Source organism: Microcebus murinus, chromosome 6, assembly GCF_040939455.1.
Source record: "Microcebus murinus isolate Inina chromosome 6, M.murinus_Inina_mat1.0, whole genome shotgun sequence".
NCBI lineage: Eukaryota > Metazoa > Chordata > Mammalia > Primates > Cheirogaleidae > Microcebus > Microcebus murinus.
In genome coordinates, this window is record NC_134109.1 from 27,932,986 (window position 1) to 28,181,013 (window position 248,028).

The 248,028-nt window shown below is 44.1% G+C and overlaps 8 protein-coding genes, 1 non-coding gene and 3 pseudogenes across 13 annotated transcripts; 3 read left to right on the forward strand and 9 right to left on the reverse strand.

Moving 5' to 3' along the window:
* The first annotated feature begins 19,876 nt into the window (after positions 1-19,876).
* On the forward strand, positions 19,877-81,662 carry MIDEAS (mitotic deacetylase associated SANT domain protein). Of its 2 annotated transcripts, none has more exons than XM_012741576.3 (13): positions 19,877-20,006; positions 63,256-64,987; positions 65,484-65,783; positions 70,876-71,221; positions 73,364-73,430; positions 73,895-74,037; positions 74,162-74,265; positions 74,605-74,680; positions 75,379-75,467; positions 78,003-78,152; positions 79,315-79,527; positions 80,852-81,048; positions 81,335-81,662. In XM_012741576.3, exons 2-13 carry the CDS (start codon positions 63,503-63,505, stop codon positions 81,507-81,509), a joined length of 3,345 nt encoding a protein of 1,114 aa, XP_012597030.2. In that variant the 5' UTR covers positions 19,877-20,006; positions 63,256-63,502; the 3' UTR covers positions 81,510-81,662. The 2 variants fall into 2 exon arrangements, with proteins under 2 accessions (XP_012597030.2, XP_012597040.2); XM_012741586.3 differs by lacking the exon at positions 19,877-20,006 and adding an exon at positions 42,463-44,509.
* Positions 81,663-85,525: 3,863 nt separating this feature from the next.
* PNMA1 (PNMA family member 1) lies at positions 85,526-88,623 on the forward strand. The gene has a single exon (XM_012741535.3). The coding sequence runs from the start codon at positions 86,741-86,743 to the stop codon at positions 87,800-87,802; it is 1,062 nt and encodes a 353-aa protein (XP_012596989.1). The 5' UTR covers positions 85,526-86,740; the 3' UTR covers positions 87,803-88,623.
* Positions 88,624-94,422: 5,799 nt separating this feature from the next.
* On the reverse strand, positions 94,423-125,368 carry DNAL1 (dynein axonemal light chain 1). The gene is made up of 8 exons (XM_012741554.2): positions 125,251-125,368; positions 119,676-119,714; positions 117,839-117,948; positions 114,574-114,629; positions 107,002-107,057; positions 100,385-100,511; positions 98,669-98,809; positions 94,423-95,445 (listed from the first exon to the last, which is right to left on the reverse strand). The coding sequence occupies exons 1-8, from the start codon at positions 125,251-125,253 to the stop codon at positions 95,405-95,407; spliced, it is 573 nt and encodes a 190-aa protein (XP_012597008.1). The 5' UTR covers positions 125,254-125,368; the 3' UTR covers positions 94,423-95,404.
* Positions 125,369-132,250: 6,882 nt separating this feature from the next.
* On the reverse strand, positions 132,251-137,728 carry ACOT6 (acyl-CoA thioesterase 6). 2 transcript variants are annotated; one of them, XM_012741471.3, is made up of 3 exons: positions 136,923-137,728; positions 134,715-134,917; positions 132,251-132,905 (listed from the first exon to the last, which is right to left on the reverse strand). In XM_012741471.3, the coding sequence occupies exons 1-3, from the start codon at positions 137,506-137,508 to the stop codon at positions 132,300-132,302; spliced, it is 1,395 nt and encodes a 464-aa protein (XP_012596925.2). In that variant the 5' UTR covers positions 137,509-137,728; the 3' UTR covers positions 132,251-132,299. The 2 variants fall into 2 exon arrangements, with proteins under 2 accessions (XP_012596925.2, XP_075859992.1); XM_076003877.1 differs by having other exon boundaries at positions 137,059-137,583.
* Positions 137,729-142,890: 5,162 nt separating this feature from the next.
* Positions 142,891-144,082, reverse strand: LOC142871371 (brain mitochondrial carrier protein 1 pseudogene; annotated as a pseudogene).
* A 9,747-nt stretch (positions 144,083-153,829) lies between these two features.
* On the reverse strand, positions 153,830-158,960 carry ACOT4 (acyl-CoA thioesterase 4). Its single transcript, XM_012741489.2, has 3 exons — positions 157,007-158,960; positions 155,537-155,739; positions 153,830-154,678 (listed from the first exon to the last, which is right to left on the reverse strand). Exons 1-3 carry the CDS (start codon positions 157,461-157,463, stop codon positions 154,073-154,075), a joined length of 1,266 nt encoding a protein of 421 aa, XP_012596943.2. The 5' UTR covers positions 157,464-158,960; the 3' UTR covers positions 153,830-154,072.
* Positions 158,961-162,801: 3,841 nt separating this feature from the next.
* LOC105858377 (acyl-coenzyme A thioesterase 1-like) lies at positions 162,802-173,228 on the reverse strand. Of its 2 annotated transcripts, none has more exons than XM_012741480.2 (3): positions 172,466-173,228; positions 169,114-169,316; positions 162,802-163,901 (listed from the first exon to the last, which is right to left on the reverse strand). In XM_012741480.2, the coding sequence occupies exons 1-3, from the start codon at positions 172,920-172,922 to the stop codon at positions 163,296-163,298; spliced, it is 1,266 nt and encodes a 421-aa protein (XP_012596934.2). In that variant the 5' UTR covers positions 172,923-173,228; the 3' UTR covers positions 162,802-163,295. The 2 variants fall into 2 exon arrangements, with proteins under 2 accessions (XP_012596934.2, XP_075859993.1); XM_076003878.1 differs by lacking the exon at positions 162,802-163,901 and adding an exon at positions 164,519-166,003.
* A 13,599-nt stretch (positions 173,229-186,827) lies between these two features.
* Positions 186,828-200,380, reverse strand: LOC105858357 (acyl-coenzyme A thioesterase 1). Its single transcript, XM_012741460.3, has 3 exons — positions 199,525-200,380; positions 197,475-197,677; positions 186,828-193,881 (listed from the first exon to the last, which is right to left on the reverse strand). The coding sequence occupies exons 1-3, from the start codon at positions 200,108-200,110 to the stop codon at positions 193,264-193,266; spliced, it is 1,407 nt and encodes a 468-aa protein (XP_012596914.3). The 5' UTR covers positions 200,111-200,380; the 3' UTR covers positions 186,828-193,263.
* Positions 200,381-211,846: 11,466 nt separating this feature from the next.
* Positions 211,847-215,416, reverse strand: LOC105858350 (peroxisomal succinyl-coenzyme A thioesterase-like). Of its 2 annotated transcripts, none has more exons than XM_012741441.3 (3): positions 214,653-215,401; positions 213,536-213,738; positions 211,847-212,689 (listed from the first exon to the last, which is right to left on the reverse strand). In XM_012741441.3, the coding sequence occupies exons 1-3, from the start codon at positions 215,107-215,109 to the stop codon at positions 212,084-212,086; spliced, it is 1,266 nt and encodes a 421-aa protein (XP_012596895.3). In that variant the 5' UTR covers positions 215,110-215,401; the 3' UTR covers positions 211,847-212,083. The 2 variants fall into 2 exon arrangements, with proteins under 2 accessions (XP_012596895.3, XP_075859994.1); XM_076003879.1 differs by lacking the exon at positions 211,847-212,689 and adding an exon at positions 212,887-213,162 and having other exon boundaries at positions 214,653-215,416.
* Positions 215,417-230,598: 15,182 nt separating this feature from the next.
* Positions 230,599-236,445, forward strand: LOC142871447 (small COPII coat GTPase SAR1A pseudogene; annotated as a pseudogene).
* A 518-nt stretch (positions 236,446-236,963) lies between these two features.
* Positions 236,964-240,427, reverse strand: LOC142871528 (acyl-coenzyme A thioesterase 2, mitochondrial pseudogene; annotated as a pseudogene).
* Positions 240,428-244,121: 3,694 nt separating this feature from the next.
* Positions 244,122-244,227, reverse strand: LOC142871650 (U6 spliceosomal RNA). Its single transcript, XR_012919882.1, has one exon. It is a non-coding gene; the product is annotated as a U6 spliceosomal RNA (small nuclear RNA).
* Positions 244,228-248,028: the final 3,801 nt, after the last annotated feature.

Genomic DNA, 248,028 nt, shown 5'->3' on the forward strand with positions numbered 1-248,028 from the left:
GAGCTTTAGACAGAGACTAGATGCCATTTCAAGACAAAGCCCTAAGTTACTCCAATATGTAGTGGCCAGGTGAGGGGGAGGAGCCTGCCAAGAAAACTGAGAAGAGGAGGATAAAGAAGTAGAAGGAAAACCAGGAGGGAGTGTCATGGTTAAAAGCAAGAAGGAGGAAATGGTCAACTGTGTCAAATGCTACGAGGGGTCAAGTTCTATGAGGACAGAGATAGACCCGTTGGATTTTGCAACAGAGAAGCTTCTGCTGACCTGGGCAATAAACATTTCGGCTGAGCAGTAGGGGCAGGTGACTGAACAGGAAGTGAGGAATGGAACCAGGTAGAGCAGACTGCTATGTTAAGAAGCCTTATGATGCAGGGGAGAGAAATGGGCGCAGCAGCTGGAGAGAGATGTGGGGTAAGGAAAGGCCATGTTCACGATGGGAGATGACGTAACACGGAGGTGCCCCTGTGCAGTGGGAAAGCCTACTGACGCAGGACTGAGAAGCCACCCCAGAAGACTGTTGGTGTGATCCATGCAAGAAATAAGAAGGACTTGAACCAGGGCAGAGAAAAAGAGCTGATTGAACTTACGAAGCAGCGTGGCCCAGCAGTCTCCCAACTCCAGACCAAGAGACAAATGCTGGGGTGCATGATTTCTCAGGCTCCAAACCTACCTGCTGAACAGCCTTTCCTCCTCACCCTCGCCCCAGATAAACACATGGACAGAAACACCTGACACTTTCCAAAAGCAGAGAAAGCAGGATGCACATTGGGGTCTTGAACAAACGCCCAACTATCCCCAGGATGGCCTGATCTGGGTTCAAAGCCGAGAAAGCACATAGGGTTTCCTTGTTCTCCCCACTAGATTTAAGCGGAGTTTTAAAGTACTCTTCTCTGGCCACCCAAGGATTAGCCATGTGTTCCAGCAAGTGATTTAAAATCATGACTTGTCTCTCTTGGTTGAACCTCAAACGTTTGAAATGTACACAGTTTGTCAGGCTGGACAGTACAGCTGAGCATCAAGTGGACGTGTCCCAACCATCTGTCACCCCACTTAATTCCAGCCTTCTGCCCTTCCCACTGCTGGGAGCGCTGGGCTTGGCAGGCAGATGCAGGACAAAGACAACTGCAGCCTTGGCTTCAAACAGTTGCTCACACAGTGTCTTGGGTGGTGGTGGGAGGGAAGGGAAGTTACTGAATTGATTTTAAATGTTTTAAAAGGTGTGGAGTTTTTCCTTCATCTCAGAGATCCAGAGAGTTTTAGGGACAGAGACTAAGGACATTATCTTTGATTTCCCTTCCATCAGAGCAGATCAGTGGATGTCAAACTGTGCTCGGCTACTCTGAGGTAATTCAGGAGTGCCAGTGGAAAGATTAGAATCTCATTAAAATATATTTAAATTTTGGCCGGGTGCGGTGGCTCACGCCTGTAATCCTAGCTCTCTGGGAGGCCGAGGCGGGCGGATTGCTCGAGGTCAGGAGTTCGAAACCAGCCTGAGCAAGAGCGAGACCCCGTCTCTACTATAAAAATAGAAGGAAATTAATTGGCCAACTAATATATATACAAAAAATTAGCCGGGCATGGTGGCGAATGCCTGTAGTCCCAGCTACTTGGGAGGCTGAGGCAGGAGGATCGCTTGAGCCAGGAGTTTGAGGTTGCTGTGAGCTAGGCTGATGCCACGGCACTCACTCTAGCCTGGGCAACAAAGCGAGACTCCGTCTCAAAAAAAAAAAAAAAAATATATATATATATATATTTAAATTTTTTTTGTGTGTGTGTGACAGAGAATCTTGCTCTGCCATCCTGGGTAGAGTGCAATGGCATCATTGTAGCTCACTGCAACTTCAAACTCCTGGGCTCAAGCGATCCTCCTGTCTTAGCCTCCTGAGTAGCTGGAACTATAGACACATACCGTGACACCTGGTTAATTTTTCTATTTTTAGTAGAGATGGGGTCTCTCTCTTGCTCAAGCTGGTCTCGAACTCCTGAGCCCAAGATATCCTCGACTTCGGCCTCCCCAGAGTGCTAAGATTACAGATGTGAGCCATGGTCCCAGGCCAAAGTATTTTTAAAACTACTATTAACTGAGGCGGGCAGATCGCTCGAGGGCAGGAGTTCAAAATCAGCCTGAGCAAGAGCGAGAGCCCATCTCTACTAAAAATAGAAAGAAACTAATTGACCAACTAAAAAATATATATACAAAAAATCAGCCGGGCATAGTAGCACATGCCTGTAGTCCCAGCCACTCGGGAGGCTGAAGCAGTAGGATTGCTTGAGCCCAGGAAACTGAGGTTGCTATGAGCTAGGATGCCATGGCACTCACTCGAGCCTGGGCAACAAAGTGAGACTCTGTCTCAAAAAAAAAAAAAAAAAAAGTGTTTAGGGGCCGGGTGCGGTGGCTCACGCCTGTAATCCTAGCACTCTGGGAGGCCGAGGCAGGCGGATTGCTCAAGGTCCAGAGTGCAAAACCAGCCTGAGCAAGAGCAAGACCCTGTCTCTACTATAAATAGAAAGAAATTAATTGGCCAACTAATATATATAGAAAAAATTAGACGGACATGGTGGTGCATGCGTGTAGTCCCAGGTACTTGGGAGGTTGAGGCAGTAGGATTGCTTGAGCCCAGGAGTTTGAGGTTGCTGTGAGCTAGGCTGACACCACGGCACTCACTCTAGCCTGGGCAACAAAGTGAGACTCTGTCTCAAAAAACAAAAAAAAAGTGTTTAGGACCAAGAGCTGCTGTGCACGCCTGCAGTCCCAGCTACTCCAGAGGCTAAGGCAAGAGGATCACCTGAGGACACGAGTTTGAGGCTACAGTGTGCTATGATTGTTCATGTGAATATCCACTGCACTCCAACCTGAGCAACACAGCAAGACCCCATCTCCAAAAATAAAGTGTTCATATTGTTAGTCCATAACAATATGAATGCATAAAATATTTATTTTTAGTATGTCAAGACCTTGGTGGTTTAAGTTGCATCACCAAGTAAACTATATATATATATATATATATATATGTATATATATATATTTTTTTTTTTTTTGAGATAGGGTCTTGCTCTGTCACCTAGGCTAGAGTGCAGTGGCCCAATCACAGCTCACTGCAACCTCAAATTCCTGGGCTCAAGCAATCCTCCTGCCTCAGCCTCCTGAGTAGGTGGGACTACAGGTGTGCACCACCATGCCCAGCTAATTTTTTTTTTACTTTTTGTAGAGATGCAATCTCACTATGTTGCCCAGACTGGCCTCAAACTCCTGGCCTCAGGTGATCCTCCTGCCTCAGCCTCCCAGAGTGCTGGGATTACAGGTGTGAGCCACTGTGCCTGGCCAAGTAAACTAATTTTTTTAGGGCAGCCAATTTTATTAATGGATTTTATTTTTTAGAAAAATTTTAGATTTACAAAGAAATTGAGCAGATAGTACAGAGTTCCCACATCACCCTTGCCTCCTCCAGCTCTCATCCCCATTAACATCTTACATTGATATGGTCCATTTGTCACAATTGGTGGACCAATGTTGATCCATGATTATGGATCCATGATCCATGATTATGAACTAAGGTCCATAGTTTATTCAGATTTCCTTACTTTTTACCTAATGGCCTTTTTCTGTCCCAGGATCCCATTTAGTATATACTACATTACATTTTTTTTTTTTTTTTTTTTTGAGACAGAGTCCCACTTTGTTGCCCAGGCTAGAGTGAGTGCTGTGGCGTCAGCCTGGCTCACAGCAACCTTAATCTCCTGGGCTCAGCGATCCTACTGCCTCAGCCTCCCGAGTAGCTGGGACTACAGGCATGCGCCACCATGCCCGGCTAATTTTTTGCATATATATATATTTTAGTTGGTCGATTAATTTCTTTCTATTTTTGGTAGAGACGGGGTCTCGCTCAGGCTGGTTTCGAACTCCTGACCTTGAGCGATCCGCCCACCTCGGCCTCCCAGAGTGCTAGGATTACAGGCGTGAGCCACCGCGCCCGGCCTTACATTACATTTTGATGTCATATGTCCTTAGGTTCCTTTTGACTGTGACGATTTCTCAGACTTTCTTTGTTTTTGATGATCTTGTGAGTTTTGAGAAGTACTAGTAGAGTATTTTGCAGGATGATCCTCTATTGGGATTAATCTGATGTTTTCTTTTTCTTCTTCTTTTTTTTTTTTTTTTCAGAGACAAGGTCCCACTCTGTCACCCAGGCTGGGGTGCAGTGGCACAATCATAGTTCACTGCAGCCTCTCACTCCTGGGCTGAAGTCATCTTCCCACCTTGGACTCCCAAAGTGCTGGCTCCCAAAGTCATGCATTAATGCATTACAGGCATGAGCCACCGCACCCATCCTATCTGATGTTTGTGCCACGAGTAGACTGGGGTTATGGGATTTGGGAAGGAAGACCACAGAAGTAAAGTGTCATTTTCATGATATATCAAGCGTACAGACTATCAACATGATTTGTGGGTGTTGTTGTTGGCCTTGATCATTTGGCTGAAGCAGTGTTTGTTTTTTGTTCTTTAAAAAAAAATTTCTATAAGTATGAACTCAGAGATATTTATTTTATACTTTGGGTTGTAATCTAATATTACTTCATTTTGTTGCTCAAATTGTTCCAGCTTTGGCCACTGGGAGCTCTTTCAGTTGATTCCTGTGCCCTTTTGACATACCCCCATCAGTGGGATATTTTTTTGTAAACTCAGTTTTGTGCCGACTTTGGCACAAGCCCCTCCTGGCGTCTCTGAGCCTGGGCTGGCACTGAGATGGGTGTGTCGTGAGGATGTGGCAGTGCTGTGCCAGCCTGGGCACGTCTGCTTATAAAGAGCAGAACAATGAAGAGCTGAGAGCTTCCTGCACTTGGGTACACCAGGCTCCATAAACCCCTGTGCCTGGAACAGCAAATACAACTAGCAGAATATGAAATTGTCTTTTTCATTTAGTACTTGTAAGTTTTAGTGGTTTATTGCTTGATTTTTATGTTTATAATGAGAACGAAGAGTTATTGGATAATTTGATAGTTACTCATTTGACTTTGAAACAAAAAATTTCCACTACTTCTCTTTCTAGCTTCTAGATTGGTTTAAGTGAAGACCATTCTAAGCTCAAAAAAGAAAAAGAAAAAAATCCTTCAGCAGGAGTTAAGAGCACAAACCCTGAAGCAAGACTGTGTAGATTTAAGTCCTTGACCTTGGGCAAATTACTAACTCCTCTGTACCTCAGTTTTATCATTTATAAAAGGGAGATGTCAATAATGGACCCATCCCAAAAGGTTTTGCATAATTAATATATGCAAAGCGATTAGAGCCTGGCATATAGGGGGTGCTATGTAATGGTTTTTATCATCATTATTTGTAACCATCCATCTGTATGATCATAATTTTCTCAGAACTGTGTATCCCAGAGCAAAATATAAATGACATAAGACTGTGAATCGGTCAAAACTCTGACTTAAAAATGCAATAGAAACTGGCTCCAGATGACGTAAGCAGAAGAGGGATTTATGGAAAAGATGTTGGGTGGCCCACAGCATCTCTGGGAAGGCCGAAGAGCCTGGCTCAGGGCATGAATGAAGACAAAAGATGCTGGGTGGCAGCCAAGAACATGACCAAATTTGTGGCGCAGAAGTTATCCAGAGACTCCTGCCCTGGTCTCAGAACCCAGGCCAGCTTGTGCCTAAACCTGAACAATGACCCTGCTGCCACCCCTGGAATCCCAGCAAGGCTGCATTGGCCATGACCACTCCCTTCCCTGGGCTCTGATTGGTCTGGGCTCCTGATTCAGAGCTCAGGGCAGTGTACCTGATTGGCTGAGCCCAGATCACATGACTAAGCCTGGCCAATAAAGGAGGCTGGGAAGCAAGTGTCTTGTGTTTTAACTTCTGCAGTGACAGGTGAGCAGTGGGCTCTAACTTTGACTAAGACTCATGAGGTGGAGTCTTCTACTAACCTGGGAAGGGATTCCAAAGCTGAGCAGTCAAAAAGTAACAAACATCATGCATCACCCCTGCTTTCAAATTTTGTTCCATAATATTAGCATCATTGATGGACTTTATAATAAGTAAATGTTTGAGGAACACTGGCCCAGTGCAATAGTGTCCCTTGCATTTTTCAAATCAGAGGCATAGGTAACTATTTCTGTTATTTCTGTAAGTTCTAAGGAAGACAAAAGCTCAACAGGTTGGATTTGGATAGGAGCTTTTCATAGCGGCTGTGACACTGAGCCTTAAAGGATGTTGCATCCCTAACTCTACTGCTCCTGTGATTAATACAATCAATGTAAATTCCTTCAAAAGATATAAAAGTTTTAAAAATCATTTTCTATTTTTTTTTTTTTTTTGAGACAGAGTCTCACTCTGTTGCCTGGGCTATAGTGCTATGGCATCAACCTAGCTCACAGCAACCTCAAACTCCTGGGCTCAAGCGATCCTCCCGCCTCAGCCTCCCAGGTAGCTGGGACTACAGGCATGTGTCACCCTGTGTGGCTAATTTTTAGTTGTTTGGCTAATTTCTTGATATTTTTAGAGACAGGTTCTCACTCTTGCTCAGGCTGGTCTCGAACTCCTGAGCTCAAGCAATCCTCCCACCTCGGCCTTCCAGTGTGTTAGGCGTGAGCCACCACGCCCAGCTCATTTTGTATTTTTTTAATCAACAGATGCCAAAATGATCACTGCTGCCAGGTGGCGTCTTTGAAATTTTTTGCTCTTAAAAAGAGGTGTTCCTATTAGAAGTTTGCACACCCTTAGCATTGTCCCAACACTCCTTTCCTAAATGGAGAAATGGAGGCCAAAGAGGTGAAGTGACTCATGCAAAGCCATGTAGTTGGTTTAGTAGCAGATTCAGGGCCTTGTGCCTCTCAGTCCCTGGTGTTCCTCCATCACAGTGCTGCCAGCAGCCAGGCTATCTAACCCACCAGCCGCTCCCTTCTCGAAGCAGGTCTTGACAGGAGACCAAAAGTTGCTTTGGAATATTGGCTGGTGGCTGCTGCTGCTGCTTTATTCCCCCTTATCTCCTGGGGTGGGAAGTCCTCCACCGAGGACTGTCTCTCTGCCTCCCAGCTCCTCCCCAGAGAAAGGAAGAATAAAAAACAAAACAATAAAAGAATGAGGCCTAAAACAGCCCCACACCGGACTGCTCTTTTAGAAGACTTCCCCCTGTCTATGCTGGGCCTTGGAGGACTTCACCTGCTGTACTCTGACCTCTGTCAGTCTCTGCTCTGCCTCCTCTGAGTGTGGCTCACCTCCTGCCCTCACCTTGGACTTGCTCCCAACTCTGGGAACCAGAGTCCCTGGTCCTGCCTTCCTGCCCTGGCTCCCAGTCTTGGGGTTTGCAGATCCTGACATCTGCTGTGTGCACCCCCCATGGGAACTGCCTGTCTCCCACCTGACCAGATCTGCACCCAGCCATCCCTCAGGAAGCCTCCTGGAAGCAGAGCTCATACCCCTTCCTTCCCTTGCAGCCTCAGCATCTGGAAGGCATGGCTCTGTGAACCCTTGTCGAAGGGATGAATGGCCTGCTCTGTTTGGGTGCTGCCCACGCCTGATCATGACAAATTAGAGCAAAGGGAGGTGGAGGTGCTGACAGGACATTTATAACAAACCATAAGAGAGAGCTTTCCCTTCTATACTACCTGGAGGTACTTTTGTCTTGTATTGAGACCAGTTATTTAGATCTGAGATCAAAATGCCATAAGCAGGATTTGGGCTATGACACGCCCAAGCCAGAATAAGAAAAATTGGTTTTGGGAATCCAGAAAGAACTTCAAGATCAGGCAGTCTGCTGAGCTAAACCAGAGAGCAAGGCATTTATTCATATATCCATCCATTCAGTAAATATGTACTGAGCACCATTATTTGTCTGGTTCTATGTAAGGCACCCAGAGATTCAATGGTGAATGAAACATACTCTTCACCTTCAAGAAACTTAAGCTGAGGAAGACAAAGTAGGGAACTGGTATTTTTTTTTTTTTTTTTTAGACAGGGTCTTACTTTGTCACATCTGTCATGGGTTAGAGTACAGTGACATCATCATAGCTCACTGCAACCTCAAACTCCTGGGTTCAAGCAATCCTCCTGCCTCAGCCTCCTGAGTAGCTAGGACTATAGGTGCACTACCATGCCGGCTGATTTTTCTGTTTTTTGTAGATACAGGGTCTTACTCTTGCTGAGGCTAGTCTTGAACTCCTTGCCTCAAGCAATCCTCCTGCCTCAGCCTCCCAAACTGCTAGGATTACAAGTGGGAGCCACTGTGCCCGGCTGGGAACTGGTATTTACAACAGATTATAGTATGTGTTAATATAATAAGAGCTAACATTTATTGAGTGCCCACTATATGCCAGACTCTGCACTAAGCCATTAACCATGCAATGTTTCATATTGTCCTCATAGGAGCCTTATTAGTAGTTATTATTATGTCCATCTTCCAGATAAGGAAATGGAAGCACAGAGAGATTAAGTGACTTACCCAAGTCACACAGCTGGAGCAAGTAGCATTCTGAGGATTTCAATCTGGGTAGTTTGACTCCAAGTCCTACGCTTCTAGCTACTCTGCTATAGTTTGCCTCAGCATGATAGAGGAAAGCACAGGGTATTATCAGAGCTCATGAAGGTGCACCTGACAAGTAAGTCTTCCTTGAGGATGAGACATGGAAGCAGAGTCCAAAAGGACCAGTCAGAATTAGTTGGGAGCATAGGGGCGGAAGGCACACTCCAGACTGAGGGAACCAACGGCTCATACAAAGACTGAAGGCCAGCGGCCATCGTGCGTTAATTACTATTTTGTGAGCACCGACTGTGTGTCACGGAATACATTCACAGACGCCTTCAGAGATGGTAAATAGTGTAAAATGACTGGCTCAGAGAGGATGAAGACAAGATTAGAGAGAGAAGAGGCGGGAGGGCTCAGGAGGCACCAGTTCACAAAGGTCTTTAAAATCCAGGCTAAGGAGTCAAGATTTTATCCACAGGACAGAGGCGAGATCCTAAAGCATAAGCAGGAGAGTTCCACCATCAGGTTGTACTTCAGGAAGCTGACTTTGAACTGTGCTTGAAGAAGGACAGGAGTCAAACAAGACCAGAGGTCATTACAGTTGTCCAGTCAGGACATGATGCTGGCCTGAAGTGGGGACTGATCTGATCACGTAGCTGCACGGGGGCTCACCATCAACCCAGAAGATGGGTGGGGACCAACACACCCAGCTGAGTCTCAGACGGTCAAGGGTCAGCACTGTCCCAATGCCCGGCAGTTGGCCAAAGTCTCAACACACAAGTAGATGGTAGAAGAAAAGCCCAGCAGAAGTTGGTGGGGACCCAGCAACAGGAAAAAACTTTAACCCCTGAAGGACTGGATGAAAAAAAATTTTTTTTGACTGGACAACCAGGGACAGGGGAGATAATGGGAAACTTGAACCAGGAACTGGGGTCCCTGAGGCTGGCAGCGAGAGAGAGGATGCTCATCTGTGAGATGAGGTTACAGGGCTGCTTTTGTGTCCCCTTTCCCCTCCCTCCAGACACTCCTCCCCCAGCAGGTGGATTCTGTTTAATCAGGTCTGGCTTCAAGGTTGGTGGAGAGTGGGTCTTATGGTGATAGGGCAAGAGCAGGAGCTTTGAAGACAGAGACTGAGTTGAACCTCACCCTTGAGCTACTTTCTAGTTCTGTGACTCCAGGCAAATTACTTAGCCTCTCTGAGCTCCAGCTCATTCCTCTGCAAAATTAGGATAAAGAGTATCTATTCCCCAGGGGTTATGGAATGGGAATAACAATACCTCCTGCTGGGGTTATTGTGAGGATGGGAAGGTATTACTAATATGTGAAAGCTCAGGGGCTGGCACCAGGGTGGAGGCTCAGGCAAGTCATCAACCCTTCCCCTTCATCAGGCCCTGGGCTGAGGGTTTCCTGTGCTAAGTTATCTCCCTCTTAACAAATCAAGGGAGTTATCACTGTTCCATTTTGTAGGCCAGGAAACAGGCTCAGAGAGGTTAAGAAATTTGTCCAAGATCAAATCACACTGTTTTCCCAAACTTTATTATGCATCTTTTGCACAACTGTTTCTATATCAACTGACTGCCTATCCTATTAATTGCTTAATATTTTATTTAAATTTATCCTATTTTTACTTTAATCAATTTACTTTCTCCCCCCCTCCCCAAGACAGGGTCTAGCTATGTTGTCCAAGCTGGAGTGCAGTGGCTATTCACAGGTGCAGTCATTGAACATTATAGCCTTGGACTGCTGGGCTCAAGTGATCCTCCTGCCTCGGCCTCCAGAGTACCTGGTGCTACAGATGTGTGCCACCACATCTGGCTCAAATTTACTTTTTATTTTTTAATTTTTTTAATTTTTTTTTTTTTTTTTTTGAGACAGAGTCTCGCTTGTTGACCAGGCTAGAGTGAGTGCCGTGGCGTCAGCCTAGCTCAGAGCAACCTCAAACTCCTGGGCTCAAGCGATCCTCCTGCCTCAGCCTCCCAAGTAGCTGGGACTACAGGCATGTGCCACCATGCCCGGCTAATTTTCTATATATATTAGTTGGCCAATTAATTTCTTTCTATTTATAATAGAGACGGGGTCTTGCTCTTGCTCAGGCTGGTTTCGAACTCCTGACCTCGAGCAATCCACCCGCCTCAGCCTCCCAGAGTGCTAGGATTACAGGCGTGAGCCACCGCGCCCGGCTAAATTTACTTTTTAAAACACTTTTATTGAGATATAATTCACCTCCCATCCAATTTATCAGTATAAAGTGTACAATTCAATTTTATTTTAATATATTCACAGAGTTGTGCAACCATTACCACAGTCAATTTTATAACATTTTCATAATTAATTTACTTTCAAAGGAAACTTTGTATCCATTCCCATAAATAGAAAACTTGTATTATTTGCCATAAATGGAAGGCAAAACAAAAATAAATAAAGCAAGGATTGCTAGGCAATCTTATCACACAGTTCCTAGCTAGAGAGTTGCCTGTGAAGTATCTGAGCTTGAGACTTCTCTTTCTTTGCCAAAAAGGAAGGCTAGCAGGTATTGAAGAGTTGTTAAAGACAAACTAGCACTAAACTGAGACTCTCTCTTTGTCATAACCAGAAAAATAAAAAGAGAATTAAAGAGAAAATTACTTTTTCACTGTGTAATTTAATGCCACATTCCTGAGCCATCCGAAACCATCTTGTGTCTACATCTCACACCTACCTCCTCCAGGTAAGGTAAGTGACTTGCCAAATGTCATACAGCAGGATGGCAGATGAAGCCTAACTTTCAGGCTTCATAACTCCTTCTTTATTTATTTTCTTTTTTAGGCTACTTAATTTCTAATGCTTTGTCCTTTCCCCTTTCCACTATGTCATAGTCCTCTTTGCAATCACTACTTTAAATGAGGTCAAGTGCCTAATGTTTATGCTAGGCAGCTCCATCACAAATTTATAAAGCACAAATTTTGTAGCTGGAAGCAACCTCAGAAACAGTATAATCCAACTCATTTCATTTTACAGATGAGAAAACCAATGAGTTGTTCCCCTAAGCATGATTACAACCAACCATATAGCTATAAACAGCTCAGAATTACAATGATCCTCCTTTGGCCTCAGGCTTAAACCAAGCTTCCGGATATGGCAACACTGTCACCAGGTCCTGCCCTCACCTCTGTATGAATAGTTTACCCTTGGCCTAAACTGCCAAGGTGCCTTTAAGGATCACAGGGCACAGGGGAATCTGTTTGTGGATTGAGGGCGTGTGTCATATGAGAAGGAAATAAGAGGTTGTCAAAAATTATGAAGGGTCTAAGATTTTTCCCTACACGCAAAGCTAACAAGTGAGCCTGCTGCAGTGTTATGGATGCTGGCAGAAGACACAAGACTTCTGGGTATGTCAGGAACAAGAAGTCTTATCTATCCGTGGCAATAGTAGTGGCAAGAGTATTGATATGTTCTCATGCTGGTTCCCTGAGCCCCAATTCCCAAAGGCAATGCAAAGAGATCCAGGTGACATCTGTACACACAGCGAGACACATCACCAGAGAGCACAACCCTAAGATTAGGGAATCTAATCTTAAACAATGGGCAGTAAGCATACCTGAAATTTTCTCTGGGAAAGAAGATCTCTTTAAAAAGATAGTCTGGAACAAAGGGTAGTTAGAGACTCTGCTCTTGAGAGAGACCATAGAGAATTGTCTCCCAACAAGTGTTAAATATATACAGTATGTAGAAAGTGAGTTCACAGTCCTCTGCCACCCTAGAAGGCAAGGGATGGAGAAGACGTGGAGGTAGAAGCCCAAGTCCACTGGTCTAGTCTGTTCTATATTGATTTTTATTGATTTCAGTTATAGAAAGAGTATTTAGAAGTTCGTTTGTGGATTTTTGGCACATGCCTCACGTTTTGATGTATGTAGCCCTCAATTCGTTGCCTTTGCATAGCTGTTAGAAATCCCTAGAAGCTCCGTGACTCCATGGATGGGAGAAGAATATAACCTTCCAAATGTTATCTGCTTCCTGGAAATGATGCATGCTGGGAGAAGCCATGGTGGCCACACTGCAGCTGGTTGTGGGATGCTCACCCATCTCTTGCATCATGTCCATCAATATCTAAAATTAATGTGGTAAGGTTTGCTAGTCATCATGATACAGTCAACAAGATTCCTGACTTGGTCTAGTCTCTGAAACCAGGACTAGATGAGCGATGACATAAGCTGTTATTTGTCATGTGGGCTCCACTCTGAGGCAGATATTTTGTGTCTATAACCAAGACCCAGAATCCAGGCCTCTGGCTGTCAGGCCTCAAGACTGTTAGTTTTTTTCCTCTGCCTGGAGGAGAACAAATTCTTAGGCTAATGGGAAGGCCAAAGTAGCTCAGTAAAGGAATTCACAGATACTGCTGGAACCATACCAGGACCTGGGATGTGGTCCATGGGGGAATTCTGAGGCATTCCGCAGGTCCGCAGCCTCTTTGCGACCATATCAGATGGGAGTGAGCCCATTGACTGGACTCAGGCAATGAGCTCCTGGTGGGTGAGTCAATGACCACACCCTCTCACTGGGGGCAAAGGGCAGAAATTATGTCAGGAAACCAGGCAGAGCCCAACACAACAGGGCAAAGGCCATTCAAGTGGGATAGCCTTAGATAGCGATTCTAAAAAAGTGCTGCGGGGGCCACAGATGCTCCAGCTGATGTGGTGGGATGCTCTAAATATAAATATAATATAAATATAGATAGGTGTAATGTCACAAGCCTATAATCCCATCTACTTGGGAGGCTGAGGCAGGAGGACTGCTTGAGACCAGAACTTTGAGATCAATGTTGGCATAATAAGACCTCATCTAAAAAAAAATATATATATATATATATATAAATTTAGAGCTGGCTGGCTGGCTGTCCAAAGTGGTTCTTCCACCTCATTGCATCCTGGGGAGTTCTATTTGAAATTGGGAAGTAATTTTGGGGTCCCTGGGGTCTTTTGCCCTGTCCAAGCAATCCACCAACTATAGATCTTATACAGTTTCTTAGAACTACCATGAACAATTTGAGTTCATGAAGATGCCCAAAGAGCTGTAGCCTCTTGTAGACTCTATATATTGCCACAGATGGGTTTCTTGCTGTAATCCCCAGATATTACTACACCCAGAATAGGAAGACTTCCTTCTTCCCAAAAGAAGCTGTGGGCCCTAAAGTAATCTCATGAATGCTTAGCAACCTCAGTGGCCTGTGAACCCAAATGACACCTTCCACATTATGCTAAGACTGATGTCCTAGGATCAACATTTATTACTGGCAGAGGATTGTGAAAAGACTTCCTCCCCACTGTGCTGTGAGCTCTGAACTTTGAGCTGTGCCTGCCAATAAATATTCACCAGTCTCAAACAGGAAACAGCCACCTGTGCAAGGTGAAAAAATGAGACTCCAACATTGCTGGCCACCTGGATCCCAAGAATGCCATGCAGTGTGCCTTGAGCCTTGGGTTTGTGTCTGTGTTTTTCTATTTGGTATAAAAAGAAAGCTTCCTTTATAAACTCTGGGTGGTTGTGCAGCCTTGCTGGGCTCCTGTGCTCAACAAATGCACAGAATTTCCACAACAGCTTTTGACAGCTGACTCTAGTTTACTTTTGCTAACCATTTCTATACTTGGCCTCCACACTGTGGCTTGCTAGACTAACAAGTCTGAGAAGAAACTTCAAGAAATGCTGCATGAATTAGAGATCATCCCTAAGCCAGCGGGCGACTGCATTTAGATTGTGCTTTCAAGATACTGTCTCAGAATTTGGGACCCATGCCATCGAGTTTCCAGTGGCTTGTCACTTTGGAAACCACCTGGTGACCTGGCATCCTGGGACTTTATCTGGCTCACCCAGGCTGGCTTTCTGCTTAAGTTCTGACATGAACACTAGGGCTTCCAATACATGGTGTAAACACTTTCCAGAAAACACCAGATTTAGAAGACATCCTTACATTAGTTTTTTATGACTACTGTCACAAATGACCACAAACTCCATCCTCAAAACCAGTAATGTTGCATTTCTCTGGCCATTCATTCTTCCATAATCACATTTCCCTCTGATCCAATTCCTCTTCTGTCTCCTGCTTCTACTTTTAAGGACCCTGTGATTACCTTGGACTCACCCTGATAATCCAGGATAATGTCTTTATTTTAAGGTCAGCCAATTAGCAACCTTAATTCCATCTAAAACTTCAATGTGAATATGTAACCTAACATATTCACATATTCATTAGGACATGGACATTTTGGTTTTGTTTTGGTTTTTAGAGAAAGGGTCTCACTATGTTGCCCAGGCTGGAGTACAGTGGCACAATCATAACTCACTGCAGCTAGAACTCCTGGATTTTGCTGCCATGGTAGGCAAACATGTGGTCCATTCTTCAGCAAAGTCGCCCCCTCTTCCTCCCCCGCCCTCACCCCTGCCAACTTGCTGCTCATCTTCCCCTCTGCTCTCACTGGCGCAAACCCCTGATCCTCCCCTGAGCTTGCTGTAGGGTCATCATGCCCCATCGGGGCAGTCCCACAGCAGGCTGCTGGCTGTCAACGAGATGCCCATGCCATGCAGGAACTGTGGGGACTCTGGAAAGCTAAGCCTCAGACCTTCTCTCTGCCTACTCAGGTTTGACCACCAGCTTCACATTGACATGGCTGCCCTGGTTTGGTAGAAGACAGCCTTGCATTCAGTTTCTTCCCAGAAGTCCCCAGTGAGGAGCTGGGTAAGAGCCTCCTCTGCGCTCAGAGTAACACTCATTAGGTAATGCCATTCAAGACCCGGAGACCAGGAAAAAGCATGAGGTGCTTCTGACCCTCCTCGCTCTCCTTTCCCCTTCTAACCAGAAAGCGGGGTGGGTCTTTCTCCACCTTGAGCTGGCCTCGCTGCTCTGGGTGGAAAAGGCCTCTGCTCTGTTAAGAGAGGACTCAAGGAGCTGGTCATTCAGGCTTGGACTTTGATTTACTAAGCAGGGAGAATTTGGAAGGATTTTGAAAATCTCTTACATCAATAGATAACTTCTTCAACTATACAATGGGACAACACTCTGATGCCTGGCCCGTCAGAGGCCCTCAGTGTGTGGTAGTTATTTATTTATTACTCTCTAAACCCAGCCTGAACATAGGCAATATGTTTTACATTCTGACCTCATACAAATATACATATATATATATATATATATAGTACACAACTAAAACAAATGCTACACAGAACAATACTTATTACTTAATGCAATGCATCCTGATAATTATATATATGTGTAGGTATTTTTGGTGGGGGGACAGGGTCTCACTCTATCACCTGGGCTAGATTTCAGTGGCATCATCATAGCTCACTGCAACCCCAAACTCCTAGGCTCAAGCGATCCTTCTGCCTCAGCCCCCCAAGCAGCTGGGATTACAAGTGCACACCACCATACCCAGCTAATTTTTCTATATTTTTTGGAGAGACAAGGTCTCACTGTTGCTCAGGCTGGTCTCCAACTCCTGAGCTCAAGCAATCCTCCCACCTCCCAGAATGCTAGGATTATAGGCGTGAGCCACTGTGGCCGGCTGCAAAGCTCAATTCTAATACTCCTCATGCTGCATGTAATTTATGCGTCACTCTCTCCCACTAGGGAGAGACTCTGTCCTTTTCATCTTTGCTCCCTGGTATATCCGCAAGGAGACACTCAGTGAGTGTTAATTGAAGGGGTGAATGAAAATGCCTGTTCATGTGCTCAACACGACAGAAGAGGATGATGCTTTCTTTTATTGTGCACACAACATCTAGTGTGGTGCTGGAGACAGACCTTGTCAGAGAGCAAGCTGGGCTCAGGGAGGGATTCCTAGGGACATTAGCACATACACCTCCTGCAGAGAAGACACTACTGTATGAAGAATGAAGATCAAAGACTTTTTTCCCCTCCCCTTCATTTTTTTCCTGAACTGACCTGTTTGCATCCCCATGCTAGAATGCCTTTATGTCCTCCACAGTAATTTAATTATATAAAACTGGCTGTGCAGGCTCAAAATTTGGGGCATTTGGCATTTTTGCAAAGCCAGACTCTAGGAAACATGCCCATTGCTGAACACATTGGATGTGATTTAAGTAGCAAAGCAAATGACCTAACAAGGAATATATGTGCTGAGCCTAGTTCCTGTTAAATTAATAGATTCATGTTCTGGCACATCTACAACCTCACAAGTCATAGCAACCGGATGACGGCAAGGCAACACGGCAGCTGCGGCCACTGCACGTGAGAGAAATCAGAGCCTAGTGTCTCTGCAGGGAAAACAGAAACAGCCTCTACAATCGCCAGCTTGTGCAGGATTGGCTGAGGGGAGGAGGCCATGAGGGCAATGCCTGCTCTGGTCAGGGTGGGAGGAGTATGACAGCTCTCCTGCTTCCTAAAACTTCGTTTTATATTTTAAAAGTAAATAATTCGCTTCAGCCAGAGAGGAAATGATGCTGAGAGAAAGATACCATCGCGTGGACAGAATGTTCTTCCTAGCCCTCGAAGCAGCGTGGAAGTGATCCTTATCAGAAATAGTCCTCAACTTGCTCTTCAACTGCAGGTCCACAGCCTTACTTTCTAGTTTTTTAACTCCTCACCGAAATTACCTCACCCTCTCAGCTACCAGAGTTAAAGACCTTTCTTGCAAGCTCTTGTTCCAGGACCAAGGTTGTGCTGAGGCCTCAGGGATCTGGGTAGATGCCCTGAGGGGGACGAAGAGGATGCCTGCACAGATGTCAATTCTTGTGACACAAAGACATCTGCATGTGCTGTCAGGTAGGTGACACCCAATGCCAAGGCTGTCTGGGGCGGAGTGGCAGTCCACACCCTCTGACCTAGTTTAAATTCAAAATTGACCCTTGCTCTGCAACAGGAGTGAGCGCCAGGTTCTCTGTTCTTGGGATTTGTGTGTGACACTTAGATCGGGTTCAGGCCCCTGCTTTTTTTCTTCACGTTCCATTCCAAGCGAGGAATCAAAAAGTCCGTTCAGGCTGGCTTCTCTGTTGGCCTCTGTATGAAGTTATCTGTGGCCATATAACAAATTACCTCAAAACACAGCAGCTTAAGACAACAAACATTTACTATCTTATAGTTTCTGTGGGTGAGGAATCCAGGCATCCTCAGCGAGGTGCCTCTGCCCCAAGGGCTCTCCTGAGGTTGTTGGCTGTTGGCCAACTGTTGGCTGAGGTTGAAGGTCTAATCTGGAAGGTTGATTAACATGGGGGTAGGGAGGAATCCTTTTCCAAGTTCACTCCAAGTGGTGGCTGGCAGGCCCCACTCCCTTTCCAGAGGGCCGCCTTGCGACCTGGCAGCTGGCTTTCCCCACCACGTGTGATCCAAGAGGGAACGAAAAACAGAGAGCACCCAAGATGCAAGCCACAGTGTTTTTAAGAACCTCATCTCAGAAGTGACATCACATCACTTCTGCCATATTCTATTTGTTAGAATTGAGTCCATGGGCTCAGCCTACACTTAAGGACAAGGGATTACACAAGGGTGTGACCACCAGGAGGCAGAGATCATGGGCAGGGGCTGTCTTAGAGTCTGTCTACCATATCCCCCACATGGGGCCCCTGGTACCCCGGTAAATGGCACCCCATATAGAGAAAAAGCAATGTATGTGTAAGTGTAGGGCATTCACACATTTACACTGTCTGCTAATTACTCCCTGGCATGCAGAAATACTGAATATTCATGAAATTGTGACTGAGAATTTAGAGTCACAAATGGAATAAAGAAATATTCTGCTCTTGTTTTAGCAAATACGGAGTATCAGATAATTGCCTTTATAAGCCTGGCTGACATGTTCTCTCTACTCATTGGTTGCCTTAGGCAGAATGCACTGAAGGAATTACTTCTATCTATTGCAAAATTGAAATGGGCACCATCCCCACCACAATTGCAATACAATTTTCGGAGAATTATAATTATTGAGTCTAATAATGCACTTATTTCTCAAAGCAATATTATTTTTCTTACGTTGTATTATACATTTTGTATTTACAATGTGCCGTTAGGGAATCAGCAGAAATCAGGACTAGTGCACAACAGCTGCAGCGTGGACGGCTTCCCGTTGCTAGGAGAGCTTCAGTCTTCATACTCCCAGTCTTCGGGTGATTCTGCGGCTTTCCATGAGGTATTAACTCAGACCTGGGGATCATTTCCCAGATGTCATTTTCCATCAGTCCTACTTCCACCTTTCTGGACAAAGCCTTCACTCAAGTCTACGGTTTCCTGTGCTTTAGTAAAAAGATGGAACATTGGAAGGGGGAGGTTTTATGTGGCCAATGTGCTAGTAGGAGCTGTATTTGGGGGAAAAAAGGAAAATTGTTGAGCCCTAACTGATGCTTTTGAACCACACTTTAAAAGGTCCCTGTTTTCCACGACAAGCTACAATGAAGCTAATGTTTCTGTTATGAAAGCCCTCCACTGCAGATTCCAATGTCTGCTTTTTTTTTTTTTTTTAAACCACAGCAAAGGCTAACCTAGTGTTCTCTCCAGCCCTACGGGCTCAGGAATTGCTCCTTGAAGACTGCTGTTTAGCCTCTCGGTTGCTACTTATCAGAAACCAATAGGTGTGTTTTTGTTGTAGTTTTTAATACGGTGAGCAAATTTATTTTGGGCAACGATAAATTTCAGAATTACTATTGCCTGAAGCTCCTCTTCCCTGGACTCCACCCTACCTTCTAAGTCACTTTTGGCCGGTGATGAAACACGGAATGCATCGGGCCGCAAAGAGACCTGTGGGTCTGAGCATAAAGGAAGAGGTGGAAATCGTGGGGGAGAATTAGAACAGAAACCATTTTGCAGCCCCAACTTGGGCGCTGAAATAGCCCCCTGAAATGTGGTACGTGATAAACGTCCCGCCCACTTACACCCAGTGGAAATGACGAAGGAAGGACAATCGTGCAGACCTTTTGGGGGAACGTGGGGACTGGCGACCCTTGTTATAAGGCCCAACTTAGGCATTTATTTAGGAAAGAACAGAACACATGGCTTTCAGACATGACCTTTCCAGCCCCAAAACCAAACTGAAAAACTTTTTCTTTCCCCTCCGCCACCTCTTTGTGACTGGGGGATGTGCTTGTCCTGGAACCCCAGCTCTCCGGGGTCCCTTGAACTAATCCTCCTTCCTGCCCTGAACCCTACCACCACCTTCCAGCCCAGCCCGAGAGCAGGGCTCTTCGGCGCGGCGCCTCCGACTGCACTTCTTCCGCGCGGAAAGGACGCGGCTGCAGCGAGCCCTCCGGGGGTGCGGGCTCGGCGGCCGGGCGCGCAGGGCTGCCGGGCGCGCAGGGCTGCCGCTCCCCCAGCAGCCGAGGGCGCGCGGAGCAGGGAGACGGCGCCCGGGGCCCGGGGCGCGCGGAGCCGGGGGCGCGGGCGGGGCGGGCGGCTGCAGAGCACGGCGCGCCACCGCGCGAGCTGCTGGGTCACAGCCTGGGCTGCGCCGCCCGCTCCGCGAGGAAGTGACGACTGCGCCGTCCCGAGAGCAACAAAGTTTGAGCCTGCGGGCCGCGCTCGCCTGCGCACCGCGCCCCTCCGAGCCACCAGGGATCCAGCTCGCAGGTGAGCCGCGGGCTCGGCGCCCCTCCCGCCACCGGGGCGCCGACGAGGGGCTCGGAAACGTCCCGGGGCTCGGGCGGGGATGTGGCGGGCCGGGTTGGGCTGGGCGCCGCAGTGGCGGGGGCGCTGCAGGGGGGAGCTCGGCGGCGGGGGTCTGCAGTCCCGGGCTGCGCCCCTGTTGTCGCTGATCTGCCGCGGGACTTAAAGCAGCCAGGGCTGCAGCGGGGCCCCCTCCACGCGCCGTTTGCGAGAGGGGGATTGCGGGGAAGGGGCTTCCCAGGGCCTACGGCTGCGGCGCCCCTCCGCCCCGCGCCCCTATCCCTGCAGACTGGGCACAGCCGCCTCCCACTCCCTCCCGGTGTTTCCCTGGGAAACGTCCTCTTCCTCTTCGCAGCCCTCGGCGAGGTCGCAGGAAGGAAGTTAAAGGAACTTTCCCCCTACTTTTATTTGCTCGGCCCTCCAGGGACGAAGAACAGAGCAGCTTGAAAGTTTGGGAAAACAACCCTATGCATTTCCAGAAAACAAAACCCAAATTGCCCCCAGGTCCCCTTTAAACAAAATCGCTCCTGACTCCACCACCCTCTCTCCTCCCCCACCGCGTCCCTAACCTGACAGTAATCGCTAAGGCCTAACACTTTGCAATTTAGCCATAAAAACTGTCAGCACACCCACGTACATATGTGAGTGTTTTCTATATAAAACTCAGAAAGCCGCTTCCAGTGGACTCTGTGGCATCTCGTTCTTTTCTGTTTTCTAAAACTGCTAGGGCTGCAGGAATGTGCTTGGGAACTTTGATGGTGGTTCCCGCCGCCCTCTAGCCTCGTGTCGCAGGGCTTTTTAAAGAACAGCTGAGAAGTTTATGACATCCCTGCAGAGTAACTCGAGGCTGGCGGGCCGGACTGGTGGCGAGACTGCAACTGTAGCGGCAGCGCCTGGGCAGCGGCGGCGGGGACACGCTGGTGTGTGCAGGAATGTGCGTCCGAGCCGTGGAGACTCCGACATGGGATGTCTGGAGGTTGAATGGTGCAGTTCCTAGCAGCAGCTTCCTGCCGGCCTGTAATTACAGCGTGATTGCACAGTCAGGCATTGTCGGCGTGGATGTTTATACGTAGGCTATTGTGCAAGACCTCGCTGGTGGGGAACAAAACGCAGCTTTGCATTGCAAATGCCCAGGATAGATCTGGGCCCCCCGCTGCAGTCTCTCAGGGTTTTTTGCCCTTTAACCTTAGCTAGGTGACTTAATTCCTTACCTCTCTTTTACCTTTGACAACTTGCCAATCGCCTGAGAGGTGGAGTCCACTCAGAAGGGCAGGGGCCTTTGACTCCTACCTTAGGCATCCTGAAAGCTATCCCGGGAGCTGTACCCTTATTTGTGTCTGGAGAAAATGTGGGATGATGTCAGTAGGAAAAGGAGATGGGCGATGGCTATCAACCTCCCTAAACGGAAAGCTGTTTGAATTAGCAAAATTGCACGGGTGACTGGATTGGGGCTGGCTTGCAAAGAGGACTGATCAGGTCATGTGTGACTGAGCTGGTGAGCCAGACTTTAAGCCTTGAAGTGTGAGCTGCAGAAACTTAGTAGGTGTTACGTCCTAATTCTTTTAATGTGTTCTGGGCAGAGGGGAAATGTGCTCAGTGGCCAAAGGAAAAGTGCTGGGACTTTGAGACTGTCTGTGATGATGTCTGGGTGGGGAGGAGGCAGAGGAGTGACTCAGGCACAATTTCTCCAAAGGAGCTCCCAGGCTCACTTCCTAAGCAAGGCCTGTGGCACAGGTCAGGACAGGGGTCCCTACACCTACTGAGATGCTGCTCTGCAGGAAGGGAGCCAGTCTGCAAGGATGGAAAGAAGGCAAACTGCCCCAGAGGTGGCTAACTCTAGTAGAGGGATTTAAAGCACAGTAAAAAAAAACATGTCCTGGATTTGTGCAGGGCCATTCTTCTTATGCCCCCAATCTCCACCCTCTCCCTGTCCTAGGCAGAAGACTCTTGTGGGGCAGCACTCAGCCCTGCCAGGTTGCTGTGTGACCTAGTGGTACCCCCTCACTGCCGTGCATGGGCACCGATGACCCTGGCACACTGGAGCTCCTCCATGCCTGGCCTTCTATCCAGCCAGGTGTCTGAGCTCTACCTAGAGGGAAATGCTGTTTTGCAGCCTTGTGCCAGCTGTATGTTATGGGCACAGTGGCCATTTGTCAAACCAAAACATTAGGGCACAATCCCTGGCAGGTACCTATGTGCTTCCAGAAACTCGAGGACAAACATGTAAAATCAGGACAGTTCTGGAAAGTCTGGGAGGTATGGTCATAAAATTGCCACAGGGGAATGAGGTTTAGAGCAAAAGCACTACTGTGGGAGAAGTCACCACAGGTTGCACAACTCCCTGTTTTAGGAACATTTGGGTTTTTACTGAACTTAACTGTCAAGGTCCTGGTTAGCTTCATCACCTGACGGGGACTGCTTTAGTGAGGGCCTACTGGTGTACACAGCGCTAATCTAGAAGGGCAAGAGAGGGGAACATTCCCTTCCAACCCCAAACAAAAGAAAGCTTTGAGTTTGCAATCCTTTGAGTACAGGTGGAACCTACAGAGACCAAAATTGTCCCAATGCCCTCCAGGACTGTGGCTGGAAGCATGGAGGGGAGGAGCCCCTTGCAAAGGCTGGAGAAAGAAGGAAGCCAGGCTCCCTGGAGTTGTAGAGCCACCTGGAGCAGTCTCAGGCCCCATCTGCAGTTCCACCTGGCTGATTTTGGTACACAACTCAGGCCCTTTCCCTGGCCTGCTAGCTTTGCCTCTGCATTCACAGAGCTTGCCCTGCAGTTGTACACAACCTGCTTTGAGCCAGAAACTTAATCCTAACTTCCTCTCCCATCTTACCTAAATGCTGATTTATGGCTTGAAGTTGCTGCTCAGTTTATAGCCCCTGAGCAGCCCTCCCTACTGCCTTGTCATGCACAATTAGTTACAACATTGAAAAACCTCTGATTCAAAACTTGACAGAGATTTTAAAAACAATTTTATTATTCTAAGAGGAGAATATGTTGGAGGTGATGAAGAAGCTCAGCTACTCTGGCAGAAACCCCCATGGTACTACTGAGAGAGGCAGATGGAGTCTTAGAATGGAGGCCTTTTATGCTATCCAGGCCTGATATTTACATTTCTACTCATCTGCCTCTTCCCGCTGTCTCACTCTCTGAACCACAGCCCAGGGTTTTGACATCACAACTCACCTCCAAAAAAGGAGTCAGAACACCCCCAGCTAAAGAGGGCATTCTAGGCTCTTAAGAAAGCACTGCAGTTTTCCAGATGCTGTGGCTACGGTTCTGTCCTGCAGATTTTTTTCCTTTTTTAAAATGTGCCTCCCTTCATTTCTTGTTCTCACTGAAGCATCTCTTTGTGAGACTCTTAAACCTTCTTTTTTCTCATGTACATGACACAGGGTAAATGCTCTATGACTTTCTGTCTCAAGTGCCACTTGAAACACACACAGGGCTTTGAATAAGCTTCGGATAAAGGGTTGCTCTGTAATCTCACTTAAAATGCCTGTTTGCAAGGGTCACCCTCCTGCTCAGCAGCCTTCAATAGCTCCCCACTGTCTGTATGGTAAGGATCAAACTTCTAGGCTGGCCAGCCAGGGCCTTCCACACAGGGGTCTGGCCTCTGCTGCTTTCCTGTTCTAACCTTTGGCTGTGACCCAGTGACCCACTCTGTGTGTTTGTCCAAACCAAGCATCCCTACCTCCCATGCTGCCCCAGAGGCCTGGAGTGCCTCCTGCTTCCTCTCTTCCACTGGGCTCAGTCCTGCTCCTCTTCTAGCCCTGTTTGTGTTCCCCTCCTCGAGAATTTCCCCTGTCCCACCCTGTGGGCCTTCCTGGGGGACTCCAGTGACATCCACTCAGGCCCTGTGCTGAGGAAAACCTAGAATCCTGGTCTAAGGATTTTCAGCTTCTCCTTTGGGCCATGGTTCCAATCACACCCTTTGTTCAGTTCCTTAAATGTGCCTTTGGGTGGATAAATATTATTATCACTTTTTGGCTAAGCTGGAGGCCCCTATTTTATGTATCTTTGTGTCCCCAGGCAAGTCTAAGTAAATGTTTGATGATGATGATGATGATGGTGATACAAAGGATAGTAGCCATCACATTTTGCCTGCGTGTGTACAAGTGCACACACCTAAGCCAGGCACCAGGGACTATGGTTCCTGGAGTTAATTCTGAACATTTACCCAAGACTGTTAGCCTCTCCCTGGCTTCTCCTGGCTTTGCACCTCATTGTTTAGCCCTGTGTCCATCATTTCTCCCTCGAGTATCAGACAGTATCTGTCTATCTGAGCAGCTTCGGCACTGGCTCCTCCTTATCTTGATTTGGGCTGGGTCAGCCTGCCCCATGGTGCCCTATGCCTCATCGCAGGTTCTGAGAGGAGATGGTTTGGTACCTGGGTCAGCCTGGCCTTCTGGGGGATGTAGGACCAGCTTTTAGGCAAGACTTGTGAGAAGGGCACAGAAATGCTTCTTGCTGGCTGCAGGCTTGTCTTGCCCAGACAGGTATTGAACCCATAAAACTAGGCTAAACTATAAAACTGAGTCTTGGGGAGATCCTGGCTGAACCCTAACATTGGGCTTGACAAGGAAGATTCTGTTGCATGTACCCAGTTCTCATGCTGTGAATCACAACCTTGCCTTATAAGCTAGATTCTTTCTTATTAGTTTCCTTGTTTTTTTTTTTTTTTTTTTGGTTGAGACAGAGTGTCACTCAGTGTCCCTGGGTAGAGTGCAGTAATGTCTTTGTAGCTCACTGCAAGCTCCAACTCCTGGGCTGTGAACGACCCTTCTGTCTCAGCCTCCCAGGTAACTGGGACTATAGGTGCGAGCCACAATGCTCAGCTGAGTTTTGTTGTTTTGTATATTTATTTATTTTTCTTTTCTTTTTTTATTCGGAAGAGACAGGGTCTTACTGTGCTCAGGCTGGTGTTGAACCACTGAGCTCCAGCTATCTTCCCGCCCTGGCCTCCCAGAGAGCTAGGATTATAGGCGTGAGCCACTGCACCTGGCCAATTCTTTCTTTTTTAGTTGAGATATGATTCATGTACCATAAAATGTACCCTATAAGCTAGATTCTTTAAAAGTTTTGTTTTATTTAAAAATAGAATCTGGTAGATTCTCCCCTTGCCCCAGTTTTCTATTTTCTATTGGAAAAGATAATGCCTACACATAGCTCAAAATTCAAAAGATATGATATACAGTGCAAAGTATGTCTCAAAAACAATTTCAACATATACAGAAGAGATTACGATATCTATATATGTAATGGAATTAGAAAAATAAATATCTATTTTAACAATGAGGGAAGACCATCTTAAGAAAGATAAAAAACCCCACAAGTCATAAGAAACTATTGATAAATTTGATTACAGAAAACTTTGAAAAAATGAATTTTTCATCCTCTAATGTTTTTCATTTCTTTAGGCCTCCAGTGTCCCTCTCTTAGGCAACTACAATTTGTCTTTTTTCAGCTACCCTTCCAGATGTCTAAGCAGATTAGAGGAAATATGACTCTATACACAAATGGTGGCACACTATATACACAGGGTTCTGTATCCTGTGTTTTTTACTGAATATATCCTAGAGATTGTTTTTTATCAATACATGTAAACCTGCCTCATTTTTTTCCCAACGACTAAATTGTATTTCGCTATATGAAAATGCCATAATTGATTTAGGTAGTTTCCTACTGAAGAGCATTTGGGTTGTTTCCACTCGTTTGCTACTATACATAATCTTGCAGTTAATATGTTTAATTCACTTCTAATTCTGATAAACATAAAAGGGTGAAACCTGAGATTTACATAGAAAACTATTTCTGAAAAGTTATGTATAAACTGAATTAAATAAGCCAGTATTTTCTAGAATCTGCTGTTTTACGAAATAATCACCTCTTAGAACTGGGTAGACTCTTAGGGACTATTCCCGTGCAGCTCCGGTTTTGCAGTAACTATAGTGACAGCATCTCCAGTGACCTTTTGGTTAAGGATTTAAAGCTAGGAAGGAAAGCTGTGCTAACTCTCATTTTAACTAAGGCTCAGAGAGGACAAGTTACTTCTCTAAGGTCACACAGCTGTTGAATGGAAGAGTCAGGGCACAAACTCCACATTCCATTTCCATTCGCCATCCTGCATTGATAATCTTAGTCATCATAATCACCAGTTCCAGCACGTCTATTGATAAACCAAGCATTCCACCTCTTCAGTTTCCTTAAGGTAGTACTCAAAGATTTAAAAAGAAGAAACTAAAAATAAATAAATAAAATAAATAAAAACAAACCTGGGGTGGAGGGGAGGCCTGTAAGAAGAGAGTGGGATGTGTCTTTAATAGAGTTCTTGCCATGCTTTATCTCGTTGCAGTCTTAATTGATCTTAATTGCTATCAACCTATGGAGCTCCCAGAGCCTTCTAACCAGACTCGGCTGCCAAGATCACTTAGTGTTTTCTAAGTGCTGGAACATAGGTTGGGCAACACCAAGAAAACAGAGGGAAGTCCCAGTTCCCAAGAGACATGCAGAAGAAAGCCCAGGAACACAGACATGTCACCCCTTGAACAGCCAGCTAACGTGGGGCCAGCTGCCCTCACCTGCACGTAAGAACAGCTGCAGTGCTCCCAGCACTGTGTGTGGCACTGTGAAGGGTGCAGAGCAGAGTCCCACGTGCTCCTTCCCCCCAGGAGGCTTGAAGCCCAGCTTCTAAGACGTGTCATACCCAGGGGGAAGAACAGACTTGAGGGAGGATCTGTCACAGGGAGCTGAAATTTGGTGGAGTTGCATTTTCTGGAGGTCAGGTTCTAAAGTCAGTGTGTAAGGTAGAAAATATGAATATAATCAAGATTCACCTTGAAAGTCCTTTAGGAGGGCAGTGGGTAGGCAACAGACATACTGGCTCTTGATACTTAAATTCATCTTAGCCTGTTCCTCCAGTTCTGGAAGAAGTTGCACTTTCTAAGGTTGAGCACCAGATGAAGCAGATACCTGTGTTTAAATACTGCAGCCTCACTCAGCGTACTGAGACATTAAAACTGTGATATCCCAAAGGCAGCAGGCAGCAGGCTTACCCCTGAGTACAGCAGCAGATTCACGTGGTTATATCTCTTTCTTCTGTTCTGTTCTTTTTTTATTTTCCTTCCCTCTCTCCTTTCTTTTGTTTCCTCTTTTCCACTAAGCTTGACCTTTTGAATTTGCATAAGCTAAATGAACCTGCTAAGAGATTCCATTGTCCTATGCATGAGAAGGTCACAGGGGCTGTAAGCTAACCACATGAGGTTAAGCTAGAAAGGTCTTAAGCTAGGTGAGCAGCTGTGCTGGAGAGGAGATCCATGGTCAGGTGAAAGACTGCTTGGGTTGACCAGGCCTTGGTGTGGGGCTGGGAGAAGGCAGTGTCCATGTGTACCAGACACTTTGCTGTAAGGCCCCAGCCCTCTCTGTCCCCTCGCCTTCTCTCTCCTCCCCAGCCTCCCTATTGCAGGCCATTTTGAGAGGTCTGCAAGGAGTCAACCGGTGTGGATCTGTGTCTGCTTCCTCTGTGGATGCCAGACGGCACGTTCTCTGGGACAACTTAGAAGCCAACTCCCTGACCTCCACTTCCACTCCCACTAGAGGTGGTAGAAAGGCTCAGGACTTCTTTCACCATCTCTCCCGGGAGGCTGTGCTGACCTCCCCAGGTGGCATTTAGGATCTGACTTCCTTGGTTATGGAGCAACTGAAAAGTGGCCTTAGCCACAGCAGTAGCCACCTTGCCCATCATGGTTTACAAGGTGCTTTCCCTCACGTTCTTCATTTTTTCACCCTCTCCACTCATGCTATATGCATTCATTGAGCCCCTACTGTGTACTTGGCTCTGTGCTTGGTACTGAGGATACAAAGATAAGGAGGGTCCATCCCCCCTCCCTTCAAGGCGCTTATGCTCTGTGAAGGAGACAGACATACACAAAAGCCAAGAGTAGTTAAGTGCCACCATGTCAATGTGAAAGTGTTCAGGGTCTCCTGGGCTCCGAGGAGGGGACTGGTGACTTCTGCCAGGGCCAGGGGAGAGAGAAATGTCAAGAAAGGTCTAGGACTGCCTCAGTGCCTTGCACGGTACCCGTGCTTGGTGAATGCTGTGGAAATAATGGGAGAGAGACTTCCTGGAGAAGCTGTTAGAGCTGAGGCCTCAGAAACGAGGAGGCGTCCACCAGGTGGCAAAGGGAGTCAGGGCGTTCTAGGCACAGGGAGCAGCTCAGGTTGGGCCTGGAGGCCCCACACTACACTTTCTACTCTGGGAACTGCAAGTGGTGGGGCACGGTGGAGCACTGGTGGGGGGTGCAGGAGGGGGCAGGCAAGGGCCAGGTCAGCTGTGTGTGTCAGCTAGGAGGTTTGGACCTTATCCAGAGGCAGCAGAGAGCTACTGAGGACTAGACAGAGTATGTGTGTGTGTGTGTGTGTGTGTGTGTGTGTATGTGTGTGTGTGTGTGTGTGTGTGTGTGAGAGAGAGAGAGAGAGAGAGAGAGAGAGAGAGAGAGAGAAGGGATCAGAATTTTTTTTTCTGAGACAGAGTCTCACTCTGTTGCCCAGGCTGGAGTGCAGTGGCACTAATGTAGCTCACTGCAACCTTGACCTCTTGGGTTCAAGTGATCCTTCTGCCTCAGGCTCCCAAGTAGCTGGGACTACAGATGTGCACGGCCATACCTGGCTAATTTTTTTTTATTATTGTTTTTTGTGGAGACAGGGTCTTGCTATGTTGCCCAGATTGGTCTCAAATTCCTGGGCTCAAGCGATCCTCTCACCTCGGCCTCCCAAAGTGCTAGGATTGCAGGGGTGACCCACAGCACCCAGCCAGATTTTCTTTGTGGAAGATCATTCAGCTGCAGTGTGGAAACTGACTGGAGATGGGGGAGAGTGGGCAGGAAGGAGACCAGGTCGTTGCAGCTGATGGGACAAGGGGAAGGCGTCTAAGCCAGAGCTGTTGCTTTTGGAGGGAGAAGGGGAGGGCAGAAGCTGGGTTAGGAAGGTGTCGAGGAAGCTGGGTTGACAGGCCTTAAGGATGAACCCGAACATACAGTGCAATGAAGAAGTGGAAGATGTTGCCCAGATTTCTGCCTGAGACAGAAGGAGGAGCAGAATTTAGAGGAAAGATGAGTCTAATTTCGACATGTTGAGTTGGAGGTGCCCGTGGGACAGCTGAAAGAGATGTCCAGTGGACAGTTGGACATACAGGTCTGGCGGGGCCCCCCTCCTCCCCATAACCTCCGTGAGCCCTAAGCAAGTTACCCCAAATAAGCATCATCTAAGTAAAAACAATTGCTTAGTCTGTAGCTGCAGCTTCAAGACAAGTTCCAGACAAACTTGATGACTTCTCATTAGTCCCCTCTGTGTGTTAGACATTCTGGAGCAGATATTTGGGAACCACCAGCATCGAAAGCAGTTGGCTCTCAGGGAGCTAACGACATTATCCAAGGAGAGTGTACAGGAGGAGGTGAGGGGATCACCACTTCAGAGGTGCAGTTAAGGGGAATTTGCAAGTGAGCCTGAGAAGGAACCAATGGTGAGGAAGGAAGAAAACCAGGAAAGGGTGCACTTAGTGTAGCACGTGGCACATGGAGATTTCTCTATAGGCATTTATTAAGTTGAGTTGAAATTGATCAACTGTTGATCAGGGAAAAGTCAAGAAAGAGGGCACTGGGAAGACTTACTGATTTAGGAATTAGGAGGTTATTGGGGCTTTGCCAGATTCTCATTTGCTGTAACCTCCCTGTGAAATAGGTGGTACAGGTGTCATCTGCCCCAGGTCGAAGTGACATGTGCACGTCCTAGACTCCCAATCCACCTTTTCCTGAGCTGTTGAGGAAGTAGGGAAGAGCCCAAGGGAAAAGTGATGCCTTTAATTTCTGTTTTTTTTTTTTTTTTGAGACAGAGTCTCGCTTTGTTGCCCAGGCTAGAGTGAGTGCCGTGGCATCAGCTCACAGCAACCTCAAACTCCTGGGCTCGAGTGATCCTTCTGCCTCAGCCTCCCGAGTAGCTGGGACTACAGGCATGCGGCACCATGCCCGGCTCATTTTTTTTTATATATATATCAGTTAGCCAATTAATTTCTTTCTATTTATAGTAGAGACGGGGTCTCGCTCTTGCTCAGGCTGGTTTTGAACTCCTGACCTTGAGCAATCCGCCCGCCTTGGCCTCCCAGAGAGCTAGGATTACAGGCGTGAGCCACCACGCCCGGCCAATTTCTGGTATTAATGCTTCAAACTGGGGTATCTGACCAGGGCCAGGGCCAGGGCAGGTGGTTGGTTATATTCAGCATTTTTGGCATTTGCCTGTGTTTGTTATTATTGCAGGGGGCTGTGCTCTTCTTGGATGACATGGGTATTTTAATTAGACTCTTTTCACAGAGGAGAAGATGGAGGCTTGAGCACAGTGTTGTCTTGGGGGCCAAAGGAGCCTATGTGCAGGTGGAAGGAGATGATAGGGTAGTCTAGGTCTTAGGTCTGCAACAACAAAAGCTGACTCTGGCTGAATTGAGGAGGAAAGAAATTTATTGGAAGGCTATCTGGTGGCTCACTAAATGTCCAGGAAGGCTGGAGAATGAGGCTCAGAAATCGATCAGGACTTAAGGGAAGTTGGGTGGCCAGAACCAATGCCAAGGTCACAATGCTGCTAGTCTGGCATTGCTGCCACCAGCAGACCTGGGTGCTGCCATCTCCCCCAGAATGAGTTCTGAATTCTCCCTGCTTTGTGCCACTCACTCAAGAGGCAAAGCCCAGGCTGAGCGTGCAGTTGGCTCAGCCGCATCACGTGCACATGTCCTTGCTTTTGGGGTTCCTGAAGAGCAAGGCAGTGGAGGCTGCAGCTTCCCCAGTGGCAGGTGGAACTCCGTCTCCCATCGGGACTCACAGTGCCAAGTGCCTGAAACCAGGGCAGGGGTGCCCATGCCCAGTGGACAAGTGTCCAACCTCCCCCATAGAACCGGGAGCCCATGAACCCTTTCCAGCCCTCAGACTGGGATGATTGGGCAGTGCTGGATGTGGGAAGAGGAGACAGGGCACCCTCCCCCACCCCTTAGGCCACTGAAAACATCCACGTCTTGATCTTAATCTTTTTGGACATCTTTCTGAATCCTTAGCCTTCAGCCAAGCTTTAGGATTGTTATATGCTCAGGAGATCTGAGCATTTCATTCACAGTGGGAATTCTCCTCTGGAATCTGAACTATTCCAGTGGAAAAGGGAGGTCATCCCAGCATCTGGATCCTCCCTACACATTTGGTTCCACTTGGAAAACTTCAGTGCTTCCTGGTGAGGACAGAGGCCAAAGCTTGCCTGTCTCTGACCAGCAGGCAGCCACAGCTTAAATTCTGTTTCGCCCCAGGGGTAGGTGAGACTCACAGGGCCACAGGGTGTTTGGGAGGTACCACCTTGCTTTTCAGACTAGAAGTTAGAGTTCCAGCCTCAGGCTTGGTTTGTGAAACAGTTGAGGTCCCTGGTGCCCTGGCTTCCCAGGTGACCTCTCCAGTTCTGAAGATGTCAACATAGTTGAGATGTTCTCCCAGTCTCCTGCCTAGGAGAGCTAAAGTTGCTAGGGCTTTGTTTGCCTGCAGCTGTCAGTATCACCTGTCATATCCTGCCCAGTTTCCTCATCCAAAAAAATGAGGGGGTGTTGGACAGGGTGAGCTCCAGCTTCCTTCTTGCTCTCACATCTCCTCTTTATAGCTCTTTGAAGCAAGGGCACCTGGCTGAAATCTTGATCATTTAGTTCCAATAACATTAGACAAAGGAATTAGTTTCCTGAAAAAAGAAAAATGCAGTTTTGAACTTACTGTCTCTTTGCTGCTAGTGTTCCAAGACTTTCCCCCCGTACCTCAAAGCAGGAAGCCGTTGCCCTCCCAAAGCTGGGTGTGTCATGGGCTGGGTTTTTGCAGCCCTGGCCTGGAAGCGATTCCTGATCCTGAGGCTTGGTGACCAATGTAGGGTCAGGATGGCCCCTGGAGGGAGGAAGCAGGGGCGTTCCTGGTTCCTGGCCAGAGTTGGCTCTGGCCTAATTTACACTGAACTTGCCCATTTTTGTCCAGATGAAATGAAATTGTGTTAAAAGCAGCAGTAAAGCAGAAAAGAAGTCTTAAAGGACCTGCATTAATTATTTTTCTAAAATACAGCTTCAGTCATGTCACCCCACTTTTAACAACGTTTGAGAGCTGCCTAAGCCCTGCAGTCCCATAGTCCTCCGAATGGCACCAGGGCCCTTATTTGAGCCCCTGCCTACCTTTCTGGCCTTCTCCTGCCATGCCCCTTCCCTAGCATGTTCGGCGGGCCCCTCACTGCTCCTGGGTGCACTGCACACCTCTTGGCCTTTGCTTACTGTTGTCCTTTGCGCCTGGAATGCCCTGCCTGCCCTTTTCCTCCTGGCAGACACTCACAGGGCCAGCCAGAAGGCACCTTGCTTCCATGCTGCTTTCCTGAACCCCCACCTTGGCATTTCTGCACTGGAACTTCCCCAGTGCAGGACGCTGGAGTCAGCTGTAGGTGTGCACCTGGCTCCTGACTGGTCTAGCACTGTGCATGGCACACAGTAGGTGTCCCGTGACAGGAACTGGAAGGGCAGCCCACGGGATATGAGGGAGTGGTGGGCAGGCCCAGGACCTGTCCTGGTCAGGTGGACATGTGTGCTAGGTGAGCTGGCTGTCTGCACCACAGCCCCTGGTCTCCCTTAGCACCTGCTAGTTCAGCTGCCACCTTGGTGACTCTGCTGTTTTTCTGAGCCTGCCAACAAGCCCCTGGTAAGGGTAGGAAGGAGATTTGGGGACACAAAAGCCAGCACTTGGGCCCTACTCACCCTGAGAGGCATCTGTGGTGAGGCACTGGTTTAAAGGCAGCAGAGACTTCGTTTCCTTCCAGCCCTGACCCTTGAAGAAGAATAAATACCAGCTGCCCTGAGAGGTCCCCTTAGTTTTCATGCCCAGCGCTGTCTGCTGGCTTTGCACAGAGAAGGAACTAGGGAAAACAAGTCAGCAGACCAAGAGGAGAGAGTGGGCTCTTTAAAACGAAAGCGCTGTTCAGCGAGGTCATGAGGCAGTCAGGACGGGCTGTGGCTCTTCCTGCTGGAGGGCAAGAGGAACAGGCCCCCCCCCCACACAGTGATTGCAGGCTGCCATGGGAGCCCCAAACAGGGACTTGGAATCTCAGTTTGTCTGTAAAATGAAGGGCTTAGACTCCATGGGGTCCTTGCCTGCTGGAAAATTCTGGGAGCCTGTGAATGAGCCTGGCAGGTAGTATCTCTGTGGTGCCTCACAGTGGGACCTGGTGGTGTTGCTCAGACTTCCTATTGTTGGGTAGTTGTCGCTGGTCTGTGTGCCACTCAGGGAGCATCCTGGACTAGCATCACTCTCGCCATGGCTGATAAGTTGGACTTTCTTTCTTTAAAGACTTTATCTTTCTTAAAGTTGAGCCACTCTTAGGGCTGAGCCCACATGTACATGGGCCTGTTAGATCACTGGCGAGTGCATGACTTATGTTGTTGGCAAACTATATTTCCAGAACCTAAAAACACATGGTATTTCCAAATCTCCTTTAGAGGCCCATCAGTCTTTGTTCCTGGCTCAGGGGAAGCTTGGTGGTAGGTGGAGTGGGTTTGATATCCAGGGAGATGTGAGCTCATTTGGGGAGGGACAGAATGTGGGGTCTGCCTTTGTTTCTGCTTCTGTGGGGCCCACTCTCCCCTTCCTGTCCATCCCAGCCCTCTGCCTTCCTGCCCACACCTCTCTGTCCTCTTTCCTCACCCCTCCACAGTAAATCGACTGTGCTCCCTTCAATATCCATCAATCACAGGGTGTGTACTCCAGATGCCGACCCACTGGGGAGTTGGGAAAAGTGCATGTTACGAGTAGACCATGATTGGTAGAATTGTGAGGTGTTGTCAGAAAAACTACTTTGGGAAATAGACAGTGCAGCTGCTGGGATTCACACAGAGCAATATATTTGAAAAATGCACTAGAACTTGAAGCTATAAGAAAATGTTAATTTCCATATACCTATTGGTATTCCTTTGGGGAATTTAATCTAAGGAAATAATTTTAAAAATGAAAAGAGAAGCTGGACGTGGTTGCTCATGGCTGTAATCCCAGGTACTAGGGACGCTGAGGCATGAGGATCACTTGAGGCTAGGAGTTTGACACCAGCCTGAGCAACACAGCAAGACCCTCATCTCTAAAGAAAAAAAAATAAGTAAATAGAATAAAAAGGGAAAGAGCTATAAGCACAAAGATATTTATAGCAACATTGCTTAAAATAGCAAAAAAACTGTAAACAGCCTCAGTGTTCCACATGGCTATGAAATTCATGACACTGAGATTCAGTGGGATATTGTGCCACGGTTATATTACTATGGAGATGATGTTAATTCATGGGAAAATGTTGATGAATTTTGGTGAAAAATGTAAAACAGAATTGCATGCACACTTGATAAATGCATAAAAACTGATTACATTGGCCATAGTATAAACTGCATAATATAAATACTGAACTTAGGTAAAGAGGTTATGGATGGAGTATTTGTGCGTTTGAATTGCGTTAGTAATATATATAGCAATCTGCACTTTTTTTTTTTTTAAAGACAAGGCCTTAACATCAAAGACTTTGGATCTGGGTGGGAAGGAGGCCAGGGGGAAAGACTCCAAGCCTCCCATCTGTTACCACCAGGAAGACCAAACTGCTCTGTCTTATCAGCCACCGGCACTGCACGCGCAGGGCTGGAGGGTTCAGATTGGCCTGAGTTCGCAGACCAGCTAACCACATAACTGTGTGGTTCACAGCGTGGACTCTGCCTCCTATGCTGGTGCAGCAACCTCCTGGTGGCTCAGGGCCCCAGAGGATTGTTCACACCTGGGTTTCCAGGGAACCAGCCTGGTGGGCAGTGTGGCCCTTGAGGCTTTGAGCCACCCGCTGGGCTGCCTGGTCCTGCAGGCCTCTGCCACAGGTCGAGGGAGCTGAGTCTCTCCTCTGCAGTTCCAACAGTCAGCAGGGAGAGTGTGCTTTGCAAACTGACCTCCTGCAGCCTTTTCTAACCCAGGTGGGGCCCTAGTGAGGTTGAGTCTTGGGTGCTTGCACTGTTGCACGCATTTAGCAAGGTGTTGAATTTAGAGCTGCTCTGTAGTGCTAGCCACATCCATCCCCGTCCACCTCTGGCCTAGCAGGTGGGGCGTCCTGACCCCCATCTTGCTGTGAGCTGTGCTGGGACTCACAACTCAGGTGTGGCCCTGTGGTTGAGCAGCCAACCCTCTTCTGACCACCTTCTCGTATCTCTGGCATTTCAGAACCTCTGGAGGCCTACTGAATGGCCTTCTCACCCTCACTCCCCTTGTGGGGAAGCTTTTCTTCTGAGTGGGGAACCTTTCTTCTTGACATGGGGAAGGTCTGTTTGGAGGGCCCATGATCATCCCTTCACTGTGACCAGCTAGAGGATGTGATCCATTAGAGGATGTGACCAGGGCAGGAAATGGAGACTCCTTGGTGTTGTTTGGTGTCCTGAGGTGGATGGGAGCCGGAGAGCCCTGGGCATGCCTCGAGTGGGCAGGCTAGAGCCCACTAAAACAGAGGTCACGCCACAGAGCATGTGTGGAGGGATGTCCAGGCCCAGCGGGGGCCCTGGCTGTCTCAGGCATGTATCTGCTAAAACCAAATTCCAGAACTGTCAAAGATTTGGAGTTTTTGTTCTGGGATCAGACTAAAATAGGACCTTGTGGCTGGAGGTTTTCCAGGATCAAAGAGAAAAGGAAAGAGTGTGGGCTCAGGGCTCGCCCGGATGCTCACCAGGGTACGTAAGCCAGTTTCACGTCTCCCATGCTGAGCAGTGCTGTGTGTGTACTTGGAGGTGGGGGTGGGGACGCTCCATGTGCTTCTCTAGAATATCGTGTCCATTACTAGATGCCCTGGCCCCATCCCCCAGCGCCCCCACTTCCAGTGACATCGAGCCCCTTTCTGATCATTGCTGGTGGTGTGAACAGCAACTGCCACAGAGCCTAAGTAACAAGCTGTCTTCCTGCGCCCAGGCCCCAGCAGTAACTGCTCTCTCAGTTCCCTAATTTAGAGACCACGTGTGTGCCCCAGGGTTGTCAGCAGCTCAATTTTTTGAAGCTTGAAGCACATTTCCATAGAAACAATGCTATAAATGGTGGTTGGGTTCCTAGGCTAGCCCACAAAGAGCCCTGGTATCACCTCAGAAGTTGCTGAAATAAGGTATTAGTAAAATTGAGAGCACCAATACAGCATATGAGTTAGCACCCAGGACACTGGAGGTTAAATGGTGTGGGTTTATTTGTGTAGCTTTGTTTCTTTGGTAAGAGGTGTCTTTCAAAGCCCTCCAGATAGCTGGAGCTTTGGTCCCCCCCTGCCCCACAGGCATAACCCCTCCTCTCCTGGGGTACATTCCTCCCTCCTCTTCCAGCCAGGGGCCTGAGCCTACTTGCCCTGGAACCCTGGGCTGGGGCATTTTTATGACCAGGGCATCCTGTGCAGTGGCCCTTACGACAACATCATCATCATCATCGTTGTTATTTAAACCATCTCAATCAATTTAACAGAATAAACATTACACTTTAACAATTTACACTGTTTAGAATTCTTGTCTGATGGCTTTTGATGTTCCTGTGGAAGATTAAACATAGTTTATGAGTTTATCTCTACATACTTCTTTGTGCTGGTTTTGTCATTTGATTTCATCAAATGGTTTAATCAGACTGTTTCCATGTACTGATCCCTTTCATATATCATTCTGTGACCACACCTTACCACAATCTGAATGGGTTTCAGTTTTTTGGCTCTATGTACAGATGCTATGAGCATCTCTCTTTTTTTTTTTTTAATTTTTAGTTTTTTTAAGAAATAGAGATGGGGTCTCACTCTTGCTTAGGCTGGTCTCTAACTCCTGAGCTCAAGCTATCCTCCCACCTCAGCCTCCCAGAGTGCTAGGATTATAGGCATGAGCCACCGCGCCTGGCCTATGAACATCTTTTTTTAAAAAAGCTTCTTTGTGGTGGTATTTTAGATTGTTTTCCTGGGATATAGTAAACCCCCCCAACCATAATTACCTAAGAGAGTTGTAAACTCTTGCAACACAATGCCAAGGCACATTCTAGAAAGACAGAAGCAGTTTATAGTAGCGCAGCAATGCACAAGCAGCTGTTTCTCGATAGACCTGCCAAGAGCAGCTTTCTTGTTTTATTTATTTACTTATTTTCACGTTGACTTGGGCTATAATGGGGCCTAATGGTGTTCTAATTTGCATACCTTAAATTGCTGCTGAGACTGTACATTTTTCCTCTGGATGATTTACTGTTTGTGTTTCCTCATGTGTCAACCCCTGCTCATCTCCTGTGACTGCAGAGCCTACATTTATCTCCTTGAACCACTTTCCTGTCTGGAGTCCTGAAGTCCTCTCTTCCTCACTGTCTCCCTCCCTGGGAGGGAGGGGCCCTGCCCTGCCCTCAACCTTGGCTGACTCTTCTCCACACCTGCCTGGCTCACCACCTCTGCCACTCTGGCCTCTGACCGCCTGCGACTGACGCTGGGGGTGGGAGGGAGTGAGGGGGACCAATAGTAGGGGCCCTTGTGATGAGGCCCAAGGGTGGGGGTGGGGGAGATGCCAGGCAGGTTTATAAAGTGACCTCATTGGAGGGAGGCTGCCCAGAGAAATTCTGGAAGAAGCCACTGGCTGTCAGAGCTGGAGAGGGCACTGGAGTTCATCTGGCCTAGGGTCATGCACTCAGAGGTCTGCAGGAAGCAGAGGGAATGCAATGACAGAGGCTGGCATAAGTGTGATGATAAATGACAGTGACCCGTAGCCTGGGACCTGTGGACAATTGGAATGTGAGTCCCATCTCAGTGTCAGTCCCAGGCTGAGATGCTCAGCTCTACCTCCAAGAAGGAGGGCTCATTGTGGCCAGTGTTCCAGTTTTTTTTTTTTTTCATGACAAACCAGAAATCCTGATTTTTCGTTTAAATTTCCTGATTTAAAAAAAATTTGGTAATAAATTCAATTAAAAGGTATGGGCCAAATAAAATACATCTGTGAGGAAGAATGACTTGTGAAACCCCAGTCTGTGTGCCCCCCTCCCCATTTTATTCAACTTCTTTATTGAGGAAACATGGGCCCAGAGAGGTATCCTCATGTAGCAGAGAGAAGGAATCAGAGTCCAGGGGTCAACTTCCATCTGTCTGACCTTTAGAGAGCTGTTGAACCTTCTTGAACCTCAGCTTCCTTATCTATAAAATGGGGATAATGGCTTCATCCTAGGGTGCTGGGTGGATCCAGTGGGCTTACATATGTCAAGCATTTGGCACATGCTCAAATAAATGTGTTCTATAGGTCCTGTGTAGGGTCATCCAGAAAATTAGAGGAAGAACTAGGCTTAGAACTTTGCTGTCATGACGGCCAGTCCAGAGTGTGTTCAATGTCACATTGGACTGCTTTTGTGGCAGTTTCCAGAGGTGTCTGGACACAGAGATCCTTCTGATCCTGGAGAAATTGTAGGTCACTTTAGGAGAGCTTGACTGCCCAACAGCTACTGAGCTCAAAAAATAGTGCCTCACAGCTCTGTGGACTTGCACTGCAGGCCCCAGAATCCAGGAGACGAAGCCTCAGTAGTTAATAATAATAATACCCATACACCATTGAACCTAGGAGGCCATTCATTATAAGGTGCACCATTATTTTATGTACAGCCAAGAAAGAGAAAATGCTGCTAATTAAGCCATACATGCTATCAATTGTAAGATGTATCACAGTATCTGGCGGATGGTGCACCAGCCTTATAAAGCAGATCTGGGAGTGTTCCAACAGTATACACTCCAGAGGCCTTCTTCTGCTTGGAGGAGTCAAGGAAGGCTTCCTGGAAGAGCTCCCAGAAAGCTCAAGTCTGGTGGGAGACCTGGGTGTAGGCTTATGTGGGGATCAAAGTGGAAGGAGGAGGCATGTGTGAAGATAGGAGGGTGAGAAAGCAGATGTCTTGGGGAACTTCAGGTTGTTTGGCTGTGTGGGCTGGGGCTGGGAAGTGGGGCAGAGCCGGATCATGTGGGGAAGTTGCTTAACAGTCTAGCTTACAGCCTCAGCTTTATGCAGTAGACGAGGGGAGCTACTGAAAACAGGTGTGATCACTCTGATGGCAGTGTGGATGGTAAAGTGAGCAAGACTACAAGCAAGGAGGTCAGTTAGGAGATGAGAAAAAATGATAGCCAACACTTATAACAGACGTAATGCGTGCCAGACACTGTTTTACGCTCTTATCATTCCTTTCTGCAGGTGAGTGGTTAAGTAACTTGCTTAAGGTCATCAAGCTGATGTGAGCCAAGATTTGGACTCAGGTCTCAGCCTGTGCTCTTAACCTGTACGCTTGCATGAACGTGAATGTTGGATTTCTAGTCCATGATGTATCAGTGTCTGTTTTCATTTAAAAATAACGCTTTAACGCATGCCCCGTCACACACGTTGCGTCTCCAGGGTTCCGGTTCCTCCCGGCCCACTGCCACAATGTGGGGAAGCCAAGCTCCAGGGAGCAGCCAGTGAGCAAGTCTGTCTGGGGCTGGTTCTGCAGCGGGCATGGACCCGTGCTGCAGGGAGGCCTTTGGGAAGCGGGTAGCTCTTGATCTGTTTAGAAAGGGTGTTTCTGTCCCATGGCCCTGCTGGCCTGCCCTCTCTGGCAGCCACACCTGTTTTGTCCTTCTCCCTATACCCAGCCAGACGTCTCTCCCAGAGTGACAGCAACAACTGGGGACATCTACAGAAGCTCCCTCTCGGGCCTGACAAAGACACTCAGAACCTGGCCCAGGCCTGCAAGGGGAGGAGCTGGAGGGGGGTGCAGGGACATGGACAGCTGTGGGCTGGTGTGGCAGGCGGGGTCCTGCCCCAGAACAGGTGAAGTCAGCGGGGGGGGGGGGGGGGGGGGCGGGCCGGCAGCGGAGGGTCCCCTGGGTTTTCAAGAGTAAAAGAGAAGACCGTGCAGAGACTTCTCAGCACATGGTGGCTTAACTCCATGACTGGGATGGTTTGAGCTCCTTGTTTCCTCAGACGGGACCTGGCAAAAGGAGTGAGGAGAAGACACAGCTGTGAAAGGGTGTCCCTATTCAGGCTGGGTGGGCAGCACTGTGGGAAAATGTGGTGGAAAGGACACAAAAAACAGGGACTGGGAGGAGAAGTATTGTGGGGACACCCCAGATGAGATAATGAGTTGATGTTGGAAAAAGTCTCTCTGGGCAGAGAGAGGGGTCTTTTCAGAGGAAAAAAAAAATCTTGCCTGGCTGATTTGGGAGGAGATAGAGGATAAAACAGTAAAAATAATAACAATTATAAGCCCTTATATGTACATAGCATGACAGAGTTATAAAGCAGGTTTTTTTTTGTCTTTTTGATCCTCTTAAACCCCTAGAGGGTAGTCATTCTTTCATTGTACATACAGTAAACACGATGCATTTGTTGTGGGCCAAAAAAGTGAGGCTCAGAGATTTGTGACAACTTTCCTGAGATCATATAGTGGGTTTGTTTTAGTTAGGCAGGACTCAAACTCCGTCCTGGTTCTCTGTTCTCTCCACATCCTTTTCTTTCTTCTGTTGTAACTGTAAGGAATGAGGTCCTAGGGGTAGTAACTTGACTCTGCAGGGAAATGACAGTAGGGACACAAGAACATAAGGGACCTAAGGAACCTGGCATTGTGGACTTGTGATGCCCTTAATAGTATTTGTACTCACGATTCCCCACACTTTGGAAAGGTTGGTTGTTCACTTAAGCACACGCGTGTGCCAGTCTCATTGACAGAGCAGGACTGGTGAGAAAAAGACAGGAATGCAGGTATGGGGCCTGGGAAAAGGAAGCTCCTCTTTTCAATAGTGATGATGGCAGCAGAACGTTAGTGGAGGCAGGTGGGTGGCGGTGAGAACCTGGCTTCCCTGGAAGGTTTTTTCTCCCATAACAGCTTTATTGAGATATAATTCACATACCATAAAATTCACTCTTGGAAGATTTTAATGGACTAGACTTAGGCAATGACCACACAGGGCAGTGGCGGGCCACTCTGAATACAATCTAAAGAGCTGATGCAGTCCCAGGAAGACTCTTGAATGCCATTCTCTGCCCTCGTCCGGACCCAGAGTTTGGAATCCTATCTGGGGTGCTTTGCTTCCTGGAGTGTTTCTTTCTCATCAGACACTCTCCCTGGGAACTGGAGCTCTGAACTGCTCTTTCCTGCAGTTTGTAAAGAAGGTTGAGGGTGGAGAAAATCCCACTCTATTGGTAAAGTCTCTGGAACACCTCTACCCTGAAAGGTCACCCTTCTTGGTTGCCCCAGAGGCTTGTAGGAGGGGCTGGGGCTTCTAAAACCAAAACTTTCACTTCACATGTCAGTGATTCTGCATCGTCATATCTGCAGCAAAATTGACCTGCAGGGCTTTCCCGGAAGGGCTGCAGCTTTCTTTATACAGCCTCATCTGCTCACTTTTGCGGGGTAGGCTTCTGTTGAGCAGGGGGACTGTTTGATATTGTCATGAGCCCTCCTCCCCTACACACACATGCCCCCTTTCTTCTCTTTGCTCCCTTCTGAGGTGACCTGACTTTGGAAGTGTAGTTGTAGTGAAGGGCTCCTGCAGGGCTACTGACTTCTCAGTTTCAGGTGCATCCTGCCACCTGCCCCTCCTCCCTGTGCTGCTTCCTAGGCCAGCCCCGAAGTCTGGTGTGGGACAGGGAGAAAGTCCTGGCGGGACACGGCTGAGGAGTGCCCTTTGGAGTGGCTCCCACTTGTTCCCTGGAGGCTGGGCTCTGGCTGCATGGTGGCAGGCTCTTCTAGGAATGTGCTCCCCAGCTGCGTTTTCTGGTTGGTTGGAAACATCCCTGGGCTGGTCTGTCCTAGCTCTTAGGGGCTTGTGCTGGGCTGGCCCAAGGCCAGTTGTAGGGGCTGGGCCCTTAGGGAAGTCAGGATGGCCACAGGCCTGCAGAGGAACCTGGCAGCAGTGGGCACTGGAGACCAGGTGGCTTTGCTTTTGCTTCCCTCATTTGGATGAGTTGTCAGTGGAAGGGAAGAAATCAGGCAAATGAAAAAAGCAGAAAGGCTGTACGCTGAGCCCCTGCCAGGAGTCCTGAGAGTCTAGCCTCTCCTTGGGAGGCCTGCATCCCTGAGCACCCCAGTCCCTCAATTGCCCACTGGCTTCTTCAGTGGGAGGAGCAGAGTCGTGACAAATGATTGGCTTGCCCTGTGATCTTGTGCAAGCCACTTAACCTCTCTGAACCTCAGTGTTCTCATCCTTAGAATGAGAGGGATAAAACTCTCACATGCAGGATGGTTAAGTAGGCTGCATGAAGAAACAATATTGTCTAGTGAGTGTTAAATCCATCCGGTAGCCTGGGCTTTTCTTTGCAGAGAGTGATTTCCCTGGTTCCCCTATTCACTTTTTTTTTTTTTTGAGGCAGAGTCTCTGTCACCCTGTCTAGAGTGCAGTGGCATCATCACTGCAACCTCAAACTCTGGGGTTCAAGTGATCCTTCTGCCTCAGCCTCCCAAGTAGCTGGGACTACAGGTGTACCACCATGTCTGGCGAATTTTTAAAAATTTGTTTTAGAGACAGAGTCTTGCTATGTTGCTCAGGCTAGTCTCGAACTCCTGGCCTGAAGTGATCCTCCTGCCTCAGCCTCCCAGAGTGCTAGGATTACAGGCATGAGCCACCATGCCCCAGGCTCCCCTATTCACTTTTTTACAATCACAGAATCGTGGCTCTTAAACTGGGGGTTTCAAGAGGTCATCTGGTCCAGTCCTCTGGCATAATTATCTATATTTTGCAGATAAGACTGTTTTAAGTGCTCATTACTTTGACATGTCTGTCATAACATGGTGCAAATAAGCCCTTTTCCTCTTGGTGATGTGTGACCTCCAGGTGCACACAGGTGCTCTGGCCAGCAGAGAGGTGGAAGAGGATGGGAGAGCCATGCCCCTTATGACCAAGTATGAGTTTTGCAGGGTTTCTAGGCAGAAGGTTTGAGCATTACCCGTCTCATCCCCTCCCCACCCTGGCTCTGCAGGCTCAGTGGGAGAAAGTGAGGGATGCACCTGGTTCTCAGGACTGGCCATAGGGGGAAAGTGACTGCCAGAACACAGTGATAGTCTTCAGTGGTCTTTCTTTCAAAGGAAACTCTCCTTCTGACCCATCTCCTTGAAGAACAACAACAAAATACACCAGAAAACACAGAAGGAAGAACAGGGCTCCCCACCCTGGATCTTCCCTTGACTCTGGAGCCTCATTGAATGTGGGGCCAGCAAGAACCTCCTGAGCTGCAAAAATGTTTCCCATCTTCCTACCAGTCAGGCAAGGAGGCAACAGGGTTTGGACCAGAGAATTGATCAGGGGAAAATGGGGGGATGGAATGAAAAGCTGCCCAACTGTGGCCTGAGTTGCTAGGATTAAACTCAGGAGGCTTTCATCACCTAAGTAATGGAGCTTTAATAGGGGTCCTTTATAGGGGCCTGGGCCAGCTTCTCAATAGCCTTTACACACACTAGGATGCTAGTGAGCCAAAAAGTGAAACTTGGGGAGGCTGTTAATAAAGTATCTTGGAGAGAATTGTGCATGATTTACCGTATCCAAAACCAGAGAGAGTTTTCTTTGTGGAAGAAAGCGACTTGTGCCCTCCCAACATCACACGCACACTTTCCTGGCAGGCTCGATGGGTTTCCAAACATTTCGTCACCGTCTCCTCCTGACCTTGGTGTGAAAGGAACAAGCCGCGTGGCCTGTTGGTTCCAGCAAAGCCATCGGGGGCGCGGGCCTGGGCTGGGGGAGGGTGGCGACCGACTCGAGTGGAGGTGAGGTCTGCTGGAAATCCCCAGCCCCGGCAGCCGCCTGAGGTTTAAAGACGCCTTCCTCGGCCTTATTTGGTCGCAGGAAGTGGGCGGCGCCAGGCCTGCTGGCGGAGAGGCCGACCCGAGACAGTTGTGCTGATGAAGTGGTAGAGCTGGTTTCTGCTCGCCGCGGTGCCGTGCGCGCCGGCCGGCCGCTGGGCGCTCCGCGCTCCCAGCCTCGAGTTGTGCAATCCTTTGTAGCTCGCCAGAGAGTCCTCCTCCTTCGCTGTTGCCTCTCGCCCTCTCTCTCTCTCTTTTTTTTTCAAGCTGTGAGCTCAACCGATGAGTCAGAGCCGTGCAATCCTGACACTGCATCGCAGGACTGGGGGTGACACGGAGGGAGGGAGAGCGCTCGCGAGGCGGACAGCACGGGCGTGGGGCGCGCCGAGGATCCTGCGCCGCGAGCGGGGGGTGACAGCCCGCACGTCCCGCCCGGGCCCTGCCAGCAAACTTCCCAGCCTCGGGAGGCGCGGGCTGGCGGAAGCCCCGCGAGCGCCGCGGGGAGGCGACGGCGCCTGTTTGTTTTTAAAATCGGGGAGTGAGTGCAGGCGGCTGGAGTCCCGGAGGCGACCGAAGGCGGCGGCCCGTGGAGGAAGGGGGACAGCCGAGGCAGGAGCTCGGGCAGCAGCGGGGTAAGTGGGGCTGCCGAGCCCGCGGCTGAGGCCTGCACGCGGCGGGGGCGGCGAGGGGACACGGGGCGGCGCGCAAGCAGTGGCCGCTCGCCTGGCGGGCTGCAGCTCTGCATGCGCGGCCCGGAGCGGGGGTGCAGGGCCGTGGGGGCCGCCGCGCGCGAACTTCTGCGGCCTGGGCGGCCTTGGGAGCGGGTGCGTGTGGACATGCGGTGGCCGCCTGCAAACCCCCCTCCGGGGCTCGCACCCTCCGCCCGCAGCGGCGTGTGCAGCGCAGCCCCGCGGTGTTTGTGCAGCTACGCAGCTCGCGCGCGGCCCCCGCCCACCCGGGCGCGGCCCGGGCAGGAAAACCCTCCCAACCCGCCGGGCCCACGGCGGCAGCGACGGGGGCTTAGGAATCGGCTGCTCCTCCTCCGCCAGAGCGAAACGTGGTGTCCGCAGGGACCCGCTGGCGTGACGGAGCCCAGGCCTGGGAGGCGCGGCGAGGGGCTCGCGAGCTGCGGGAACTTGGCGCAGGAGCCCCTTCCTCTCCCAGCGTGCACGGGGAAAGTGGGCATGCACATTGTGTCCGCGCCAGGAGTTTGGGGGACAGAGGTGCAGGGGCGGCAGGGAACTGGGGCAAGTGCAGTCGAGGCCTAGGTTGGAGCGTCTCGCGCGGGCGGCAGGCGGGCTAGCGTAGAGTCGCCTCGCCCCGCGCACCCCGGCGCTGCTGGCACACCTCAGACCTGTCATCCGCCTCGCCCGCCCCCGCACGCCCGCGCTGCTGTGGCCAGCCTGGCCTCGCCGGTGCAGTCATCCGCGGTACCTGTGCGCAACGCTGGAACTCAGGGTTTGCCTGGGCTCTGCATATGGCCGGCTTGGTGGAGCTGGTCACATCCTCCTCCCAAGTCGCACATGCAGGAGCGTGTGCTCCGGGTTGCACCTCTGAGGGCCCGCACCCAGGCCTCTGGGTAAAGGCTGTGGGAAGCAGGGGAACCTGGTGTGTCCTGAGGCTTTCAAGCTTCCATCCCACAGCAGGTAGACCTGGAGGAGGTACCTGCCACCCAAAGTGTAGGCCACGGTTTTCCCAGCCTAGCCTCCAGTGAGAGCAGCTGGAAAGATGAAAGGGGAAGTTCCGTGCCCCATTTAAAACTTTGTTGGTCACAACTTCGGTGGCTTCTTCCTGTTTCCACCATCCCACGTGGGCCCTGTGTGCTAGCCATGGAACCTCGCTTAGGGGGTAGCAGGAAGGGGGAAGAGCTGGCTGGCCCTGGCTGGCCAGGAGGCCTCTGTGGCACGTGTGTGCGGGGAATCCCTGTTGGCAGCTGTGGTTGGGGGAGCAGAGGTCTGGCTCACCCCAACAGGGGGAGCCTGGCCTGGAGGTCTGGGCTGTCCTTGTCCCCTGTAGCATCAGGATTGAGACTGGAGGCCTGGTGGGGGTGGAAGGAGAACTGAAGCTCTGAGGAGAAGCCAGTCTTCCCCAGGGATCCTTGGCTGAGGGGAGACACCACTTGTCTTGCTGCAGAGCCTCCCAGGGAAAGTGTGGCACATGCCCCTTTAGGATCAGAGAGTTGCACCCTTTCCACAGGTGTTACATGATTTCGGGACCAAGAGGAGAGGAGAAACCTTCTCAGGTGGACAGTTTATGAGTCCTCTTTTTCCTACTACACTGAATAGTGAATAACAGAGGTATAAGCATTCAATTACCGTGATGAACCATCTCATTGCATGGCCCTGGTCCAGTCTCCACTGTAATTGAATTGGCCTCTGGCTGGTTACTCTGGTCTGTGTCACTCCCAGGGGACAAAGGGGTAAAGAACCTGGAGGAAGCCCCCAGGTCATACAGCTTGCTCTGGAACAGGCTACCCACTGCCAGTGTGACTTCTCCAAGTGCTAGTCGAGCCCGTGCTCCCCATAGCTCTGTCAGTCTCTCACCCCACCCCAGGAAATAGTGCCCTGGAGTGCCCACAGGGATGAAACTTAACTTTTAAACAGGGGACTTAAAAATAGCCTCAGTCTTTGACCTTGTGGGCTGCTGCTTTCAATAAATGGGAAAAAAAAAGAAAAGACAACATGCAGTTACTGACTCAGCTGAGAGTCTCCTGTGGCCATAGAACCAAGACCTCTGGGAGAAGACAAGAAGGGGAATGGGCCCAGTCCAGGAATCTGTGGCCTTGATAGCCCCTCTCCTACAGTTGGGTCTCCCAGAAGAAAACCTTACCCATGGTGGGGATGGGGACAGCCTCAAGTGACTGGGAGATTCCTGCTTATCCTTCTAGTTCTATTTCGGATGCCACTTCTGAAGGTCTTAGCCGCCCTCTGAGCACTCATTTGCATCATATGTAGTTATTTGTGCACATGCTGCAGCATGGTGGTCAGAAACATAGACTCAGAGCTGGGCTCTATACAGTATCTCCTTCATAGAGTTGCTGCGGGGGTTCTGTTGATATGCTTAAAATGCTTAAAGCATGTTTCAGTATTACAGTAGCCTCTGCTCTCCTGTAAGCTTTGTGGTGTTCCCTCAATGCCTGGCACCTATAAGAGTTTAGTGCATGTTAGTTGAACAAATGAGTGAAAGATCTCCATCAAAACAATGTGGATTTGGCATGTGTTGGGTCCAGTGAGTCCCTGCTGCTGGGACCTCCTCACACTGCACCATTGGTTGCCAAAGGGTCAGTCCATCATGGGTAATTCTACTGCTGGTGAACCTAGTTCTCTGGCACTGCCCTGTAGCTGGCCTTGGAGTACATGTCCCGGTCATCTTGATCTGAACCCAAGGGGACCTCAGGATGAAAGAGTTGTGGAGCCACCTGCCTGGGAATCTGCTAACCTGGGCATTTCCTTTGGCCAAGGCAAGGCTGGCACCCTTCCTGTGTGTGCAGGCGTGCATCTGTCCAGAAGCAGCCTCACGAGCTGGGTTCTTCCCTGACTCACTGCAGGCTTCAGGAAGTGTAGCCAGTGGTTGCATTCTGTTGGAGGGGTTGCTTCTGCACGGTAGAACTCTGACTCCGAATGAGATTGCGTGCTGGGCTGGGGCTAGGTGGAGTATGCTGAAATCCACAGTTCTTACTAAGGGATTTGCATTTGCATTCGAAGCAACATTCAGGATACCGTGAGACTGTGAGCTCATTTTATGAATCAGAAAGCATTACAGCATAACTTTGGTGTTGGAAACTGCTATTTGGAATCTAGATCACCCTCCCTCCACCCCAGTACACATGGGCCCTCACAGTCACACACTTGGGAGCAATAACAATCAGTGGGGGCATCAATTCGGATTCCAGAGCCATCAAGCAAAACTCATCCACACCCACTTCCTCCCCCACACTCAAAACACCATTCCTGGATGGTGTGTGGACAGTCACCCGGGCAGTGACTGAAGGAAGCCTGGTGGGTACGTGGGAATGAGGCCTGGGCAGGCCCGGGTTCATACTCCAGCTTCTTCACTTGCAGTGTGGCTTTGGGCATTGCTTAACTAACTTCCTGGGCCTCAGTTTCCTCATTCTTAAAATGGGGACAATGATAGCACTTCATAGGCTGTGAAAGTTAAACAAGACTATGTGTGCAAAGTGACTGGCACATATTAGGTACTCAACAGATGGTAGCTGTCATTTTACCAGTTCCCACTAGGTCCAGCTCCTGTTCGCCTTTTGCTCCTACCAGGAAGAGAAAATGAAGAATGAGGGCCTGTGGTAGGAAAGCAGTCTCCCAGGCCATTGGGGCTTATGTAAATGAAGCTCATTTTCTAAGTCCCTAGGCCGTGGGCACAACTGTGTGGTCCACTCCCCCCAGACCAGCTGAGACCCTGGTGCCTGTGTGCCTCTGAGAGGGACTCTGTCTCTGCAGCTGAGGGATCAAGGGCTCAGCTTCCCAGAGATCTGATTGTGCTCTCAGGAACCTACCCACCCAGGCCCCAGGCTGAACTGCTCACGTGGGCGGGAGGAAGGCCGCTCTCTCAGCCAAGAAAAAGTCCCCTTGTTTTTGCTTCACCTGAAGCCTCACAGTGTGACCTTCATAGAGGTTTGGGTGGAGCTAGGGGTGGGAGTTGTTCCTCCAAAGACCACTTTGGCTCTTTCACCAATTATAATTAGGAGCAGGACGACGGGAGCACGAAGATATTATATAAGAAGAAAATTGCCACATGTCAGGAAAGAGCTGAGGTTTTGCAGGGGTGGAGACGGGGGTCTCCCAGAGGGAAGCCATTGCTGGAGGAGGGGCGCTGGGGGCTGGAGGCTTCCCTGGCAGTCGTTCTTTCTCTTACTCTTCCTGGAATGCAGCCCGGCACTGTGGCCAGCCAGGGAAGGTGCTCCCCGTTCCCTCTGCCTTTCTCCCAGCCGCAGGGAGCTGTGAGAGTGTTTTTTCCAGGCAGTGCTTCTTCCTCCAGGAGTCCCTGGAAGGGGGGGAGCCAGGGCAAGGTTTATCCGTGTTAAAGCTCAGAGAGGGGGAAGTATTCTGGGCTTGCAGCCAGAAGGGGGTTCCCTCCGAGGCCACCCAACTTCTCTGGGGAAGTGAGGTCCAGAAAGGAAAGCAAATGGTAAGGGATTTCGATCCCCAGCTTTTCCCAGTAGTTGGGCAGAGGCCCCAGTGCAGCCTGCTGTTGCCAGAACTTGCCAGGTCTTTGGAGAGAAAGGCCCCTCAGAGCTGAGAAAGGGGCTTAAGTGAGAGTGTATGTGTGCTGGCCCTCCATCCTCCACCTCCTCCTCCCAGCTGCTGGCTGCTCCTGGGACCAGTGCCTGGCTGCCGCTCAGATCCCCCTCCACACCTGACCTTGCTCTGTCTGAAGCCCCAGCTGGCCCCGGGTCAGAGTCCTGGGCTCCTGGGAGTCATCCCAGAGCTGGGAAAGCGTTTGGGACATCTAGTCCAACTCCTTCATTTTCAAATGGGGAAGCTGAGAGGGTGAGTTGCTTGAGGTTCCCGTAGACTGTCTCCACTTTCGCCTTGGGAGGGTGGGAAGAGGGGCTGCCCCTGAGTCCTGCCCCTTGGAAGTTGGGAGGGCTGCTTCCGTGCAGGAAGAGTCCAGAGGAATACTGTCTTGGTGCCTGGGTGTGGCTCAGTCCTCAGCTGGCTCCATAGTTATTTATTTGTCTGTTTGCGTGTGCGAGTGAGTTCTGTGGTTGGGAGGCTGCGTCTGAGTGAAAGCAGAAGTCCCCTCACTATGTCAGCTATGCAGCATGCAGAGTGGGCCTTACAGGGCCAGCCTGGAGAGAAAGAAAGGGGGCAGAGGCCCTTCTGCACAATGGCTGTTGGTGCACATTCAGTCCCTGTCTCGGTGCTTGCACACTTGCATGTAAACAGCCCTTCCACGTTGCTAGCAGCTGCTTTTCCTTGCTGGCTTTAGGCAGAAGTGCCAAAAATAACCAGGCAGGCACTTCCACTTGTGGGACATTCACTGTGGTGGCCTCTGAGCAGGCTTGCTTGCTTTCTGCAGGCCCCAGTGTCTGCTGAGTCCCTGCTCCTGCTTCCTGTGGCCACCCTTCCCCAGCCTCCCTCAGGCCATGGTGCCCTCCCTTTTATTGCTCTTCTTAGAATGAGCCCAAGAGGGTGGCTCATCCTTGTGGGCCTGGAAGCTCTGCCAGGTATTCTCAAGGAAATACTCGACCTACTGTGTCCCTACAGGCCCTGCTGGCACAGCTAAGCCCAGAGGAGGCCTGTGCTGGGTGCCCTCCGGACTTGCTTGCCAGAACTCTCTGTCCTGGGTCCCTAGGCCAGAGGCCCTGTGTGCCTGCAGAGCCTGACACTGTTGCTAAGACTCTGAGTCTCCTTGCCCTGCTCCTGCCCAGCCAGCCCTGCTCTCAGGCAGCTGTGGAACTGGAAGAGTCAGGCCATTCATTTCCTCCAAGGTGTTAAAGACTGATAATGATGATGGAGCCACCCTTGCCGGCAAGGGGGAAAGGAAATCCCATCTACTGAGCATGCTTACTTTGTGCCAGGCACTTCATCTATGTATGACCTCATTGAATCCCGTAATAACTGTAAGAGGAAGATATTGTACCCATGCACCGATGAGGAGCCTGAGGCTCGCAGAGTGGTGAGTGGAGAAGCTGGCACACATTCTGTCTGGCCCTTTTCACCAGGCTGCTTGCACCCTTCTCTGGCTGTTCGGGTGCAGAGGGAACGATGCTTGAACCCTTAGAATGAAGTGCTGATGGTAGAACACCATTAGTCTGGCTGATAGGGGAGATATTTGGGGCTGGGAAGGGTGGGGAAGACCCCACCTTTAGCCTCCCTTTCTAGATGCTTCACAGAGCAGCCAGAAGCCCATCCTTGAGCCCCGAGGCCCTGCTGTGGAAGGCTTAGCTGTGGACCCGGGGATTGCTGCACCAGTCCCGCATGCACGGGAGGAGTGGAAAGGCTTAGTTTGGGCCTCCCAGGGACCCTCCAAGTGTCTCCTCCTCCTCAAATGCATCCCAGCCTCTGAACAGCTCCGGGACCACAGGCTGGGCCTTGGTGGGTTCCTGGGTCTCCCTTCCTGGCTGCTGGGTCTCACCCCCGGGGCCCATCACTCCAGCTGGCTTGGCCCAGGTCCCAGAGAGCCTGGCTGGTGTGTACTTGGGGCTTGGGCTGGATGCTCTGCCGGTGCCCTGTGCACTGTGCCAAAGGCCTCTGGGTGTATTTCAGGAACAATAAAGAATAAATCAACAGGAGAAAAGGCCCTGCAGCAGCTGCTCAGAGACTGGAGAAATGCAAGGAATGTGTGAGCATTTGGCAAAAGTCCTGCATCTTGACCGGGGCCTGAGAAAGGGCGTGGCGCCCTCTCTGAACCCACTCTTCAGCCCTTCAGGAGGCCCCAGGCAGCCATGCCGAGACCTCTCTCTGCTGGTGGCAAGTTTCTGTGCTGCTTGCTCCCTAGCAGGTATTGGGGAGCCATATTGCCCCCATTCTTCACTCTCACCCCACAGTGGCAGGCACTGGCCCTGACTCCCTTCTTCTGGTCACCAAGTGGGTCTTGGCCTTTTCCAGTGCTGGCCAGACAAGTAGCCTTGACACACACACCAGACCCTCTGCTCCACCTCCCTGCTGGGGAGGAGATGAGCCCGACAAATGTCAAGGACCTGGTAATGCCAGATCTGAGGGGTGTTCGGTGTTAGAATGCTACCTGGGAGGCCTGACCACTGCTCTCCCCAAGTAGTCAGCCATGTGTCCTTAGGCAAGTCACTTTACCTTTCAGGGCTTCAGTCTTAGCCACAAAATAGAGATTTAGACCAGTGATCGCAGGATGTGTGATGAACAGCTTTTATTTAGGAAGTCATAATAAATTCTTGGGAGAAGAAGTCCTCCGAGAGCCCCAGGTGGAGAGATGAGTGGCTATGGCCCGGGGCTGATGCCCAGTGTCCTGAGTGGGGGACACTGGCACTAATAGGAACCCATGCATGTTGTTGAGCTGACCCAGACTTCAGGGTGCCAGGAGAAGGGACAGAAGGCTGGCCCCATGGGGTTTCGGGGCATCTGACAAGTAGGGGAGAGTCAAGGCTTTATTTTTAAAAAGCTGTCGGCCAACCGTGGGCGTGGGGTTGGAGGGTGTGGGAGGGGTGTGGCTTCCTCTTGGATAGAAGATGTTGAGCCTTCCACAGGTTGGGCTCATGGTGGTAATCACCTGTAGCCTCTTCATCTTCAAAACGACTCACCTGGCCGGGCGGGGTGGCTCATGCCTGTAACCTAGCACTCTGGGAGGCTGAGGCAGGCGGATCATTTGAGCTCAGGAGTTCGAGACGAGCCTGAGTAAGAGTGAGAGCCCCGTCTCCACTAAAAAAAAAAAGAAAGAAATTAGCTGGACAACTAAAAATATATAGAAAAAAATTAGCCAGGCATGGTGGCACGCATGCCTGTAGTCCCAGCTACTTGGGAGGTTGAGGCAGAAGGATCGCTTGAGCCCAGGAGTTTGAGGTTGCTTTGAGCTAGGCTGAAGCCATGGCACTCACTCTAGCCCGGGCAACAGAGTGAGACTGTGTCTCAAACAAAACAAAGCAAAACAAAAAAACTACTCACCTGCCAGGCCTCTCCCACCCACCCTACCCGACCAGCCACACTTCCAGAGCATCACGGTGGCTTTCAGGCCAGCTGAAAGCTGCTCTCCAGGGAAAAGCCCAGAGGTTGCTGCTGTCCTAGACAGCCTGGTGTGACATCCAAGCAGGAGGCTAAGCCTGAAACTCTAGGGGAGGAGGTTTATAGCGAGAGCTCTGGAGACAGGCAGGCCTGGGTCTTGCCTCTGTACTGCTGTGACTTTAGGCAGGTGATTTGACCCCTCAGATCTTTTTAGGTTCTTTGCTGAGAAAGGGGCAGAGTAATGATAACTACCTTGATGTGAGGATTAAACAGGATAATGTGTGTAGAGTGCTTAGCACTGTGCCTGGCACACAGTAGCACCCTCAAGAAATGTTAGATGTATTGATGAAGCCTTCTTTGAGTGATGTTGGGACTAACCTTGGCTCCAGGCTTTGTGCAGTGTCTTGCCAAGTGGCGCAGGGCCTGTCTAAATGAAGGGATTAGAGTCCTTAATTTTGGGGCCCTGCTGTGTGTCCTCAGACAAGTTTCCATCCTTCTCTGGACTGCTTTGTGGAAGGAGGATTTGTACTGGGTGGACACTGACGTCCCTTGGTATTGGGAATCTGTTTAGCTTTCCAGCTGGGCCCTGCTTTGCCAGTTGGCTCTGAAGAGAGGCCGAGCCCCCTTTCTCCATGTGGTGTGGAGGCTTTCATTGCAGAGCTTCCAACTCACCCTGCAGCTCCCCACACCTCAACACCCCGGGGGCTCTCCTGGCTCCCAGGAACTTTTACAGATGCCCCCAATCTGGGGCGGGGGGGGGGAGCTGTTTTGGCTGACCGTGGCTGGGGTTATTTTTTAAGAGGAGTGTTATATACCGTGCTCTGCTTGGAAATGTCCCCAGGAAGAACAGCAGCCCTCCAGTGTAGCATTCCTTCTGAGGCCCGAGAGTGTAGATTTGGGATTTTTCTGGGAGGGTGGTGGAAAGAGCAAGGTAAGAACTTTGAAGACAGAAACGATAAAGATTTGAATCTTGCTTCTGCCACTTTAATAGCAGAGCTTCAGTTTCCCTCTGTAGAAAGGGGGCAATAACAGGAGTCCATGGGAGGTTTGTAAGCATGGATTTTAGGATCCGTAAAGTGTTTGGCTGGGAAGGGCTCTATAAAAGGATCTGTCTTTTGGATATTTTGTAGACTGGCCATGGAAGTGGAAGTTTTGCCTGTGGCCAATGTCCCAAGGAACAGCAAGGCCACACAACAGGCGGATGGAGGCCTCAAAGGCCTCTCCATTCCCCAGCTGTTTCAATTCTGGGATCAAGCTTGAGGTCAGGTTCAGTGTGTGTCTGGTATAGGGTATGGGAGAGGGACATTTTCCGAATGCTACCCAGGCATTTGGAAAAGTCTGGCTAAGGAGGAAGGGACCTTTCTGAGCTAGGAGAGTTTGGCAAGTTATGTCTAACCTTTGTTTCCTGTAAATTTTCCAAATTTCCTTCTGTTATTGGTTTTTGATTGGAGAACATACTTTGTATTATTTTGATATTTTTAATTTATTGAGACTTGTTTTATGACCTATTTTCTGCTCTATTGTGGAGAATGTTCTAGGTGCTCTTGGGAAGAGCATGTATTCTGCTGTTGTTGGATGGAGTGTTCTATAGATATCTTGTAGTTCTCATTGGTTTATAATATTCAACCTTCTATTTCCTTGTCTATCTTGTTTAGTTGTACTGTTCATTATGGAAAGTAGACTGACTATTGAAGTCTTTAACCACTGATGTTGAATTATGTCTTCCTCTCTTTTTTTTTTTTTTTTTTTTTTTTTTATAACAATGCTATGACTGTGCTAGTCCCCTCTTTAATTCTGACAGTTTTTGCTTCATGTATTTTGGGGGTCTGTGTCTATAACCGTTAGTCTCTTGATGGACACTTTTATCATTGTAAAATGTTCTTCTTTGTCTCTTGTAACCATTTTTGTCTTTTTTTTTTTTTGAGAGAGAGAGTCTCACTCTGTTGCCTGGGCTAGAGTGCCATGGAGTCAGCCTAGCTCACAGCAACCTCAAACTCCTGGGCTCAAGCAATCCTTCTGCCTCAGCCTCCGGAGTAGCTGGGAGTACAGGCATGTGCCACCATGCCTAGCTAATTTTTTTCTATGTATTTTTAGCTGGCCAATTAATTTATTTCTATTTTTAGTAGAGATGGGCGTCTCACTCTTGCTCAGGCTGGTTTCGAACTCCTGACCTTCAGTGATCCTCCCACCTGGGCCTCCCAGAGTGCTAGGAATATAGGCGTGAGCCACCTCGCCCAGCCCCATTTTTGTCTTAAAGGCTATTTTGTCTGATATTAGTATGCATTCCAGCTCTCTTTTTGGGTACTGTTTGCAATATCCAAAAGAGATGGTATTAATATCTCTTTTTCCATCCTTCCAACCTATTTGTGTCCTTTTTTTTAGACACGGGTTCCCGCTTTTGTCCAGGCTGGTCTTGAACTCCTGAGCTCAAGTGATGCTCCCACCTTGGCCTCCCAAAGCTATTTGTGTCCTTGCATGTAAAGTGTGTCTCTTGTAAACACCATGTAATTGGATCGTGTTTTTTTTTTTTAAATCCATTCTTCTAGCATTTGCCTTTTAATTAGCATGTTTAATACATTTACGTTTAAAGTAATTATTGATAAGTTAGGATTTGTGTCTGCCATTTTGCTAATTGATTTATCTTATATCTTTTTGTTTTTCTGTTCTTCTATTACTGCCTTCTTTTGTGTTAAATAGATTTTTGACATAGATATATCAGGAATAGATACTATTCCTGGCCTGTAAAATGAGACAAAGAAGAGTAAGGGTTAAATGAGATGCTGCCTGCAATGTACTTAGCACAGTGCCTGGCAGATAGCAAACATGGGCACTGGGCCTCAGGCGTGGAAAGAGCCACAGTCAGCCCTATGGCTAGCTGTGAGCAAAGTTCCCCCAGGGCTCTGTGGGACCCCTCATAGCTCCTGAACACAGCATTCTGGCAGGTAGTTCCTTTGGGGAGTAGGGAGTGGTGGGTCCTAGGAAACTTTACCATGCCAGGCCCTGACCCTCTAGCCTTTCCCCTGCCCCAGTGCCTGGACACTGCCTGGGCTGCTTATGAAACATCTCGGATTCCCCATTCTGCACCTCCCCTCCTCAGCCAGGCCCATGAACCATCTCTCAGGGTGAGTTTTACTGCACACATAGAAGTTTGAGAACCACTGCTCGAGGACGCTGACACAGAAGGGCAGCAGAGTGTGACACAGAGAGACCCGGTGTGGAGTTGGAGGCTTGAATTTGAATCCCGGCTCATCACTCATGAGCTGTGTGACCTGGGACAAGTTGCTTTTCAGAGCCAACCTTTCCTCATTTCTCTGTTGGGAATAAGTGGTTACACAAGTCAGCAATACCTCCCCCCCCACTGACACTGGGCATGCAAGTAGTACTGGTAGTGACTGCTTCGCGTGTCACTTGCTCTTTACAAAAGTACTCCTTTGGTTCCTGTATGCAGGTCTCATTCCACCCTAGGCTCTTAAGTTCCTCAAAGGTGGGAACCAGAGAGTGGTGGCTCCTGCACCAGACACCTGGTTACCTGACAAGCAGTCCACTGCCCTCTCCATTGGTGCAGAAACAGAAGGGAACTGAAGGAGCATTATGGGATAGTGGTATAATAGCGTGAAGATTCAGAAGGGTTGACAACAGTATGTGCTGGAGGGCTGCCTGGGGGAGGTAGACCTTGAAGCAAGGCACTTTGTCAGAGTGGAGGCAGGGCTTTCAGGCAGCACGGACAGCTTCAGGGAAGGCTGAAAGTCAGGGAGGTCCCCTGGGCTCTCCCGTTCCCAATGCTAACTCTAGCTATTGCATGGGCCACCTCTCGCTGTAATTAGCATGTTTCTCTGTCTTCCTCCCTCTGGCCTGGGAATGCTCTGAGGATTGAGGGGCCGGAACTGTGTCTTGTCTCCTGTGTCTCCCAGAGCCTGGCTTGCAGCTTTTGCTCAGCAAAACCTTGAGGGCTGGATGAAAGGGCAGTAGGGCTGCAGGACTGCAGCGGCGTGGGGTGGGGGAGTAGGCTGTGTCTAGGGAGGCTCCTGTGAGGGGCCTCCTCTGTACCTTGGCCCAGTGCAGAGTCTGACACGGGGGCATTCTCAAGCTCAGCCTCCAGAGAGCCCTGCCCCAGGCTGCCTGGAAGGGGCTGAAGGAGCTGGAGCAGCCTCTGGTGGTGCCAGCCCCCTAGGGCATAGAGAGGGTTGTGAGGAGACAGGCCAGGGGCCACAGCGGTCCCCCATGAGGCCTTTGCCACACGCTCAGTCACTTGAGGACCTGGCAGCTGGGGCATTTGCTGCATCTCCTGTGGAGAGAGCCTAAACCTGCCAGCTGGGATTCCCAAGTCCTTTGGAGGGGGTTTTCCAGGGCTGCCTATGATGCTTTGTGGCCCTTGCTAGGAGGGAGACAGCCAGTCCTCCTAGTGTAGGCAGAAGCTGGCCTGGAGGCTTACTCCTTTCCTGGCTTGCCCATGACTCCACGTTTCCTGTCTTTTAGTAGCTTTCCCCCTGCAAAACAGTCCTGGCTCTGCTGGCTTCCCAGGTGTTTGTGGGGCAGTGGGGGCGGGGATAGGGTAGGTGGCTGGATAGAGCCCTGAGAGTGCCTCATAAGCCCCGAAAGGATTCTCCTCGCATACATTTCCCTTTAAAAGCATCTCAATGTTGGCATTTTTACGTCTAAGCGCAACCTGCAGGCAGCTTGAACCCTGGCCAAGCTTCTGAGCCTGACCAGCCTGATGGCTGAGACCCTTGGGACTCATGTGTCCCTGGCCTGTTGGCCTGGGTGCTGCGTTTCAGAGCGGAAGTTCAGTCCAGAGAAGTGATGATCCAGGGCCTCTCTGGACTGGGAGTGAGAGGATCCTCGGGCTTCCTGCCTGCTCCCTGGGGAGATGACACTTGTGGGAGGCAGGTCCACCTCTTTTGCCTCCTTCCTTATTGGTTTGCAAATCCTTTGAGAACAGGGCCCATGTGTCCAGTAGCATGGAGAATGGGGGGCCCTCTGGCCTGCTTGTGAACTCCCAGTTGGTGGGGGGACATATAGCATTGCAGACAGCTGTTTTGTGTCCAGAGAGATTTGTCTAAGGCTTGGGCAACTCTAACTAGCCCAAGATGGCAGTTCCAGGCCACTTACTCAGTCTGGCTATAGCTGGAGACTGCAGAGTATCTGAGAGAGAGCTTTTCAGGATGTGAGCCCAGACTGTGGGGCCAGCTGGGCCATGCTGGGCTACTCTAGGGAGGGCCCTCATTATGGCCCCCTGGCATCCTGGCCAGACCTCGGTGACTTGAAGTCCAGCCATGTAAGAGCATGAGGTGAGCAGACCCATAGGCTTGTGTCCCTGGCCATGGTCTGGACAGGGGTGGGAAGCCTTAGGGAAGGAAAAGTGGGCTGGGGGCAGGAGTGGGGCTGGCACTTTCCCAGTTGGCCTGCATGTAGTGTGGGTTAGCGAGTTGCAAGTTGCAGTAAAGGGGCAGGGGGCTTGCAGGCCAGCAGTTAGAGAAGGACTTGTGTTCAGCTTAGCTGGAGAGGGCCTGGGGCTAGGGGGCGGGTGGGGTGGGGTCATGAGGCTGGGTCTGTTCACTTCATCTCAGCATCTCAGGGAGCTCTGACATGCATCAGGGAGAGAGACTGGAAGTCAGGACCAGGCAGGAGCCCGGGTTGGCAGTGCTGGCTGTGAGCAGTGCTTCTGCCCAGGCATGGCTCTGACTCACCTTGGGCTCAGTCTTGAATGAGTATCTCAAGAAGCAAATGCAAACCAAGTGCCAAGGTACAGCAGTCTGCAGACTCTGCCCCATGGAGCCTGTTGTCTGCTGGGGAGGAGGAAACAGGCACTTGGGATTTAGTGTGCTGAGCACAGTGTTGGGGGCTTAGGAGGTGTTAAGGGCTCATAGTGCAGTTCCTCTCTCAGCCTTGGGGTCAGGGAAGGTTTCCTGGAGGAAGCAGTGTCTGAGACCTGAAGGATGAGTGGGACTTGGCCCGATGAAAAGAGCAGAATGTCTCCTAGGCAGAGGTACCGCCTGATCAAAGACCCGTAGGCAAAGTGGGAACAGCATGTTGGAGGCCCCGACTATACGCTGAAGCATGCAGTGCCAAGAGGTGGCAGGAGCCAAAGTCTGCAGGGACTTGTGGGCAGGGTAGGGAGTTTAGACTTTGTCCTAAGACAGCCTCTCTGGTGTCCAGAGAACTGACCTGCCTGGAGATGCCACGTTTGGGTCTGTCTTGCTCTTGGAGTGGAGACGCATGTACTCTGGCTCCCCCTCTTCCTTGTGCTGAACTTGTGGGGCCTGGGGTGCCCCAGGTTGTGAAAGCAGGAAATTGGAGCATTAGCCTCTGAGGGCAGAGGTGTCCTCCAGTTGGCTGTCACCCCACTGAATGCCCCAAATGGGCTGGTGAGTGGCCCTGGCCCCTCAGTGGCCATGGGCTGGCCTCCTTGCTGTGGTGAGGCCTCACTGGACTCTCCTGGGGTCGGCCAGCCAATGTTGCACATGTGGCTGGGCTGCTGATGGCACTCGAGGAGCAGTGTGTGTTCAAACTGATGTCCCTGGAGAGCTGGTGTCACTGTCAGCACTGAACACCCAAAGGCCTTTCTAGCACCTTCCCCTCATGTGACTGCAAAACACATATGTGGGTTCAGTACTGTTTTCCTTTCTTGGTGCACACTGTTCTCTTCTGTAGAGAGAAAGTGCTTTCACCATAGCGCTTCCTGAAAGCCCCAGAGGTCCCAGGCCTTGGTATTGATTCTTGTCTTCAGTCCAGGGTCACCCGTGGGTCTGGGCAAGGATGGGTCGCAGCCTGGAGGAAGGGAAGAATGAATAAAGCGTGACAATCAAACAGACAAACAGAGCAGGTTGCCGTGTTTGGGGCCCGTGGCGACTGTGGGTTTCCTTTCGCAGTGTTCCTGCATCTGTTGTCAGAGGCCCTGCAGCTGGTCCCCGGGGTGAGCTGCCTGCAGGAGTTCCTCATTACACACTCTCTTCCTTGCAGCCTTGGGTACTTGGCGCATAGGTCAGCATCCTTCAGGGCAGGTGGCTTCCTTCCTCTCCCTCATTGTGAAGAAGGGCAGTCTACTTCCACCTGAGAGACAGGGGAGTGGGGGTGGGGCAGAAGAAAGAGGAGGAAGTGGCTCAGTCCTGCCCCGAATTGCAGGCTGGGAGGTGCCAGTGGGGTCTCAGAGCTGGCAGCCCCGAGCAGCAAGGAGGACTGAGCCCCGCGTGGAGTTGCAGGGAGCTGAAGAGGCCAGGCTCAGAGGCTGGGGCCAAGGTGTCCAGTGCAGGAGGAACTATATCAGGCTCCCTGCAGGTGGACCGCACACACCTACTGGCACCTCGGTGGTGAGACCCTTTCCCTGCCCTCGCTTCCTGTAGGATCAAGGGACTCAGCTGTATTTGTGGAGAACGGGAGAGGGTTACCTGCCAGAGGTTCAGGTGGGAGTAAGGGGCTTCCCAGTGCCATGAGAAAGAATATCTGTGTGTCTAGAAAATCCTTGCTCTGTTGTGGTGAGTAGTGTGCTGTGGAAGGGAGGTGTGTGCAGAGGGACCTGGAGTCTTAGTGGCATGTCTTGGGGATAAGGAATAAGAGCTTGATCTTAGAGTCCAAAAGACCTGGGTTCAAGTTCTGGCTCTGTGACATAATGACTGCGTGACCACAGGCAAGTCACTTAGCCGCTGTGAGCCTCATCTGGCTCACCTGTAAAATGCAGGTTAAAATAGCAATGCCAGCCTTAGAAGGCTATTGTGAGAATTTAAAAGGTGCAGAGCACTTAGGACCTGCCTGGCATCGATGTATTATTATTATTGCTGCCTCTACTGCTACTTAGTGCCCTGCTGCCTGGGTGTGTCCTCTCCCCCTGCCTCCCAGGTATCTTCCACTCTTCTTCCCATCCCCTAGACATGATCTTTCTTTGGTGGTCCCAGGTCTAAGTGTCCATGACCATGGCATTCCTTAGCTCTTCAGTGGATTTGATAGGGAGCTCTCTGCAGCAGGAAGCTTCTTGGGTGATTCAGCCTTCCCCAAAACCAAGTCCCTTGATTTCTTTTAAGCAAGTCCCTGTCCAAGGTTCAGGAACCTAGTGGTGTCCTGAATGATGGCCCTCCCTGCGTGCAAGGCACAGGTGGGAAGCAGACCAGCTGGGCCCAGCTCCTCCAGGCCTGAGTGTACAGCTGCGGGTAAGCCCCTATGAGACCTGCATCTGGGCCCTGGCCCCTTCGCTGGGCAGACGCAGCCCTGGCCTGGAGCCCCCATTCACAGACTCCACCCTGTCTCCTCCAAAGCCTGGCGGGAGGCACTGAGCAGCCACCCCCTGCCAGCCCCTCCCAGACACTCCTTAGGCCCCACACTGGCACATGCACTCAGGCTTGCCTGCCACGTGGGCCTTCTCTTGCTCCAGGCCCCAAGCCTGTGCCCTGGCTTGTGAGGCGACAGGGCTGTGATGGGGAAGGCAGGAGTGCGTGTGAGCGCCCGTGGGGGGTGCTCACAGCTCTCTGGAGACATGTGGGCCTGCCAGGCTGGCATATTCTCCCCTCCTCTGTCTTCTGCAGACAGGCACTGCTAGTTGGTGCTGGGCGGGATGTTTTCCCGAGAGGCGGAGCCGGACAGTCCCACCCTGCAGCTTCATGGGGGTGCCCAGGGTGGTTTTCAGTCTGGGGGCTGGCTTTTGGGTTTCTGCTGTGAATTAGGTTGGGTGTCAGGGAAAGAGCATTTAAAAGCAAGAGAAAGGAGTTTGTTCAAGAGGTTGTTTCTCTGTCCCTCTGCTGTCCCCTCTGTCCAAATCCTCCCCCTTCTGCTAGGGGCCAGGGTAACGTGGATGCCCCCTCCTGGTCTCTGTCCTCTCCCTCTCCCACCTTCCATCTATGAAGACCGGGTGCATGTGGAGGGTCTCTCACTCCCTCCAGGGCCTGGGTGCTGAGGAAGGAAATGAAGGAGGAAGTGACTCCCCTTCTGGGTGCTGGGTGAAAGTGAAAGATAGGGAGGGGCCTCGCGTGAGTCACGCCAGGCGGGCGGACAGGAGGCAGGCAGGCTCCCAGCCGGGGCTGGGAGCTGCGGAAGCGTGCACAGCAGCGATAGCGCCACAGCTCCGGGAGGGGCATTCCTGGTGCTGAGGGCGCTGCTTGGAGTGGCCAGGGCTTTGTGCCCGCCCAGCCCCTGCCCTGCTCTGCTCCTGACAGTTTCCTGGGAGCTGATGGGCTGCTAACCATGAGCTGGAGCATCTAGGGCCTGAGATTTTTTCTCCAGGGCTGTCTGAGTGGCCTTTCCCTCCTCTCCCCTCCTGGTCTGACTGACCCAGGACCAGAATCTTACTGGGGTAAGAAGTGGGCCATGAAGCTACCTCCTCCCGACCAACTTCCCCAGGAGGACAAAAAAACACAAAGCAAGTGAAACCTTTGTAAAGAAAGAAAAAGTCTAGAAACATACATGCAAGTAGTTATGTAAGTTGTAAAATGCATGCCTGGGTTCTCTCTGTTCTGTAGCTACCTTTTTCAAAAAAATCAAGTTAGGGCTGGGCGCAGTGGCTCACAACCTGTAATCCTAGCATTCTGGGAGGCCCAGGCAGGGAAGATCACTTGAGGTCAGGAATTTAAGACCATCTTGAGCAAGAGCGAGATCCCATCTCTATAAAAAATAGAAAAATTAGCTGGGCGTCGTGGTGTCCACCTGTAGTCCCAGCTACTTGGGAGACTGAGGCAGGAGGATCCCTTGAGCCCAGGACTTTGAGGTTGCAGTTGGCTATGATGACACCACTGCACTCTAGCCTGGCAAGAGTGAGGCAGTCCCTGCCCCCCCCCACACCCTCTCTGCCCCCAAAATCTGCAAACAAAAACAGAAAAACTGAGCACTTTAGTCTTGACGTTATCGTGGAGAAATCTTCTGGACCTAAGTTCTAGCAATCTGCACCCTTGAATGTCTTGAGTTATACTATTCTTTGCAGGCTGCTGACCAGCTCCAGGGCTGGGTCCTGCCTCTAGCCTGCCAGGGCTGCAGAACAGGTTCTGTGCTAGTTTGGGGAAGACTCTAGCAGCAGAGCCCCACCCAGCAGCTCTTCCCAGGGGAGGGCTAGGACTGCACATGCCCTTCTGGGGCCTCACCTGCATGTCTCAGTGTTAAGGACGGTGAGCCCAGCCCTGGGCCCTGGCCTCTGCAAGGGCCTGAGGGGGCTCCTGCCCCTGGGGCTGCACAGGAGGGGTGACTGTGTTGGGAATGACCCCTGTCCTGTCCACTTCCTGTGTCTAAGATGTGTTTGGAGTGTTGGAGGAGGTGTGGGCTGGATAAAGATCCTTCTGGGTCTGGCAGGGGGGCTACTGTGTAGACAGATGTGCAAGGAGGATCAGGCCTGGCCGTCCCGGGGGCTGGAGCCTGGGTTAATGTGGCTTTTGTCACCCCTTTCTCAGCTTTGCCAGAGGGGGCTGAGTTGGATGTCAGCCCCACTTGCCCCCTTAGCATGTGCCTTTGTGTAGTGCACAAATTATACAACCAGATGCAGCAGTCCTGGAGCCTAACCAGGAGGGTGAGGTGATGGGGCAAGAGTAAAGTCACAGAATACTCAAGAGATGCTATGGATTCTGCTGCTTTCCTGGCAGGTCCCCCAAAGGTCTCTGCTCCTGCCCCACCAGTGCTGCACTGTGACCCTGGGCTCATCCCTGTGACAGGAGGTGGTGGGAATGAGGGCCTCAGAGGCCTATTTCTCACCCTTGTGCCAACACCCAGGGCATCCTGGCAGGCTGTGGCTGACACTATCACTGCTCTTCCCTGCACAGGCTCCAGGACCCTGTGGAGCATCATGAACTGGGAAGCGTAGACAAGCTCAAGAACCTCTTCCGAAGAGGAAGGAAGAGCCAGCAGCTCTTTCTCCCTGTGCCTGACCCTGTTATCCAGCATCTTCCTCTGCCCCTGCTCTGCCCTCACTGGCTTGTAGACAAGGACTGGCCTTCCGACAGGATCTTTCTCCAGGGGATGGGCAACTGGTGAAGTAGGTCTCACTGCCAGGGCTCAGCTGGGCACACCATGAACTTCCAAGCCCAGCCCAAGGCTCAAAACAAGCGGAAGCGTTGCACCTTTGGGGACCAGGAACCGGCTCCCAAGGAGCAGCCCCCTCCCCTGCAGGCCCCACAGCAGTCCATCAGAGTGAAGGAGGAGCAGTACGGTGGGCACGAGGGCCTGGCAGGGGCAGCCTCCACCTCCCAGCCCGTGGAACTGCCCCCTCCCAGCAGCCTGGCCCTGCTGAACTCTGTGGTATATGGGCCTGAGCGGACCACAGCAGCCATGTTGTCCCAGCAGGTGGGCTCAGTGAAGTGGCCCAACTCTGTGATGGCTCCAGGGCGGGGCCCTGAGCGGGGAGGAGGTGGGGGTGTCAGTGACAGCAGTTGGCAACAGCAGCCGGGCCAGCCTCCACCTCATTCAACCTGGAACTGCCACAGCCTATCCCTCTACAGTGGACCGAAGGGGAGCCCTCATCCTGGTGTGGGGGTCTCTACCTACTATAACCACCCTGAGGCACTGAAGCGGGAGAAAGGAGGGGGCCCACAGCTGGACCGATATGGAAACGCGGTGCGGCCAATGATGCCACAGAAGGTGCAGCTGGAAGTAGGGCAGCCCCAGGCACCCCTGAATTCTTTCCATGCAGCCAAGAAACCCCCAAACCAGACGCTGCCCTTGCAACCGTTCCAGCTGGCGTTCGGCCCCCAGGTGAACCGGCAGGTCTTCCGGCAGGGCCCACCGCCCCCAAACCCCGTGGCCGCCTTCCCCCCACAGAAGACGCAGCAGCAGCAGCAGCAGCAGCAACAGCAGCAGCAGCAGCAGCAGCAGCAGCAGCAGCAGCAGCAGCAGCAGGCAGCCCTGCCTCAGATGCCGCTCTTTGAGAACTTCTACCCCATGCAGCAGCCCTCTCAGCAGCCCCAGGACTTTGGCCTGAAGCCAGCTGGGCCACTGGGACAGTCCCACCTGCCCCACCACAGCATGGCGCCCTATCCCTTCCCTCCCAACCCAGATATGAACCCAGAACTGCGCAAGGCCCTCCTGCAGGAGTCGGCCCCGCAGCCTGCGCTACCTCAGGTCCAGATCCCCTTCCCTCGCCGCTCCCGCCGCCTCTCTAAGGAGGGGATCCTGCCTCCCACTGCCCTGGATGGGGCTGGCACCCAGCCTGGGCAGGAGCCCACCGGCAATCTGTTCCTACATCACTGGCCCCTGCAGCAGCCGCCACCTGGCTCCCTGGCACAACCCCATCCTGAAGCTCTGGGATTCCCGCTGGAGCTGAGGGAGTCGCAGCTGCTGTCTGATGGGGAGAGACTGGCACCCAATGGTCGGGAGCGGGAGGTTCCCACCATGGGCAGCGAGGAGGGCATGAGGGCAGTGGGCACAGGGGACTATGGGCAGGTGCTACGGGGTGGGGTGATCCAGAGCACGCGACGGAGGCGCCGGGCGTCCCAGGAGGCCAATTTGATGACCCTGGCCCAAAAGGCGGCGGAGCTGGCCTTACTGCAGAATGCAAAGGTGAGAGTGGTGCAGGGTGGAGGCCAGGCCTGGCAGGGGGCGTCGGGCTCATATGGAAGAGGCTGCAGGACTTTACCGTAGCCAGAGCTGCCTGTGGGGAAATAGTACCAAGACCACCCTCCACCTTGCCACAGGGTTCTTGCTTACTTTTCTTTGCAGAGATATTTTTTGAATATTTAGATACGATTTCATGTGCCACCCACGGTGCAGGTCAAACGAAACGTATCTGTAAGCCACTTGTGGCCTGAGATGGCCACCTGGAGGATGACAGGACCTGGCAGAAGGGAGGTTATGGAGAGTTTTGGGGAATGTGGTAGGAGAAAAGGTGGTCAGGAAAAGGCCAGGTTGTCACACCTTCGGGAGCCACTGTGGGTGTTTGAGTCCCTGGATTAAATGAGAGTGTGTGTGTGGGGGGGTCTTCCCTTTGATACGTCAGCAAATCAGGACTTATCTTCTAAACCTCCCTTCAATTTCTTCCCATCTCCCTCTTTTCCAGGATGCCAGCGGCTCTGAGGAAAAGCGGAAAAGTGTACTAGCCTCAACTACCAAATGTGGGGTGGAGTTTTCTGAGCCTTCCTTAGCCGCCAAGCGAGCTCGAGAAGACAGCGGGATGGGACCTCTCATCATCCCAGTGTCTGTGCCTGTGCGGTCTGTGGACCCAACTGAGGCAGCCCAAGCTGGAGGTGTTGATGAGGACGGGAAGGGTCCTGAACAGAACCCCACTGAGCATAAGCCATCAGTCATTGTCACCCGCAGGCGGTCGACCCGCATTCCCGGCACAGATATTCCAGCACAGGTATGAGAGTTTGCCCATCCAGAAACCTCTAGTACCTGAGTGCTCCTGGGCCTAGGACCCTATGGGAAAAAGGAGAACATGGCAGTGTAAAAGGGTTTGAAGGAACCCATGGAGATGCTATTTTCATTTTCCAAAACAAACTTCTGGACAAATGTACATATGGGGGACAGTGGGACAGTTTTATACTTGAAATTGAGACTGTCTTGGAAAATCTAGGATGTGTAAATCACCATTTCAGGTCAGCCAATTTTGATTGGGTCCCTAATATGGTTCGGGCCCTATTCTAGGTACTGGGAGGTGGGGATGTTTGCTTGCACTCTCAACTGTTGGGATGTGTATCTTGAAATCTCACACTAAGATTGAGGGTTTTGTCTACTTTTTCTTTTAGTTCTGTCATTATTTGATTTATACACTTGGATGCAATATTATTAGGTGCATACGTATTTAAAACTGGATTAGATACTTTACTGTTATGAAATTTCTTTTTATTTTAAGTTTTGTATCTTAAATATTCTTTTCGCCTTTTGATATTTAGCTTTCTTTGGTTAAAGTTTGCAGGGCATATCTTTTTCCATCCTTTTACTGCCAGCTTTTCTGTATCCTTCTATTTAAGGTGTATCTTTCAAGCAGCATATAGTTGGGGTTTGTTATTGTCCAGTTGTTTAATTAGAGCATTGATACAGTTTATATCTTTCTATTTATTTACTAACAAAATTTATATATATTTATAGTATACAACATGATGTTGTATACTAGTTCTCTGAGGAGTGCTGCTAGAGATTAAAACATTCATCCTTGGCTTATTGAAATCTAATATAAGCTAGCTTCCTGGACAATCCAAAGTTCTTACAATACTTTATTTTCTACCAATCCTTAACTTGTGGCATTAACAAGTATTTTCATTCTGTGTATATTTTAACGTCAACAGGACATTATAACGTTATTTTGTTCAGTTGTTATTCATTTTAAATTTACCCCGAAAGTTACCATTTTTGTTGCTTTCATTTCTTCTCATGTCTTTAAGCTTCCATCTTGGATCATTTATATACATGTTGCTTGAAGAACATCCCTTAGTATTTCCTCTAGTGTGAGCCTGTTAGCGATTAATTTTATTAGTCTTTGATTATCTAAAAATGTTTTTGTTTCATCTTAATTTTTGAAGGATTAAAGGATTATCTACTTTGTTGAGTAGAGATTCTAGGTTGGGAGTTATTTTCTTTTGGCATGTTAAAGATATTATTCCACTGTCTTCAGGCATCCATTGCTCTTACAGTTGAGAAACCACTATAAGCTATATTGTAGTTCCTTTTAATGTAAAGTCCCTTTTTATCTTGTTGCTTTCATGATTAGGGGTTTTGTTTGTTTGTTTTTGAGACAGAGTCTTACTCTGTTGCCCAGGCTTTCAGCCTAGTTTTTTGTTTTTTTAAACAGTCTCACTCTGTCGCCCTGGCTAGAATGTGGTGGTATCATCATAGCTCACTACAACCACAATCTCCTGGGCTCAGGTGATCCTCCTGCCTCAGCCTCCTGAGTAGCTGAGATTACAGGCACTCACCATGGGGCCCTGCTCATTTTTTTTCTATTTTTAGTAGAGATGGGATCTCACTCTTGCTCAGGCTGGTCTCAAACTCCTGTGAGCTCAAGCAATCTTTCCACCTTGGCCTCCCAGAAATTTTGTTTTTGTTGTCTTTGATTTTCAACAGTTGTGTTATACTTGAATAATGTTTTTCTTTGTATAATATTTATCCTGTTTAGAGTTTTGGTGCTTTTTGAATATTTTTTCTGCTCCATTTTTCTTTCCTCTTCTAGGACTCCATGACACATTTGTTAGACCTTTCCACCATATCTATATATCTGTCATGCATTTTCCTATATTTTCCATTTTTTTTCAATCTGACCTATCTTTTCATTTCACTAATTCTCTCTTGGGTTGTGCCGAATATGTTGTTAAACCCATTCATTATGTTCTTTTTTTTTTTTTAAGACGGGGTCACTCTCTGTCACCCTGGTTAGAGTGCCGTGGCATCAGCCTAGCTCACAGCAACCTCAAACTCCTGGGCTCAAGCGGTCCTCCTGCCTCAGCATTCCAAGTAGCTGGGACTATAGGCACTACCATGCCCAGCTAATTTTTCTATTTTTAGTAGAGACAGGGTCTTGCTCTTGCTCAGGCTGATCTTGAACTCCTGACCTCAAGCAATCCTCCCACCTCAGCCTCCCAGAGTGCTAGGATTACAGGCGTGAGCCACTGTGCCCAGCCCCTTTTAAGTTCTTATTTTATTCATTGAGTTCTTATTTTTAGTTATTTTATTTTTCAATTACCAACTTTCTATGTGGTTCATTTTTAGAATTCCTAGTTCTTAGATGAAATTCTCAACCTTGCCTTTTATTTTATTGCATAAATTAAGTATAGTTTTCTTAAAGTCTGTGTCTGATAACTCTGTTATTGTGTTCTATTACCCATTATGTCTATTCTATTACATGTTTCTATTACCCATTATGTCTTGTTTTCACATCACATTTTGTTTTCTTGTGTATCTGGTTAATTTTTATGGAATGTCCGACAGTATATATGAAAAATATAGGTAATTATATCTTTATTATTTTATTTAATAAAAATACCTTTATTTGAGGTCATTAAAGACCCTGGGTGATGTTCTCTTCCAGAGAGGATTTGTCTTTGCTTCTGTAGCAAAGGGCACTGGCAAGCCTGAATCACTTTAGTTTAATCAGAGGTTAAGATGAGATGCTTTGAGGCTGGGCTTTATTCCATGTAAGGACTAGCCTACTTCTGATTCACTTTTATTCTGACATGTAGCTTTTTGGAGTCCCAATCCACTGCCTGGAAGTTTACCAACCTTTCCTTCCTTAACCAGCCCTGATCTTCAGTTTTTATTGTGTAAGCTCCTTGAATTTCCTAATAGCTCTACTCAGTTTCTCAGCCTCTCAGTCGCCTCTTCCAGTAATGGCATCCACCTCTAGGGAAAATACAGCTCCAAATGCTAGGCTCATCTCTTTGGTTTTCTTTTTTTCTCCTGGATCTTGGCTCTTTAATTCTTTGCCAACCTGTTTGCTCTCTGATACCTTTAGAAATGTGCTTTTTACATTGAGTCCAGATTTTCTAGTTACTCTGGGCTGGAGAGTTGGCCTACATGTCTACCCTCTGTAACAGGAAGGGGTGCTACAAGATTATCATGGGCATCACGGTCCCTGCTCTCTGGGGTCTTGTTTTCTGGTTGGGGGAAAGCTTTGGTAGAGGCCAGAGGCCTGGGAAGCTTGTTCTGAGAGTGGGCAAGAAGAGCCTGAGCAACTACACAGCTCAACACTCCTATTTCATAGATGAGGTAGATGAGGAACTAAGTCCAGAAAAAACAAGAGACTGACCCAGCCTTACGGCCAAGTAATGGCAGAGCTGTGAATGCTTGCCTGTGAGTGCTTTCGCTATACTACGCTTTTGGGGGGAAGTGTGTTTTTTGTTATTTGTTTATTTAGTTCATTATTTATTTTTCTTTGTATTGCAGACATTTTCAATCATATGTTAAAGTAGAGAGAGTGGTATAATGAATCCCAACGTTTAGCCATCACCCAGCTTTCACAGTTATCAAAATACAGCCAATCTTGTTTCGCCTATATCGCTACTTCTCCCTGCCACTGGATTATTTTGAAGCACACCCCAAACATTGTATTTTTCCATCCATAAATACTTCAGTTTGTATCTGAAATATTAAATACATAGACTTTGTAATTTTTTAAAATATAATCTCAATACCATTACCACACCTAAAAAATTAACACGAAAAATACTGTCAAATATTCAAACTAGTTTAAATCCCTTGTTAAAATCATCACAGCTAGCTGAGTTTATGTTGGATTTCTTATCTAGTAAGTTTGGGACATCTTTGGCTCCACTGTATTTTTTCTGTGCAATCATATTGTTCCCCTAAGGGTGGAAGAATGAACAATTTCATCTCATCCTAATCTGTAGAAGGGTAAAGAGGGCACAAATGGGTGAAGCACATGGCCACGGCCTCAGAGAGTCGGGCTGTCTGCTGGAAGGTGTTATGGGAGCTAGAGCCGTGAGGAGAGAGAGCCCATTGTCCCCAGGGCCACTCAGTCAACATGGCCAGCCTTACCTGTTGTACTGAGTACCCACCCTGTAGGGCCACTCTCTGCCTTTTGAGAGTATAGGGATGGAGCAAGGGAAAGCCTCTGTTCCCTTATAGCCATGCTTTCTATTCTGTATGGAGGACCATGAGGCTTACCAAGCAGGGAGAAGTGGGAGCTGGGAGGGCTAACTTTTGATGACAGCATGAGTGGGCTAGTCTGTCTTTACAGGACCGATACTATGAGAAAAGAAGTTCTGCAAGGACAGGGACTGTCTGTTTCATTGTCCCATGTCTGTGGGTCCCATGCCTAACTCAGGTCTTGGCACATAGTAGGGGCTTCCATCTACTGCAGAGCGTGGAGTTTAAGTAGTGGTTAACAGCCCAGTATTTACTGATTAATTGCTAAGTACCAGGTAATGTTCTCAATAATGTCCATGTATTAATTTATGTCATCCTCATAGCTACCTCATTAAGTAGGCACTTATTATTCCTGTGTTAAAAATGAAGATGCACTGAGAGATTGAGTCATTTTGAGTGGCAATAAGTGCAGTAGATCCCAACCCGAACAGTCCAGCTCCAAAGCCAGGTCCCTTAACCACTGCTTTCCGGCCCTGTCGCATACTTTACAGCATGGTGGGGAACTGTGCCCTGGTGGCCAAATCCAGAGCTGAGAGTGGTTTTACAGTTTTACAGGATTATTTAAAAAAAGAAAAAGTGAAAGAAGATGAATATGTAACAGAGACTTTGTGGGCATGTGGCCCACAAAGCTGAAAATATTTACTCTCCGGCCCTTTACTGTAAAAGTTTGCTAACCCTTCCCCAGAAGAGACGATAAGAAGGGCTTTTGGAGCTGCTCCCTTTTTCAGGCTTACCTTGGTGGGAGTGGTGGGCAGACTGAGTTCCAAAGATGAGACTGGCAAGCTGTGGTCAAGACTTCAGTTTCCCCGGGACAGAGTTGGCTGAGCCTCTTTGTTCTCTTTCCTCTCCAGGCTGAGGACATGAATGTCAGGTTGGAAGGGGAGCCTTCTGTGCGGAAACCAAAGCAGCGGCCGAGGCCTGAGCCTCTGATCATCCCCACCAAGGCCGGCACTTTCATCGCCCCACCCGTCTACTCCAACATCACCCCATACCAGAGCCACCTTCGATCTCCTGTCCGCCTGGCAGATCACCCCTCCGAGCGGAGCTTTGAACTGCCCCCCTACACGCCACCCCCCATCCTCAGTCCCGTGCGGGAAGGCTCTGGCCTCTACTTCAATGCCATCATATCGACTAGCAGCATCCCGGCCCCCCCTCCCATCACGCCGAAGAGTGCCCATCGCACCCTGCTCCGGTCTAGTGAGTGACCCCCTCCGCAGCCATGGGGGTGGGGATGGGGCACTGGGCAGGTGGCGGCTCAGCTTACGAATTGGGCAGGAACCCTGCAGGAGAAGGGGCTCCATGGAGAAGGAAGTTGTCCTGGTTCTAGAAGAGGGGGTGGGTCAGCCCTACTGCTTGGATTCAAATTTCAGTCCCACCATTTATGATTACACCCACCTGAGCAAGTCCTTTAAATTCACGGGGCCTCAGTTTCTTTAGTATTAAGATGGGGATATCAGCAGTACTTGGTTGATGATGAAATTGCCAATATTCAACTATTTTGGATCCACAAGTAGCAGCTTCCTGTGGCTCACCCTAATCGCCACCTCTTAGGATCAGAGGCATCAGCACACGTGAAGCCCCTCACATCATGTTTGCTCTTAATCCTGTGTGGCAGATCTGGTCTCCTGCGTCTCTGAGACAGCCACTTAGGCTGAGAGCAGACAGTCTGGAAATACTGGGCTGGCCTTGCGTGGTGTATTGCTGAAATGTGTTGCCTCCTCCACAAAAGGATCCCATTTCCTCTGAAAAATGGGATAATCCTGTCCCTTACGGTGGTGGAGAGGATTAAGTGGGGGTAGCTCCTGGGTGCCTTCACCCAATTAACCTCTGACCCTGACCTCACCCATGGTGTGGCTCTCTGGTGCCCCCTGGTGTCTGTGGTGAGAAATGGTTTGCTCTAGGCTGGCTGGCCTCTGGCCCTCCTGCTTCCCTCTTGCGGGGAGACTTTTCTCCCTGGCTGGGCTGAGCAGGAAGAAGTCACTGTAGAGACTAGACTGGCAGCAAGGAAGAGGTCAGTCTGTCCATGAGTATTTACCGAGCACCTGGGTGTAAAGCGTTGAACTGTATCCTGTGAGGGTTCCAAGAATGTATGGGACACCATGGTCTGTTCTAAAGAGAGTACAGGGCCATCAGGGAGTTGACATGAAAGCCTGGGAGTCAGAAAAACACAGAGGCTCCCAGCAGCGTGGGATCTGCAGCCAGCGAGTGCAGCTGACACGCAGCCCAAGCCTGCAGAGGCTGCTAGCCGGGGATGGCGAGGAAAGCAATCATGAGGGGGTGGGGCTGGAGCGGAGGTTGAACTGCGCAGAGAGCAAGCCAGGCAGGCAGAGGAAATGACTGGTGCAAAGGCTGCGTGTGGGGCTGTGCGGGCAGAGTGAGGGGCTGTGAGGGAAGCAGTGTGCTAGGACCCAGGTCCGGGCACGGGGGTGAGGGGAGGTATAGATGGAAGGGAGAACCGCCTGGAACCATGAACGGAGGATTTCAGGGTTTATCCACGTTCCAAAAGGGAGTGCCTTGATCATGTGAGGCCTTAAGAAGATTAGCCTGGGGGAAACTGAGGCAGAAAATCCAGACAGGAAGTGAGAAGATAATTATAAAACAGTGGGGACCGGGTGTGGTGGCTTGTGCCTATAATCTGAGCACTTTGGAAGAACAAGGCGGGAGGATTGCTTGAGGCCAGGAATTAGAGACCAGCCTGAGCAAGAGCGAGACCCTGTTTCTACAAAAATTGGAAAAATCAGCCGGCCATTGTGGCATGTGCCTGTAGTCCCAGCTACTTGGGAGGCTGAGGCAGGAAAATCGCTTGAGCCCAGGAGTTCAAGGTTGCAGTGTGCTATGACGATACCACTGCAGTGGGCAACAGAGACTCTGTCTCAAAAAAATAAAATAAGAAAACCAGTGGGATCCTTCACCACTTCCCCAGTGTGCCCAAAGTTTCAGCCTCTTTACTAGGAAACCATAGTTTTATGTTACAGTTACTTCTGTAGTGTAGGAGCTTCTAGGGACAGGGACGTGGTTTTAGTAGTAGTAGTAATAATAATAACAGTTAATATTTATTGAGTGCCGGTCTCTGTGAATTATTTCATTCAGTCCTCACCTTAACCCTAGGAAATAGGTAGTAACAGCCCCTTTTTGTAGGTGTGAAAACTGAGACACCCAAACATTTAGTGAAGGGCCTGAGTCATGACAGTTAACAGGCTGCAGAGCCAGGACTCAGGGCACCTGAGTTCCAAGTGTGAGTCACCATTGTGACTCTTGCACTATAGGACAGCCACCTAGCATTGGGGGCACTTTGCTGGAAGGAGGGTGCCGTTTACTAACCTGCTCTTTGTCCCACAGACAGCACCGAAGTCACCCCGCCCGTCTTGTCTGTGATGGGGGAGGCCACTCCAGTGAGCATCGAGCCGTAAGTACAGCCCTGCCTCTCGCCAATGGCGTAAGGGTGGCCACGTTGGTTCAGCGTATGCACGCGGGCCTTGGGAACAAGATGAGGGTCCTGCCGAGTCCTCTCTGGGCTTCTGCGCTCGGCCCTAGGCTTTGCTGTCCCCACCCTGCTTCTGTGTGAAAGTTGCAGGGAATGGAAAGAACCAGCTCAGCTTGGATTTCTCTCTAGGAGAGTTGGGAGAGTGGTCCAAGAGACTTTCCCCATCTGTAAACCTAGAGCAGCTTCTCCCCCTTCCAATCTCTGCTGCTTGCCTTTCTGGTGGTATGAGGGGCCAGGCTGTCCTCACAGTCCCCCAGAAGCCAGATACCCTATACCCAGCTGAGGCCTTGCCTCTGCCAGCTACCCCTCATCTTCTCATCTCTGGGGAGACAGACTCTCCATCCCCACAGGGAGCGGCCTCACTCCTAGCCTTTCCACCCCTACAGACGTATCAACGTGGGCTCCCGGTTCCAAGCAGAAATCCCCTTGATGAGGGACCGCGCCCTGGCAGCTGCAGACCCCCACAAGGCAGACTTGGTGTGGCAGCCATGGGAGGACCTAGAGAGTAGCCGCGAAAAGCAGAGACAAGGTGAGGAGGGACCTGGGAACCAGCAAGCGAGGCAGCCTGGTGGGTGGATGTGCACGCCAGCCCAGCCCAGCCCAGCCCTGAACGGGGTTTTCTCTCCTCCCTCCTTCTGCTCCCATGAATCCAGTGGAAGACCTGCTGACAGCTGCCTGTTCCAGCATTTTCCCTGGAGCTGGCACCAACCAGGAGCTGGCCCTGCACTGCCTGCACGAGTCCAGGGGAGACATCCTGGTGAGATGGCACCCCTGGTGGAGGGAGGGTCTCCCAGGGAAGTTGGCTTGGACCCATGTCTGCTGCCCAGGAGCTAGGCCTCTGGCATGCAGATTGGAGGCCAAGAGGAGGGTCTGACCAAGGAGGAGGTTGTGGAGGCCCTGTGCCCTGAGCATCCCCACCTGCCATGACCTTGCCATCCTGCCAGACCTTTTGTCCCTCAGCAGTTAAAGGGGCAAGAGTAAGTGCCTATCCTACTTAGAGGCCTGTAGAGGTCCTCTGGCCTTTGCCAGGGCCTGGGATGCTCAGTCCACCACTGAGACCCCTGCAGACCCTCACCTTCCCTCACTTGCTTTGTAGGAAACGCTGAATAAGCTGCTACTGAAGAAGCCCCTGCGGCCCCACAACCACCCACTGGCAACTTATCACTACACAGGTGGGTCTAGTTGGGGTGGGCATGGGGCCTGGAGCCTCAGAAGGTCTCCAGCATCATTGGGGCCCTGCTTGATGCCGAGTCACAGCCCTGGGTTGGAGGGCGGGAGGTGGGAGGCAGATAAGCCAAGAGCCAGAGGGAGGGAACTGGCACTAAAGCTGGGGTAGTGCTCCAGGGGCTTCCTGTACCCTGGAGGGGAATGGAGAAGGGGGTAGACAGGTGAGAGCCCATCAAGGCAAAAAAGTCCAGATCACAGGTGCAAGGACAGGAAGCCAGGCCTGTGCCATCCAAATTGGCATCAGGTACCTGGAACTTAGATGGCCCCTGGAGTGCACATCCCGTTCTGGGCACTGTATTTCAAGGGGGACATCGACCAAGTTGCATAATCCTAGCAGCCACTGTTCTTGATCCTCGTTAGTGCTACATTTCATCTGCACCAGGCAGAGGACCAAGGGTTTCACATGCGTTATTTCATTTAGTCTTCACCACAGCTAGTGAGCTAGGTTCTATTATTAGTGCCCATTTCACAAACAAGGGGAGCGAGGCTCTGAGTGACATGGCCACTGAGTGGCAGAAGCAGGACGTGCAGCTGGCTCTGATGCTGCAGAGACTGTGGGTGGGTGGCCTCACACTTCCTGCTAGTCAGGATTGCCCAGTGTTCATGGTCCTCCTCACCTCACTGCTCCCTCTTTGCCCGGTAGGCTCCGACCAGTGGAAGATGGCTGAGAGGAAGCTGTTCAACAAGGGCATTGCCATCTACAAGAAGGATTTCTTCTTGGTCCAGAAGCTGGTGAGCAATGCTCTGTTTTGGGGGCAAGCGAGCACCAGGAGCTGCCTGAGTGACCCTGGGGCTCCCAGTGTCCAAGCACTCTTAAAAAGCAGTCAGGGCAGGCACAGTGGCCTGCGCCTATAGTCCCAGCTACCCAGGAGGCTAAGGCAGGAGGATCCCTTGAGCCCAGGAGTTTTAAGTCCAGCTTGGGCAACATAGCAAGACCCCTACTCCTTAAGAAAAAAAAGAAAAAAGTATCAGGTCAATGCCACTAAGTAGGCTCAGGGGTGATTTTTTTAAACAAAACAAGAAGGGGGAAAGATTTGGGCTTTTTTCCCTATTGGTTCTAAGCACCCTTCTCCCACGTTAGTGTGGTGTGGCCATGCTCTGGGGTCTCAACCCAGAAGGAGGCCTAAATGAGCATCAGTCCCTGTGGCATCAGACTTAAAATCTGCGAGAGAACTAGATGGGAAGAAGGGCACCCTAGGGTGAGAGGAACTGGGATCCAGTATGTACCTGTGTAGCAGACCTAGGGAACCTCTGTGCACTTCCTGTCTGGCCCAAGGCTTCCTTCCAGGAACTCAGCTGACCAAGCCTAGGTTCCCTAGATTTATCTTGTCTCTCTCCTTATTCTTTTGGAAGAATAGAGTGCTTTGCTAATCCAAGGAATTGCATTTTTCCAGCCCTGTCTCACAAATCTGGGGGCCGGGGGGATGGGGAGGGTGAGTTGTGTGGAAGGCAGAGGAAAAAACACTTCTAAGAATTGGCTCTTCCTAGGATTGTAGATTGTGTTGGGAATGGCCCTAGGGACTAGATTAAGTGCTGATGAATTCTATGAGCGCCCTGTTGTGAGGACAGTCTTTTGCTGTGTTTTGTTAATACTTTGTTCCCTGATTGGGCAATATTGCTGGGAAGTACATGGCCAAGTACATGCTCATGAAATTCACTGAGGCACCTCTAATGCCTAATGAAAAGTGCAGACCATTAGTCAGTGAAATGGTCAGAGAGAATTGACACTAAAAGTATAAACAATCTAATTAATAAATATGTGACTTGGTCATTCCTGCGAGAGGAATCATGTCTGTCCTCAGGCAGAGAGAACCTGCACTGACCCCTGGGCCCTATGGACAGGAGCTCCCAGCCCAGCAGTGGTTGAGCAGTCTGAGAGCTTGTGGGGGTGGGGTGACAGGGGGTGGTGTCAGAGAAAACAGCCTCTGTGTAGGAAAGTAGTCCAAAAACTAAACCCATAGATTTATGAAATGAGATGGCTAGAATTTTAGAGCTTGAGAGCCCCTGGAGATCTAGTCTTAATTTATCCCACTTATTTACACATGAACAACTGAAATTAGAAAGGTGAGTGACTTGCCTAAGGCCACATAGCCATTTGGTAGCAGAGTTAGGAGCAAGACTTGGGCCTTTTGCTTCCTTTGCAGGTTTTCCAGGGCTTTCTTGTTAGTTTTCCTTGAGTTCCTCCCCTACATAGGACACAGTAACATTTCTCTGTCCTCACTTGTCAGGAGAGGAGTGAAAGTGTTTGCCTGGATTGATGAGGCAGACAATATTACCTATATTGCCAGGTTGGGGCTGGTGTTGAATGTGAATGGTGCCCAGACATTTTCCCCTTAACCTTTTAGTTTGAAAAATTTCAAACTTAGAGAAAAATTGAAAGAACAGTATAATGAACAATCATTTACCCCTCACTTAGATTTACCAAGTGTTAATGTTTGCCACATTTGCTTTTTCTTTCTTTCTCTGTCTGTATCTAAACATATACATACATACACACTATTTTTCTTTCTCTGTTTCATCTAATCATTAAAAGTAAATTATAGGCCTGGCACAGTGGCTCACGCCTGTAATCCTAACACTCTGGGAGGCCGAAGCAGGTGGATCGCTCAAGGTCAGGAGTTCGAGACCAGCATGAGTAAGAGCGAGACCCCGTCTCTACTGAAAATAGAAAGAAATTAATTGGCCAACTAAAAATATATAGAAAAAATTAGCTGGGCATGGTGGTACATGCCTGTAGTCCCAGCTAGTTGGGAGGCTGAGGCTGAAGGATTGCTTGAGCCCAGGAGTTTGAGGTTGCTGTGAGCTGGACTGACGCCAGCGCACTCTAGCCCGGACAACAGAGTGAGACTCTGTCTCAAAAAAAAAAAAAGTAAGTTATAGACATCCTGTCATGACTCAAAAGATTTCAGCATCTATCTCCTAAAAACAAGTACATTCTACAAAACCACTGTACCATTAAACCCACCTATGAAATTTGATACAATAATATTAATATGTAATCCATATTCACATCTTCCCAGTCGTTCCAGTATTGTCCTTCATAGCTTATTGTATTTATTTATTCATTTATTTTAAATAGTATGGAAGCATTGATCAGTAGTTTGTCACGGAACAGGTATTAGAGAAATGCTTATATTTACTGGGTTGACTGGCTTTAGTTTTTGGCCGGAAGTTAAGGGGGATATGCAAGAACGGGAAAGGCTGGATTATCTCCAGGAAGGCGAGCCAACCCAGGGTGTTCTGACCTCAGTTTTGGCTTTAAACCAGATCCAGACCAAGACCGTGGCCCAGTGCGTGGAGTTCTACTACACCTACAAGAAGCAGGTGAAAATCGGCCGCAACGGGACTCTAACCTTTGGGGATGTGGATACAAGTGACGAGAAGTCAGCCCAGGAAGAGGTTGAAGTGGATATTAAGGTGACTCCTTACCCAACCTCAGCTCCCTAGAACCTGGGCTGGGCCTAGGGTCAGTGCCAGCTGGGAGCCTAAGGCCACACTCTCCAGGAGTCTGTGGAGAGCAGGTAGAGGAATGCAATGTCCCTGACAGCCCCAAGGAGCTAATGTCCTAGCCCTTTGGGTTCCCCTCTCTATACTACCAATGACATAGTAATAATACATCGTGTTCAGGCAGAACACTGGAGAATTTTGCACAGGATTTGTGCCAGCATCAACTTGTCTCCTCATAGCAGACCTCTAACACTGTTTCCTAAACTTCAGTTATTCTTATATCACCTCTATGATTTCTGTTATGTCTGCATCCTACCATTACTGCTTTTGTTGTATTCATATACCACCTGTGCTGTTACTTAATATTTTTCTTTAAATCAACTCATTTTTTACTCAATTAGAAAGGAAGCTTTATATCATAATCATAACTAGAAAACTAGTATTGTTTGCCATAAATAGAAGGTACTGGTAAAATAAATATATATATGAAAACCAAACAGTGTTATTAAACTCTAGCCAGATACTGTGTTACCTGCCAAGGCTTTAAGACTGAAGCCTGACCTCTCTGTTAAAGAGATTATCAAGTCTAGAGAAGTATAAGACACATTAACACCAACCAGAGACTTTGTCCTTGATATAATCAGGATCAAAAGAGAATTGAAAAGTGAATGTTATTTAGTTCTGTGTCAATGTATCTACCTAACATCATCTCAGGGTTACAAGTGCACACTTGGTGACACACCTACTCTAAACAGGGAGTGTGATTTGATGCTAATTTCATAGATGGGAAAGTGGTGGAGATACAGAAAGCATTACAAAGATAGTTTGGAATTGGAGCTCTAGTCTCACCAAGCCGCTTGGCATACTCCCTTCCTGCCCCTGGCTCTATCTCAAATGCTCTGTCTAACCCTGTGGGTTCCCAAGGCTCATGACTCTCCTTCTGTGCCCAGGCATACTAGCCATGGGAGGACTGTGACTGGGGACATAGTCCTAGTACAGAAGGCTGTGCTGGGCTAGGCCAGGCAAGCAGGACCAGCAAGGGGCTAGGGAATCCCTGGCCAGGTCAGAATCGGTGTACTATGGCAGTGTGACTGAGCTCTAGGCTCACTGACCTTGCTCTTGTCCCCTGTAGACTTCCCAGAAGTTCCCAAGGGTGCCTCCTCCCAGAAGAGAACCCCTAAGTGAAGAGAGGCTGGAGCCCAAGAGGGAAGTGAAAGAGCCCAGGAAGGAGGGGGAGGAGGAAGAGCCAGAGATCCAGGAGAAGGGGGAACAGGAAGAGGGGCGAGAGCGCAGCCGGCGGGCAGCAGCTGTCAAAGCCACGCAGACACTACAGGCCAATGAGTCGGTAAGTGTGACCTCCATTCTCTGAGCCCAGGGCCAGGAGGAGGGAGGAGCTGGGCCTAGGGGTGTGGGAGGAGGGCAGAGCAGGAATGCAATGATACCCAACATCTTATAATAGCAGGTAGTATATGGAGTACTTTGTGCTGTTAACTCATTTAATCCACAATTATTATTTCCATTTTACAGATGAGGAAATTGAGGCCCAAGATAACACAGCTAGTAGGCAGCCTGACTCCAGAGTCTGCTATTGATTTTTATACTATACTGCTTCTGTATCTGAAATTCAGAGAAAAAAGGCTTTGTGAAAACCTAGTAGATATGTGGGACACTGGGGAGAGGGCTCCCCTTGAGAGAGCTGCGTCCCTGACAAGAATGTCTGAGACTGAGCTGAGACCATGGGAGTAACAATAATGGCTCTCAGGCATAATCTCTATAGAATACTTTCATTTCCATTAGCTCATTAATTCCTCACAATAATCCCATAAACCCCCATTTTGTGGATGGGGAAATGGGTTCAGAGATGCTAAGTGTCATTGGACTTCTAGTGCAATGCTCTGTCCACCTACCAGAGGCAAAGAAGCAAGGCTACAGCAATAGCTGCTCCTTGCCAGAGAGAGGCCCCACAGAAAGGGGGAGGGAGGGGAGGGGGTGTGTTGAGGAGCTACTGCCAGAGTCTTTTTTAAAAAAATGTGTTGTACACTTAGGCTTGCAGACCCCCTATCTGTAAACACACAGCTGTCTGCTTCCTCTGCACCAAGAGCTGTGCTATGTATGCGTTCCACCAAGTTCTACTGGCTTCTGTGCTCACTTTCCTGAGAGGCGGCCCAGAGCACACACTTATCATTTCTAATGGCCATCCGGGCCCCCACCCGCGCTGACTCCTGCTCTTCACCTCAGTTTAGCGTCACCCATGCCATGTTGTCCTGAGCTAGCTACCCACATATCTGTCCCTTCAACTAGACTGCGAGCTTTCTGAGGTCAGGGGTGCCTGTCAACCCTGTATCCCCAGCATCCAGCACATCACAGGGGCCTGATGGACTACGCATAGACCAAATGACAGAAAACTGAACACGTGCTTCATTAATTTAGAAGCCAAGGTCCACTGTCGTGTGCATCAAGGAGTCCCATAGCAGTCCCACAGAATTACTGTAGCAGCAACTTTGTAAACGGGAGAGCTGACCAAAGACGAGATGGGCGATGGGCTTCCGAGGAGGCAGGCAGTGCCCTGGCTCTGGAAGGACACAAGCGGATGGTGTTTGACCTTTAAGGGCCCCTCGTTCCCATAATTCCCTTCCCTAAATCACTCAACTCTCCTTGTATGTCTCCAGGCCAATGACATCCTCATCCTCCGGAGCCATGAGTCCAACGCCCCCGGGTCTGCCGGCGGCCAAGCCTCGGAGAAGCCAAGGGAGGGGGCAGGAAAGTCACGAAGGGCACTACCTTTTTCGGAAAAGAAGAAAAAACCGGAGACATTTAATAAGACCCAAAATCAGGAGAACACTTTCCCTTGTAAAAAATGCGGCAGGTAAGACGGCCAGCCGGGGTCCTCACGGCGACCTAGTTGGGTGGCGGGGCAGGGGGTGAGCGGTGGGGGGCGGGGCCGGGGTGGGGGAGGGGAAAGGCTTGGCCCCGTTCGCCTGTCTTATGATTGGCTCAGCGGGTTTCTAGGGCTGTGGCGTCATCGAGGGGAACAGGGGCGCGCGCGCATGCATGCGCACTCTCCCTCACTCTTGCGCTTGCACGCGAGCCCCTGACAGTTCCCAGAGGGCTGGGGCTGGGCCTGCTCTGAGCGCGCTCCCTCCTGGCTGCAGGGTGTTTTTCAAGGTGAAGAGCCGCAGTGCCCACATGAAGAGCCACGCGGAGCAGGAGAAGAAGGCGGCGGCGCTGAGACAGAGGGAGAAGGAGGCCGCTGCCGCCGCAGCCGCCGCGGTCGCCTCGCACCAGCAGGCCCTGCGGGAGGAGAGCGGCGCGGGCGACAAGGGCTGAGTGCGGGGGGGCCCTCTCTCTGGGTCCCGGGCCCCTGTACCGCTGCCCGCAAACACCCTGGAACCTCAGGAGGGAGTGAGGAGAGAATCACATGGACCTTTCTCTGCAAAACAAATTAAGACAGTGAAATAAACGGCTCTTTTATTTATAAAGGCCCCAGGAGCAGTGTTAAGGGCTGCAGGATCCAGTTCTCTTTGTCCTCATGCTTTCCCGGAACATGAGAGTCCCGGTCCCCTCTGGAGGGGCCCCACCGCCGCCGCCTCTCACACTCCGATCTCTGCTGCTGTGCTGCCCAGGGCAGGCTCTTCGCTCCTCTTTGCCTCCCCTCCTCCTCTCGCTCTCCAGGAAGACGCCACGGTGAGCCAAGCACAAGCTCACCCTCCTTACAATGTTATTCTTCCTCCCCAGAGGACCTCAAAGGCTGCACAGGCCCTGCCCCAAACCCCAGAAACAAGGACTCCCTTTTAAGGAGTGTAGTGGCCATCTCTGAGAGCCTGACACTTGTGCTATGCCTGTACTACAGTGTCCAGGCCTGTCTTAGCTGCTCCAGTGACCTGTCCTCAGAGTGGCTACGTTTTCCCTGGGAGGGAGGCCTAGACAGGTACTATCCCTTTGCTGCTTGCCAGCAGCCCTGCTGAGGCTAGAAAGTTTTCTCAAATGTTTGGGGAGGGAGCCATTGTTTTTGGCCAAAGCTCTCAGCCCACTTCAGGGAAGAGAAACGTACAGAGGCTGGAAGCTGCAAGGCTAGGCCTGACAGAGCTTTTGACATGCCTGGCTCTTCCTGCCTCCCACTTTTTTGCCAAATACCTTTGAGTCCTGGAGGCTGCTAAGGGAGCTTAGCCTCGAGCAGGTACTGGAGAGACCTAGCCTGCTCTTCCTTGGTGCCAGCTCCCTGTTTGCCTCTGCCCTGCCGTCAGCAGCTGCCATCTCACTCTACCACACCCCATCCAATGTTGATGTCCACAGCCCAGCCCCCAGTTCTGTACGCTGGAGATTTCTGGATCCTTCCCTAGGAGAGGGAGGTCTCCTAACTAGATTGGACAGGAGCCTTCATTCCTTGACTTATGTCATTTGGGAGCTATTTATTTATTCTTAATATTTAATTTCGAACATCCTCTCAGGGACCAGGGGCCTCCTGCTTTCCAGAGGCCCAAGTGCATTTATCCCAAAACAAGGCACCTTCTTGACATCCCTATCCCCACCCCCAGTTCCCAAGGCCCTAAGGTCCCTCAACTCGTTGCTCTGGAAGCTCTTGCCGATAGGAATGGTAGTAGCACTGAAAGGGGGTGGGAAGGTAGAGGGTGTCACCAAAGCCACATAAAGACTAGCAGGAGCAAGGGAGATCAAAGGCATTGGTTGCTGCTGCCCCTTCTCTGCTGTACTTTAAAATTGCCTGAGGGATTGGCAAGAGGCCAGAATTCTAGTTTTGTTTATCAGGCCTGGAGTCTGGCTTGAAGAAGCCATATTTGGCATGGAGTCACTAAAATGAAAGGGACAGAGGTTCTGGAGGCCCCCTCACTTGCCAGTCCCATAGGGGGACTGAGTTATTTTTCTGCTATTACTCAACTTTAATTGTGCAAAAGAAATTCTAAGTGGATGCATATATGACAGGTCAGTATGTTAGGAAGGAGCCCAAAACTATTTATTCTGCTCTCCTTATATGGTAGCCTAAAGGCATCATGCCAGTAACTGGGAGTGGAGAAGGAGTTTTGTTTTGAAACTATGCACAATTAGGTCGGCATCCATTTATACATTAATATGGTTCTACAGGATCCCAGCTATGGAAGTGACAAAATTATTCTCCCCCCAGACTCCTGGATAACTACCTAGATCTGCAATTTCCCAGTCCTCCATAGGCTTTTGCAAGCTCAGTGCCCCAAAACTTCAAAAATCTGGTGTACCCTTTAACAGCAGGAGGGTAACAAATTTAGGCTCTCTTCTAAGTTACTTTATATGAGTGCCTTTGCAGCTTAGCCCCAAAGTGCTACTTATGTTTCCCAAGGTTTTTCCTACTTAAACCATATTTAGTTTCAGGCCCCTTTATGGACATGTGATAACAGAAACCTCCTTCATTCATATGAGACCCTTCTATTCAGTGGTAACATCCAGTACTTGGAAATCTTTTTTAGTAAGAAAATGAGCCAACTCTTCTAAGCTCACAAAGATCAGACAAGGTGAATAACTGGTGAAAATCAGGATGTTACCTGTCTGTAATCCCACCAGACACCATATTTAGGTAGGGTTCATGCTCCAGGATTCATTTATATGTAGAATGCAATGTGAAAATTAAAATGTTTAGAGGGCAGATGCAATTGTGGCAAGTGACCTGCCAATAAAGTAGGTGCAGCTATAGAAGCTGGCATAGGTATATCCTTAATGGTGCTTTCTCCCTGTGAACACATTAGGCTTATCTTTTGTTGTTTTTTCCTTCTCTTCAGAGCTCTTTGCTTTAAGAAGCTAAATGATAAACACCTCCAACTTTATAAAGTCTTCTGCATACCATCTCACCATATCTATCTCCTGGCCTCTATCCGCATTCACCTAAGGGTATGCAACTGACCTAGTGCCTGTGTTCCAGACCACTTCTGAGGTCTCTACCCATCCAAGGAGACAGTGCCATCATTACTGTCCTCCATGCCTTTGGCAGCCCCCTTACAACTAAGATACACGCCGCCCCTTCCGCCGCCCCACCTCCACCCCTGGCACAGAGATCTTTTGCTGCTTATGTCTAAAGGGATTGCCTATATTTAACTGCCTCAGTGACCTAACCTCTTTCTTCTCATGTGCCAGATGTTAAGATGAAGGAGGAATACAATACATACTCAAGCCTCAGCTGTTTAAATATGTTTTCACTGGGGCTCACTTTTCTGGGATGGTATTTATTATCAGACTGGCAAGCCTAACTCCTTAGGTTTACAGGAAGTATGCATATTATAAAACAATTGTGTCCTCCCCACATCTTGCTGTGTTAATATTTGCCTCTAACAATTTGCAGCTGTTTCACTTTTTCCTTACTCGTCTCAAGTTGAAGGCCTTGGAGGGGACAGAGCACAGGAACAGCCTTGACAGTCTGTAATTAGTGTACAAATATTTTAATAGCATATAAATAAGTATATTCCTTTTATTTTGAAACAAAAATGATCAGACACTGCCTTTTGTGAGTTTGCTGCCTGTGGCACCCTTTTTTAAAAAGACTGTTACATATTAAAATAGTGTACATATATATAAATATTACCTCTTTTGCTGTACAGTTGTGATAGACCAGACTGAAGATTTTATTTTTTGTGTGCTTTTTATAAGAAAAAATTAATACACTAAAGAGAATCTTGCTGATGTGATTGTAATGTACCTATGTAACTTATTTACTTTTGAATGTTCTGTATCTTTAAACCTTTTATTAAATAAGGTTTTAAAAATTCAGACTTGAATGCTGTGTTCTTTTGTGGGGATTTTACCCATCTGGAACTGTCATAAGTAGGCCTTGTTTTGCTTGTAGGAGATTACTGGACATTTTTGAACCATAAGAATTCTGTTTTACCAGCCCATTGTCAGTGACGCCAGCCAGGACAGGGGAAATATCCCGCTAGAGTTTGCCTGACTACAAAGATGATTGAGGCTGGGCAAGGTGGTTTACACCTGTAATCCTAGCACTCTGGGGGGCGGGGGGATTGCTCGAGGTCAGGAGTTCAAAACCAGCCTGAGCAAGAGCGAGATCCCGTCTCTACTATAAATAGAAAGAAATTAATTGGCCAACTAATATATATAGAAAAAATTAGCCGGGCATGGTGGTGCATGCCTGTAGTCCCAGCTACTGGGGAGGCTGAGGCAGCAGGATTGCTTGAGCCCAGGAGTTTGAGGTTGCTGTAAGCTAGGCTGACACCACGGCACTCACTGTAGCCTGGGCAACAAAGCGAGACTCTGTCTCAAAAAACAAAAAAAAAGAAAAATGATTGAGTTGAGTTGACACAAATTTTTTAAGCTTTTTATAAAATTTAAGACAAAAAGTCTAAATTCAGTATTTCACACAAATACACAAATGGCATACTCTGACATTTTAGCTTCCTTGGGATGAAATATGGAGGGTGGGTTGAGGTGGAACAGGGAAGCTGGGGTGCTGAAGAGAATATTTTCTTGTGGCCTAGATTCATTGAATGAGCACTCAAGTCCACCGTGATGGGTGCATTTTCAACAATGTCTTAAATCCACTTCAGAATTAGATTATTTTTAAACACAGTGTTTGGCAGTATTTGTCCATTGTAAAAAACTGGAAAATAAGAAAAAGGGAATGAGCCAAGAGAGAAACGAGTGCCCGAGCCCCTCGCTGGCACCATGGCAACCGCTCGACCCCCGCGGGCCGCCGGAGCGCGCGGACCTCCAGTCGTCCGGGACACCGTTGCCATGGCTACCCGAGCACTACTGTGCCACGAGGGCGGGGCGGACGCCGCCGGCGGGCCGGCCCCGCCCGCCACTGCGGCAGTAACCCGGCTGCTGGATGCGGGAGGCACAAGCTGGCGTCAGTGCTGCCCGAGCTGCTGCAGTCCGCTGTGGCCCTTGCGCACGCCCGCCCTCACCTCCGCCGCGCCCGGCCTTGCCGTCTTTCCTGCGCCTCTGCTGCCTCCGCCCTTGGTCTTGGCCGTCCTCGCCGACCAGAGAAGCCCCAGAGCTCGCTAAGAAGCCGCTTGTGGGCTGGCCTGACTGCAGCCACTGCGACCTCGGGACAGTCTCTCCCTCCGGGACGGCACGGTCCTGTCAGACCTCCGCTCCTCGACCTCCTGAAGGCTGATCTCCGGTCGCGAACGCCTGACCGACCCCACCAGCGGCAGCGAATGCCCAGCGCCCGGGCTGCCTGAGGAGGCGGCCACGCCCCGCGACCACACCCCGGCGGCTCTCCAGCCGGACGGCGCCTGCCTTCTCCACCCGCCCGCTCTCGCCTTCCTGAGGCTTCGCGACGCTCTGTCTGCAGGCGGCGGACCCCTAGCCTAGACGCAAGATGGCGTCGCCCGCGTGACTGAGCATCAGGAGGCTCGGCTCCCAGGACACGCCGACGAACTGATTGGGGCGGCAGGGTGCAGGGCGAGAGCAGGACTCTGGTGCCATTTGTCCCCTGGGTTTGCGTGAAGCCTTCCTCGGGCCTACTTGGCAGGAGTGTTGGTATTGTTCTAAGTCCTAGAGCACGGTGAGCCTTCGTCTAATCCGTGTTTGTAGAATTGGCGCCCTTGATAGTTGGGAAAATGGCGATGACACTGTTGGAAGACTGGTGCAGGGGGATGGATGTGAACTCCCAGAGAGCTCTGCTGGTCTGGGGGATCCCAGTGAACTGTGACGAGGCTGAAATCGAAGAGACCCTCCGGGCTGCAATGCCCCAGGTGCCCTATCGAGTACTTGGGAGAATGTTCTGGAGGGAAGAGAATGCGAAAGCAGCCTTGTTAGAGCTTACTGGCGCTGTGGATTACGCCGCGATCCCCAGGGAGATGCCAGGCAAAGGAGGGTTCTGGAAAGTGGTCTTTAAGCCCCCAACTTCCGATGCTGAATTTTTAGAAAGGTTGCACCTCTTCCTAGCTAGAGAGGGGTGGACTGTGCAAGATGTTGCCCGTGTCCTTGGGTTTCAGAACCCTACTCCGGCCCCAGGCCCAGAGATGCCAGCAGAGATGCTAAACTATATTTTGGATAATGTTATTCAGCCTCTTGTTGAATCCATATGGTACAAGAAGCTGACGCTGTTCTCAGGGAGGGACATCCCGGGTCCTGGGGAGGAAACCTTTGATCCCTGGCTGGAGCACACTAATGAGGTCATCGAGGAGTGGCAGGTGTCTGATGTGGAAAAGAGGCGGCGGTTGATGGAGAGTCTTAGAGGCCCCGCTGCTGATGTTATTCGCATCCTCAAGACCAACAACCCTGGGATAACCACTGCCGAATGCCTGAAGGCCCTTGAGCAGGTGTTTGGGAGTGTGGAGAGCTCTAGGGATGCGCAGGTCAGATTTCTGAATACTTATCAGAACCCGGGTGAAAGGTTATCTGCCTATGTCATTCGCCTGGAGCCTCTCTTGCAGAAGGTGGTGGAGAAGGGGGCCATTGATAAAGATAACGTGAACCAGGCGCGCTTGGAGCAGGTCATTGCCGGGGCCAACCACAGCGGGGCCATCCGAAGGCAGCTGTGGCTGACTGGAGCTGCGGAAGGGCCGGCCCCAAACCTCTTCCAGTTGTTGGTGCAGATCCGGGAAGAGGAAGCCAAGGAGGAGGAGGAGGAGGCTGAGGCGGCCCTCCTGCAGTTAGGCCTGGAGGGGCGCTTCTGAGTTCCTGAATGGAAGCTTGAGTTCAGACCTAGATCACTGCTGCTTCCTGGTCCCAGGGGAGTCTTATGGGTGTGTCTCCGAGTGGTAAAGACTTAGCCTGTTCCACCTTTTTGTTTGTCTTTTTTGGGGGTTGGGGGGTGGGGATAGTCAGGCCTGCGTATTCATGTAACATTTGTAATATTGTGCAAGGGAGCACCATGAGCTGCTACAATACAGGTGTGGGTCATGTTGGCGAAGATGCCAGGTAAAGGTTTGGACACAAGTGCTCAGGGCAAGCTGCCATCATAGCATCATCATCAGTTGTGGAAAAACACCTGAACCAGTGACACTTCCCGTGGAGATAATTAAATGTGAAATTGCATGTTCAGATGTTTAATGCAGGGCCTGGCTCATAGGAAGTCTTTGGCAAAAATGTGAATTGTTATATTGCTACTAATATTGTGGATAGTTTGTGTTTACTGTAAATTGTTCCAGATTTATATTAATGTAAAGAAATGTGAATTTATTAGCTATTACTCAACTTTACAATGCAAATTTCTCATCTTTAAACATGTGGATCAGTTTAATTGAAAAGTATTCTGAGACTACATAATGGGGTGTTAGAAAAATACTGCAGTTATGAAGCTGTGTAAATCAATTTTTCACTATATAAGATACAGATAATAAATTGCATGGGGAGGTTGCTATGACCCATTTACAGTAATCTATTTCCCCGTTTCAAATCTTTGTTATGGAATAGTTCTTCATACTAAGTGTTCTAAATTTGAAGTTATCAAATAGAAGTATATGAATAAAAGTATTTTAAAAATTCTATTTTGTTTTTCTGACATGTATAAAACTTTTCAGTGTAATTAAGCTCTAATCCTTTTTTCTTATGCAGATTTCCCATGTCATTTAAAAAATCAAACTTCAATTTTATTTTTAAGCTTTATATCATACTATGTGAATTTAAATCGCATACCTTTTAATATATTCAAGTTTTACATGTTTTCATCAAGGCAAATGTCAGGTTAAATAGACATATATTTACTTCTATATACATACAGATACAATGTTAACTTACTACAAAATTTTAGAAAATCCTGAAATGGGGTTCAGGAGGTTATCTGGCAATGCTTTTTGTTCCTTTTTAAGTCACTTTTCAGCTAAAATTTTTTGTTTCACTGAAAGATCATAACTCATCATTACACCAGTGTAAAATGAATGTTTTACAGTGGCCATTTTATAGCAAGAAAATATATAAAGGGAAATGTGGCTTTAAAATATGTTTATTTTGCTGCAGAGATTCAGTGACTAAAGATATCCATCTTTTGAGAGCCTTAGTAAATCCGTAAGTGATTACATGAACGTTAAGTGCTCAGTGGGCTTTTCCCTAGTAAGGTTTTTAAATTATAGCTGACTCATATATAGTCATATACAGAATTTATAAAGGCTAATACTGGTATGTTTTTCTGTAAACTCATGTCTTCACTTCCCATGTCTGTACCTCCCTCTCCTCAAACATACATCTCCAAGTACTTGCCCCCCTCCTCCACAACATATGCCTGTCTTCACTTTCACTCACAAACAAATGCTATGTCCCTATCCGCTACCCACCAGATTCACAGCTTTCCCCTCCATTCCCACCAGTGTCAGGTACACAGATACCCCACCTCTCACACTCATATCTACACAGTCACTCTCACCTCTCCCTCCATACTCCATACACTTCATCCTCCCATTACACATATACACCATACTATGCCAGTCTCCCACCGAATTTCTTCCCACATAAACACACACACTCCCACTACCACCAAACACCAAACCAGCCACCATATGTACACATTCCCATTCCACAAACATATATACACACACACTTTAAGGTTTTTTTTTTTCTAATATGTTATGGCCATCCTTCTATAGTCTGTACATAGAGATAGATGTACCTTCTTTTTATAGCTGCAGAGTTGATTGCCTCCTAGGAGGAAAGTCATCACTTAGGATTCAGACTTTTACATGTAATTATATATAATTGTATATAAATTTAATGTAATACATATATATGACATAAAACAATGCCATGATCCTAGATGTCCATCCTTTGTTATAGGAAACAATGAAGAAAAAAGCTATTTATGATCTGAATTAAGGCTTCTTTATAGGTTCAAGTTAAAATTTATCTGCTTTTTTAGGGAGGACAGCAGCAAGAAAAGTATCCTTCATAATCAACTAGGGAATAAGAAGTAGAAACTGTACTACAGTCCTATTCTGTGACCAAAATTACATTTTGAAAATTACATTCTGAAAGCTCAGAATATGTGCTGGCAAAATGTGTAATATTACTGCTATTGCTGGGTTGTTCCTGTTTCTCAATTCAAGGGCCTATCGGCTAACCTTTACTTTGTACACTTACGGAAGTAAGGCAAGGACTAGGTAGGAATGGTCAAGTGCAGTGTGACTTGCCGTGTGACTTGCCATCCCTGTAAGCGCTCTTTCCAGGAGCCTAATAATTTAAAATCGTGCCCAGAGAACTTTGAGGAAGATTTACAAACCTGGGAGAGATTATCATTGGTAGTAAACTACTAAAAAAAAACTTAGCAAAAAGAAATTAGTCTTTCTCTCTCTCTCTCTCTCTCTTGTGCATGTGATATACACAAGCTGCCTGAAGTATATTACTCAAAGGCTGACTTTCTTTGGAATTGAATATCATTGGAAGTTTACATAGTTGCTCTATATTAGCTAAGACTAATAATCATATCACCAAAAAATACAAATCTTTTTTTATAAAGAACACAATTTATTACCATTTTAAAACAAATCTCACAAAATAACATTCAGAAACTCAACATTTCTAAATAATTTAACACACAATAAGATTAGTCATAAAGTCATGCTACAAAATTCCTGTATATAAAAGATTATTACCAAAGTATTAATAGATGTTAAAATGTTCTTCATAATGGAGTTGGTTTTATTAATAAAAGCCAAGGATTCTGAATGATGCTCGTGATCGTAACTGCCGACTTGGGAGAAGTATCTGACTATCTGTGTATTCTCTTCAGCTTCCAACTCCCGTCTTTTCATGGGATGATCCCTCTAGGCAATAGCACCTCAGAGGCAGGTACCCTACTGATCAAAGAAGCAAAGAGCTTCCCGTCTATAAAATGTTAGCCACAACCTAATTTAGCTGACACTTAATTTTAAAATCTAGATGTGGGAAAGATAACTCACAAAGTTTCTGAGTAGGATGAACTACTTGATACATCCCCCAGAGGGATGATCTTGGATTTAGCAGACATAGAAGATGACCCTAGTAGGGAAAAAGGAAAATCCTGACTCTGATTATGCCAACAGACAGCAACTGCTAATGTGGGCTTAGAATGAGTAAGGGTGAGGTCTGATTCCCTAACATCCATGTGCAGGCTAGGTATTTACCCATTTGCCCTTTGGAAGTACTTTCCACCAACATCCAGTTCATAATATTAAAGTGCAAATTTACTAAAAAATAGTTTACTCTCCCCTAACCCCTTTAAATTTGCTAGATTATCATTTGGTTTGCTGGTTCCCCTTGAACCTGCCCAATATGGGAAATTAACTAGAATCCAGTTATGACTTGCCTAAATATTGAGTGAAAAGTTTTACCTATTTATCTTAGGTCAGAGAAAGGTAAGATTTACTCTAGTTTTTCCTTTTAGTTTTTCTTCCTTTACAATCACTAATTTATAAAAAGGCAGGAATAGAGATCTAGATATGGTATTTCTAAAAGTTCAGTTATTTTTAAATATAACACTTCATTTTAAAAATTTCACCTATTTTATGGTTTTACAAAAAGAAATGATACATGCTAGAGCAAAATAAAGGAATACAGCCAAGTTTGCTATGTCAGAAGAAGCACCAACTCTGCTAAACTGAACCTTGTTTTTATATTTCGTTATTTACAAACACATTAAACAGCCCAAATAAAGAAAATGTGTGCCAAAGGAATGAACTTCTGGTAAAGTATAACGTGTTTTAGCATTCTTCTCCCTTTACCAACACTTACAATGTATAAGGTCTTAGTGAACTGATGGTCTGACTGTAGTCAGAGACACTAGCTAATCATGATGAATGCTTTGACAATTCCCCCAAATGCTTTTAAGTCAATGATTAACTCCAACCTTTGTGAGCCTTACTCTTTTCCATTTAGCCCTAAGAAAAAATCAGGTACAAGATGCCAACTCTATTTATACATCACCAATTCTGAGAATTCATTCCTCATTCCTCCTTATTCTGCTTTAGACCACTAGTAAAGGGTGTCAGAAGAACTTATTCAAGTTGAAATTTCTTTCCACACAGGAGCCATATTTAAGTGCCTTGTATCACCTCTATATGTAGAATGGATACAGTAACCATACCAAATTATTGACCAGTTACTATGAGCAGACATTCTTCTATCACACCCCAAATTCATGTTGACACCAGCTAACTTTCCTATATGATTATCATATTTTATACAATATTTTTCTGTATTTAATCACTTCCACAGTCTGCAAAATCTGTGCATTATAGACAATGAATAACAAAGAATGATGATCTATTTTCTAAAGTACACTCAAAATATTAAATTTTAGAGACAAAATAAAATCTGTCATAAAGTTGGATTCTGTTGATAGTAACAGAGAGGTAGGTTAATAATTACTATCCTAAAATAAGCAAGAATGTTAAGAAATAAAAGTTGAGACCCTGCTGAAAAAAGGTAAGTTGAACCTTTCAGCCCTGAGTTTCTAACATTATTTGAAAATTGTGAAAATGAGCATTACAAAAAACGGGAAACACCAGTGGCCATTCCGTTGCATCCATGATTATTAAATACATCACCTTCTGTCATACAACAACTCAAGTGGCACATGGCTACAGAGTGAAAACAAATGGACTCTGGACAAAAGGAATGTTCGTGTAAAAAGCACTGGTTCTTAACCAGGGGAGGATTATTTGTTCCCATCCTCCTGCCCCAGGGGACAGATGGCAATGTCTGGAGATATCTTTTGTTGTCATAAATGGGGAGGAAGTTCTACTGAAATTTAGTGGGTAGAAGCCAGGCATGCTGCGAAATATCCTATAGTACACAGGATAGCCCCTCACAATAGTGAATTATCCAGCCAGAAATGTTAATGGTACCAAGGCTGGAACCTCTGAGTTAAAGGAACAAGTTCCTATTAACAGAGAACACAAAAACTTTTCATAGGCCTGGCTAGATAATACAGCCATAAGCTTAGAGTTAGGAAACACAGAAAAGTTAAATTCCTTGGTAGACTAGAATCAAATTTGCTGTGAAAAATTAAAATACTAGACTGATTCCTGACCTCTACCATCATTTACAAGAATAGAAGAAATTTAAATGATCCACTAAAATGGCTTAATTCTTTAAACCAGAGAATCCATTCCAAGTAGGTCAAATATCTAATCCAACAGTCATAAACAAAGGCATTTAATATCAACTCAATTTATGGCAATAAAGGATAGTTCAAGGCAAGATTTCAGAGGATATCTCCCCTTTTTCAAACACCCTACCTTCCATTTTCTAATGTATGGATTCTGGCTTTAGTTCCATGAAAGAGATGCATGGAAGTCATTCAAATATTTGTTGAATGGTACTGAATATGAATTTTGTGTAAAATGGACACAGAAAAGTATCTTAAATTTCTCTGAGATCTACTAGTAATTAAAAGAATTTAAGAAACAAGGAGAAAAAGTGAAAATTCGTTTCTATATTATAGAATACAGAAAAACAAACACCAAAGCTGTAAGCCATTTTACAAATAAATTCAATATGAAGTCATCCATTACTTATTATACTCACTTCCAGGTACCTTTTAGAAAACATACCCATACATAACAATATCACTTCAAGCTCGCCTACTGGATGAAGTACACAATATAAGTAAGGATGATCATCTTCCCTCTTAGGTTATGAGCCTTAAACATTACCATGGAGAATGAAGATTCCTTGACTATGGAAAAGAAATGCCCAAAGGCTTTGAATGTATACACCAAAGTAAAGGTTTCTTCCTATCAGATTGAAAGGAAGAGAAAAGGAAGCTAAAAAAGTATTAGATTAAATTTGCCTCTTATCTGTATTTAGAGTTGATTGTCAAAGCAGTGGTCCCTTTTGATCAGAGTGACTCAGAAAAATCAAGTCATTTCTACTTAATTGATAGCTGAAAACTCCTAAAACCCAGGACTACTTTTATAAAAATGATTATCCCGTCTTTCACTGTCATTTTATGCAAGTAAAATCACACAAGTAGGTGGAAAACCCAGAATCAATAGTCTCTGGCTGAGGGACTTTAGGCACAATTGGCAGAGGGCCCCTGACTTATTTTCTGCAATTATTAGTGATTCAGCCATGGCTTCCTATGGACTTCATCTGGTTACTGACTACAATGCCTTGCATTCTCCATGATAAATTCTACTCTCTGCATCTAACTACTGTTTTGCAAATTTGAGGTTAAATCACCTCCAATGCTTCATGTAGGAGGCAATCCTCAAACATTGCCTTTTGCCTGGGATCCCATAATGAAATATCTCTTCTCTCTTCCCTCCATAATCACTTACATAATACATTTTAAGAGCTGTTTAACTTAGAACTTCTCAAAAAATATATTTTGAAATACTAAGATTCATTTATTGAAAAGTACCAAATTCAATCCTTAAGTCTATACCCTTATAACAATAACAATCACTTTTTCCAGCAATGAGGGTCACCAGACCAAATCAAATCATTAGGGTAAATTTTGATATATATCAATGATCAACATTTAGGCTAGGAATTCAAATATAACAACTGCTTTTAACATATAAGGAACTATAAGCCAAAAAGTATGCTTAAAGCCAGGTCCACATAAATCATATGGCCACATTATTGGTCAAGGGAATGATCACAGGAGTCATTTTAACCATTGACTTGGATCACAGAATGACTGATTGTACACAACGACTCAGTGGCCATGCATGTAAACACAACCTAAATTCCAGCTGGCACTAAATATGTGAATATTTTTGGAAAAACAAATAAGTAAATATAATATGAGCTAGAAGGCCTCCAAGATATTAATTTTTCCATTTTCACCATAGCTTTTCCAACTGGACTTTGGAGTCTTGGTTTGAGGACTGCTGTATTTCTAAAAGGAACTCTTCCCATTACCATGCTGCCTTCTCAACCAAAGGCATGCTATACTTGTGCTTCTGAGTTGTAAGGAGATGGACCTTCAGGAGAGATGTTCTACACATTCAAAAGTATATCTTTTAAACTGCCTAATCTAAAAAAGCTAAACAAATTGAATAAAGAACATTTGTTCCTTTGTTGTTAAAAGTGAAGGTGGCAACACTATATAACTGGGACTGAAGACAAAAATAGAAAATTCATAGTTTCTAAAAAGAGTACTAGAATGTATAAAGTTGGTATTACCAGTTTTAGGGAGAAAAATGCTAAGTAGATTAAGAAAAGAAAAGATGGGAATGAGAGATTTGTTTTAAGAACCTTTTGCCCCACACAGAATCTTTAAAATAGACAATTATATAAAACTTATCTATTGTTCTTATGACATTTAAATAAGTTAACACAAAGTGGAAAATGTGGAGTTAGTTGTCTTCTTCCTCATCCTCTTTAATTACTGGAGTACCTAAAATGAAAAAGAAAATTATTACTGGTCATTCTCAACAGATTGTTAAAAGTTAGATGAAAATATTTTCCTGTTAACCTGAGCAGCTCTGAGATACTGTGAAGTGTGCCATAATAAAAATAATTTTATAAAATAATATCTTTAATCTCAAATTCTCTAAAAAGCCTCTCAGGAAAATTCTCAAATGGATTAATATATAAATACTTATGAATATTCAGCTTCCCAAATGCAGAGTTACAAATGAAAATGCCTACAAATGCCAGGCAGAAAATTAAAGTAAGCCCTCTATACACCTTAAACTTTTTTTTTTTTTTTGTAGAGATGGGGTCTTGCTATGTCATTCAGGCTGGTCTTGAACTCCTTCCTAGCCTCAAGTGATCCTCCTGCCTTGGCCTCCCAAAGTGCTGGCATTACAGGTATGAGGTACCACATTTGGCCCAAAAAATTTCTAAGTACAAAGAAATATTTTTCATTTTTCACAATAAAATACATAATCCCAGTATAGTTAAAATTTGAATTTTTATGTGAACTCCTCCAATTGTTAAACATTGGGGATAAATTGAAAAAAAGAAAAAAAATCACTGCAGGGAAAACAAAACACATCTATAGGCCCTCACTGGGCCAAGAGCCACCTGTTTCTGAGTTCTAGCATTTGAAGCCACAATCTGACTCCAGGCTAGTCATCTCTGCACATCATTGCTTCAGGGGCAGTATGGAAAGCAGAAATAGACTGTAAGATTGGCTGGCTTTTGTCTTTGAAAACCTAAGAAGACCACTGAGAAGATGTAGTTTGTGAGGAGACAGAATGATGTGGAGGAGGGGGATGATGATTCTTCCTAGACTGGAAAGATATTTCCCTGGGGAGGTCTGGGAGTTCTAGAACAGTAAGAATCTTGGCCCTGCTTCCTGATAGCAACACTGGGAGAAGATAAAACTCAGAGAGGAATGACTGTTTTATCTAGGGAGATACTCCTATAGCCACCAAGAATCTCATTCTCAAAAAGCACTTCCATAATCCAAGCATAGCATAGATGCGGCAGGGAGCAGGCAGGGAGCAGGCAGGATCAGGCCTAAATGGGCCTTAGGACTGGGGACAATCTCAGTGGTAACCTTTCGGGGCAGTTGGCCAATGACCGGAAGAACTCTCATCACGAGTTGCCCAAGAATAGTGGCATAATCCCAGGGGAAACCTTAAGAATGATAGACTAAATTTCTTAACAACCTAGCTAAATTGAATTGGGGAAGTGGGGTTTAAAGTCAAAATGACACTGATTTATATTGAAATATTTCTTATACATATGAGTTTTGGGATTGATATTAAAATTTTCTAAATGATTATAATAATGAAAATAATAATATATTTCTGAATACTTACATTGTGCTAAGCACAATGTTTAACATAAATTATCTCAATGCATTCAAAGTTTCACATAGATTATTTCATTTAATCATAACACTAAGATATATGCTCTAAAATGATTATTAATGGTACTATTATCATCTCTAGTTTTTAGATTACAGACAAACAAGATTTGGTGAGATTAATTAATTAGCATAATGTCACAAATGCTATTAAGTGGTAGAGCTGGGACTTCACCTAGTCAGGGATATCTACTGACACTGACACCAGTTTTAGATATTGGGAAACTATAATTGGGAGTGGGAGGAGAGAAAATGAGAGAGAACACCACAGTTTTGATCCAACTGTAAAAAAGTAACTACTTATCATTTATTTCTAATTATTCTGCAAAATAATACCTTTATGACTTGAGAAAAAGCTTAGCTTTCTCTCTCTCTCTCTCTCTCTTTCTTTCTTTCTTTTGAGACAGAGTCTCACTCTGTTGCCCGGGCTAGAGTGCCATGGCATCAGCCTAGCTCACAGCAACCTCAAACTCCTGGGCTCAAGTGATCCTCCTGCCTCAGCCTCCTGAGTAGCTGGGACTACAGGCATGCACCACCATGCCTGGCTAATTTTTGTTATATTTCATTTTAGTTGTCCAGCTAATTTCTTTCTATTTTTTTAGTAGAGATGGGGTCTTGTTCTTGTTCAGGCTGGTCTCAAACTCCTGAGCTCAAACAATCCTCCTACCTCGGCCTCCCAGAGTGCTAGGATTACAGGGATGAACCACCGTGCCTGGTCCCAGCTTTCTTTCTTTTTAACTAGCTTAAATGAGCTAGCAGTTTGTTTTTCTTTAACATAAAACTCCAAGTAGATAGTAGATAGTTATTGAACTTTGTGTTATCAGGAACTCATGATCCTTCTCTTACTGTTTGCATCTCTGGCCTCTTTGTGATAGAGGGCAGAGTGAGAAAAGAAAGAGGCTCAGTACCAAACTTGAGTAACTCCAGCTTTAATTCAACCTATCAGCAGGAAATTTATGTCAAGAAAGAATATACAATTTTTTGTTGTTTTTTTGGGGTTTTTTGAGACAGGGTGTCACTATGTTGCCCAGGCTGGTATCCAACTCCTGGGCTCAAGGCATCCTCCTGCCTCAGCCTTCTGAGTAGTTGGGATTATAGGCGGCACCACTACACTGAACTTTAAGAATATACAATCTTTAACTAAAAGGGCATTGTGTAGTTATTTGTTATATTTATCCCCTCAATAAGATTATAATTTTCTCAGTGACAGACACTATTTCAATAATCACTTTTTATCCTCAGTGGAATGCCAAGCAACTATAATAAATAGTTCCTTAATAAGTATTTATTGATTAGATTAATGAATGAAAGAACAGGTTTGGAAATTATTGCTGTTACACATTGGGCAGTGCTTCAGTAGACATGCCAACATGCTGGATGGCAAGCAATCCCCACATATACATAAATATATATACATTTTTTTTTAAGAGATGGGGTCTCACCATGTTGTCTAGGCTGGACCCAAACTCCTGGGCCCAAGTGATCCTCACACCTCAGTATCCCAAGTAGCTGAGACTATAGGCATACACCCCTGTGACTGGCACCACATATATTTATAAGGCCGAGCTTTCTTATAAGCTTTTGGTCTAAGGATGGTCTTGTAACAGTCTAAATGTCCTAGGAGTTTTTCATCCTACCCTGGCCCAAACCTGGATCATTAAATTTTATATGGACAGAAATGGCCTTGAAGATTAGAAATAACCTACTATTTTCGTAAGTTTTTCTCCTTTTCATGATTCCATGCCACACATTTAACTTTTATACATAAATAACATTTCCAAGCCAGCTCAGAGTCACTCACCATCCAGCTTTTTCAGTTTGGGCACTCTCTTGGTTGCCTCTTCAATCCAGTTGTTCTCAGCAGAATGTTTCTCTTCCAAGGGATTGCCTACAAACACCAGGTCTTCCAGGCATGGCAGTTCTGCCAGCTTCACAAATTCAGCTACAAGTACAAAGAATATTTTCCATATTAAAACAGCAAGTTTTGGCCGGGCGCAGCGGCTCTGACTGTAATCCTAACACCCTGGGAGGCCGAGGCAGGCGATTGCTTAAGGTCAGGAGTTCGAAACCAGCCTGAGCAAGAGCAAGATCCCATCTCTACTATAAATAGAAAGAAATTAATTGGCCAATTAATATATAGAGAAACAATCAGCCGGGCATGGTGGCGTATGCCTGTAGTCCCAGCTATTTGGGAGGCTGAGGCAAGAGGATTGCTTGAGCCCAGGAGTTTGAGGTTGCCGTGAGCTAGGCTGACGCCACGGCACTCAGTCTAGCCTGGGCAACAAAGCGAGACTCTATCTCAAAACAAACAAAAAAAACAAAAAAATAAAAATAAATTTAAAAATAAAATAAAACAGAAAGTTTTACTGTTACTATTTTTGGGATTAAATTCCAACATGACTAACCCTCAGTTTGTGACTAGTCAGGACAATTAGTTATTTAAGATTTTGAAGGAAGTTAGGAAAGTTATATCATATGAAGTTATTATCAGAAGACATTATGGGAATGGAGGAAAAAAGAAGACATACTACTTCTACCTTTAATGCTAGCCTAAGGATGGGATAAGAAGAGGAGATGAGGTTTAGAGTCAAAAAGAACAAATTGGCCTGCCATGGTGGCTCATGCATGTAATCCCAGCACTTTGGGAAGCTGAGGTGGGAGGATTGCTTCAGGCCAGGAGTTTGAGACTAACCTGGGCAACATAGCAATACCCCATTTCTACAAAAAAATAAAAAAAATTAGGTGGGCATGGTAGCATGCCTCTGTAGTCCCAGCTACTCAGGGGGCTGAGGCAGGAGGATCCCTTGAGCCCAGGAGTTGGAGGCTCTGCAGTGAGCTATGTTCGGGCCACTGCATACTCTAGCCTGGGCAACCAAGTGAGACTCTGTCTCAGAAATAAAAAGAACAAATCAATCTCCAGTGACAGGTCTTATCTATGCCGTGCTGCGGCAGCCAAACTGCCTTTTTCTCTACCTATGCCTCCATCTTTGAATTCTTAAAGCAACTCATTAAAATCTCTATTACAGAATTTATCACATAGTTTTATAATTATTAGCTATAAACTAATTTTCCCAACCAAGCTGTGAACTCCTTGAGGGCAGGGATAGTACCCTATTCAACTATATCTCAAAAGTCTAGCATAATTCATGGCATATAAATGAATGAATAACATACAATAAAAAAGCAAAGCAATATAGATACCAAATGTCATTACCCATGAATTATTAAATTTAAACAGATTCCTTCAGCCTTTGTATAATAACTTAAATTTTTTTCGTGATTAATAAGACTAGGATCTATCCAATTATATTCATTCTAAGTAGATATTTAAATATAAATTTTAAGCATTTAAAATTCAGGAACTCTTATAGCTATTTCTTTCAGAGCTTAGAAATAAATGTTTCCATTTTCTCTCTGTGCTTAGAAATATAGGTTCCCATTTACATCTTTTTCCCCTATTCGGCTATTTTCTATGAACAGGAGGTAGAAGGTTAGCAAAGAGCCATTCTCAGCTTACCCCATTCTTTGACTAGATTATTAGACATGTAGAGAATCTTCAATTTCCTCATTACATGAATCCCTTTCAATTTCTCAATAAAATTGTAGGAGATCCACAGTTCTTCTAACGTGTCCCCTACTGCTTCCTGAAAAAGAAAGACATTTGATTTACATGCTCATTTTTAATCTTTTCCTTTTTATCTCTTTGTTTATAAACATATAAACAATAGCTTTCAAAGAAAACTAAGACCCTCCTGTCTACCTGTAGGAGAGCTGATAGCTGTGTGGGAGGGTTTTATTTCTCATTAAGAGAGCCAAGCAGAACATTCTCTTCCTCTCTTCATATTGATACAAACTCTTCATTCTCTGACTGCTCCACTTAGCAAAAACTCACAAAACATACCGTGTTTCCCCGAAAATAAGGCCTATCCATAAAATAAGCCCTAGCAGGATTTCTAAGCATTTGCGCAATTTAAGCCCTACCCTAAAAATAAGACCTAGTGATGAGCGTGGCTACGCAGCATACCTGCACAACCCATGAAGAAGATGAGCAGCCCTTCTCATCTGCCCTATTGTGACAGCTACTATCCCAGAGGTGACTGGAAAGGTTCAGGCAGCCCCACCAACAAGGTGGGCTCCCCCTGTCAGGTTCCAGCCATCCTGTGCATGCTGTAAGCTGAGGCTTTGAGGGGAAAATAACACATCCCCTGAAAATAAGCCATAGGGTGTCTTCTTGAGGAAAAATAAATATAAGATCCTATCTTATTTTTGGGGAAACATGGTAATATTTTACTAAGAACAGCTACCGAAGTCACCTGGAGGGGGAATAATTGCACTATTTTATCGCTTTTATTAAATGTACAATTTTTAAATTATATTCCTATAGATTATATTACTTGGTTCTTACAACATTTAAAGTTGACAGGGAAGATTATTTTATTTCTATTATAGAGAGATTAAGGGCTTTTTATTCTTTTTATTTTTTTTTCTTTATTTTTCTCTTCAACGCGTAGTAAGATTAAGGGCTTTTTAAATGAATACACTGGTATTAAATAATAGAGCTAGGTCTATTTAGTTTACGGTTTTCCCCAAAATTTATTTTGAAAATTTTCAAACATAAAAAGGTTAAAAGAATTTTATATTAAACATCCATATATATCTACTATCCAGAGACTTCCATTAATATTTTGCTATACTGTCTTGTTATGTATCGGTCTGTCCATCTAGCCCACATCCATCCTTTTATCTTACTTTTCTGATGTATAATATTCAGTTTTAATCTTTCCAAAATAGTATTAAGGTTTATATGATACTGCCTCTTAAATGCTAAATATAATCAATAGTTGCACAAAGACTTTTCTTTGTTTCATAACATAAGAAAAACACAATGATCTTTTTCTTTCAAAAAATAAAACAAAAAAAGGCAGGATTAATTAGATGCTCCATAACTTAAGGACCTAGAAGGCCACATTAAGGCCTTTAAATATCATTTTAAAGTCATTCTTTGATGCTAAGAAAGATCCAATTGAAATATGGAAAAATGTAGTAGAATACCCATACTTTCAGCAATATGCTCAAAAAATGTTTTCTTGCTTTTTAACCACTTACTGATGCAAATCTACATTCTCCTACCTAACCCAAATCAAGACACCCTTATGGTCACAAATGACAGATGCCCATTTAGAGGATCAACTGAAACTGTGGACCTCCATGCTGCAACAAAATATTCAAATGCTTTCCAACAAAAAGTAGACACAACAAAAGCATTAAAAGGTTAATCAACTTTAAAATTAACAAATAGTTTTTACTTTTTGAAATTATTAAGTACACAGTAGTTAGATCTTTACAAAATAATATATATTTTTAAGTTTATCTAATTGAAGTTTCTTGAATTCATCATTATTGGATTACAGCTAAATTAATTCTGCCTTCCAACATGAAAAGGCTCCCCCACCCCTGCTCTGTGCTGTTTGTACAACAACAAAATCACCTAATGTCATTTCTTAGAATGTATCCCTTTGGTTAAGCAACGTATGATGATATTTCAAAACAGCTAGAAGAGAAGATTTTTAATATTCTTACCAAAATAAATAATAAATGTTTGAGGTGCTAGATATGCAAATTATCTTGATTTGATCATCACACAAGTGTATAGTGTATATATACCAAAATATCACGTTGTACCCCATAAATATGTACAATTATTAGGTGTCAGTTTAAAAAAAATTACCCAGCAATACATCTTTGTATAAGAAATGCACACAGCCTTGTAGGAATTAAAACTATAAAATTTCTACTGAAGGTTATAAAAAAATCTGAATACATCTTTCTGTAAGGGAAGATTCATTATTATAAAGATATAAATTCTCTCCAAAGCAATCTATAAATTTAAATGCAATCTACTAAGGCTTCCAATGGGAATTTATTTTCATGAACTTGATAAAATGATTCTCAAGTTTCTCTGAAAACTAAATACCCAAGAAAAGCTGTAAACATTCTGAAAAAGGAGAGAGGACTTATCCTAACAGATATTAAAATATATCCTAAAGCTAAAGAAAATTAAAGCAGCATGATATTGAAGCTGGAATATACAGAAAGAGCAACAAACAGAAAGAAATTGACTATCCAGGAACCTACCCATGTGTACACAGGAGTATAGCAGGTGGCATTTCCAAACAGTGAGAAAAGGAGACTTTTCAATAAATGGCTAAGTATTTAGAGAAAAAAAATAAGGTTTCACACTTTCCTCATGACACATGTAAAAATAAACTCTAGATAAATTAAAATTAAAAATTTTAAACTTTAAAAAAATTTATATTAAAAAAGAAAATATAAGATTTTTTACATCTATAAGTAGAGTTAGGACCTTTTGTGTAAAATACAAAACACAGTAGTCATAAAGATTTGACTACTGGCCAGGCATGGTGGCTCATGTCTGTAATCCTAGCACTCTGGGAGACCAAGGCAGGTGGATTATTTGAGCTCAGGAGTTCGAGATCAGCCTGAGCAAGAGCGAGACCTCGTCTCTATTAAAAAAAATAGAAATAAATTAATTGGACAGCTAAAAATATATAGAAAAAATTAGCCGGGCATTGTGGTGCTTGCCTATAGTCACAGCCACTCAGGAGGCTGAGGCAGGAGGATCGCTTGAGCCCAGGAGTTTGAGGTTGCTGTGAGCTAGGCTGAAGCCATAGCACTCTAGCCCAGGCAACAAAGTGAGACTCTTGTCTCAAAAAAAAAATTGACTACTAAAAATTTTTAAAACTCAGTCAGGTGCCTTGGCTCACACCTATAATCCTAGCACTTTGGGAGGCCAAGGAGGGAGAATGACTTGAGTGGCAGGAGTTTGAGACCAACCTGAGCAACACAGTCAGACCTCGTCTCTACAAAAAAAAAAAGGCAGGTGTGGTGGTGAGTACCTGTAGTCCCAGCTACTTGGAAGGCTAAGGTGGGAAGATCGCTTAAGCCTAGGAGTTCAAGGTTACAGTGAGCTATGATGGCACCACTACACTCCAGCCTGGGCGACAAAGCCAAAAAAAACCACAAAAAAACCCCCAAAACTCCATTTTTAAAACTCCACGTGATGACCATGAATAAAGTAAAAAGCCAAGTGGAACCAGTAATCAGTATCTAGGTTTGACTATTGCCCTTCCTCCTGCCCTTCTCCCCTCCTCGATTAACTTCTTATCTTTTTTTTGTTGTGTATCCAATTATCTGTCAATGGACACTTGGGTTGCTTCTACCTCTTAACTATTGTGAATAATACAGCTATGAACATTGGTGTACAAATATTTTTTGTTTGTATTTTTTTGGGAGAAACAATTTTAAAATGGAAAGGATAACATAAACGAGATTTTAAAAAGTCAACCAGTCAAACAAGTACAAAAAGAAAAGTCTCTTTCTCACTCCATACCCCTAGCTCCTTTCCCCAGAAGTAACAGCTATCACCAGAATTTGTACATATAAATATCCACTTTGCTTTTTTCCCCACTTAATATCTCTTGCAAATTATTCCATTTCAGCACATACAGGTCAATTCTACCTGACCATTTTCCCTCGATGCATATTATTTATTTATTTAGCTAGTCCACTACTGATAGACACTTACATTGTTAAAATCTTTTGTACAAACTATGTTCCAATGAACATACTTGCTCCACAATCTTTGTCCACCTATGCGAGTATGAAAAATTCCTAGATATAGAATAGTTGGGACAAAGTAAATATACTTTGAAGATTGTGACAGTTGTTGACAAACTGCCTGTCTCAGCAACAGTGTTTAAGAATGCCTTTTCACTATTCTTGAGCACTTTCTGAGTCTCAGTTTCTTTACCTTATAACTGGTCATCTCTGGCCACTGACCTTTCTCTTCCTTGACCGTGCCAAATACATTCCTACCTGAGAACCTTTGCACTTGCTGTTCCCACTGTCTTAAAAACTCTATTACCATGGATTTCCACTAAGCTGGCTCCATTTTAAGCTTTACATCTCAGCTCAGATATCACCTCCTAAAAGGTGACCCAACCATCCTGTATCTACAGCAGCCCTCTAGGCAATAACTCTCACCATTTTTTCCTCTTACTCATTACTGTCTGAAATTCTTATTTGTTCTCTCTCTCTCTCTGGCTCTTTCACCCTACTGACCGTGCCAGTTTTGCTAATCGGCATCTATAATAGCACCTGATATGTAAAGGATGCACTCTATAAATATTTGAGTGACTCAATATATTTTATTACTAATTATATAACTATTACTTGAGTTAAAAATTTTTATTTATTTATTTTTTTTATTCTTTATTTTTCATCTCCTAAAGTTCATTAAGATGGTGCAGAGTTAAAATTTTAATTCTAAAAGTAATACATATTCATTGTAAAAAACAAATAAAGCAATTTATAAATATATGACATATACTGTGAAAGTCTTTCCTCTCTCTACCTACCCCCAGCTCTATAAGGTAATAAAAATTTTGTTTGTTTTGTGTACTTTAAAAATTTTTTTGTGCACATACAAATAAATAGATAGCTGTGTGTGTGTATATATGTTAAATTATTTGTACTGATAGTACACAAGGTATTATTTTTTCTGTAATTTAGATTTTTCATTCAACAATATATCAAGAATATCCTTCTATGTCAATACATGCAGATTTAATACATTTTTAAAAACTGAAGTCACATCCTCTAATAAAAAATCTCCAATGGCTTTGCAAACCACTTGGAATAAAATCTAAAATCTTATTATGGCCTATAGGCTGTATATGGCCTGGTTCCTGGCTCCTTCTCCAACACTGAGGACCACACTCCCTCCTTCACTGAACTCCTCTTGTTCTTATTCAAGGACACTAAGCAGCTCCTGGTTCAGGACATTTTCACTTACTGTCCCCTGAGCCTGGAGCACTTGACCCCTGTAGCCTACATCCTCATTTCTACAGAGAAGAGTTCCAATCACTCTATATTCTCTTACTATGCTTCATTTATCTTCCTTGCATTCATCACCACCTGATGTATTATACAATTATTTTTAGTATCACTCCCTCCACTATAATGTAAGCTCTATGACAGCAAGGACTTCTTAAAAATATTCTTCTGTAACTCTAGTGCCCAGAATAGTGCCTGGCTTAAAGTAGGCATTCAAGAAATATGTTGAGGCTGAGCCTATTAGTGGCTCAGCCGATTAGTGGCTCATGCCTGTAATCCTAGCACTTTGGGAGGCCGAGGCGGGAGGATTGCTTGAGCTCAGGAGTTAGAGACCAGCCTGAGCAAGAGCTAGACCCCATCTCTACTATAAATAGAAAGAAATTAGCCAAACAACTAAAAATAAAAAAAATTAGCTGGGCGCAGTGGCACGTGCCTGTAGTCCCAGCTACTCAGGAGGCTTAGGCAGGAGGATCGCCTGAGCCCAGAAAATTGAGGTTGCTGTGAGCTAGGCTAACACCACGGCACTCTAGCCCAGGCAACAGAGTGAGACTCTGTCTCAAAAATAAATAAATAAATAAATAAATAAATAAATAATATGTTGAATGAATGACATTTAAAACTGATTCTTACATATTAACTGAAAAAGGAGATGCAAAACAATATGTATGGTATGATTTAATTATCTACATACCCATTGAAGAATGGAAAAAAGGCAAAAAAGATACAAATAAAAATGTTAGCAGTGTTTAAATTGTCAGTGGTTTACAGGCACTTTTAATAGTTGCTTTTCTACTTTGTAAAGTTTCTGCAATAGACAAGCATTATTATTATTTTTTTTTTTGAGAGAGAGAGTCTCGCTTTGTTGCCCAGGCTAGAGTGAGTGCCGTGGCGTCAGCCTAGCTCACAGCAACCTCAAACTCCTGGCTCAAGCAATCCTCCTGCCTCAGCCTTCCAAGTAGCTGGGACTACAAGCATTCGCCACCATGCCCAGCTAATTTTTTGTATATATATTAGTTGGCCAATTAATTTCTTTCTATTTATAGTAGAGACGGGTTTCGCTCTTGCTCAGGCTGGTTTTGAACTCCTGACCTCGAGCAATCCGCCCGCCTCGGCCTCCCAGAGAGCTAGGATTACAGGCGTGAGCCACCGCCTGGCCTGATTATTTTTATACTAAGAAAAAAAGTGTGTGCTTTTCTTAAGTAATAAATAACAACCTACCAGTCCATTTAAGTTCTTTATGTTGTTTCTTCCTAAAGACAGTATCCTCAAGTTTTCTGTATGGAAAAAAAACAAACATTTTTTTGTTTATGAGAATCATATTACAAAATCATTGTAAATCTAGAAGCTTTAATAAATTTTCTATAATATCGTGATATAATGAGTAAGAAAAGCTATGTTAAAAAAATGGGTAATTAAGTAAGAAATAACATTGACCTATCATCTAAGGTAAATACTACAACTATAATTTCACATTATGCCAATATTAAGTTAAAAAATGGTTAGCTATCTGGAATTCATGACCTTAAATTGCTGGCTAGTAAAAATATTACAGGGATAAAATAAGAGTAAAGAAGATTTTAAGTTTGGGAGCATACATATTTCAAATCTCTTATGAGAACTCAGACTAGAAAATAGAAACATATATTTATGTATAGTCCACGTTACTCTACAAGGGATCAGAAATGAAATAAAATAAATTTAGTATTTAAAAAGTCTTTTGCTTTCAATCTTTTAAATAATTAGACTGTGATTTGGTTAAAAACATAAAATGCCTGTTTGTATTTTTTAAAAAGATGTTTCTATTTGTATATCTATAGGCTATTTCTGGAGGAGAAAAACAAAAGCAGAAAAGGTTGCCTTTGGGAACGATTTGGGAGTCTATGGTCAGAAGACTTATTTTTCTTTGTATTAATAACTTCTTTTGGACCATTTGAATAAAACCATGTGCATATATTATTTTTCCAAATTAAGAAGGACAGATTAATTCTGTTCTAAGAAACTACTGTGATTGCTTTGCATTATTTATACATTTAGTTTTCACAATTTAAGCTTCTATAACTCCCTTATATGGTAGTCACTAGCCACATGTGACTATTTAATTTAAATTAATTAAAATTAAATACAACAGGCAAGGTGTGATGGCTCATTCCTATAATCCCAGCACTTTGGGAGGCCAAGGCTTGAGGATTGCTTGAGACCAGGAGTTTGAGACCTACTGAGGCAACACAGAGAAATATTGTCTCTACAAAAAAAAAATTTAGCTGGGCATGGTAGTACAAGCCTATAGTCCCAGCTCCACAGGAGACTAAGGCGGAGACCAGGAGTTCAAGGTCACAGTGAGCTATAAACCTGCTACTGCATTCCAGCCTGGACAAGGGAATGAGACCTTGTCTCTTAACCACTTCAGTATGAGCGTTGACTTATAGTCGATAGCCACAGATGAATGCACACAGCTGACTTTAGCCAACAGCCGTGATACGAAAGCACATAGCCGAGCTTCGACTTTAGCGTTAATAATAAAACTTCTACAACAGTACTCTGAATCAAGGCAATACAACCCTTGTACTGAATCAGAAAATCTCATGCATTTTAGAGAAAGACATTTTCCAGCACCTTACAATAGTGATAAAACAAAAAGGAAAAATCCATTAAGAAGATGTATTGTATGCTCAAAAAATAATAAAAGGCGTAGTACTAGATACTATTGTAAACAATGTAATGTTGGCCTATGTGTAGCCCCATGCATCAAAATTTATCATACCAAAGAATATAATTTATCATAATATTAAAAAATTTGCCTTATTTCTTTATGATATGAATAAAACTATAATTTTGAATTGACTTTTCTAATTTTTCATTTATCAAAATAAAATTGTGAACATTTAAAAATAATGTAATGAAAACATATATGTTACCTATTCTTATTTACATTACAAGTAAAGCTGCCTGTAAAGTAAAACAAGCTTTCAGTGCTTTAAAGCTTTCCTCATCACACAAGAGCAAAATGGATTCATCATCAATGCACAGCACAAACTATCGTGCGGACTATGACTGCTGACTGTCTGGCACATGAACCACATTTCGAGTGCTTGATAGCTATATGTGACTAGCAGCAACTGTGCTGAGACAGTGCAGATTTCTGTTGGATGGCGCTATTCTATAACATCCACAATTCAATCGTAAAAACATAAATCCAATTAACTGAGTTCTAATCCCAACACTCTAGGGAAGCAACCAAACCTCTTTGAATCTCAGTTTTGCCAAGGGTAAAATGGGAAAATATAATTTCTATCTTATAAGAATATAAAGATTAAATAGTTATCTAAACCATTCAGTAAAATGCCTAATCCACGGTAAGTACACAATAAATGGTGTGTGTGTGTATGTGCATCAGGCATATATAACTTTGGTTTTAATTAATTTAATAGATTACTTTAAATTCTCTTATGAGAAATACGTTATGGGGTGAATTTTGCCCTGTCCCCAATTCATATCTTGAAGTCCTAACCCTCAGTATCCAAGAATGTTACTGAATTTGGAGATGGGGCCTTGAAAGAGGTAATTAGATAAATCATATGGGTGGGCCCTAATCCAATATGACTGGTATCCTTACAACAAGAGGCAATTAGGACACAGACAGACACAGAAGGAAAGACAGAGGGACAATACAGACATCTACAAGCCAAGGAGAGACTTTAGAAGAAGTCAACCCTGCTGACACCTGGATCTTGGACTTTCAGCCTTCAAAACTGTGAGAAAATAAATTTCTGTTGTTTAAGCACCCCTGTCTGTGGGTCTTTGTTATAGCAACCCTAGCAAACTAACATATCCCATATAACTATAAATTTATGAAAATTAAATCTTTAAGAAAACCGTGTAACCTCAAACCTCTAGGCTTGAGTGATTGTCCTGCTTTAGCCTCCCAAGTAGCGAGGACTACAGGCATGTGCCACCACACCAGGCTATTTATTTATTTAGAAGAGACAGAGTCTCTCTATGTTGCCAAGGGTGGCCTCGAACTCCTGGCCTCAAGCGATCCTCCTGCCTAGGCCACCCAAAGTGCTGGGATTATAGGCCTGAGGCCACAGTGGGGCTGGCCAAAAAAAAAATCACATAATTAGTTATTCTTGAAAGCTTATTGGTATGGAAAAATTACCATTTTCCTTTTTCCTATTTCATGTAGAATAAGAAGCTTATTCAAAAATTTATTGACTCAACACATACTTATTGAGCACTTACTATATGCCAGGAATAGCACTAAGCACTTGTAACATTACAGTAAATAGTACAGATAAAAATTGCTGCTATCATGGAGCTAATATTTGGCAGATAATAAAAGAAAGTAAATAAGTATATTAGATAATGACACATGTGAAGGAGAAAAGAAATAAGCAGGTAAAAAGAATAAAATGTCAGGGGGTTGGGAGTAGTTGACTTTTTAGATAGAAGATGACTTCTAAATAAAGACCCAAAGGAAGTGAGGGAGTTAGCCATGCAGACATCTGGAGGAAAAACACTTACAGGCAGAGAGAAGTTCAAATACAAAGGCTTTAAGGCAGGACCACATAAGAAGAGTTCATAAAACACAAGAGGCTAAGTGAGAGAATGAAGGAAGAGTAATAGGACATGAAATTAGAGAAATAATAGGCCTTATAGAGGATGTGAAAGAGCAGAGTCAAGAAATGACCAAGGGGTTTGGTCTGAGCAACTGGAAAATTGAACTTGTTGCTACCTGAGATAAAGAAACACATAAGGAGTTGGTTTAACTGGTGCTAGGGGAAGATATCAGGACTCAGTTTTGGACATGTAAAGTATGAGTTATCTATTAGACAACCAGTGGAAATACCAGGGAACTAAATGTATGAATCTGTAGTTCAGAGGAGACATCTGGGCTAGACATTTAAAGTTGGGAGCCATCAGCATATAGATGATAAAGCCATGACTCTGGATGAGATAATCTAGGTAGTAAGTGAATGCAGCAAAGAGAAGAGATGCAAGAACTGAGTCCTGGGGCACTCTAATATTTAAAAGTCAGGGATATGAAACTGGGAAAAAGTGGCCAGAAAGATAGAGGAAACCAGGAGGAGAGAGTATCCTAAAGCCAAATATTAAAAGTGCTTCATAGAGGGAAGAGAAATCATCCATGTCAAAATGTGCTGACTGATCAACTAAAATGAAGGCTGAGAAATAACCTGAGAAATCAGAGATAACAAATATATGCAACTCATTCAAAGATAATATCTAACTTGATACATAAAACTCCTTTTTTGAAAATGCACATGAATAATGAATGGCTAAAAAGATCTTTTTGCTGTATAGGGAAATAAATTATGATATCAAAGTTATAGATTAAGTGTTCTAACACAACACAATTCCATATTTTCTTTTTTTTTTCTTTTTTTAAGCAGGAAAACACACTCAAACAATTCCATATTTTCTATGTTTTATATGCTATGTAAGTAGGGCACCACTAGAAGGAAAGCACTGTTGTTTTCTTCATACAAGGTCCTGATGAAAATAAACTGTTTATTTGTAAGCAGAAAGAGTGAAGTATAATTTTTCACTGAAGATAAATAGTAAAAAATTTAATTTCTAATTATTAATATTCATATTATGCAGCTTTTTAGACATGGTTTGACATAGGCATATCACACAGTTTTCCAGTCACAGTTTTAGTACAATAAATATAAACTGCCATTAGAGTAATTCTGCCTGATAAACCATCTGCTAAATAGGAATACCTATTTATTTCAGATCCTTTCATCATAGCATAATAGGTAAGACTACAGTATTCATGAAAGGAGAGGCATAGGAGGCAAGCTAGAGTCACAAATTCAATCCTCATATGGATCAGTTAGCTTCTTTTTGCTTCATAGTCACAGATAAAATGTATTCCCTAGCCACAGACTGCAGCTGTACTATTTGTTACAAGCAGAATTAAAATGAGGTAAGTTAAGAATAGCCAATGCTGGCCGGGCGTGGTGGCTCACGCCTGTAATCCTAGCACTCTAGGAGGCCCAGACCAACGGATTGCTTGAGGTCAGGAGTTCAAAACCAGCCTGAGCAAGAGCGAGACCCCGCCTCTAACTATAAATAGAAAGAAATCAACTGGCCAACTAATATATAGAGAAAAAATCAGCTGGGCATGGTGGTGCATGCCAGTATTCCCAGCTACTCGGGAAGCTGAGGCAGGAGGATTGCTTGAGCCCAGGAGTTTGAGGTTGCTGTGAGCTAGGCTGACGCCATGACACTCACTCTAGCCTGGGCAACAAAGTGAGACTGTGTCTCAAAAAAAAAAAAAAGAAGAATAGCCAATGCCTATACTCTCTCATTCTCATTACAAGTCTATAGCAAATATGAATAATTGATCAACTTTTCCAATAAGTTTTTAGAACTCTTCTTCATACAATTTTCCTCACTAAAAATTAACTGATCAAAGTTAGAATGTGAGACAAAACCCACTGCCAGCCCTATGTACGAGGTCATCTATTTTCACTATTAGCATAGTCATGTTTTTTATAAAAAGAAAAGCATGTAATCTGTCATGATGTTACCAATATAGTCACATACATGCAAATTAGTTCAATTACAAAGAAACTGAGGCACAGAATAAAATGAAATATCATAAATTATTTAATGAGTCAGTAAAAAACTAGAATAAATTGTGTCACCTTATGCCCAGGTCCAATAGTTAACACTTCCTCTCTAGCACTGCATAAATACCAAATGCCAACTTTGAGTAAGGTACTAGGGATGGGTGGACTGGAATAAAAGATACAAAGATTAATAACATGTGATGCTATTCCTCAAGGAATTTGCTATCTAAAGTGCAGAACATAATCTCAACTAATTGTAATAATGGTTAATATTTATTGAACATTTCATAAGCACCAGGCAAAATTCTAAGTACTCACTTAATCTTCACATAACTTCAAGTAACACATAACTTGAGATAGGTAATTATTATTATAATCCAAGGTAGACTGTTATAAATATTCCCAAAGGAGTAATTAATTATGACAATGGAGATTAGAGACGCCTTTAGGGAAGTGGTGATGATCCTAATCTTCATTCCTGGTAGGATTTTCTTGTTAGAGGAAGGGAATGTTCTCAATGCAAATGAACAAAATCATAATAAAAGAATGGTATGTCTGGGCATAAATAGGGTGCTTGTAGATGACTTTGAATACAACATCAAGACATTTGGTCTTTACTTGGCAAAGAGGCTCCATTAAAAGGTCACTGATCTAGGGGAATGATATTAAAATAATATTTTTAGAAAGAAAATTCTGGTTATCAGTGATGAAGATCAACTAAAAAGCAGACAGACAGGAGAAAAGGAGATCAGTTAGGAGGCTAACACAAAAGTTGTAAGGCAGTGTTTTTCAACCTATGGATCATGATCCATTAACAAGTTGTGAAATTAACTTAGTGTGTTGTGATTAAAAAAATAAATCAAATGTTAAAAATATACACTGGAATCTATGCTGTAAGGGTAAATATTGTTTTGCAAACTTTATTCCAGTTTATATGTGTATGTGTTTATTTGCTATATGTATTCATATGAATGTATAATGAGCTCCAATGTATTTCTTACTGTGGAGAGTAGTTGAAAATGTTTGATAAACATGATCTAAGGGGTAGATGATGAAACATGTAGTTCCTGGAAACAGAAAAGCAACAAATTATTTGAGAGCTCCTTCAAAGAGTAAACACGATTTAGTGATAAACTTGGATGTAGGGCTTGAGGAGAGAATATGGTAAGCTAAATAATGGTTCCCCAAAAGATACATACATTATAATCCCTGGAACCTGTGAATGTTACCTTATGTAGTAAAAATAACTTACAGATGTGACTTAGTTAAGGATCTTGAGACGGGGAGTTTATCCTCACTATCTAGGTATGCCTTAAATGTAATCACATGTATCCTTTTAAGAGAAAGGCAGACAGAGACTTGACACAGACAAAACAGAAGGTAATGTGACCACAGTAGCAGAGACTGGAGTGATGCAGTCACAAGCCAAGGAATGCAGCAGCCACCAGAAGCTGGAAGAAGCAAGGAAAAGATTCTCCCTTCAAGTCTCCAGAGAAAGTGACAATATGCCTTGACTTTGGCCCAGTAAACTGACTTTAGACTTCTGGTCTCCAAAACTGTAAGAGAATAAACATCTGTTGTTTTAATTCACCAAGTTACAGCAGCCATAGGAAACTTAATACAGAGAGTCAGAGGCCTTCGCAACTGCACAGGTGGCAATGTCATTAACAAGGATAAGGAGCACAGGAAAAACAGAGATAGTGAAGAATTAAATTTTAAATATAACAAATTCAAAATACACACAAGACAAATCTGAACAAAGAAATATATGATAAAAAATCTGATATGCTAATTGGGTGTAGTGGCTCATGCTTGTAATCCCAACACTTTGGGAGGCTGAGGTGGGAGGATCTCTTGAAGCCAGGAGTTTAAGATCAGCCTAGGCAACATAGTGAGACCTCGTCTCTACAAAAAATAAGAAAAATTAGCTGAGCTTGGTGGTGCATGCCTGTAGTCCTAGCTACTCAGGAGGCTGGGGCAGGAGGATCACTTGAGCCCATGAGTTCAAGGTTACAGTGAGCTGTAATTGCAACACTGCACTCCAGCCTCGATGACAGAGAAAGACCCTGTCTCTAAAAAACATAAAAACCCTTAAAAAACAGGTGCCAACTTCTTGAATTACATAGTGTCTCTGGAATCTTTATTCCAATAAACAGAAAAATCCAAGAACCAGCGGTTACTGTGGATCACTTACTTAAGCCATTCAGGTTGGCAATTTTTTCAATGCAGTTTGTAGACAGTGAAAGCTTCCTTTAAAAAAACAAAGAAAAATTTGAATTAATATGAAAAACTTAAATGGTATATCAGAAATTATTCCTCAGTACTAATACCCGTGGAAGATAATATTTCCCACTCACTCATGGCATTCCTTCATTTTGAAATCTTTTTCTTTTCTGATTACAAAAGTTAATAGATATTCATCATAGAAAATTAAAGAAAAAAACCTCTTTGAGGGCAATTTGATATTATCCATTCAATTTTTTCCAGCTGTAGTGATTCACACTGTAATCCCAGCTACTTAGGAGGCTGAAGCAGAAGGATCACTGGAGCCCTGGAATTCGAGATCAGCCCTGGGGGATACAGTGAGACTTTGTCTCAAAAAAATTTGTTTTGGCTGATGCCATGGCTCTCTAGCCCAGGCAACAGAGTAAGACTCTGTCTCAAAAAAAAAAAATTTTTTTAATCCATGTATTTTTTGACCCAGTATTTCACTTCTAGGAATATATCCTACTGAAATACTAATACAAATGCCAAAAGATATATGAAATAAATTATTTTTTGTATTATTATAATAGCAAAAAAATTGAAAAAAATCTATAAACACCTGTCAATTGAGGAACAGATAATGAAATACTAAACTGCCACTAAAACAAATAAGACTGGGCTACAGCTACTGACTTGGGAAGATGTCCATGATTCATAGTCAAGTTTAAAAACCATTTAGCAGAACAAATATATTTTATATGATCCTTTGTGTAAAAAAAAGAAAAACAGAACTATATATATGCATTTGTGGAGAGATATTTTTCATGTGCTAAATCATTCAGAAAAGTATACTGAAAAAAAGTCATATGTAATCTTAACTGCCCTACACATACCCCAAGAGGTTCTTACTTTTAATAGTTTGTATATATTTTTCTAGACTTTTTCTATATTTACTTTAATCATATAAAAACAAAATTTTAAAAGGGAACAGAATTACATTTCTTTTTAAGAAATGGGGTCTTGCTATGTTGCCCAGGCTAGACTCCAACTCCTGGCCTCAATCCTCCCACCTCAGCCTCTGGAGTAGGTGGGACTACAGGTGTGCACTAACATGCCCAGCTGAATTACACATTCTTAATCTTCCTTTCTTGATAAAAATGTTTAATATCTTAGTAAATTTAATGCAAAAACATAATAAAAAGCCATGCACAGTGATATGTGCCTGCAGTCCCAGCTACTCCAGAGGCTGAGGATGGAGAATCACTTGAGGCCAGCAGGAATTCGAGTCCAGCCTGGGCAATATAGTGAGGTCCTGTCTCAAAAACAAAATTTTATATATATATATATATATATATATATATATATATATATACACACCCCATATATAAAATAAAAGCTAATTTTATTGAACATTTGTGCCCATTATTCTTCTTAGTACTTTACATATATTAACTATCTTAATCATCACAACAATCTTCTGGGATAAGTATTATTAATATTATCCACATTTTACAAATGAAACCAAGGAACAAAAATGTTATGCAATTTTACATAGCCATAAATTGACAGGGTCAAAATTAAAACCCAGGAAAGTTTTGACTCTCTAGAGTCATCTTACCCTTTATGATAAGACTTACAGGAATTATTCATTTTTTTCCATTTGAAACAGCAAAAGAAATTATTTTACAGTGTAAATTACTAGTCAAATCTATATATTTTCTAGTGATCTCCCACTCTCAAGAACTATCAGTGAAAAATGTAGTACAGTTAAATCTAGGAATATGGTTGAGAAATAATTCATTAATTCTTATTTAGACACCCTGCCCAAAGAGATTGTCAGCAAAAATATGAACAGGTTGACTCTAAATGGTTTCCAAGTTGCTTTGGTATGGGGTATAAAACTTTCTATGGGGTATAAAACAAACTAAAAATTTGTTTGCCTTTGAGATGGCTTTATGATAAAAAAGATATTTGACCACTTTGAAATCATGCTTGAAGCCAAAAAAGCACCTTGTGGTAGATTTTTATGTGACATACTGTGTTCTCATCACAAAGAATAAGTTGCATAAGTAACTAAATATGTTTGCTTTTCCCTTTAATCCCAAAGACAGATATTAGTCTAATGCACAAATTCATAAATATCTGTCTAAGAATCATCCAAGTGGCTTACTCTAAATACAGATTCATAGGTTTCATCAGTAGATACTCTGTTTCTACAAATTTGGGGTGGGGCTGACCTCCTGCATAACGTCCAGGTGGTCAAGGGATCACACTTACACAAACACAGGGTGAAGAGGTCAAAAAGACCTCCAGTGATTCTATAGCATTCTACAGCCCTGACAAGAGACAACTGTAGCCTAAAAACATGGTGACAGACATTATGGTATAATTGCTTCAAATTAGCCACAGAATCCTCCTAAAATATGTGTTAAGTATTGAGAAAATAAATTAAGAGAAATTAACATAGGTCTGATATTTAAAGTCATGGGAAATAGGATTACAAGGATTACAAATTGTCAGCTGATCCCAATTAGAATTTTTTAAAAATGAGAAGGCTCTACAAAAATGATAACACTGGTTCTTACAGTGAGAAGAACCAGTGTTCTTCTCACTGGTTCTTCTTCTTTATGGTTGATGTTAATTCTTTTTCTTTGTGCTTTCTATATTTTCTAGATGTTTTATGATGTAGTTTTATAATTTGAAAGGTTTTTTTAAGGGGTATCTCTTAGGCATCTAATAAGTAAGCACAGTACTGACTTTGGTGTATAATCTTATAAGAGAAAGCAGGTAGATCTCATAACAGAATAATAGTTTATTGTGTTATTTAGCTTCTCACAAAAGACTTGGAAATTTCTATTTTCAAACACATTAAACATATTATAAAAAGTGTACTGAAAAAGTATTATACTGTTCAGTATTACTCTATTAAGAATCCTATAAATCAATAATCTTTCATGTTTGGCCTTGCCAAAGGGAAAATTACAGTAAGAAAACAAAAAATAAATAAAGATCACAAAAAACAAACATATTTTTCTAGTTTGAATGTTTAAGAAAAGAAAGGGAAACATAACAGTAATACTACAAGGATAAAAAAAGAGAGCTGCCAACTGCAGTGGCACATGCTTTTAATCCCAGTTACTCTCAAGGCTTAGGCAGGAGGATGGCTTCGGCCCAAGAGTTGGAGTCCAGCCTGGACAACACAGTGAGATCCCTGTCTCTAAAAAAAAAGAAAGAAAAGAAAGAAGAGAACTTACTCGCAATTACCAAGTGTGGATAATGATGCATCCATCTTCTCTATAGGGGGAATCTGGGCATAAAGCTTTATTTCTTTGGCTTCAGATGGCTTCTGACCAGTTTTCTCTTCCTATGAGAAAAATTAATTTGGAAGAAAATGATTGATCCCTGATTCTAATGTGGAACCAAAAGAGGCCAGAATTTCCCAGGCTTTTCACTGTTTATTTCAAAAAATATATTAGAATTTAATAAACTGTTTAATAATTCTTTACCATTCACTTATTGGAAACATTTTCTTACTAACCCTGATCAACAGGCTTCTACATGGCTGAATAAGATAACTGTTAGGTCCCCACCAAATGGAAATGAGAAAAAAACATAACTTTTATGTTTGTAATACTTACCTTGAAGGTTATTAATCCTATCAGTTAAGAAACAAAAACAAAGCACAACAACAAAAACATTCTCCTGGGAAGAATTCCTTGTCCCTAAACAACCTTTTCTTAAATATCAGATTCAGACCTGTAAGATCAACTGTTTTCTTTGTCATCTCATCTTCCTTTTTCTATACATAGTTCAGTTGAAGCTAGAACCTCAAAACACCAAGAATTTTGGGAGACATTCTTTTTATACACATCTGAGGTCAAAGCTAACTGCTCTACTCTAATTTACTACTAAATCCTACCCTAGAATTTAATGTTAGTAGTAAGCACACAATTTAAAATTTAATTATCAGTGTATGCTGCCTAATAATATTAATAGTTTCTAAGCACCTCATTACTTAGAGTTAGTTTTATCTCTCTAACAAAACTGGAAGCTCAGGGACCATTTCCTTTGCTTTCCTATATTTTCTATAACCCAGTACAGTGTAAGACACAAAAGAAGCTCCTTTTAAAAACTTAAATCATGGCCGGGCGCTGTGGCTCACGCCTGTAATCCTAGCTCTTGGGAGGCCGAGGCGGGCGGATTGCTTAAGGTCAGGAGTTCGAAGCCAGCCTGAGCAAGAGCGAGACCCCGTCTCTACTATAAATAGAAAGGAATTAATTGGCCAACTGATATATATATAAAAAAATTAGCCGGGCATGGTGGCGCATGCCTGTAGTCCCAGCTACCCGGGAGGCTGAGGCAGAAGGATTGCTCGAGCCCAGGAGTTTGAGGTTGCTGTGAGCTAGGCTGCCGCCATGGCACTCACTCTAGCCTGGGCAACAAAGTGAGACTCTGTCTCAAAAAAAAAAAAAAAAAAAAAAAAAACTTAAATCATGGATAACAAAAAGAAAAAAAAATTTTAAATAAGAGAAAAAATAAAAACTTAAATCAGTAAGATGCAGTGGGCTCATCCCTGTAATCTTAGCACTCTGGGAGGCCAGGAGTTTGAGGTTGCTGTGAGCTAGGCTGATACCATGGCACTCTAACCCAGGCAACAGAGTGAGACTCTGTCTCAAAAAAAGAATTCAAATATTTCACTATTCTATCTATAATACTTTTTTTTGAGTGTAGTTATAAAAAAAAATACAGAGAGATACCTTATATAATTTTCCCAATTTCCCCCAATGGTTAACTCTCTGTAAAACTATAGTATAATATAACTATTGATACAATCCACTGATTTTATTTACATTTTCCCAAATTTACTTGTACTCATTTGTATGTATGAGTATGTATGTTTGTATGTATGTATTAAGTCCTACACAATTTTATCACCTGTGTAGTAGGTTCATGTATCCATCACCACAGTCAAGATAGCTGAAGAGTTCCAATACCACAAAAATCCCTTGTATTGAATGGTCAGATTTAAATACCTACCCCCAAATTTTTCTTGCATGGTTTCCTAAAAGAAGGGAAAATTCATGTACTCACCCATCTGGCTAGGGCTTCTTTGATTGTTGTTGCCTTTGCCTTTAAAAAAAATAAAAGAAAAAACAAGGCTGTCTTTATTGGCATGATTTGTTTCAATTTTCATGCAATAATTATTAGCCTTAGCTTCTACCATTAAAAGGATTGATTTGAGACTTTATATGCAAAGAGGGTATTTTAATTTCCTGAAATGAGAATGATTTATTTAACTATCTTAGAGAAAATAAGGAAATCAAAGTAATCATTATATAATGCTTCACTCCCACTTGGTTTACAAAAAATATACACCTTTTGAGTGTAGAAGGAGCACGAAGGAGGCCACTGTGGCTGGAGCAGAGCGGATGGAGGGGAGAGAGGAGGAGGGCAGAGAGGTTGGCCTTGAACTTCTGGTCTCAAATGAACCTCCTGCCTCAGCCTCCCAAGCAGCTGGGACTACAGGTATGCACCACCTTGCCCAGCAGTTTTTTATATATTCAAAAATGAAGAGATACATGGACAGTGGAGTGCATGCATCGATGAGTGCATAAACAAAATGTGGTCTACCCTGGGATGGAACATCAGTCAGTGGAAAGAGGAATGAAGCACTGACACAGGCCCCCATGTGGGTGAACCAAGAAGAGAACATCACGCCATGTGAGAGAAGCCTGACGCAGAAGAAAGCACATTGCACGATTCTATTTACACGAAATGACAAAAGCACGGGGCAAATCCACGGAGAGAACACAGATGGGTTCTCTCCCCAGGGGCTGGGGGGAGGGAGGTGGGTTTCTTTTTGGGGTGATGAAAAACCTCTAAAATCAATACTCTGTACATGGGTGAATTGTATGGTATGTGAATTATAGCTCCATCAAGTTGTTATTAAAAAATGGATATGCCTAGACAGAAGATCAAAAATATATATACATACACCTTTCAACACCTGATATTAAAATATATCTTATTGGCTGGGCGAGGTGGCTCATGCCTGAAATCCTAGCACTCTGGGAGGCCAAGGTGGGAAGATTACTTGAGCTCAGGAGTTTGAGACCAGCCTGAGCATGAGTGAGACCCCGTTTCTACTAAAAAAAATAGAAATAAAATTAGCCAAGCAGCTAAAAATAGAAAAAGTTAGCCAAGCATGGTGGTGCACATGTATAGTCCCAGCTACTTAGGAGGCTGAGGCAGGAGGATCAATTGGGCCCAGGAATGTGAGGTTGCCATGAGCTAGGCTGATGCCACAGCACTCTAACCTGGACAACAGAGCTAGACTCTGTCTCAAAAATAAATAAATAAATAATAAAATAAAATAAATCTTATTTCATTGATTCTAAAATCTAACCTTTTTCACATTTTAACATTGAAATTTGAATGCATCTTACAATCAGGAACAATTTACAATTGGTGTGGCCAAATGGCAGTGGTGAAATTTTAGAAAATATTAACCATTTATTTCAAATACACAAATTCCTTTTTATGTTTATAAAGGATGACATAGGATAAAAATCAATATGTTGAAATATATTTAAAAGAACTCTATCAATAAGTACAAAATAAAAATTCTAAATTATAAGAAAGTATTTGTTATAGTTTAATTCCAACTTATTTTTCTTTTCTTAGAACTTAAAATAATGTTGCAACTTATAATTAATAGCATCTTAGAATCAATTGAACATGATATTTAAAACTTTAAAGGTACACAAAGGGGCCGGCACGGTGGCTCACGCCTGTAATCCTAGCACTCTGGGAGGCCGAGGCGGGCAGATTGCTCAAGGTCAGGAGTTCGAAACCAGCCTGAGCAAGAGTGAGACCCTGTCCCTACTATAAAGAGAAAGAAATTAATTGGCCAACTAATATATATATATATATATATATATATATATATATATATATATATATATAGCCGGGCATGGTGGCACATGCCTGTAGTCCCAGCTACTCAGGAGGCTGAGGCAGGAGGATTGCTTGAGCCCAGGAGTTTGAGGTTGCTATGAGCTAGGCTGATGCCATGGCACTCACTCTAGCCTGAGCAACAAAGCAAGACTCTGTCTTAAAAAAAAGGTACACAAAGGAAGATATTCTTAATGAATTATTGCTGGCCCTCATTTAAAAAAAAGAACCCTAAACAATAACAAAAGGGAAGTTTTCAAGAATGGAAAAACAAGCACCACATATATTCACCAGCAAACTGGTATTAATTGAGTAGCACCTAAGTGGACACATAGGTACTACAGTAATAGGGTATTGGGCAGGGGGGGAGGGGGGTGGGTATATATATATATATACATAGTGAGTGAGATATGCACCATCTGGGGGATGGTCATGCTGGAAACTTAGACTTGTGGGGGGAGGGGGGAAAGGGCATTTATTGAAACCTTAAAATCTGTACCCTCATAATATGCCGAAATAAAAAAAGGGAAGTTTTTATTATAACGTGTATATCTTTATGTATAGAAAGTAAAGACATACTAATAAATAACCCAAAATTATGTCTTTTGCAGCAACATGGATGGAACTGAAGGCCATAATCTTATGTGAAAAAACTCAGACAGAGAAAGACAAATACTACATGTTCTAACAAGTGGGAGCTAAATAATGTGTACCCATGGAAGCAGACTGTAGAATGATGGACAATGGAGACTCAGAGGGGTGGGGAGGTAAGAGGGGGAATGTTGATAGTGAGTAAAATGTGCATTGCTCCAGTAATGGATTCATTGAAGGTCCTGACTTCACCATAATACAATATGTGAATGTTGCAGAATTGCACTTGTACCCCATGAATGGATACAAGTAAAAAATTAAAATAAATAAAGTTCCCTTTAAGATTCCAACATATCAAGGATGACCACTATCACTGCTACTGCTTAACATGGTACAGAAGATCTTTATCAATGCTATGATAAAAAGAAATACAAACTGGAATATTAAAAGGAAGAAATAAAACTGTCACTATGTGCAGATGATCATCTATATAGAAAATCCAGTAGAATAAACTGACAAATATTAGAGCAAATGGAGTTCAGCAAGTGAAGACCACCACTGACAAAGTTAGCAGTAAAACTGGAAGATATTTCTAATGTGAAACTGACAAAGGACTAATATCTAGAATATACAAGGAACTCCTAAAGTTCAAAAACAAAAAGAAAAATGGAAGAGTTGGCAAAAATATGAACAGATAATTCACAGAAACTGAAACTCAGATGACTAATAAGAACACAAGAAGTGTTTGAACTCATTGAAAATCAGAAAAACGCAAAGAAAACAATGGGATGCTAAATACATCCTCAGATTGGCAAAAGTTAAAGAGTTGGAGCGCATGTAGAGAAATGGGAAATCTTATGCATTGCTGGAGAAAGTAAAAATTGGTTGAGCCATTCTGGAAAGCAGTCTGACAATGCCTAAGGGAAATTAAGTATGCATAGATGTTATGACAAAACAGTACCACTCCTGGATGTATTTCCCAGAGAAATCTTTGCATGGATCCATAAAAAGGCACTTTCACAATATTGTTTGTGGAGACACAATTGGAAGCAATCTAGCTGTCTCTTGTGGCAATATAAATTGGTACAAGGTCATTGGTTTCCCTACGGATAGTAGGACTCAAAAATTCAAATGCCTAAAGGACCAAGAGGACATCATTAATGGCTAAAGCTGACCACGTAAGGACAGAGCCCATGTAAAGAGGATAATCTCTCAGCTCCAGACAACTATTGGCAAGTGGAACTAAGGGAAAAGAGTTACCCTAATGCCATACTTCTTCAAATATAAAAACTCCATTAATTGTAAGTAACATCTTTATTTTATGTACCATTAAGAAAGAAAAGATGCTACTAAATATATGATACTGTATTTCGGTAATACTAAAACATTAAAAAAAATGTGTCCAATGGTAAAACATGGTACTTCTGATTTTTCCGAGAAGCCAAAAGTGTGGGTTTTAATGTGAAGTATCATCATTTTAAAGACATTGGAAGGTAATTTTTTAAAAATGTAAATATTATGTGGGCCTGTATTTCTGGAGGGCCCTATGTCTACCAGTTTGCAGAATCAGCTAGTTCATCTAATTATAGTCATGCACTGCATAATGACATTTTGGTCAACTACGGACCACATATATGATGGTAGTATCATAAGAGTATACCATATTTTTACTGTACCTTTTCTCTGTTTAGATAAATAAATACCATTGCATTTCAATTGCCTATAGTATTCAGTATAGTAACATGCTGTACAGGTTTGTAGCCTAGGAGCAACAGACAGTACCATGTAACCCAGGTGTGTAGTAAGCTATACCATCTGGGTTTGTGTAAGTACACTCTATGATGTTTGCACAACAAAACTGCCTAATGGCTCTCAGAACGTATCTCCATTGTCATTAAGTGACGTATGACTGTATTGGTTCTGATTCTGTATTTGAAAATTTTCAACAATCCCCATGTTTCAAACTTTCATAATTATTTAGGGCTGAGTCTTTCTTCACCTGAATATAAACCTAGGTTCAAGAACTTTTAGCTTTCCTTGACAGTGATTTTCAGCTAAGTGCCTGTGGAATAAAGTAAGGATAGCAAGGGGGAAAGCCACTTTTAAAAGAATAGTGCTTAATTTTGTGGTTGTGAGGGTGGGTATGACTTCATCATTTCAATCTCCTGGGCTCAATTTTTGCTCATTTGTATAGGATTTGAATCACAAAAAGACAGCTAATTATACTTATTCTTCATAAACATCTCCATCTGGCAGGACAATCATACTTTGCTAAATAGCTTCAGCTGGGTATGTAACCCTTTTTAAACTACTAGTTGGAACTACCAAGTATGTAAGCAAGGGAGTGCACAATTTAAGTAGTTGAGGAGCATCACTAGGTAAAATCATTACTTCATAAAAAACTAACTGGATAGACTGCTGGTAGATATCAAACCTAAGGCAGCAGCATTTCTCAAGGTGTAGTGGGACATCCCCAAATTTTAGAATCACTTGAGGTGTGTTGCTGAAATGCACGTTCTGAACTCCCCAATTATACTTAAACTACATAATCTGCAATTCCAACAAGCCCATACTTATGTATACTGAAATCTGAGAAACAATGCCTTAATATATCCATCAGAGTGGGTTTTACAATGTTACCTAATAACTGCACTTACAGTCATTCAGAGGGCAGCCTGGGTTCATCACAGGTTATGAATGGTGCTGCAATGGGTATTACAAAGACCCCTCTGGTAACAGCCCCTTCCTTCATCTCACCAGGGGAGAAACTTAAAATTACTTACATGTAAAGAGACATCTTTATCCACACTCTCCTTCCCATCACCTTTTCCACTCCAATCCGCTCTTTTTCGGGAATTTCCTGCTCTTCGCCCTCCCTTTTCTCGTGTCAGAGTCCCTCCACCTTAACCCAACCTCCAATCCGCCCCAGGCCGCCCTCGCTCCAGACCACCCCCTGCCAAGGCTTCTCTTTCGCCCCAGGCCTCAGACTCCACGGAGCTGCAGACCGCTGTCGGCTCCCGTCCGCTGTTCGAGGATCCCCAGACCCTCAGCACGCCACAGTCACCCTTTTCCACTCCCAATCTCTTCTCAGCTTTGGCTACGAGGCCCGAAGGGTACTCACCATTCTGGCGGTTGCTACTGTCACTGCTCTGGTTGCTAGGGCCCGCCGGGGTCAGTGCGCGTGCGCACTTCTCGGCGCTCTCCGCGGATACCATCCCCGGCAGCGGTCCTTTCTCTCCGCCTTTAGGGTGGCGCGAGCGGGGCATTGTGGGACGGCGAGGCGGCCGCCGGGGTCCTCCGGTACCGCTGCGGTTCGCTACGCTGTGGCTGCCGGCTTCGCGGTGGGCTCCAGAGCTTAACTTAGCACGAAATGGTCGCGAGATGTGCCTTTCCCGACCCAGAGCAGTTTCAGCTGGTCTGCGGTGACATGCCTGCGTAAAGTTTAAAACTTTAGTATCGCCTCTCTAACACAAGTTGCCCGTCTCATAAAAGAACGTTTAATTTTATTTGTTATTTTCTAACGGAAATGCATGATTTTATTTTATTTTTAATTTCAGAATATTATGGGGATACAAACAACGTTTTATTTTATTTATTTTTTATTTATTTATTTTTTAGATTTTTTTTTTATTTTGGCATATTATGGGGGTACAGATTTTAAGGTTTCAATAAATGCCCATTTCCCCCCCTCCCCCCAAAAGTCTGAGTCTCCATCATGACCATCCCCCAGATGGTGCACATCTCACTCATTATGTATGTATATACCCGCCCCCCTCCCCCCTCCCACCTGCCCAATACCCTATTACTGTAGTACCTATGTGTCCACTTAGGTGCTACTCAGTTAATACCAGTTTTCTGGAGAATATATCTGGTGCTTGTTTTACCATTCTTGGGATACTTCACTTAGTAGTATGGGTTCCAGCTCTAACCAGGAAAATATAAGGTGTGCTATATCACCATTGTTTCTTAGAGCTGAATAGTACTCCATGGTATACATATACCACATTTTATTAATCCATTCTTGGATTGATGGGCACTTGGGCTGTTTCCACAGCCTTGCAATTATGAATTGTGCTGCTATAAACATTCGAGTGCAGGTGTCTTTTTTGTAGAGTGTCACTGGATCATTTGGGTAGATGCCCAGCAATGGGATTGCTGGATCAAATGGTAGATTCCCTTGTATCGCTTTAAGGTATCTCCATATTGCTTTCCACAGAGGTTGAACTAGTTTGCAGTCCCACCAGCAGTGTAGGAGTGTTCCTCTCTCTCCGCAACCATGCCAGCATTTATTGTTTGGAGATTTTTTGATAAAGGCCATTCTTACTGGGGTTAAGTGATATCGCATTGTGGTTTTGATTTGCATTTCCCTGATGATTAGAGATGTTGAGCATTTCTTCATATGTTTGTTGGCCATTCTTCTGTCTTCTTTAGAAAAATTTCTGTTCAAGTCCTTTGCCCACTTTTTAATGGGGTTATTTGATTTTTTCTTCCTGATTTTCGTGAGTTCTAAGTATATTCTAGTTATCAGTCCCTTATCGGATGCATAGGATGCAAAAATTTTCTCCCATTCTGTAGGTTGTCTGTTTACTTTCATGACTATTTCTTTGGCTGTGCAGAAGCTTTGTAGTTTGATCATGTCCCATTTATTTATTTTTGTTGCTGCTGTGATTGCCTTTGGGGACTTCTTCATAAACTCTTTGCCCAGGCTGATGTCTAGGAGAGTGTTTCCAACTTTTTCCTCTAGAGTTCTAATAGTTTCATATCTTAGGTTTAAGTCTGTTATCCAGCGTGAGTTGGTTTTTGTGAGAGGTGAAAGGTGTGGGTCCTGTTTTAGCCTTCTACAGGTGGCTATCCAGTTTTCCCAGCACCATTTATTGAAGAGAGATTCTTTTCCCCAGCGTATGTTTTTGTCTGCTTTGTCAAAGATGAGATGGCTATAAGAGGATGGTTTTATATCAGGATTCTCACATCTGTTCCACTGGTCAATATTCCTGTTTTTGTGCCAATACCATATTGTTTTAATTACTACAGCTTTGTAGTATAGTTTGATATCTGGCATATTAATGCCTCCCATTTTGTTTTTGTTGCCTAGAATTGCTCTTGATATTCGGGGTCTTCTTTGGTTCCATACGAAGCGTAACATTATTTTTTCTATATCTGTGAAGAATGCTGATGGGATTTTAATAGGTATTGCATTGAATCTGTAGATCAGTTTGGGTAGTATAGACATTTTGATGATATTGAGTCTGCCAATCCACGAGCATGGTATGGATTACAAACAACGTTTTAAATTCCTTTCCCCGACAGATTGCCTTTCTGCTCCTTTTCCTGATAGGGGAGAATAAACTGCTTGTTGTAATTAACGTCGCCATCCGACTGAGGATACCCAGAGCTAAACTCAACCAAATTTTCTTGTATTTCTTTACCCAGAACTGTCCAGGGAGCTAGAGGGGTGGCTGAAAGCTTGATTCCACATTTAAAATACAACAAAATGTTGGTTTTACGTAACTCAGGTGTCTTTTTTCTCCCACCTATCAAATTAGCTAAATATGGTAAAAAAAAAAAAAATCATAGAGTTGTTAGGAGTATGGAAAAACTGGGACGCACAAATACACTGCCGTTTATAATTGATTCAGCCTTTCTGGAGGGCTGTAGGCAATATGTGTTAAAAGCTTCGAAAACTGTGTGACCCAGCAGTTCCACTTCTAGTACTTCATCCTTTAGAAATAGATACTCTTAACAGAGATGTGGGTTCAATGCTTTAGTAACAAGGAGAAAAATCAACCCAATGTGAACAAAAGAGAACTGGTTAGTAGTATTGAATGTGCAAACAGTGAAATAATACTTTTTGTTGTGGCAATGTGTACAGTCAGCAAGCACCTCAGTCTGCCGCCAGGCCCCAGGGCAAAAGGCCCCCAAGCACCTGGGGGCGGTAGGAAGACGCCTCGCGGGCAACCGGCCTGCAGCGGACGAGGCGCAGCTCTGGGTGGAGAATCAGCGCTGAGCCTGTGCGTAGGCCCCGGCGGCCCTGCCGGCTGCCGCGGCGTGAGGTGGACGGTCACCTCCACCTTGAGGGGGCGTTTTCGTCATGCCCCTGGTCATCTAGCTGAGGCGGGGCTCCTCCGAAGTGGCCGGCGAGAGGCTCCACGCCCGAGAAGTCCCCGCCCACAGCCGGGTCCCCGGCCACGTCCAGCCTCCCTTGGCTGTCCGCCTCGTAGTGTGCGAGCGAGTGGCAGAGGCGGCCTCGGTGGCTGACGGCTGATGCCCGCAGGGTCAGCCATTGCCCCGGGGCCTAAGCCTTCCACTTCAATACCCAGGAACTCGTCGGCCAGCCCAATCCTGGGCGTGACAGTCAGGGTCACGGCCTTTTGGGAGAAAAAGGACGATGTGGGCATTGACGTCCGGGGCTGAAGAGGAACCCCTGAGGCTCGAAGCGCGGCCAGGGCTGCCAGCCACACGCTGACGCGAACGTCGCGTCTTTGACCCCGGCGGACTACTGGGCGGCCCAGGAGGGTCAGAGCTCGCGGGGAGGGCCCGCGAGACAGGGCGTGGCCGCGCGGGGATAGATCGGGCCGGGCCCCGCGTTAGGACCTGGGCTGATCCCTGGGGCTGCAAGAAGGGGCGACTTAGGGCGGCCGAGGCGCGTTCATGCTCTTGTAGGTCCTGTGGTGGGACTGCTTGAAAGAGGCAGGATCTCACGGTGATTTTACACCTGGATGTGTGGAGAAGTTCATGACTTCTGACAGAAAGTGCCAGCCCGTCGCCTTCTCTAAAATCCCTCAGTAGCCACCAGGGGACACTATTCCCTAAGCCTGATTGAAAGAGGCCAAGTGTGCGAGGCTCCTGCCAAATTCCTTTCCTCCCTTAAAACAATCTTTGCCGGGGATTAAGAAAGACAAAGTTAAAGTTTAAACGTTTCAGATGAGACACTGAATTGAACTATAAAATGGTAAGGATTGAGAATAGAAACTAGAGGAAGTCCCCTGACTTGAATGCCCACAAAGCCCTAAGACCAGCCTAGTTGGGACGAAGGAGACGAGGGGACGAGAAAGCACAGATTGTGCTTTTCAGTCAGAAAACTGAACTATAAATGTATGTATTCTGAAGAAAGAAGCTCTGTTGTCCTGTGGCCTGGTACAAGTATTAACAATGTATATTTTTGTATGCAGAAAAAAAGCTTACATTTGTGTGGGGGTTTCTTGTTTTTTTCAAGACATTCTCACTTTGTTGCCCAGGCTAGAGTGAGTGCTGTGGCATCAGCCTAACTCACAGCAACCTCAAACTCCTGGGCCTCCCCTGTAGCTGGGACTACAGGCATGTGCCACCATGTCCTGGTAATTTTATATATATATATATATATATATATATATATATATATATATATATATATATATATAAATTTTTATTTATTTATTTTTTTTTAGTTGGCCAACTATTTCTATTTTTAGTAGAAATAGGGTCTCGGTCTTGCTCAGGCTGGTCTCAAACTCCTGACCTTGAGCAATCCTCCCGCCTTGGCTTCCCAGAATGCTAGGATTTACAAGCCTGAGCCACCATGCCTGGCTGAAACCCTCCCTTTAAAAGTTCTATATTTCTGCTTTTGACTGGCATTTTAAGATCAGAAGTCTCTATTCTCCTCATTTGATGGCAAATAATAAACTCCTGTTTCCTTTTCCTCAACCACTTGTCCTAGTTCTTCTAATGCTGTCTCGGGGATAAGTGCAGACCTTTCTGTAACACATATATAAATCCTAAATTTGAGGAGGAATCCCATTTTCAAATCTTATTCCACTTACCCATAAATAAAATCATAATTGTCATGTGTCCTATTTCTGGATGTAATGTACTTGTCACTGAAAGCATATGGCCATTGGACCAAGAGTTCTGGTTTAGATCCATCCGGCAACCCTGCTTTCTTTGAAAAGTACTTATTAAAGTCTTTCTATAGCTGCTCTCTTGGTGTTTAAAAAAAAAAAAAAAAAAAAAGTCTTTCTGTCTTTGGTCCTTTAGCTAAATGTGTGTGTGTGTGTGTGTGTGTGTGTGTGTGTGTGTGTATATATAAAGAGAGAGAGAGAGATATGAGTAACCCTCCAACTTTAGAAAAAGAACTCAAGTAATTTTGACTTCTCCAAATCCATCATTACACTGTCCATGAATAATGATTTTGTGCATATCTACATGTTAGCACTTGAAAAAATATAATGCCTTCCTTAAGGGTTTGTTTTTGTTTTTTTTGAGACAGGGTCTCACTCTGTTGCCTGGGGCTAGAGTGCAATGGCATCATCATAACTCACTGCAACCTCAAACTGATCCTACCTCAGCCTCCCAAGTAGCTGGGACTACAGGCACAAGCCACCATGCCCAGGTAATCTTTCAATTTTTTGTAGAGATGGGATCTTGTTACAACCCAACCACATTCATTGCCCACTGCTCAAGAGGAAGCCAATACACTGAGAAAACAGGGTTTGCAGCAGAGAAAGAGTTTAATATTGCAGCCACCACGAGAGGAGATGGGAAGGATTTCAGAAATTCATCTCCCTGAGAACCTGGGAGAAATGGTTTTTAAAGATAGTTTGGTGGGCAAAGGGTTAGAGAATTGGGTCTGCTGATTGGTGGGAGATGAGCTGATAGGGTTGGGATACAAAAATTATCTTCTCAATTGGGAGGTTTCCTGGGTAGGGGTGATGTCTAGTCATCATCTTCATGCATGGGCTCTGGAGCTACCTTTTTGGCCTCTACTTTTTTCACCCTCTCAGTTACTTTCCTTATAACTTCTTCCTGTGATTTCCCATCCCAAGAGCATTTTTAGAGTAGCAAGTCCACCTGGAAGTGAGTTAAAACAGAGGCTCCCAGAATTCAGATCATAGAAAATTAGACTACATGGTGAATGATTATACTCGATACAGAGTTGTTGGGGTTTTTTGTTTGTTTGTTTGTTTGTTTGTTTGTTTTTGAGATAGGGTTTCACTCTGTCACTCAGGCTACAGTACAGTGGCATAATCACAGCTCACTGCAACCTGGAACTTCTGTGATCCTGCTGCCTCAGCCTCCTGAGAAGCTAGGACTACAGGCACACACCACCACACCCAGATAATTTTTTAAATTTTTTGTAGTGACAGGATCTCATTATGTTGTCCATGCTGGTCTCAAATTCCAGGCCTCAAGTGATCCTCCCACCTCAGCTTCCTAAAGCGTTAGAATTAGAGGTATGAGTCACTGCACCTAGCCCTTCAACACAGTTTTAACAATTGTTCAAAGTTAAGTTACCTCTAAGAATCTTTCTTTTCATTAGATAAGATCTCATGGGCATTTGCTTGGATAGACTCAAATTGGTGAGAGATTTTGTATGTGCCTAGAAAAACCATGTGCCCTGAAGTCTCAGAAAAATTTTCTTGTATTCAGGGAAGACCCTCTATCCTGGTCTCTTCTGATTCTAGATAGTGCCCAGTATACTGCTGTGGGTTGAGGCAGATGGGTTCCAGTCCTTCCCAGTAAGAAGATAACATGACCAGATGGTGCTGGAAGGAAGTCTTATTTGTCAAATATAACATGACACCCAAAAATGAAGGCCATGGCCCACAAGGTATAGTCCTCAAAATCTTGGCATCAAGGCATTCCTCCAGGCAGGCAATTACCTTACAGTGACCAGGAATTCAGATGGGGTAAACATGAAGGAAGCATATCGACAGGTATAATGCTCCCACTCTTCAGACTGGGGTTCAAGGAAAAGTCTTGAGTAAATGTTCAGGAATGTGTACTGGCAAGAATAAGGCAGAATCCTTCCCTGAAGGGACTCAAATGGGCCAGTACCCAAGGCTCAGACATGATCAGTTAGGGCCCAAAGGGGATATGGGACTCCACAGCAATATAGAAACTCAGTTCTCAGAAATAGGACACAGGCTGAAGCTAGGCCAGCACTTGAGAATTGGGCAAGCACTTCTTAGATTTTTCTTGCTTAAGGTAAAGACTGGTCCTAAAGATAAGATCAAGGTAAGTTCTGGGGAGAGAAGGTTGGATCCAGCAGTGAAGGCAGGCAGGTTGCAAAGGCTAAGAATCCAGCAGGACCCGACAAGGAAGCTGAGCAGGTTGGTTCCTAGATGCTCTGGAAAACCCAACGCAAGTTGTATGAATATGATTTTTATTAATCGTATCTGGTCTGTGGTTGCAATGTTATATTTTGCTGTGACTCACAGATTTTTTACCATTGAGATGTTTATGGAAGAACATTTGAATTTGCTGCCAGGCATCCACCTGTGCCCTTGAGTGAGCCCTTGGCTCACCTCCATAGAATACTATTTTTTTGACCACTGCATGCATAGAGGCTTTAAAAAGAGGAAAATAAGGTGGGTCAATACAATGACCTGTTTCTGGGTAGCAGATTATCTGGGGTCTCTCTTTCCCATGGGCTTGTAATCTTTCAGAGGCTATATGAGCATAGAATTCACTCTTCCAGTTGTGATCATCCATGCCAACAATAAACAAGAAGGGACCCTGGGCCTTTTCCAATGGAATAAGACTTAACTGATTGGGTTCCTCCACAGGATTGTTCCAAATATCCAAAAAAATGAAATGTCCTGACTCAGTGATTTTTAGTTTTCCTAGATCATTGCCAAGATTAGGAATAATCATATCCTTGTAATGCAGAGGAGCGATTGTGTTGGCCACACAGGCATTTATAAGTACAGTGGCTGTGATGCCCTTCAGGAAAGAAGCCATTGAGAGACACAGATCACCTCCTTTGGAGAAGCCAAGAAGCCCAACACTAGGGCCTTTCACCTGATGAGGAGAAAGAGAAAGACACAAACTTAGAATTCATAAATGGAGGACATAAACAGTGATATTACATTCTCCAAGTAGCTTTCTTAAATATCATTTGCTTCTCTTCCTTATATAATAATATACAAAGTTCAAATGTATCTTTTAATAAGCAAATCAATTGATGTCCTAGTACACAATCCATCCCCTAATATTTATGAGTCTATCCCCTAATCAAGAGTATACACAGAGGCTCATATACCCTAACCTAAATATTTAGAAGCTATAAATCAAGTGAAAAAAACTGTTAAATAAATATATTCTTTCTCCTATCTTGATAAATATATCACCATAACAACTTATAAGGTCAGGGTCAAATTTAAAATCTTGGAACCCACTGGAATTCTGTACTGGAACATGGCAAAGGGGAGAGCTAGCCCCTGGACCCCAGCCTACCCTCTTTCTCTGCCATCCCTGGCTCCTTCATGGACCTTAAGGGGTTTTTCACACATGTGTGTGGTCACCCCAGCCTGCATGTTTAAGGCCTAGGTGTATACATGCTGATAGACCCAGAGAAGGGGCTTGGGGCCTGGAAGCTGGATCAGGGCTCTCTGGCAGAGAATTCTGGGGTTACAGATACCAAGGGCATTGGGGGTGGGGAAGAGGACCTTGTAGAACATCTTACTTCTAAACATTAGAATGTTTAAATTTGGATAGTAGCGAAGAGTATATATCATTCCATTTATAATCATACCAAAATGTTCTATAATTTTTTTCTTTTCTTTTTTTTTTTTTTTGAGACAGAGTCTCGCTTGTTGCCCAGGCTAGAGTGAGTGCCGTGGCGTCAGCCTAGCTCACAGCAACCTCAAACTCCTGGGCTCAAGCAATCCTTCTGCCTCAGCCTCCCGAGTAGCTGGGACTACAGGCATGCACCACCATGCCCGTTTTTTTTTTTTTTTTTTTCTGAGACAGAGTCTCGCTTTGTTGTCCAGGCTAGAGTGAGTGCCGTGGCGTCAGCCTAGCTCACAGCAACCTCAAACTCCTGGGCTTGAGCTATCCTTCTGCCTCAGCCTCCCGAGTAGCTGGGACTACAGGCATGCGCCACCATGCCCGGCTAATTTTTTATATACATATCAGTTGGCCAATTAATTTCTTTCTATTTTTAGTAGAGACGGGGTCTTGCTCTTGCTCAGGCTGGTTTCAAACTCCTGACCTCGAGCAATCCGCCTGCCTCGGCCTCCCAGAGTGCTAGGATTACAGGCTTGAGCCATCGCGTGCTAGGATTACAGGCTTGAGCCATCGCGCCCGGCCTATAATTTTTTTCTTATTATCAGATAAGGACATTCTTCACAAAACCATACCATTATCACACCTGATAAAATTAATGATTACTTAATATCATAAAATATACCATTCCTATGCAAATGTCACCAATTGTCTCTAAAATGTCTCTTTATAGTCACTTTTCCTTCTATACATTTACATTAATCTTCTCAATGAGAAAAATTAAACCTAGAGAGAGCAATTGCCTTATTCAGTATCATAAGGCCACTGTGTGGTAGGTACAGAAGAAAGGTTCTCAAGATTAATAACTTTTTAGTCCAGTGCTCTTTGAATGATGGTAAATGATCACAAAGGGAAGTAAACAGTCAAGTCTTAAGCGATTGGAGACAGAAGGGTGAAAATGGAAATAAGATTCGTAGTCACTTTTGAAGGAGCCTTGGTGTCTCCTGGCCTATTTCTAGTGCCCAGTGTCCTGGTAGGGCTTCTGGATTCAGCAGTGTCCACTCTACCCCCTCTCCTCTGCATCCAGGTGACACTGGAACCTACCTTTGGATGTTGCAGCATAAAGTCCACAGCTTCTTCAAAGTACTCCAGATGCGTTTCATTCAAATATTCAGGGAGGTCTTCAAATCTGAAATAAGCCAGAGCAAGGACAGCAAAACCATGTCCCGCCAGGAGGCTGGCCCTATATTCACAAAGGCCACCACCACTTCCAAACAGGTCGATGATCCCAGGGAAGGGCCCCTTGCCTAGAAAATACCACAAACAACAAGGAGCTTTAGACTCTCAAAAGATATCTCAGCTTTCAGAGTTTGGCAGTCAGCAAAGAAGTTTTTGAAGTTGGGGTTTGGGGATGAAAATGCTGATAGAAGAAGGAGCTTTTATACTTTTCTTAGGGCAAGGGGGAACAAAATGTCTTCTTTTCTTTTTTTTTTTTGAGACCAAGTCTTGCTTTGTTGCCCAGGCTAGAGTGAGTGTAGCATCAGCCTAGCTCACAGCAACCTCAAACTCCTGGGCTCAAGCAATCCTGCTGCCTCAGCCTCCCAAGTAGCTGGGACTACAGGCATGTGCCACCATGCCCCGCTAATTTTTTTCTATATATATATTAGTTGGCCAATTAATTTCTTTATATTTATTTTGAGAGTGCTCTGAGAGTTGTAAAGTGTTCTACATATACAGGAGATTATTAGACTATATCTCCCACCTCCTTAAACACCCTGCTCCAGCCTTAAAGAATGCCATCCCTACTGTGCCATGTTCTCTTTGGCCCCTGAATATTTATATATGCCACTTCCTTTGCCTAGAATACTATTCTTTCTCCCTTCCCACTTTTTGGTTGGTTGACTCCTCAGTCTTCAAGCCTAATTTAGATATCCCTTCCTAAAAGCGTTCCAAGATCCCCCCAAAGCTGAATTGTGTTAGATGGCCTTTTATATATTTCTAATAGCTCGATGGGCCTGTACCTCCCTTATCATAGCACCTGTCACAATGTGTTATAGGTGCAAGGATAACTGTCTGTATCCTCTATTAGACCATAAGTACAGTGAGGCCTGTGTGTGACTTTGTTAGCTACTGCATCCCAATACTTTAGCATAGTCTTCATACATATTTGTTAAATGATCAAACCTTTCCACATTATTTAGAAAAGCCTTTGAGAAAATAATAAATTTTAAATGAGCCACATAGTAGACACTGAAATAGTAGTTAACACAGGATTTACTTGACTGGAATATCAGATACCATGACAGGGTGGTAAGGATTTCTTTGTTGTTAATGGAAACCTTTAGAAGATCCTTACTGAATCAGTCAGTATGATTTATGGAGCTCCTACTATATCCCTGTGAAAGCTTCTAGGAATATAAAGATATAGATATGTGTAAGACCCAATTGCAGCCCCAGGAATTCACAGTGTCACAGGCAGCCACTAGTAAAGGTTAGGAATTGCTCAAAAGCTATAAAAATTAAAGCAGGCTCTATTTTGGAGAATAATTACAAAATTCAGTTCAGGGATTCTATGCGCTGTGGCAACGCTAGCATTTTTATATAGCAGGGTTTAAGTTAGGAATTTGGTTGGAAGTGGTGGGCCACAGGTCTTGTTTCCAGTCCACCTTTACCTAGCAAGCACTCTGTGTTCACCTAGACTAGGGTTTCTCAATCTCAGCACTACAGACATTTGGAAGAAGAGAATTCTTTGTTCTGGAGGCTGTTCTGCACATTGTGGGATATTTAGCAGCATCTCTGGCCTCTACCTGCTAGATACTAATAGCACCTCCCCCTGCAGGTGTGACCACCAAGAATGTCTCCAGATATTGCCAAATGTTTCCCAGGGAAGGGGCAAAATGTTTATGACTGAGGAGAGAAGACTGTCAGAGAATTTTGGGAGAGTCTGTTTTTTAATGATTATGGGGAACTGCCTCTCTGGAAGTTCGATGTGAAAGGAGGCAAAAAATCACTCTCGCACAAGAGCGTAAGTCTTTGCCTATAATGGTATTCAAAACACAGCCACGTGGCTGGCATATGATGGCTCTCAGTGATTGTAAGTTGAATACACTCTTTAGCATACAGCGAAGGAAATGGCAATGCCTCCAGGGAGAGACATAAAACGTAAAAAGGGAAAACTTCCATTGGGAATCTATGACACGAGAGCACAGAACGAGATTTGGGAAGTTCCACAGTTACGTGGTTCCCAGGCCAGGCAAGGGGCCGGCGGGGGTCTCAGGGAATCCACCTGGCTCCAAACAAGCAGGGACTCACCTGGCGGCAGGAATAGCGTGGCGCGCACCCGGCCCGCGCGCACCGGCTCCCGCCGCACCCCGGGCGGCAGGAAGTCGCGCTCGTGCACCGCCCGGCCCAGCAGCCGCCCGGCCTCGGGCCCGTGGCCGTCCAGTACCTCCAGCTCCACGGCGAACGGCGTGCGTATGTCGCGCTTCACCAGCCGCACCAAGGGCTTCTCGGGCTCCAGGGCCCAGAGCAGCCCCATGGGCTCGAGCCCCGCGAAGCTGCCGCCCAGCGCGGGCGCGCGCGCCAGGTCCAGCTGACCGGCGGCGTCGGCGCGGTAACGCGCGTGGGCCCGGAAGAGCGCGCCGTTCTCGTCGCGCAGGGACGCGCGCAGCGTGACCGGCTGCTCGGGCGCCAGGCCGCGCACGACGATGCGCACCGGCTCGTCCCAGCAGCAGCGGCCCGCGGGCTCCAGGATCAGCGTCGCCGCCATACGGACAGGAGCCCAAGTGATCTGTCCACGTAGTCTCAGCGGTGGAGCCCCCAGCAACTGCGCCCAACTTTTCAGGCCCCCTCGGCACAGTCTGGACGCTCGCAGGACAGCAAAAGGCGAGGCCACCATATGGCGTTTTGATTTCAGACGTAGGAACAACTGAACACGGTGTGGACGAGATCCTCCAGGGCTGCCCGTTTGCTGGCTAAGTGCCCAGCAGGGCACAGCAGTTGCTAATCTGAGCTGGGAAAGCCAGAGCCCTGCCGCTCAGCAAGAGCAAATCTAGACACACGTGAACTTGCCTAACGCCTCCTGTATCGAAAACCTGCTCTTTAAGGTTGGGAAACAACTTCCTGCTGCTGCTTTTCTGAAGCTCATTGGCCCGGGAAGAGTGTGCTGGCTCTTGATGAACCTGGCAGGTAGCAAAGTCCCCAGTCGCCTAAGAGAAATTCAGGACTGGAACTGAGTTTTATCACATTATTGAGTAATTCACACTCGTTACTAATTAGAGGCCTTTTTTTTTTTTTTGGTGAGACAGTCTCGCTCCATCGCCAGCTAGGGCCTAGAGTGCGCTAGCATTAGCCTAGTTCACAGCAATCTCAAACTCCTGGGTTCAAGCGATCCTCCTGCCTCAGCTTCCCAAATAGCTGGGACTACTGGCATGTGCCACCTCACCGGGCTGTTTTCCTATTTTCAGTAGAGACGGAGTCTCTCCTGCTCAGGCTGGTCTGGAACTCCAGACATCAAGTGATCCTCCCGCCTTAGCCTCCCAGAGTGCTGGGATTACAGGCACCAACCACTGTGCTCAGCCCAGAGTCCTTGTCTTTGAAAGTCTGTACCAGGGTGTTTGCATGTGTTCTCTGTGTAGCTTATCTTTCCCCGCAGTCTCACATCTAAGGGCACTGGCCTCTTACTAGCTGTATGGCCTCTGAGCCTCATTCCTTACTGGTGTAAAAATAGCCAAATGGGATAATAGTTATTATTTTTCATACTGGGCTCTCATTTTGCCCCATCTAGGCAAACTATCTCCCTCTCAACCTGTACTTCTCACCTTTTTTTATAAACTATCAGTTCCAACCAGAGGTAGATTTTTCATCAGACTTAAGCTTTAGGCCCCTTCCAAGGCCTTGTACTTGATTTGACATTCATAGTTTCATATCTTTGTTATAAATGTATACACAACCAGTGCACAAAACCTGTGTTTCCCTCTGCTCCTAATAAGACTGCCCTCAACACAAGCCTTTTTTACCTAGTTCTAGATGCTCTCATGTCCCACTGGTCATTAATCATGTAACTCCTTGTATCTCTAATTACTTTTGCATGTGTTCTGTGACATACTTCAGGTATATTTTATGCATAGAAGTTGTAGGAACTGAAGGAGGTAAATAATAATAGCTAGTTGTTAATCCATACAAAAACCCTATGAATAAATTAAGGCTCAGAAAGTTTAACTGATTTGCTGAAGATGACACAGCTAGAATGTGGAAATACAGGGATTCATACCTTTGTAATCTGATTGGGAAGCCTGTGCTCTAAGCTATTATACTTTGTCTCTCACATGACATGTACGATTTTTTTTTTTTTTTTTTTTGAGACAGAGTCTCACTCTGTTGCCTGGGCTAGAGTGCCGTGGGGTCAGAATAGCTCAGCAACCTCAAACTCCTGGGCTCAAGCAATCCTTCTGCCTCAGCCTCCCTAGTAGCTGGGACTACAGGCATGTGCCACCATGCCCAGCTAATTTTTTTCTATATATTTTTAGTTGTCCAGCTAATTTCTTTCTATTGTTTTTAGTAGCAATGGGGTCTCACTCTTGCTCAGGCTGGTCTCAAACTCCTGACCTTGAGTAATCCTCCCACCTTGGCCTCCCAGAGTGCTAGGATTACAGGCATGAGCCACTGCTCCCAGCCTGACATGTACTATATTGAAGATGATTTGGAAAATACACATATATTAGTGGATGCATAAACTGGTATGTCCTTTTTTGGGCAATCTGTGTAAAGATATTGAAAAGATGCATTCTCTTTGACTCACAATTCCACTTCTAGGAATTTCTTGTAAGTAAACCTTCATGAAGGTGTGTAAATATTTGGCTAGAGGATGTTTATCATATTTAATATAGGAAAAGTTAGAAACAAACTGGCAATATACATTTGGTTTAACCAATGTAATTGTGATGTCATATAATGGAAGAGATGAAGCCATTTCAGATAATATAGCAGAAGAATATATGATGAGAAAATTTTCACGAAATTGAAAAATAAGCAGGTTAGAGAACAGTATATATTATTTTTAAAAATATATTAATACATTTAAAAAACTAGTCAAAAACTACCCCAAAGTATTGTTTTTTAAGCCTTGGGGTGTTGTGGGTAGTTTTAATTATCTTTTTTGTCCAGAATTTCTATCAGAAAATCTAAATGGCTTTTATAATTTTTTTTTTTTTTTTTGAGACAAAGACTCACTTTGTTGCCCAAGCTACAGTGAGTGCCGTGGCGTCAGCCTAGCTCACAGCAACCTCAAACTCCTGGGCTCAAGCGATCCTCCTGCCTTAGCCTCCCGAGTAGCTGGGACTACAGGCATGTGCCACCATGCCCGGCTAATTTTTTCTATGTATATTAGTTGGCCAATTAATTTCTTTCTATTTATAGTAGAGACGGGGTCTCGCTCTTGCTCACGCTGGTTTCAAACACCTGACCTCAAGCAATCCGCCTGCCTCGGCCTCCCAGAGTGCTAGGATTACAGGCGTGAGCCACCGCACCTGGCCTGGCTTTTATAATTAAACAGAGTTTTGATTTTAAAAATTGTAAAATATGCAATCATTAAATTTACCATTTTAATCATTTTATTAGTATTATTTTATGCAGTACTGTTTTAACCATTAACAATTTTTTTTAGACATGAGGTCTTACTTTGTTCCTCAGGCTGGAGTGCCATGATGATGCAATTATAGCTCACTGCACCCTCAAACTCCTGGGCTCAAGGGATCCTCTTCTCCCTTCAGCCTTCCAAGTAGCTGGGATTGTAGGCTTGTGCAACTGCATCCAGCCATTTTAACCATCTTTAAGTGTACAAGTCAATGGCATTAAGTACATTCACATTCTTGTACAACCTTCACAACCATCCATCTCCAGAATTTCTTCATCATCCCAAACTAAAACTCCTTACCCATCAAAAAATAACTCCCCATTCTTCCCTCCTCCATAGCCCCTGAGAACCAACTACTATTACACTCTCTGTCTCTATGAATTTGGCTATTTTAGGTACCTGTATAAGTGGAATCATGCAATAGTTGTTCTTTTATGTCTGGCTTATTTCACTTAGCATAATTATCTTCAAGGTTGATCCATCCACATGAAACATGTATCAGAATTTCACTCCTTTTAAAGCTGAATGACACTCAGTTGTTTGTATATACCACATTTTGTCTATTCATCTATCGATGGACACTTGGGTTGCTTCCACCTTTTGACTATTGCAAATATACTGCTGTAAACATGGATGTACAAATATCTGTTCAAGTCCCTGCTTTCAGTTCTTTTGAGTATATACCTAGAAGTGGAACTGTTGGATCACATAGTAATTCTATGTTTAATTTTTTGAGGAACCTTGAACAAGGTTTAAATCTTCAATGTTTTTACTCTTTCAGTTTCATAGCAGAGAATGTACCCTCTCACCCTTTTCTGGGGGTCCACGGGTCTGAGCACAGCTGGAGCCAGGCACTAAAGTCAATGCCCAACCTAGTCAGTAATGCTAGCCTTGCCTGGAAACAACAGATGGTGAATAGCACGACCTGGGTCAATGAGACAGAGCCCTAGGCCCAGAGAGCTTTCCTGCTGTCAGGATAAATTAATTTGTTTCACAAGGAGACCATAAGCAGTATATCTGTGGGCCTGAAATTATACTATTAGAAATCCAGGCGGGCGAGGTGGCTCGCACCTTTAAGCCTAGCACTCTGGGAGGCCAAGGTGGGCAGATCGCTCAAGGTCAGGAGTTCGAAATCAGCCTGAGCAAGAGCAAGACTCCATCTCTACTAAAAATAGAAAGAAATTAATTGGCCTACTAAAAAAAATATGTAGGCTGGGCGCGGTGGCTCACGCCTGTAATCCTAGCTCTCTGGGAGGCCGAGGCGGGCGGATTGCTCAAGGTCAGGAGTTCAAAACCAGCCTGACCAAGAGCGAGACCCCGTCTCTACTATAAATAGAAAGAAATTAATTGGCCAACTGATATGTATATAAAAAATTAGCCGGGCATGGTGGCGCATGCCTGTAGTCCCAGCTACTCGGGAGGCCGAGGCAGTAGGATCGCTCGAGCCCAGGAGTTTGAGGTTGCTGTGAGCTAGGCTGACGCCACAGCACTCACTCTAGCCTGGACAACAAAGTGAGACTCTGTCTCAAAAAAAAAAAAAAAAAAAAAAATATGTAGAAAAAATTAGCCAGGCATGGTGGCTGTAGTCGCAGCTACGGATTGCTTGAGCCCAGGAGTTTGAGGTTGCTGTGAGCTAGGCTGATGCCACTGCACTCTAGCCCAGGCAGCAGAGTGAGTGTCTCAAAAAAGAAAAAAGAAAGAAAGAAATCCAGGACTTGAAGTATTTCTTTTAAAAATAGTGTGAATGACTAATAATCTAGCCAGAATTTGGGGAATCAGGAAAAATGGAATTAATTGAACTGTCTGGATGAAGACGATTAAGTAGCAGTGGAGGGGATGAAAGGGGAATGGGAAAGGCCCCAAAGGCAGCTTCTCTTTTACCATTTGTTCTCTCAGCCTGGTAATCTGAAGCATGCAGAGCTACGTGTTCAAATGTTCTCTGCTTTGCCTTTTTAAAAAATTTCCTCTCCTGCTTCCTCTGGTGCTTTGCCTCTTTCTCAGCAGGATTTATGAACGCTGTGAGGAAAAAATATTGAGCTATGTAGATCTACAGGTTTATTTTTCAAAGAATGACCATGAAATCCATTAAACTACCAATCGATAAATATGATATAATTTCTCAAAGCTCACTTTACAAAGGAGGAAATTTAATAAATAGTTGAAGATACCCTTAATTGAACCCACGATTTCTATGAATAGACTCATAGAATTCTACTCAAAAAAAAAAAAAAAAAAAGAGGGAAGAGGAGAGACATATTCTGGTTCATGCTGTCTTTGGTAGATCTTTTAATCGTTTGGAAAACTGAGACTCCTCTCTGTCAAAGAATAAAGGATTTGGATTTTTAAAACGTTTTAGTTATCACTGTAGCTCAATGAATATTATTTTACAGTGACCTATGATTCTTTTTTGATCAAAAAATTTTTTTTCTGCCAGTAAATACTTTAATGAGAATCGAGGTCTGTGACATACACAGCAGTAACCGCCCTGGCCTATGCCTTTTGCTCTAGCCCAGGTCTGGGGCTAACCAACTTCATTTAACCTTCATTTGGAAAGAAGGCCATTTTCAATGTCACCCATCAGTATCCATCTTCATAGAAGATACCAATCTGGGGCCAGAGTCTAAATGTTAACACTTCCAGGGAAAAGTTAACATGGCAACACAAGTACATAACAACTTTGAGCCATCCTGTTGTTCTTCCATCAGGAGGCCTTTAGGAAACCAATGGTTCAGTAAACACATAACTTTGTCAAAATACATTAGAACACAGAAAAGGGGGAAAAGAAGAGAGTAGAAAGGCTGGCAGGGCTGGGCTCATGTGTAATTCAGTCCTTAGATTTGAAGCATCTTGAGCTGCTCATATGTAATTAAAAAAATGATGTTCCAGGGGCCAAGTTGAAGCCAGTTTGGCCAAAATCCTTCATAGAGCGCAAAAAAGCACTCATGTTTCCACATCTTCAAAATACCATCCAATGTACCCTTGTAGAGGTCCACATGTCCCACGATTGCCCTCTGGTTCATCATGCAAGTTCGCACCACATGAACTGGATTGGAGGCCAGAGCCCTAGCCACGCCACATGTAAAGCTGGAAACAAAGTGAGTTAAAATTGTGTTGCCCATCATTCCTGACAATATTAAACGTTTGTTGGTAATATCATGGAATGGTAGCTCTACTCCCACAACGATAGCAGCATGCTGAGCAGTTGGGACCACACCTCTCCACAGACCCCTGGTGCCTTCCTGTTGGTATGTATATATCACTGAAGCTGCCAATCATGCTCCCTTGAAACAGGCTTCCTTGAGTCTGAATCTGAATCTTTAGAATATCAGTGGTATTGTCTATAGTGGAAGATATCACTCCTGACAACACCCCACAGATCATATTAGTTAGAAGAGTTTCATCTTCCAAACGTTCTACAAATAATCACTTCAAGCTTTGGTAAATCTCAATTTTAATGGTGCCATATGATGCCTGTCTTAGTAAAGCAGGAGCAATTCCTGAATACAGTGCCAATACACCTTCTTCTTTATAGATTCGGAACAAGGCATGAAACATCCCTCTATATTTTATCTCTTTGAAACGGACATTAATGTTTTGGCCTTGAACTTGAAGCTGTGTTTTGGTAAGATCCACAGGGAACGTTCCAAACTCAGCTAGAGGCAAGGGCGCCATAAACAAAGGGTTTCCAGTTCAGACCAGACATCTCATGGCTTACGGTGACACTTTTCTGGTGCTGCTCAGGCTCATCGGGCGACTGGGAAGCCGAAGCTCCCACAGTCAGAAACACCACCACAATCTGATCAAATGTTTTAAACCTTTGACATATTTGACAGGCTTCCCAAAATCAAATTTGAAATACAAAATTAAGTCTTTTGATTTCATACTAACTTTGGTATATTACCAGGAGCCCCTGCAGCATCCAATATAATGATAATAAACAGGCTTATTTGGTATGTTAAATTATATGGAAAGCATTGTCATATAAGAAATGATATTTCACCTTTTAGTTATACTTTTATGCATATGTTATTAATATATGTTCCAAATTATATGATATTCCTAAAATTCTGATATGTTTTGCTATGTTATCAATCATAATTATGGTTATTATGTTAAATTATTATAGGCCACAGAAATAACTAAATTTCCTTGTCAATTGTGTCTTTAATTGTGAACATTTAAGTCATTTAATTTACAGTTAACTACTTAATTCCTTTAAAAAAAAATTTTAAGCCATCCATTTTTCTGGGATAATCACTTAATTCTGATGTTTCCCGAAAACCCCTAACAAGCAAGTATAATACTAGAGTGTTGTGTCTTCAAGGAGGTTTATGAAAGGATGGAACAACCACTCTTAAATACAAATTTTTTATAAATTAAGGATCATATCATTTGGACTTGGAAAGAATTTCCAGAACGCCAATAAAGAGACTGACTGGTTTATAAAACTGCTAACCTAAGCAGGACAAAAATTTAATACCAAGAAAATCTCTTAGCAGATTCTCATGCTAAATCAGCTAGTACTAAAATTCTTTAGGATATGCAGTTTGAATGAACTCCATGGTCCAAGTCAAATGACCTATGATAACCCATCTTGTAACTAGCACAATGCACCTAAATTGGAGAAACAAAATCAGCATTTAAGGGGATATAAAGCAAATGCTAAGCATAGGCTCCTGGAGAGCCTGGACAGCCAGTTGGTCCTTCCTGAGTCTTTAAAAGTTCTTAAAAGTCTTTAAAGGCTTTCAAAGCACTCCATTATTAAAAACTATACACTCTAAGACTCATCATGAAAGAGATAAAATGGTACAAATTGTAAAATATATACGTATGTGTGTGTGTGTGGTGACTGCTCTAAATTGCTAAAATGATTATGACCAATGTTTAGTTCCTTTCCTCTGGGTACAGAGAAGGCACCTCTGGAATGAGGGTTTTTTGTCCTTGTTCAGGAAAGAATGTAGAGGGAGAGTTGAGAGTGACCTACCTGCTTTTGCTTTCCTAAATGCCACGGTACATTTAGGAAAGCATTTGGGGTAGTGTGTCCCGAACCAGATCAGAAGGCTAAGCTTCAGAAACAATTGCTTCTGAGTCACTCCTGATCTGTATGCCATCAGTACAGTGATTACTTTCATTATCTGAATTGGGTTGAGGACACCTGTTTAAATCCCACCTTAAGCGATTATGACAACATTAAAGAATCAAGATTTCTTGAGGCAAGCCTATAAAGGCAAATCACTGGCTGCCAAATGAGGGCAAACTGCTATTGATGTCTAAAACACACATTAGGACTGAAAACAGTGCACTAGTAAGATCAATAAAAGGATGCAATTTAGGGATGATTTAGAGAGAGCTTGCTATAGAGAAACAATGTCAGCCACTGTTAACAACTTTATCTGGTTTTCTGTAATCCTCAGTTAACATCTGACATCCATTTGCTTAGACAATAAGCCAAATGAGAGTTAAAAGGAGAAAGGCTGGAGGTGGGGACAGACTTCCAGTTACTCCAGTATCAGCTGTGATTTCACTCATGACACTGTGTCTAATACTATCTCATATTTACAGTTTGTGTGGGACAAGAGAGCGCTACATGTTTCCATGTTTGTACACTGTACTACTCATTTGAGTAAGTCCTTTCCTCAAGATAACAATGACTTAATTTCAAGAATACACTCATGGTTAATAGTATCATATTAATGTTAATTCCCTGATTTTGAAGGGTATTTATACTATGGTATATAAGATGTCAACGTTTGAAGAAGCTGGAGGAAGGATATAAGGAACTCTACTATTTTTGCAACATTTTTACAAGTATAAAGTTATTTCAAAATAGAAAGTATTTTTAAAAACCCCAAACAAAACAATCTCATGTAGTGATGAAGCCACCATAGAAGACATCTTTGGCCTTCTGTGTCCAACTTGTAGGGTTAGTAAAGTCTGTCTACCTCAGATCCTTCCTCTTACATAGCTTCAAACACTTAGTCTTTGAGATTTCCAGGAATTTGCATTATCTCTGATGCTGTGTTTAAAATCCCTTGAAATTCTTGACTTAATTCTGTGGACTAAGGCATATAGTTTCTCCAGAGGAATCTGTTATCATAACAGATCTGGAGGGAAAGGACATTGAGCCAGGTGCAGTGGCTTGTGCCTGTAGTTCCAGTGACTTGGAAGGCTGAGGTGGGAGGATCACTTGAGCCCATAAGTTCAAGGCTCCAGTGATCTATGATTGCATCACTACACTCCAGCCTAGGCAACAGATGGAGACCCTGTCTCTAAAAAAATTTAAAAAAAGGACATCCTCACATGTCTCTTCCTCATAGGGGCTTCATCCTTAGTCTTTAAGGAAAGATGCCCTACGTTCAGAGACATTAGGTTAAATGAAATGCATGGTTTTCAAAACATGGCTGTCTGGGTACAAAAACAGCTTTGTCCTTATCCTGGTGAGCCCTCTTTTGGCTCAGTTCCCAGAACTTTGAACTGTGGACTACCAAGTTGAGTGCTTGCCAAGAGCTCTGTCCCAGCTGCAGCTAATACTGGGAAGTTTGAGAGAGTAACTCTTTCAGGTGCTGTATCAATGACTTTTGTAATTTTTTGTTTGTTTGTTTGTTTGTTTGTTTGTTTGTTTGTTTGTTTGTTTGTTTGAGGCAGGGTCTTGCTCTGTTGCCTAGGCTAGAGTACAGTGGCATGATCATAGCTCATCACAACCTCAAACTCCTGGGCTTAGGTGATCTTCCTGCCTCAGCCTCCTGGGTAGATGGGACTACAAATGTGAGCCACCACTATCAGTTAATTTTTAATTTTTGTTTTGTTTTGTTTTTTTAGAGATGAGGGGTCTCACTATTTCCCAGCTGGTCTCCAACTCCTGGCCTCAAGCAATCATACTGCCTCACCTCCCAAAGTGCTAGGATTACACGTGTGAGCCACCATTCTTGGCCAATTTTTGTTATTAAATCAATAATAAGCATGACAAGATAGCTGGACCAGGCTGGGCGTGTAGGCTCACACCTGTAATCCTAGCTCTCTGGGAGGCCGAGGCGGGCAGATTGCTAGAGGTCAGGAGTTTGAAACCAGCCTGAGCAAGAGCGAGATCCCGTCTCTACTAAAAATAGAAAGAAATTAATTGGCCAACTAATATATATAGAAAAAATTAGCCGGGCATGGTGCCTGTAGTCCCAGCTACTCGGGAGGCTGAGGCAGCAGGATTGCTTGAGCCCAGGAGTTTGAGGTTGCTGTGAGCTAGGCTGATGCCACGGCACTCACTGTAGCCTGGGCAACAAAGCGAGACTCTGTCTCAGAAAAAAAAAAAAAAAGATAGCTGGACCAAACAGGTGCTGTATAAATAGAATAAGACACTAGCTCACCAAAATGTATTCTTTTTTGCCAGCTATTAAAGATACAGGAAGAACCAAAGTGTTTTTCCTATTCTCTTACACAGTCGCTCAACACATTTCTGACATGAGATGTATGGGGATTTTCCTGAAACACTATTCATGTAATCGATTCTGCAGTAGACACCAACTGGGTGTCTTATGATTTAACTCAATTCTGATACTATCAATGAGGTGATGGCATCAGATCCTGCAGGTTGAGGGCTCAGTCCCACAAGACTACCCCCAACTTCAGATACCCATCAATCAAAAGCCCCAGGACTCCCTTCTCAGGTTTGATTAATTTGCTCACAGATCTCAGGGAAACACTTTACTTTACATTTTACCCATTTATTATAAAGGATATTACAAAGGTTATAGATGAACAGTCAGATGGAAGAGATGCATAGAACGAAGCATGAAGGAAGGTGTGGAGTGTCCATACCCACTGGGGGGAGCTGTACCCTCTCAGTACCTCCACGTGTACAGCTATCCAGAAGCTCCCTAAACCCTGTTCTTTTGTTTTTTTATGGAGGTTTCATTGTGTAGGCATAATTGGTAAGTTATTAGCCATTGGTAATCAACCTTCAGCCCCTCACTCTCCTCTCCTAGGTCAGGGAATGGGACTGAAAGTTCCAACCCTCTAACCACATGGTTGGTTCCCCTGCCAACAAGCCCCCATCCTGAGATTATCTGAATCATCCACAGCCCACAGCCACCAGTCCTTCATTAGCATACAAAAAGATACCACTTTGGAGATTTTTTTTTGAAACAGTCTTGTTCTGTCACCTTTAGTAGAGTACCTTGGCATCAGCACAGCTCACAGCAACTTCAAACTCCTGGGCTCAAGCTGTTCTCTTGCCTCAGCCTCTGGAGTAGCTGGGACTACAGATGCTTGCCTGGAATAACAAAAACTCAAAAAATGTGTGATTATGAGGACACCATTGCTTATGAATGACATGCAGAGACTGAAAACTCAAAATGATGGTAACTGAGAGTAGTAGTGCTAAAGCCCTAAGTTTTGATAATGCTCTCAAGGGGGGAATTATTTGGCAAAATTATGGGAGGCTATAGTTTTGGACTGATCTCATGCATTAGGCCCCACCAGACCAGACCAAACAAAAATGGAGTCACTCATGCTTAATGTAATATAATCTAACTGAAACTTTAAGTAAGCAGACAGATCCTGAAAGAGACCAGGTTTTTTTCCCCTTGCCTGAAAACAGGAGATTTCATCAAAAGGACATCCACTCTGCTCTAACTCTTATTTAAAAAAAGTAACCTAAAGTCCTTGTTCTCATCTTACAAAACTCAGTTTTTCTATTTCCCAGTGAGATTTGAGACCAATTTAGTACATTTTTGATGGTGACAGTAACATGAGCAAGAGCAAGAGCTAAAATTTTGGTCAATCTCTCCAAATTGAGACAGGTTGACCAAAAAGGAGTAACTATTAAATTCAGTTTGACCTAAAGCTGCCTCCTTACGTATTATAAGTTTAGCCTAAAAGTTTTACTATAAACAGTGAACTGTAATCTAACTGGATGTGTAAACAGAGTGTAACCCACTCTTGAACCAATCACTGAGTTTTGGCCAATCACAGGCAGCCAACTCTTCAAACCATGTTCAAATAAGGCAAGTGCCAAGCTGTAACCAATCCAGTTGTTTCAGTACCTCACTTCCATTTTCTGTAAATCACTTTCCTTTTTCTGTCCATAAATCCTTTCTGACCAGAAGACAGTATTTGTGTTACTCTGAACCTATTCTGGTTCAGGGGATGCCTGGTTGACAAGTTGTTCTTTGCTCAATTAAACTGTTTAATTTGTCTAAAAATTTTATGTTAACTAGGGGTAATAAATGATTTTTAGAAGGAACAAATGGGCCCAATGCTCAGATAATGGTTAGTGAATGATTCTCTTTGGGAATTGAATGGACCTGGAGAAAAGAGAAAGGTTTGGGACAAAGTTCATCTGGACTCTAGATATGGTGTTTAGTTTTCAGTCTTTTCCTCAGTGGTATGAATTTTAATCTTCTCTGGTTAATGAAATTTCAAGGAGGGGATCCAAGGCAATTGTGTTACTCATTGGTGGTCTGCTTTCTAGGTAGATAAGGGAACTTCAGAGGACAGCCTCATCCTCTGCTTTGGGAGAGAGAGAATTGTGTATGTGGGGGGTGGGGGGTGGGTATTGGTCAGAGAGACTTAGGGGCTGCTTAGTTTAGTATATTGAAGTGCCATATTTTGGGATATTGTTTTCTGAGCCCCAATAAATGACCTCCTGCCTATATAGGATTTATCCTATAATCCTAATAGCCAATATAACATAGATTATCCAGGAGTCTGGTTTGATATTATACTGAGAATTGGATTTCCTAGTGAGCTGTTAGGCCCCTTCTCAATATGGTGCCCATTACCTTGCCCTGTTAGCCTTCCTACTTTAACTCTACTGATTACTAGTGAGTCTGAAGCGATTTATGGAGAAGGGCTAAATAAATCTGCCCTGCAACATCTTGTAGAAAAGAGAAGCCAGAGAATCTGGTCTGGGGAGTGGCTAGCTTATTGTTCCCTGTCTACCCTATTTTCTTTCCTTTTTCTTATATTTCTTTTATTTTTTTATTTTATATTTTATTTTTATTTATATATCAATGTAACAAAATTACACTTGTACTCCATAAATTTATACCAATAAAACAAAATTTAAATAAACTTTTAAAAATGTACCAGTCCTATAAGCAAACATGGGCAATGACACCTAAGTTTCTCTATCCTATAGTAAGTGACAAGCCCATGACCAGAAGTCACTGAAAACACAGTCTATGAGGGGGGAATACATGCAGAAAGAGAATTGTTTAGGCCTATTGCACTTCTTCTTGTTTTTTTTCTTGAGACAGAGTCTCGCTTGGTTGCCCAGGCTAGAGTGAGTGCCATGGCGTCAGCCTAGTCACAGCAACCTCAAACTCCTGGGCTCAAGCAGTCCTCCTGCCTCAGCCTCCTGAGTAGCTGGGACTACAGGCATGTGCCACCATGCCCGGCTAATTTTTTTCTATATACATTAGTTGGCCAATTAATTTCTTGCTATTTATAGTAGAGACAGGGGTCTCGCTCTTGCTCAGGCTGGTTTCGAACTCCTGACCTCAAGCAATCCGCCCGCCTCAGCCTCCCAGAGTGCTAGGATTACAGGCATGAGCCACCACACCTGGCCTTATTGTATTTCTTTATGGAGAAAAAAAGTGTTAGCTTCAGGGCAGAGGGGCTACCAAGGTGCAGAGGCAAAAATTAAAGGAAACTTAGATAAGAATTTGAATAAATGATTTAAAAATAATATACTAAATAAATTGAGAGATATAAAGTGAAAAATGAGCAATTTGGGGCTTGCATGGGGCTGTTTTATAATAAAGATAAGACATCTGAACTCATAGCCGAGGAAAAAATGCCTTGTAGTTAACTGAATGCACTCAAAATGTGGTCCAAGTTATAAGACAAGACATGAGAAGTACCTTTGAAGATATTTTTTATTCTAATATTTAATTTTGCTGGAAGGAGTGTTGTAATCTAATGCAGTGGTTAAGTGAAAGCTGTAGAGATATAAGAAATGCATTTCTTCAGAGCCCATGGGCACTGTGGAGTCCTCAAAGCTGAGACAGGGGTAAGAAATGCCAGGCAAGAAGAGCTCCCTTGCAGTGCACTCCAGCTATGCAAGAACCAGCAGCCTCTCCCTGCAACACAAACTTGATCGCCCAGAGCCCACTGAAAGAGAGTTCCCTGAGAACTAAGGAGGGGGAGGAAGGTGGGTGGATGAGCTCTGTGCATGAGCATGTGTAGGAGACCCAGGAGAGAGAGGGGCTCACATCTCCCAGGAAGACCTCCACAGTACTAAAGGACACCAGCAAAACAGCAATACTGAGCAGGGAGGCTGTGCTATGTGCTACATTAGCAACATAACTAACTTTTTAATTGCTTTTTAGTTAACTTACTCTGCTTTTATTCAATGCTTTTTATTGATCAGTTAGCAGTTAAATAAGTTTATATAAAGCGATTGTTTTTTTAAAGAATTGATAAAGAAGAAAGGAAGAGAATGAGAAATAAAGAAAAAGGAAGGAGGGAGGGAGGGAAGGAGGAAGGGAGGAAAAGAAGGAAGGGAAGGGGAGGGGAGGGGAGGGAGGGAGGAAGGAAGGAAGGAAGGAAGGAAGGAAGGAAGGAAGGAAGGAAGGAAGGAAGGAAGGAAGGAAGGAAGGAAGGCAGGCAGGCAGGCAGGCAGGCAGGCAGGCAGGCAGGCAGGCTTTTTTTAAAAAAAAAATATTTTTTTTAAAGACAGAATCTTACTCTGTTGCCCAGTCTGGAGTACAGTGGCTGGATCACAGCTCACTGCAACCTCCAACTCCTGGGCTCAAGTGATTTTCCTGTCTCAGCCTCCTGAGTGGCTGAGACTACCGGTGTACACTACCACGGTTGGCTCATTTAAAAAAATTTTTTTTGTAGAGCTGGGTTCTAACTTTGTTGCCCAGGCTGGTCTCAAACTCCTGGCCTCAAGCGATCCTCTGACCTCTTAGCCTTCTAAAGTTCTGGGATTACAGGTGTCCCATCCTAGTTTTTTTTGTTGTTTTTTTTTTTTCCTTAAAAGTTCAGGAAAAAAACAGTCAGGAGATGCTATGCCCTTATTTCCTCATCTTTTCACCCCAACCTTTTAATTCTATATCTTCTCCTCAAACAGACTTTCCTCTCAAAATATCACCATTCCACTCTTCATTCAACAGGTGGCCTCCATGTTCTCCTTGAACATCGGTGAGCATTTTGACTGCCTGACCACTAGAGTATGGCAAGAGTGATAGTATGTAGCTTCCAATACTATCAAATGAAGGACATGCAATTCAGCCTTGCTGTCTTGGGATGCTCATTCTTGAAACGCAGCCCAAGTAGCCAGTGAAAAGGCCCAGGTGGAAAGAAATTAAGAACCCCCTAACCCACAGCCCTGCCTGAGTTCCCAGTGGGCAGCCAGTACCAACATCCCTGCCATGAAAGTAGATCCCCCAACTGCCACAGCCACTGCCACTTGGAACAGAAGTGATCCACTCCCACTGAGTCCTGTCTAATTTGCAGACTCAAGAAGGATACATGGTTATTGTTGTTATCCACTGTGTTTTGGGGTGGCTTGTTACACAACAATAGATAACTGAAACCTACCTCAACACATAGTCACATAAAACAAGAACAATCTCTCTTGCTCACAAATCTGCAATTTGGCAGAGCTTGACTGGGACATCTCTTCTCTGCTCTAGGTTATCTGAAGCCTTCACTGGGAAGATGCAAACAGGCGGGGACTAGAATCATCTAGAACTTTTCTCATTCACATATCTGGCATCTGGGCCGAGTTGACTCAGAGGCTGACCTCAACTGGGATTGTCAGCCAAGTGCCAACAGTTAGCTTCTCCATGTGTCTGGGGCATCGCAGCTTCAAGGTAGACAAGCTTCTCAAATGGTGGCTCCAGCTCCCAAAGTAGATGTTCCCAGCAAACAAAGTAGAATCTTCATGGCCTTTTGTGACCTAGCCTGTGAAGTCACACAGCATGACTTCTGTTCTACTCTACTGATTGAAGCAGTCAGAAGTCCATCCAGACTTGAAGGAAAGGGACACAGAGTCTCCCACCTATGTCAAAGAATGTTCAGCTATGTTTTAAAAATTCCATGAACAGTTTTATTGTGATGTGGTAAGTATGAGATAGTGTTTTCTCTATATTTATTCTGCCTGGGGTTTATAGCGCTTTTTGAATATGTGGCTTGATGTCTTTGACATCAGTTTTGGAAAATTCTCAGCCGTTACCTCTTCAAGTCTACTTAATGGTGATGTGTAGCCTGAGGACAAAGTGAGAAATGATTCCTCTAAGGTTATCACCCTATGATTTTCCAAGGTCTGTTATTAGAGCCAGGAAATGAGAGGGACATTCATTTGTGTAACAGTCTTTAGACTTAACTCTTCTAGAGACAGATGCCCCCAATAACTCCTCTCAAAGGATTCTTCTCTGACCTCTAGAATGAAAAGGTCAGCTGCCTATCCTTATTTCAACACTTCTCTCTATCCTTTTGGTGAAAGACAATTCTACCATACTACCAGTAGCTCAAAAGCAATCATTAAGTGATCATTCTTTCATAGTGACAGAGAAACTCAACAGCTTTAAAGTTCATCCATGGCTTAAAACATTAACTAAAAAAATTTGGAAGAAAACACAAATTTTAACAGTAGAGATATTTTATATTTTTGTTATTATACATACAGCTGAATCTTCTACAAGTACATGTTACATTAGTAAAATTAATGACAAAACTTATTTAATAAAGTTACCTAAAATATACCATTAATGGCAAAAATGTGAATTTAATGTTATCCATGGCACTTCTGATTCATACAGGGTTACTGAAGACTATTAAATAAAATATGATCTTGAATCTCTCATGTCAACAACTGACAAATACATTACAGTTTGGGGAATGCTCTCTTCTGGGTACCTCCCAGGTGTTTGCAGAAGAAGGACAGAATTTGCTTCCAAGCATCTACTTGGGCCCTGGAATGAGGCCTGGGCTGCCCACCCCACATCACAGGTTTGTTCAGTAATATGTGAAAAGAAGCTGGGCACAGGGGGAAGTAAGGAGGCTCAATGTAATGCCCAGTCCCAGGGTAACTGATGATCTGGGGTTTTTCCTTTCCATGGGTCTGTAACCGTTCAGAGGCTACTTGAGCATATAACTCACTCCTCCAGTTGTGGTCATCCTGACCAACAATGAAGAGGATGGGCCCCTGGGCCTTCTCTATTGGAATCATGCTGGGGTTCTCACACCCTCCGACCGTATCATTCCGTATATCCACAATGTCCAGCAGGCCTGAGAAAGCTACCTTGGTTCTCCTCAGGTCATGGCCCAAGGGTGGGATACGAGTCTGCTTATAATGTATGCCTCTGTTTCCACTTAACGCAGATCCATTGATGGAAACTGTGGCTGAGACATTCTTCAAGAATGAGGCCATCGAGAGACAAATATCAGCCCCTAGAGAAATGCCCAAAAGCCCGATGCCTGGGCCTTTGACCTGGAGGAAAAGAAGAGAGAAGAGTCAAGAACTTATCCAACACAAAAATATATTTCTGAAATACAACTAGAGATGCTACTAGCATTAAGCTGGGAATTATCCATAAGAAAATCAACCTCATCTGACAGTGGAGTTTCTTCTTATTAAATATATGGCTGAACACATGGTAAACAAATCTTAAACTCATTGGCATATTTGATATGTTCCACAGGATCACCACTAGAGAAGGCTGAGCCTCATGGAGCCTGTCAAGTTCAGGCCCTCATTCAGGTAAGCCTGATTCAAGTCTTATTGTGGCTGTGTATCCAATGGTGGGGACCAAGTTCTGTTCCAAGATATGAATCATTCATCAGAGCTCATCCACATATATTGGCAAATGATTACAAAACAAGACTGAGGAGCCCAAATAAGTAGTTCTTAGCTTCTGAAAAGAGTGGTCAAGTTCTGATGAAAATCTGAGAACATAATCTGATATCAGAAAATTAAAAGTTAAAAAACAAGCATGCAAAGATAATATTAGAAGTTCATCAGCTGTTAGTGGCACCATGGAATCGAAAGGAAAAGAAAAAATAAATATGAGAATATATAATTAAAAAAAATAAAACAAGTTCAATATGCATTACAAAAAGAATTTTATTAATACAAAATTGAATCTCACATGGATTTTATGATTAATACTATAGCATGAATCCGTCTGGCAGAGAAAGTGGAAATATTAACAATGGGCACCTTCAACCAAGGAAGTCTCCAAAAGAAATCTCCTTTGCAAAAGAATAGAGCAGCATCACTGCACCTAGTTCAGGTGACACCCTCCGTGGAGATGTTTCTAGAGAGACTGAATAAAGGACATGGGAGAACCTGGGGGTGCTGAAGCATGTAGCATAGGGCTTCTTCAAAGTACTCCAGATGTATGTTGTCCAGTTGCTTGGGGAGATCTTCAAAGTCATAATAAGCTAGAGCCAACGTGGCAAAACCATGGCCAGCCAGAAGGCTGGCTCGATATTCCAACAGGCCCCCTCCGAGACCAAAGATGTCAATGATCCCTGGGAAGGATCCAGGTCCTAAAGAATGGAATAGTATAGAGGAAAAGTATTATGCAATTTAAAAAATTTTCTTTTCTTTTCTTTTTTTTTTTTTTAGACAGACTCTCACTTTGTTGCCCAGGCTAGAGTGAGTGCCGTGGCATCAGCCTAGCTCACAGCAACCTCAAACTCCTGGGCTCAAGCAATCCTACTGCCTCAGCCTCCCCAGTAGCCAGGACTACAGGCATGCGCCACTATGCCCGGCTCATTTTCCTATATATATTATTTGGCCAATTAATTTCTTTCTATTTATAGTAGAGATGGTCTCACTCTTGCTCAGGCTGCTTTCAAACTCCTGACCTCGAGCAATCCGCCTGCCTTGGCCTCCCAGAGTGCTAGGATTACAGGCATGAGCCACCACGCCCGGCCAGAATTTGCTTTTTCTTTAACACAACCTTCTAAATTATTTAGTGGGCTCCTATAAATTAAAGAAAAGAGAGCAGATGTCTGAGTCACTACTAAAAAGGAATAGAAGCTCCTTGGGGAGAGAAAAATCTAAAACACAGAGCTCCTTCTTACTGATGATGTGACCGTCCAGATGATTCTATGATAAATTATTTGCAAGATTCTAAAACTCTAAGTTGTCCTAAGGGGGAGTAACAAAGTCTTTCGTTAATTAACACATCATGGAAGGAGGGATTTCATGTTTTATACAGTGTTGGACTCAAGAGCACTCTGTTGGAGGACTGGACATAGAATTAAGAATCTGAATCAAAGCTCTATGTTGTGTTTTCTGTGTGCTGCTATTTCAGATGTCTATTTAGAAAGACAGAAAAGAAACAGAAATACCCAGAGATGGGTTTAGATGAGAAGGCAGTGAAGTCTGAACTGTGATCTGCAGTAAAGAGGGACATGAAGAAGTGGAGATGGGCCCAGTGTGCCCAGGACACTAGAGAAAGGGGCATGGCAACAGCCTCCTTTACCGTCTGCATTTTGCCTAAGACCAGTCGGGCTAATGCCTGCAGGTATCTGTAGGGGAGTGATTAATAGCAAAGAGGACAATGTACCTACCAGTCTGACCCTAGCTTTTCATCTGCAGAATAAGAACATCCACCTCATTGGGACATTACAGAAATTAAATGGTATAATGCAGTAACACAGTGCAAAACCTAACGCCAAAATCCCCCATCTTTGCTGAGCGCCATTGACAACCAATGCCAGCTTTTCTGATCTTGCCCCGGAGCCAAACCTCAGCTAGAGCAGCCCGGAGGCCACCGACCCTCACACTCCCGCAGCCCCCGCTCACCTGGCGGCAGGAAGAGCGTGGCGCGCACCCGGCCCACGCGCACCGGCTCCCGCCGCACCCCGGGCGGCAGGAAGTCGCGCTCGTGCACCGCCCGGCCCAGCAGCCGCCCGGCCTCGGGCCCGTGGCCGTCCAGCACTTCCAGCTCCACGGCGAACGGCGTCCGCACGTCGCGCTTCAGAAAGCGCCAGAATGGCTTCTCGGGCTCCAGGGCCCAGAGCAGCCCCATGGGCTCGAGCCCCGCGAAGCTGCCACCCAGCGCGGGCGCGCGCGCCAGGTCCAGCTGGCCGGCGACGTCGGCGCGGTAGCGCGCGTGGGCCCGGAAGAGCGCGCCCTTCTCGTCGCGCAGGGACGCGCGCAGCGTGACGGGCTGCTCGGGCGCCAGGCCGCGCACGACGATGCGCACCGGCTCGTCCCAGCAGCAGCGGCCCGCGGGCTCCAGGATCAGCGTCGCCGTCATCGCGGGCCCGGAGCGGGGAGAACAGAGGGCCTGATCCTCAGGCGGGTGGAATGTGGCGAGCGCGCCGAGAGACCTGGGGGGATCTGGCGTCCCCTGGCTCTGGGAGCGTTCGGTGGCTGAGCCGGCCGGGGAAGCGTCTGGTCGCTTCAGACCCGTGGACCCGACGGCCTTCAGTCTTCTGAGGCAAAAGGAACCAGGCTCCTCTGGCCCGGGGCGGGGCGCGCAGGGAAGTCCAGAGGTTGTGTGTGGCCCGAACTTGTCCCACACCACTCTCACTTGGTCTGAAAGTTACTGCAATCTATCCGTAGTAAAACCAGAGGTAGATGAGATCAAGCCGCTTCACGGGGTCTATGGCAACGTTTTTAAAAGCTTTTAACGAAATATAACTTACTAAAAAATACACAAATCCTATGTGTATAGTTAGGTGAATTTTCGCAACCCCTACATACATACTTTCTGTGGTCTTAGTTACCTGTGGTCACCTGTGGTCTAAAAATATTAAATGGAAAATTCCAATAATAAACCATTCAGAAGTTTTAAATGTCGTGCTGTTTTGAATAGCATGATGAAATCTTGTCCTGTCCTACTCTATCTTGCCCCGATGTGACTTATCCCTTTTTCCAGAGTATTTATTGACCTGTATAGATAGGTTACTTGCCTGTTAGTCACTTAGTAGCCATCTGGTTTATCAGGTCCCCTGTGGAGGTATTGCAGTACTTGCTTTCAAGTATATACTTAATTATAACCCCCAAAGTGCAAGAATATTGTGTCTAATATGTAAATTAAATTTATATGTATGTATGTATAGGAAAAAATATAGTATATGTAGCATTCTGTATTGTACCCAGTTTCTGGCATGCATTTGGGGGTTTCTACTGAATGGGAAGTCACTGAATAGGCTCTGTGTAAATCTGTAGGGCATGTGAATGTCAGTATCAGGCTTAACGTCTGGTCATTGAGCATGCAGGCTGGCTAGGGACAACCTCTCCCCCATTTCCAAAAAAAGGACTTCACTACGTAATTCTTGAACTGGAGGTATTTAGTACAGACCCTAGGCAGAGCTACCTTTCCCTCTTTTTTTTCCACCCTCCCCTGTGTATTGTGGAGGTTTTAAGTTACTTCAAAATCTGTTCTGTCTGTCTATAAGCCTTTATATATTTATAAAAAGGATGCTTCTCCAGGTAGATTCTTCACTTTTTATAGAGCACAGTCAGGTGTAACCCAGGGCTAAATGCCACAGGGGCCACTCAGTATGTGTGTGTTTGCAAAAGAGCCTGATTAGTTTCCCAATGCCACACCATTCTCAATGCAGTTTTTATTTTTATTTCAAGAGATTTAGGGGATACGAGTGTTATTTTGTTTTGCTTTTTTGTTTTGAGGCAGAGTCTCACTCTGTTGCCCAGGCTAGAGTGCCATGGCATCAGCCTCGCTCACAGCAACCTCAAACTCCTGGACTCAAGCAGTCCTACTGCCTCAGCCTCCTGAGTTGCTGGGACTACAGGCATGTGCCACCATGCCCAGCTAATTTTTTATATATATACTTTTAGTAGTCCAGCTAATTTCTTTCTATTTTTTTAGTAGAGACGGGGTCTCACACTTGCTGAGGCTGGTCTCGAACTCCTGAGCTCAAACGATACTCGCCTTGGCCTCCCAGAGTGCTAGGATTACAGGTGTAACCCACTACGCCTGGCCTCTGATAATCTTTTGACATCCCTTGTAGTAATGTCTCCTTTTTCATTTGTGATTGTGTTATTTTGGATCTTCTTTTCTTGGTTAGTGTAGGTAGTGGTTTATAAATTTTGTTCATCTTTTCAAAGAACCAACTGTTTGTTTCATTGATCTCTTCTATATTGTTCTTTTGGTCTCTATTTCATTGAGTTCTACTCTGATCTTTGTTATTTCTTTTCTTTTTCTAACTTTAGGTTTGCTTTTTGTTTTTCTAGTTCTTTGAGATGCAATGTTAGGTTGGTAATTTGTTGGTAAATTTCTACTTTTTTGATGTTGGCATTTAATGCTATAAACTTCTCTCTTAGCATTGATTTTTATGTATCCCACAGGTTTTGGTATGTTGTGTTTTCATTTCATTTCATTTCTGTCAAAAATTTTTTTAATTTCCATTTTTATTTCTTTGTTGACCTAGTGATCATTCAGAAGCATGTTGTTTAATTTCCACATATTTATATAGTTTCTGAAGTTCCTTTTTTTTTTTTTTTAGACAGAGTCTCACTTTGTTGCCCAGGCTAGAGTGACTACCGTGGCGTCAGCCTAGCTCACAGCAACCTCAAATTCCTGGGCTCAACCAATCCTTCTGCCTCAGCCTCCCGAAGAGCTGGGACTACAGGCATGTGCCACCATGCCCGGCTAATTTTTTCTATATATATATTAGTTGGCCAATTAATTTCTTTCAATTTATAGTAGAGACGGGGTCTCTCTCTTGCTCAGGCTGGTCTCAAACTCCTGAGCTCAGATGATCCGCCCGCCTCGGCCTCCCAGAGAGCTAGGATTACAGGCGTGAGCCACCACGCCTGGCCTGAAGTTCCTCTTAATATTGATTTCTAACTTTATTTCACTGTGGTCTGAGAATATACTTGATATGATTTCAATTTTTAAAAATTTGTTCAGACTTGAGAAGAATGTGTCAAAATAAAATAAAATATAGGGTAAATCTCTAAATTTAAAATGTTTTATTTGCAATGCAAAAATTCCAATTTGGGGCTTATACACAAAATGGGTTGTCTTTGGAATGTCTGAAGACAGAGAAGCTTGGGGGTTTTATTAGAAGGAGAAATGTTATGTATCATTCTGAAAGAAAGTTTACTGGCTCTAGTAAAGTTCTGGGGAGTTGGCAAGTTCTGACTGGTGACTTATAGTGTTGGGTAAAACTAGTCTTGGAGTCACAGCAGGTTGTTTTAGTAGCCATTACATAAAACTGCTTTCAGGTTACAATAGGCAGTTTCAGCAGCCAGGCTTGTGGAGAATTATATTCTTGAAACAACGTTATATCCTCTGAGTGTTTTTATTCTCTTGGCCCCTCAACTCTGTTTTGTTGGATACAAGAATGACCCCATTTGCAGGATCAACTTTCTCAAGAGGAAAATCACATATACATTGTTAATAATCAAGAGAAGGGATGTAGGAATTGTGAGTCTAGTTGTCATTCATATTCCTCCTCCAAAACTGTACTGCCGGCCGGGCGCGGTGGCTCACGCCTGTAATCCTAGCTCTCTGGGAGGCCGAGGCGGGCGGATTGCTCAAGGTCAGGAGTTCGAAACCAGCCTGAGCAAGAGCGAGACCCCCATCTCTACCATAAATAGAAAGAAATTAATTGGCCAACTAATATATACAAAAAATTAGCCGGGCATGGTGGCGAATGCCTGTAGTCCCAGCTACTTGGGAGGCTGAGGCAGGAGGATTGCTTGAGCCAGGAGTTTGAGGTTGCTGTGAGCTAGGCTGACGCCACGGCACTCACTCTAGCCTGAGCAACAAAGCAAGACTCTGTCTCAAAAAAAAAAAAAAAAAAAAAACTGTACTGCCAAATAAAGGCCAGGGCTTCAGCATGATTCCAGATCTACTCTTTTATGTATTTCCAACACATGGTGCCTTGAAACATGCACCAACCCCACCAAATCTAGGAATTCTTTTGTTGTTGTTTTTTAAAGACAGAATCTCTGTTGCCCAGGCTGGAATGTAGTAGTGCAATCGTAGCTCACTGCAGCCTTGAACTCATGGGCTCAAATGATCCTCCTGCCTTACACTCATACACTCAACCACCATGCCCAGATGCCCAGTTAATATATTTTTTAATTTTTTGTAGAGACATATCTTTCAATTTTGTTCAAGTTGGTCTCAAATTCCTAGCCTCAAGCAATTTTTCTGCCTTGGCTTCCTAAAGTGCTGGGATTACAGGCGTGAGCCACTGCACCTGGCCACAATCCAGGAAATATTGAAAGTTTATGTGGGTGAAAGAAGAGCCATTTCCTTTCCCTGTAGCTGGGGCTACTGTCTTGCAGAGAGCATGGACAGGCTTTAGGGAATTCGTGATGCACTTGAAATCACACAACACTGTGTGCAACTATAAACATACACAAATGTACCTTCTATTGGGTTGATTGCAAAGTGGCAGAAATTGATGGAAAAGGGCTCTGTGCCCAAGTAAAATGAAGAATCATAGATATGGCCCGGCGTGGTGGCTCACGCCTGTAATCCTCCCTCTGGGAGGCCGAGGTGGGAGGATGGTTTGAGCTCCAGAGTTCTAGACCAGCCTGATCAAGAGCGAGACCCCATCTCTACTAAAAAAATAGAAAGAAATTAGCTGGACAACTAAAAAAAAAAAAAATATATATATATGTATATATATATATAAAAATTAGCCAGGCACGGTGGCACATGCCTGTAGTCCCAGCTACTCAGGAGGCTGAGGCAAAAGGATTGCTTAAGCCCAGGAGTTTGAGGTTGCTGTGAGCTAGGCTGACACCACGGCACTCTAGTCCAGGCAACAGAGTGAGACTCTGTCTCAAAAAAAAAAAAAAAAAAAAAAGAAAGAAAATCAAGGAAACAGAACATGAGAATCATAAATTAAGGTATTTTTCCTTTAAATATAGTTAGGTTTATGAAAGTTAAGCTTACTGTGGAACGGTTTGTACCAAGTGATACAAACATACATTCATTTTTCAAAGACGGAGTTTCACTATGTTGCTCAGGCTAGACTTGAACTCTGGGCCTCAAGCAATGCCCTTGAATCAGTCTTCTGGGTAGCTGGGACTATAGGTGCAAGCTACCATGTCCAGCTCAAATGTACAAATATTAAATTGTCATTTATTTTCACATTTAGTTTTTTGGTTTTTTTTGAGACAGAGTCTCACTCTGTTGCCTGGGCTAGAGTGCCATGGCATCAGCCTAGCTCACAGCAACCTCAAACTCCTGGGCTGAAGCAATCCTCCTGCCTCAGCCTCCCAAGTTCCTGGGACTACAGGCATGTGCCACCATGCCCAGCAATTTTTTTCTATATATTTATAGTTGTCTGGCTAATTTATTTCTATTTTTAGTAGAGATGGGGGTATCACTCTTGCTCAGGCTGGTCTCGAACTTCTGACCTTCAGCGATCCTCCTGCATCGGCTTCCAGAGTTCTAGGATTACCGGCATGAGCCACCACACCTGGCCTTATTTTCATATTTATCATGGTTTAAATCACTCATGTAATTCATCTAAAAAATGTTTTATCAGCTTTTGAAACAACTAAATCATAAGGGTCTATATGTATAAAAAGGAACATAAAATTGTTATTAATACTAAGAGAATCCTTATTTATCCAAGCAGAAAATAAGAACTAAAAATGTATTTGTTTTGAAAATTTTTAGTAGTTTTATATCTATTAATCATTCTATAGCTAAGATGTTAAATTTCATTTATAAAGGAGAGACAAATTTGATAATTATATTTTTGATACTATATGCCTTTCCTCCATAGTAGGTAATCATTGCCTTACTAATCAGTCATTCAGCAATAATTATTGATCTCCCATTATGTACCAGGCACTGATAACTGGTGTTACACATTTTTCCTTATCAGTTATGTGTTATGAGATAGCAAGAGGTATGTTTTTTTCCATCTCTTGTGTTTTCTGCAGAATCACTCCTCTCCCAACTAATAAACTCTACAGTTTATAATAATTTTAAAAACTCATTCTCACTGGTAACTTCATTTTAACAATGAAGGGGGAAAAACTCTAAGTAGTTGTTAAAAAGAAAAAAAGAATATACATACACACACCCATTGTGGAAGCTGTTCCTGGGATAGGTTAGCATCAGAAATGCCACACAATCAAATAAAAATTACAATTTTGCTGGGACTGTCCCCTCTCTACCACCCACATGTTTGTGGAAGAAACTCTGGAGTTGCTCCCAAGCATCCACCTGGGCCATGGCATGAGCCCTGGGCTCTCCTCCCGAGATGATAGGACTGCTCATGTAGGTGTTTGGGGAAGCCCGGCACAAGGGGAAGTAAGGAGGCTCAATATGGTGCCCCGCCCCTGGATAACAGATGATCTGGGGCTTTTCCCTCCCATGGGCCTCTAAGCGTTTAGAGGCCTCATGAGCATAGAACTCACTCTTCCAGTTGTGGTCATCCTGACCTACAAGGAACAGGAAGGTGCTCTCAGCCCTTTCCACAGGAATGAAGCTCTTCTGGTCAGGTCCTTCCAAAGGGCTGTTCAGGACATCCACCATGTCTACAAAGCCATCTTTGGTCACCTTGATTCTATTTTTGTTAGCGCCCACAGGGGGCAAGGTCTCGCCCTTGTAGTGTAAGGCTCCCCCGACATTGGCCACGGATCCGTTGATTATGACAGCAGCCGTGATGCCCTTCAGGAAAGAGGCCATGGAAAGGCAGAGATTACCCCCTTTGGAGGTTCCAAGCAGTCCGACTCCTGGACCCTTTACCTGGGAAAGGGATAAGGGCAAAAAGAAGAATGAGTCTGAGAACAGTGTAGCATGGTGAGTAGTGACCACCCTTGGAAGTCAGGTGAACCTGAACCAGAATCTGGGCTCTAACAATATCCTAGCTTTAAAAAAGTCATTAAGCCTCTTTGAAGCTGTTTCCTCAGTGGTAAAATGAGGCTAATCCCTATGCTAAAGAGTCAACGTGAAGATCAAATGAGAACGCAAATGTAAAGCACTTATCCCGATGCTTGTCAATAAGAAGCACTCAAACAAATTCAAAAAATGTTTTAGGCCGGGCGCGGTGGCTCACGCCTGTAATCCTAGCACTCTGGGAGGCCGAGGCGGGCGGATTGCTCAAGGTCAGGAGTTCAAAACCAGCCTGAGCGAGACCCCGTCTCTACCATAAAAATAGAAAGAAATTAATTGGCCAACTAATATATATAATATAAAAAATCAGCCGGGCATGGTGGCTCGTGCCTGTAGTCCCAGCTACTCGGGAGGCTGAGGCAGGAGGATTGCTTGAGCCCAGGAGTCTGAGGTTGCTGTGAGCGAGGCTAACGCCACGGCACTCACTCTAGCCTGGGCAAGAAAGCGAGACTCTGTCTCAAAAAAAAAAAAAAAAATGTTTTATATTTAGTTTCTGGTGCCTTTATACTTCAGTGGGTCCTTCATTCACATAAGTTCATGGTAATGAGAAGTTTAAGTTGAACCTAAGTAGTGCTCCATTTGTGTGTAATTATTGAGGAAGAGAAGGCCTGTACTTCAATAAAAATTTTTCTTCCCGAAATAGTTATTTTCAAAGAACATTTGAGGTAATTAAGCAGTTAATGAATAGACACATTATATGTATGCAGTATAAAATCATAATAAAAAGTATATGAAAAAAAGCCCTAGTATCAATGTTAGTCTACTTGGCAGCTTGTAAATCATTAATTTGCATATATAGTTATTAGGTTATTAATTATGAAATGTCTGAGTTCCTTAAGTACTAAATTTGACAGTTGATTATCTCTGACATTTCACTTTGACACTTCTTGTTTTATTTTTATTGTGAAGGTACATATTCAGTCTTTCAAATGCTTGGTTTGGCTTGTGATTATCTTTCAAATTTTTTTAAAAACAATTTTTGTGAAGTCATAGATAAGTCAAAACTTCATGTTATTTTCAAATATGAGTTCCATTGTGGAACCAATGCTGTTCAGACAGCTTGAAATATCAATGAAGTGTTTGGAAAGGATGTAGCTAATGAACACACAGTACATCAATGGTTTGAGAAGTTCTGTTCTGGTGAGTTTAATCTTGAAAATGAGACACATGGGTGACCTGAGATGAAGGTGGATAATGATAAGCTGAAAGCTGTAGTGGAAGCAAATCCATCTCAATCTATGTGGGAATTAGCAGCAAGGTTTGATGTTACTAGTCCAACAATATTGGACTATTTGAAACAAATCGGTTTCAAGGTTTGCAAGATAGAAAAACTGGATAGATGGGTACTGCATGAATTAAACGAGTGTCAGAAGAGAAATAGTCTCGAAGCTTGCTTTTCTTTGCTGTCATGACATAAAGGTGAACCATTTCCACACCATGTTGTTATGTGTAATGAAAAATGGATTCTTTTTGACAATAGCACACATTCAGCACAATGGTTGGATAAAGATGAAGTGCTGAAACACAGTCAAAAACCAAATATTTATCAAAAAAAGCTAATGGTGTCTGTTTGGTGGTTCAGCACTGGTATTATCCACTACAGCTTCATGAAACCTGGACAATTGATTACAGCCACTGTCCACTGCAACCAATTGGAAGAAATGATGAGGATGCTTGCGATGAAGTAGCCAAGATTGGTCAACAGACACGTCAGTCCTCTTGCAAGATGATGCTCGACTGCTTGACTACTTGACCACATGTCGCACAGACAATGCTGCACAAATTAGAAAGGCTGGACTTCGAATCTCTCTGTCATTCATTATATTCACCAGACCTTGCACCAACTGACTACCATTTCTTCCAGGTTTTGGGCCACTTCTTGCAAGGAAAAATATTCAATTCTTAACAAGCCTTTTGTGATTTCATCGCCACTCACTCTCCAGGCTTCTTTGCTGCTGCTGGCATAAACAAGCTACTGTTAAGATGGCAAAACTGTGCTGATGGGCTGGGCGTGGTGGCTCACGCCCGTAATCCTAGCACTCTGGGAGGCCAAGGCGGGCGGATTGCTCGAGGTCAGGAGTTCAAAACCAGCCTGAGCAAGAGCAAGACCAAGTCTCTACTATAAATAGAAAGAAATTAATTGGCCAACTAATATATATAGAAAAAAATTAGCCAGGCATGGTGGCGCATGCCTGTAGTCCCAGCTACTCGGGAGGCTGAGACAGAAGGATTGCTTGAGCCCAGGAGTTTGAGGTTGCTGTGAGCTAGGCTGATGCCACAGCACTCACTCTAGCCTGGGCAACAATGTGAGACTCTGTCTCCAAAAAAAAAACACAACTGTGCTGATTGTTTAGTTGCATACTTTGACTAATTGATTTGATTAATTGTACTGCTTCTTGTTTGAGATATAAAAAACTAAACTTTTTATTCAAAATTGGACATTTCATATTTAATAACCTAATACTTTGTTTCTAATACATAAGTGATACAGCAGGTACCAAAAGGTTTAAAAATTTTAATAGCTAGAATTATCTCTGAGATAACTAATAATGCTACTACTGTCCACTACTAATAGACAACATTTCAGTCTTTGCTAAATGAGGTGCTTCCTATGCTATCTAGTCCCATCCACTTTCATTTTCACTATTCTTAGTCAGTATTCTGTTAATTTTCCTATTATCACTTTCATTTTTTTTTTCTAGGTCTCTGTGGCCCAGGCTGGAGTGCAGTGGCCTGATCATAGCTCCCTGCAGCCTCAAACTTATGGGCTCAAGGAATCCTTCTGCCTCTCAGCCTCCTAAATTCCTGGAAGTCTAGGTGCGTGCTACGATGCCTGGCTAATTTTTAAAATTTTATTTTAGAGACAGGGTCTTGCTATGTTGCCCAGGCTGAGCACTTTGAATTTTGAATTTATGTTTTACCTAGCCCTCCCTTCTCTGTCCCCAGCCAGTACTCTAAACTCACGTGGACACAAACCTTGTCTTCCCCACCTCTGTACTCCTGTGCCTAGATCCCCTACTGTTTACTGCATGAATGAATGAGTTTACCTTTAAATGTCAGGTCCCACTTCAAGAGCTTCACAAGTGTTAGTCATTTAACTCTCACAACAAACCTGGAGGTTGGAGACAAGTTCACATCGCCATGAAGCAGTGATGCTGCTAGGTGACCAACCTTCCTGGTTTACCTGGGACTATCCTGGTCTTAGTACAGAAAGACATGTATCCCAAGAAACCTCTCAGTCCTGGGCAAACCAGAATGTTCACTCACCCTACCTGGAATACAAATAGCAAGCTGACTGATTGACTCTGTGCCCTCTGAGATATCTCCCAGCTGAGATATTTACTTTTCTCTGTGAATTTGGAAGAGACTAAATATTTGATTTTACCACAGAACATCCGCAGATAACTGAGTTGAAAATTAATCTAACCTTGGCTAGGGGAGATATTATGTTGGTGCAAAAGTAATTGAGGTTTTCACATTGTTGAAATTCGCCATTTGTTATTGGAATACATTCTTAAATAAATGTGGCTATCTTATACATCATTTTAATATGCATTTCTTGGCCTGGCGCAGTGGCTCTCACCTGTAATACTAAAACTATTGCGAGGCCGAGGCAGGTGGATTGCTCGAGGTCAGGAGTTCGAAACCAGCCTGAGCAAGAGCAAGACCCCATCTCTACTATAAATAGAAAGAAATTAATTGGCCAACTTATATAGAAAAAAATTAGCCGGGCATGGTGGCACATGCCTGTAGTCCCAGCTACTCAGGAGGCTGAGGCAGGAGGATTGCATGAGCCCAGGAGTTTGAGGTTGCTGTGAGCTAGGCTGACACCATGGCACTCACTCTAGCCTGGGCAACAATGTGAGACTCTACCTCAAAAAAAAAAAAAAAATGCATTTCTTGCTTTATGGTTTTTTGCTAGTGATTTATTACTTGCTGTTTATTTTATATTTATTTTAGACTATGGAAATGATGTTAAGCAAAAAGCAAATTCCAGCAATTTTCTTATTCAAGTTCAAAATGGATCGTAAAGCAGCGGAGACAACTCACAATATCAACAACACATTTGGCACAGGAACTGCTAATAAACATATAGTGCAGTAGTGGTTAAGAAGTTTTGGAAGGAGATAAGAGCCTTGAAGACAAAGAGCACAGTGGCTGGCCATCCGAAATGGACAACAACCAACTGAGAGTAACCATTGAAGCTGATCCTCTTATGACTACACGAGAAGTTGCCAAAGAACTCAACATCGACCATTCTATGGTCATTCAGTATCTGAAGTAAATTGGAAAGGTGAAAAAGCTCAATAAGTGGGTGCCTCATGAGCTGACTGAAAATTTTTAAAAAATCATTTTGAAGTGTCGTCTTCACGAACCATTTCTTGGATTGTGACGTGTGATGAAAAGTGGATTTTATACAACAATTAGCAATAACCAGCTTGGTAGTTGGACCGAGAAGAAGTTCCAAAGCACTTTCAAGTCAAACTTGCACCAAAAATGGTCATGGTCACTGTCTGGTGGTCTGCTGCTGGTCTGATCAACTACAGTTTCTGAATCCCAGCAAAACCATTACATCTGAGAAGTATGCTCAGCAAATTGATGAGATGCACCTAGGAATTGGTCAACATAAAGGGCCCAATTCTTCTCCATGACAATGCCTAACCGCAAGTTACACAACCAATGCTTCAAGAATTGAATGGATTGGCCTATGAAGTTTTGCTCATCAACCATATTCACCTGACCTCTCACCAACCAACTACGACTTCTTCAAGCATCTTGACAACTTTTTGCAGGGAAAATGCTTCCACAACTAGCAGGATGCAGAAAATGCTTTCCAAGAGTTCATAGAATTCCCAAGTATGGATTTTTATGCTACAGGAATAAACAAACTTATTTTTCGTTGACAAAAATGTGTTGATTGTAATGGTTTCTATTTTGATTGATAAAGATGTGTTTGAGCCTAGTTATAATGATTTAAAATTCCCAGTCCAAAACCGCAATTACTTTTGTACCAACAATATTTAGAAACCTGTTGTCTAAACCAAAGTCTAAAAGAAACTCCAACCTGAGGGTGATTGCACAGGTAGTTGACAGCTTCTTCAAAGTACTCCAGGTGGAGGTTCTCAATGCCCGTGGGGAGGTCTTCATAGTTGTAATAAGCCAGAGCCATCACAGCAAAACCTTTCCCAGCCAGCAGACTAGCTCGGTACTCCAGGAGGCCACCTCCAAGTCCAAAAATGTCCACAATCCCAGGAAAGGGCCCAGGTTCTTGGAAAGAAATAAAACACAGATCTAGTCCTCAAACTATTTTTGGAATCTGACACATTTATTTGAGGGGCTGGTGTGGGATTGCTTAGCATCCAAATCTCCTTTACTATATTTTAAAAATTTGTAATGTTGCACTACAAAAGGCTTCCAACCTTTCCTATTTTGAAAGAATGATTTGTTATATATTGTATTAGTGGGACCCAAAGCTCCACCTTTCATCAAAGAAGACAGTGTGGAGACATCCTCCCTCTTTCTGTTCATGACGTAGACTCAGCCACTGGGCCATTCCACCTGGAATTCTGGACACCCAGTGAGTAATAAAGAGAGCTAAGGATGGTTTAGAATTTACTCAGGGCAGCAGTGTTGGCATTGAGTCCACTGTAGCCCCAAGTATCCAGCTTAGTGAAGTTCAGTGGTGGTATGGGTGCTGTGACCTTGGCTGGTGTTTCTGCTGTCCAGTCTCCCTTGGATCCTCTCAGTTTTCTGATCCTGGCTCCTCAGTGTTCTGGTCAATTGTGTTCCTAAACCAATGGCCTTGCAATCAATTATTATCCCACTTAAGTAACTCAGAGTCTGTGTGCAACTCAGAATTCTGATTGACTTGACTTCCATGTATTGTAATATCAAAAGCCATCTTTAATCTTCTTGGAAGCATCTGGGAAAGAACCCCAAATTCTCAAATGATGGCTTGACATTCTATATCAAGGCTAATGATTCTCAAGATTGTCATCAAAATGAATCCACTCATGTCACAAATTCCCAGATCTCTATAATTAGAGTGAAATTTTAAGTAACAAAGACCCAGGTAATTATATTTTTCTTTCTACATGAGGGAAAAATACATCTGCAGCATGGATAATGTGTTGATGAATATACTACAATTTATTTGGTTTTTTTTGTTTTGTTTTTGTTTTTTTTTGAGACAGAGTCTCACTCTGTTGCCCAGGCTAGAGTGCTGTGGCGTCAGTCTAGCTCACAGCAACCTCAATCTCCTGGGCTCAAACAATCCTTCTGCCTCAGCCTCCCTAGTAGCTGGGACTATAGGCATGCACCACCATGCCTGGCTAATTTTTTCTATATATTTTTAGTTGGCCAATTAATTTTTTTCTATTTTTAGTAGTGACGGGGTCTTGCTCTTGCTCAGGCTGGTTTCGAACTCCTGACCTCGAGCGATCCTCCACCTCAGCCTTCCAGAATGAGTACATACAGATTTACCTCATTTTTAACAGTTGCAAATTTGAAACTGTGTATATAACATAATTCCATTCTCTCACAGACATTTAGACTGTCTTCAATTTTTTAGGATTACAAGTACTGCTGCAAAACAGACTTGCATACTTGCACTTGTGCAAGAGAGATTCCTGGAGGTAGAACTGTCACATCAAAGGCAATTTCATCAGTTTTTAAAAGGGAAACTAAAATTCAATAGCTTGCAGGAGCTCACTGAATACCCAGGGCATGGGTTAACTAAACAAGAACTGATTGCAACATGAAAAGGACCTCTGGTTAGAGAAGTGGGTCTATCCAGTAGTGAGAATAAGAATAACCTAATTGATTGCAAGTTACAATCAGGAAAGCATAAGGGGAAAAAAAAGACTGTGGAAAATCATACAACGGAATTAATTAACTGTTCCAGAATTCCTAGAAAATTCTGAAGTTTAAAAATAAAAGTGTTCTAACTGGGATATGGGATTATGGAAGAGTAAAAATTGGAAGGAAATGCATCTGCCCCTGAGAAGGTCAAGTAGAGGTTTCATATGACAGAGAGACTTTTTATTATATGCCCCTTTGTACTGTTGATTTTTTTCTTACTATCTAAACATGTGTCTATTTTAAGGCTGTTTATGAAAAAAATACTTTTTCAATTTTGCAACTTTTTTTCCATTTTCTAGAGCAATATTAGGGTCACTGCAACTGGCAAAACAAAGCTTTGTTGTATAGCAAATAAACATCATCATTCTTGGCCCTTAACTGCTACTTTTTTTTTTTTCAAGACAGTCTTGCTCTGTCACCCAGGCTAGCATGCAGTGGCATGATCATATCTCACTGCATGGGCTCAAGGGATCCTCCAGTGTCAGCCTCCCAAATAGCTGATACTACAGGTATGTACCACCACACTTGGTTAATTTTTCTATTTTTTTTTTTTTTTTTTGTAGAGATGGGAGTCTCACTATGTTGCTCAGGCTGGTCTTCGACTCCTGGCCTCAAGCAATCCTCCTGCCTCAGCCTCCCAAAGTGCTGCTAGGATTACAGGTATGAGCCACTGAGCCAGGCCTAAACTGTTACCTTCTGTCAGCACTTGAACAATTAAAAGGAACACGCACAATTGGCCAATTATATGAGAACAAATCTCCATGAACACACTTTTGTTTTCAAGCTCCTTTTTCTAGACAGTGGTTCTCAAACTTTAGTGTGCCTCAGAATCACCTAACCACGGAAGGCTGGTTAAAACTCAGATTGCTACCTCCACCCCACCGTTTTGGATTGCATAGGTCTGAGTGTGGCCCAAGTGTTGCATCTCTAAGTTCCCCAGTGATGCCAAATACAGCTGGTCCACTTTGGGTGAATCATTGTTCTAGAGCAGCTGTTCTCAAACTTTAATGGTCGCACAAATCTCCCCGGGGATCTTGCCAAAATTTAGATTTTAATCCAGCAGGTCTGAGGCAAGGTCTGACACTCTGCCTTTTTTTTTTTTTTTTTTTGAGACAGAGTCTCACATTGTTGCCCAGGCTAGAGTGAGTGCCCTGGCGTCAGCCTGGCTCACAGCAACCTCAAACTCCTGGGCTCAAGCAATCCTGCTGCCTCAGCCTCCCAAGTAGCTGGGACAACAGGCATGCGCCACCAGGCCCGGCTAATTTTTTTCTCTATATATTTTTAGTTGGTCAATTAATTTCTTTCTGTTTTTAGTGGAGACGGGGTCTTGCTTTTCTAACGAGCTTCCAGTAATGCTGCTGCTGTTAACCTTCATATCTAGCTAGACGTGAACAGCGCCATGACTGGAAAAGTCGCTGGCGCTCTTCCAGTGATCACTGATCTCTAAGGACTCCTTAGAAAGTTTGAGGAAGAGAGGGAAGGGAGAGGGGTCAGGGGCACCCTCACCCAAGAAGCATCAAAGAAAACCAGACACAAGTAGGGCAGCAGCAGCTCACCTGGCGGCAGGAAGAGCGTGGCGCGCACCCGGCCCGCGCGCACCGGCTCCCGCCGCACCCCGGGCGGCAGGAAGTCGCGCTCGTGCACCGCCCGGCCCAGCAGCCGCCCGGCCTCGGGCCCGTGGCCGTCCAGCACCTCCAGCTCCACGGCGAACGGCGTCCGCACGTCGCGCTTCAGAAGGCGCCAGAATGGCTTCTCGGGCTCCAGGGCCCAGAGCAGCCCCATGGGCTCGAGCCCCGCGAAGCTGCCACCCAGCGCGGGCGCGCGCGCCAGGTCCAGCTGGCCGGCGGCGTCGGCGCGGTAACGCGCGTGGGCCCGGAAGAGCGCGCCCTTCTCGTCGCGCAGGGACGCGCGCAGCGTGACGGGCTGCTCGGGCGCCAGGCCGCGCACGACGATGCGCACCGGCTCGTCCCAGCAGCAGCGGCCCGCGGGCTCCAGGATCAGCGTCGCCGTCATCGCGGGCCCGGCCGGAGTGGGGAAGCCTAGTCCTCAGGCTGGTCAAAGGTCGTGGCGAGCGCGCCAAGAGGCCTGACGGGATCTGGCAAACCGGCGCTGGGAGCGTTAGGTGGCTACGCCAGCGGGGGAGGCGGTCTGGGCGCTTTAGACCCGTGGACCCGACGGCCAGGACTCAGATTCTGAGGAAAAGGAACCAGGCTCCTCTCCTGGCCCGGGTGGGGCGCGCAGGGGCGTCCAGCAGTTCTGGGTGTGGCCCCAACCTGCACGAGGACTCTTCTCTGCCCCACACTACTCCTACTTGCCTGAAAAATGCTGTTGAAACCATCTGGACATGGCTTCACAAGTACCAGGACAGAAATAGGAGATCACAGGCAGAGTTTCGAGAACTCTGGACCCTCCTGGAAGAAGGGCAACCTTCTTGGGAAATGACCATACAGCGTTGTGGGTGCAGGGATGCCGAACTAGAAATTCCATAGTAAAGGCTACCATTATAATTGCTACTGCTTATTGTACATCTGTTATGGCCCAAAAGCTTTGCATATATCATTTCGTCATTGAAGGGCTGTATTCCTGTTACCATGTTATGGAGGAGGACACTGAGTTCCAGGTAACTTTTAGCTAACAAATAAATGTATTAGTAGCCTCTTACAAATGGCAGAGCTCTGGCTCTGACTTAGTGTCCAAGTTTCTGCCTGTAGCAGCAGCTGCATGTTACTTGGCCCTCTGAGCCTTGTTATCAGGGAAGACCAAGCCTTTCCATCTCTCTCTGGGTCTCACAGTCTTCATATGTAACATTTCATATGTAAAAACTTCCTAACTATGGGGTTTAAGGGGGATTGTGTATGTAGAAAAATACACTAAAACCCAAATGTGATGAGTAACATCTTAATGACAGAGATTGATTTTGATTTTGAAAGGATTTATTTTGGTCCAAATTCTCAAGATAATTTGCTCGTTTTTTACTTCAATTCATGTTAAAGTTGTTTAAAAAGATCTTTATTGGAAAAATATTAAATCACAATGCTCACTGATCATAAGTCTCAATGTAAGAGTTAAAATCTATGGAACTTTTAGAAGAAGACATAGGAACAAATATTTGACCTTGGATTAAGAAATGGTTTTTTACATATAACACCAACCGCATAAGCAACGAAAGAAAGAATAAATCTGGATTACATCAGAATTGTAAACTTTTGTGCAAATGGTACCATCCAGAAAGTGAAAACATAAGCCACAGAATGGAAGAAAATATTTGCAAAGCATATATTGGATAAAGAACTGGTATCTGAAGCATACAAAGAACATTTGCAATTCGATAAAAAGACAACCCATATAGCCCAAGTAAAAATAAGGAAAGGAACTCAATAGACATTTCAACAAAGAAGATATAAAAGTGGGCAATAAACACAGGAAAAGATGGTCAATGTAATTATCCTTTAGAGAAATGAAAATGAAAAGCACAATGAGATACCACTTCATACCCACTATGATTGCTATAATGAAAAAGATGTGTTAGGTGAGGATGTGAAGAAACTGGATCCCTCATAAACGGTTGGTGGGAGAAGAAAATGGCATGGCTGCTTTGGAAAGCTGGCTGTTTCTCAAAGTATTCTATACAGAATTAACAGTTGACCCTGCTACATCACTCATATGTATGTACCCAAGAAAAATGAAAACATATGTCCACACAATGGCTTATACAAAAGTATTCATAGTAGCTTTATTCATAAATCCCTTGGCAGGAATTACCAAATATCCCATCCATAGGTGAATGTATAAAGAATGTGAGAGGTCCTTACAATGGAATATTATTTTTCCATAAGAAGGAATGTATTTATATACACAACATGGACAAACCTTTTTTTAAAATTTATTTGTCACTAATCATGAGGTATTAATACAAGTGCAATTCTGGTGCATTTATATATTGCATTGTGGTGAAGTCAGAGCCTTCAGTGCATCTGTCACTGGAGTAATGCACATTGTACCCCACCAAGCCACCTCCCATCATCCATTGCCTTCTCACTCTCACTGCCCCTGTGACTCTCCATTAGCCATGTTCCACACTCTGCTTCCATGTTATCTACATTATTTAGCTCCCACTTACAAGTGAGAACATGTATATTTGTCATTCTGTGTCTGAGTTGTTTAACTTAAGGTAATGGCCTCCAGTTCCATCTATGTTGTTGCAAAACATATGATTTCATTCTTTTTTATGACTGAATAGTATTCCATTATATATATGCCACATTTTCTTTATCCAATCCTGCTGATGGATACTTAGGTTGATTCCATATCTTTGGTAATGTGAATAGTGCCGCAGTAAACAAACACAAGTGCAGGTATTTTTTTTCTTGTATTGTTTTCTTTTTCTATGTGTAGTTATCCAGTAGTGGGATTGCTGAATCACATGGTAGTTCTATTTTTAATTCTTTGAGAAATCTGCACACTGTTTTCTATATAGGTTGAACTAATTTACAATCTCAACAACAGTGTATAAGAGTTCCCTTTTCTTGGCATCCTTGCCAAAGTCTGTTATTTTTTGTCTTTTTTTTGAGACAGAGTCTCGCTTTCTTGCCTAGGCTAGAGTGAGTGCCGTGGCGTCAGCCTAGCTCACAGCAACCTCAAACTCCTGGGCTCAAGTGATCCTCCTGCCTCAGCCTCCCAAGTAGCTGGGACTACAGGCACAAGCCGCCATGCCCGGCTGATTTTTATATATATATATTAGTTGGCCAATTAATTTCTTTCTATTTTTATGGTAGAGACAGGGTCTCGCTCAGGCTGGTTTTGAACTCCTGACCTTGAGCAATCCGCCCGCCTCCGCCTCCCAGAGTGCTAGGATTACAGGCGTGAGCCACCGCGCCCGGCCTGTCTTTTTAATTGTAGCCATTCTGCTGCTGGCCAGGTCAGTCGGTAGAGTATGAGACTTTTAATTATAGCCATTCTAATTGGTATAAGATGATATCTCATTGTAGTTTAAATTTGCATTTCTCTGATGATGAGTGATGATGAACATTGTTTCATATGCTTTTTGGCCACTTGTTTATCTTCTTTTGAAAAATGTCTATTGATGTCCTTAGCCCACTTTTTACTTGTGGTTATTATTATTATTATTATTTTATTTATTTATTTATTTATTTTTTTATTTTATTTATTTTTTAATTATTTTAATTCTTTTTCCTTTTATTTTTTCCAGCTGACACCTTGATTGTATATTATTATTATTTTAGAGATGAGGGTCTTGCTGTTTTGCCCAGGCTGGAGTGCAGTGGCATAATCATAGTTCACCTGAAACCTCAAACTCCTGGGATTAAGCACAATCCTCCCACCTCTGCCTCCCAAAGACTTGAGGCTACAGGCATGTGCCACCACAGTCAGCTAAGGTGTTTGTTTGTTGATTTTTTTTTTTAACCTTTTTTGACATAGAGACAGGCTCTCACATGTTGCCCAGACTGGTCTCAAATTCCTGGTCTCAAGCAATTGTCCTGCCTTGACCTCCTGAACTGCTGGAATTACAGGCATGAGCCATTGTGCCTGACCAGTTTTGTTGTTGTTTGAGTCCCTTGTAAATTCTGAATATTAGTCCCCTATCAGAAGTACAGTTTGCAAATATTTTATTCCATTATACAGGCTATCTGTTCCCTCTGTTGATTATTTCTTTTTACGTGCAGAAGCTTTGTAGTTTAAGTCCCATTTGTCTATTTTTTATTTTGTTACCTGTGCTTTTGAAGTCTTAGTCATGAATTCTTTGCCTAAAATATGTCCAGAAGAGTTTTCCTTAGATTTTCTTCTAGTATTTTTAGTTTCAGGTCTTATGTTCAAGTCTTTAATCCACCTTGAGCTGATTTTTGTATATGGTGAGAAATAGGAGTCCAGTTTCATTTTTCTGCATATGGCAATCCAATTTTCCCACCATCATTTATTGAAAGGAGTGTAATTTCCCCAGTATATATTCTTTTCAACATTGTCAAAGATGAGTTGGCTGTAAGTGTGAAGATTTATATCTGGGTTCTCTATTCTATTCCATTAATCTATGTGCCTATTTTTATATCAGTACCATGCTGTTTTGGTTACTATAGCCCAGGGGTCCTCAAACTTTTTAAACGGGGCCAGTTCACTGTCCCTCACACCGTCCCTCACACCATGATGTTGGCTGTGGGTTTGTCTTTTATGGCCTTAAATGTTTTGAAGTATGTTCCTTCTATGCCTAGTTTGTGGAGGATTTTTATCATGAAGTGATCCTGAATTTTATCAAATGCCCTTTTCAACATTTATTGATTTGCATATGTTGAACCATCGTTACATCCCTGATATAAATTCCACTTGATCATGGTGCGTCATGCTTTTGATGTGCTGTTAGATTTGATTTGCTATTATTTTGTTGAGGATTTTTGCATCTATATTCATTAGGGATATCAGTCTGTAGTTTTCTCTTTTTGTTGTGTCCTTGTCTGCTTTGGTATCAAGGTGTTACTGGCCTCATAGACTAAGCTAGGGAGAATTCTTCCTTGATTTTTTTGGGAAAAGTTATAGGAGGATTGGTTTTAGTTCTTCTTTGTATGTTTGGTATAATTTGGCTGTGAATCCATCTGGTCCTGGGCTTTTTGATTTTTCCTTTTTTTTTTTTTTTTTCTTCTTAGAAATGGAGTTTTGCTCTGTTATCCAGGCTGGAATACACTGGTGTAATCATAACTCACTGCAGTCTCAGACTCCTAGGCTCTAGTGATCCTCCCATCTCAGCCTCCTAAGTAGCTGGGACCACAGGTGTGCACCACAATGCCTGGCTAGTTTTTTTTCTTTTTTCTTTTTGTAGAAATGGAGGGCTCTCTATGTTGCCCAAGTTGGTCTTGAACTCCTGGCTTCCCAGAGTGGTGGGATTACAGGTGTGAGCCATCACACCCAGCAGTGGGTTTTTTTGTTGTTGGAATATTGTTTTTATAACTGATTCAATTTCCCTAGTTGCTAATGGTCTGTCCAGGAATTCAATTTCTTCCTGATTCAATCTCAGGAGCTTGTATATTTCCAGGAATTTATCCATTTCTTCTAGGCTTTCTAGATTGTGAGCATATAGTTGTTCATAAGAGTCTGTGAGGAGCTTTTGTATTTCTGTATTATCATTTGCAGTGTCTCCTTTTTCATTTCTAATTTTGTTTATTTGGATCTTATCTCTTCTTTTCTTGGTTAGTCTAGCTAGTGGCTTATCAATTTTCTCTTTTCAAAGAACCAACTTTTAATTTCATTGATCCTTTGTGTTGTCTGTTGGTCTCTATTTCATTTAATTCTGCTCTAATCTTTGTTATTCCTTTTTTATGCTAACTTTGGGTTTGGTTTGTTCTTATTTTTCTAGTTCCTCAAGGTGTGATGGTAGGTTGTTAATTTGTGATCTTTCTACTTTTATGATGTTGGCATTTAATGCTATAAATTTCCTTCTTGGCACTGCTATTTATTTATTTATTTATTTAGAGACAGAGTCTTGTACTGTTGCCTGGGCTAGAGTGCTGTGGCATCAGCCTAGCTCACAGCAGCCTTAAACTCCTGGGCTCAAGCAATTCTCCTGCCTCAGCTTCCCAAGTAGCTGGGACTACAAACATGCGCTACCATGCCCAGCTAATTTTTTCTATATATTTTTAGTTGTCTGACTAATTTCTTTCTATTTTTAGTAGAGACAGGGTCTCACTCTTGCTCAGGCTAGTCTTGAACTCCTGAGCTCAAATGATCTGCCCACCTTGGCCTCCCAGAGTGCTAGGATTACAGGTGTGAGCCACTAAGCCTGGCCTGACAGTGCTTTCTCTTTATCCCACAAGTTTTTATGTTGTGCTTCCATTTTCATTCATTTTTTAAAAAATTTAAATTTCTGTCTTATTTTCTTTGTTAACCCAGTGATTATTCAGGAGATGTTGCTTAATTTCCACATATTTATACAGTTTCTGAAGTTCCCCTTTATATTGATTTTTAGCATTATTTCACTGTGGTCTGAAAAAAATATTGACATAATTTTGATTTTTAAAAGTTTGTTAAGACTTGTTTTGTGGCCTAACATCTAGTCTATCTTGAAGAATGTTCCATATGCTGAAGAAAAGAATATATGTTCTGTAGTTTTTAGGTAAAATGTCCTGTTAAGTCCATTTTATCTAAAGTCAAATTTATCTAATGTTTCTTTGTTGATTTTCTGTTTTGCTGAACTGTGTACTTTTTTGAGGGGGGTCTTAAAGTCCCCCACATTGATCATGTTGCTGTTTATCTCTTTACAGGTCCAGTAATATTTGTTTAGTGAATCTAGGTGCTCTGATGTTGGGTGTATATATATATTTAGGATTGTTGTGTCATCTTGCTGAATTGATCCCTTTATCCTTATATAATGCCCTTCCTTGTCTCTTTATACTGTTTTTGATTTAAGGTCTGTTTTATATAATATAAATATAGCTACTCCTGCTCAGTTTTGGTTTCCATTTGTGTGGAATATCTTTTTCCACTTGACTACTTTACTTTCAGTCTATATCTATATCTACAGGTAAGGTGAATTTCTTGTAAGCAGCATATAATCGAATCATGTATTTTTTTCCATTCTGCCACTCTGTATCTTTCAGGTAGATCATTAAATCCATTTATGTTCAAGGTTAATATTGATAGGAGCTTTTTCCCTATCATAGTATTAATTGTTTCCTAGTTGTTTTTAGGTTCTTTCTTTCTTTCTTTTTCAGTCTTTTTGTCTTTTTGGTTGACGAAATTCTATTGTGTTGCCATTGGATTGCTTTCTCTTTCCCTTTCTGTGATTATTTTACTAAACCTGTGAGAGTTTTTTGTTTGTTGCTGTTGTTGTTGTTTTATTTCAGTAGATTTAGGAGACACAGTGTTTTTTGTTGCATGGATGAATTGTATTAATGTTGATGTCAGGGCTTTTGGTGTAACTGTCACCAGAATAGTGTACATTTGTACCCCATAGGTAATTTTTTCACTCTCACTCCCCTCCCCTTCTTAGTTTCTGATGTCCATTATATCACTTTATGTCACATATACCCATCATTTAGCTCCCACTTATAAGTGAGAACATGTGGTGCCGGAGCCAGCCGGCAACATGGAGAGCCTGGAGTTAGGGGGTGAGGATAAGAAATAAAGAGACAATACACAGATGGGAATGGGAGAACAGAGTCTGTGAGGACTGCCATGCCACATTTAATTTAGGGGCTACATTTATACAGACAAGATCAAAAGGAAACTGATACAATGGAACAAATGGCACGTGCTTACATTAGTTCAGAAACTGGATAGTTCTCATTTTGGGGGCCATAAACTGACTTCATGAATTTTCTATCAGTTGAGCAATTTTCCCATCACCTAATCTTAACCTTAACTTCTTCTAAGATCAATAGGGCTATAAATACCTGACTAATTAGTCAAGGCAGCCCAGGATAAAGAACAATCAGGAAGGACTAACAGGGCTGCCTAGGGTAAAGAATACTTAGGCCTACAGGGCACACTATTCAAAGAGAACTATCTGCAACTGATTATCTCAGTGACTTTCTATGACTGCAGCTGTATTTCCAATATCCTCCGGAATTAAGGAGAAAGGTCAAAATGTCAGAGCTTTGATTCAGGGCAGGTGCTATGTCATTAAAGACCCCAGTGTTCCTGGCAGCAGCCATGCCTAGAATCTCCCGTGTTCAGGACAGCTCCTGACAATGTGGTGTTTGTTTTTCCATTCCTGAAATACTTCATTCAGGATAATGGTCTCCAGTTCCATCCAAGTTACTACAAAAGACATTATTCCATTCCTTTTTATGGCTGAGTAATACTCCATAGTGTGTGTGTGTCTGTGAGTGAGTGTTGATGGGCACCGAGGTTGATCTTTGTAATTGTGAATTGTGCTGCAATAAACATTCAGGTGCAGGTGTCTTTTTGATATAACAAACTTCTTTTCCTTTGGGTAGATACCCAGTAGTGGGATTGCTGGATCAAATGGCAGGTCTACTTTTAGTTCTTTGAGGAATCTCCATACTGTTTTCTGAGACCTGTGAGTTTCATATTTTTGTGTTTTTGTGATGGTGAATATCAACCCTTCATTTCCATGTTTAAAACTCCTTTGAGCATTTCCTGTAGGACTGGTCTAGTGGTGATGAATTCCTGCAGCAGTTGCTTGTCTGGAAAAAAAATTTATTTCTCCTGCATTTATAAAACTTATTCTGGCAGAGGATAAAATACTTGGCTAACAGATTTTTCTTTCAGCACTTTGAAAATTCCATCCTATTTTCTTTTAGTCTGTAAAGTTTCTGCTGGGATATCTGTTAGTCTGATGGGTTTACTTTATAGGTGACTACATGCTTTTCTCTTGCTAATTTTAAAATTCTTTCTTTTATTTTGACTTTCAACATTCTGATTATAATAAGCCATCATGAAGTCCTTTTTGAAATGTATGTGCCTTGAGATGGCTGGGCCTCCTGTATCTGGATATCTAACTCTCTTACTAGACTTCAGAAGTGTTCATCAGTTATTTCCTTAAATAGGTTTGCTAAATTTTTTTTTTTTTTTTTGAGACAGAGTCTGGCTCTGTTGCCCAGGCTAGAGTGCCATGGCATCACCCTAGCTCACAGCAACCTCAAAGTCCTGGGCTCAAGCAATCCTTCTGCCTCAGCCTCCTGAGTAGCTGAGACTATAGGCATGCACCACCATGCCCGGCTAATTTTTTATATATATGTTTTTAGTTGTTCAGATAATTTCTATTTTTAGTAGAGATGGGGGTCTCACTCTTACTCAGGCTGGTCTCAAACTCCTGACCTTGAGTGATCCTCCCGCCTTGCCCTCCCAGAGTGCTAGGATTACAGGCATGAGCTACCATGCCCAGCTGGTTTGCTAAACTTTTTGATCTCTATTCCTTCTTCAGGAATACCAATAATGTGTAAGTGCAGTCGCTTTATGTAGTCTCAGATGTCTCAAAGTCTTTGTTCGTTCTTTTTCATTCTTTTGTCCTTATTTTTGTCTAGCTGGATTATTTCAAAAGACCTTTCTTCAAGTTCTGAGATTCTTTCTTCTGTTTGTTCAAGTCTATCATGAAGCTTTTGAATATATTTTGTATTTCCTTTAATGAATTTTTCAGCTCCGTAATTTGTTTTATTTTGTTTTTTTAAATATCTATGCCCTTGGTAAATTTTTCATTCATATCCTGAATTGATTTTATGATTTCTTTGTATTGGATTACAGGTTTCTCTTGCATCTCATTGAGCTTCTTTAAAATTAATATTTTGAATTATTTATCTGGAATTTCAAGGAATTCTTTTTGATCAAGATCTATTGCTGGATAATCATTGTGGTCCTTTGGTGGTGTCATATTTCCTTCCTTTTTCATGTTTCCTGTGTCCTTCCATTGACATCTGTTCATCTGGTGTAACAGTCACCTATTCCAATGTTTTGAAATTCCTATCATAAGGGAGAATCTTTTCCTGAATATGTATATATGTTGTTGGTTGAGTAGAACACTTTGGCTTTGATTTTGGGTGTTATGCAGTAGTGTAATTTTGTACGATTTCTTTGGCAGTACACAGGGTCAGTGGTATCTGAATTTCTCGGTGACTTAGGGTACTGTTCTTAGTTGAGGCTGTGGTGAAGTTTTGCTGAGGACTTGGTTACCAGCTGAGCCAGTCTTCAGGCCCCAGTGGTGGCAGCAGTGGGCTGAGTGTCCCTGTTTTTAGGCCCTAGAGAGCTTATGCAGGCACTGTTGTTAATGGGTCCTGGAGGGCCAATTCCTGGGCCTGCAGGTAGCTTACTCAGAAGCTAATTGTGGGAGCAGTAGGCCAGATGTGTGGGTGGGGTCTCAGGCCCCTGAGCAGCTGTGTGATATGAGAGGTGGCAGTAGCCATTGTGGAGCCACCCACTGGTATCCAAGTATTCGTTGTTAGTGTTGCTGGTAACTGCAATATCTTAGATGGGCTACTCCCCAATTGTACAGATGCCCATAGCAGGGCAATAGGTATTGTTCTATGTGTGCTTTGGAGAGCTTGGTCTCCCTGTCCCTGCCCAGCTAGCTGGGTGGCAGCTGCACCCAGGTTACCTTGAACTCAGCCTGAAGGCAGGGCATCCCAGTGTTATACTCTCAAAAGAGTGGGACCCATTGCAGAACAGTGGTTATTGTCCTAGGTATACGTAGAAGAACCTGGTTTCCCTCTCCCTCCTCAATCAGGCAGCTGCTGCAGCCACATCTGTATATCCCTGGCTTCTAGGCTCTCAGAATGGCACCCAGCTGATAGTCCTCTGGGCTCAGATGCCTGTGGGATTCCGTGTGGGTTCCCTTTCTGGAGCAACATCTTCATGCAATCTGTAGGCAGCTACCTATGTTAGGCCTGAGGCAGGTGTGGGTCAAGGGGTTCTCCCATAGCCAGACTCATAAAACCAATTTTAAAGTGTGGCACCCTGGATGTTTCTCTCTTACTGTTTCCCTACGTCCAGGAGCTTCTGCCAGCTCTCAGCCAGTTCCTGACTAGGCAAGCTGCCTTGAACCTTGTCCTTACTTACCTTTGATGCTTCCCATCACTTCTCTGGTGAATCCTAGTGTTCTCTCCTAGACTATCTGAAATGTGAAAATCTGCCCACTGTTCTTGTTCCTCTCTATGGAGGAGACATATACTACTTGTGTCGAGTTGGCCATCTGGATCCCTTCTATAGATAAAACTTGAAAACATTGGCTGGGCATGGTGGCTCACGCCTGTAATCCTAGCACTCTGGGAGGCCGAGGCAGGGGGATTGCTCGAGGTTGGGAGTTCAAAACCAGCCTGAGCGAGACCCCGTCTATACTAAAAATAGAAAGAAATTAATTGGCCAACTAAAAATATATAGAAAAAAATTAGCTGGGCATGGTGGCGCATGCCTGTAGTCCTAGCTACTCGGGAGGCTGAGGCAGGAGGATTGCTTGAGCCCAGGAGTTTGAGGTTGCTGTGAGCTAGGCTGACGCCATGGTACTCACTCTAGCCTGGGCAACAAAGTGAGACTCTGTCTCAAAAAAAAAGAAAACATTATGAAAAAGCCAGATATAAAAGGAATCAGGAGCTTCCAGACAAGTGAACACGTGGAGGTTCCTCGAGGGTGGTGGGCCCTTGGAGTTCATGGAAGCTCCACACCCCTTCCCCCATACCTGTCCTATGCATCTCTGCATCTGTCTCCTTGCAATATCCTTTATAATAAACTGTTATAAATAAAAAAAGGAATCATATTGTATGATTTCATTTATATGAAATTTCCAGAATAGGCAATCCCATAGAGACAGAAAGTAGATCAGTAGTTGCCAGAGGCTGGAGGAAGAGGGAATGGGAACTGATGGCTAAATGGATATAGGGTTTCTTTTCAGGGTGATGAAAATGTTCTGGAATTAGATAGTGATGATTGCATAACTCTATGAATATACTAATAACTGCTAAATTATATACTTTAAAAGGGATAAACTTTATGTTATGTGGCATATCTAAATAAAGTTGTTAAACACACACAACTAAAATTTTTTGAGCACTGGGATTAAGATAAATGACTTTAAAATATTTTATATTTTAATTTTTCTCTTATTAAAATGTTATTACTATAATATTTACGTAATATATAGTGTACTTTTAGGGCAAGCTGTGTAAACTGAAATATTTCATTATATTTTTAAATATTAGTTTACAACTTTGTAATTTAAAAGTCTTAGGTTTAGGCCGGGCGCGGTGGCTCACGCCTGTAATCCTAGCTCTCTGGGAAGCCGAGGTGGGCGGATTGCTCGAGGTCAGGAGTTTGAAACCAGCCTGAGCAAGAGCGAGACCCCGTCTCTACTATAAAATAGAAAGAAATTAATTGGCCAACTAATATATATAGAAAAAATTAGCCGGGCATGGTGGCGCATGCCTGTAGTCCCAGCTACTCGGGAGGCTGAGCCAGGAGGATTGCTTGAGCCCAGGAGTTTGAGGTTGCCGTGAGCTAGGCTGACGCCACGGCACTCACTCTAGCCTGGGCAACAAAGCGAAACTCTGTCTCAAAAAAAAAAAATAAATAAAAAAATAAATAAAAGTCTTAGGTTTAATTTAATACTTTGTTTTAAATGCTATCTGAGCTTAAAATGATGCCTCAAAAAGATGTATAAAATCAAATTGAAGCAGCTCATCAGTGGTAGTTTTAATCACAATACAAACTTTTTATTTCTATTCACTAGTTATATGCAAAGGTTTTTGATTAAAATTCTGCTATAAATTTCCATGATTCCTGGTTTCGATATTTTTCTTACAAAACAATTAAAAAGTGAAGTGGTAGAGGCAAAAGTCTGAATTTAAGAGAATTTAGGAAATTTTAGGTATAGTTCTTTCTGGAAGTTTTGTGGTAAGAGAGGCTGAGAAATTGGAGGTGGTAACTAAAAGAAAAATGGAATTGAGAGGTTATGTGGTTTTTTTATTTTGTTTTTCAGATGAGATCAGTAACACTATGTTTTGTACTGATGGGAATGATATAGAAAAAAAAGGAGAGCTATTTTATTTTTTTTTTGAGACAGAGTCTCACTTTGTTGCCCAGGCTAGAGTGAGTGCCCTGGCGTCAGCCTAGCTCACAGCAACCTCAAACTCCTGAGCTCAAGGGATCCTCCTGCCTCAGCCTCCCAAGTAGCTGGGACTACAGGCATGCGCCACCATGCCCAGATTATTTTTTCTATATATATTAGTTGGCCAATTAATTTATTTCTATTTATAGTAGAGACGGGGTCTCGCTCTTGCTCAGGCTGGTTTCGAACTCCTGAGCTCAAGCAATCCGCCCGCCTCAGCCTCCCAGAGTGCTAGGATTATAGGCGTGAGCCACCGCGCCCGGCTAGGAGAGCTAATTAATAAAATTATTTTTTAAAAAAGAAGACAGAAATATTGGAATAACCTCCTTGAGCCCACAGGCAGGGAACCTGCAGCGTTTTCTGCTTTCAAGATTGTTCTTTTTTGGCTGGGCACAAAGGCTCACGCCTGTAATCCTAGCCCTCTGGGAGGCCAAGGCAGGAGATCCCTTTAGGTCTGGAGTTTGAGACCAGCCTGAGCAAGACCGAGACCCTATCTCTACTAAAAATAGAAAACATTAGCCGGGCGTGATGGCATGCACCTATAGTCCCAGCTACTCGGGAGGCTGAGGCAGTAGGATTGCTTAAGCCCAGGAGTCTGAGGTTGCCGTAAGCTAGGCTGATGCCATGGCGCTCTAGCTTAGGCAACAGAGCAAGACTCTGTCACAAAAACAAAAAAAAAGATTGTTCTTTTTTAAGCACCAAAGGAGGCAAAAAAAAAAAAAAGCTTCATCTTTCTCTGTTGTATTCCTTTTAATAAAAGGATTTGTTATGGAAAATTTGGATTCAGTCAAAAGGCCACACTTAAGGACCAGGAAGGCCACATTTTGCCTTAATCCACACACAGGTTCCCCACCCAACAGGCACGGTGGCACTATTATCCTTATCACTTTGGGCGGCTGAAGAGGGAGGTTCACTTGTGGCCAGGAGTTTGAGACCAGCCTGGGCAACCCCGTCTCTCCAAAAAGTAGAAAACTTAGCCAGGCACGGTGGTGTATGCCTGTAGCCCAGCTACCCAGGAGGGTCACTTGAACCCAGGAGTTCCAGGCTGCAGTAAGCTATGATGATACAACTGTACTCTAGCCTGGACAACAGAGTGAGAACCTGTCTCAAAAAAAAAAAATCAGAAAAAATATTACATCATTAAACTTTGTTCAGAAAATTTCATCATATCAATTTTTGTAGGTTACATAATTCAGTCTTTTTCTGGATCTTCATATGAACCAATTTTAAAAGACTCTGGATTTATAACACATCTTAACTAAATCAATTTTGTTTCTTTGAGTGAACTGTTATAATAAATGTATTATCTTTCTCATGGAGAACTGTTAAATAGTGTAGTAACTAGAAATTTACCTCAGAGTGTCATCCTAAATAACGAACAGAGAGAGACTCTAAAAGAAAATGATATTTATTTGGGAATGGGCATTGCAATGGAAATACATGTGCCAAAGTGTATTCAGGGGGATAAAGGAAAACAAAGTTTTTTTAAAGAACAATGAGGATTACATAATTGTTTTGAGATAATTATTTTTGGTTACAAGAATCAATAAACATAGTGCCAGTTCAAGATTGAACAGGTAGTTGCTGGGCAGATGTCCTCATAGAAGTATTTTTGTGTGTGAAGTTATGATAGCTTTTGTGCAAGGTTGTAGCTTTTGCAGAGTCTTTTGTGATCATTTTTGCTATCAGGCATTTGTGCATGAGAACCCTCCTTTTATGGCTGCTATAGTTTTGATATTTGACCCTCCAAGCCTCATGCTGAAATTAGATCCACCATGTTGCAGGTGGGGCCTACTGGGAGGTGTTTTGGTCATGGGGGCAGCTTCCTCATGAATGGCTTGGTGCCATGCTTATCCTCCTGGTAATAAGTGAATTCTCACTCTGTTAGTTCCTGAGAGAATTTCCCTGAGCGACTATTAAAAAGTTGTTAAAAAGTTGCTGTTAAAAAGAGCAGCACATAAGTTTTCACATAAGTGTAAGATTATGTTGATTAGAAATTTTTATTTTTTATTTAAAAATGGCTTAATTTTTTGTTTTTTTGAACTGATTACCTTCTGAAATTGATTGGATTATATCTTTTAAACTTTCTGTACATAGTTCCTATCCAGGAATACATTCAGCCTCAGTAGTATCTTTTTTCCTAATAAAGAAAGGGCAAGATTAATTCACACATATTAAGGTTACAGAGTTTGGGCATTTTTATCTCTACCTTCACCTTGTAAGAGTGTTACTTATTAGTCACAATGTAGTTTCAGTGAGTTTCTGGGCTGCTTTTAGAAGCAAAATAGATAAAGAAAGGAAAAGCATAGGAAAATATAATCAAGTTATCTCTTTAAGATTATGAGATATTGTTTTCATATTTGTAAACATACCCAAAGCATAAAATATACAAACTTAGCTATAATTATTTCAGATAAGATCTTATCATTTATAGCTATGACTATATCTTCCATATACTCTTGAAGTAAGAGTCCTAGTGGAAACAGCTTCCCCCTCTCCTTGAAGCCACCTCCGACATTTCTCAATTCTTGTGAGGCTTACACATCTAGGGCAAACATTCATACAGGTCTTTTCCTGTCAGAATAGTTTTGAAGCAGAAAAATATTTGTATTTGGGGGAGTTTCTCTTCTATGAGCCTCTGCTTTTTCCACTCAGAAGTTCTAGAGAAGGGTCTTTTGCTTAGAGCAGTGTTTGTTACAGAAGGAACTTCTGAGAGTATATTTGCTCATCCATGTTGCCACAAAGAATCAAATCCCAGGTCAGGAACAGAAGTTAATTGGTGGAAAGTGTTCTTTGTAACCCATCATATACACATAACCTATAGTCACCTTACCCAGTCAGACAGTGGGGTTGCTAAAGGACAGCGTGGAATTCTAACATACAGAAATGAAACCACATATTGATTCATATATTATCTCTCTACCTTTAGACCTGACTCACATTTTCTTGTAGAAAAGGAAGAGCCATTCAAATCAGTTTTACACTTATTCTCCCAACCCTGGGCATCTTCCAACTCAGTCCACGTTACCCTGAGGGATACTGATTTTATCTGTAAGAAGCTGTAACTCATTCATATTTTCTAGTTAGATTTTAATGTAATTAATAATTTAATCTTCAGGAAAGAAACATACTCATCAGACATATTAGAAGCATTTATACTACGGTAGAGAGAAAGAACAGTTCTTTCCACCTTGCTCTGAACTTTTGAGCTCATACTCATTCATAATCAATGGTTGGCTAATTCTTCTTCATAAATCTGAATAGATTCCATCGTTGATGTCTGTATTCTCTTTGTTTTGCTTTATAATGGGCTCTGACAGTCTTCATGACAAATGGACAACTGTCATTTTTAAAACTAAGAGTTGTGATAGTTCTCACAGAGAAAAATCTCACTTTACAGAGAAAACAAAATTAATGTTTTACCAAAGACTGTGGGATTTGGCAATGAGATAGCCTACTCCATAAAACCAAGTCCAAGTTGCAAGGCACCATTGTCAAAATGGTAATTAATCAGGCAAGATATGCATTGTGTTTAATATTTAAGAACCCTATCAGCATATTTATTTCTACTGTAGTAGAAACAGGCTTACTAACCAATCACAAATCTTACAGATTTATGCAATCATCTAAACAATGTTTCAAACCATTTAAAGGATCATTTATATCTTTGAAAAGTAAACTGTGTAATCCTATATTAATAACAATAGAAAAAAATCTTGTCTTTTTAAAAATAAAATGTGAGCTGCTTGGTAACCAATAGCTTCCTATACAGAGTTGCTAAGAAATAAATTCACCTTGTAACTTGTTTTCTTTTAACCCGATCTTGCTGACAAAAAACATACTGCCTAGAAGTTATTTTTCATCTTTAATGAAGAAATTTGTATTCTCTACTTTAATTATTCTTGAGTTAAAAGTAAATTCTTCTACAATCTTAAGGAAATGATCTGAGATCTACACAGAAATGAATTTGCAGAGTTAATCATCACATTAATCATTATAGCTAACCTTTTTAAAAACCTAGAAGTCCAAAAATAGCAAATCATATAAGTAATTATAGGTTATGAAATATTAAATCAACATTTAGAAGGCATAATAAAATGTTCATTACATAATGATAAGTTCACAAAAAGCAGGAAAAATATCTGCACACACAGTAAAATATGAACACATTCATATATACAAATAAAAACCTAAAAGGAAATGCAGTATAACAATATTTTAATTGTGCTTTCTTTAAAATATTTAAGTAAACCTTTTATTTTAAAATAGTTTCAGGTTTATAGAAAAGTTACAAAAATACTAGAAAGAATTTCTGTTAATATATTCCCAGCACCCAGTTTTCTGTTTTTCTCATGAGTAGACTGGGGTTATGAGTTTTGGTGAAAAGACCACAGATATGAAGTATCATTTTTAGGACATTATATCAACATGACTTATCACTAATGATGTCAGCCTTGATCACCTGGCTAAAGTAGTGTTTGTCACCTTTCTTCATTATAAAGTTATTCCTCATCTCCCTCTCCGTATAGTACATTTTGGAAGCAAGTCAGTAAGCTTAGGTACCTGCTTTTTAACTTATTTATAGTTTTCAGTATTTTCTAAATTTTCTGCAATAAACATATTACCTTAGAAAATTCCATAAACTCTACATTTTCAATCCTACCTATTTCTCAAGTCCCATCTAAAATGCCACTTCTTCTCAATTCCTCCCCACTCCGCCACCAATTGGATGGGGTGTCTTCAATCCTCATGTAGTAATGTCCTATGGAACTTGTTAAATTAAATAAGCAGAAAGCCAATAGCCTCAGGACGTCTCTGTATTTCAACAAACTGTAACATTAGTATGTAAACAAATCAAAACCTTTTGTAGTATACTTTTTAACACAAATAGTTGGGTTTCAGCCAATCACAAACAGTTAAGCTTTAGCCAATCACAAGGAGACTACTGATAAGACCATGCCCAAATAAGGGAGAGGCCTCGCTGTAGCCAATCAGGTGATTTCTCTACATGTGTATCCAGTCTATGAAAGCTCACTGCTCACATTGCTGGGCAGAGCTCTCTCAACCTCTTCTGGTCCCAAGTGATGCCTGATTCATGAATTGTTCTTTGCTCAAATAAGCTGTTAAATTTATTTTCTAAAGTTTTTAATATACTTTTATTCTGCTGTTTCATCTTCACACTAAAATGTAATGCCTTCTTATTTATACTGCCACCCTATTTCAGAAGGAATTAACGAAAAGGGCTCCTCTAGTGTCCATAGCAGAGCCTACTCTCCAGGAAATGGTCATCCACACTCCTAAAAATCTTCTGTTTCTGTTCTAAGGCTCTCTCATTATTGTGCTCTGGAATCTCTGAGGATGCCTACTCCTCTAGCATGATAAACAGCGGAGTAGGCCAGGCACAGTGGCTCATGCCTGTAATCCTAGCACTCTGGGAGGCCAATGCGGGCGGATTGCTCGAGGTCAGGAGTTCAAAACCAGCCTGAGCAAGAGCGAGACCCCGTCTCTAGTTAAAATAGAAAGAAATTAATTGGCCAACTAATATATATATAGAGAGAGGAAAAAATTAGCCGGGCATGGTGGCGCATGCCTATAGTCCCAGCTACTTGGGAGGCTGAGGCAGGAGGATTGCTTGAGCCCAGGAGTTTGAGGTTGCTGTGAGCTAGGCTGACGCCATGGCACTCACTCTAGCCTGGGCAACAAAGCGAGACTCTGTCTCAAAAAAAAAAACAGCGGAGAAATTACCTTGGGGAGTATTAGTTAAAATAGTCTGGCTTTCTTGCCTGGGTGCTTCCGAAGGCACAATCAGGAAGGCAAAGGAAGCAAGCCACCTATCCACTGTCACATTCCTGAGTCCACAGATGTTTGTGGAGACAGATAACTATAAGCACCACATTTCCTTCATGTAGAAAAAACAATTGTATATCTTTCCTTAGCCTTCTGATTTTTAGCTTTTAATTTTCTTCTTTTTCAGTGCTGACTACACAAAGCCAGAGACCACAAGCTGCTAGTTAGCAGACTTAGTAAAGAGTTTTTTTCCAAGATGATATTTCCTTTGGGTGCTATCTGCATCTGAGGCAGCAGGCTCAGTAATGTAGTAATTTATAAAACTCAGTGATAAAACCAGAGATATAAATGATATAAATCATAATCCATATTAAGGGGAAAGGAGGACCTAGTTGCCACATTTACATGTTATTAATCCTGTGGTTCTTTTCCTGTACTTGTAAATATGTCTTGAAATTTTATGTGTAAACTTTTTTTTTTAATACAGAGTCTTGGTCTGTTGCCCAGGCTAGAGTACTGTGGCATCAGCCTAGCTCACAGCAACCTCAAACTCCTGGGCTCAAGTGATCCTCCTGCCTTAGCCTCCCAAGTAGCTGGGACTACAGGTGCATGCCACGACACCTGGCCAACTTTTCTACTTTTAGTAGAGACGGAGTCTCGCTCTTGCTCAGGCTGGTCTCCAACTCCTGAGGAGCTCAAGTGATCACCCTGTCTTGGCATCCCAGAGTGCTGAGATTACAGGTATGACCTACTACACCTGGCCTGTAAATATTTCTTAAAGATATCTAGACTACAAAGTTTAATGTTATGATCCATAGAATGTAACCATCAATTGCCTTGCTTAGATATTATGTAAGACAACCTAATTATGTAAGACAACCTTGCTAGTTCATAATGCCCAATATAAAAATATATAAATTTTCATTGTTAGGGAGAGAAGTTTTAGATTAATTTTGTCTTTCTTGTTTATCTTTGGCTGAATGACTGTTAATGGGGATCACTGATTCTGGCAGATTACTTTTGTCTTAAAATGTTGTGGACAAGAGCTTTTACTTGCACACATTCTTTTACTTGCACACAGAATGGTTGTGAGGATTAAATGACTGCAATAAAATGGGTGTCCTGGGAGCACTGTTTTCTTCCTCAAATTCTTTTTTCCATCCTGGAATAAAACCTTTGTCAGTTCCATGTGTTGCTGTGGCACAAGGTTTGTGTAAGGTAAAAGGTGTTCTTTTCCCAACACTGATTTATTTTGTAAAATCAATATTCTTGTTAAAATGATATTTATGCAACAAAAATCTTTGCTATTTAGCATATACATTTTGTTAAAGCATAATATTTGAAAAAACACATATCAGTCATCACAAAGGTTACTTTTGGAAATGAGAATGATGGTAGTGACAAAAATCTAAGTATTGGAGGAGAAGGAGGCTGTTCCAAGGTCTAACTTAACAAAGGTGTTTTATATATATGGCTCCCTTTCCATTCCTGATATCATTTTTATATGAAAACTATTTTTAATAGTAATATTATTTTAAAAGAGAATAAAAACTTGAAAAGGTTATAAAAATATTAATACATTTAGGTGAACTAATCTAACTGATGTTCTTAGACTATATTAGAGTCTTAACCTACAAACCTTTAATTAATGAATTATATGTTCAAGAGAGTCCCCTGAACTCTTTTATTTTTATTTATTTTTTATTTTTTTATTTTTATTTTTTGAGATAGAGTCTCATTTTGTTGCCCAGGCTTCAGTGCCATGGCGTCAGCCTACTTCACAGCAATCTCAAATTCCTGGGCTCAAGTGATCCTCCTGCCTCAGCCTCCCAAGTAGCTGGGACTACAGGCATGCGCCACCATGCCCGGCTAATTTTTTCTATATATTTTTAGCTGTCTGATTAATTTCTTTCTATTTTTAGTAGAGACAGGGTCTTGCTCCTGCTCAAGATGGTCTTGAACTCTTGAGGTCAAATGATCCACCTGCCTTGGCCTCCCAGAGTGCTAGGATTACAGGCGTGAGCCACCATGCCTGGCCCCCCTGAACTCTTTACCACCCAAGTGTTTATGGAAGAAACTCTGGAGTTGCTCCCAAGCATCCACCTGGGCCATGGCATGAGCCCTGGGCTCCCCTCCCCAGATGACAGGACTGCCCACCAAGGTGTGCAGGGAAGCCCGGCACAAGGGGAAGTAAGGAGGCTCAATATGGTGCCCTGCCCCTGGATAACAGATGATCTGGGGCTTTTCCTTCCCATGGGCCTCTAAGCGTTTAGAGGCCTCATGAGCATAGAACTCACTCTTCCAGTTGTGGTCATCCTGACCTACAAGGAACAGGAAGGTGCTCTCAGCCCTTTCCACAGGAATGAAGCTCTTCTGGTCAGGTCCTTCTAAAGGGCTGTTCAGGACATCCACAATGTCTACAAAGCCATCTTTGGTCACCTTGATTCTATTTTTGTTAGCGCCCACAGGGGGCAAGGTCTCGCCCTTGTAGTGTAAGGCTCCCCCGACATTGGCCACAGATCCGTTGATTATGACAGCAGCCGTGATGCCCTTCAGGAAAGAGGCCATGGAAAGGCAGAGATCACCCCCTTTGGAAGTTCCAAGCAGCCCAACTCCTGGACCCTTTACCTGGGAAAAGGGATAGGGGCACAGGAAGAAGAATGAGACAACGGACAGTATAGCATGGTGAGTGGTGTCCACCCATGGAAGTCAAGTGAACCTGAGCCTGAATCTGGGCTCCACCATTTACCCAGTTTGCAACCTTTGGAAATTTACTTGCCCTTCCCCCCATGTCCTCCTTTTTTATAACTTCTCCATCATCATTCTTGGCGACAACCATGTGGATGATCTATCAATTACTTTGGCTGCTCAGTTCCTTGACTTCGTATCTCTAGTGATCTTTTTCTGTATCCCATCTGAGCCACCTAGTCCCATTGTCATAACTAAACTGAGTCATCATCAATATGTACATCATCTCCAAAATGTCAGCTTCAAGCATTCTACTTTCTGATCACCATTTTCAGTACTTTCAGTTCAGCCACTCTGGTAACACCTGTGTCCACCTCCTTGAGACCCTGGCTACCACTTTTTCACACTCAGTATCTCTGTCATGTTCTCACTTCCCACCTCCTCCAGCTTAGATTTCATGCTGAATCAGTATCATCACTCCATTGCAAACTTTGACCATATAGGTCTGGAAAAACGCTAACTCTGGTTAAATCTACCTATTCACTTCCTCCAGGCCTGCATTTGTACAAATGAACATGGCTAGAGGAAAAAATACACATTTTGCTAACGGATCTAACTTTCATTTCATGATCACAAAATTCAAATGAGCATCCCCAGTGCTCATCAATCCTGCCACACTTCACTGGTATGTTCGCTTTTCACTTCTCTAAAAGATTACTTCATACCTCTCCTGTCTCTTCCCTTTAACCCCCACTTTCCCCTTTACTTTCAGCTCCTTATACTTTATTTGTTTATTTATTTTGGTAGGGATGTGGTCTCGCTCTGTTGCCCAGGATGCATTGCAGTGGTATGGTCATCAGTTCTTCCTGCTTTATTTCTTTTTCTTTCTTTTTTTTTTTTTTTTGAGACAGAGTCTCGCTTGTTGACCAGGCTAGAGTGAGTGCCATGGCGTCAGCCTAGCTCACAGCAACCTCAATCTCCTGGGCTCAAGCGATCCTGCTGCCTCAGCCTCCCGAGTAGCTGGGACTACAGGCATGTGCCACCATGCCCGGCTAATTTTATATATATATTAGTTGGCCAATTAATTTCTTTCTATTTATAGTAGAGACGGGGTCTTGCTCTTGCTCAGGCTGGTTTCGAACTCCTGACCTCGAGCAATCCGCCCTCCTCAGCCTCCCAGAGAGCTAGGATTACAGGCGTGAGCCACCGCGCCCGGCTCTTCCTGCTTTATTGAGATGACAACAGACACTATTTGATAGGAACTTCTCATTTTCTCACTGCCAAATCTACCCATTTCCACATGAACTCAAACTCTCTGCCTTCCGTCCTATTTCCAAAGAAGCATCTGACATAAATTTGTTGAATATAGTTGCTGCCTCAGCATCTATTTTTAAGTCCAATATAAGTTATTGGAAATCCAGTCATACGCTATCATCTTTGGCCTACTGAAAACTTCCCCTGTGTGTGGTTGTCTGTGATATAGCCCACTTGTACCTCATCCCACTGACCCAAAACCCAACATACTTCACAGCTGCTGACCACATTGAAACCAACACCAGACTCATGTAAATAAATTCCCTACCTTGTGAGTATTTTCTATAAACTAGCCAATCCACACCACCGCCCTGCCCAACCTTCCAAGGAAACCTGCTTGGGTAACACCCTGGGCCCCAGTAAAGCACTTGGCCCATAGGTCTGCTTTCTCTGTCTTGCTCCCCACCCCAGACAGTTCCCCTCTTCCTGGTGGCCCTATGAAGCATACTGTCCTCTTTTGTCTAGATCTGTAAGTAATGAACTGCTTTTGTTATTTCATGTGTTTTGTTATGTTGCTTCCTTTGTGTCTCCTGACCCACACTCCTAACTTCTTTCTGGGTCAGGGCTATCCTACAAAGTGGCTATCTTGGCAGGAACAAATTGGCCACAGGTCAGATAAGAGTCTCGAGAGCATTAAACAAGAATAAACAAATTTCCTCTAAAGACATCTGGTCAGATGTCACTTAGGCTTTAGGCCATCATCTGCCAGGATAAAAAATGCCCTGTGAAAGGCACAGTGCAAACAGCCATATCCAAATCTCCTGGAATCCCAGCATGGCAGGGCTAGAGTTTCCTGCCATTCTCCTGACAGAGGCCTCAAGATGTAATTACAAAGAAAAAAATAAACATATTTCTGTTTTTAACAAAGGCCACCCCTCTACTTGTACTTGGGATCTCATTCTCCAGGGCTTCACTCCTGTAATTACATGCCCCCCCCCCCCCCCCCGCCCTGCCTTGCTAGCTTTCTTCCCTACTGGCTCATTCCCATGAGTGTAATTCCATGCTCTAGCATCTCTTATGGTTTATTGGCAAATTATTTAGCCCCATCTACTCTAGATACAGCCCTAGTTCTCTAAAGCAACATCTGTGGGAAAAGTTGTCTGTAGTTGCTTTTTCTTAGCTTCCATTCTCTACCCCATCTCTTCCAGGGTAGTTAGGGTTTGCAGTATTCCACAAGGACTGCTCTTGTCCCGGTTACCAGTGCCCTCTATGTTATAAACAAATGTCACTTGATCGACCTCTCAAATTAAGTTTTTTTGTTTTGTTTTATGGCTTCTGCAATAGCACCTTTGACTGGTGTCAACCGTGTATTCCTCACAAAAGTACTAGGAATTAAATATTATTATCATTCCCATTTATCAAAGAGATAGAGGTCCTTAGTCATGAAGCTAGTAATTGGCAAAATCAAAACTCAAATTTACTTATTTTATATATATATATATAAAATGCTGGTTCTACTACAGTACACCCTATCACCTTTCTTTTCCTTTTCTTTTCTTTTCAAAACAGAGTCCTAGGCTACAGTGCAGTGGCTATTCACAAGCACAATCACAGCTCACCACAGCTTTGAACTCCTGGGCTCAAGTGATCTTCCTGCCTCAGTCTCCCAAATAGCTGGGACTACAGGCTCACACTACTATACCCAACTCCCCTATCACCTTTTCTAAGAGCTTCAATGCTTCTATCTACCTTGAGCTCTGACTGAATTACATAATAAGCTAGATTTATCTTCTCATCCCCTGATATGCTGAGTCTAGAACCCTCAAGACATTTCCTAGTATTCAGGTTCTCTGGCTGCCACGTTCTTCCTTTAAAACTTAAAACAAAACAGAAAACACCTTAATCCTGTGCATAGAACAGTGAGTACAGGGGAGAGAGGATTGTTAAATGCTTAAACTGGCACCTTCTAGAGACAGTAATTACCTTCTTTTCTCCTTGTACTTCCTATGTCTAACCCAGGGTTCTCAAATGTGTTTGGGCCTCATTATGAAATACTATAACATACTGAAATTTAAAATACGAGAATAACAACCAAGAACATCTTTACTAGCAGGAAGTAAGTGTATGACAGTAACACAGAATTGTGTAGAAGATGTCCATGAGAAATGACTATAAAAGGTAGTGTGTGTTGGGGTAGGGAATAGCTGTCATGAATGAGCCAACTTCTGCTGGAGAAGGAGACCTGACAGGTAGCCCATACAACTTAGAGAAGAGCTAACCTGAGGGTGGTTGCACAGGTAGTTGACAGCTTCTTCAAAGTACTCCAGGTGGAGGTTCTCAATGCCCTTGGGGAGGTCTTCATAGTTGTAATAAGCCAGAGCCATCACAGCAAAACCTTTCCCAGCCAGCAGACTAGCTCGGTACTCCAGGAGGCCACCTCCAACTCCAAAAATGTCCACAATCCCAGGAAAGGGCCCAGATTCTTGGGAAGGCCCAGGTTTTTGGGAAGAAAGAAAACAAAATAAACTATTCTTGAGACTTTGCAGTGATATCAAAAGCCATTTGTTGCCTACTTGGTGATGACAAAGTTTTCTACTGACAATCAGAAGTGCTGAAAGACCTCTGGCCTTCAAGCATCCAGAGAGCGACACAGGCTAAATCTACATTCCTCTTTACATTCAGAGCCTTGAAGCCCCACAGATTTTACCAAGAGGATGCATTACTTTTGACATTAAAAATAATTTACGAAAATGAGAACAACAAAAACATTGCACTCCACCCCCCCAAAAACTGACAATGCCAAATATTGGTGAGGATGCAGAGCAACTGAAACCCTCATATGATGCTGGCAAGAATGCAAAATGGTACAGTCACTTTGGAAAACTGTTGGAAGTTTCTTATGAGGTTCAACATATACTTACCACAATCCCACTTCTAGGTATTTGCCCAACAGAAATGAAAACTTGTGTTCACGCAAAAACTTGTATGGAAGTGTGTATAGTGACTTTATTCATGATCTCCAAAAACTGGAAGCAACCCAAATGTCCTTCAACTGGTAAGTGAATAAACAAACTGTTGTACATCCATATAATGGAGTACTACTAAGAAACAAAAAGGACTGATACATAGAAGAGCACAAATGAATCTCAAAAGCATTCACTTACCAGAATGCACTTAGCCTTCTGCATTTAGTTAAGTGAATGGAAACAGACTCAAAAAGCTACATACTCATTCTGTATGATTCCGCTTACTGGATATTCTCCCCTTTATATAAAATGTTTGTATTTCACATATAAAATTTAAAGAATAATAAAGCAAACGCTTTTTAGCCAACACTAGTTTAAGAAATAGTTCAGTACTGACTTGTTTAACTGTGGTAATTCTTAAAGAAAAAAAAGAAAGAAAGAGTTTAGTACTAAAGCCCCTAAGTATGTGCCCCTTTCCTCCTTTTCCCTTATCCTGCATTTTGTCTTTATCATTGTTTTGATTTTCTTTACAGTATTAGCACTTAAATGTGTACCTTAAATAATATTTTATTTTGCCCATTTTTTGAATTTTATCTAAATGGAATGATATTGAATGTGTTCTGTGGTTTGATTGTTTCACTTAACATTATTTTGGAGATTCATCAATGTTGATGCTTGTAGCTGTAGTTCAATCACTTTGACTGCTGGAAATATACTTCAATTTATTCATCAATTCTATTATTGATGGACATTTGGGCTATTTCCAGTTGTTTTTGCTCTTATAGACAACATGTCTCCTGACACACATGTAGGAGTAGAATGACACATTCAATTTTCTAAGTAAAGACAAACTGTTTCCCAGATGAATATTTTGGCTCCAGCTAGCAGGGCATGTGAGTTACTTTGTAGTTTTATTTTGCATTCCTTGATTACTAATGACAAGCATCTTTTCATTTTATCATTGGCCGACTGCTCTTTATGTAAAAATATACAATTATCTCAGATTTGCAGTTGACAGCAAGAGGTCTTCCTTCTACCATAAATGCTAATTTACTTAACACGCTGTGAGTTGAAAGAAAAGTTACAAAACTGAAAAACTCTAAAAAATCAAAACTAAACTATCAATGGTTTTTATTTTAAAAATTACAAGTGTCCTCTAACTTTCCTTACAAGGTCTTGTAACAGCACTGTATTTGAAGGACCTCTCAGCCTTGGAGCACCAGGGCCACTTACCCTGCCAGCTTTCCTTTCCTGTCTCCTTGACACTGACCTCCAGAATGGTGGGAGCCACCTCCTTCCTCCGTGTAAAAGCGCGAGGAAGTGGGACCAGGAGACCTGCACAAGTAGGGCAGCAGCAGCTCACCTGGCGGCAGGAAGAGCGTGGCGCGCACCCGGCCCGCGCGCACCGGCTCCCGCCGCACCCCGGGCGGCAGGAAGTCGCGCTCGTGCACCGCCCGGCCCAGCAGCCGCCCGGCCTCGGGCCCGTGGCCGTCCAGCACCTCCAGCTCCACGGCGAACGGCGTGCGTATGTCGCGCTTCACCAGCCGCACCAAGGGCTTCTCGGGCTCCAGGGCCCAGAGCAGCCCCATGGGCTCGAGCCCCGCGAAGCTGCCGCCCAGCGCGGGCGCGCGCGCCAGGTCCAGCTGACCGGCGGCGTCGGCGCGGTAGCGCGCGTGGGCCCGGAAGAGCGCGCCCTTCTCGTCGCGCAGGGACGCGCGCAGCGTGACCGGCTGCTCGGGCGCCAGGCCGCGCACGACGATGCGCACCGGCTCGTCCCAGCAGCAGCGGCCCGCGGGCTCCAGGATCAGCGTCGCCGCCATACGGACAGGAGCCCAAGTGATCTGTCCACGTAGTCTCAGCGGTGGAGCCCCCAGCAACTGCGCCCAACTTTTCAGGCCCCCTCGGCACAGTCCGGACGCTCGCAGGACAGCAAGAGACGAAGCCACCATTTTGCGCTTTGATTTCAGACGTAGGAACAACAGAACACGGTGTGGACGAGATCCTCCAGGGCTGCCCGTTTGCTGGCTAAGTGCCCAGCAGGGCAGAGCAGTTGCTAATCTGAGCTGGGAAAGCCAGAGCCCTGCCGCTCAGCAAGAGCAAATCTAGACACACGTGAACTTGCCTAACGCCTCCTGTATCGAAAACCTGCTCTTTAAGGTTGGGAAACAACTTCCTGCTGCTGCTTTTCTGAAGCTCATTAGCCCACCAAGAGTGTGCTGGCTCTTGAGGAACGTGGCAGGTAGCAAAGTCCCCAGTCGCCTAAGAAGAATACAGGACTGGAATTGAATTTTATCACGTTATTGAGTAATTCACACTTGTTACTAATTAGAGGCTTTTGCGTGTGTGTGCGCGCGTGTGCGTGTTGAAACAGAATCTGGCTCCATCGCCAGCTAGGGCCTAGAGTGCCCTGGCATTAGCCTAGCTCACAGCAATCTCAAACTCCTGGGCTCAAGCCATCCTACTGCCTCAGCCTCCCAGGTAGCTGGGACTACAGGCATGAACAACCACAGTGTCCTAAGTTTTCCTATTTTCAGTAGAGACGGGTTCACTCCGGCTCAGGCTGTTCTTGAACTCCTGACCTCAAGTGTTCCACCAGTCTCAGCCTCCCAGAGTTTCTGGATTAGAGGCGCCAGCCACCGTGCTCAGCCCGGAGGCCTTGTCTTTCAAAGTCTGCACCAGGGTGTTTGCATGTGTTCTCTGTGTAGCTTATCTTTCCCCGCAGTCTCACATCTAAGGGCACTGGCCTCTTACTAGCTATATGGCCTCTGAGCCTCATTCCTTACAGGTGTGAAAACAGCCAAATAGAGTAATAGTTATTATTTTTCATACTGGGTTCTCATTTGCTCCATTTAGGCAAATGTTATCTCCCTCTCAAGCTGTGTACTTCTCACCTTTTTTCACTTTTTCGTAACCTATCGATTCCAACCAGAGGTGGATTTTTCATCAGACTTAAGCTTTAGGCCCCTTCCAAGGCCTTGTACCTGATTTTACATTCATAGTTTCATATCCTTGTTAGAGAAACGTATATACTTCCAGTGCACAAAACCTGTGTTTGCCTCTGCTTCCAATAAGACTGCCCTCAACACAAGCCTTTTCACTTAGTTCCAGATGCTCTCTGTCCTGCTGGTCATTAATCATGTAACTCCTTGCATCTTTAATTATTTTGCATGCATTCTGTGCCGTACTTCAGGTATATTTTGTGCGTAGGCGTTGCAGGATCTAAAGAAGATAAATAATAGTTGTTAATCCATACAAAAACCCTCTGGATAAATTAAGACACAGTGAGGCTAACTGATTTGCTGAAGATCACACAGAATGTGGAAATGCTGGGATTCATACCTTTGTAATCTGATTGCCAAGACTGTGCCAGACCATTATGCTTTGTCTCTCCATGTACTGTGTTGAAGAAGATTTGGAAAATACACAAATATTGGTGGATGCATAAACTGGTATGACCTTTTTAGAGGAAATCTGTGTAAAAACATTGAAAAAATGCATTCTCTTTGACTCACAATTCCACTTCAAGGAATTTCTTGTAAGTAAAACTTAACGAAGGTGTGTAAATATTTGGATGCAGGATACTTACCATATTTTAGTAGAGGAAAAGTTAGAAACAAACTAGTAATATACATTTAGTTTAACCAATGTAATTGTGATGTCATACAATGGAAGAGATGTAGCCATTTAAAATGATATAGCCAAAGAATATATGATGAGGAAATTTTCACGAAATTAAAAAATAAATAGGTTAGAGAACAGTATTAAAAAGGTGTAACTCAGGAGTTCACTGTGCTGTTGGAGAAAGATTTCTCATACAGTGATTAGGATGCACAGAAGTAAAAGTTTATTCATTTCTCTGACAAGAGTGAGAAAGCGAGAGAGAAAGTGAGCGGCCACGGCACCTGAATGAAGGAGTGAAAGTGCCAGGCAGCTGAGGAAAAAGCTGTTTGTGGAGCTTTAAAAGGTAAAAATGGCTTTTTCCTCCCTCTGGTTCAACAAACTGGTAACGGAAGTGGTGGCAAAGTTGTTGCAGGTGGTCTTTATTTTTCTCTCTTCTCTGTGAGGCTGACTTTATCTGAGTCCTTGTAATCTGGTCCTGGGAGGAACTGAGGCAGAGAGTTCGCACCCCTATTGTCTACTTAGGGCTCTTCAAGGCTGAGGAAGAACTCTTAGAAATAACAAGTCAGCCCCCAGGTGTTTCAATTAAACCAAGCAAAGGAGGTAGTTGTGTTGTGAGTTTCTTCTTCAAAGGGGCAATTATATGCTGTGAATTTATTTCTCTTAATTTCCATTCGATGATTTTCCTCTGTTGATACGGTATTAGTAAGGCCACCTTTCAAGTATATGTAATTTTTAAAAAGATATTAATACATTTAAACAAAACTAGTCAAAAACTACCCAAAACTGTTGTTTCTTAGGTTGTGGGGTATTATCTGTTGTTTTAATTTTCTGCTTTGTCCAGAATTTCTATCAGAAAATCTAAGTGTTGTTTATAATTAAATAGAGTTTTGGCTTTTTTTAATTGTGGTAACATATACTATCATAAAATTTGCCATTTAAATCTTTTAAAACTTTTTTTATGCAGTATCATTTTAACCATTAAAAATGCATTTTTTTCCAGACATAGGGTCTCACTTTGTTCCCCAGGTTGGAGTGCCCTGATGTGATCATAGCTCACTGCACCCTCAAACTCCTGGACTCAAGGGGTCCTCCCACCTCAGCTTCCCAGGTAACTGGGATTATAGGCTCATGCAGCTGCACCTGGCCATTGTAACCATTTTTAAGCGTATGATTCAGTCACATTAAGTACATTCACATTGTTGTATAACCTTCACCACCATACATCTCCAGAACTTCTTCATCATCCCCAATGGAAACTCTTTTTTTTTTTTTTTTTCTCGAGATAGAGTCTCACTCTGTTTCCCTGGCTAGAGTGCTTTGGCGTCAGCCTAGCTCACAGCAACCTCAGTCTCCTGGGCTCAAGCGATCCTTCTGCCTCAGCCTCCGTAGTAGCTGGGACTACAGGCATGCGCCACCATGCCTGGCTAATTTTTTCTCTATATTTTTAGTTGGCTAATTAATTTCTTTCTATTTTTAGTAGAGACAGAGTCTTGCTCTTGCTCAGGCTGGTTTTGAACTCCTCCTAGCAGCCTCCCAGAGTGCTAGGATTACAGGGGTGAGCCACCACACCCAGCCCTAAACCAAAACTTTTTACCCATCAAAAAATAACTCCCTTGGCTCATGCCTGTAATTCTAGCACTCTGGGAGGCCCAGGCAGGCAGATTGCTCGAGGTCAGGAGTTCAAAACCAGCCTGAGCAAGAGCGAGACCCTGTCTCTACTATAAATAGAAAGAAATTAATTGGCCAATTAATACATGTATAGAAAAAATTAGCCGGGCATGATGGCACATGCCTGTAGTCCCAGCTACTTGGGAGGCTGAGGCAGGAGGATTGCTTCAGCCCAGGAGTTTGAGGTTGCTGTGAGCTAGGCTGACGCCAGGGCACTCACTCTAGCCTGGGCAACAAAGTGAGACTCTGTCTCAAAATTAATAAATAAATAAAAATAACTCCCCATTCGTCCCTTCCCTCACCCCCTGGGAACCACTATTACATTTTCTGTCTCTGTGAATTTGACTATTCTAGGTACATTGTATAAGCGGAATCATATAATAGTTGTTCTTTTATGTCTGGCTCACTTCAGTTAGCATAATATCTTCAAGGTGGATCCATCTACTTGAAGTGTATATCAGAATTTTACTCCTTTATAAGGCTGAATTACACTCTGTTGTATGTAATACCACATTTTGTTTATCCATTCATCTATCTATGGACACTTGGGGAGCTTCTACCTTTGACTATTGCAAATATACTGTATATACAAATATCTGTTCAAGCAGTGAGCCCAAGAAGGAAACACATTTCCTAATAATTTTAGCTACTGTTGTAGCATTGGCCTTCTTGCATAGGAAAGCTTCTATATAACTAGAAAGCATGTATTGAAAATGACAATTGAATAAAAACCCCTCTATAAATGTTCAAATGGCCCATCAGGTAGCAGAAATGTACCTGAAGCTTTGATTGTCTTCCTAGGATTATGGGTTTGACAAACTAAACATTGGTCACAAATCATTTTAGCAATTTAGAATAGTCACACCACACACACAAATAAAATAAATTGGATCATTTTATCTCTTCCATGATGAGTCATGGAGTGTACAGCTTTTAATAATGGAATCTTTAAAAGACTCAGGAAGGACCAAGTGGCTTTCCAGGCTCTCCATGAGTCACACTTAACATTGGATTTATATCCTCTTAAATGCCAATTTTGTTTCTCCAATTTAGGTGCATAGTGCTGTGTATGAGATGGGTTATCATAGGTCACTTAACTTGGACCATAGAGTTCATTCAAGATTGCATATCTAAAGAATTTTATTACTGGCTAATTTAGCATGAGAATCTGGCAGGCTACTTTCTTGGTATTCAATTAATTTTTGTCGTGCTTAGGTTAACAGTTTTATAAATGAGTCAGTCTCTTCATTAGAGTTCTGGAAATTCTTCCCCAGTCCAAATAATATGATCCTAAAGTTATCAAAAACTTGTATTTAAGAGTACTTGTTGGAGGAGGAGGGGATGGGTGAAATCATACCCAACATATACAATGTACAGTATCTGGGTGATGGGCACACTTATAACTTTAACTCAAGCAGTACAAAAGCAATACATGTAACCAAAATATTTGTTCATAACCTCCTCTGCTACTTAATCTCCTTTGTCCACACAGTTCAATCCATTCTTCCCAATCCCCAAATTCTGGCTACATTATTAGTCATTGACACTGTTTTTTAAAGGGGTACTTCAATTCCTGGATTTCTAATAGGCATATTGGTCATTGTCTCCTTGTTAAACAAACCAATTTATCCTGACAGTAGGAAATATTTCTGAACCTAAGGCTCTGTCTAGTTGACCCAGGTTGTGCTATTCACCATCTGTTGTTTCCAGGCAAGGCTGGCATTGCTGACCAGCCTGGACATTGACTTTAGTGCCTGGCTCCAGCTGTGCTCAGACCCGTGGACCCCCAGAAAAGGGTGAGAGGGTACATTCTCTCATATGAGACTGAAAGACTAAAAAAGTTAAAGATTTATACCTTGTTCAAGGTTCCCCAAAAAATTAAACATAGATTTACTATGTGATCCAACAATTCCACTTCTAGGTATATACCCAAAAGAACTGAAAGCAGGGACTTGAACAGATAATTTGTACACCATGTGGAGAAGCTTTCCTATGCAAGAAGGCTCATGCTACAACAGTAGCTAAAATTATTAATATTAGGAAATGTGTTTCTCTCATGGGGCATTCCTGGAAAAATCTCCAGTGACAGAGGTACTTGTTTCACTAGGCAAGTTGTAAAACACTTAAATAAGGCATTACAGGTACAATAGCATTAGGGAAAGCTAACTAAATCAACTGGATTGCCTTGGTCACAGGTATTGCAGATTGATGATAAGCAGATCCACTTCTAGTGCAAAACATAAGTTGATCCCTTATATTAATAAAATAGTCATGGAAAAGTCTATGCCTTTATAGAACCTCATGTATCTTCCACTCCTAAACTCTGATATGACTAAATCCTGCAAGGCTTTAATTCATTATGCCAAAGTGTATTTCTACCAAGTAAAGGAAGCTTTTCATTTTTTCCTTTTCTTTTCTCTCTCTCTCTGTTTTTGTTTTTTTTTTTTTTTTATATAGAGATAGAGTGTCACTATGTTGCCCATGTTGGAGTGCAGTGGTTATTCACAGGTGCAGTCATAACACATTGTAGCCTTGAACTCCTAGGCTCAAGCAATCCTCCCACCTCAGTCTCCCAAGTAGCTTGAACTACAGGCACACACCACTGTGCCCAGCAGGTAGAGGAAGCTTTTCATGATCTACCAAATGAGGACAATCAAACCCTTCATGATCTACATCCTGGAGACTGGGTGTGCTGGAAACAACATGAAAGAAACACTGTCCTGGCAAACCATACTGCAGTAAAACTTCAGGACCTTGAACCTTGGGTTCATAATCTCCTAAGTAGGAAGGGCCCCTCCAGACCCTTAGAACTGTGCACCCATTGGAAACCTTAAGGTAAAGCTAACCAAAGAAGTTTCTCTCTAGAAGCAGACAGCATCTCTAACATGGTCAGTTTTCCCAAGATCATGAATCAAGACTTCTCTGCTATCATGAGACTCTTCTCTTAATTTTTTCTTGCTTATGTCTCTATAAACAAATCAGGAAAGGAGTCTTATGTAGACCCAAGGGGCATATTTTCATTCATAGAGGCTTTTGCAGCTAACTATATATGGGGAAACTTATGCCCTGATAGGTAGAAGATGAAGAATCAATGTGGGTGAAGAATTTTAATGGTACCTTTTGTTGCTGCATAATCAGTCAGAAACAGAACATTGGTCCATTCCTCTTAACTTGCATCATAGGTTAGAGAGAATGTTGCCAGGAGGTTTTTTATTTTAGCTGAATGCAAATCTTAGGAGTTCATCCACTTTTTAAAAAATAGTATCTTTCTAAGGTATGATATATATACCATTACAATTCACTTATTTAGTGTACAATTCAGTGATTTTTAATAGACTCACAATGTTGTACAACCATCATCACTACCTAATTCCTGAATATTTTCATCACCCCAAATAGAAACCCTGTGCCCATTAGCAGTCACTTCCTATTTTCTCCTCTCTCTACTCTCAGCCCTAGGCAACCACTCATTTACTTCGGTCTGTATAGATTTGTCTATTCTGGACATTTCTTATAAATGGGATCATATAATATGTGGTCTGTTGTGACTGGCTTCTTTCACTTACCATGTTGTTTGCAAGGTTCACCCATGTTACTTAATACATCCATGTATTAGTCCTTCATTCCCTCTTTATTGCTGAATAATATTCTGTTGTGTGGATGTATCACTTTTATTTATCCATTCATCAATTGGACATTTGGGTTATATACATTTCTTGGCTACTGGGAATAATGCTTCAATGAACATTTGTGTACAAGGTTTTGGGTGGTCATAGGGTCTCATTTCTCTTGGACTGGAATTGCTGGGACACATGGTAATTCTATGTTTAACCTTTGTGTATAGGTTAGAATTCCAAAATGGCTTCACCATTTTACAATCCCACCAGCAGTGTATGATGGTTCCAATTTCTCCATGTCATTACCAACACTTGTTATTATATGTCTTTTAATTATAACCACCCTAGTGAGTTGCAGTAATGTGATTTTAATTTGCATTTTTCTAATGGCTACTAATATTGAGCATCTTTTCATGTGCTTATTGGCCATTTGTATAACTTCTCTGGGGAAATATCTATTCTAAATAGTTGCGTTTAATATTAGGTTGTCTTATTAATTTTAAGTTCTTTATATATTCTAGATATAAATCTCCTATCAGTTATATGATCTGAAAAGAATTTTCCCATTCTGTAGAGTATCTTTTCACTTTCTTGATGGTGTACTTTCAAAACACAAAAATTTTTTTTTTTCTATTTCTGCATTCTTTATTTTTTTGCATGGACCTAATTCATGTTTTTACACTAATATGATATAAAATTGATTACAGTGACTTGTGGTATTTTCTGAGCAAATTTTTCCTTCCTGTGATACATTTTGTTTTATTTTATTTTATTTATTTTTTTTTTGAGACAGAGTCTTACTCTGTTGCCCCGGCTAGAGTGCCGTGGTGTCAGGTTAGCTCACAACAACCTCAAACTCCTGGGCTCAAGTGATCCTCCTGCCTCAGCCTCTGTAGTAGCTGGGGCTACAGGCATGCGCCACCATGCCCGGCTAATTTTTTCTATATATTTTTAGTTGACCAATTAATTTCTTTCTATTTTTAGTTGAGACAGAGTCTCACTCCTGCTCAGGCTGGTCTCGAACTCCTGACCTTGAGTGATCCTCCCGCCTTGGCCTCCCAGAGTGTTAGGATTACAGGCATGAGCCACCATGCTTGGCCTGATACTTTTTATTTTTTATTTCAGCATATTATGGGCGTACAAATGTTTAGGTTACGTGTGTTGCCTTTGCCCCTCCTCCCCACGCCGTGTCAGAGCTTCAAGTGTGTCCATTTCCCAGATGGTGCTCATCACACTCATTATGTATGTATATACACATGCCCACCTCCCCTCTCCCATCTGCCCAATGCCCAATAAATATTATTCCTATATGTGCACTTAGATGTTAGTCAGTGAAACCAGTTTGCCGGTGAGTACATGTGGTGCCTATTTTTCCATTCTTGGGATACTTCACTTAGTAGGATGGGTTCTAGTTCTATCCAGGAAAATACAAGAGGTGCTATATCACCGTTGTTTCTTATAGCTGAATAGTACTCCATGGTATACATATACCACATTTTATTAATCCACTTATGTATTGATGGGCATTTGGGTTGTCTCCACATCTTTGCAATTGTGAATTGTGCTGCTATAAACATTCAAGTGCAGATGTCTTTTATATAGAATGTCTTTTGTTCTTTTGGGTAGATGCCAAGTAATGGGATTGCTAGATCAAATGGTAGATCTACTTGTATCTCTTTAAGATACCTCCATATTGCTTTCCACAGAGGTTGCACCAGTTTGCAGTCCCAAAAATATTTCATTTTGATGAAGTCAAACTTATTTATTTTTTTGCTTGAGTTTTGGGTAACATATTTAATGAAAACATACTTGATTAATTTTTCTACAATTTGCTTTTTTTACTCAATATTTTGCCAAGATTCAATTAGTTTATGTGTTGGATCACTGTAGTTCATACATTTAACTGCTTCATCATATTACATTTTACTAATAGTCCACAATTTATTAATCTATTCTATTGTTAATGGGCATTTTGACCAGTTCCAGCTTTTTGCTAGTACAAACAGTTCTATGAATATCCTTGTTTTTGTCTCCTGGTGCATATATGAAGAGTTTCACTAGAATAAACATTCTCAAAATGTGGTCTATTGACCCCTGGGTAAAGATAAAATCCATTTTTATAATAATCCTTAAGTTGTTATTTGCCTTTTTCACTGTGTTGACATTTGCACTCATATAACAATGGGTCAAACTGCTGCCGCCTTAGTATGAATAAGGCAGTGACACCAAACTGTGTGTTATAATCACTGTATTCCTTACCACCACCACTGGCAGAAAGGGGGGAAAAAGCAATTTCAATGAGGAATATTCCTGTTGAAGCTGTAAAACTGACAGCTTTAATAAATCTTCACATCTTTTCAATCTGTTTGACAAATTGAAAAGTATACATAAAGCACTTCTGCTGCAACTGAAGTATGGCTATCTGAGTAAAAGCAATTAATGAGATTGAGTTGTGAACTGAACTAGCCACTTTCTCCCCTAGAACAACAATTTAAAATGACTGACATTAACACTTGGAAATTTGGCAGACATTTTCCCAAAGGTTACTAAGTAAGCCCGTTGGTTCAAATTAACTTTGTCACCCATGATGAGATTTGAGCTTTCAAGAGAAAATCAAGTTTAGCAAATATTGTATCTACCTCCATCAGCTTGATGTGTCCTCTGAGATTCTGACTTGTAGGTCTAGCTGCCTATTTGGACTCTTCACCTGGGCACTCAAACTTAACATGACAAAAATTGAAACCTAGATTTTTTGGCTGGGTGCAGTAGCTCATGCCTTTAGTCCTAGGATTTTGGAAGGCCAAGGCAGGAGCAGAACTTGCCCACTCTCCATTCAAAACGTAGACTTTAGGCCGGGAGCGGTGGCTCACACCTATAATCCTAGCTCTCTGGGAGGCCGAGGCGGGCGGATTGCTCGAGGTCGGGAGTTCCAAACCAGCCTGAGCAAGAGCGAGACCCCGTCTCTACTATAAATAGAAAGAAACTAATTGGACAACTAATATATATAGAAAAAAAAATTAGCTGGGCATGGTGGCTCATGCCTGTAGTCCCAGCTACTTGGGAGGCTGAGACAGAAGGATCGCTTGAGCCCAGGAGTTTGAGTTTGCTATGAGCTAGGCTGACGCCACAGCACTCACTCTAGCCTGGGCAACAAAGCGAGACTCTGTCTCAAAAAAAAAAAAAGACTTCCCATATAGACCAGGCATGGTGGCTCACTCCTGTAATCCTAGCACTCTGGGAGGCAAGACTCTGTCTCAAAAACAAAACAAAACAAAACAAAAAAAAAAAACGTAGACTTTAAGTTCTCCTTGACTATCGGTGAGCATTTTGACTGCCCGACCACTAGAGTATGGCAAGAGTGATAGTATGTAGCTTCCAATACTGTCAAATAAAGGACATGCAATTCAGCCTTGCTGTCTTGGGATGCTCATTCTTGAAACGCAGCCCAAGTAGCCAGTGAAAAGGCCCAGGTGGAAAGAAATTGAGAACCCCCTAACCCACAGCCCTGCCTGAGTTCCCAGTGGGCAGCCAGTACCACCAACATCTCTGCCATGAAAGTAGATCTTCCACTCTCCCCCAACTGCCACAGCCACTGCCACTTGGAACAGAAGTGATCCACTCCCACTGAGTCCTGTCTAATTTGCAGACTCAAGAAGGATACATGGTTATTGTTGTCATCCACTGTATTTTGGGGTGGCTTGTTACACAACAATAGATAACTGAAACCTACCTCAACACATAGTCACATAAAACAAGAACAATCTCTCTTGCTCACAAATCTGCAATTTGACAGAGCTTGACTGGGACATCTCTTCTCTGCTCTAGGTTATCTGAAGTCTTCACTGGGAAGATGCAAACAGGCGGGGGCTAGAATCATCTAGAACTTTTCTCATTCACATATCTGGCATCTGGGCCAAGTTGACTCAGAGGCTGACCTCAACTGGGATTGTCAGCCAAGTGCCAACAGTTAGCTTCTCCATGTGTCTGGGGCATCGCAGCTTCAAGGTAGACAAGCTTCTCAAATGGTGGCTCCAGCCCCCAAAGTAGATGTTCCCAGCAAACAAAGTAGAATCTTCATGGCCTTTTGTGACCTAGCCTGTGAAGTCACACAGCATGACTTCTGTTCTACTCTACTGATTGAAGCAGTCAGAAGTCCATCCAGACTTGAAGGGACATAGAGTCTCCCACCTATGGGAGAAATGTCAAAGAATGTTCAGCTATGTTTTAAAAATTCCATGAACAGTTTTACTGTGATGTGGTAAGTATGAGATAGTGTTTTCTCTATATTTATTCTGCCTGGGGTTTATAGCGCTTTTTGAATATGTGGCTTGATGTCTTTGACATCAGTTTTGGAAAATTCTCAGCCGTTACCTCTTCAAGTCTACTTAATGGTGATGTGTAGCCTGATGACAAAGTGAGAAATGATTCCTCTAAGGTTATCACCCTATGATTTTCCAAGGTCTGTTATTAGAGCCAGGAAATGAGAGGGACATTCATTTGTGTAACAGTCTTTAGACTTAACTCTTCTAGAGACAGATGCCCCCAATAACTCCTCTCAAAGGATTCTTCTCTGACCTCTAGAATGAAAAGGTCAGCTGCCTATCCTTATTTCAACACTTCTCTCTATCCTTTTGGTGAAAGACAATTCTACCATACTACCAGTAGCTCAAAAGCAATCATTAGGTGACCATTCTTTCATAGTGACAGAGAACGTCAACAGCTTTAAATTCATCTATGGCTTAAGACATTAACTAAAAAAAAATTGAAAGAAAACACAAATTTTAACAGTAGAGATACTTTTTATATTTTTCTGTTATACATACAGCTAGATCTTCTATTAGTATGTGTCACATTAGTAAAATTAATGACAAAACTTATTTAATAAAGTTACCTAAAGTATATGATTAAAGCCAAAGATGTGAATTTAATGTTATCCATGACATACCCGATTCATACAGGGTTACTGAAGACTAGAATCCGACCTTGAATCTCTCAGGTCAACAACAGACAAATGCATTACAGTTTGGGGAATGCTCTCTTCTGGGTACCTCCCAGGTGTTTACAGAAGAAGGACAGAATTTGCTTCCAAGCATCTACCTGGGCCTTGGAATGAGGCCTGGGCTCCCCACCCCACATCACAGGTTTTTTCAGTAATATGTGAAAAGAAGCTGGGCACAGGGGGAAGTAAGGAGGCTCGATGTAATGCCCAGTCCCAGGGTAACTGATGATCTGGGGTTTTTCCTTTCCATGGGCCTGTAATCGTTCAGAGGCTACTTGAGCATATAACTCACTCCTCCAGTTGTGGTCATCCTGACCAACAATGAAGAGGATGGGCCCCTGGGCCTTCTCTATTGGAATCATGCTGGGGTTCTCACACCCTCCGACCGTATCATTCCGTACATCCACAATGTCCAGCAGGCCTGAGAAAGCTACCTTGGTTCTCCTCAGGTCATAGCCCAATGGTGGGATGCTAGTCTGCTTATAGTGTAAGCCTCTGTTTCCAGTGAACACAGATCCATTGATGGAAACTGTGGCTGAGACATTTTTCAAGAATGAGGCCATCGAGAGACAAATATCAGCCCCTAGAGAAATGCCCAAAAGCCCAATGCCTGGGCCCTTGACCTGGAAGAGAAGAAAAGAAAAGAGAAAAGTCAAGAACTCATCCAATACAAAAAATATATTTCTAAAACACAACTCGAAATATTGCTTTAATCTGAGAACTGCCCATAAGAGAATGAACCTCAGCTGACTGTAGAGTTTCTTCTTATGTATTAAATATCTAGCTGAACACATGGCAAACAAATCTTAAACTCACTGGCATATTTGATCATATTCCAGAGGATCATCCACTAGAGAAGGCTGAGCCTCATTGGAGACTGTCAAGTTCAGGGCGTCACTTGTGTAGACCTGATCCAAGTTTTAATGTGGTTGTGTATCCAATGGTGTGGATCTAAAATTCTATTCCAAGATCTGAATCATTCTTCAGGCCCCATCCATATATATTGGCAAATGATTACAAAACAAGACTGAGGAGCCCAAAAAAGTAGTTCTTAGCTTCTTAAAGGAGTGGACAAGTGTGATGAAAATCTGATAATCTACTCAGATAACAGAAAATTAAAGATTAAAAAAAGCATACAAAGAAAATAAATTAGAAGCTCAATCTGCATTACAAAAGGCATCTTAATATTACTATGTAGAATCTCACATGGATTTTACCATTAATTCTACACCATGAATCCCTCTGGCAGAGAAAGTGGAAATAATATGCACCTTAAGTTCAAAAAGTCTTCCAAAGAAATCTTTGTGAAAGAGGAACAGAATAGCCTCACTACACCTGGTAAAGGTGACACCGTCTATGGAGATGTTTCTAGAGAGACTAATTAAATAAAGGACATGGTTGGCAGGCCAGTTATTGTAAGGAAAATTAATAATATTTAATAAATAAATAAATAAAGGACATGGGAGAACCTGGGGGTGCTGAAGCATGTAGCATAGGGCTTCTTCAAAGTACTCCAGGTGTATGTTGTCCAGTTGCTTGGGGAGATCTTCAAAGTCATAATAAGCTAGAGCCAATGTGGCAAAACCATGGCCAGCCAGAAGGCTGGCTCGATATTCCAACAGGCCCCCTCCAAGACCAAAGATGTCAATGATCCCTGGGAAGGGTCCAGGTCCTAGAGAATGGAATATTATAGAGGAAAGGTATTTATACAATTTAAGAATTTGCTTTCCTTTTAGACACCTTTCTAAATTATTTAGTGGGTTCCTATAAATTAAAGGAAAGAGAGCAGATGCCTGAGTCACTTCTAAAAAGGGACACAAGCTGCTTGGGGAGAGAAAAATCTAAAATGCAGAGTAACTTCTTATTGATGATGTGACCATTCAGATGATTATGTGATAAATTATTTGTAAGATTCTAAGAATCTTTAAGTTGTCATAAGAGGAGGAACAAAGTCTTTTGTTAATGAAAATATCATAGAAGGAGGAATTTTAGATGGTGTTGACTTAGAGTGCTCTGTTGGAGGACTGGACAAAGAAGAATCTAAAATAAAGCTTATGTTGTGTTGCAGCAACCCTCAGGGTTTCTGTGTACTAATATTTCAGATGTCTACTTAAAAGTGAAGAAAGAAAAAGAAATATCCGGAGATGGCTTTATATGAGAAGGCAGTGAAGTCTGAACTGTGATCTGCAGTAAAGAGGGACATGAAGAAGTGGAGAAGGGGCCCAGTGTGCTCCGGACACTAGAGAAGGGGACGTGGCAACAGCCTCCTTGACAGTCTGCATTTTGCCAAAGATGAGTCGGGCTGTAGGGGAGTGATTAATAGCAAAGAGGACAATGTACCTACCAATCTGAGCCTAGCTTTTCATCTGCAGAATAACAACACCCACCTCATGGGGCATTACAGAGGTCAAATGATAGAGTGCAAGAAAGGTGCACAGTGCAGAGCGTATCATTAAAATCCGCCTTTTTGGTTGAGCGGGTATTGACAGCCAATGCCAGCCCTTCTGACCTTGCCCCGGAGCCAGACCCCAGCTAGAGCAGCCCGGAGGCCACCGACCCTCACACACTCCCGCAGCCCCCGCTCACCTGGCGGCAGGAAGAGCGTGGCGCGCACCCGGTCCGCGCGCACCGGCTCCCGCCGCACCCCGGGCGGCAGGAAGTCCCGCTCGTGCACCGCCCGGCCCAGCAGCCGCCCGGCCTCGGGCCCGTGGCCGTCCAGCACCTCCAGCTCCACAGCGAACGGCGTCCTCACGTCGCGCTTCAGAAAGCGCCTTAAAGGCTTCTGGGGCTCCAGGGCCCAGAGCAGCCCCATGGGCTCGAGCCCCGCGAAGCTGCCACCCAGCGCGGGCGCGCGCGCCAGGTCCAGCTGGCCGGCGACGTCGGCGCGGTAGCGCGCGTGGGCCCGGAAGAGCGCGCCCTTCTCGTCGCGCAGGGACGCGCGCAGCGTGACCGGCTGCTCGGGCGCCAGGCCGCGCACGACGATGCGCACCGGCTCGTCCCAGCAGCAGCGGCCCGCGGGCTCCAGGATCAGCGTCGCCGTCATAGCGGACCCTGAGCGGGTGAGCTGGAGGCCGAGGTCTTGAGGCCCGTCGGAGGTCGTGGCGAGCGCGTCAGTCTGAGGGAGTCTGGCGTCCCTGAGCACCAGGAGCGGTCGGTGGCTGAGCTGCCCAGGGAGACGTCTAGTCACTTCAGACCCGTGGGCCCGACGGCCCGGGAGTCGTCTGAGGCAAAAGGAACAGGACTGGTGAGGTCTGGGGTGGGGCGCGCAGCGGCCTCCAGAGGTTTTGGGTGTGGCCCCACCCGCCCCCAGGACGCTTCTCTGCCCCACGCCACTCTTGGAGCGAAAGTTCTTGCGAGATAGATTCGTGCTGAGACCAGAGGTGAGTGAGATCAAGCCAAATTCCATCCCTTCATGGGCTGTCTGGCAGCTTTTTTTTAAGAAAAGCTTTTAATAAAGTATAACTTGCATACCCCCAAAATGCACAAATCCTATGTGTACAGTGTGAATTTTCACAAGCCCACATACTTGCCGTGGTTTTAGTTATCCGTGGTCAACGGGTAGTTATCCGTGGTCAACGGGAGTGGACAAATATTAAATGGAAAATTCCAGAAATAAACAATTCATAGGTTTTTAAAAGTAGGGTGATGAAATCTCGTGCTGGTACCTGGTCTGTCTTGCCTGAAATATAAATTATCCGTTTGTCCAGATTATTTCCGCTGTATAGGTTACCCGCCTGTTAGTCACTTAGCAGCCATCTAGGCTATCAGATACACATGGAGATGGTGCAAGGCTTGCGTTCAACTGACCCTTATTTTACTTTTGATAATAACCCCAAAGTGCAAGAGTGCTGTTGCTAATTTATAAACTAAACTTTATCAGAGGAAAGTATGTGTAGGAAAAAAGAGTATATGTAGCATTGTAGGGCAGAGGAATTTGTAGGACAGAGGAAGGGCAGAGGAATTCTTCCAATTGTCGGGAATTTACTTGGGTGGGGCAATGAGCTAACTGCAAACCTTTGCTTCTGGTCATTGCTTGCTTGCTACACCGCTGTAAGGGGAATTATGGGATGAGGTCATTGAAGCATGGGCAACTGGCCCATCAGGCAATAGAGGGCAACCAACCCGCCAATTATTTCAAAAGGCAATAGTGGGCAACCAATCATTTTAAAGGTCAACGCATGATCCATGCGTAGTCGGCTTGTGCACAGCTTGTGCACCATGGGGATAAAAGGCATGCGGTTGTTCCGGTCGGGGTCCTTGCCTGTGAGAGTGGCCACTGCGTTGGTGCTCTGGGGCTTGGACCCTGGCTAGCCAGAAAATAAACCTCCTCTTGTGTGATTGCATCCTCGATGTCTCTGCTTTTCTGTCCGGTGGGGCTGTGGAAGGTCGGTCCCTAACAGCATCCGGTTCTGTCCGCAGTTCCTGGCATCCACTTGGGGGTCTCTCCTGAATGGGAAGTGACTGAATAGACTCTGTAAATCTGTAGGGCATGCTAATGTCAGTATCAGGCTTTACTTCCGGTCATTGAGCATGCAGGCCGGCTGGGGACCACCTCTCTCATATTTCCAAAGAAAGGGAAGCTTACTACATAATTCTTGAACTGGAGGTATTTATTAATAGTATAGTTGCCTAAGGAAGAGCTGCCTTTCCCTCTCCACCCTCCTCTGTGTATTGTGGAGGTTTTCAGTTACTTTGAGATCTGTTCTGTCTCTAAGCCTCTATAAATTTACAACTAAGATCCTTCTACTGGAAGGTTCTTCACTTTTCATACAGCAGTCTCAGGTATAATCCAAGCCTAAATGCTACAGGGGCCTGCAGCTCAGTATGTGTGTGTGTTGGCAGAAGAGCATGATTGGTTCCCAATGCCACATCATTCTGAATTCAGTTTTTAAATTAATGTTACCAGTTCACTTCCTCTTTCCAGGTACTTAGGATGACTATAGTTCCCAGCCTCCTCTGTAGGCTTGCGGGGTTTGTATGACTAAGTTCTAATGAAATCAGAGCAAAAATGATAACATCCTATTTCTCCAGCAGTTGTAAATCGTGATTCTCTACCCCTTTCAATGGCAATTTTGGAAGCCAACCAGTATGTTCCAGACAATATAGCTACATTTATAGAACATACCTGAACCCATAAATTAATGCTTGAATAAGGGTAACTGAAGATAGGTACTGTTGTGCAACATGCTTTGTATTGTGAAAAGAGTGACAAATAAAACTATGTTGTAATAAGCCACTGAGATTTCACAGATTCCACGGCATAAGTAGCATAATTTGTATAACACAATTACCTTGCCCTAGGCAATTGGCTAGAGATGTCCTTGTGGGGTTTCTTTTGTTTCATTTTGTTTGTGTTGTTTTTTGAAACAGGGTCTTGCTCTGTTGCCCAGGCTGGAGTGGAGTAGCATGACCATAGCTCACTGCAACCTCAAACTCCTGGCCTCAACTGATCCTTCTGCCTCGGCCTCCCAAAGTGCTGGGATTACAGGCATGAGCCACCGTGCCAGTGGAATTTTTCCATTTTGAGTAGCTTTTTTCTGCACATATTTGGCCTCTGACTTCCTCTATTCTTTTGGATCTCATTTCTTCTGGTTTTATATTTTAGGATATTATATCGTCATACTTTCTGGGCATTAAATAGCTTTCTTTTTTCATCTTCTAAGATTGTTATGAATTATTCCTTTACAAATTTATCTTTGCTTTCATTTTAAGGGATTTGTGGAAGAAGAGTGATGAATTTAGTCCATCAAGTGAAGCCAATATTATTTTCCTGTATTTATTATCAACTTGTATTTTTACTTCTGAAAGCTGTTTTTTTTAATCTTTTGTCCTTATTCTTTATTACTGTGTAGAAATCTTTTATATATCCTTTTATATATTACCTATTATATATGTTATGTTTTCTCCTATTATGTAATTTGTCTATTAATTATCTTGTGCCTTGTGTCATGTTAAGAAATACCTTCCTCTACCTAGCATTATTAAATTTGTTGTATTTTTCTTCTAGTGTCATGCTTATATGACTTCATTGTTATCAGTTAAAATTTTATTCCTCTTGAATCAAGTTGGTCTTTTAATAATTCCATGACCATGTCAGTTAAGTTAGTTAGGCTTCTTCTGTGTGCAAATAACAACGTGGTTAAAAAATAATTCCGGCTAGGCACAGTAGCTCCCACCTGTAATCCTAGCACTTTGGGAGGCCAAGGCAGGAGGATTGCTTAAGCTTAGTAGTTCGAGACCAGTCTGAGCAAGAGTGAGATGCTTTCTCTACAAAAAAATAGAATAATTAGCCAGGAGTGGTAGTGCGCACCTGTAGTCTCAACTACTGTGGAGGCTAAGGCAGGAGGATCGCTTGAGCCCAGGAGTTTGAGGTTGCGGTGAGCTATAAATTTCGCCACTGCACTCCAGCTTGGGTGACAGAGTGAGACTCTATCTCAAACAATCAAAACAAAAATAAAAGAAATTACCCACCTAATAGAATGACAAAAATCCATAACAGTGACACCACCAAATGCTAGTGAGGATGTAGAGTGACAACTCTCATTCAATGCTGATGGTAATGCAAAATGGTACAGCCAGTTTAGAAGACAGTTTGGCAGTTTCTCACCTTCTAAACATACTCTTACCAAAAAAAAAAGGAACAGGACTCCAGGACGCCAAAATCCCCCATCTTTGCTGAGCGCCATTGACAACCAATGCCAGCTTTTCTGATCTTGCCCTGTAGCCAAACCTCAGCTAGAGCAGCCCGGAGGCCACCGACCCTCACACACTCCCGCAGCCCCGTCTCACCTGGCGGCAGGAAGTCCCCCTTGTGCACCACCCGGCCCAGCAGCCACCGTCCAGCAATCGGGCTGCTTCATATTTACCCAAATGAGTTGAAAACTTATGACCACAGAAAAACCTGCACACAGATGTTTATAATAGCTTTATCTATAATTGCCAAAACTTAGAAGCAACCAAGATGTCTTTCAATAGGTGAATAGATAATTAAACTGGTACATCCAGGCAATGGAATATTATTTATCACTAAAGAGAAATGAGCTATTAAGCCATGGAAAGACAGGGACAGACAACATTAAATGAATATTACTAAGTGAAAGAACTCAATCTGAAAAGGCTACGTACTGTATTATTCCAACTATATGACATTCTGGAAAAGCCAAAACTATGGAGACAGTAAAAAGATCAGTGTTTGCCAGGGGTTCGGGGGAGGGGAGGGATGTAAAGTTGGAACACAGGCAGTTTTTAGGGCAGTGAAACTATTCTGTACAGAAACTATTCTGTACCATAACACCATAATGGTGGACACATGGTATTATACATTTGTCCAAAGCTATAAAATGCACAACACCAAGAGTGAACCCTAAAGTAAACCTGGGACTTTGAGTGATAATGATGTGTCACTGTAGATCAATCAGTTGTAACAAATGTACCATTCTGGTGTGGGATGCTGATGGTGAACAGAAGGGAACTGTGCATGGGGTAGGGGCAGGGAGTACATGAGAAATCTCTGTACCTTATGCTCAGTTTTGCTGTGGACCTAAAACTGTTAAAAAAAATAAGACTTTACAGCCAGGCGCCTAGCATTCTGAGAGGCTGAGGTGGGCAGATTGCTCAAGGTCAGGAGTTCAAAACCAGCCTGAGCAAGAGTGAGACCCTGTCTCTACTATAAATAGAAAGAAATTAATTGGCCAACTAATATATATAGAAAAAACTAGCTGGGCATGGTGGCGCATGCCTGTAGTCCCATCTACTCGGGAGGCTGGGGCAGCAGGATTGCTTGAGCCCAGGAGTTTGAGGTTGCTGTGAGCTAGGCTGATGCCACGGCACTCACTCTAGCCTGGGCAACAGGCTTGAGACTCTGTTTCAAAAAAAAAAAAAATTGTGAGGGGTCGAGACATTGCACACCTGCAAGGCCCACACCCCAGTGAAGCCGGTGTCGAGACATTGCACACCTGCAAGGCCCACACCCCAGTGAAGCCGGAACTAACATCCGGCTTCTGGAAACTGTTGCTTGCTTGCCATGGAAACCGTTGCTTGCTTGCTTGATTGCGCCAACTTTGCATTGTTCGGACCCCTGTATAGTGGGGCTGCCAGCCAACCAATCATGTTAAAGGTCAATGCATGATCCACGCGTGATCAGCCACTGCATAGCGTATGCACCATAGGGATAAAAGGCACGCTGCAACCCCAGTCGGGGTCCTTGCCTGCAAGAGTGACCACTGCGTTGGTGCTCTGGGGCTTGGACCCTGGCTAGCCAGAAAATAAACCTCCTCTTGTGTAATTACATCCTCGATGTCTCTGCTTTTCTGTCCGGTGGGGCTGTGGAAGGTCGGTCCCTAACATTTGGGGGCTCGTCCGGGATTTGCCTTCCCTACAGACTACCGGATAGAATTCAGGGCTGAGGGAGGAGTGTGAAAATCCACCCCGGACTAGCCGGGTGTGGTGTTGGGCAAGGGACGCGGAATCCCCTTGCAGGACCCCGGATCAGGACGCCGGCACAGGACCTAGGCGGACGCGCTGGTGGGTCGCCGGTCGGAGCCAGGCGGAGACGTCCTCTGGCCCCGTTGGGACTCCGGAGCTGACCTTGTAGCCTAGGGCTCGGTCAGGAGGAGCTGGAGCTGACCTTGTAGCCAAGGGCTCGGTCAGGAGGAGACCGGGGAGTAGGTCCGGACCAGATTAGGTTGTCTGTTTACCTCACTGTCCACTTGTCTGTTGTCTGCTTTGTTTGTCGCCGGCTTTCTGTGTGTGTGTGAGTGAGTGTGACATCTCTCGTTGGCTTGTTGGAGTCTCTGGGTTCTGTGGTTTCGGCCCGAGAACCCATCAGGGTTGCATGGGTTTCGGGCTGGGGCCGTGGAATCAGGGGACCCACGAAAAGATCCGCAAAGGTGACTAGAACCTCCAGGTGAGTATTCCCCTGCATGGGCTGGCAGCACACAGTGTATCTCCTGCCGCCCGTGCCAGGAGTGGCTAGTGCGGGAGGGGCACGGCCGTTACCTCCGTAGGGAGTGTAAAAGGCTAGAGATTCAGATCCTTGTCCCCAGTGCCCTAACTGCGGAATATTGGTTTGCACATCTGCCTATTATTGACTAGCCATGGGACAGGATCTAACAACACCGTTGTCCAACCTGGTGAGCCATTTTAAGGATGTCAGGGCAAGGGCACACAACCTGTCCCTAGAGGTCAAGAAGGGAAAGTTTGTTACCCTTTGTGAGGCCGAGTGGCCCACGTTTGGAGTGGGGTGGCCCAGGGAGGGCTCGTTTGATGCCTCCTTGATCAAAAAGTTAAAAGGGGTGGTATTTGGCCACCATGGACACCCTGATCAGATCCCCTATATTGTGGTCTGGCAAGAGTGGGTTTGAGACCCGCCATCCTGGCTGAAGGCCCCCCTACCTGCCCCGAGAAAAAAGGCGGAAGTTCTGGCAGTTAAAGAAGTCAGAAGGGGGGGGCGGCACGGAGTCCGAGGTCCATTGGGACACCAGTGTTGCTGGACTCCAATCTCTACCCAGACCTGACAGGTCTCGAATGAAACACGCCTCCACCCTATAATCCTGGGGCTGCCTCTGCAGCTCCCCCGGCCCAGGAGGACGTGGGACCACCGGCAGCATGGCCGGCCTATAAAACCAGACAGCAGACTGGCCAAGCCCCAGACCCGGAGCCCTTAAAGGCGCTCCCTCTGAGAGCAGTGGGACCCCTGGGGAAGGACAGAGCACAGACATTCCAATATTGGCCCTCCTCTACCAGTGATCTTTATAATTGGAAGGCTCAAAACTCAAACTTCTCTGAGAACCCCAGAGATCTCATTAACCTTTTAGATTCTGTTCTTTTTACACATCAGCCCACTTGGGATGATTGCCAGCAGCTGCTCAAGGTGCTTTTCACCACAGAAGAAAGAGAAAGAATTCAGGGGGAGACACGGAAGCTGGCCCCGGGTGAAGATGGCAGACCTGCCATGAATCCGCAGACCATTGATCAGACCTTCCCCCTTGAATGGCCACCCTGGGACTACAATGAGGCTGAAGGTAGGGAGCGTCTCCAGGTCTACCGCCAGACTCTGATGGCCGGTCTCCTTATGGCGGCGCGAAAGCTGACCAATTTGGCTAAGGTAGGAGATGTTCATCAGGGGCCGGAGGAGAGCCCGGCAGCATGCTTAGAAAAGATCATGGAGGTCTTCCGGCAGTACACCCCCATAGATCCCACTATAAAAGGCAGCAAGCCACTGTTATGATGGTGTTTGTTAATCAGGCAGCCCCAGACATCAGGCGCAAGGTGCAGAGAATAGATAGATTAGGCAAGAAGACTCTGCAGGACCTGTTAGAAGTGGCAAAAAAGGTCTATAACAATAGAGAAACGCCAAAAGAGAGGTTAGAGAGGATCGGGATAAAAGATAAAAAATTCCAAGCTGGAGAGGAGCGTAAAGCAAACAAAGAAATGGCAAAAATCCTGCTAGCCGCCACGAGAGGGGGGCAGACAGGGTCAGAGGAGAGAAGGCCCCGGCGAGAGAGGCTAGGCAAGGATCAATGTGCTAATTGCAAGGAGCATGGGCACTGGGCCCGAGAATGCCCCAAAAAGAAAGGGGGGCGAAGACTTAGAGGTCCTGAAAAAGTCATGGTTGCAGGACAGGTGACAGATGAATAGGAAAGACGGGGTTCAGTCCCCCTCCCCGAACCTAGGGTAACTTTGCAAGTAGAGGGGAACCCAGTCAGCTTCCTCATAAATACAGGAGCTAAACTATATCGGTGGACCACACGGCGGAGATTAAATTTGGGTTCAGGACAAGTGAGTCACGCCTTTATGGTCATCCCTGAGTGCCCCACGCCGCTACTGGGAAGAGACATCCTTACCAAGCTTAAGGCTATCAACAGCCCCGGATCACTCAGATCCTGACCTTGACACAGGCAAATGAATATAGACTGTACCAGCCCATAAAAAGCAGAGAAAAAGGCATGGAACAATGGCTCTGTAAATTTCCCATGGCGTGGGCCAAGACAGGGGGCACAGGATGGGCAAAACACCGGCCGCCTCTTTACGTTGAGTTGAAACCCGGAGCCGAGCCAGCCCGAGTCAGACAGTACCCCATGTCCCAGGAAGCCAGAGTGGGAATTACGCCCCACATTCAGAGACTCCTGGACAGTGGGATTCTCCGGAAATGCCAGTCGGCCTGGAACACCCCCCTGTTGCCGGTGAAGAAACCGGGGTGTAAGGACTAAAAGGCTCGACCTCTGTATAAAGGGTGTAAGGCGGGGCGAGCATGAGAGTGGACTGTGCAAATGGAAGACTCTTTTCAAGCCCTGAGGGCAGCCATGCTAAAAGCCCCGGCCCTAGCACTTCCTGACAAAAGAGTTTCACCTGTTCATAGACGAGAAGAGGGGAATAGCTAAGGGCGTACTCACACAGGCCCTAGGGCCCTGGAAAAGGCCAGTGGCATACTTGTCAAAAAAAAAATTAGATCCGGTGGCAGCGGGGTGGCCTGCGTGCCTGCGAATAATCGCAGCCACAGCCCTGTTGGTCAAGGACGCTGACAAGCTTACTTTGGGGCAGAGACTGTTAATCACCACGCCACACGCTATAAAAGGAGTTCTAAAGCAGCCGCTGGGGCGATAGATCACAAATGCAAGGCTGACCCATTACCAAGGGCTCCTGCTGGACGCACCCCGAGTTGAGTTCCAAACCCCCACTGTCCTAAACCCAGCAACGCTTCTACCAAACCCTGATTCTGCCGCACCTGAACACGACTGCCTCGAGATCTTGGCAGAGACCCAGATGGCTCGGCAGGACCTGCAGGACCGCCCCCTTCCGAGCAGCGACCTAACTTGGTTCACAGACGGGAGCAGTTTCGTCTGCAATGGACACAGGTATGCGGGGGCGGCCATAGTCTATGATCAAGGCAAACTTGTCTGGGCGGCATGCCTTCCACAGGGAACATCTGCCCAAAAGGCAGAATTGATCGCACTGACAGAAGCTCTTAGTCGGGCCCAAGGGAAGAGTATATACTGACAGCCGCTATGCTTTTGGTACTGTGCACATACATGGAGCCCTCTGTAGAGCAAGGGGGTTCATCACAGCAGAAGGGAAGGAGATTAAGCACAAGCCCGAAATACTCCACTTGCTAGAAGCTGTCTTGCTGCCAAAGGCAGTGGCGGTAGTCCACACCCCTAGACATCAGGGTGGAGACTCACTGGAGGCACGGGGCAATCGAAGGGCAGATGCCGAGGCTAAAAGAGCAGCAAAAGGCGCTGCGCCACCCCACATTCTGCATATAAGCCTACCACCCCCAGGCATGGGACAGATACCTCCTCTGCCAGACTACTCCAGCGCAGATGAAGCCTGGGCTACAAAACAGCTAAATGTGCAAAAAGACGAAGAACGCCGCCTGATAGTGCCAGAGACTTTGGGATGTCACCTGTTAACGCACCTACACCAGACCACACATTTAGGAAAGAGAAAAATGCTACAACTATTAAACACCGCCCAGCTTAGGTTCATGTCGCAGGGACGAGTGGCGAGCGACAGCGTCCGGGACTGCCAAGCCTGTCAAGTCATGCAGCCGGGGAGGGCCAAAGGGACCCACGCAGGTACGAGGGAAAGGGGGAGGCAGCCAGGGCTGTTCTGGGAAGTAGATTTTACAGAAGTAAAGCCTGGAAAATATGGGTACCGGTATCTGCTAGTTATGGTAGATACGTTCTCCGGGTGGGTAGAGGCTTTCCCCACTAAGAGAGAGACTGCTCTAATGGTAGCCAAGAAAATATTAGAAAAAATAGTTCCTAGGTATGGACTGCCAGAAGGAATAGGATCAGATAATGGACCTGCTTTTGTCAGCCAAGTTAGTCAGGGACTGGCCCAGGCTCTGGGGACCAATTGGAAACTGCATTGTGCCTATAACCCCCAGAGCTCAGGGCAGGTGGAGAGAATGAACAAAACAATAAAGGAGACTCTGACTAAATTGGCCCTAGAGACTGGCGGGGACTGGGTGACCCTCCTTCCCTTCGCCCTGTTCCGAGCCCGGAACACCCCCTATCATTTAGGTTTAACCCCCTTTGAAATCATGTATGACACTCCTCCGCCCGTGGTCCCCAGGGTGAGCCCCGAGGCTCTCCCAAAACACCCCAAACACGTGTTGCAAGCCGTACAAGCTCTGCAGCGTGTTCACAGCCAAGTGTGGCCGGCCCTCCGCGCCATATACCAGGCCACAGGGCTGGGGGCGGGTAGTGCTAAACATTCTTATCACCCACACCAGTCGAGGGACTGGGTGTGGGTAAAAAGACATAACAGCAAAACCCTCGAGCCTAAATGGAAGGGCCCCTTTCAAGTTATCCTTGTTACTCCCACTGCCCTCAAGGTGGATGGAATATCAACCTGGATACACCACTTCCACGTGAGGTCGGCTAGCAAGAGCGACCAAGAGCAGTGCCAGAGCCAGTGGAAGGCAACGGTGGATCCGGAGAACCCCCTAAAGACCAGGCTGACCCGAGTGACACCAGCATAGATGAACTTAGTGACTCCAGTCCTCTTTGGAGTACTGGTCATACTAGTTGGAGTCGGACTTGGGACTGTAGCACCTAGAGGTTGGACTCCGTCGCAGAGATGCATGCTAGGCTTGTTTTATATCTTTTATGTGGGTGCTTTGGGGTTACTTTGCTTGTGAGCAGGAGTGTGGCAGCCGTGATAAATAGCAATCCCCACCAACCTCATAACCTCACATGAGAGATTGCCAATCAAGAGACTCATAAAGTCTAGAATGTGACTTCAGGGGTAGGCCCCGTAAACGGATGATGGCCAGACCTTATGTTTAACCTAGAAGAAATAAGCCCCATCAGCGTGAGTGTGCCCCCAGGGGCGCCCGGCCCTCGGCGAAGTGGGATTGTGTCACCACAGGCAGTAGGGCCCAACCAGGTGCTGCACCCACGGCCGGCCACGGTGCACCCCAAACCAGTGATAAAGTTACAAATTCACTCACCGTAGGGAGCCCCGTAAGCGCGGTGCCTGATGTAGAACTTAGAGATCCTCTGTGGAAGAGGTTGACAGCTGCATACGAGGCCCTAAATCGGTCCAATCCCAACGCTACCAAGGTCTGTTGGCTGTGTTATGACATAGGGCCTCCCTTCTACGAAGCAGTGGGAATGGCCGTCAATTTCAACCTCTCCACAGAAGCCTCCCCTAGGTCATGTCAATGGGACCGTAAAGGCCCTGGTCTCACTTTTCAGTCAGTTCTTGGCAAGGGGACCTGCCTGGGAACAGTGCCAACCAGCCATGCACAGCTCTATGCCGGGGGTAACAGTAATAAATCAATCAAGAAAAAAAAAATGGGTCATTCCCGGGCCAAGTGGATGGTGGATTTGCTCCAAAACCAGTTTAACCCCTTGCCTTAGCCTATCAGTTTTTAATAAATCTAAAAATACTGTGTTATGGTATTAGTGTTCCCTAAAATAATATACCATACAGTAGAGACCATATACACCAGCAGGGCAGGCCAAGGGGTCACTAACCTAATTTTCCAGAGAAAAAGAGAACCCCTTGCAGCCATTACCCTGGCCACACTTTTTGGCTTGGGGGTAATAGGAGCAGGGACTGGTATCTCCTCCCTAGCGATGCAACAGAGAGGGTTCAACACCTTGAGAGCAGCCATTAATAAAGACATTGCAAGAATAAAAGAGTGCTGTTTCTATGCAGACCACACAGGAGTCGTCAGGGAATCTATGGCTAAAGTTAGAGAAGAGCTTGCCCGCCACAAGCGAGAAAACGAGCTGCAGGCAGGTTAGTTTAAATCTTGGTTTAACAGCTCCCCTTGGCTAACTACCCTTATCTCAACGCTATTAGGACCACTAGTAATTCTGCTCTTAGTCTTTACATTCGGACCCTGCATATTAAACAAGATAATAACCTTTGTAAAAGAAAGGGTTAATACAGTACAGCTTTTAGTGTTGCAGCCGCAGTATCAAAAGCTCTAGTCAGGTAGCACAGACTTGAAACCTTTAAAAGACCCAAGAGACGAGCAAGAGTGCTCGACCAGCTTCTAAAGAAAGGGGGGAATGTGAGGGGTCGAGACATTGCACACCTGCAAGGCCCACACCCCAGTGAAGCCGGTGTCGAGACATTGCACACCTGCAAGGCCCACACCCCAGTGAAGCCGGAACTAACATCCGGCTTCTGGAAACTGTTGCTTGCTTGCCATGGAAACCGTTGCTTGCTTGCTTGATTGCGCCAACTTTGCATTGTTCGGACCCCTGTATAGTGGGGCTGCCAGCCAACCAATCATGTTAAAGGTCAATGCATGATCCACGCGTGATCAGCCACTGCATAGCGTATGCACCATAGGGATAAAAGGCACGCTGCAACCCCAGTCGGGGTCCTTGCCTGCAAGAGTGACCACTGCGTTGGTGCTCTGGGGCTTGGACCCTGGCTAGCCAGAAAATAAACCTCCTCTTGTGTAATTACATCCTCGATGTCTCTGCTTTTCTGTCCGGTGGGGCTGTGGAAGGTCGGTCCCTAACAAAATTTGTTTAAAAAATAAGACTTTACAGAATAAGCAAATTTATTGGCTGAAAAGTTAGGAGTAGGTCTCACTTCATGTTTGATTGATCCAGTGGCTCAAGGATGACACTAAGAACTGGTTCTTTTTGTCTGCTCTGCCATTTGCAATGTGATAAGGTGGCTGCCAGAATAATCAGGGTTCATGCTTCTTTGTTAATGTTTTTTTTTTTTTTTTTGAGACAGAGTCTCGCTTTGTTGCCTAGGCTAGAGTGAGTGCCATGGCATTAGCCTAGCTCACAGCAACCTCAAACTCCTGGGCTCAAGCAATCCTTCTGCCTCAGCCTCCCAAGTAGCTGGGACTACAGGCATGCGCCACCATGCCTGGCTCATTTTCCTATATATATTAGTTGGCCAATTAATTTCTTTCTATTTACAGTAGAGACAGGGTCTGGCTCTTGCTCAGGCTGGTTTCGAACTCCTGACCTCGAGCAATCCGCCCGCCTCGGCCTCCCAGAGAGCTAGGATTACAGGTTTGAGCCACCGCGCCCGGCCTACTTCTTTGTTAATGTTTAGTGAGAGAGAAAACATCCAGATTTCCAAGGAAGCATTAAGTCACATTCTTTCTCCTATCATGGAATGTTGAGACTGGAGATCACCATCATTTTCTCCTGGATTGGGGTGGAGTATAGTGTGGGGCGCGGTGACAACGCCATTACAAGATGGCGCCGATTTCCGGTGGCCCGCCTGTAGTAAACAAGTTCAGCGCATGCGCAGAGTAAGTCCTGGCCTGTTCTATAAGTATGCATATGAAGGATCTTAGCTTGGCCTATCAGTAATAACCCTCGCGCGCTTTTAACCTATCCCCATCACTTCCCTCCTTCCTTAGAGTATATAAGTGTGTGAGAGCTTGTGCTCAGGGTCTTCCGCATCATGTAAGTCTAAAGGGAACCCCATTAAAGCACTGTCAGAAGAACTCCAGTTGCCGCGTCTTCCTTGCTGGTGAGGCGGGCGCGACAGTATAGCATTTCTTGAAACCCACAGTTGCAAGAGGAAGGGCAATACCTGAATGCAAATCAGGAATGCTTATAAAAGGGAAAGGGATAATGTATGCTGACTAGGCACCTGACAATATCTATGAGTGTGGTGGAGGAAGCTTCTCACTGGTAGTGATAGCTTTTTAAACTTTCAGGCAAAAATGGAAAATTTTTAAATCTAGAGAAATAAAATATGGCTCTAATAGGAGTTATGAGTATTAATGGGGAAAATTAAGAAATTTGGAACTTGGAGGTTGACTTTGAGAAGACTATGGTGTATTTAGATTTGAACATAGAAAATATATATTGGAAAACAAGAAGAAATTAAGCACACAGCAGTATTTCACTGCAAGATGAAAATTCTTCCTCAGTTTATCTTCTACCCTGAACATCAAGAGGGCATGAGATACCCTGTGAAAACAAGTCAGGTGAGATAAGGTAAACCCACATGTGTTCCTAGCAGAAATTTTATTGACATCAAATAGTAACAAGTATCGAAATAGAGCAAAACATTAGTGCACGTTGCCAAAAAGGAGAGGGAGGCAAGAAGTGTGTGTGTCAAAATCTAATAGATTCTATTCCTTTTTTGTTTTTTTTGAGACAGTCTTGCTCTGTCACCTGGGCTAGAGTACCGTGGTATCAGCCTAGCTCACAGCAACCTCAAATTCCTGGGCTCAAGTGATCCTCCTGCCTCAGCCTCTGGAGTAGCTGGGACTACAGGTGGGTACCATGACACCTGGCTAATTTTTCTATTTTTAGTACAGATGGGGTCTCACTCTCACTCAGGCTGGTCTCAAACTCCTGACCTCAAGTGATCCTCCCACCTCAGCCTCCCAGAGTGCTGGGATTACAGGTGTGAACCCCTGGCCTGGCCTAGATTCTATTCTTGATGAATCTCCAAACACATATATCAGTACTCTTGTCAGTAAGCTCAATGAATACTCTGTCCTGACACCCTGAAGAGCTGATGCAGAGAAAAAAAAAATGCCCACAGATGACTGGCAGCTGGTCATGGGGCTGAAGAAATCATCTATTTTTCTACACCAGGTGGGGAATCATTCAATTTTTCTATATAGGCAGGAAATGAAATAAAGTCAATATTCTATGGTAATATTGCCACAAAACTAAGAAAAAACAGAAACAAAATATTGGACACAGTATGGAAGTCAAAAATGAAATATTTTCTATGAGTAAAGAAGAAATTGCACTGGTTTGGCAGTTTACATGACTTTACAACTCTAATGAGCTGGTTTACCTTTCCCACTATTTTTCTCTGTAATTCTCAATTAGTGGCTACTTTAAATTTTGCTCTTCTAGGCCAGGTGTGGTGGCTCACGTCTGTAATCCTAGCACTCTGGAAGGCCAAGGCGGGCGGATCGCTCGAGATCAGGAGTTTGAAACCAGTCTGAGCGAGACCCCGTCTCTACTAAAAATAGAAAGAAATTAATTGACCAACTAAAAATATATATACAAAAAATTAGCTGGGCATGGTGGCGTATGCCTGTAGTCCCAGCTACTTGGGAGGCTGAGGCAGTAGGATTGCTTGAGCCCAGGAGATTGCGGTTGCTGTGAGCTAGGCTGATACCACAGCACTCACTCTAGCCTGGGCAACAAAGTGAGACTCTGTCTCAAAAAATAAATAAAATAAATAAATAAATTTTGCTCTTCTACAAATATGAATTTTTAAATTATAGATATAAAGCTTTTAAATTTTATACTGATTATATTAGTACTGTAGTATGTAATTAGTACTGTAGTATGTAATGTAGTATGTGCCAAGTTTCTGTAGGCTTTGTTATTCTTAGACTTTGTTGTTGAACCAAATATTTGTGGATAGTCTTCTCTCTGTGATTTCCAGCATTCTTTGGTTGAGTGTCTATAGGAATCTTTTTAAAAAGAAAATTAGGTATTCAGATTTTTTTAAAAAAGCAAATCCTGGATCCAGTGAGTAGCTGGTGGTCCTGGGTGCACGTGCTGGTCTGTGCACTCTGAGGGAGGGTCCAAGCTGTCGGCTGCAAGCATTAATAATGTCTTTCATTTTTTAGTGGATTTACAAATGGCCTCAACAATGTGCTCCAGTTCCTAGAACTCTACACTAAATCTGGAAAACTTGTATTCTTGGGCTTGGACAATGCAGGCAAAACCACATGCTCAAAGATGACAGATCGAGTCGGTATGTTCCAGTACTACATCTGATGTCAGAAGAGCTAACAGTTGCTGCAATGACTTTACAACGTTTGATCTTGATGGGCATGAGCAAGCATGTTGGGTTTGGAAAAATTATCTCCCACCAATGAATGGGGTTGTCTTTCTGGTGAACTGTGGAGATCATTCTCACCACAATATGGAATCCAAAGTTGAGCTAATGCTTTAATGACTGATTAAACAATATCCAAGGTGCCAATCCTTAACTTGGGTAACAAAACTGACAGAACAGGTACAATCAATGAAGAAAAACTTCATGAGACATTTGAGCTTTATGGACAGACCACTGGAAAGTGGAATGTGACCTTGAAGGAGATGGGTGCTGGGCTGGTCCCATGGAAATGTTCACAGCACAAGGAAAGCTCTCCAACTCTGTCTGGCTTTGAGAGGCCAAAAGTCTCTGTAAGCTCTGTTATTGCCCAGTGGTGACATGTGCTCTTTTCCACACTGTTGGGAGGTAATGCTGCCCCATGTGCTGGTGCAGGTCAGTATCCCAGGACTAGAAAGGTGGCAGGATTTGCCAAGTAAAGCTCTGTGCCATCATAGGGCACTTGAACAGAAAAATGCTTCTCACCACTGTGGTTTATTTCAAAAGAAAGTGATTCTGTTTTTTAAAGAAAGTGCTGTTAGTGTAATTGGTATCCCTCCTAATTTTTTAAGTTCGCAATTTATTGGTCTAGAGTTGTCTATTCTTTTTTTTAAAACTAATGAATGGCATTTAGATACTTTATAAAATTATGTGCAGATACACATTGGAGGCCAGAGCTCAGTTGGGTGAACTTATTCCTGCTGAGTAGGCAGGTAGGTGAGAAAAGCTTCGCTAGCTCACCTGTCTCATTAACTGCCTTGTATATAGTAGGTGGCATCACGTTGTGTACAGAAAACCAGAAAAGGAGCAGAACCCTGGCCTTGCAGTTGCAGTAGTTTTCCACTGTAGTAAGCTAGTGTCATTCCTCATCATGGAATGTGTGGCAGATTGTCCAGTATGGAAGAGTTAATTATAGAGTGAGTTACTGTTGTTATTATTTTTACTTAAAAAGTTAAACTTTTCAGCCAGCCTTTGCTTTTCTACTGCTGTGAAATTTCATTTCTCTCTATAGCACCTACCTTTTTCATTTTCAGTTATAAAACATGACTTTCATCCCAGCACTTTGGGAGACCAAGGTGATAGGATCGCTTGAGGCCAGGAGTTTGAGACCAGCCTGGGAAACATAGACCCTGTCTTTACAAAAAATTAAAAAATTAGCTGGGCATGGTGGCACCTACCTGTAGTTCCAGCTACTTGGGAGGCTGAGGTGAAAAGATCATTTGATCCCAGGAGTTCGGAGCTGCAGTGAGCTATGATTGTGCTACTCCAGCCTGGGTGATACATTGAGATCCTATCTTTAAGGAAAAAATATGACTTTCATCTCATAAAAGAGCTGAGAACATCTCATGTTGTCACATCCTGTAGGTGTGTCTTGGTCACTTTTGTACAGATTCTAGGTGGAAATTTTTCTGAATAGGAGGACACAGGACAAAGTTAACAACTTAAGTACTCTTAATTCTGTGAGTTGAGGACTTAAAAACCTGGTATTATATCACTTGTTTGGATCTAGGAAAGATTTACTCAGTGAGCTTTAAAGTTTCCATTTGCAGGATTTGGTCTCTATTAGGCTGTTCATGAAGTCTGTCTTTCTCTTATATCTTTTCTCTTTATCAGTTATCTATTTCATTGGTATTTAAAGGTTAACATCTGTAGCTTTTCTAGATTTTTTTGTTTTTTGTTTTTTTGGTATGGAGTTTCCTTTCCCCATTCCAGAAATAAGCCAGAGAAAACACTAACCCAAAAATGTTCTGTAGAGCTATTCCTTTGGAGGTAGCATCACTTACTGTCAGTGAATATCCAGTAGAAAAGCATCAGCATACGCACTAGGATGATAATGATTATTTTTATAGCATTCCATTTTCCTAGTGCCACATGTGAAATTGGATGTTTATGGTCATAACCTTTATTCATAACCTATATTTCATAACCTAGTTTGATAACCTGTATTCTACCCTTGTAGTAGAAGATGAAAGGGATAGAAGATGGTCTTAAGCTGGGAGGGTATCTTTATTCATTTTATCTTTAATAAAAGGTTTGAGATAGTTTACTCAAAATTGAAAATTATGGTGGTGATGCTTATTTGCAGAAGACTGAACTTGTAGGGGCCAAGGGGAACCTTCCCCTTGAAGGCCCTCTGAAGGTTTGCTGAAAAGTCAACTCACAAAAGGCAGATTAACTGGAAAAAAGGCATACAAATATATTTAACATGTATACATGGGAGCCTTCAGAATGAAGACCCAAAGATAAAGGAAGGAAAATTGTCCATTTTTTATGCTTAGGTTCAACTAAGTATGGTCGGCCATGTAGAAATATGTTTGGATAAAAAAGGGTATATCTAATGCTAATAGACTGAGTGGGGAAACCCAGAAAGGCCTGTCTGTCTAGATTCTTCTGAGCATACATTCCTTCTGGGTATGGGGCAGAACCCTGTCTGGAATGGGACTCTTATGACCTACAGTCAGACAAGGTAGGTCAGATAATTTCTTTACAGCCAGTTTTTACACAGAAAGGCGGAGGGAAAGTTAGAGTAATAGAGCAATATTTTTAGGTTTTATGGCTGGCTTTGAGGAAAAGGGTTTCTGGTTTCTATGACCTCCTTTGAGGAAGAGGGATGCTAGTTTCCGTGTGTAGCCTCAGGGGGAAATGGGAATGAGAGACAGGAGAGCAGGAGAAGGTCAGAGAGAAAAACTTTTGCTTCTCAGGTCTTCATTTTGGGATATTGTTTTCTGAGCCCCAACAAACTAAATTCAGTGGATTCCTTCTGGTAATGTGAAGGTAGGGAAAGTGTGGATAACATATTACTGAGTGAGAGAGTATTGTTGTTTAGTTGGATTTCTCATTCTTAGTCTTCAATACTGACCTGTTGTAAAACATACTTTTGCACTGCCAGATACCAAATCCAGAGGCTCACTGAAGTATATGTCTGGAAAATGTTTGCCTTTCAGTTATTAGAGGCATAACTGGATTAAGACAAAAGCATTGGCTTACAAAGGGATTAAGGCCTTAAGTGAACAAATCTAGCTAATGGTGAATGAAATAGGTAGTTAACTTGCATATTTTTTTATTTCCTTTTTTGAAGGTTACCAATACTTCTCTATTCAGAGACATGAGAAGTATGATTGCTTCAGTGTTAGCTTTCTTATTTTTTTTTTTCTATTTGTCCCTAATCATTTTTGTTGCAAGCTAGAAAAGTATGAGTTCTTCATAGGGTGGCTGTTTGTGAAAGTGGTTTATTTCACTGGAGAAAGAGGGGATTGAGAAGTCAATTAGCACCAATTTATTTCCTGCCTTACAGAACATGGTTCCCATAATAAGAAAGCTGAGGCCGGAGGAGGTGGCTCACACCTATAATTCTAGCACTCTGGGAGGCCGAGAGGCAGGCGGATTGCTCGAGGTCAGGAGTTCAAAAGCAGCCTGAGCAAGAGCGAGACCCCGTCTCTACTATAAATAGAAAGAAATTAATTGGCCAACTAATATATATAGAAAAAATTAGCCGGGCATGGTGGCACATGCCTGTAGTCCCAGCTACTTGGGAGGCTGAGGCAGGAGGATCGCTTGAGCCCAGGAGTTTGAGGTTGCTGTGAGCTAGGCTGATGCCTCGGCACTCACTCTAGCCTGGGCAATAAAGCGAGACTCTGTCTCAAAAAAAAAAAAGAAGAAGAAGAAGAAGAAAGCTGACAGAAGCTGCTGTGAGGAGCTCAGCTCCAAACACGGAATATTGGAGCCTTGTACAGGACCCCCCATGAATTGAGACTTTTCATTCTACTTAGAAATTGCCTCTTCTTTTCCTTTAAAAAATCTATCTAAAGGCTGGGCATGGTGGCTCACGCCTGTAATCCTAGCACTCTGGGAGGCTGAGGTGGGTGGATCACTCAAGGTCAGGAGTTTGAAACTTGCCTGAGCAAGAGCGGGACCCTGTCTCTACTAAAAATGAAAGAAATTAATTGGCCAACTAAAAATATAGAGAAACAATGAGCTGGGCATGGTGGCGCATGCCTGTAGTCCCAGCTACTCGAGAGGCTGAGGCAGAAGGATTGCTTGAGCCCAGGAGTGTGAGGTTGCTGTGAGCTAGTCTAACGCCATGGCACTCTAGCCCAAGCAAAGACTGAGACTCTGTCTCAAAAAAAAAAATAAAAAAAAAAATCTACCTGTAAGTGTTACTAATCAGAGTGTATATTCAGGGCAATTTATTGTGCTCCCTGGTTGCAGTCCTACAACTTGGCCCAAATAAACTCTCTACTTATTAAGTTTGCCTCAGTCTTTTCCTTTAGGGTAACACCATAACCACAGGTGTGAGGTGGTATCTCATTACAGTTTTTTTGTTGTTGTTGTTAATTTTCTTTTTTTAACATACCAAACATCTGTTTCATCATTACAGTTTTGATGTTCATTTCCCTGGTAATTAGTGATATTGAACACTTTTTTGTAAGGAACGTGGATGGATGTGGAAAGAAAAGGAACCTTGTACACTGTTGGTGGAATTGTAAATTGGTACACCCATTATGGAAAATAGTATGGATGTCCCTTAAAAAACTAAAAGTAGAACTATCATATAATCCAGCAATCCCACTTTGGGGTATATATTCAAAGGAAATGAAATTAGTATCTCAAAGAGATATCTGTGGCAGTCACCACTTGTACTGAAAATAAAAAAAAAAAAAAGAGATATCTGTACTTTCATATTCATTGTAGTATTATTCTCAATACCCAAGATATAAAAACAACCTAAGTGTCCCTTGACAGATGAATGGATTTTTAAAAAAGTGTGATATGTAAACATACACACACACACTGGAATAAATTATTCAGCCTTAAAAAAGAAGGAAATCCTGCCATTTGCAACACCACCAATGAACCAAGAAGACATTAAGCTAAGTAAAATAAGCCAGACATAGACAAATACTACATGATCTCACTTCACTGTGTAATCTAAAAATATCAAACTCATAGAAATAGTAGAACAGCGGTTGCCAGAGGCTGAGGGGGAAATGGAGGGATGTGGGTCAAAAGGTACAAACATTCAGTTGTAAGATGAATAAATTCTAGACATCTAATGTACAGTATGGTGACTACAGTTAATAATGTATACTTGAAATTTTTAAGAGAGTAGATCTTAAGTGTTTCTATGGCCTGAATTCTAAATTCAAATGTTAGAAATCATCAAAGGACAAAATTATAACTAATTGAAGATATCGGTTGGCTTTATTGTGATTCTAGGATTGGGCAACAGTTCATTACATAAAATAGAGTAAGTGTTCCTATGAGCTGAGCAGAAGTTAGCTTTATAGACAGCTAAAGAAAGCAGAAGCAAAGCAAAGAGATTATGGGCCATTTAGAAGCTCCTTTTCTTGTAAGGTTGGGACTGGGAGACAGAACAACAAAAAATAACTTATCAGTTAACATCAGTTTACTTCAGGCTACTTCTTTTGTGTAATAATTAAATTAGAGGGAACTTCATTATCATGCTGACTGACAATAAAAACTGGCCTGTGTGGGAAATCTGTTCTTTCTCCTGATTTCTGGGAAGGTCAGATAACAACTTATTTTGGGTTTGGGTTTGGTGAGGTGGAACTTTAGCATGGGTGACTCCTTTTTTTTTTTTTTTTAGACAGAATCTCGCTTTATTGCCCAGGCTAGAGTGAGTGCTGTGGCATCAGCCTAGCTCACAGCAACCTCAAACTCCTGGGCTCAAGCAATCCTTCTGCCTCAGCCTCCCAAGTAGCTAGGACTATAGGCATGCGCCACCATGCCCGGCTAATTTTTTCTATATATATTAGTTGGCCAATTAATTTCTTTCTATTTATAGTAGAGATGGGGTCTTGCTCTTGCTCAGGCTGGTTTCAAACTCCTGACCTTGAGCAATCCGCCTGCCTCAGCCTCCCAGAGTGCTAGGATTACAGGCGTGAGCCACTGCGCCCGGCTGGATGACTCCATTTTGATTTTTAGTCTGGTGCATTGGAACCTAATGTGGAGCTTAGTACAAAACAATGGTGGGCTATTCTTTATTTAACAAACCTAATACCTAATATGATAGTATTAAAAGGTGGGGCTTTGGCCGGGTATAGAGGCTCACGCTTGTAATCCAAGCACTCTGGGAGGCAGAGGCAGGAAGATTGCTTGAGCTCAGGAGTTCAGCTGAGACTACAGGCTCGCATCATGACACCTGGCTAATTTTTCTATTTTTAGTAAAAACGGGGGTCTCACTTTTGCTCAGCCTGGTCTTGAACTCTGAGCTCAAGGTATCCTCCTGTCTCAGCCTCCCAGAGTGCTAAGATTATAGGCATGAGTCACTGTGCCTTGCCCCTTGTAGTGCTTTTGAAGAGAAGGTGTCAAAATATATATATAAAAAAGACAAAGCTCTAAATTTTGAATGTTTTATTTTCAAAGCAAGAATTACAATTTGGGGCTTATACACAGACTGGGTGATCTTAAGTATGTCTGAAGAACAAAGAAGCTTGGAGGTTTTATAAAAAGGAGAAACATATATTGTTCTGAAGGAAAGTTCGTTGGCTCTAGTAAAGTTCTGGGGAGTAGGCAAACTCAGGCTAGTGACTGACAGTGGTGGGTAAAACTAGTCTTAGAGTCACAGGAGGTTGTTTCAGCAGCCAGGCTTGCAGAAAATTATATTCTTGGAGCAATGTTATGTGCCCTGTGTACTTTTTTCCTCTGGCTTCTCTACTCTGTTTTAGTTGGATACAAGAATGACTGCATTCATATGATCAATTTTCATAAGGGGCAAATCACATATACATTGTTAATAATCAAAAGAAGGGTGTAGACATTGTGGGGCTGGCCGTCATTCATATTCCTCCTCCAACACCATACTGCTGATTCAAGGCCAGGGCTTAAGCATGTTCCTAGATCTACTGATTTATGTATTTTTAATATATGGTGCCTTGAAACATCCCCCACCTCCACCAAATCTCAGAATTCTTAAAAGTTTATATGGGTGAAAGAAGAGCCGTTTCCTTTCCCTGTGGCTGGGGCTAGTGTCTAGCAGAGAGCATGGACAGGCTTTAGGGAATTCATGATACACCTGAAATCACACAACACTGTGCATGACTGTGAAGACACACAGGCATACATTCCACTGGGTCAGCTGAGAAGTGGCAGAAATCGATGGACAAATGGCTCTGTGCCCAAGTAAAATGAAGAACCACAGAAATAAGGAAAGCAGCTTAGCAAAGGGAGAAGACACTGGACTTGGGGATACTAAGTCCCAGCTTAGTACATTTACTATGCAAAGGACTTGGCCACTGTGCCCAACTGTAATCATTTGTTTATTAATCAGTCATCCAGCAAATAATTATTGAACTCTCATTATGTACTAGGCACTGTTAATTGTTGTTGCTTACCTTTCCTTTCAGAGCTAAAGCCTTATCAGTTGTGTGTTGTGAGACAGTAAGTGGCATGGTTTTCTGACCTCTTGTGTTTTTTGCAGAATCACTCCTCTCCCAAACTGATAAAGTGTACAGTGTATAAAACTTTTTTAAAATTTATAAAAATTCATTTTTACTTGTAAATTCATTTTAACAGTGAAGAGGGAAATGCTCTAAGTAGTTATAAAAAGAAAAAAGGAATACACATACACACACCAATTGTGGCAGCTATTTCTGGGAGAGGTTAGCATCAGAGATGGCACTCAATGAAAAAAATGTTTTGCTGGGACTGTCCCCTCTATACCATCCAAGTGTTTATGGAAGAAACTCTGGAGTTGCTCCCAAGCATCCACCTGGGCCATGGCATGAGCCCTGGGCTCCCCTCCCCAGATGACAGGACTGCCCACCAAGGTGTGCAGGGAAGCCCAAAGGGGAAGCAAAGAGGCTCAATATGGTGCCCCTCTGCCCCTGGATAACAGATGATCTGGGACTTTTCCCTCCCATGGGCCTCTAAGCGTTTAGAGGCCTCATGAGCATAGAATTCACTTAAGTTGTGGTCATCCTGACCTACAAGGAATAGGAAGGTGCTTTCAGCAATTCTGGTCAGACCCTTCCAAAGGGCTGTTCAGGATATCCACAATGTCTGCAAAACCAAATCACCTTGATTCAATTTTCGTTGAAACCCTCAGGGGGCAAGGTCTCGCCCTTGTAGTGTAAGGCTTCCTCGACATTGGCCACGGAGCCATTGATTACGACAGCAGCATGATGCCCTTCAGGAAAGAGGCCATGGAAAGGCAGAGATTACCCCCTTTGGAAATTCTAAGCAGCCCGACTCCTGGACCCTTTACCTGGGAAAGGGACAAGGGCAAAAAGAAGAATGAGTCTGAGAACAATGTAGTATGGTGAACAGTGACCACCCTTGGAAGTCAGGTGAACCTGAACCAGAATCTGGGCTCTAACAATATCCTAGCTTTAAGAAAGTCATTAAGCCTCTGTAAAGCTGTTTACTCAGCAGTAAAATGAAGCTTATCTCTGTGCTACAGAGTCAACGTGAAGATCAAATGAGAAACCAAATGGAAAGCACTTATCCCAATGCTTGTCAATAAGAAGCACTCAAATCCAAAAAAATGTTTTGTATTTAGTCTCTCGTGCCTTTACACTTCAGTGGGCCCTTCACTCATGTAAGTTCATGGTAATCTGAGCTTTAAGGTAAACCTAAATAGTGCTCCATGTGTGTGTAAGATTCCAAGATGCATGTGTAAGTGTTGGGCAAGTACCTCAACAAAAATTTTTCTTCCTAAAATTAATAGTTGTGTTTTTTTTTTTGTCTGGGCTCAGAGACTCATGCCTGTTATCCTAGCACTTTGGGAGGCTGAGTTTGGGAGAATCACTGGAGGCCAGGAATTTGAGACCAGCCTGGGCAATAGTAAGACCCCGTCTCTGCAAAAAATAAAACAAGCCAGGTGTGGTGAAGTGCCCCTGCAGCACCAGCTCCTTGCAAGGCTAAGGCAGACGGATCACTAGACCCCAAGAGTTTGAGGTTGCAGTGAGCTATAATGGTCTCTGGCCTGGGCAACAAAGTGAGACCCTGTCACATGCACACACAAAAGTTATTTTTTCAAAGAAGATTTGAGGTAATGAGATAGTTAACGAGTAGACACAGTATATGTATGCAGTATAAAATCATATATGAAAAATGCCTAAGTATCAACATATGTCTTACTTGGCAGCTTTTAAATCATTAATAATTTGCTTATGTATTTGTTTCTAACATATAAGTGGTACCGCAAATACCAAAATGTTTAAGAAAATTTAATGGCTAGAATTGTCTCACAGATAACTAATAACACTACTGCTATACTAATAATAGTAGGCAACATTTCAATCTTTTATAAATGAGGCTCTTCCTAAGCTAGAGCCATCCACTTTACCATCTACTTTCACTTCCACAGTTCCTTATCAGTGTCCTATTAATTTCCCTGTTAGACTTTGCATTGTAAAATTGTTTTGCCTAGTCCTCTCTCCCCTGTCCTCAGCTGGTACTTTAAGTTCATGTGGATGTGAACCTTGTCTTCTCTGCCCCTGTACCCCTGTGCCTAGATCCATCAGTGTTTACTGTATGAATGAATGAGTTTACCTTTCAAAATCAGGCTCTATTTCAAGAGCTTCACAGGTGTTATTCATTTAACTCTCAGGACAAACCTGGAGGTTGGAGACAAGTTCACATGGCCACAAAGCAATGATGTTGCTAGGTGACCAACCTTCCTAGTCATCCTGGTCTTAGCACAGAAAGACCTGTATCCCAGGAACCTCTTTAGTCCTAGGCAAACCAGCAGAATGTTCACTCACACTACCTAGGATTCAAACATCAGGCTGTCTGATCAGCTCTGCGTTCCCTGAGATACCTCCCAGCTGAGATATTTACTTTTCTCTGTGAATTTGGAAGAAACTAATTTTTTTTTTTTTCCTGACAGGGTATCACTATGTTGTCCAAGCTGGTCTAGGCTCAAGCAACCTTCCCAGCTCAGCCTCCTGAGGGCACATCACCATGCTCAGCTACTTTTGACTAGTCTTTTTTAATGTATTAATATTTTTCTTAAAAATATATACTGTTCTCTTATTGGCTCTTTTTTTAATTTCATGAAAATTTCCTCATTATATATTCTTCTGCTATCATTTTAAATGGCTATATCTCTTCCATTAGATGACATCACAATTAAGTTGGTTAACCCAAACTTACGTTGCTAGTTTCTGTCTTTTCCTCTATTAAAATATAAGCAATGGCCGGGCGCGGTGGCTCACGCCTGTAATCCTAGCACTCTGGGAGGCCGAGGCGGGCAGATTGCTCAAGGTCAGGAGTTCAAAACCAGCCTGAGCGAGACCCCGTCTCTACCATAAAAATAGAAAGAAATTAATTGGCCAACTAATATATACATATAAAAATCAGCCGGGCATGGTGGCTTGTGCCTGTAGTCCCAGCTACTCGGGAGGCTGAGGCAGGAGGATCGCTTGAGCCCAGGAGTTTGAGGTTGCTGTGAGCTAGGCTGACGCCACGGCACTCACTCTAGCCTAGGCAAGAAAGCGAGACTCTGTCTCAAAAAAAAAAAAATAAAATAAAATATAAGCATTGTTGTAGCCGAATATTTACACACATTCATAAAGGTTTACTTAAAAGAAATTACTAGAAGTGGCATTATGAGAATGCTTTTTTTTTTTTTTTTTTTTGGTAGAGATGGATCTTGCTATGTTGCCTAGGCCAGTCTTGAATTCCTGGTCTCAAGCAATCCTCTTGCCTTGGCCTCCCAGAGTGCTGGGATTACAGATGTGAGCCACCATGCCTATCAAGAATGCATGTTTTATGGCCGGGCGCTGTGGCTCACGCCTGTAATCCTAGCTCTTGGGAGGCCGAGGCGGGCGGATTGCTCAAGGTCAGGAGTTCAAAACCAGCCTGAGCAAGAGCGAGACCCCGTCTCTACTATAAACAGAAAGAAATTAATTGGCCAACTGATATATATATATATATATATATAAAAAAAAAAATTAGCCGGGCATAGTGGCACATGCCTGTAGTCCCAGCTACTCGGGAGGCTGAGGCAGGAGGATCGCTTGAGCCCAGGAGTTTGAGGTTGCTGTGAGCTAGGCTGACGCCACGGCACTCACTCTAGCCTGGACAACAAAGTGAGACTCTGTCTCAAAAAAAAAAAAAGAATGCATGTTTTAAATATTTTGACACAGATTGCCCTGAAAAGGTCATACCAGTTTATGCATCCACCAAGGTATGAGTACCTAGAAGTAGGATCGCTAGATCACATCGTAATTCTTTAATTTTTTGAGGAAACTTCAAACAGGGTTTAAATCTTTAATTTTTTTCATCTTTCAGTCTCATACCAGAGCATGTACCCTCTCACCCTTTTTGGGGGATCCAAGGGTCTGAGCACAGCTGGAGCCAGGCACTAAAGTCAATGTCCAGGTTGGTCAGCAATGCTAGCCTTGCCTGGAAACAACAGATGGTGACCATCTAAATAGCATGACCTGGGTCACCTAGGTTGAGCCTTAGGCACAGAAATATTTCCTACTGTCAGGATAAATTAGTTTGTTTCAAAAGGAGACTTCTGAAGTCTCAGTATTTTTGTGGGCCTGAAATTATGCTATTATAATAGAAATCCAGGACTTGAAAAATCCCCTTATAAAAATAGTGTGAATGACTAACAATCTAGCTGGAATTTGGGGATCAGGAAAAATAGAATTCATTGAACTGTGTGGATGAAGAAGATTTAGTAGCAGTAGAGGGGATGAAAGAGGAATGGGAAAGGACCCAAAGGCAGCTTCTACTCTACCATTTGTTCTCCCAGCCTGGTAATCTGAAACATGCAGAGCTACGTGTTCAAATGTTCCCTGCTTTGCCTCCCCACCCCCCCTTGCTTCCTTTGGTACTTTGGCCCTTTCTCAGTAGGATTTATTAACCCCTATAGGGAAAAGATATTAAGTTGCATAGATCTAGGGATTTATTTTTCAAAGAATGACCAAGAAATCCATTAAACTGTCAATCAATGAATATGATGCCATTTCCCAAAGCTCTGTTTATAAGGAGGAAATTTAATAGATAGTTGAAGATACCTCAATGGAAGCCACAGATTCTATGAGTAGACTCATGGAATTCTAAGGAGTTGGTTGCCTGGCATCCGATATAAACAGCTTTGGAACCTAAGAAACTGAGAAAGGTTTAAGACACAGAACCTTGCTTCTCTCCGAGGACTGTGCTGTAGGAGGCCATTTTGAAGGTAATTTCAAAACAGTACTGCGTTGCCAGTATCTGAAAGGTGTTCAGTAGCATTGGCTGAAAGATGAGAGGCAGACTGAGGTAGCTGAGGACTTTGGATTAGGTGTCAAAAGGGTCAGTATTACTTCAGATACTAGCCAGTATTGTGTGATTTTAGTCACGTCCCTGCTCTCAGCCTTGGTTTTGAAATCCTTAAGATGAAGACGTTAAAACAGATTGATCTATTGGAGATAGCTGTATAGTTGTGTAAGTTCTGGTGAGAAATGGAAATTAGAAAGTAGACTAAAAAAATGAGGGAAACTCTTTGAGGAGGAGGAGGAGGCAGAAAGGAAGATTTGAAACAAGCCGGGTTAAGAAGCTGTGTTCCCTGATCCTACTCTCCCCACTAACCAAGCTTCCTTCATACACCCCACTGATACCCTTTGGGGCTGGGGTTTCTCTAAGTTTAATGTGTACAAAAACTCCTGAAAGCTTGTTAAAATACAGATTTCTAGGCCTCATTTGCAGCCTATTGAATCAATATTATGGGGGTGAGAAATAGGAATGTGCATTTTTGAGACAAGCATCTCACTCTGTTACCGTGAGTGCTGTGGCCTCATTGTAGCTCACTGCAACCTCAAACTCCTGGGCTCAAGTGATCCTCCTGCCTCAGCCCCCCGAATAGCTGGGACTACAGAGTAGCTAGGACTACAGGCACACCATGATGCCTGGCTAATTTTTCTATTAGTAGAGACAGAGTCTCACTCTTGCTCAGGCTGGTCTTGAACTCCTGTACTCAAGCAATCCTCCCACCTCAGCCTCCTAAGTAGCTAGCTAGGACTACAGGTGTGTGCCACCACACTCAGCTAACTTAAAAAAAATTTTTTTTTTAGAGATGGGTTCTCATTATGTTGCCCAGGTTAGTCTCGAACTCCTAGCTTCAAACAATCCTCCTACCTCAGCCTCCCGGGTAGCTGGGATTACGGGTGCAAGGCACCACACCCAGTCAGGAATCTGCATTTTAACAAGCTCTTCATGTAACCCCCTTTTTAAAAAGTTAAACTTGTCATTGACTTGAATCTTCATGTGATCTTATTTTTAATTTTTTTATTTTATAAAAAAAATATGGAATGCTTTATGAATTTGCATGCCATCCTTATGCAGGGGCCATGCTAATCTCTGTATTGTTCCAATAATATAGTATATGTGCTGCCAAAGTGAGCACTTGTCATGTGATCTTGATGCAGAAGATCCTTTAACCACATCCAAGAAACACTGCCCTAGAAGGTGACTTGACCCTCTTAGATCCTGCCTCAGAACTTCAGAATCAGAATCTGTGGGTGGAGTTGAGAGTGTATTATTTTTTAAAAGCTTTCAGAAAATACAGATGCTAAGGCTTATAGTTTTGTAGCCTCTTCTTCCAAGGCAGTTTCTTCTGTTTTAATAAAAGAGGGAAAAAAGCAAGATATTACTCTTTCTAGCACACATTACTCAACTTCCTTCAACGACTTGTGCAGAGCAAAGGTAACAGACCAGGGCTGAAGGTAGAGAACTGGGAAGGTAAACAAAAGAGTAGAACTAAATTTGGAATCTCTGATAAACTACCCATTTTGAGTTGGGGGTTCTTATATTCATAAAATATCAGAGGCAGGAAAGGACTTTAGTTCAACTTCCACATTTTACAGTTGGGGATCTAGAAAGTTTATCAGGTTTTACCTGGAGGCATGTGGCCTAACCCTTCCAGCCCTACTCCTGCCCTTCCAGCCAAAGTTCCTAGAAGTGTAGAGATAAAGCTGATGGTTGCTGCTTACCAGATTGCAGGGCCTGGTCTGCAGTTACACCAGGGACTGACTTATTCAATTTTTTTATGCTGTTAATATACAAAAGGACCTGGGACCTGCCACTCTGCTTTTGGTTCCAGAGGGTTGTTTGTTCAGAGTGAGGGACCAACCTCACAATGCTTGTCTGTTAACATATAAGTTTGGATAATACAGAGCCTCCAAATTCCATTCATAAATCCTTTCTTCCTTCTCTATGTACCTGCTCTTTTAAGTGCCTAGTTCCTCAATACCCCTAAATTCTTTCCTCTGTGCCCAGTGCATTTAACTGTGGGATGCCAGAGATTTGCCTTTTAAGGAGAACAGTCTATCCTCTAAACCAATAATAACAGTTCTTCATATTTATATACTACTGTGCAGCTTACAAAGAACTTTCATACATGTTTCCAATTCTGAGCTTTTTATTAACAATAAATTAGAACAGATATCAGACTCTCAATTTTCAGATTGGCAAACCAGGGATTTTAAATTATTTGCCCAAGGCCGGGCGCGCTGGCTCACGCCTGTAATCCTAGCTCTCTGGGAGGCCGAGGCGGGCGGATTGCTCGAGGTCAGGAGTTCGAAACCAGCCTGAGCAAGAGCGAGACCCCGTCTCTACTATAAATAGAAAGAAACTAATTGGCCAACTAATATATATACAAAAAATTAGCCGGGCATGGTGGCGCATGCCTGTAGTCCCAGCTACTTGGGAGGCTGAGACAGAAGGATCGCTTGAGCCCAGGAGTTTGAGGTTGCTGTGAGCTAGGCTGACGCCACGGCACTCACTCTAGCCTGGGCAACAAAGAGAGACTCTGTCTCAAAAAAAAAAAAAAAAAAAGATTATTTGCCCAAGGTAACATGTCTGAGAAGTGCAGAATCTGACTCTAGGACAAAGATAAGCCATAACAAAACTCTTTTGACCAAATCTCACAATATTCTGTACTATCCCCTTTCCTTTTCAACATGGACCTATCATGTTTTTCCTTCCTTCTCAATAGGCCATCATATTAGATGATAATAACTATTACTTAAGAATTTAGATAATTGATAATAATAATATGGTATTCTTTCTGGGATGTTTACACTGTAACACTAAATCTAAGCATTTGTTATCTGTAGGGCTTGCCATGCTAGCTAACATGGGGAAACAACCCACCTAATAATGAAGGAAGACCCAAAGCCATTTACCTACTTGATAAAATATGCTACAGCTATTAAACATCTTAACAAGGAGGACTATGTGGCAATGTGTGTGCTGGGTGATTCTGAAGGACAAAAGAGACAGGACACATGGTCATTGGACAGTGCAGTCAGACAGCCAAATACTTAGCAATGTGAGGTGTCACATGGTTAAGTTAGAATACCTGGTATGGACCAAGTGTGATTTATAAATTTGCATATGACATGATGGCCTAGGTTGGTCAAGGAAGAATTATGGAGCACATGGGATTGAGCTGGGCCTGGAAGGATGAATAGAGCTTGTGTCAAGTATGGAAGGCCATTGCATGTAGTCAGCTCAGAAAGAAGCTCCAATACATGAAGGGAAGGATACTCGGAGAACTGCTAGGAGACTCAACAGGCTCAAGCAGAGATTACATATCAGGATGAGTCATAAACTGGAGTTATATTCATAGAGAACCCTGAATGCCAGGCTGAGTTGTCTGAACTTTACGCTATTAGCCTTTTTTTTTTATTTCGGCATATTATGGGGGTACAGATTTTAAGGTTTCAATAAATGCCCATTTCCCCCCATCCCCCACAAGTCTGAGTCTCCAGCATGACCATCCCCCAGATGGTGCACATCTCACTCATTATATATGTATATACCCGTCCCCTGCCCCCCTCCCACCTGCCCAATACCCTATTACTGTAGTACCTATATGACCACTTAGGTGCTGTTCAGTTAATACCAATTTGCTGATGAGTATATGTGGTGTTTGTTTTTCCATTCTGGGAAAACTTCACTTAATAGTATGGGTTCCAGCTCTAACCAGGAAAATATAAGATGTGCTATATCACCATTGTTTCTTAGAGCTGAATAGTACTCCATGGTATACATATACCACATTTTATTAATCCATTCTTGGATTGATGGGCACTTGGGCTGTTTCCACAGCCTTGCAATTATGAATTGTGCTGCTATAAACATTCGAGTGCAGGTGTCTTTTTTGTAGAGTGTCATTGGATCTTTTGGGTAGATGCCCAGCAATGGGATTGCTGGATCAAATGGTAGATTCACTTGTATCTCTCTAAGGTATCTCCATATTGCTTTCCACAGAGGTTGAACTAGTTTGCACTCCCACCAGCAGTGTAGGAGTGTTCCTCTCTCTCTGCATCCACACCAGCATTTATTGTTTGGAGACTTTTTGATAAAGGCCATTCTCACTGGAGTTAAGTGATATCTCATTGTAGTTTTGATTTGCATTTCCCTGATGATTAGAGATATTGAGCATTTTTTCATATGTTTGTTGGCCATTCTTCTGTCTTCTTTAGAAAAGTTTCTGTTCAAATCCTTTGCCCACTTTTTAATAGGGTTATTTGATTTTTTTCTTCCTGATTTTCGTGAGTTCTAAGTATATTCTAGTTATCAGTCCCTTATCGGATGCATAGGATGCAAAAATTTTCTCCCATTCTGTAGGTTGTCTGTTTACTTTCATGACTATTTCTTTGGCTGTGCAGAAGCTTTGTAGTTTGATCATGTCCCATTTATTTATTTTTGTTGCTGCTGTGATTGCCTTTGGGGACTTCTTCATAAACTCTTTGCCTAGGCCGATGTCTAGGAGAGTGTTTCCAACTTTTTCCTCTAGAATTCTAATAGTTTCATACCTTAGGTTTAAGTCTGTTACCCAGCGTGTGTTGATTTTTGTGAGAGGTGAAAGGTGTGGGTCCTGTTTTAGCCTTCTACAGGTGGCTATCCAGTTTTCCCAGCACCATTTATTGAAAAGGGATTCTTTTCCCCAGCATATGTTTTTGTCTGCTTTGTCAAAGATTAGATGGCTATATAAGGATGGTTTTATATCAGGATTCTCACATCTGTTCCACTGGTCAATATTCATATTTTTGTGCCAATACCAGATTGATTTAATTACTACAGCTTTGTAGTATAGTTTGATATCTGGCATATTAATGCCTCCCATTTTGTTTTTGTTGCCTAGAATTGCTTTTGATATTTGGGGTCTTGTTTGGCTCCATACGAAGCGTAAAATTAT

Coding starts and splice junctions, on each gene's coding strand:
- MIDEAS (XM_012741576.3), top strand. CDS start 63,503: ATGAACTTCCAAGCCCAGCCCAAGGCTCAAAACAAGCGGAAGCGTTGC. Junction 65,784..70,875: donor GCACAGATATTCCAGCACAG/GTATGAGAGTTT, acceptor TTTCCTCTCCAG/GCTGAGGACATGAATGTCAG. Junction 78,153..79,314: donor AGGTTGAAGTGGATATTAAG/GTGACTCCTTAC, acceptor TGTCCCCTGTAG/ACTTCCCAGAAGTTCCCAAG.
- PNMA1 (XM_012741535.3), top strand. CDS start 86,741: ATGGCGATGACACTGTTGGAAGACTGGTGCAGGGGGATGGATGTGAAC.
- DNAL1 (XM_012741554.2), bottom strand. Junction 114,630..117,838: donor TCCACACTTGGTAATTGCGA/GTAAGTTCTCTT, acceptor GTTTTTTTAAAG/GAAGCTTTCACTGTCTACAA. Junction 107,058..114,573: donor TGCCAACCTGAATGGCTTAA/GTAAGTGATCCA, acceptor TTTTCCATACAG/AAAACTTGAGGATACTGTCT.
- ACOT6 (XM_012741471.3), bottom strand. CDS start 137,508: ATGGTGGCCTCGCCTTTTGCTGTCCTGCGAGCGTCCAGACTGTGCCGA. Junction 134,918..136,922: donor CACGCTATTCCTGCCGCCAG/GTGAGTCCCTGC, acceptor GGTATTTTCTAG/GCAAGGGGCCCTTCCCTGGG. Junction 132,906..134,714: donor TTATGCTGCAACATCCAAAG/GTAGGTTCCAGT, acceptor TCTCCTCATCAG/GTGAAAGGCCCTAGTGTTGG.
- ACOT4 (XM_012741489.2), bottom strand. CDS start 157,463: ATGACGGCGACGCTGATCCTGGAGCCCGCGGGCCGCTGCTGCTGGGAC. Junction 155,740..157,006: donor CACGCTCTTCCTGCCGCCAG/GTGAGCGGGGGC, acceptor TCCATTCTTTAG/GACCTGGATCCTTCCCAGGG. Junction 154,679..155,536: donor ACATGCTTCAGCACCCCCAG/GTTCTCCCATGT, acceptor CTTTTCCTCCAG/GTCAAAGGCCCAGGCATCGG.
- LOC105858377 (XM_012741480.2), bottom strand. CDS start 172,922: ATGACGGCGACGCTGATCCTGGAGCCCGCGGGCCGCTGCTGCTGGGAC. Junction 169,317..172,465: donor CACGCTCTTCCTGCCGCCAG/GTGAGCTGCTGC, acceptor TTTCTTTCCAAG/AACCTGGGCCCTTTCCTGGG. Junction 163,902..169,113: donor ACCTGTGCAATCACCCTCAG/GTTGGAGTTTCT, acceptor TCCCTTTCCCAG/GTAAAGGGTCCAGGAGTCGG.
- LOC105858357 (XM_012741460.3), bottom strand. CDS start 200,110: ATGGTGGCTTCGTCTCTTGCTGTCCTGCGAGCGTCCGGACTGTGCCGA. Junction 197,678..199,524: donor CACGCTCTTCCTGCCGCCAG/GTGAGCTGCTGC, acceptor GGCCTTCCCAAG/AATCTGGGCCCTTTCCTGGG. Junction 193,882..197,474: donor ACCTGTGCAACCACCCTCAG/GTTAGCTCTTCT, acceptor CCCTTTTCCCAG/GTAAAGGGTCCAGGAGTTGG.
- LOC105858350 (XM_012741441.3), bottom strand. CDS start 215,109: ATGACGGCGACGCTGATCCTGGAGCCCGCGGGCCGCTGCTGCTGGGAC. Junction 213,739..214,652: donor CACGCTCTTCCTGCCGCCAG/GTGAGCGGGGGC, acceptor TCCATTCTCTAG/GACCTGGACCCTTCCCAGGG. Junction 212,690..213,535: donor ACATGCTTCAGCACCCCCAG/GTTCTCCCATGT, acceptor CTTCTCTTCCAG/GTCAAGGGCCCAGGCATTGG.